The sequence below is a fragment of the Xenopus laevis genome, chromosome 2L (assembly GCF_017654675.1).
Source record: "Xenopus laevis strain J_2021 chromosome 2L, Xenopus_laevis_v10.1, whole genome shotgun sequence".
NCBI lineage: Eukaryota > Metazoa > Chordata > Amphibia > Anura > Pipidae > Xenopus > Xenopus laevis.
This window is the reverse complement of record NC_054373.1, coordinates 57485319-57773676: the sequence shown is the minus strand read 5'-3', so window position 1 is coordinate 57773676 and position 288358 is coordinate 57485319. Positions and strand designations below refer to the sequence as shown.

At 36.0% G+C, this 288358-nt stretch overlaps 7 protein-coding genes and 2 long non-coding RNA genes across 15 annotated transcripts; 2 read left to right on the top strand and 7 right to left on the bottom strand.

The window, feature by feature from the left end:
- Positions 1-18291: 18291 nt before the first annotated feature.
- On the top strand, positions 18292-23706 carry pnrc2.L (proline rich nuclear receptor coactivator 2 L homeolog). The gene is given in 3 exon segments (NM_001094117.1): positions 18292-18397; positions 19924-20116; positions 21099-23706. A coding segment is annotated over 1 exon segment (408 nt). The 5' UTR covers positions 18292-18397; positions 19924-20116; positions 21099-21113; the 3' UTR covers positions 21522-23706.
- A 4035-nt stretch (positions 23707-27741) lies between these two features.
- srsf10.L (serine/arginine-rich splicing factor 10 L homeolog) lies at positions 27742-41884 on the bottom strand. 2 transcript variants are annotated; one of them, XM_018242318.2, is made up of 6 exons: positions 41679-41884; positions 36575-36679; positions 32225-32328; positions 30880-31048; positions 30728-30775; positions 27742-29452 (listed from the first exon to the last, which is right to left on the bottom strand). In XM_018242318.2, the coding sequence occupies exons 1-6, from the start codon at positions 41741-41743 to the stop codon at positions 29176-29178; spliced, it is 768 nt and encodes a 255-aa protein (XP_018097807.1). In that variant the 5' UTR covers positions 41744-41884; the 3' UTR covers positions 27742-29175. The 2 variants fall into 2 exon arrangements, with proteins under 2 accessions (XP_018097807.1, XP_018097806.1); XM_018242317.2 differs by having other exon boundaries at positions 30728-30778; positions 41679-41880.
- A 6561-nt stretch (positions 41885-48445) lies between these two features.
- On the bottom strand, positions 48446-51053 carry XB5907626.L (provisional ortholog of fatty acid binding protein 1 L homeolog). The gene is made up of 4 exons (XM_018242324.2): positions 50964-51053; positions 49823-49995; positions 49036-49125; positions 48446-48587 (listed from the first exon to the last, which is right to left on the bottom strand). The coding sequence occupies exons 1-4, from the start codon at positions 51028-51030 to the stop codon at positions 48537-48539; spliced, it is 381 nt and encodes a 126-aa protein (XP_018097813.1). The 5' UTR covers positions 51031-51053; the 3' UTR covers positions 48446-48536.
- Positions 51054-60573: 9520 nt separating this feature from the next.
- On the bottom strand, positions 60574-120876 carry myom3.L (myomesin 3 L homeolog). The gene is made up of 37 exons (XM_041581913.1): positions 120689-120876; positions 119360-119487; positions 112820-112900; positions 111594-111753; positions 110789-110946; positions 109362-109457; positions 105508-105596; positions 104548-104592; positions 103413-103553; positions 101966-102127; positions 101200-101341; positions 99753-99952; positions 97903-97956; positions 96096-96223; positions 95793-95976; positions 95107-95281; positions 94688-94809; positions 93373-93560; positions 91539-91665; positions 90557-90738; positions 89574-89688; positions 84904-85060; positions 83490-83596; positions 82308-82352; positions 80695-80831; positions 79789-79933; positions 78641-78700; positions 78083-78150; positions 76455-76565; positions 74717-74804; positions 73926-73964; positions 72691-72796; positions 71329-71492; positions 70638-70674; positions 69845-69867; positions 67844-67899; positions 60574-61414 (listed from the first exon to the last, which is right to left on the bottom strand). The coding sequence occupies exons 2-37, from the start codon at positions 119464-119466 to the stop codon at positions 61109-61111; spliced, it is 4305 nt and encodes a 1434-aa protein (XP_041437847.1). The 5' UTR covers positions 119467-119487; positions 120689-120876; the 3' UTR covers positions 60574-61108.
- A 3816-nt stretch (positions 120877-124692) lies between these two features.
- LOC108705442 lies at positions 124693-137574 on the bottom strand. The gene is made up of 7 exons (XM_018242316.2): positions 137382-137574; positions 135471-135603; positions 133770-133963; positions 132855-133036; positions 131849-131987; positions 130460-130584; positions 124693-127246 (listed from the first exon to the last, which is right to left on the bottom strand). Exons 1-7 carry the CDS (start codon positions 137422-137424, stop codon positions 126497-126499), a joined length of 1566 nt encoding a protein of 521 aa, XP_018097805.2. The 5' UTR covers positions 137425-137574; the 3' UTR covers positions 124693-126496.
- Positions 137575-151087: 13513 nt separating this feature from the next.
- Positions 151088-172564, bottom strand: ifnlr1.L (interferon, lambda receptor 1 L homeolog). Of its 6 annotated transcripts, none has more exons than XM_041581910.1 (8): positions 172389-172564; positions 160741-160861; positions 159448-159525; positions 158196-158368; positions 157534-157598; positions 157087-157243; positions 154334-154458; positions 151088-151939 (listed from the first exon to the last, which is right to left on the bottom strand). In XM_041581910.1, exons 1-8 carry the CDS (start codon positions 172447-172449, stop codon positions 151244-151246), a joined length of 1476 nt encoding a protein of 491 aa, XP_041437844.1. In that variant the 5' UTR covers positions 172450-172564; the 3' UTR covers positions 151088-151243. The 6 variants fall into 6 exon arrangements, with proteins under 6 accessions (XP_041437844.1, XP_018097809.1, XP_018097810.1 ...); XM_018242320.2 differs by having other exon boundaries at positions 157453-157598; positions 172389-172563; XM_018242321.2 differs by lacking the exon at positions 159448-159525 and having other exon boundaries at positions 157453-157598; positions 172389-172563.
- LOC108705445 lies at positions 160748-203898 on the top strand. The gene is made up of 2 exons (XR_001933780.2): positions 160748-160846; positions 203384-203898. It is a non-coding gene; the product is annotated as an uncharacterized LOC108705445 (long non-coding RNA).
- On the bottom strand, positions 191067-222168 carry cyp4f2.L (cytochrome P450 family 4 subfamily F member 2 L homeolog). The gene is given in 13 exon segments (NM_001172179.2): positions 191067-191384; positions 193807-193889; positions 193988-194052; positions 197762-197895; positions 200819-200948; positions 201608-201674; positions 207800-208067; positions 208823-208944; positions 209595-209722; positions 212131-212184; positions 214755-214896; positions 218707-218929; positions 222079-222168. Coding segments are annotated over 12 exon segments (1587 nt in total). The 5' UTR covers position 218929; positions 222079-222168; the 3' UTR covers positions 191067-191212.
- A 10294-nt stretch (positions 222169-232462) lies between these two features.
- On the bottom strand, positions 232463-232818 carry LOC108705446. Its single transcript, XR_001933781.2, has 2 exons — positions 232761-232818; positions 232463-232631 (listed from the first exon to the last, which is right to left on the bottom strand). It is a non-coding gene; the product is annotated as an uncharacterized LOC108705446 (long non-coding RNA).
- Between the last annotated feature and the right edge of the window lie 55540 nt (positions 232819-288358).

Below are 288358 nucleotides of genomic sequence, written 5' to 3'. Positions count from 1 at the left end.
TTTCCTTTTTCTTTGCACTTCTTTGTACTTGATTCTAACAAAGATACAATTAATCATTATTGGAGACATAACAATCCTATTAGGTTTATTTAATGTTTAAATGATTTTTTGTTGTAGACCTAAGGTATGGAGATCTAAATTATGGAAAGACCCCTTCTTCTGAAATCTCCAGGTCCCAAGCATTCTGGATAACAGGCCTCATACCTGTTCCATAGTTTTTACATCCGTGATTTATGCAAACCCCACTTCTAGATTGTAGCTAAACAATTCCCACACTGCCCGGGGGGTGCCTAAGTGTGGACCTGTTTGGTCTTGTTGAGTATCGGTGGATAATATTTTAGAGACGTAAACTCATTGTGCTCCATGTTCCATCTGCCTTGGACATCCACAGAGCAAACCTCTAATAGCACTCTCACTGCCAGCCCCTATCTTTCTGGAAAATGTACTAATTACTTGCAGTTCATTGACACAGTCAACCACAGCAAAGGGCACAATACAAAATCAACCACAATGAAAGGCACTTTGATTTCTCATAATTTATATTGTTAAAAATACACGGAGGAGCAATGGGTCCAGTCCTATAAGCATTTGTGGATAGAAATAAGATATTCTCTGACTTGTCTGCCACTTTTAGAAACCCTTAGAACCATATGTGTTATGTTTTTTCAATTATTTACCTACCTCTTCTGCCTCTAATAAATTTATATCTACAGTAGCTGTCTGGGTCACTGACCCATACATCTAAAAAGCTGAATCTATAAATCTACATTTTTGTTGTTATTTGTTAGTGCTTAACTTTCTTTTGCTCCTATGCATACTTCATTGTGACTTCCAAACCACTGCGTGGTTGCTAGGGCAACTGTTTCCCTAGCAACCAGATAGCAGTTGAAATTAAAACATAAAAGCCACACAAAAAATACATCCAAAAACCACAAAAAAATAAAAGAAAGCAAAAGTTGCAAATGTTTGTAATATCATTATTTACTTTTCAGTATACTAATATTTCATTTTAAAGCGAATGACCCCTTTAAAGCTGGAATAGTTACAAACGGTAGACATATATAAAACATAAAACTGTTGGCTTCACTCAGGCATACACTGCTCAGTGAGAGACCCGGTTATATAAAACATTAGACTTCTGGATTGAATGACACTGTTTCTCTGTCAGCCTCCCTGTGACCTCAGGCAAGTCATATGATCTCCATGTTTGGCAGCACCAAACTTAGATGTGAACCACAGGGTAGAGGATCACTCCAAAAAAGAAATCCAGCTACAATTTGAAAAATTACCAACAATATATATAAAAAATCAACATTTTTTTTATAGGGGATGTCCACCTTTGAATTAACTTTTAGTATGATGTAGAGAGTGATATTTTAAGTCAATTTGCATTTAGTTTTCATTTGTTATTATTTGTGTTTTTTGAGTTATTTAGCTTTTTATTCAGCAGCTCTCTGGTTTGCAATGTCAGCAATATGGTTGCTAGGGTCCAAATTATCCTAGCAACCATGCATTCATTTGATTAAGAGACTGGAATATTAATAGGAGAGGGACTGAATAGAAAGATGAGTAATAAAAAGTAGTAATAACAATACATTTGTTTTTAGATGGGGTTAGTGACCCTCATTTGAAACCTGGAAAGTGTCAGAACAAGAAGGCAAATACTTTAAAAACTCTAAAGAATAAATAATAAAAACCAATTGAAAACTTGCTTAGAACTAACCATACTAAAAGTTAACTCAAATGTGAACCATCCCTTTAATATAAATGTAGATTCCAGTGCAATGTGTACATGGCTTTGGAAATCAGATGTTAAACCAGGCAAAAAAACATGTTTTGGAACACAGCAAAGCAGAGCCCATATGTATTTCTAATTCTACCCTTTGACACAGCGTGTGCTAGAAGGGTTGTGCATTTGATGTATTCTTTATTACAGCAGTCTCCAAAAAAATTAAATAGGGCATTTCTTTTGCTGACAACAACTGCCTCTTTTGTGTCGACACTGGAATCCTTGAGTGCTAAATTACAAACAAACCAGCCATTCAGAGGACGGCAGAAGGAGAGAACAGCTGGGGAAAGCTTTTCTTGATAGATGCAGCTGTCGGAGGAAATAAAATAGCTTTAGACCTCATAAAACAACTGTGGAATGAGTCCTGGGCTCGGTATCTGCGGGACTACAATGCAGTGTTTGACATGTCAGAATTGCACAGGAACAAAAGGTAATTACTTCATTAGACCACAGTAAGGTGCTAGAAAGTATGGAAGACCCTAAAGTGCCTTTGAACCTCAAATACAATACCCACCTCCCTTCTGCAATGGGTCAGTGAGCTTAAAGGGATACTGTCATGGGGGAAAACATTTTTTTTTCAAAATGCATCAGTTAATAGTGCAGCTCCAAAAGAATTCTGCACTGAAATTAGTTTCCCAAAAGAGCAAACAGATTTTTTTATATTTTATTTTGAAATCTGATATGGGGCTAGACATATTGTCAGTTACCTAGCTGCCCCCAGTCATGTGACTTGTGCTCTGATAAATTTCAGTCACTCTTCTGCTGTACTGCAAGTTGGAGTGATTTCGACCCCTCTCTTTCCCCCCAGCAGCCTAACAGAAGAATGGGAAGGTAACGAAATTACAGCTCACTAACACAAGAAAATAGCTGCCTGGTAGATCTAAGAACAGCACTCAATAGTAAAATTCCAGGTCCCACTGTGACACATTCAGCTACATTGAGTAGGAGAAACAACAGCCTGCCAGAAAGCAGCTCCATCCTAAAGTGCTGGCTCTTTCTGAAAGCACATAACAAAAATGACCTGAGATGGCTGCCTACACACCAATATTACAACTAAAAAAAAATACACTTGTTGGGTTAGGAATAAAATTTTATATGGTTGAGTGAATTATTTGCAGTGTAAACAGTGTAATTTAGAAATAAAAACTACATCATAAAAATCAAGACAGAACCCCTTTAACCATCATTTAGAATAGTAAAATGTCTTTTTAGACACAGACACCAGTAAATCTGTTTAAAATAAAACAGATAAAAAATATGTTTTGATGTCACTGTTTTATGTGCTCATACATACAAACCTAAGATATCGGTGGGGATAATCAACACTTAAGCGGCTGTAGAACTATAAATTACACCAACAGAATTATAATAGAAGTTTAAATTCTTTACTGTGGTCCTATTACCAATCTCTATGAAAACATAATTGGGGGTAGAGAGATAAATCGACCATATTTTATTGAAACCAAAGCAACTTACTGACAGCATCAAGTGAGAGAAAGAGTGTTATATTACACAATTCTGCCAGCCCATTAAAGTGAAAATCTAAGCCACAGCAACTGAGCCTGGCGCCAAATCAAAGCAGCAACAAAGAAACATTACCTCTGGGAGGAGGCCTGCCTCAGGACCTGCAATAATTGAATGTGACCCACAGTTTCCACCCTCCCTAGCTGTTTCCAGCTGCACTGCTGCAACTTGCACCCACCTCCAGCACTGCCCAGAGCTGCCTTCTGCTATTATACTGAGTGGCTTTGACCTCTCTGAAATAACTTAGAAGAAATAAGAGTTGGTTGCTGAAAAGTAATAAAAGTCTTTAAAGGGCGAGTAACACAGAGCAACTGATAAGCATGTAGCATTTACGGCATATTTGATTGTAAATATCTGATGTGTTGCTACGAGTTACTGGACCTGCTGTTGTATAACCTCCAATAATTTAAATAGTTAAAGCTAATTATCCTTTTTTTCATTTACTAACTAAGTGACTTGTTGGTCATGTTGGCAGGCAGTGCTCACATGAAATAAGAGCCTTTATTTTTGAATGCGCCAAACCTGTACGGGACCTGTGATCCTGAATGCTAGGGAGCTGAGTCTGCTAAAAATCATTTAAATGTTAATTGAACCCAATGGAATTGTTTTGCCTTAAGTATGGACGAATTAAATAATAGTTAGGGTCAAGTACAAGGTACTGTTTTATTATCATTTTCAAACATTTTAATTATTTGATTAAAATGGAGGAATCCTTCCTGTAATTTGGAGCTTCCCAGCTAATGGGTTTCTGGATAACTGATCCCATATACATGGCTTCATTCCAAGACTTGCATGACTGTTTCTGAGCCTGCTGTGGTGCTATCCTCAGGCAGACCTCAAGCTCCCCTCTGGAAAGACATCATTGTGGGGGGAGGGGGTAATTCAATGTGTTTTTCTAACAAATACTATTATATAATATTTACAATTATAATCAGCAATGAGTAGTATTTACTACAGCATGTGACAAAATCATGGATACAATAGTTACAGTATTCATTAACAAAAAGTATATCCATGTAAGTTTTTTTTCCCCCTATCATACAAATTGGTATGGGAACTATGTATTCAAATTAGCACATATGGATTTATGGTGCTTAGTTACTATCAAGTTCAAGGTAATATATTATTATGGATATTGGGTTTCCTCCTAATATATCATGTATCTGTATTAGAACCCAGTACTGCTCTCTTAACTAAAGCTGGCCATAGATGTTGAGATTTTTAAAAGACCCGATCCTCATCGTGAGACCACGATTTTCTCGGAATGATCATACGAATTGACCATCAACTAAAAAGACCAATTTGCCAGGAAAACAAAGGGGAGCTGCCTGCTTGTCCCTGCAAACATAGATAGATTGCACTGGGACTGACAAAGATTTTTTAACCTTGCCGATCAATTTCCTGACAGATGTCTACCGAAAAATTGTAAGATGTACGATCGTTTGAATCCCACTAACCGCACGATCATTTCGAAGGATTGGTCGGACTTTGCTAAAATTGGTCTTTCGGCAAGAAGAATCGTCACGTCTATGGGGAGCTTAACAAGTTACTCATGCTTACTTTTAACTGACTACACCAAATAAGGTTTCAGTTGCATCATGAATGCAATATCCAAACATCATAGTAACATTCAGATTCGCTATATACAGTATCTCACAAAGCTGTGGCCGGAAGCTGATGTTTTTCAGAAAACAGTCCTAGGGCAATCTCCTTAGCCTGCTGTTTAGTGTCAGAGTCTGTTAGGATAAATGCTGAGAGGATGTTGCAATAATGGTAATTACCCACGTAACACACAGACATGCTTTGAAATTCCCCTTTGTGACTGTCATGCACAGGGATTGTGCAACCAAGAAAAAGAAAATAACATCTACAGTAGCAGCGCCTCATTTGCCTTGGAAGTCTATATATAAATAGGATCAGTAACAGCAAAAACTGAAAGGGGTTTCTTGTGTGTTTAAATGTACCCTACACTGACGGACTTCCTATTGACAAATAAGAGTCGAAATTAAATTGCCCCAAGTGTTAAGTAATATCCAGAATAATAGGAACCCTCACAAATCCAGCAAGTTTTATACAAAACTATTATCTGCTCAGCAAGTAATCAATCACATTGACTGTTCCAAGTGGCCTCATAGTGGCCAAATAAGCAGAACTTTCCATGTATCGGCAGGTTAATACTTATTTCACTGCCCACTCCCTAGTTTAGTGGTGCTCCATCTATTGATTTAGACCTTATTTGTGATCAGTGGTAGTGAAGTACACACATCAATCTCATTCCAATTTGTGCCAGATCATTACAAGCAATATTGCAGTACTCTAACAAGAACCATATTCTCATACTCATACACATATTAAAGGAAAGGGAAATCCTTTAACTTAAAGGAAAACTATACCCCCAAAACAAACACGTAAGCAACAGATAGTTTACATCATATTAAGTGGCTTATTAAAGAATCTTTCCAAAAAGGTCCATATATTTAAGTAAATCTTGCCCTTTTACATCTCTTGCCTTGAGCCACTGTTTTGTGATGGTCTGTGTACTGCCCCAGAGATCACCTGACCAGAAATGCTACAACTCTAACTGTAACAGGAAGAAGTGTGAAAGCAATTGTGAAAGCAAAAAGTAATTGGCTCATGTGACCTAACAAGTATGGTTTGTTGGTATGTTTGTGTGCACAGTGAATCGTACAATCCCAGGCGGCGGCCCTTATTTTTTAAAATGGCAATTTTCTATTTTTGATTACCCAATGGCAACTACTACTAGAAAAGCATATTTTTATGAATTTGGTTTATGTACATGAAGCAGGGTTTTACATATTAGCTGTTTTATGTAATATCTTTTTATAGAGGGGGGTATAGTTTCCTTTAAAGGGATACTGTCATGGGAGAAATGTTTTTATTCAAAATGCATCAGTTACTAGTGCTGCTCTAGCATACTCCTGCACTGAAATCTGTTTCTCAAAAAAGCAAACAGATTTTTTTTATATTTAATTTTGAAATCTGACATGGGGCTAGACATATTGTCAGTTTCCCAGCTGCCGCAAGTCATGTGACTTGTGCTCTGATAAACTGCAGTCACTCTTTACTGCTGTACTGCAAGTTGGAGTGATATTATCCCCTCCCTTTCCCCCCAGCAGCCTAACAAAAGAACAATGGGAAGGTAATCAGATAACAGCTTCCTAACACAAGATAACAGCTGCCTCAATAGTAAAATCCAGGTCCCACTTCAGTTACATTGAGTAGGAGAAACAACATTCACTATTTATTTGGGCTGTGGTTGGCTGTTTGGGCCTTTATGTTATTGAAATACCATGGCCAGGTGCATAACTACAGAGGAAGCAGACCATGTGACTGCAGGAAGGGCCAGGAGGTATAGGTAGTCCCATGATTCCCTAATTAATGAGCAATTTCAACATAAATTAGTAAAACAGGACAACCTCTGGATATTTTGGGGGCCCTAAATGAATTTGTCGTGGGCCTAGTACCATCTAGTTAAGGCCACTGGCCAGGGCCTATATTAAATCTCAATCCTGACCTGTTGGTCTTTCACCCAAGGGTCAAGGTAACCAGTGGGAGGGTCCTGTTAGCATAGTGGGATGGGGCTCTGTGAGTTCTGTTGGCAGCCATGATCTATTTTGTAAAAAACACTTTACACTCTGTATGATGAAGGTGCTGTTCCCATGGAGCTTGCAATCTAAAGTATCTTTCACTACCTAACAACATAAACTATTATTAATGTCACATATTTTAAGTGCTGGAGGAGGAAACTCTGACTCAAATAATAGAATGTGTGTCTTTTCTAAGCTAAAGTGTTTGGTGTTCTATACTGTTTGTCTTTTCTTCACATTGCAGTAATCTCTTTGTGTAGCTCTGCTGGGAGAGGTTTCAGGTTCTGCCGCATCCCAACTGCCAGCAGCGCATGATTTCCTCCTTCCTTTTCTCTCAGAGAACACAATGACATCACCATCCTTTTACTGCCCTGGGTCACCGTGAAATCTGTTTATGTCGGAGCTGCTTTCCCCTCCAGCAGCTAAAGTAGGTCATTAAATATAAACCACAGCTAGCATGGAAGCACAGACTAAGAAAATAAAATTACATAATGATTCCTTATTTGTTTCCATTATTCACAGAGCCATGCAGTGTGTTTTGTAAGGTGTGACGAATGCATTGTGTGTGTGGAGTGGAAGTTTCATTCAGTTTAATTTCCCATAAACGTTCACAAATATAAAGGTTCTTCTTTCTTAACAACCAGCTTAACCTCTCTGCTTAAATTGAATATATATATATATATATATATATATATATATATATATATATATATATATATATATATGTGTGTGTGTATATATATATATATATATATATATATATATACTCTTCTAAATCAGAGCAACTGGTTAAATCTCATCAATTAACTGTTGCATAACTGGGTTTTAATTTCAGAATTACAGCTTACCAATATAAAAGCCCTCTTTTCTTTGGAAGAACTGCCACTTCACCTTTTAAAACAAGGAGAATATGCCATATACAGGCCTTTTATTTAGGCCTCTTCATCCAGAGTTCTGGTATACCTGAGCCTGCTGACGCTGTTGGCTTACATTGTAGTATCAGCTAGGTCAACTGCAGTTGAAGAAAAAATAAAAGCGACAGTGTACATGCGGTACTTACAAGCTCAAAGGTACAGAAACCTTCTGATAATGCAAACTGAGTTATTTGAAATTATTAACAGTAGCACCATATGTTTTTGACCTTTGTCAGACCACTTGCTTGTGGTGGTGGCACTGCACATCAGGGGCGTAACTACAGAGGAAGCAGACCCTGCGGCTGCAGGGGGGCCCAGGAGGTATAGGGGCCCCATGAGGCCCTAATTAATGAGCAATTTCAATATATATTGGTAAAAAAGGGGCAACATGTGGTTATGTTGGGGGCCATAAAATGAATTTGCTGTGGGGCCCAGTAACATCTAGTTACGCCACTGCTGCACATGCTCAGTAATGTCTGGGCTTCTGTTCATATTGGGCATATTCAGCACACGTTTTACAAGATGATGATATGGCTAGTAAGGGGAAGCAGAAAAATGGAAAAAGACAAGATAAAGGGGTCAGGTTTGTAGGAATGAAACTCCACTGTCAGATGCAGAGACCTAAAAGCACACAATGCAACATGCCAGAGCTGGAGACACGACAGAATAGAAGGGTTAGAGTTAAGAGATGAGTGGTGAATATAGTGCTGAAGTTTGGATTGCAAGGATGGGAATCTAGGACTAAAGACTGCACACATGGCCCTCTACCATGGCTGAGGAGGTTTAGAATTATAAGTCAACAGCTGTTGTCTACATCTGGTCTGGAAGTAAGTCTGACAAAACCTTACAGTAAGTTATAATAAATAAAATAGAATTATTCTACCACGAATCTGGAAAATAGAAAATGTGTTTACATTTAATCGAAATTATTGAACAATACTCTTGATTAGCTCACCTATTAGCTAGACCAGGGCCCCCAACCTTTTTTACCCATGAGCCACATTTAAATCTAAAAAAAAGTTGGAGCGCAACATAATCATGCTATAAGTCTCCAGGGGTGCAGCATGTGGACTGGCAGCCTAAAGAATGCTCTGATTTGCAGTGCACATGGTTTTTATGCAACTAAATATTCAAATTCAAAAATAAGCACCTGCACTGAGTTCATTAAAAGCAACATCCAAGGGGTCAGAGAGCAACACGTTGCTCACAAGCCACTGGTTGGGGATCACTGAGCTAGACGCACAGACCAAGACAAAACAGATTTTTTTGTTTTCAGGTCATAGACTTTTAATTAAAACAAAATCCAAACAGTCTAGGTCGACCGGTCAGAGTGTCTGAACAACTAGATATGTAAACAATAGCTTTGGCAAATACAATCAACTGGCAAGAGTATTGAAAAGCGGTCTCTTTAATGGGAGGTGGGATAGGTGAAATCTCAGCCAAACTATTATCAAACTTGTCTGTATTTTATGCCCAGCATAATCCATATCTCACAGCATTATAATCATTTTGAGTACATGCAATAAAAAGCCTTTAATTCTTGTTAACAATTTACACTTTATTTTGCACTGTTTGTAATCTCATTGTAACTCAAGAAGCCATTGTTTGCAAAGTAACATCTGCACTGTCTACAGTTTTTGTGACAATAGATAATGGCATAATATCAGATGAAGCTTTTACTTCACCAGTGGTAAAATCACTTTATCCCTCCTTTCCACAGCAACATTGTCTGATTTAAACCACAGGCTATTAATGTATCACGGACCCATAGGCCTCTGCCATGGGGCTTTTCATTTGTTTTGTCTATCATATTTTTTTCCACAGTGCACCAATACAACATGGCACCGGTAATTCTCCCACGGTTTTCTCACATGGGTGAATAATCGCTGAATTAATTTCTAATTACAATTTTTCTGTTTAAACATACCATTTTTTCATTTTTCAATAATTTGCTTGTTCTAAACACAATAAAGAGAGCACGTAAACAAATAAGAAGAAGTGACACAATCAAAATACCTGCAGTGATGTGGAACCTATAAGGCCAGTTTGCCCATCCTTAGTAAAAATGGAAATAAAGTTGAAATATAACAAATAATCATAGGTACTTACAAAGGATTACCTGTGTATAGACAGTGCACTGTTTTTTTCCTGTTAAGTCACAGTACTAAGAAATGCCGTTCTTCATGCAAGCAGAAAAAAGAGATTGTTGCTTATATAACACTTCAGAGAGTTATAAGACGCAAACTTGTTTATTTTGGTGAAATATGCCCTTGCAAGTTGGTTACTGTTATACCTTAGCAAGTGCCACAATTCAACCCTGTTCCTGGAAGTCGCCCAACTTTCTGAAACTTTCTATATATGCTCTCTAGAACCTAGACATTTGCTTTCTCTTACATGAGAGTACCCATTATTAATAAAGAAGTTGTTCGCCTTTAAATTAGGCATGCACCGAATCCACTATTTGGGATTCGGCTGAATCCCTGAATCCTTTGTGAAAGATTCGGCCAAATACCGAACAGAAATACAAATCCTAATTTGCAAATTGCAACATAGGGCCAGGAAAGGAAAAATTTAGAAAAATGTTTTTACTTCTGTGTTTTGTGATGAAAAATCACATGATTTCCCTTTCCACCCCTAATTTATATATGCAAATTAGGATTTGGTTCGGCCAGGGACAAGGATTTGGCCGAATTCGAATCCTGCTGAAAAAGTCGAAATCCTGGCCAAATCCTGAATTTGCTGCATCCCCACTTAAAGTGAACTTTTAGAGGCCCATTTATCAAAGTCCGAATTTATTTCATTATTTTCTGAAAACTACTCCGACCAAATCTGTACAGTTTTTCCTACCTATTTATCAATAAATTTTCCTGTGCGGGAAAAAACCCGAAAAATTCGGATCGTACAAATTGTTTTGTATTTTCCACACAAAAACTCTGACTTTTTTGGATTTTTGCCCGAAAATCATCAATTTTTTGCATTATTGCACGAAACCCATCGCAGATCAAGATATATTTTGTTCTTCTCCCGTTGACATATATGCAACCTCTGCAGTTTTGCCGGATTTTCAGATTCTGACTTTTTCCATCCTCGGGGTATATTAGATCCCTTAAAGGGATTCTTTCATGGGAAAACATTTTTTTTTCAAAATGCATCAGTTAATAGTGCTGCTCCAGCAGAATTCTGCACTGAAATTCATTTCTCAAAAGAGCAAACAGAATTTTTTTATATTCAATTTTGAAATCTGACATGGGGCTAGACATTTTGTCAATTTCCCAGCTGCCCCTGGTCATGTGGTCAGATAAATTTGGCCCCCCAAGTTAACGGAAAAGTGAACCATCCCTTTAACATATAAATACAAAGCAACCAATAATTTATACAAGAGGTAAAGAGGGCCCTGTCCAAAAGAAATAAGAACTGTTTTACTTAACAAAAAAACAATGCATTTTAAGCCTGCAACCTACAATTTGAGTTTGCAAATTTGGATGAAAGAGAGTGGAAGACAGGGCTGAGGTTAAAGAAAGCATACAGGTGAAATGTTAAATAATGGCCAGAGGCCTGGTTTTTAACAATGACTGTTAAATACAAATTGCAGTGACATATATGACACTTAGCTAAGAAGTTCTAAACAGAACACAGGAAATTACTTCCCACTATTGATCTGTTTCAAGTTGAGCAGATATCAGTCAGGAAGGATGGAAAATGTGGTTAGCCAATCACCATATTGGCCTTTACTATGATCTCTTGATGTAACTGCCTAGGACCCCCTGCAATCTGATCATGTGTGGCTATGAATCTCATTATTTAAGAACAGGGCAGACAAGTTTGCCTAATTACTTGATTATAGCTACGTGTGTGGGCCTTATGGGAGGCAGTCTGGATGTGTAACATAATAGCCAGAACACTACTGAAAAGCAGGAAGTAGTGTTCTGGCTATTATGTTAAACATCCAGTCACTCCAGCCTTTATACATTACATTTTGGCTAACTAACTATATTAGAAACATTTTTTATTTTGCACAGCCTATTTATTTACACAGTTGTTATTTTCACACTGAACTGTTCCTTTAAGATGTGCATGTTCAGCAATGTCTTGTGTATGATAAATCAATATTCAATAAATCAGTTATTCTGGGCATAGAATACCAAGGCTGAGATTAGGTTGGCTGACCCCCCTTCCTTTTTGCATACTTGTTTTGATTGTGTTGGCCATAAGTAGTGTGTTCATATTTGATCTACACTGGCAGGTGACACACTGGCAGATAATCACAGAGAACATTGACCTGTAGTTTTCAATTAGATGAAAGCTCCCAAAGACCTATAAGTAAATGTGGTTTTTTTGTCTGTGGTAAATTTGTCAAAACATTTAGTTAAAGGACCTCTATACCCTCAATTCTTTCTGCAGAATTTTTCTTAATACAGAGAAATACTGTATATAGGTTTGCATAATTTTATCTCTTGTACCTCTCTGTACAGGCTATGAGTATTTAAAAAAACAGGGACTGGCACACGGTAACACTTGCAGGTTAATGTTCCCCTGTGGTTTATAAGTCAGAAGACTTTTGACTAATAAACCACAGTGGAACATCCCCATGAAAATGCTCCTGTGTGTTTTATTTACAGTATATACATTGAGGAGGGGGTTGTTCCTCCTAGTACTGCAGCACTGGTTAACCGTCACAGGGTATGTCCGCAGACAATGTATATTATAGGCTATGAGAAAGCCCACACATTTGTCCCTTCTATGGAGATTTCTATTTCTGGCTGTTGCCACGGATTCACTATTACTACACTATGCCCTGGAATACTGTGTCAAGACTCTTGCTGGCTGTTAGGGGATTATAACACAGAAACATAAATCTGGTTAATAGTGTAGACAACCCAGTAGTATATGAATGTTAAAAGTCATCTAACTGAAAAAGATGGTCCAGCAAAATCAGATGAGAATTAATAGTGTGAACTAGGTCGTCGTAGTTATTATTAAACAATATGGGCCGATGGGTAACAATCTATTCAAGCCCCAGTTCTTCTGTAGATTTGTTAAATATAAACACACAATAAATCAGAAATATGAGGCAAGAACTGGTCAAACACAGATTAGCTTTTATTAAAGCCTTTGGTGTGTTAATAAAACACTTAAACTTTTGCAGTAATAATCAGCATTTGACCAGTTCTTGCCACATATTTCTGATGGATTATAAGACTTCATTGGGCGGAAATCGTGGTATTGGTCTAAATTAAAGTACTGAATCCTCATTCTTTCATTCAATAATGTCATCAATGATCCCCTAAACGTGTCTGGGCACTAGTGTATCTTCTATAATGCACCTAAAGATATGGCCACATTTCTATTCCACCCAAATTTTCTAAAAAATTTTCCTCATGTGAGACAAGAAACCTCACCGCAAACTGCCACAAACAAAAATATGCTTATTCTGTGTTACCTATCTTCATTAGTGTTGTGAAGTAATTATACAATATTCTATGATGTTTGCGAGACATGTATAAATTGTCATTCAAAGACTTTTAAGTCCTTAGGCAAGTCAAATGGCAATTCCCTTGTGAAACATCTGGTGTGCCGTTTGACGCCAAATCAAAATAAAAGATACTGAGGTTTGTGAGTTCAATGTCCAAATATAGGTCTTGCTTCTGTAAGTTCCTGGATGCGCTATATTTGACTGATTCCTGGTTCCTGACCCTTTGTTTTGCTTGTTCCTGAATATTGTGATTGCTGCTTGCCTCTGACTATTGCATGAGCAATTCTAATCAATATGTTCCTTCCCATTGCAATATCCAGCTGCCACGATTCCTAATATTGTTATCACCAATCAGTCTTCATTCTTGGCACTTTGATTGGTAGAATTGTGACCTGCAACTGTCATGTGACAACCGTTAAGGCATTTTCCTAACAAAAAAATATTATTTTTCTTTCGCTTTAAACCAGATGGTAGCAGGAAACACCTGTAGCAAGATCTATGCCAGTTAAAAAGATAGGCAATACAGTATATGTTACTGGTTAAAACTCTTTTGGCTAAATGGATATATTCCCATCAGCATGTTTATTGTGAAAATGTGCATCAGTCCGTATTTCCACAGAAAAAAATGACTTAGTAATAATTCTGCTTTCAAGTTGCTATGCATCATACAAGATAATTCTAGGTAAACTTTACACTTTAAGAGGCTAACTTGGATTTACATTCTGTTTAGGGTGATAATTCTTCTTATGGAACAAAAGGTGCCTGCCTTTTTCTTTCTCAGAGATCTAAAAATCTCTTTGCAACATAGGGTTGCCATTTGGCCAGTGTTTTTATTGGCCTTGTTGTAAAACGCATGTTTCAGAGAAGAAAAAATAAAAATATCGGAAGGTTTTTTAAAAAAAAAAAAGTTGTCTAACACTTTGCAACAGTATCACAAATTAACTACATGTAGGATTTTACTCATTGAGATATGTTTGGAGCTCCACCCCAGCACTAAAGCTCTGCCCTACATACAAGGTTGCTAATCTGAGAAAAATGTAGTGCAAGGTACAGCATACGTGACTCATGCCCTGTATTGCAGATATTAAAAACAAAACATTCTAGGTAGGGCCGTGGCGTAATATCTCGTGATGCTAACTGAAACTATCTACTGCCTGGCTGCTTATGCAGGAATCTGCACATTGCTATCATACATTATATTCAAGGCCTAGGCCTGTTAAACAATAACATTGTGTGAATTTAGATTGCAGCATTAAACAATATTGGTAAAAAGTTTGTAAGATTGCCTGTTTGCTAGGTTTGCCAGGCAAATATGGGGTAGTAGGGGTCTGCCTCCTCAAGTGGCAGATTGTACTTTTGCCATACTGTGTGTGAATGTAATCAGGACCTTAGATTGTAAGCCCCTACTAGTAAAAAGACTGCTACTGTATATAACCATTCTCATAATGTATTGTAAACGTTGTCCTCAAGCCAAGCCTCCAATTCCCACAATGCCTTCATGTCATTAATAGATATAAAAATGTGAAAAAACAGAATTATGCAAGGCATTGTAGGAACTGACATCTTGGCTGGAGAGTAGCTGATTTCTGATACATAGTTTCTGTTGTCTGGCAAGCTGTGAAGAGAATAGCAAAGAGAGACAGAGACTGCTTTCAATTGCAATTACATTTACAAATTACTATAACACCATTGAGCATTTTTAATAAACGTGGATTGGAAAGTTACTTAGATTTACATTTTCTTTCAAAATGCCAAAAATAAATGCTTTAATTATATGGGTGACTATCCCATGTGTTTATTAGAGCCATTTAATTACTCTGTTTTTACTTAAACATAAAAATGGTGTATAAGGCATTATATTAAAAAAATTTAAATTGTGTTCTGATTTGAAGGTGACAATTTTATCTTTATGAATAAAAATAATACAGCGTTACCGGTATTTAAATAAAACTATTACAGTTTTGATGTCTTGTCTGTAATATTTTAACAGTATTATATTACAGTTGTCAGATCACTTGTGGATTGTTACTAATAGTGTAAAGGAATGGGGCAACAATCATTTACAGTGATTTATCACACAGAAGGGGGTAATTAACAAAGACCCCAGAGAGAAGTGCTAGAGGATTAAAGGACACAAAATCTTGTCCCTTTTTGCTAATTTAATTAACACATATATCTGGGGCCTTGCTGTGCTCTGTACCTCTTTCCAGAATTAATGTAGTGCCAGTGGGCAACCTGCAGCCCTGTCCTTACAGTATGCTATAGGAGAGGCAACAAGGAAAGGACTACTTAGCACGTGTGTCTAAATGATATGCTTGATTTTTATAGTCACAAAATATCCTGGGTGTATGCATTCTGCTGCATATATATCTTGCATCAGAATGAATATATTTTGATAACTAAATCATTCTACATCTAAATACCAGTATTGCTTTATATATCTTATTTTGCAAACACAGCTGCCGTACTGCCTGATGTTTTCTTTGTTATTGTTCGGAACCCGCCCTCTTCTTTCTATAGACAAACATCCCCTTATGTCCTTTCACATAGTCTGCTCTGCAAAGGAGATCGAAGTCAATACCCATCCACTCAGACACGTTCAGATTTGTGAAACAGCAGCTATGGAAAATGACTGAGTGTTTTTCAATGGTTTTTGTATAAAATCGCTTAAATGTGCTTTATATGTTATATAATGTGTGCTATATAATATGTATTATATGCCCTTATGTTGTACAGTCGTCAGGTCGTACATATTAGTCTGAATCTAATATACTGTACTTCCATCTTATCATTCATATAAGAGAAAAAATAGGTATACTAAATACTAAATGTATTAAGGAAAATGATTAAGGAATTGTAAATAAAATACTATAATGTATATGTTGTTTATAATTTGCCATGTAAAAAGGTTGCAGTTGCACATAAGAAGGTTTTTTGGAGTTTTGGTGTCACAAATGTCCTGGTATGTGCCAGAGAGTATTATAGTTATAATATTATTTTATCAACTGTTGCCCCTAAATCACAGCACTTTCAGATCGTGGGAAACACTCACCAGACTCTGACAAGAGACATTACCATGCACTGCTTCCTGAAAAGACATGGCATTTAATCTCTCCTAGTTGCCATGTTTTCTAGATAAAAATGCCTGACACCCTATAGTTTTATATGTTTATCCTATTAATAATATTGCCATCAAGCATTCGTTTTACAGGCCAGGTGTGTGAACCCTAGTGACGTTAAGAAAGCTAAAGTCTGACTCCTGAAACAATATAGCAGGACCCAGCCTGGAAGCGAACTTGAGCTACATTGTTTGAAATGTCACAACCAGGAAATAGAAAGGGACAGATGATACTGCTTTTAAATCACTGAAAATGTTTAATTTGTGTATGGTGGAAAATTGCTAAGAATTAAAATGTCTTTCATTATGTAAAAATGTTGGGGGTGGGTTTTGCAGGCTAGCCATGATATAGTACATACAGAGTTACAGTTGGGCTGCAACATTTCAAAATGTATTCTCAGTAGGGCATTGTCGTATAAGGGAGACGGTATATTGTACAACCTACCAACCCATGGCTCTTCCAAAAACTGGCCCACCCTTATGGGCTTCAGCTCCTTCTGGGCAGTGTCGGACTGGCCCACCGGGATACCAGTAAAACTTCTAGTGGGCCCAGGTGTCAGTGGGCCTCTTGCTTCTAACCATTTAGCCTATTTCATGGTCATTCTCTATTTATTAATGGGAAAAATGCTTAACAATGGAAAAATAGTGTAAGTAGATATAAAAGACTAGGAGAATAAAGAGGCTGCGTGAGGAAAGGAGGAATAAGAGTTTGGGAAAAATTGGGCCCATGGTCTAAGGTTGTCTGGTGGGCCTAGGGTTGCCACCTGGCCGGTATTTTAACAGCCTGTCGGTAAAAATGATGGTTGATCCCAATGTTATTGATAGGGACTATAGATAAATATACAGGAAGGCCGGTATTTTTTTTCCAGAAAAGGTGGCAACCCTAGATTGGCCCCTGGCATCCCAGTCCGACACTGCTTCTGGGGGTCCAATATCCCCACTAAACAGTCCAGCAACTAATAGGCAGAGCAGTTACTGCCATAGAACTCACTAGGTTGTAGACTTCCCTCAGAGACAGACCTATAACCGTGGACTCATAAAACATAATATTTATATACGTCCACAGGCCCGGACTGGCAATCTGTGTGTTCTGGCAAATGCTGCTATAAGGTGCCATAGAAAGTCAGTATTTAGTGGGATGCTGGGGCTGTTTGGGCCTCTGTGTGGGCTGATTGGGCCTCTATGTACCTGAAATGCCAGGGCCTATTTTAATTCTCAGTCTGGACCTGTACGTCCAGGGGCGTAACTATAAAGGAAGCAGACTCTGCGGCTGCAGGGGGCCCAGGAGGTATAAGGGCCCCACGAAGCCCTAATTCATAAAGAAGTTATATAAATATAAGTAAAACAGGTCAACCTCTAGAAATTTTGGGGGCCTGAAAAATAATTTGCTGTGGGGCCCAGACGTAATATCTAATTAGGCCACTGCATACGTCAGTGTCACTCGGCACGATGAGAGAAATTCTAAGGCGACAATACCCTCACGACATTTTATTATTAAAACTGGAAGGTTTAAATTGAAATAACTGAGATACGGGGTAACGACTAGTGGTCATTTTCTTTATACAGGACGTCGCAACAAAACTGCAACTTTGTTCGTTGGTGACGCCATTGTTTTGCTTTCCACCCCTTGCACAATAACAAGGCTGGAGATGGAAACACGGGGGAGGGGAAAAGATCCGAGCAGAAGTCTGACTCCGCACTGCAACAGGCTCGCTTCGACATTCTCGCGTTTCCATTGGCAGTCCCGCGGACGCCCAACCTTGTCATTGGTGGCGCCGCTACGGGGAGGCGCTAGTGTTCCATTTTGTGAAGGATTTAGAAAGGTCGGGTTGTGAGTTGCGAGTTGGAAGCGAAGGGTGGAAGTGGGAAGGAAGATTCGCAAGTCTGACAGATTTTGGGTTATTTGCTTCGTCTGTTCCCTCTCTGCTACGTCTGCTGGGGAGAGCAGACATTTCTCGGATAGAAGTCTCGGTGAGTTTGGGGGGTTATTTTTGTTCTCTGGTGGCAGCTCCTCCCCTCCTGACGCCATGTTCTTTCTATCTCGGACCCGTTCCTTTGTTATCTTCCTGCCAAGTTTCACGAAGCTCTTAAACTTCTAAATGCAGCTACTCACGTCAGCCTCCATTGCGAGCTAAATATGGTTTCAGGGCGGGTGTCTGATATTTTTTTATCCGTGGCAAGGTACTTTAAAACGGGGGTTTTGAAACAATGGCTGCCATTGCGCAGCGTCCTGTCGGGCTGTTTTAGTTTGTAAAACTGTTTAGTTTAGCTTCTTCTGTAGCTGTGATATCTGTTTATTTGCAGCTCTGTTGTGAGTGGCTGATGCGATTATTATCAGGGGAGGAAGCTGCTGGGTAGTGACTTGAAACCCCCCTTTCTTTTGTTCTGCTTTGGTCTCGCCCGTCAAGCTGCTTATGTTTTTTTTTTTAATCGCTCTTGTTGTACAGCATGTATTTGTAACTTGTCTATACCATTATCATTGGAGATATAGGGGGTTCTTAGAGTTGTTGAGACTGGCTCATTAAAGAGGTGGTTCACCTTCAGATTAACTCTTAGTATATTCTAGAAGGGCGATTTCTAAGCAACTTTTCCATTGTTCTTCATTATTTGTTCTTTATATGTTTTAAATTATTTTCCTTCTAAATCTTTCCAGCTTTCACATGGGAGGAGAGGAGGTCACTGACACCCCCCCCCCCATCTAAAAACAAATGCTCTGTAAGGCTACAAATTTATTATTGTTGCTACTTTTACTCCTCTTTCTGTTCAGCCCCTCTCCTATTCATATTCAAATCGGTGCATGGTTGCTGGGGTAACTTGGACCCTAGCAGCCAGATTGCTGAATTTGCAAACTGGGGAGCTGTTGAATAAAAACACAAATATTAAAAATGAACACCCAACTGCAAATTGTCTAAAAATTTCGCTCTTCATCCTTAAAAGTTAACTCAAAGGAGCGGTTTCATTGCACAAAAGCATATGGCATGTGATTCTTGCATTTTAAATACTCCTGCCAAAGAGTTTTTGGGGGGGGCGGGTAGTTTTAGTTTGGACAACTTTAAGGGAAATTAGTGGGCACTATTTAGCTATAAACAGTATGGTGGTCATTGACATTACTTGTATTATATTATCAACCAATTTCCAGGTGTCGAATTCAAACCCTTGTTGGTCAAGTTTATCCCCCACACCCAAAAGCACTATTTGCATATTAACTTAAATAGGAAATAGTTAGTTTGGAAGTGGTTTAGTAAAGGCACACATTTATTTCAATAGGCTTATACGCTATACCCTTTAATTTCTGACTTTTCCTTATCTGGTGTCCATAACTTTGCTAAGGGCACTAATGTTAATATTTTGCTAAGCTCTCCAGTATTGCATTCAATTTGCGATCAGTAACAATGATTATTTTAATGTGGGCATGTCTTGGTTAGTAGATGTATACTTTTGAATTTCTGTGATTCATGGGTTATTGCAAATAACTTTATTTTTTCTTTCTTCGGCAGTTCAGAGGACTTCTTCTATTGTAATCCCCTGTTGCCTTGTGCCCAGGGGGATTTCGATGTTTGTTTTGGATCTTGATAGTCACATGCTTAAGAAAACTAGCAGATTAAAGAAGGCAACACAAAGAGAAGAGCGAGCCTTGTTAGTTCGGAGACCTGGAAAGGCAGAGGAGGTGTGTGAGGAATCCGTGGGAAGGTGAGCATTATTTCTAGTAATCCCGACGAAACAAACTTTTTTTGTTTGTATAAGTAACATATAATTCTAACTGAACAAACCTTCTGAGCAGTCACAATTGCCCTTGAAAGGGGATGGTGCTTTAGTTTGCCAATTATAAATAGGTAATCTGTTCCTTGTAAACAGTCTTTGTTAACTACACATCGATGTGGTTTCTGTATAGGAATGTAAGATAACCTGTATTGCCGGCCTAAATCAATAGGAACATTAGATGCATCAGTGCTTGCCATATTTACAGCCGAAGAAAAGGCAAGCCCTAACAGTGGTTGTAACTCGCCACTCCCCTTTAAAGGAACAGCAACAACAAAAAAGGAAAGTGTTTGTTTTAAAGTAATGAAAATATCATGTAATGTTGCCATGCACTGGTAAAACTGATCTGTTTTTGCTTCATAAACACTACTATATTTCAAATAAACAAGCTGCTGTGTAGCAATGGTGTAAATTGAAAAAAGACTATATGGCACAGGGTAAATAGTGGCTATCAGATAACACCATTATGTTCTACAGAGCTTATCTGCTATCTGTTGTGTAACCCGAGCCTTTTCTCTGTTGAATGGCTGCCCTCGTTGCTACACAGCAGCTTTTATATAAACAATAGTAGTGTTTCTGAAGTTAACACAGCAGTTTTACCAGTGCAGAGTAACACTGCATTTTTATTACTTTAAAACGATTTCATTTTTTGATACTGTTCCTTTAAGGATAAAGGAAATCTCTGGCTCTGGAACATTGTCAACACTTTTAGAGTCTTGTGTTCGTCTGTACTGACAGTCATATGTCTCCTGTCATCTTTCCTGTTGATGGGGAAATTCTTTATCAATGGAAAGGAATACAGCAGTCCTTTTTAAATGATTCAAACACATGGACAAGAGTTTTTTTTATCGAGTTTTGGTTGCTATTTAACTGCATGGTATGTAAGGTCTTGCTATGTCAATTTTTGTTTTAGGTGACAAAGTTGAAGATGGGTGGAGGTGAAAGATTTAACATTCCTGGTCAACATAGAAATAACCTTGGCAAACAGATCAACCGTCAGAAGTTGTTTGATCGTAACAATCAAAAGATGAACACGTCTCACACTAAGGACAGGGGCCGTGGTTGTGGGACATCTCTTGCGTGGCAGGCCATGCAGAATGGCATTAACAATAATGCTTTCTCTCCAAATCAAAACTGGAGCGCTGGGTTTCCAGCCTCCAAGAACCTCTTTACCGATGAAGACAACCAGAATTACGCTGGAGCCAAATTTAGCGAACCTCCATCACCGAGTGTTCTTCCCAAACCACCAAGCCACTGGGTGCTCCTATCCTGCAGTCCAGCGGAGAAAGAGCTCATGTCATTCCAGCTGAAAACCTTGCTAAAGGTGCAGGCTTGAGTTGGACCTATCAACACCATCAGTGATAAATGCCTATAGGACACTTACAGGGTTCTAGGTTGAAGAATGCTTAACAGTGTGTAATACATGAGATCTTACTTGACTATACCAGCATGAAATGGATCGTTTTTGTCTAAAATCCCTCAGGAGTTAAAATGAACTGAATGGTGGGTGAAGCTTCCGTGAAGAGACTCCCGCATACAAAGCACTTTTTCCACAGCATAGCTGGTGCTTGATGCACTGAATTTCCAACTTGCACCCAAATTAATGGTATACAACACTTTGCACATGAAGTAAGCAGTTGGACAGCTTCATGAGTTGGCTTTGGATGCTTTCCTTGTTAGCTTAGAATGCTGTCTGCTCTTGTATATCTTTAATTTGCAGCATGTGCTGCGGTAGCTCTTAGTTATGTCATCATTTTTATTAAGTTAATGGAGTCTCCATTTTAACCAGTGTTTCTTTTAGTCTGCTTAGCCCTGGCTGTATTGGTCCATCAAGTTGGAACCTTGCAGTACTGGGTTTGTAATATATATTCTTCCTTACCTTAAGGCAGTGGGTTCAAGTAACCCCCAATGTGGCACATCTTTTGGTTAGACTCTTTAATCCATTATAGATATAGAAATGTTAGTTGTACCACCTTGATGTAGTGCCAGGAGTATCCTTCACCTGTACAACTAAGTCTTGCTTCCCTGCAGTGCTGTTCTTCAGTTTGGGAAAGTGTGCCTTAAGGTTTTAAGGGGAATTATGAAAGAAAAGGTTCTTACCACCCATGCCATATCTAAACAATTATGATTAATTTTAAGTTTTGCACAGTTTTTATGATCTGTTGTCCCTCCCCCCCCAGTTCTTGTATTTCTTCTGCAGGCTGAACAGAACTAATAGTAGGCAAGAGTTTTTGAATATATATAAATGGGACACCACCTGGGACAAAGCAAGCAGCATTCGCTTGAAAAACGATCTATACAAAATTAACACTGAACTCTTCCTGCAATATGTTCTCCCAGCAGAGTAAATACAAGTGAAGCAAGGAGATCCTCTGCACTGAAAATCCAGTTTACAAAGCGTGCAATCCACTACTGCTTGTAGGGATGGCTGAGCATATATATGATAAAATGTCCAAAATGTATAATATCACGATTTTGCATAAGAATGGGAAACTGTTTTTTTTTTTTTTTTTTTAATTCGATAGTACCCCTTTAAAACACAAATTTATGCACAGACTGATCCTAACCTCTGAGGTATAGTGAATAAGATTATTTTAGAACTAGTAATGTTAATTGTGCCAATGAGAGTATATTTGCACTGTAAGACTGCCAAATTTGTTAGTTTCTCATCCAAAAAGTAGACTGCACAAAGTATACCATAACTTAGTGTTCACATCAGTCCAGAATAATGTCACTTGGAGACCAAGCTGGCTGCATATATGTCTTGTTTACTATGGTGCGTGGACTTGGCTGCATTTTGCAGTCACTTGGGCTCATTTAACACTGGGCAAACTTGTACCTGGATGGTGGCCCTTGGCTTTCAATCACAATTTTGCTTTCACTGTTCTCTCTGCAACTGGGGGAGAAAATAAGCTTATCACTGATTGGTTGCTATGAGTTACTGTCTAGGCAGAACTTTGCCCGGTGTTGGCAGATAAGCCCCAGTGTGTCTTGCCTCATAGGAAATAAAGCATGTTTATGGCCAGCACCAGATCTTAGCATAGTCATAGCCCTGTTTTACACAACCCTTGATCTTTTAAAGCTCTTACTGTGAATTATGCTTCAGGGTAAGGGGAGTCCCTTGTAGGCTTTTTATATGGTTAGTTGCAAAATGAGCACCCTTCAACTTGGCACCCTGTGGTGTCTTCAGACTATAATACTCCGCATAGAACAACTAGGAGCCATGTATATAACTGTAAAAGTTGTAGAATATGTAAATGAATGCAGGAAATCCTGCCAAAGATAAAGTATTTTTTAGTACAAACTTCTGAATGGTCACGCAAAAGCTGTGACTTTGAAAAACGAATTATTTTCTTTAAGGAAAACACGTGTGCTTGTAAGTAGCCTTTGCACAAAGTGCCAGTGTTTATATGTTCACATTCTTGTGTTAAGAATTGTAAACTGGTTCTGTTGTGGGATTGCAAATGAAGCATTTAATGGTTTTTTACAAAAGAGAAAAAAAAACTTTTTTTAAAAAAAAACAAAATTATAATCTTGCTGCTCAGACCTTTTTAATTGGTATCCAGACACATTGTGTATGTATAAATGGATGTATTTTTGATATTTGTCAGGGGTCCTGCTGTGGACACACTGATTTGTAATGTGACTGTGCTGTAAAGTACTTAATGTGACAGTTGTTGGGGCATTCGTTCCATGTGTTTAGAACGTGAGCCATATTGACTGTTATGTGAAAGAGATTGTTTCCATCTGTAATTGTGGAGGATTTCCTTTTCCCAAAGTTGCCTGAGACCAATCTGAGCACCACCTCCTTCTGCAACGGCCTTACCTCTCTCTCAAACCAACTGGATTTCTCTCTTCAAGACTGCACATTCCTCTGTTTGTTTGCACACTTTAATAACAATATTGCCACAAGAGTAAGAATTGCACATAAATATATATTATATGAGTGTATAGTGTATTGAAAATGTGTGCCCACAAATATTTTGCAGAAAACCTCACTGCTTTTTAACACTTAAGGGTTTATGTAATAAAAGGCACTAAGTTTGCCCAGGAGCAGTAACCCATAGCAACCAATCAGCAGGTAGGATTTTACTGGTCACCTGTTTAAACGCAAACATCTTATTGGTTGTTATGGGTTACTGCTCCTGGGCAAACTTAGGGCCTTTTATTACATATGGGGGTTTGACTTTTAGTTCAGACTTTACCATTAGGTGAAACTGTAGTATTGACTCGTAACTATACAACCCATTTAGAAGCTGCACCCTGTGTTTTGACAAAGAACGTTATGACAAGTATTTAGGCTGAGGCAGCTATTTGGAAAAGGCCGGTGTCATTCTACTCTTCTCCCTCCTTTCTCTAAAGCTGCTGACTGTCTCGACAATGTTAACTCTCCTCCACGTTTTGGTGGCAAGCATTTCTGGAATACTGCAGTGCTGTATTCTGTTTTTTTAAATGTTTTTTTTTTCCTTTTTAAATATACTCTGGGGAGTTAACTTGGATCACAATGTGATTTCTTTTTTTTTCTTTTTTTTTTGTGCAAAAATCATCTATTTATACATAGAGAATGCGTCCGCAGCACTTCAGGGTTAACCATATATAAAATGGGTTAACTACATTGGAACTGTTTTCCGACACAATTGGCCAATTTAAAAATCTAAAATAATTTGAATCCCTGGTTCTGGAAGTCACTGAAATGAATATTGATGAGTTATCCCAAACAATTGGCAAACAAAATTTATGTATGAAATGTATTTTATGGCATTTTTAAAATTTGAGGAAGAAAATTACAACAAATAAATATCCTTTCCCCTTCCCCCAAATTATGTGTTTGTTTTTTTTGGTTCATTAGTTGTTCATATTATTCTAATATTCTATACTTTCTAGGTCAGTATACCAGAGATAGTTGAACTGCATAGCATGCATACAAAGCAATATGAACTTGTTTACTCCTATATAGAAACAGGTATAGTTACCAGCTTGCACACCCTGGCTCTCCAAATCGTATATTGCCCGGTGCCTGGCCAAGAAGGCTTCAGAAACCCACAAACTTCAGAGTAAATAATTCCCTCCCGGCACACAGGTCTTAGTTGCAAGCAGGGACAACCCTTGCTGTATTTTATTTGCGTGATGCAACGTTTGGGTGATCCCCTTTGTCATGCTTGACAAAGAGGATCACCCTGAAACGTTGCATCACGCAAATAAAATACAGCAAGGGTTGTCCCTGCTTGCAACTAAGACCTGTGTGCTGGGGGAATTATTTACTCCGATATCGGTCACACACATGGGCTGGAACATTACAGTGGAGGCTCACAGATTGTTAGCTACTATATGCAGCTTATATATAACTTATTTACTTGTGTATATTTGGGTGGGGAGCAGATGTTCCTATTAGAAAGTAGAGCTGGGAAAGATCTAAATCTAGACTTCTAGGGGGTTATCAACAGTCGAGTGTTGAATTTTTATTCCTTAAATAACTCAACTCGAATGGTAACTTATTTTAAGAAAAAACTTGCATGGGGAAAAACCCTATTCCGAAAACTCAATCTCTGTGGAAGACAAAACAAAAATGACATGTGCCAAGGATTTTATCTATCCAGTAAGTTCAGAATTAAGGGATGGCTGTCTCTCATACTCCATTATAAAAAAAAAAAAAATTTTTAAAAGTGATTCCCTGTAAAAATAAAACTACCTTGTACTTTATCCCAACTACAATATAATTTAATGCTTATTGGAAGCCAAACTAGCCTATTGTTTTTTTTTTGTACATTTAAGGCACAGATCTTAATTACGGACAGATCCCTTATCCGGAAAACCCCATTTCCTGAGAATTTGGGATAATGGGTCCCATACCTGTAGTAGTAGATACCATTACCAGTCCAATGCTAACGCTCAATTGCTGCGTATATAAGGCCAGTCCCAAGGACCAAAAATTTTTTGGAATACAGCCCCCAGTCCAAAAGGGCCAAAATATTATACTCCAAAAATCTTAAGTTCAGTATAAAAAAATCAATATTTATTCAATACAAAATGTAAAAGAATAGGCATACCGACCCATCGATCCTCCGCCTTAAGCGTTTCATAGCCACTTCTACTTAATCATAGGCACCATTACCAGTCCACCAGAGGTAATGTGATAAATCATAGACACATTTTTAAGCAATCAGCAACATGGGAGGGTTTTTTTTTTCCATTGAAAAGCAGTTGTAGCCTAGTGAATAGGAGGTTCTCCAACAATGTAGGGCATGTATGTAGCATTATACAGAGTGATAAAGACATGATTTTTGCCCTGCCAATGTAGAAACAAAACTCCCATAGACTAATGTAGTTTGCAACAAAAAAGTTTCAGGATAGATTTGCTCATCGCTACCATTAATCATATAGGCATGATCCATTTATTCGGACACAATTTTTACCAATATCCATTATTATCCAGGTTAGTGACAGGGTCTCTCTATCAACACATACAATTGAGCCACCAGGAATGATTTTTTCATCTACATAGGTTGGAAATCTTCATGAAGTTATAACCCCAGTTACCAGGGTGCATCTAGATGAAGGGCAGACCATATTTCTAAGTGTCTGAAAACCCTTCTGCATTAAGGGCTGAACTCCACAGTGGGGCTTTTTCCGGTCTGACACGATGAGAGGAAGCAAATGTGAAGAGACGGATGCACCTAATATAATGTAAGTAATTGGCAAGTCTGACCTACAAGACCCAATGTCAGTGCTGAATCATCAGATACAGGTAGAATTCTATTGTTTCTAACTGTATAGTGGACAATTCAGCTCTACACATATGTATTGAAACAATCTTTCCTGGAAAGATTGAAATTGATACACCTTAATGGTGTACCCCAGAGTGGTCTATCCCTCTTAAGCACCTTTCCAATTGTGACTTCTCATCCAATTCTACATTCATCAAGTTTGAAGCTTCTCTAGAGGTACACAATGACTTGTAGAAGATAGCTTTAAAATGACAGTTTTCAATACCATCTGGACCCTGAACACGTGCTCTGGTAAACATTCAGTCCAATATTCAGTAATCTGGTGGTACGGTGTACAAAATCACAGCACAGGTACCTATAGGTACAGCCGTAGGGGTATTTGTTATATCCATCTATAAACAAGTTGCCTGATCTGTAAGCTGTTCCTGCCTCACACACTGCAGCAGTCTACTGAAAATCAACAATTATTCAACTGCATCAGAATATATAGACTTTGTATTTTATAAAACTACAGCCATCTTGGAAAAGCAGTCAGCACGTCGATTGACCTTCCTTTGGAGAATTTGTGCACGTTCCTTAGTTGCATTCACTAATAACCACCAGATGGTACTGGAGAGTATAAATGACATTGTTAATGGAGTGTCAGTAAGCTTGATAAAAGGCTGCAGGGCCTGAAACGTTGCTCTGATGCCCTAAGCTGAAATAAGAAAGCTTATTCAGGCTGGTGCTGTTCTACAAACAAATGATAAAACTACAGCCAGCCAACAGGCAAAGAACAAGCTATTGTCTAATGATTGTAGCCAATATTACGTTTATAATTAACTGCCAACAAAATGTTCTATATTTTTATTACAGCTGATTTGCCATATATACAGCAAGCACAATAGTGGACATATGCAGAACCTTTTGAGTTTTACCTTAATAGCATTGCTTAAAAAAACCAACAAAATATTTTATTTTTTCCAACCTTCTTTAAGAAAAGAAATACAAATTTCAATTCCACAACTGCATTCTACTGTTAGTTTCACATATGAAATACACCTTCAATGTCTACAAAACAAAAACATGCTTATAAATGATTGCATAGCAATAGGAACAGAAGAATTCTAAAATATACAATGGTGATTTTAATTTATCAATGCAATCTTTAAAAAGAAATCAAATACCTTTTTGATAATGCAAATTAGACAAAGTGGAGGCTGCATAAACATTTGTACACATGCCACTTTCAGGTAATATAATGGGGGGGGGGTGTGCTGCAGAACCTCACTTTTGTGCTGTACTAAATGCCATTGAGATTGATGAGCCAGTCAATGAGGAGGATAACAGTAGCACCACATTTCAGAACGGAGATCTAAGCAATGCTATACTTGCATCCCACCTGATTGAATGTTAAGCAAGAATCCTTACTTTTAAAGGACCAGTAACATTTAAAAAAGAAATTACATTTTAAATCGCTAAGAAATAACTTACAGAAACTCCGCTTGCACTCCTCTTCAGAAAAGGCGATCCATTGTGCGGTGCTCCATATCTCCTCCCTGCCTTCCTTATAGGAGAGATGGCCAGGGAGGAGAAATAGAGTGTCGCATGATGGATCGTTTCAGTGTCTGAAGAGGAGTGAAAGCAGAGTTTCTGTAAGTTATTTCTTAATAAAGACTTAGCGATTTAAAAGTTTCATTTGTCTGTTTTTTTTTTCCCGTTCTATCCTAACAAATTTTTTTTTTTTTTTTAAATTGATGTCACTGGTCCTTTAAACATGACAAGAAAAAAAAAAAAGTTTAAGAAACAAGTTGTTCTATGTACAAAACCAATATTGGGGTTTCTCTCGTTAACGATGCATTTATACATGATGCTAAGGCGGTTTACTGAACACACCACCACCCAGGTTGCTTAGAAGTGCTGTGAAAGGAACAGAAAATGATTTCTCCCCGACAGTCTCTAACAACATTTTAGATTGAAGGCCAAGAACTTTAATTCATACTTCACAGTCGGAAACATATTAAACCCCAGTTCAAAATGATTACAAAAGGATGTTGTTTGGGGCAGGACATTTATATAAAATGCCAAGTTTAACACTTGTAGCCACTTCAGTTTCTAAGTTTAGCTCAAGTATATGCTAAGAGAAAGCAAACAGGGTCAACCCCCCCCCCCAAAAATAAATTTTGATCACTGGCTGCAAATATACCGTAATTAAACAACTTTGAGCATTTAGCTTCACTGTAATTCTGGGGAGACATATTATAAACATTGTGCAAGGAAGCCACTTTAATGGCCACTTGACTTGTGGCTATTCCAAGAGCGGGACCTCGATTTCGATCTTGATGCAGAGCGAGATGGTGATTTAGACTGCTCATCTCTTCTGGGCTCCCGGTTGTACCGGGAACTCTCTCTATAGCGAGTCTTGGAATCTGCTTTTGAATGTCCCCTGGAATTGGATCTGGAGCCTGAACGTTCTTCTCCTACAGTTTTCTTTGGTTGAGATTTAGAACGAGAGCGAGAGTTGGAACCAGATCTTGAGCGGGATCTATTGCGACGATTGAATCTAGGAAACAAAAGGTCCAAATGATAGAATTTCTGCAACCTTTGCAAAAGATTAGTCTGTGACTGGCTGTGAAACCACGCTTTTCTTCTAATTGTATACTTCGAATTGAAATATTAAAATAAATTATTACATATTTACAATGACTTTTTAGCTTTTACAATTTATCCTGGTTTCTGTAATTCCCATTACAGTTTTGTAAAGGGATTCGGTCATGATTTTTATAATGTAGTTTTTATAAAATTTTATTCCTTAACCAACCAAGTATTTTTAGTTGTAATATTGGTGTGTAGGCAGCCATTTCAGGTCATTTTGCCTGGTCATGTGCTTTCAGAAAGAGCCAGCATTAAGGGCAGAGACAGACGAGAAGATTTAGGAAGATTTAGTCACCTGGCGACAAATTGCCTCTTCTTCGGGAAGATTAGTCTCTGGGCGACTCATCTCCCCGAATCTTCTCGTCTAGCTCTCTGCCCTTAGACTGGAGCTGCTTTCTGACAGGCTATTGTTTCTCCTACTCAATGTAACTGCAGATGTTGCAGTGGGACCTGGATTTTTACTATTGAGTGCTGTTCTTAGATCTACCAGGCAGCTGTTGGGGAGCTGTTATCTTGTTACCTTCCCATTGTTCTGTTAGACTGCTAGGGGAGGGGGGTGATATATCGCTGAAATTTGCAGTACAGCCGTAAAGAGTGACTGATGTTTATCAGAGTACAAGTCACATGACTGGGGGCTTCTGGGAAACTGACAATACGTCTAGCACATCAGATTTAAAAATTAAATATAAAAATATCAGTTTGTGCTTTTGAAAAACAGAAGCAGCACTATTAACGGAGGCATTTTGAAAAAAAAAAATAAATAAAAGTTTCACCATGACAGTGTCCCTTTAAAGATAGTGTCGTTATTTGATAGAACTAAAGTGCAGCCAGCAAAAAAGAATGTTTTGCAAAAGTTCTACTTATTTTAACCCTTGCATGTCAAAAATAAAGTTGTCGGTAAATAACAATAGGAAACAAAAAAAAATGCTCCTTTGATTTCATGTATAAAGCCCTATAATCTATGTTCAAATACCTATTATATTTGTATATTGCAATTTATATTTGAATTCAGAGATTTTTTTTAACCAGTAGGAGGCTGCACAACCACATTTCAAAAGACCAGTGGGTTTTTTCACTATAGACAAAGTTTATTTACCCCAAAAGCATATTTTCAGCCTCTTTTAAATTTCACATTGGTGCAAAGTTTTAATAGTCTATTCATAAGCCATGACTAATTTCTTACCTGCCATGATCTGAATGGCTTCTGCTGCGACGGAATCTCTCTGTTCCTCTGCTAAGTAGGGAGGAATAAAAAATAAATGAATTACTTTCTACATAAAGGCATATCAAACTAGCACTTTTGCACTAAATAAATGACATGCTAGTTAGACTTACCCTCCCCTTGGACTATAAGATCTGCCATAATTCTGCTCGAGGGAACGACTTCTGGATCTCCTCCTTTCATAGCTTCGGCTCCTGGACCTCCTATTGTATCGATCATAATCATCATAGCGCGAGGAACCATATGTGCTTGTCCCTTCTTTAGCTTTCATCTGATTTGGAGCTTCAGTTAAATAGGAAAAGCCAGTTATTGTCAATTTAAAATGTTTGAAATTCTAATTACAATTCTTGAAGCAAATTTTTCTGCTGAAATGCCACTTCCCAGTCAGCAGCTCTGGGCCACATAAGTTAAGGTTATATGTACGTGTATATTCTTCTGGACTTGGGCTCTAATGGAAGGACTGAAAGGTAACTTGCAGAGGCATATTTTACCAGGAGTTGAAAAACGTTCTATTTTTAAACACCCATCTTTATAATTATCTTATAAGTGTTCTGTTAACTCCAAAATGCAAGTTTGGACTTTTAAGGGAAAAAACCCATTGCAGTGTCAAAGGAGTCGACTTGAATGTGATTCAACCATTTGGAATATCTAACAAGTATTTTGTGCTCTGCAGCAGCAAAGAAAATATATTTATTATCCACTATTAGATTCATGAGGCATAGCTTTATGTTATTTGACATGGTCAATATCTAAGGCCCTAAGATTGTTAAAGATCGAATCTAGGTTTACTTGTCCTTTGAAACACAGCCAGATATTGGATCCGTAAAAAAGGACTAGGTTGCAGTATTCCAGCCAATGAAGGACTCCTAACTACATCTCTATTGAATTTCAATTTTTTGTAGTCAAGTTTTTAAAGGGGAAATCTCAATTTAAAAAAACAAAACAAAAAAAAAACATGGAATCTTGGAGATTTATTATACCACAAAGCTGCTAAAATACTCCAGCTAAAACCTGTCAAGGCCAATGGCAGATGTTCCTTCGATAATTTAAAGATGTAGTGATCTGATTGGATAAACGAGTTAAAATCGTGGATCTGAGTTAGGTCAACTATTTTAATTTAAAAAAAAAATGGTAAATTTGTGTTTTAGTTAAGTTGTATTACAGCCTTTTCCTGCACAGTAAACAATAAATTTAAAAGGAGTGTGTTATCACCCAATACTAAGATAAAGTTTAAAAAAGGGACTGTAAATGGATAACATTTTCCGTTTGCGGAGGACATGCTCTCCACGCCACATTGGAAAATTAACAGCAAATTAATTAGTGTTCTTATAAATAAAAGATAAGTATTGTAAATTATTTTTTAGTCATCCTTGCTTTAAATCTGATCACCACCAAATCTCGCCTGGTAGCCAGAGAGAGAGCAAAAAAGTTAATTTGTTCATAAGACATTTGACTCACTTTTTCTGTCGCCTTGTGCAAACTGAATTTCGATTTGACGGCCACATATCCATTTCTTGTCCAAGTTATGTAAAGCATCCTCTGCATCACGAACATCTTCAAATGTGCCAGTAAGTTAAGGTGGTTTATTTTTTTATTGTAACTGTGCCGCTTCTTTTCAATATATCCAAGATGGGGGGAAAAAAAATCTTAAATGTCATCATATTACATATAAAGCATGGCAATCAGACAGGAAGAAAAAATATATCACAATACAGCTCCCCTTACTTATCATGGAAAGACAAAAACTTCCCCAATGGGTATACAAAACCCTAACATTTACCCATGGAGTAGAAATGGTTTACAAAACCTATAAGATGTATTAGATGATAACTACTCGGTTTAACAAACAAAATTTGCTGAGAAATTTCCACTCACATCACCACACATACTTTTAAGCCTAAAAATCATCCACTTTGTAAATCATACATTAAAACGACAAATATATAAACAACCCACTTAATAAAATCTGTTAAAACAAAACTCACATCGGCCCTGAAAAGCGGTAAAGCTGGCAAATTGATGCGTTAGCCACTTAGCCCTCGAATCTGCCCAATAACTGAAATGAATGCAGGAGCATGTCAAAGAATTAAGTAAAATTATGAAGGCTGTAAAAATAAAAGGTCAAAAAATATATAATAAATTTAAACATACAAAAGAAAAGGTTTTAGACGAGTATTAAGTGTTCATGATTGCTCCAATACCTTTCCGTTTCACTAATAAATGCTCCATTGTGATATTTAATCATGGTGCACCTCTGTGTCACCCCTCACTCCAATAAATACTGGAACAAAGGAATGTGGCAAATAGGCAAGATTTATTGTTTAGCTTTATTGAAACAATCCCTTCAGTTGTGTACTCTATCAATTTCTGGAGATTAACAGGGAAACTTTATCTACTCCATACTTGGTTCTTGTGAGGTAGAAATGTTGGTGTGAGGTAGAAATGTTGGTGTGCAGAGTGTTATAGATCATACTCCGCATAAAGAAAAGGGAATAGAAAGTCCCTAGTAAAGTTCTCCTATAATAAATCGCACAACCACTTGTGCTTATAATGAAAAGGACTTTAAATTAAGATAACCTTTAATTACTAAAAACCCAAGTACCTCATTAAAACCAAGGAAATTATAAATACAGCATCTTTCCTTTATTGATGACTGAAGAGAATAGAATATGACATGGGGGAAATTAGCTTATAATAGGACCCCCAATGAAGAGCTACTGACCCTACTGCACTATATTCTCACACACAAGATATGCTTAGTGCCACCTAAAAATACATCAGCATTTCATTTTCCCTCTAATGAGTTTCTCTCAACACCTAGGGGCAAATGCATCAAGGGTTAATTAACCCTCAATATTCGACTGGGGAATGAAAATCCTTTGAATATCGAAGTCGAAGGATTTTGCGCATATACTTCGATCGAACGATCAAAGGAAAACCGTTCGAACGATTAAATCCTTCGAATCGAACGATTAAATCCTTCGAATCGAACGATTTTAATCCAACGATCGAAGGATTATCCTTCGACCAAAAAAAGTTAGCCAAGCCTATGGGGACCTTCCCCATAGGATAACATTGAGTTCGGTAGCTTTTAGTTGGCGAACTAGGGGGTCGAAGTTTTTTCTTAAAGAGACAGTACTATCGAATGGTCGAACGATTTTTAGTTCGAATCAAAGTCGTAGTCGAAGTAGCCCATTCGATGGTCGAAGTAGCCAAAAAAACACTTCGAAATTCGAAGTTTTTTTTCTTCTATTCCTTCACTCGAACTTAATGAATGGGCCCCCTAGTGTTCATTACACTAATCGACCAAATAGTTCAGTGCTACAATTGTACTTCCTTTCAATTTAATTCCTTAAAGAGGCAGTTCACCTTTAAGGCAACTTTTAATACGTTATAGAATGGCCAATGCTAAGCAACTTTTCAATCGGTTTTCATTATTTTTTTTATTTTATAGTTTTATATTTATTTGGCTTTTTCTTTGGACTCTTTGCAGCTTTCAAATGGGCATCGCTGACCCCTTCTAAAAGCAGATGCTCTGTAAGGCTACAAATGTATTGCTTTTGCTACTGGATATTCCTGATCTTTCTATTCAGCTCCTCTCCTATTCCAGTCTCTTATTCAAATCAGTGCATGGTTGTTAGGGGAATTTGCACCCTAGCAACCAGGTTGCTTAAATGCAAATTGAAGAGCTGCTGAATAAAAATAACTCAAACCACAAATAAATGAAAGCCAATTCTCTCAGAATATCACTCTCTACATCATAATAAATGTTCTCAAAGGTGAACCACCCCTTTAATTAAAATCTAAAACAAAAAGGACTGCCTTTTGCTCTTATCCAAGAACTTTAACAAAGGCTATCATGCCCAAATCCATAATATAGTGTAGACTGCATTTCTCACCACAATTAGGGCACTTCACAACAAAGATAGTCCTGCTTTTCATTAAGCAAGTACAGCATAGAACCAGTCAAAATAAAATGAACTGGCTCAGGGGCTGACAGTCACATATTTTGTGCTTCAATCTACCACCTGGTTGGCCAAATAGTACTGTTAAATAAATGGCCTATAAACAATTTGAACAGACCATATGCAAACCCCCATGGTATCTTTTTTGATTTTTTTTTAACTTCGTTAACTGTTCTGTGGCTTTCCTCAAATTGCATTTTGAATAGGAAGTCAAATCAAAATCTAGCTTCAAAATGAATTTGCTTTCTGGTTGCCTTTCTGTTCAGTCTCAATCAGTATCAGAAAATCTAAGCAGACTAGTCACAAATTGTCTTGGAATATATAACCTCTTCACACGTTAAACCTTTGCATCAACAAAGAATGGCACTCCTATGCCAGACTTACCCTAGCTTTTGCCTAGCAAAAGCAAGCAGATCATTCCACATATTTAACATATGAATCAGGTAACCAGATGGAGTGAATTTATGGTATAATTTAGGAATTTAAATCAACAATATACCCGGAAATCTGACCAAAAACACCCAATATCACTAACAACAAGCATTTAGTCGTCATTAACAAAACTAACCTGTATATTTAAAAGTTTAAACATGTAACAGACATTGTTCCCTCAAATTCCTTCTTTGTTTTATGTGCAAAAAAATTCTTTTGTGCGCACATTTTAAACTTGTGTGCGCAGTTTTTAAAAGTTGTGCGCTCAGGTCAGAATACAAAATGTTGTATTTTCACAAAATTCTTTGTAAGCACCACAATTTGTGTGTTCTAGCCTCAAAATGTGTGCGTGCGCACCTTAGAGTGAATGTCGGTAACAGGTATTCTGAGTGCACCAGGTGTTCCGATAACTGTAGAAACATGTGAACCCAGACCACGATCATGTTGCGTACTTACACCGGAAGGCAAACATCTTTGCATGTAGGATACATGAGGCATGACGTCTGTTAGCTTGGCAACAATTCATTCAACTTCATCTTGGCCTTTAATTCTAACAGCTTGTCAGAAAGACTTGTCATGAGGCGCTTGCCATTTATGAGAGACGGCTTTATCTTTAACTTTCAAAAATAAACTTTTCCCCCTTTTGCGGATAAACCGAAGCTTTGTCTCCTATTATGGCTTGTCCTTCTTCCAGCTTTTCTGTACTTTATCCCACACCTTCCCTTTATATCTTCAAGTCTGATCATTTAGAGGTCTTTGCTTTGTCTACTTGTCTTTGAACTCTACTCTAAAATGTTCTTTCATGCTTTGTTGTTCGCCTTTACTGTAAATCTTTAGAGGTAATAAGAGGACAGTAGAATTAGGGACAATTTTAAATGATAAATTTCCTCAATAATATCAATGGTCTGCATAATTAAACGTTAACCAATTTAGAATAAAAGTCAATAACGACCTAGTAAAAATATGAAACAAACATAGGTTATTTCGAGTAATTTATAAGCTACAAGACATGGGGAGAGTTAACTGAATGGATCAATCTAAAGTGCTAGTAATCTGTTTTAGTATAGTTGCTTTCCTACAGCACTATCCTATGATATGACTTAAAACGTTTAACACCTAATAATAAAAAGTTTATTGCAGAGAGAAGAAACCCTTCAAGTCAACAATAAATGTGAAATAATTTTACATGGGTATCAGAAATTCTAGTTAAGAAATAATTGCATGGCTTCTTCAAAACAAAAGTAGTTTAAAGGAAGAGTAACCTAAAAATAGAAAGCATTTTAAAGTAATTAAAATATAATGTACTGTTGACCTGAACTGTTAATGTGTTTGCATTTAAGACTAAAGCGGAGAGCCAACACATTGATCTAGAATATATCTCACCTCACTAAAAAGATGCAAGAAAGGATATTGAACATAAGCAAATCCTCTGGGGCGCCGCGTGTAATAATCTAGTGGAACATAAACATCAACGATAGGACCATAACGACCAAACTCTCGACGCATATCTTCAGATCTTAAAGATAAAATGAAAAGGATTTAGTGGTTGCAGATTTCTTCTAGTTAAATAAAAACATATATACAGGTACTAACATTCCCCAGATCACCAAAGTATGAAAACAAAGCAACTATGTTAAACAAAAATGAGTTGACAGACTATAAAATGCCTCCTGTGAGGCTCATCAGTTTAGGGTGGTAAGTTAACATTTCTCTGCACAGGATGTGATATTTTGTGTCCTCTAAAGCAAGTCAAGTACCCTGCTGGCTCTGTAGGGCTATTAACACAACATCAGGGTTTTAGGTGATAAAGACAATTGTAGCAGCAACTTAGGCAACACTAATAGGAGTGTGGCCTCTATTAGCCCATAAGGTCTGTGTTGACATGGTGATTTACCAATTTTATGATTATAACTAAAAAGCCCTGTTTTTGTACATACAAAAGCAAAGCTTTTGGATTACTCATGAGACAGGGGACTAGGGAATGTGCATGGATCAATCCCCCTTATTTTTCTCTATATTTGTAGTTAATTTGGCCAGATCAGTAGCACTTCCATTGTATTTACATATATTCTTAATGCTATTGTAGCAGTTATTCTGCCGGAAGTCTAGCAGTTATGCAGTGCAGTAACACTCATAGCAACTTTTAGGCTTTGGCTTATAAAGGACAAGTAAAGTCCTATTCATTAAGGAACGTGGGTGTAGTGCTGATTTCTCAGTCCCCCCTCACTTTCAACTGTGAATGGAATCGCTGATACTGGATCCCAGGCCAGCACTCATCTGTAAACATCACACTAGCATGGGGCACAATTCCTCTGCAATTTGCCACAATTTTCCAGGAATGTGCAGTGTATTAATATCACAGGTTTGTTCATGCACAGTGTACAAACACAGAATACTTGTGCATGCAAACAGCCCTGCACAGCCAAAAAAATAATCCTGAGGAATCCTCATGGATACTCACAGATCTATGAACAGGCATATAAATGAAAATTATTAATTCATTGTAAAAACTTTACGTGTGCAGCATTTTTCTACATAGATGCACTTTCTCACAGGCAACTGAATCATCAATGAGAAATCACTGTGTACAGACAGCCTTATGCTTTTCATGCAAGGCAATACTTTTAATGAAAGTCTCTGATCCACGGAGCACCAAGCCAGGTCGAAGATTAATAAATTTTCATTTTATTGAAGATTAAACATTTTACATGATAGTAAATCACCAACAGTGCATCAAACGCAGTCCATGCTTAACGCGTTTCGTAGCTTCAACACTACTTCATCAGAAGCATAAACAAACAACTTCCCATAATGCCCTTAAATAGTGCAACAAACCCCTTTAGCCTAATTAGAATCATCAATTGAATTAACCCTTAATAAGAAACCCACAAGTTAAAAACATTCTAGGAAAATGCACTAAATGAAAAATTTGTTACAAAAATCCACAAAAGGGGTTAAACATGACAAAACATATCACTACCTCCTACGGTTAGAATAAAAGGGAGGGAGAGAAAGTACAAATATAAGTACTATAATAAGGCAATATATGATTATATAAAATATTAATTTAAATAATGCCAAATATTCTAAGGATATATAAATATGCCATTAATAACATTAAATACAAAAGCACGAGAGCTCACACTCCCTATTCAGGCCCCCATAATCCTCAGTGGTTTTCAAATGATATATCCAGAAGGTCTCCAGCCTACTTAATTTGGTTTCATAATCTCCCCCTCTAACGTCTCGCACTGGCTTATCTATGACTTGGAAATTAACCCTTGCATAACCATCATGTTTCTCAACTATATGTTTAGCCACTGCGGATCTAAAATCCTTTCTATCCACCGCCGACAGATGTTCCAAGAAACGGGTGCTTGCCATACGGGTAGTCTTACCCACATATTGGGATTTGCACTCACATGTAATTAAATATATGACTCCCTTAGACATACAGTTGAAATATCTATTTATCGTAAAATTAGCCCGTCACGGAACTTGAAAATATTTTAGATGGTGTCACACTCAAACAGGTTTTACACCTCGTTCTTCCACACTTGTACACACCTTTAAATTTAATCCAAGAAGGTTCAGTTTCCTTGGTTTTGGAAGAATATAAGCTTTTATATATATGCGTGGCTATACTTTTGCCCTTTCTGAAAACAAAACTAGGAGTTTTGTCCAAAGGCAATACTTTTACATTTATCCATATGCCTTGTGGATCTGTGGGAGCCTGCTGCTATATTTTTTGGAACACATTACCTACTCAAGCAGAGGGATTGGGTCATGTGCATCTGGACCACACATTTCTACTGGGGAGATGTACTTGTTTATTAGGCTATACAAATATTTTTCAAATCCAGTTAAGATGCCAGCTTATGGCCTGGAACCCAAAATGAGCATGTTTATTCACCGAGGTGCCTTGGCACCCTCAAGTGAACAGCACTCTGTGTCCTTCGGTGTAATCCACAAGTGTCTAACCTGACCACCTATAACGGGGGCCGCATGGGAACTGTTTAGCTAGTTTGCTTTTGATCCTGACCTGGATACTCCGCAAAATGAATTATATTCCATGTGGTCCCCCTTCAAGGTTAGAAAGAAGCAAAAACAGGAAGTAGTGTTCTGGCTATTATGTTACACATCCGTTCACTGCAGCCTTTATAGGATTTCATTTCTGGCTAACTATATTGAAAACATTTGGCACAGCACTTTTATTTTTACGGTTCCTAAAATCTCCATGGCAACAATGCAAAATGTGGGCAGCAATACATGTATTACTGGGCAAACAAACTATAGAACTCATGAACAAGTACCATAGCTGGAAAACCTGCAAAGCCCAAAGTTTTTCTGTAATTTAGACCATCATGCCATAATAAAAGATGAAATGTTAAAATTAAAGAAGATTGTTGCGGCACCAACATGGATTTATGCAGTTTAGTCTTATTAAGAATAAGGTACTATCACAAAACAGACAAATCTCATATGCAAAAAGAACACACATGCTTGATTAAATGCAGTACTTGGAAAATGGCAGAGCTTTCTGGATAACAGGTTTAAAAAGCCTGAATTGTTAAAGTTTGCTACAAGCCTAGTCTCCTTAAAGGGGTTGCTCACCTTCAAACAACTAGTTTTCTGATAGATCACCAGAAATAACTTTTTCCAATTACTTTTAATTTTCTATGCGTCACGGTTTATCTAATATTGAAGTGTCAAATGTCTTTTCACCTTCTAAAGCAGCTCTAGGAGGGGGTCGCCGACCCTGTAAACTGTTCTAAACAGATACATTTAGTTGATGCATTTCTTATCTTTGTCCCTGCTGAGCAGAATCTCTAGGTTATCTCTGGGTTTCATTATGGGCGGCTGTTGAAATTGATACAATAGTTGCTAATACTCCAGAGATGCTGCTGAGAAATGTATGAATTGTATCAACTAATTGTCAACTATCAAGTAAATGTTGCAAAATTGTAACAGTTTAGAGTCTGCACCTGAATTACTGAGCTGGCAGACTCAAACATCAAAGACAGGAACATTCAACATAAAACATAGATTTTGAAAAACAAAAAATAAATAATGGAAAGTAATTGAAAAAAAAAAAAAAGTATTTCTGGGGAACAATCTGAAAACAACTGAAATGTTTGGAAGGTGAACAACCCCTTTAAAGGAGCCAGTAACAACAAAAAGTGATTAACATATCTTATACGGTTTCCCTGCAGTGATAGAACTAGTGTTTGCTTCAGAAACACTACTATAGTTTATATAAACAAGCTGCTGTGTAGCCATGGGGCAGCCATTAAAAGCACTGATTACATAGTAGATATCAGATGCACTCTGTAGAATCCCATTGTATTCTATCACAGAGCTTATCTACTATTTGCTAAGTAGTCTTGAATTACCTGAAGGGCAGACACACACGTGGAGAGTAGGAGATTAGTCACCAAGCGACAAATCACCTCTTCTTTGGGCGACTAATCTCCCCACAATTCCTCCCCGCCAGCTAGAATCTAAGTCACTGGCAGGATGGCACTTGGAGCTCTTAGTTTTCCGTCGTCCGTGCCATCCCACCTAAGATTTAGATTCTAGCCGGCGGGAAGATAGTTTGTGGAGATTAGTCATCAGCAGAGTGAATCCTCCCGAATCTCCATGTGCGTCTCTGCCCTAAAACGCTTTAATTTGATAGCGTTACTGTTCCCTTAGGGTCTGGCCTCATGAGCAGATTGGGGTAGATTAGTCGCCCCCAGTGACAAATCTCCTCGTCTTCAGGGGGGCCATTTTCCCCAAACTGTCCTCCACCGGCTAAAAAGAAGATAGTCTGCGCAAATGCCCATGTGGTCACCCGATGTTTCCTCGTGAGGCAACTTCAGAAAACAAATCTCCGTGTGTGTGAATTGCAGCAGGCAATTTTCCTTTTAGCCAGCGGAGGGTAGTTTGGGGAGATTGTCGCCCCCAAAGAAGAGGAGATTTGTCTGTGGGACGACTAATCTCCCCCAATCTGCTCGTGTGTCCTTAAATTTCCAATCAGCAGGTAGCTTGCCTAAAAGCAGGCGTTTGATTGGTTGCACGTTGTGTCTATTATATGTGAGTGTGGTAATATAGAAAAAAGTATATTAGAGAGTATTATCAATGGATTTGCCATCAACAACGTCACCTTTAGTCCCAAATCTCTTTATCATATAGGTTCGCGTTCTCGACCTTTAACTGCTGGCGATTAAAACTGCTAATAGGGAGAAAGCCCAGGCTGAAAATAGAAGTGTTATATATATATATATATATATATATATATATACACACACACACACACACACACACACAACAGGATATAACCAATTCACAGAAACATGGTTCACGAGCACAATATTTCCTTCACAAAACCTACTCAGCTACAAAGACAAAGACATATATAGTACAGCTCCTCCAGTAAACTGAAAGCCTGGCGCGGTCACTCCCACCTCCATTTTGCTAAATCCGTACGTAAAAGCAGGTGCCCTTTGCCATGTCTTCCCCAAGGCCGTACTCACCTGATATCATCCGCTATATTCCTGACGAACAACGAGGTGTTTGGAGGTCGTAAGTAACGAGACATCGCGAAAGAGGCAAAAGCGGAAAGCGACGAACGAGAGGAAAAAAAGAACACGTTAACGAAGCATTCACGGAGATTACTGTGCCCAGACGCTACTTCTCGCGAGACCGAACCAAGACGCCGGCTTTCGCGCGCGCCAGAGAGAGGGGGTGGGGAAGAGGAGGGGCTGATACGGGAAGAATGTATGAGGGGATGGTGGGAAATAGTTGGCGGGAGATTAGACACGTATAAAATAAAAGGCAGTGGAAGACTGGTATTTATTTTCAGAAAAGATTACAACGTTACTCCTGCTTTGCTGCTGTAAGTCTCAATCACACACAAGATTCCACACAAATATGGAGAGCTTCCCACCTGTAGAAAACCCTTTTTGCTGGGTAGGGTGCTTTAACAGTGAGAGAATCATCCGCCTGTGATCCAATAATACCCTGTGGTCACAGACAGGCTTGAGAAAGGGCCCAGTGGGGTCCGAAACGTTACCTTGCATGTATCTACTTTGGGGCCAATAAAGAAAATTTGATGCACTGATCTTAAAGTGTGGTGTGCTACAGTGTACCTGGTTTGCTTAATCACACAAAAGGACAGGTTTATCAAAATGTGAGGTTAGAGCAGGGTTGGCTGGTTTCCAGCCAAATTGGGCTACTAACTTAAAGTCCAGGCTGGTTTTGAAAATACAAACTAGCCAAGGTACGGATTTGGGCTATTTTTTGGGGCTTTGGCTGTTTTTTTCTTGCCCTAATGTGCCAAGCCTGCATCTCCCAATGTTGGGTAATGTAGCTTTTGTTTAGCAATTTGCCGGCTGCCAAGTTTTATGTAAGACTACAATATCCATGCAATGGGACTGATGTGTAGAAGTTGGGAATTACCAGATTTTGGCCTCTGTGTTGTTGCATTTTCCGCAACACATGATCAAACCTGCTAAATATCGACTACCATGATGTAATGAATCTTTTGCAGTGGGCCCCAACTAGGGTTGCCACCTTTTCGCCCTCATTGGAATCTGAGGGGGAGGTTATGATGCAGTGATCGGCAAATGGCCGGTCGCCATCTCAATTATAGGAAATCCTACCGTGCAGGCAGTTTTGACCCAGGCAGCCCTTCAAAAAACCAGACTGTCTGGGTTAAAACCGGGCAGATGGCAACCCTGGCCCCACCACCCAGATTCATTAGACATCAGGTTTGTGTGGTAGGTGCAGGGCCGCCTTTAGGGGGTACTATTGTACCGGGCTTGAAGGGGGGCCCGACTGTGCTACACTTTTCAAAATAGCTGTGCCCCCCTTGACAGCACTGAAGCCGTGCCTAAGCTGCCGAAGTCGCGAACTGCCAAAATCCCGAACAGTCAACATTCAAAGCCGCGAAAAGACCCAAAGCCATGAAAGGAGCCGAAGTTGAAGCCCTGAAGCCCCTAAAAGACCTGAAGTTGAAGTCCTGAAGTCACGAGTTCAGTTCTACTGAACACCAATTTTTTTATTTTGTTAAACCCCTGGCAACCAATGTACTATTTTAATACTCTATAGGCCCCTTCCACCATTTTTTTTTAAAAAAAAAATATTTTCTGGGGCCCCAATGTTTATTTTTAACTTGTAAGGGGGGCCCCTGGTGCCAATGTTTTTTTAAAAAAACTTTTATGGGAGGCCCTGGCGCCAAAGTTCATAAAAACAAATACATTGTTCGTATAGTTACTTAATCCACGATTATTTTGTAATTTATAGTAAGTGTAAAAACCATATAATCTACGAATACAAAAGTATATGAAAGTGTTCAGTGCAATTCTGAGACCATTTCCAATGATGACAGTAGGTATTTGTTGCTTATTATTAGCAAGCAGGGAATCTACATCGTTCCTCTCAACCTCATGGGCAATAGGGTCGTGGAGGTCATGTCTTCTAGTTGGCCCAATGGCCTCCATTCTACATTAAATATAAAAGTGAAAATATATTTAAAAAAATATATGAAAGGATAGTATACAAAGCTGTTATTATTTTAGTGAGGAATTAAATGTAATCTAAATTAGAACTAATGTGCAAGAAATAAATAACATTTTCATTTAAACAACTAATGTTTTTTTTCCAGCAAGTGGTAGCATTGTGAAGAAAGCCAAGTGACAAAAAATTTTTTTTTTAACCAGCTATAGGAACTAGAATATTAAGTAAAAAAACCCTTACAAGAATCTACCTGACCCGTAGTACTTATTAAACATTATCATGTCAGAGATTTAAAAAATATCAATAAAGCATTATAGCCTCTATAAAAGCATTAAACTTCCGTTTCTAGAATTAAATTAAATAACCTGGAAATTTGTCAGTTTCAAAAGCAGCATTATGCTTCCTATTTTATCAAATTTAGTGATACTGACACATTCAGGTTAGGATTAATACAAGAAAACCAACACAGGGTTATTTTTTAATCCTTCCAATACCATCCCAGTAGTTAAAGGGATAGTTCACATTAAAATAAATCATTAGTATGTCCTACAATGTCCAATTTTTTGCAACATTAAATTTGGTCTTCATCATTTGTATATTTGTATTGTATAATAATAAATGTGTAATGATCTGCTAAAGTGGAGCCCTGGGAGACCCTTCTTTGGGGTTGGCAGGGAAAACCCCTGCCAACCCCAGTCTTGACCGACGCCCTTTTGGGACCCCAAAACTTTCTGTGGTGGGGTGGACAAGGTACCTGCACACTTCTAGGGCAAAATGCGGTATAGACAAGGAGGAGGCAGAGAAGTAAACAGGAATGGGCCAGGGTCAGGTCAGGCGGCAAGAATCAGTCGGTATCCAGGCAGAGAGTCAAAAACCAGTGCAGCAAATGAAAACATGGCTTAAGCAGGATCTGAGAACCAGAAGCTAGCTTGGGCAAAGGGAAGTGGAGAGAGAGATAGAGTGTTAAGGGCTGAGGAACCAATCAGAGATGGAGGGGCAAGAAGGACAGGAAGCAGAACCAATAAAATTAATTTCTTAAATTGTTTGTAAACAATGCACGCGCTTGTGACATCATGACCTGGGCAGCATCAAGTCTTTCCCAAATACACCTCACCCCATTTATTAGACACTGAACTATACACTTCTTTAAGTGGATTGAAAAGGCCACAGCCAAGTTTATTCAAACATAGGTTAACAATCACATATCTTAACATTTTCAGCATGTTAACATTAGAACAACTGTCCAGCGGGATCCCCACCTCTAGCCGGTGAAGGTTGCTCGTATGGAGATCCCTTTGCTACTGGACATATCCACATCCTGAGGGTAGTCCACTTGTTTTGTTCTTCCCCTCAGAACCATGGCTAAAATTCACAACCCCTGGCCTCAGACCTGCCCATCTTCCTCCGTAACCCTGTGCCTTGACTCCAACACCACCTCCTTCCTATGTAGCTGCGACTAAGTAGCCCTTATCTCTTCACATAAAACAGGGCAGGTGGGCAAGCTTTTCAGGCAAAATGGTGCCGGACCCTTCCCGCTCAACCCCTTTTAGTCCCCTTTTGCCCTCCCTCCATCTCTGCAATCTACATCCCCCACAACCCCTTGCTCCCTAATTCCGGTCCACTTCCTTAGCCCAGTCATGGCCCTATTCCTCCATTCCACTACGGCAGGGGTCCCCAACCTTTTTCAAACATGAGCAACATTCAGATGTAAAAAGAGTTGGGAAGCAACACAAGCATAACACAAGTTCCTGGGTGGTGCCAAATAAGGGTTGTGATTGGTTATTGATGGCCCTATGTGGACTGGCAGCCTACAGGAGACTCTGTTTGGCAGTACAGCATGGACCCGCCGGCCAGCACACTTAAAGGTAAGCACCGACCGATGGGAACCTTTAAAAAATTTAATATATATACACACATACAATACATAGGAGCTATGAGTATCCTGAAAAGTATACATGTTCAATGATATTAGTTCTTGTGCAATTGGTTCTTAGTACTGTTAAGGTGACCATACATGGACAGATTTGTGGGGCCCACTGATAGCCCTACCTGACTGATATCTGGCTAAAACTTAGCCATTCGCCAGTGGGTCTCCATAGGCCCCAATGGATGATCCGATTGTTGTCAATAGGGCCAACAGCCCATTTTAGCCCAGAATGTGGGAGGCAAAATCAAATCCAGATTCCACCAAATGAGCAAACATTCCCATACTATGGCCACCCAGTGGCGAAACTACAAAGGAAGCAGACCCTGCCGACGTTGGGGGCCTTGGTCTAATTCCACTGCAGGGGGGTGCTCCTTCCTCTGCACCTGCGATTTCCGATGGAAGGGGGGACAGTTGGGGGCCAAGAAAATGGTTTCTGTGGGTGGGTGCAGGACCCCATTAGTTACACCACTGTGGCCACCTTAAAGGAGAAGGAAAGCCCCAGGGCGCAAAACCCCTCCCCTGTGTTGCCCCCCCTCCCTCCTCCCCCTGGCCTACCTGTCCCCCTGGGCAAATGCCCCTAACTTGTTACTCACCCCTCTGCGCAGGTTCTGTCCACGGAGTTCACAGTCGCCATCTTCTCCCACGCGCGTCTTCTTCCTGCTCTGACCGGCGTCTTCTGGCGCATGCGCAGTAGGAACAGGTACCGGTACAGCTCTACTGCGCATGCGCCGAATGTCACGAAGTTTTCCGATTTCACTTCGTGACATTCGGCACATGCGCAATAGAGCTGTACCGGTACCTGTTCCTACTGCGCATGCGCCAGAAGACGCCGGTCAGAGCAGGAAGAAGACGCGCGTGGGAGAAGATGGCGACTGTGAACTCCGTGGACAGGACCTGCGCAGAGGGGTGAGTAACAAGTTAGGGGCATTTGCCCAGGGGGACAGGTAGGCCAGGGGGGAGGAGGGAGGGGGGGCAACACAGGGGAGGGGGGAGGGGTTTTGCGCCCTGGGGCTTTCCTTCTCCTTTAAAGGAGAAGGAAAGGCTAAAATTAATTAAGCTCTATCAGAAAGGTTTAGATAAATTCACCAGTAAACCCTAAAAGTAATGCTGCTCTGAGTCCTATGTCAAAAGAAACACAGCCTTTCATTCCTTCCATTGTGTATACATGGACTTCTGTATCAAACTTCCTGTTTTCAGCATAAACCTTCAGGGCTAAGGGTGGGCATGCTCAGTTTGCTCCTCTCTCCCACTCCCCCACTCTTTCCCCTATCCCTGCTGTAATCTGAGCCCAGAGCTATGAGTAAACAGGGAGAGACTCAGACAGGAAGTAATGTCACAACAAGCTAATATGGCAGCTGCTATCCTAAACAAACAGAGAGAGCTTCTAGAGCTGTTTACTCAGGTATTGTAAAGCGTTCTGCAGAATAAATATAGTGTTATAGCTTGCACTATTCTGGCTAATCTACTGGCAATAAACTGCTTCAGTAGCTTTCCTTCTCATTTAACTTGTGTTATATGACTAGAAACTTGTGTATTGTAAAAAAATAATGTTCTCCTTGTTGTTAAATTTGAGGGATTGGAAACATGGACACTCTGACATAGCAGTGCTTATTACAAGGCTGAGTAGCATCAAGAGAAATGACAATTCCAGAGATCCTCTTAGCACTAGTATGTTTAGATTGTTGCCTAACTGTGCACATTGGTCTGCAGGCACGCCATATTTAATGATATGGAGCATCATGAATGTGCTCTGACAGTGTGCCTTTGCTGCTGCATATCAATAAGTTATTAGCACTAACATGGGCAAATTGTCAGAACAATTGCTGAAGTAAAGTCAAAGGTATGGGCTATTAGAAGTCATTAGAAGACTTCTGCATATACAGTATACAGTAAATATAGCAATAATATAATGTGTTTTGTAGAAGGACCTATTTATTTTCCATCATGAGTCAGTATTTTTAGGTTCCTTTGCAGGATTTAAGTACAAGCATAGGAATGCTTGGAACTATGGGATCTCCCTAATTTGGATCTCAATACCTTGGGCCTTATTTATCAAAATCAAAATTTGGATTTATGTAATTTTAGATTTTATTTCTACTTAAAAAACAAAAACCTTTCCTTATTTATTAAAAAAATCAGAATATAAAAAAACCTGAATGAATACAATCACAAAAATTTGAAAAACTTGAATTAAACAAATAGTTTACATTTTAGCTAGAACAACTGCCATATACTTCGACATGACCTTGTAAGCTTTTAGATGCTAAAGTTATGCATTCCAGTTTTTCTAGATTAATAAATACTTGATTTGAAGTTATAATTTATTTTGAGTACAAAAATGGTAAAAAAAACAAAATTTGAACTTTAATAAATCAGCCCCTTAAGTCTGCTTAAAATCATTTAAATATTTAAAAAAATACAGGTATGGGATCCGTTATGCGGAAACCCATTATCCAGAAAGCTCAAAATTATAGAATAGCTGTCTCCCATAGACTCCATTTTATTCAAATAATCCAATTTTTTTTTTAAAAAAAATATTTCCTTTTCCTCTGTAATAACAAAACAGTACTTTGTACTTGATCCAAACTAAAATATAATTTATCCTTATTGCTGGTAAACCCAGCCTATTGGGTTTATTTTTTAGTAGAATTAAGGTATGAAGATCCAAATTACAGGAATTTGGAGCTTTCTGAACAATGAGTTTCTCCATAAGGGATCCAATACCGCTACAAGCTATTTGGCACCAAGTTATTTCTTTATGATTTTACACTGTTTCTGACTTGTAATAGGATCTTCAAAACATAAAGAACATCTGTAATTCTTTTCATGAATGTACTATAAAAGAAAACACATATAGACAGCTTATCAAATCTTTATTGGAGTAATGAGCATGCCAGGTTTTTAAAGTTTACAAAATATGATGAGATAGAACTTTCCGTTCTTCAGTTTAAACCCTCTTACTTTTCCTTGTTAGGGTTGTTGGTCCAATTGTGATTGTCTGCAAGAAGAACAGAAAATAATAAGTTTCAAGACAATCTGAAAGACAGTTTTCCAATTGCAGTAAACTGCACCTTCAAGTAAAATGCACTGTTCAAATCAAGCTGTGTGTTTTCTGGAAGACTTATAATTAGAAGAAACATAGGGTCTAAACTCTAAATACCCTTGTAATGGTTTGTCCCCTTTACCAAGACCAAAAAATGTCTGAATTATAAGTTGAAGTGTTAAAGTATATCATGTGTATATTGGCCTATCATTTGAGTGGATTGAGGTTGTCTGAGAAAATGCCAAAAACTGAATGTTGTTAAATATCAAATTTATAAGATATATCTTTATTTGCCTGTAAGTCTAGAATTATCATCCTGAATGCCTTGATTATCCAACTTCTGTTTCTTCTTAATTAAATATCCCCTTAATTGTTATAGTAAGTAATTGCAATTCCAGCTTACCTCAATCATTTGATCGCCTTGAACTTCTTGAATGTGGGAAAATGTGTCACTCTTGCAGATGAGTTTTCCACCCTCCAAATTTACAGTAACCTAAAATAAAATGAACATCAGAGTACAATCATTTAAAAAGGATGAACATAGAAAAGCAAACTTTAACAGTATAACTTTTATGCCTAATCAAGCTGTCAGTGAATTTTATGTAATGAATATACATAAAGGGCTTTTGGTGGAGATGACAAACAGTAGGTGGTAAATGTGAACTAAGAGAAATATGTATGGCAAATTTATACAGATATATACAAATGATTAGAGGTCATGTTATAACATTACAAAATCCACTGTAATTTGTATTGATGTTCCTGAAATATGCAGAACAGCAAATACATGTTCTCCTCAAATGTCATCCTGTCCATAACACCCCTACCATCACCTTAGGCACCTATTAGGGAGGACAGCAAATCATTTGGGAATTTCTGATTGTTGAGAAACTCTCCTTCAAATAACTATGGTAGCATAACATAAGCCTCCATAGGCCCAGGTTCAAAATTTGGAAAAAAAATATTGTTTCTTTACTGTCAGTTTCACTGCCACATGTATGGTGTCAATGGCTTTATTTTGAGTGAGCTTCCACTAAGTTTGTTTTCAAACGAAAAACAGGTATTATTTTTGGCACATTTATATAAAAAGTCACAACTAAAACAGCAATTATTGTATGTAAAACAGCGCTGCCCAATATATGCTTTAAAAATACTTGAACCGCAAGTACTAATCTAGGTGGGAGTGTTACCTTTGCCTTCTTTCCACCCACTGTGGTGATTTCTGACTCCTTCCCGATAGTAAAAGAATTGGTTTGAGATTGCTTTGATGTCTTTGATGTAACAACAAAATCGTCCCCATTTTGCTGAATTTCAATCACTGGGTTGATGTCTTTGGCAACTTTAATAATTTCATCTGGCAAACCTACAACAAGATGTATGATATATTTGTCAGACAGTGTACATTAAAGGTAAAACTACAAGAAGGTGCACATGGCTATTATGTATATCATTGTGTAAATTTTGTTATATTTTATATTTTATTCTACCTTAAAGTGATACAGTCATGTTGCTCTACAACCCGGAGCATGCAAGTACTGTTTATCACTTTAATTGACAGTAACACCTTAAACCAAAATCTCCCTTTTACTCTATCCCAGAATTGCTATTTCAGATATGGGATTATTTTATCTGAAAATATATTTTAGCACTCAGAATTGCTAAGAAGACTTCAAGCAAGGCACAATGCATGCAGAAAAAAACAATGAGAGCCACATCTGAAATTCTTATGCAGTAATACTTGCCAAGGACTAGTAGCACCTAGCAACCAAATATTCACATTCATTATCAAAACTTTAGAGGGTCAGTAAATGATAATGGCTAATGTGTTACTATGGGTTACTGCTCCTGGTAAAATTTTCCTATTTTTATCCTGTGTGTACTGAGGGAGTTTTTATTCAATGCCGCACTTCATTTAGAAGTGAAACATTAGCATTGTAAAAGAATAACTGGCAGTTGAAGAGATGCAGTCAATTTGCTTCACTGATTATCAAATCTTTATAGCTTGAAGCCACCCCATAATTTCATAAATGTATAGCTGCAGATGTGTTAACTCTCTAAGATTTTTAATATCTCCCACTGCACTCCCGTTGCAGTAGTTGGCATTTTTGCAGTGAGTTCATGCCAATGGCAGGTGTCTCAAAGGGGATTACTCAAGTTGTACACAGAGTATGATCATCTTTGATTTTGTTAAACAAAGATATTGACACCCAAATTATCCAATACAACAAGTTATGTTTGTTAGCAACATCCTTAAAATCTATAAAGTTCAGTGCATACTTATGGCACTATTTAAATGAAGACATACACTCATATATATTTAAACATACTTACCCACTTGTTTTAAGAAGCTTTCATAGTTCTCTTGTGAATATACCTGCCAGGTTCCAGCAAAAGACATGATGATTTCTGATGGTGTTTAGAATGCAGAGATCAAGAGAGGGGAGTGATGTGATCTTCCCACAAAAATCCAGTTTATATTTGCCTGACTACACTGACGTATGCTGCGCATGTCATAATTATTAACAACCAAGCTATTAATTATTACAAGTGGTTTGATGGTCATGGGAATGACCTACAGTTCAGTGTCTGGCAGCTTCAGTTCTGATCAATAAATATGTCCGCTTTAAGATTTTCTTATCTTCTGTACATCTTATAAAAGTTTAGAGCAAACATTGACATGTTGAAATCTTACACGCAACACATTCAGCTGTACCAGCAATGAACTTATATAAAGACTCATATAATCTTGCACTTCAGCATCCTTTTATGCTTTGAAGCAAGTTTGTTTTTTCTTGCAGTATATATTATTATTAAGGGGTCTTTTGGGGAAACCTGTTATACTGTACATTGTCCTGTTCAAACAATTAACTTGCTTTTTTTTCTGTAAAATGTCTCGATGTTAACTTAGCAAAACATAAATCCATGCTGATAGTAAAATGGTAAAGTATTTTTAGTAGCTTTATGGCTTTTATTATGGAAAGTCCCTAGTCCAAAACGTTCTAGATAATAGATTCCATACCTATAGTTAAATGTAATACTGGTATGGGACATGTTATTCAGAATGCTTGGGACCTGTGGTTTTCTGGATAAGGGATCTTTCTGTAGTTTGGATCTCCATGCCGCAAGTCTGCTTAGAAATCATGTAAACATTGATTGAACCTTATAGGATTGTTTTGCCTCCAAAAACGATTCATTATATCTTAGTTGGGATCAAGTACAATGTACTGTTTTATTATTACAGAGAAAAATGATTAAAAAAGACAATTATGTGAATAAAAAGGAGTCTGTTGGAGATGGCCCTCCTGTAATTTAGAGCTTTCTGGATAATTGTTTCTGGATAACGAATCCCATACCTGTATTTCATTATTGTGTGTGTGTATAGACGATACTCTACCCACTACTGTAATTCCTTAGGATATTAGTCGCTACCATCAAGTTTTGTTATATAAAAGCACAAGACTAGGGATGGGCGAATTTGACCCGTTTCGTTTCACCAAAAATTCGCCGCCGGCCATTAAAGTCTGTAGGCGTCAAAAAATTTTTGTTGCGCGGCGAAATTGTTTTGATGCGCGTCTTTTTTTTTTGATGCACGCCGCCATACAAGTCTATGGGCGTCATTTTTTTCTGCGAAACTATGCGAGAAAATCCGCCCATCCCTACACAAGTCCACAGTACATTATCCACTTAATATACAGGTCTATTTTAGAAAAACCTAAATCTCCACACTGTAAGCATGCTTGTATTTAAAGACCCTTCTTGTAAATAAAGTTTAATATTAAAGTCTGCAGAAGAAAACAGTTTTTGGTTGAAGGACCCCTTTCACCTAAATGACAGCAGCAAGTGTACTTAAAACCAATATTAAAGTGATACCGACACGTTCCTATAAAAAGCATAGAAACGTGTCCATATCTAGGAGCTGCTGCACTCAGCATATTCTCAACTAAAAGAACCCCCCAAAGACGCCCCAGCCCCACGAACCTTCATTTACCCGACACTGCTAAATGATCTTCTGTGTTGTTTAATTGACGATGGGCTGAAGGTGGTGCGATCCTTCCATAGGCTGAAGTCCTGTTTTCATTCATAATTAGCCTATTACGCTAATTAGTCTTCAGTCCACAGCTCAGCGTCACTGAAGAAATGCGGAAGATCTGTTAGCTGTGTCAGAGGGTCGGGTCAACAAAGGTTTGCGGGGCTATGGCGGCTTTGGGGGGCTTTCAGCTGAAAATATTATGCGTGCAGCAGCTCCTAGATATGGAAACGTTCCTATGCTTTTTATAGGAACGTGTTGGTATCGCTTTAAGGCATTATTACTACCATTACATGATGCTGCTGTCGTCTTTCATCAGTGACACATATAATGAATACATTTCCCAAGATACACTGGGAAGTCTTTACTTATAGTAGGGCAGAAGCATCCTCAAATAGCCATTTAGCTACTGTTAATGCTACTGCAACACTCCGTGACTCGTTTCAAACAACTACATATCCCGCATTGTCATTTTCCATCCAGAAACATAGCCCTTTATGGGAAGAAGGAGAGCACAGTTCTCCACATAGGGTGGCACTATCCTTGGGTGCTTTGCTTCTGGGCGAGAGATTACACTCTTATCCGAACAATAAGCTAGGAAACCTGGAGTAAATCTTTGCACATTAAAAACATTCTGAATCTTATTGGCACAGCAGAAAACACAGCTTTTTACATCTGCAAAATATATTTAGCTTATTGTCACACAATGGCGATTGGACATGTACTGTATCTTCCTGTATTGATCTATGATTCATAATCATACAAGTTAATAATGAATAAAAGGGGCACGTAATAATACATTCTTTACAAGAAATGTGCTGAAGTTCAGCATATGCAAACACTGAACTAAGGCACGGTAACAGCCATGTGTTTTGGGCAACTCTGTCCTTTTTTCAAGTTGCTGCCATCAATAAATTCTACTTTTATAACCTCTAGACTGACAATAGCTAAATCTTGACTCTCCCTTATGATTCAGTTACAGCAGTTAAAATATAAACTCAACTGAATTTCATTTAACCATGACCCTTTCAGTTCTATGCTTGACAAATGAGGTGAGGCTCTTCTGCAACGGTGCTGAGCCACTGTGATTGTGTACAAGTACAAGTCTTACTTGTTCAGCTGAACAAGCTCTCACTTTTCATTTTTAATTTTTTTTCCACCATCTATCTTGTTTTCCGCATCCCCACTAATGTTTTTTCTTTGTCTCCTAATTTTGCTTTGCGTTCCATTATTTCCAACAATGAAAACTGGAAGCATGCCACTGTTATTGTCAACTTTCCATGTTTGCAGTATCATATTGATTGTACAGTTCTGTTTAGAAAAAAACAAAAAAACGCTTCTAAATTCTAAAAAGTTTTCTAATTCTAAAATAATGGTGAAATACTCATAAAGGTGCAGCAGGAGTAGCTAGAATAGGATGACTGCTATTATTGATTTATCACTGTATTGGGATGTGAGTTTGTCCTGCATTCATCAAAGATTAGGAGCCAACAGTTGTTGGAAGGTACATTTGTTTCCAGAGCAAAAAGAAAAAAAATCAGAACAAAAACAGTAGAAAAACATTTTTGCTAACTTTTCACAGAAAGCACTGTTCCAACTCCATATAAAAAAAAAAACAGGGTACCTTCAACTACCTCTTGTTAGGCAGCCACCCTCTGAGATCAGGAATTCTCAGAAAAACAGCATTTTGTATGTTATATAAGTATGCGAGTCTGGCTTTCCCAGAAGCACATGCTCTTAAAGACACATTCAGCTACAACAAATTGAAAAATACATTTATATAAATATACATTTTATAAATATATAAATATACATTTTGCTTTCTATCTCCATATAAAAGGAGCTTACAATCTTATTATTCACACAAAAAAACAGGCAAAACCATGTCATCAGCATATAAGAAAAACACATTTTGTTTAATCGTGACCTGCAGCAGCTTTTACCAATTGCTAATTAAGATCAGTGCATTCATCCTGCACACACTCAGTGCTAATGTTTTTCTCACATTTTACCGAATGGAAAGAGATACACTTGGTAAGTAATATTTTTGGTGATTTTTGTAATGTTGGGTAAAATGTGGAGAGCATAGTTTATTACTTTGTCTGCAGAGAAAAATAAAATGGGCAGAAAAAGAGGTTTGCTGGCTAGCAATAGAGAAGGGGAAAAACATTTATACCACACATGCAGGCAGACAAAAAAAATCACTCTGCATCCTGACACACCATAGTTGTGCCTAGGCTTGGCACTTGGAGGCCTACTAGCTCATTTTCAAGGTCAAGAAAAAAACATGCAAGAGCCAAAAAAAAGCTACAAACAGGACTGGACTGGGATTCAAAATAGGCCCTGCCATTCCTAGTACATAGAGGCCCAAACAAACCCCAACAGCCCACTTAATAGTCACTTTCTATGGCATCTTACAGCAGCCCCTGGCATTTGCCAGAACCCACAGATTGCCAGTCCGGGCCTGGCTACAAAACTCAAGCAACTTTTTTTCTTGAATACTAACTTAATTAAGAAAAATGTGCCAGAATCTTCCCACGTGCGTTTTTTGCAGAAAAAAAGTTGCATGCCACTGAGAATCACATTCATTTTCAAAGAGGCTAAAAGAATCGAATGTTTTAATATATGGGAAAATAAATAACAAAAGTTGTTAGAGACAATTCCTATTGACTTATATTAATCATCTTCAGCTTTTACGTGCCGAGATTTTTTCTAGCAACTTTTCACAGTTTTTTTGTACAATAAATACTATTCTAGGTTCCAACTAATATTCTCAAATATATTCATGCTTGTATGTTTCACTGCATTTGTTTTCCAATGTTAAAAAAAACGCAAGCTCAAATTTTAATAAATCAGCCCCTAACCCTTTGGTTTGAGCAACAGCTCTTTTAGGGTACAAGAGGAACACCTTTACCCTAAATCTGCTGGTTGATTCAAAGAAAGGTGAAAACCCTACCCTTCCTTGACAGGGTCCATTTGACCAGACTTGCACTCTTCTGAGGCCTCTTGCCTTAGAGGGCACTTTTTCTTCACTTTAGGCCTCCCATCCCAGGGTATGCATTACACCCTAACACCATCATTAAAGCAAATAAGAGAAAGATGGCTACTCAAACTCATATTTTTAAAACACTAGGGTATCCGCTTACACCAGAGGATCTGTCCTAGCACTTCCACTTTTCTTGCCTAGAGAAACACTATCATGGCATGTAGGTTACATCCTATTCTATCTATTTAATATTCATTAAAGAATGTGACAATATGATTTTTATGTATGTTTGTAGAGAAGTGAAATTTGTGTCACTTTGGAATGGATGCTTGAATTCAGACACTTTTAACCAACATTGCTATGTTATGCTTCTTTCTGTTATACCTTTTAGTGCTTTACTGTGCTTGCATACTATACAAAGTCAGATATTGGGCCACATTCAATTCAGAAAAAGTTATCTCACGGTTTATTACATGAGAACTCTTTAAATTCAAGGCTTCAAAAAAAGTTTCTCCTAGTTCATTTCAGGTTTTCCCCATAGACTTCAATAAAGTTTTCACATGATAAATGTGAGATAAGTTTTTCTGAATTGAATTGCATCTCAAAATTGAATCTTGTCCATGACTTTTCATATAATAACCCTTTTTCATGCTACTGAGTACAGAAGTAGCAAGGTTATATAAGGTTGATCACAATTCTGATAAAAGCAGAGTCTCTTATGGGTGTTAGAAATAAACACCATACTCATTGTTCTTGCTTGAAATGCAGATCTCTGTTGGTGCTGTCAGTACTTTTAAAGCAGGTACATGAGTTTTCTTTGATGTGATTGTTCTCAAGGGCATGCACTATGGGACATGCTAGCTCTTTAGTGGCATATACAGACTCAGCTGCACATTCCACAAGCTTTAACATATAAAAAAGAAAACAAACCAAGTCTGGCTTATGGGCTATCGCTTTCCTTCAATACTACCATATAGTCCATATTCTTCTGCAGCATTTGGTACATTGTCTTTCAGTAAAATATTTTTATTCCCCCAACATATCATATAGAAGTCGCAAACTATTAATCATTTGAAACATCAGAGTTATGCATGATTATGGTCCAAAATAATGTTCTGGTAAAATTCTGTTTAAAGAAATCTGGATAAAATATTATTAATAAATAATAATAATTTTAATAATTGATAAACACATGTTTTCTATAAGTCCAAATAGTTCAGATTAAAGTAATATTTTCCTCCTGTACTTCTTTCTTGCTCTTTTTTATGGGTAAAATTTAGTAAAATTTATTTAAGAAATTTCTATCAGGGTTTTTTTTTTTTTGCTAAATGTGTTTGCCCACACAGGTGGCAAAATCATTATAACTCATTGCTACTTATTAAGTTGCCCTTGGAAACAGATCAAGTGTACTTAGAGGAATTTTCAGAATTTTAATATATCCCCCCACATATAGTAATGTCTGCAAGGTGGTCTCAATAACCCAGCTTGTCTACTAGAATGTTGGATACAGCAGCTGCAGATTAGGGGAGCATTAAACAACATGAAATAAGAAGAATAATAGCTTATGCCTGGAAATTAATAGAGAGGTGCAAGGAAGGAAAGGTAATGTTGTTTATTGTGTAAAACACCATATAAAGCTATTTTTTTGTGTTGCTGGCTTCTATTTATGCTTCATTCACAGATTAAGAAGTACTGTTCACAATTTTGGATAAAATATGTGAAAGATTTGAAAATATTTTGATCTTCCGTTTATGCCTTTGGTTTAAGCTTCAGTATTTCACTAAAGCTGATGACAGCTGAACCGACTGACTTAATTCTGAATGAAGCCTAGGTTAGTAACCCCCAAGCATTACCTTGTGAAACTCTCAGTTCAATGACCCAGCTTGAACTGAACAAGGTCACAACTTAGTAGCTAAAAATTAAGCTAAAATCAAGAATGTAGCACAAAAGTAGCTAAAGCTCTTCAGAAATTGGCATTTTCATGAAACTAATATATTTAAATAAAAAAAATATTTAATAATTCAACACATATTTTTGCACAACATGATGAATTAACTTTCATATATAATTTTTGAAACATGTAAGCCTGTTTTTACATGGAACAATTAAAATGAAAACTTTTACCTGAATCGTTAGGTACACACCTTTGAAAACCAATAAAATTTTTATAGAGAACAGCCATGTTTTATGGAAAGCACTGAGCAATTGAAAGTGCATATTATTCCAATATAAAACTTTTCTGCAGGTGATTCTGATTTTGCAAATCCTTTATCAGATGAAAAGGATATGCTTGTTGATACCTTTCTGCTATATGGCAAGAATTCTTGATATACGCTTGTGATCAGTGCAAGTGTCTCAGAAAACAAAAGGCTGGGACAATCATCTCATGTAATATCTGTATCATTGCAGTGCAGAAAAGCCAAGTTTCTTGTTTAGCTATGAAAAAAACAGAAATAAGCAAACAAGCATAGCCACTTAGGGGTGCAAAAAATAAATAGATGTTCTAAGGTCCCTGGAGTCTGCTCCCTTAGCCACTTCTCAACATCCATTCTCCTTCCGATATAGCAGCCAATAAAATTTGTAGAAGAAACAGCGTTAGAAAACTCAGGAATAAACAGCAGAAAGAAATATAGAGTGTATAATATAGTGTAGTAGTTTTATACTCTATGCATTTTGTCTGGACGACTTCTTCAAAGGCTTTGGGGAAGCCTTTGAGGAAGAAGTCCAGACGAAACACGTCAGGTAGGCGATAGGTTGTGACATCATCCGGTTTAGCCCTGTATAGCACGCAACTGTTGGAATGCCGGCAAGAGTTATCAACCTGGTTTAGCGCGATCTGTAGCATGACACTATGTAGAGACTGATTACAGGCAATCTTAACCATCTATATAGCTATTATTGTTTACATTTGGGAAGCAGAAGTTCTTTCAAGGCTTGCAGTTTTATAAAACGTTTGTGAGTATCCAATCTCAATCCCCTGAGAGTGTCACTGTTTAATACTAGCTAAGGGGTAGCTGCAGGTTGAGGAAAAGAGCACTTCCCTACATGAGTGTGGTTTCACAAAAAGGTTGATTATAGAGTATAAAACTACTACACTATGTTAATAACTACTTAGGGAGTCATTTATCAAAGGTTGAGTTTCAAGGAAGTTTTTCGAGATTTATTATACCCTGAAACTGGAAATAGCTCGAATCCAAAAATACACCATCTAAAACCTGTGGAGGTCACATAGGAGTCATTGGCAGAGGTCTCTTGTACAATTTGACGATGTTAATAGACTTCATTCAATAATCTGAGTTTTTGGGTTGTTAACACCGAATTCACTCATTCAAGTTTTTCAATTCGAGTTTTTCCTTAAATTAGAAACCATTCAAGTTGTGAATTCAATTGAGGTCTAAAAAACCTCACAATGCTCTAAAATTCGACCTTTGATAAATAACCCCCTTAATGTTTAAATTAATAAACTTCAAATATGACAGAAAAAAAACCATATTGATTATACTCTCTCTAACACCTCATTAGAAAAGTGTTGCACTGATATCGAAAGGGCTCTTTAGGGAGTCCAAGTCATTGCCTTGAATAATCCTGAGTTTGGTCTTGCAATTAAATTCAGGAAGACATATGTTAGTGCCCAGGATGCAAGGCACGTGGTTTAAGACTTCAGAAATATTAGATGGCATAGTTATCTATGACCAAGCTAAGAAAAAGGGTGTGGAACAATAGGCATGTTACATTTAATACAACATTGGTATCTACCATTCTATTGTACACCTTTTAATAAGACTTAACAATAAGACATAGACAAACCAAATTTGTCAAGAGTATTCTTTAAACAGCTTTCATATACAGTACCTTAAATTCATTCTAGGTATCATCAGGCAAGACTGCATTCTTCATAGTAAACTTATGGCTAATGTAATGAAGTTTCCATAACCATGGACTGACAGGACTTTTAAAATTATAGAAATGTTACTAGCAGTACCATAGTATGTATTTAACCACAATTTAACTTCATTTTAACTATGCTTTTCATTGAACTTAGCAAAATCAACTAGCTCTGTGCCTTGCTCTCTAATTTAAGGCATATTCATAGTTTGCTTTCCATGATAATAAAGCTTATAGTTATGTCATTTTTGCAATGCTTTACCTTATGGGATAGTGATATGAACAGGTGGGAAACAAGTATTGTAGAAAAACTATTATGGTTATAAAGTAGTACATTGTATTCATGGATCTTGCTTGTGTTTTTTTTTAAATGTTTCCACTTTTTAATTTCTACCTTACATTTTAATACATTAAAATTCTGTTTCTCAGCATTAGTGAATTTTCTTTCACATTTTGAAAACACACACAACTTTTTAATGTTTTTTTCTTCAAACACTACCTTGTTTATTTGTGGAAGCTAAAAATGCAACAGAATATTTGTGGTTGTTGCCAGCAGCTTTTTTGAAAATTAGGGACACAACAGAAATATTAATACACTAAACTTTTAAGGGGTTATGTAATAAAATACACTAAGGGCATGTTTGCTGGAGGTAAATATATCGGGAAATCTCTGGAGCAATCAGCAATTAGTCATCTACAATTTAGAAAAAAATAGCAAAGATCTGATTGGTTGTTATGGGCAATATCTCCAGAGATCTCCGGAAATATTTACCTCCAATGTTAATAAAAATGCCCCTTAGATTGCCCAGGAACAGTAACTCATAGGAGACCAATCAGCAGGTATTTACTGATCATTTGTTTAAAAGCAAACATCTTATCGGTTGCTATGGGTTACTGCTCCTGGGCAAACGTAGTACCTTTTATTACATATAGGAGTTTGTTTTTCTTCATGAAAAGCAGTACATACTTTAACAACAATTGTCTAGTGAAGGTATAGGTATAGTTGTGCCAGAAAGTGACAATTTCATAAACGAAAAAAGGACTGAAACACACAAATGTAATGTTTATTATAGTTTATAAGGGAGGATAACTGTTTTTAATAGTTTTAAAAAGATTTGCCAGTTGTTATTTGGTGTTAAAAATTGCACTAATTTAGTATATATAAAACCAAATGTGCTTTTATTAGACAAAAGCCAGAAGAAAAATAGGTGAACCACTTCAAAATATTATACAGGACGTTCTTGTTTATACCTTCCATTTAAGCATTTCATAGTCAATATTGTATCGAGATTGTAATAGACAAGGCTTGAATTATGTGTATCAGTTTTGAATATACATTTGGAAAACATTTTATAGTTCCAATGAGCGAAAAATGCATGAATAAGCAAGGACGTGCTGGAAAATTCAAGGAACTACTGCATGCTGATATACAATAGTAGAAATTATAGATTTTTGTTTAAATCATAAGATTTTAATTCCTGCTAGAACAAGCCACTCTAACCTTAGCCAATAATCATCTTTCTATGTGAATAAAATTCACTTGTTACTTAACTACATTGAACTGAACATTTTAATAACTTAACTATGCTGTGCGTGGCTTTTTGGCTTTTGGGTTTTGTCCCATGACTTTTTCAGCTCTTCTGGCTCTTCTCCATGTTTGAAGACACTTACTGTCACCTGCCCAACTTCTGAACCATATTTATTTCTCACTGTAATGCTGTACCTTCCAGAATCATCAGCACATATCTTTTCTATGGTCATTGTAACCACAGTCCCCTTGATATCCAGTTTATAACGATCTTTGAACACTACAGTTTTTTCATTCTTTACCCATGAAACTTCTGGTGTTGGGTCTCCAGATATATGACATGTTAAACACAGGGTCTGTTTAAAAAAAAGAGCAAGCATTATTTTTATATTAAAATTCATGGTAATTGTCATTAAAGGGGTTGTTTATCTTTGAGTAAACTTTTAGTATGATGTAGAGAGTAATTTTCTGAGACAATTTGCAATTGGTTTTCATTTTTTTATTTGTGGATTTTGAGTTATTTGGCTTTTTTTCAGCAGCTCTCCAGTTTGCATTTTCAGCAATCTATTTGCTAGAGTCCAAATTATCCTAGCAACCATGCATTGCTTTGAATAAGAGACTGGAATATGAAAATGAGAGGGCCTGAATAGAAAGATGAGTAATAAAAAGTAGCAATAACAATAAATGTGTAGTATTGCAGAGCATTTGTTTTTTTTGGATGGGGTTTGAAACCTGGAAAGAGTCAGAAGAAGAAGAAGGCAAATAATTCAAAAACTATACAAAAATTAATGAAGACCAACTGAAAAGTTTCTGAGATTTGACCATTCTATAATATACTAGAAATTAACTTAAAGGTGAACCACCCCTTTAACTATGAAGGACGCTATGGTATTCATTAACATTTTCAACACACACTATGGGGCACATTTACTAAGGGTCGAATATTGACGGTTAATAAACCCTCGAATTCGACCCTCAAAGTAAAATCCTACGAATTCGAATATCGAATTCGAAGGATTTACCGCAAATCCTACACTCAGAGTGGATTTTGGCACAGAAATGCTGTCAGCACACACACATATAGGGAGCATAAGGTAGTAGATTGACGTTTATACACCAGTGGAGAAAAATACTTTATACCATTAGTATTAGGCTGAGGACACAATGGAGAAAAATACTATGTACCAATATCATGAGACTGAAGGCACATGGAGTGTTGGCTCCACTGCTCTCAGCAGATCAACAGTGCTAGGGAAGGGAATGAATCTGCTTCGCTCAGCCTGCAAAAGAAAACACAGTCTGAGAGCAGTGAAGCCAAAGCTCCATGTGCCCTGAGCCTTGGGCACATGGAACCATTCAGGGCCGGGGCCAGTAAGCCCCGCCCCCATGCACGCATGTGCGTGCGACAGAGATGGTTGAGTGACGGGGGAAGGGACGGAGAAGAGAGCAATGGAGGGAAGGGGGCGATGGAGGGACATCGACGTAGGGGAGGGTGTCAGGAGGAAAGGAAGGAAGGGGAATAAGACTTAGAGGTGCCAACTAAGGGTAGGCAGGAGACAATTTTAGAGGTAGCTGCCTAGCGCTCCCCTTTTATTGCACCCTAGTCAGCTGCCTCTTCTGCCTACCCCTAGTTCTGGCCCTGGAACCATAAGTGGAACATTTCAATTTGTGATTATGAGGATGATAAAATGTGTCACTACTAAATATGGGAGGAAGTTTATTTTAAGTCAGATCAACATGAATACAAAAACTAAAAAGGCACTCATGTGATAACATGCAAACAGATTATTATTGAATTCAAGATGCATTTAAATACATCATTAATACCAACACTGCCCCAAGAACTAATCTTATAAGCACCAATGCATTATAAGATCACCGATATAGTTGTAATTTACAAACTTGTGATTCTAGACAGAACATTATAATGTGGCTAAAAACAAATATGGCAAAAACATGGCAATTCTTTAAATGGAGGTAGATGAGACATATTGGGGCAAATTCACTAAACATGAAACGTCTAACGCTAGCTTGAATACACCAGCATAGCGCATTTTCGTTAATTTCGCCGATTCACTAATGGACGCTGGCGAAAATTCGCTAGTGTTACTTCGCACCTTTACGCCTGGCGAATTTGCGCAACGGACGTAACTACGCAAAATCACTAACGCGGAAATTATTCTGAACGCTACCTTTTACGCCAGACTTCCTTCGCCACCTCAGACCAGGTGGAGTGCAATAGAGTAGATAGGGATTGCTTCAAAAAAAGTAAAAAAAAATTTCTAAGTCCCAAAAAACGCTGGCGTTTTTTCATCTTTTATGGGTGATAGGCTGAAAAAGATTGAAATTTTTTTTGGGGCTACCCTCCTTCCCCCCAACATTTCCTAACTCATGGCAACTTAACTATACAGTGGGCACATGTGTAGGGCAAAATAAAAATTGTATTTGCTGTTTTGAAGGTTTCTAGGCTTGTGTAGTGCTGCTACATATACCTCCATTGTAACTTGAATTTGGCGCCGTATGCAAATGAAGCATCGCTAGCGTAACTTTGCTTTGCTTGACGAATTAACGCTAGCGCAACTTCGCAACCTTACGCTTCCCCTGAGCGCAACTTCGGATTTTAATGAATTTGCGTAGCGCTGGTGAAAATACGCCTGGCGAAGCGCGGCGAAGCGGCCGCTGGCGCAATAACGAATCTTAGTGAATGTCCCACTTTGTCCTTGGGGCTAGGTATTGCTGACTACCAGAGGGGATGGGAAACCTGGGGTATGGATCACTATGGGGCACACTGTGAAGATAGAAACCAGGGGAGAACAGGGCAAAGGGCTCTGAGCTCCTCCTTGGTAGATGCTCTTAAAAAATTACATGTGATGTCAACTGGGTGGAGGGGACTTAATATGCTAAATGTTTAATAAACCTGTGACATCTGGTCCCTCTTATTTTCCACAAGTAGTGTTGTTCAGTCTGGTTATTTAATTGATAGGATTCATTGGTTAGATAGAAATATTTGTATTGCAGTGACAACCGATAGCGGCATAGAACAATTAGGGCTCCTGAGACCTTAGAAATACATAAATACAGTTCCACAATGGCTTCACTCTAGGCAAAGGACTGCTCAGTTTATTAGGGCAGAGACACACGGTCAGATTCAGGGAAATTAGTCGCCCGAACTCTCCACTTCTTTGGGGCGACTAATATCCCCGAACTGCCATCCCACCAGCTAGAATGTAAATAGCCAGCGGGATAGCACTTGCAGCACTTCGTTTTCCGAAGTCGCCCGAACTTGCCTCACGAGGATTTAAATTGTAGCTGGCAAGAAGGCAGGGGAAGGCAGTTCGGGAGATTAATCACCCCGATGAAGAGGAGATTTGTCACCGGTGACTAATCTCCTCGAATCTGACCGTGTGTCTCTGCCCTTAGACAGTAACAAATCTCAATCTGATTTACTAAAACAATAGAAAAGTGCAGGCTGGAGCCCATAGTATAGCACATTAACAACATGGATTATGCCACATAGCTACTAATGTATACAAAAATGCTGAGGATTTTGATATATCGAAGGCTCCACTGAATGCGAAAAACTAGGTGAGGCTTTGTTTGGACAACAGATAAAAGATTGCTGAAAACAGCAGAGCTAATAGCAAACTCAGTGCAGTTAAAAAAAACAAGAAAACATTTCCATCTGCATAATTGAAATACAGTTGCTGAAATCTCATTTTAAAGGAAAACATTTCATATTGTAGGTGTGAATTATGCATTTCAGTGTTTTAAAAAAAATAGGAAATAAGAAAATATAAAAAAAAAGACAAGCATTAAAACTACGTGTTTCTGCTGTTTTCGTGGGACATATAAACTGATCTCTCTGGAACTAAACTATTGTCAACTGATGATTCTACACTCGATCAAGTGTCGTCACTTCTATCATACAACCCATTAAAATATGTGTATTGTAAAGTTCTGGAGAAAGGCTTCTTTAAAAGTTATTGCTAAATGATAATTTGGTACTCTGGAGCCCCTAGCATCTACACTTGAGGCTGTTTCTTTACTGGTTATCTTTGTAGTGTGTGAATTTTATATAGCGAATACTGTACCCAATGTTGTAAAATACAAACATTTTATAAGTCATCAAGGAGTTTTTAAAACCATAGCACAAGACTACTGCTCAAGAATTTTACATATATGAAAACATATTGATTGATTTAAATTACCCATTGCCCAAGGCCTTTTACGAATTATGAAAAGTACTGATAAGGGTAATCTTATGTTTGTGGACAGAGCTGGGCTGCTATGATCTACTGGTCACTACCTCAAAATCTACTGGTATACAATAAAACTTTCTGGGCACTCTCATATAAATGTATTCATTTATTCATATTCATTTATTTATTGCAGAATTCTCAGGTGTTAGGGTTTAGGATAGGGCCAACAGGAGTACATTTGAATATTTTTTTAAATGTAGGAAAAATGTATATGAAACCAACACAGGAATTTTGGAGAGTAAATAGCAGGCATAGTGAATCTGAAGGGATAATGACCTGTCTGGTGCAGAATTATGTAAACAGAGGTCATTGTGACTGTCATCTTGCACAACCATTGCTAGACACTGTTACAAATGAACTTTAAGAACAACTGTACACTCTGAACCAAAGGAACATTCTGAAAGACTGCATTTTTAGATGCCTAAATATAATTTATAATTAAAAAAATAGCATTTGCCTTTCTGTTAGGGTAAGCTCCAAAGGTGATGCATCCAGTCTATGGGGCAAATTCACTAAGATTCGTAGTTGCGCCAGGCATAACTTCGCCACACTTCGTCACACTTCGCCAGGCGTAGTTTCGCCAGCGCTCTGCAAATTCACTAAAATCCGAAGTTGCGCTCAGGGGTAGCGTAAGGTTGCGAAGTTGCGCTAGCGTTGATTCGCTAAGCGAAGCGAAGTTACGCTAGCGATGGTTAATTTGCATACAGCGCCAAATTCAAATTTCAATGGAGGAATACGTACAATCACTACAAATGCCTGGGAAACCTTCAAAACATCAAATAAAATTTTTTTTTTTGCCCTACACATGTGCCCACTGTATAGTTAAGTTGCCATGAGTTAGCAAATGTAGGGGGGAAGGAGGGGAGCCCCAAAAAAAATTTCGATCTTTTTCAGCCTATCACCCATAATATAGAAAAAACGCCAGCGTTTTTTGGGACTTAGAAAAAATTTAAACTTTTTTTGAAGCAATCCCTATCTACTCTATTGCGCTTTGCCTGGTCTGAGGTGGCGAAGGAAGTCTAGCGTAAAAGGTAGCGTTCAGTACAATGCACGCGTTAGTGAATTTACGTAGTTACGTCCGTTGCGAAAATTCGCCAGGCGTAAGGGTGCGAAGTAACACTAGCGAATTTACGCCAGCATTCGTTAGTGAATTTGCGAAGTAACGAAAATGACCAACGCTAGCGAATTGACGAATTGCCATGTGTCTATGGCACAGGGATCCCCAACCTTTTGAACCTGTGAGCAACATTCAGAAGTACAAGGAGTTGGGGAGCAACACTGGCATGAAAAATGTTCTTGGGGTGCCAAAGAAGTGCTTTGATTGGCTTTGGTAGCCCCTATGTGGATTGTCAACCTACATTGAGACTCTGTTTGGCAGTGCACCTGATTTTTAAACAACCAAAACTTGCCTCCAAGCTTGGAATTAAAAAATAAGCACCTGCTTTGAGGCCACTGGGAGCAACATCCAAGGGGTTGGAGAGCAACATGTTGCTCACGAGCTACTGGTTGGGGATCAATTCCAAATGCTCCTAATATCTGGTGACTAACTACTAGTGCACTCAATAACATTTGTGACTATGCAGCTTAAATGTACTGCCAGTACATTAAGCATACTATTTTCTGGCCTCTGTTCCTTTCGTTGTCTGCACCAAGAGGCACGGTTTCAGCCTGGGTGCAGACACACAAAGCAGGTTTTGGTGCAAAAATACATAATCACACATTTCCCTGTCGAAATCTGCTGTCAGCACCTAGGCTGATGCAGTGCTTCTTGGTGCAGACAAGGAGGGAGCAGAGGCCAGCAGATCGGCTGATTCTTGACCTGCGTTAATACAGAGGCCGAGAATCATTCCTCTCTGGCAGTAACCTTAGATCTCATTTTCTTCATTGAGCAATTAGCTATTATTATCATGATGAAATTGGAACAATGGAACAATGAGCCATGAAACCATATTGAATGGCTGCTGTGGGTATTGCACAGTATTAACACTTTCAGGCCTATTTTGTAGTGAAGGGTTGGGCTGGGCCATTGGGACACCGGGACAAAACCCGGTAGGCCCAGGCCCGTGTGTGCCAGCCGGCCCAGACCCACTCCCTACCTTTCCGCTGCCGCTGATCTACCTCCCTTGCCCCAGGCATGGCGTATAGGGGTTGCAGCTGAGGCATCAGCCCTGGAGCACCCCCAGTTCAACACTGTTTGTAGTGTAAGATTTGATTTATTAATATATATAAATCTTACAGTTGGTTGAGGGGAAAAACCACTATTGCTAAAAAAAGGACATCTTTATCTCAAGCACTACCCTTATTAATATATGTCTAATGCACTGCCAAACTGCATCTGCTTCTTCTAGTCTCTGTATAATACTGTAAGAATGTAGACCCAGTAGCAATCATTCTATTGAGACTTATTGTTTTGGGGTATTTCAGTCCACATCCACTCTTAAACTATTGAAAATGTGAAAGAAGATAATAAATACAAAATTCTGAAAAATGTGCATGTCACATGTATTAAAAATAAAATAAGATTACCTTGTCTTCCATTATTGTAGCTAGATCTGGGAGACCTCGGACAACTTTAGCACGATCTGAAAATACAATGTTCTACATTAGAAATACTTCTTTTAATTGTTTAATTATTTCTCCAGCTTTGGTGACCAGACATGTCATATGACAAATTGGTATAAGAGAAACAAGAACTGCTGATATTAGTTATCTATGGAAACCGTATTGTATTTTCATGGACAAATTTCTAAATATTTGGAACAATTTTAAAAACTTGACAACCAATAGTGTTCTTAAAATGGTTATGTTGAATGGTTAGCAACACTTTCCTTTAAGAAAAAATGTTTAAGAACAGATTTTAGTACAGTTTAGGTCTGTACAAAGCTTTTGTCGTAATCTAGCTATTTTAAAAGTTAAAAATACAACTGATGTGGGTTCTGCATTATTAATGCTGATGACCTAGGCCCTTGTGGTGAGGTAACCTATTGATTGTAACAAATGTTATAATCATAAATTATCCATATTATGCAGTTGGACTGATTCCAAGTTTCTAAGCAATGCTTGCTATTTGCTATCGGCACATCAAAATGCAAACCTAGATATTGTTTATTCTATTAATCTGCAAGCTTGGATTTTTAGTTCGCAATTATAGGCTTGTAAGTTTGACATTTGTTGTGGGCGAGTTGTTTGAAGGTTTGTTAAGGGAGCCCACTTAAGAGTAGTAGTAAACAAGTAGTAAACAGCACCATTTTATAAAGGACAGATGATATCAAACAAATTTAAATGATGAGTGAGCTTTGACAGTGGGATTGCTGTAGAAATGATCTGCATGGATTGTGCCAAAGCTTCCTGCATAAGCATTTGTTTTTTTTTAAACTAAGGTATGTTGGTCTTGGAATGCTGATTGCACAGGAATAGAATACTGGCTACATCAGAGGTCCCCAACCTTTTTTTACCCGTGAGCCACATTCAAATGTAAAAGGAGTTGGGGAGCAACACAAGCATGAAAAAGACCCTTGCTGTGCCAAATAAGGGCTGTGTTTGGCCATTTGGTAGCCCCTATGTGGACTGGCAGCCTACAGGAGACTTTACTTGGCAGTATATTTAGTTTTTATGCAATTAAAACTTGCTTCCAAGCCCGGAATTCAAAAACAAGAACCTGCTTTGAGGCCACTAAGAGAAACAGCCAAGGGGTGGGAGAGCAACATGTTGCTCACTAGCTGCTGGTTGGGGATCACTGGGCTACATGATTATCTACAGAGACTGGTTGTCAATGGTACAGTCTTCTGGGAGCAAGCTTCTTATCTGTATGCCGCAGGGTTCTGCATTGTAATTTAACTTGTTCGTTAATAAATTAGGGGAGGGCATTTTAAACAATATACAGTATCTGTGCTTGCAGATGACACAAAACTTGCAGGATGATTAAGTCCACTAAGGATGTGTCATACATGCAGAGGGTTCTAAAAAATATGCCAACCTGGGCAGCTAAGATTTATTGTTGATAATTTTAAGACTATGCAAGTGGAATTTAAAAATATGCAAGACACTTATGGCCCTAATGGGATTAAGTTAGGCTAATTCTTGATGGTGAAGGAAATTCAAATATTTTACCTTACTCTGGATCGACTAGCAGCTAGACAGGTTACATTTGGACACAACTTGATGGCCCAGTGTCTTTATTCAGCCTCATCTATTATGTTACTATATTACTATGTTGTACTGAGCATTCTGTTGGGTGCACTACATCGATAAATATCTTATGCATAAGCATCCTAAATAGCCTGCCTAATCTCAAGTTGAGCTATGCCTCTATATACGTATAAAAGAACATGAGAAACATAGGTATTGTTCAACATAATCTGTTTCTTGCACATGATCTCATGCTATGGCTAGTGGGTAAGGACCAGATCCTGCACCCCAATGCTGATTATCTGTGCACAGCTGTATATCTTGTGAGGCCATCATGATGAAAATGTGCTATTAATTGACCTTATATTCCTACAAACATTTTTATTACACCTTACTTACTTTTCTCTATAATTGCATCTTCCCTGTAGGTAAATAAAAAAAAAATAGATTTCAGAAACAAATGAAACTGTTGATTCATTTATTAGATGCATTATTAGATGCATTACTTCATATTGTGTGCAGCTATATGTGTACTTATTATACTGTAAAGTCTTTTTGTCATTAGTGGTCAGGTTTACTGCTTTTCTGACAAAAGGTCACATGGCAGTATACACTTTAGGAATAGCGATTTGTTAACAGTATAGTTATTCTCTGATGATTTTATTAATAAAAGCGTATATTCCACAATATGGCCAAAAGTATGTGCCGTTGCTAGTTACTGGAATTGGATATCTAAGGCATAGCCATCATTGCTGATACAGATGCTACTATACTATGTAAATACATTCTTGCCAATTCTGTGCTTCAATGGAAGATGCTTTCCTGTTTCAGGAGAATAATAACTCATGCACAAATTAAGGTCCATACAGAATTGGTTTGCATAGATGGGAATGAAATAACTTGACTGGCCTGTACAGTGTCCAGACCTTAACCAAAAATGAACTCCTATGGGATGAATTGGAATGCCAATGCCAATGTGTGAGGCAGGCCTGATTATGCCAACATCAGTGTCTACCCTCTTATGCATGAATGGAAGCAAATCCCACTAACAATATTTCAATGTCTTGTGGAAAGCCTTATTAGAAGAGTAGCGGGAAAAGGTCACAAGAATTTTTGTGTGTGGTAGAAAATATTTACATTATGCTTTGTAGCTTATATCATTTAATATAATATCACTCAACAAACAACTTACTTGAGTTTCCGATGTTCAGCCAATGCAGCTTCAAACACTGAAAATCAACCAAGAAAATATAGTGTAATAAACTCAGTGGTTTCTGAAACAAATACTGAAATTAAAAATTATATGCTGGAACATGCAAGCAATATATACAAAATATATTTTTTCCCAGAGGGCTAAGTCGAGTGTCTTCAAAAAAGAGTAGCAAAGATTGTAAATGTTAATGAGCTGATAATATTCAATTTATAGGCATCAGGACTGATAAGGAATCTTTATGTCATATGGTATACCATAACTCAAGGATACTAAAAACATTAAAATATTAAAAAAATTGTTTTGACATCATCTTGAATTTATTATCATTAAGTACAAGGTTCTTCATCTTTGTTTGATAGATTTTTTTTTAATCAATAATATCCAAGGTATCAAACATTATGATTTATTTACAGACATGTTACCATCTGGGACTTCTGGCTACTACAAATTGTATGTGCTGGTGTTTTAAGAGCTGGAGGCTGATAACAGCTACAAGCCAATTTCTTTGATTTATGGTCTGTGCAGATTTAATTTTTATACTATATATATACTATATCAAGTTAAGCAGCTTTACACTATAGAGAAGGGCAATGAGAAGAAGGGCACGAGTGAAATGATCAATACCAAAATGATATGCAATCAATAAAAAGAATAAACAGTTCCTTTTTACCTTTGCCACTTAGGTCAAGGGTGCGTTTATGGATGTCCTTGCCATCAAACAGCTCTAGAGTATATTGCCCTTTGTCTGATTCAGTAGGGCTGGCTATATGGAGCCAGACCTGATTCCCTGTGCTTCCAGATTTGACCCTCTCGGTACTGGACAGTTTTTTATCTCTGTGAAAAGCAGAGCAAGAACAGCATTACAGAAATCTGTAAATGTCACTCTGTTTGGCTGCTAAAGAGGGTCACCTCCAAGAAAAACAATGAAAAGTTTATCCAGGACTAGTATGATAGTCACATTTTTAAGCATAATATTTCTTTGTTCTTTTTTTGCATAAAGAGAAATGTCTTAAATGTTTTAAACTGCTAAATAAATAATACATTAATGGTGCAATAAAAGCAGGACATAGAGAGAAAAGAAAAGAAAAACTAAAATCTGAAAATAATTATGCTAGAAATGCTGTATGTTGTTATATCCCATATAGCGGAGGCATTGCTCTAGCTCTGCAGAGGGATAAGCCCCATCCCCTAAGGTCCACCATTCCCTGAGCCCCCAAGTGATTGTGAGGTCTGTTCAAGTTACACTACAGGGTCCAAGTTGCACAAAAGAGCTGCACCATGTTTCTGGTGTCATACATTGTAGTGGACAGGTCAACCCACCATATTGTTGTCTGCTTATCTGGAAGACCCCTTTCCTGTATAAACGTCAACATTTCATTTTTTTAATTTTGAGTTATTTAGCTTTTTATTCAACAGTTCTTCAGTTTGCAATTTCAGCAATCTGGTTGCTAGGGTCCACATTACCCAAGCAACTATGCATTGATTTGAATATGAGATTGGAATATGAATAAAAGAGGCATGAATATAAAGATGAGAAATAAAAAGTAGCAATAACAATACATTTGTAGCCGTACAGAGCATTTTTGTTTTAGATGGGGTCAGTGACCCCCATTTGAAAGCTGGAGAGAGTCAGAGACAGAGACACTAAAAAGAAATAATTGAAGACCATTTGAAAAGTTGCTTAGAATTGGCCATTCTATATCATACTAAAAGTTAACTTTTACTCCTTTAAAATACACATTCAGACAAATTCTATTTTAATTTCTGCGGCCTAAGGATGTCAGAGCATGTCTGGTGTCTTAGTTGAAAAGAAAGCTGGGGAGCATCTTTGGAGGCATAGATTTTCGCAATTACCCAAAAACATAAAGTACAGCATTTGAAGCTTAATCCTTTGTTAGGTAATGGTTCTCTTTTAAAGAATGATAGAGGAAAAACCTTGGAATCATGTTGGGCTTATTTATCTTTACGTAATAAACCTCTTTTTTGTCTCAAGGGTATTTTGCTACTTCTTGAACAAAAATAATGAACATACTTGTGGTGCCAAACTGGGTTCATTCTTTCCATAAAACATTTCACATCACTGTAAATCTTGATCCCTTCAAGCGTGCCTTGGCATTTCAGTGGGGAGGCAGACAGAGCTGGTGGGAAAGGATTCATTCAAAGACCACAAATGTATTATATGGCATACATGCTCTAAAGGCTTAAACAATAGTGGATCTCAGAGAGGGCATTTCCTGGGGACACCACGAACAAACTCATACCTGTACTAACATTTTATGGAATAGAAGGACCTGAATATGTTGAGAGTGGTGAATACCTGTGTCTGTGAGGCATTAACATTAGCTCTCAATTGTGTGCACTTAACTAACATACAGGTGGCCATAAATCATCATTTTATAATTTGAAAGTTTCTATAATTGAATATTTAGATATTAACCATAAAAGAGATAATGGGTACTTTCTCTGACCTCTGCATGCACTAGAAAGGCAACAGTACCTTTAGGTACAAAACAGGAGAGATGGCAATATTATTGTAGGTGGTCCAAACACTTGGATTGATTTGTATTGAGCAAATTGTATTGTTTTTATAACGAAGCACCCGCAATCTTGGTGGAAGTCTGGATGACCTCACAGATTATTCTACATATGTGCCACTCTACCCTTCTATTATCACTGAATCTCAAGAGATTACATAAAAATAGAGCATGTGAAAGAACATAGCATAGGGGAGTACACATATTACATGCCCAGGTTGGGTGGTAGTGGAACGAAACAAAGTGGTATTATGTCACCCAAGGCTGAAACCACTATTCCCACTATGATTTCCACAGTTTTATTCTGGAACCCTGGCTTCGTGCCAATACATAACAGCATCTATTAAATCCCATAATAACTGTCTTTTTAGGTTCCATTATTAATGCTACTTTACTTTTGTGAATAGTTCCTACATGATCACTGATTTAGGGGTTTTAGTAAACTTGTCTAGTGGCAAAAAGTCTGGAAAAGTTAAAGATTATTTAGATTTTTTTGGTCATGCATAACAGCACTTTATCATAGGGGTTATGAAGAAACATGGGCAAATGTTTATCCTGGTCTAATTACATATTGCATTTAGTCAAGACTTAATGAAATAATAGAATAGTGAAAGGAAATATCTGACTAGTTTGTTAATCTGTCAAAATTTGACTAATGTGAAATAAAGCAAATCAGAGGCTTAGAGCCAACATGCAATTGAACTGTATGCAGAGCACATCTGATCTATCTTACCACTAATCCTGCAGATTTCTTTCATAATGTCTTCAAAACCTTAAGAAAACAGAAAAACAATTTAAACAAAAGATATTTTTGTAATCTAGTAAACATTGTTTTAAATTCTAATATCTTTATGTCTGGCAATAGCTGGCAGATCACTTTTTTGTTTAACTCTCCCTTTACAATCCTATTCAAAAAGTATGAAGATCAATCCCTATTGACAGATGAACTGTAGAGTGCACTTCCAGATTAAAAATCCTGCTTCAAATCCATTCAGAACAAAGAAGCAGAGGGAGGGGAGCAACCTGCCCAACAAGTGCTCTGAAATATAGGTATTCAATGCCTTATATGGCATAACCAGTCCAGCAAAAGCAGCTCCACAGCCAAGATTTTGCCAGATTTGGGAGCAGTCTCAGTGCATACTGGTGTCCTGGTTTTTAGAATGCTTTGAATACCAGGATGCCGGTTAAGGAATCTATTACCCAGGTAAAGCATAAATTATTAGTATGGGATGTAACTCACATAAAACTCACAGAAAAATAACAGATTGCAGAATTTAGCATTGGTTTTTAGACAGATAGTAAACAAATCCTAGAGACATTACACCTTTTATAGGCAACATTTTCAGGAGACAGTGTCCTCATTGAGAAGGAAATACTCCAAATACTCCAACTTTTTCAAGGGAAAGTTGGCCCCTGTACTGTTGACAAGTATGGCAATGGGCACCCTGAGCATATACAGTGCCCAGGGAGAGCTTAGCACACATTAAAAAGTGTTTATATAGATAGTTGGAGAGGTTTTCCTACCTTCTTTGCTGAGATCAAGTTCACTAGTGTCCTCTCCCCTTGTATCTTTTACCACCGCATTGTACTGTCCCTTCTCTTCACTGGTAAACTATTAAAATAAGGGAACATAACATTATTAGCACAGCTTTATTAAAGATGGCTGTGGACAGCCTGACCATATCCTAATAGTATGTGGCCCTAATATTATCTTGGTCATGTATATGTGGGTGTAGATACTTATATCTAGTGATGGGCGAATAAATTTGCCAGGCATTGATTCACGGCGTATTTCTGCGTTTCGCCGCCTGTAAATGTTTTTGCGAAACTGTGTCGAAAATTCACTGGTGAAAAATACTCCTCCAAAAAAATTGTTGTGCGTCAAAATTGTCACGCGCATCAAAATTGTCGCGCATCAAAATCACGCCCAATGACTTTAGTGCATTTGGACAAAATAGTCGCACATATGAAAATTGTATATGCATTTCGCAAGTTTTTGCAGCTTAGCAAATTTTTTCACCGTTTCGCAAATTATTCGGCGAAAGCGAAACGGGACAGATTCGCCCATCACTACTTAAATCCAATAAATCTGAAAAGTAAATTAGAATACAATTGCTGTAGCTTATCAGTATAATGGCGTTAGCTGTCAGGACCAGGAAGTGAGGCCACATGGGGCCAAAATCAGCCTACTGAAATCTACAGGCGTTTTTCAGCCCCTACTGCAAGCAGTATCCTCCTTCTTTCGTGTCAGTAACCTTTGTGCTGGCTTCGGTGTAAACACAAGAAAAGTCCGCACTCATAGGTCTTTTGCAGTTCTTCTTATAATGCACAAGGCCGAAGGCTTTTATACAGGTCACATAACTCCGAGGTGACTTCTAATATCTTTATAAATTTCAGTAGGGGGTACATTATGCATTATAATCTACATTTTGTGTGAAATGTCCAATTCGGACGCGCAGCGTCAAATTCGGCGGCCGGGGACCCCTGTTATAAACGGCGCATTCTGACGTCAGAACAAGCCGTTTATAAGGATATCATTTACAGTCTGGTCCCATAGGGAAATGACCAGACTGTAGATTATACAGTGAATAAAGTACCCCCTCTTGTAAAATATAAGGATATTATAAGTAACTTCTAATATCCTAATATTTTGCAACTGGGGGTACTTTATTTATTATAATACACAAGTTTCAGTGAGTCATGTGACAGAAATGACATCAGAACGCACCGTTTATAACTGATGACATCAAAACTCACCATTTATAAGGATATAATTTACAAGATATTCATGGCTTTTGTGTATTTTATATATATATATATATATATATATATATATATATATATATATATATATATATATATATATATATAAACCAAATTGCTGTACAAAAAACGCACAACCAGGTCTTTTCAAAGGTGTCCAAAAAACCAAAATTTTATGGACACCTTTGAAAAGACCTGGTTGTGCGTTTTTTGTACAGCAATTTGGTTTACATAATTTTTTGAATTCTGCACCCAGGCAGTTGTTGCTACATAACGAGTGCTCCAGTTTTGTGTACCTATATATATATATATATATATATATATATATATATATATATATTTGGAGGGCTTGAACTTTTGTCTTTTTTTAACCGAAATTACCAGCCAGTTTCATGTATTCTATTAGCACCAGATTTAGGAAGTTCAGCAACAGTAGCAAAGCATTTCAGTCACAAATGTATAGGGACTGTGCTTGCAGTACTGTGCACTCTACACTTACCTTTTCAATTACAAGTGTACTATCTCCACTCTGGCCATCAAACTGTATGTTAGGCAGTGGCTTCTTATTTAGAGACCAGTTGAGGGTTGTCTCTTTCTTTGTATTAGTTACCTGTATAGAGAGAAAAAGAGAGTTACCAATTTTCAAATTAAAAGCACACAAAAACCTTATTTTTATTGAGTCTGATTAATAAAATATTGTTACTTTTATGTTCCTGTTGCAGTGCTTGCTCACTGCTTCTACCTTGCCTCAAGAAATATTGATTGTTTCTTTATGCTATAATTATCGTTGCCTCCTCTCAATGCCCTCCTTTCAATCTATTCTAACACTAACTTTCAATATGAGTAACACAGTTGTACCAAATAGAAATTGACAGAAAAAAGAAGAAAGTTTGTGTCCGTTATACATTCACATTATGATTGGATCCAACAAAACTTCCTTCCTCTCATCTCAGGTATTTTTGATTAAAAAGTAAGAGACCCTCATATATAATACCCCTGCATATCTTAGGGCCCTGTCTCATTTTGTTGCATTTGTACATGGAATGCAAAAAAACTTTTCAGAAACAATCCTGTCATTCAGGAGAAGGTGAACAACTACCCAGTCCACGACAGCTTTCATTGTCTCTGCCACAAAATATTTACTTTCAAAGGTGCTGAGTTTCAATCTACCATCCAATTATTCCAAAATCACATGGCTCCTATCTAACAGATAACATAATTTCAGAACTACTCAGCAGTGTATTGTGGCAAAGGACAAGACAAATACCAAGGAGTCTTTAGAAGTGTTAATTTACTCCCATATCAGACACCTCCTATCCTAATCATATCATGCCATTCCATAGCATCATACCATCAGAGAACTACTGAGCCTGCTGCATTCACCTAGGGGTTGTCAAGGATCTACCATCTGTTTATTCCCACCCAACAAATCAGAATGCACCACTCAATGATTTTTGGTGAACCGAATAGCACCAACATTCATCTATGGGTTTTCAAGGATGCTAAGTTTCAGTTTGCAATAAAAAAATTAACATGTCTGCAATCTGATTATTGAGATTGCATCATTACGTAATATCGAATAACTATTTTGCAAGGCATTGTGGGAAAGGACAAACAGGCATCTATGGGTCTTGAAATGTCCTGAGCTGCATACTGGCATCCTGACTGTTTTTTAAGGGTGCTGAACTTAGGTATGAAGTTTATTTACCTTCAAACCTAATTGGTTACCAGCTAATCTTGGTACATGCCCACCTACCCACAATGACATTATGACTTCACATTAAGGAACTTCTCAGCAGTATAATTTGTTTTAAGCTTTGAAAGGCAGAGTGCTTTTTCACAGATCAATTCTATTGTATTAGGTGTCCTCTTGTGCACTGATCTTTGGGGAAAACGATGGGAAAAAAGATCCCTGGCTATTTGCCTGTAATGCCCTCTAATGTACTTGTCAAGAGTAATTCATGTCATGTCATGGGGAGACAATAACCCCAACCTTGACTGCATTTTAGTATTTATCTCTATTATTTTCTCCTCTTCTAACAGGATTATTGATACAAACAGGAAATTGATTTATCAAATTTTACAGTCAAATACAGCCATATATGCATCCAAAGTGGAAATATATACCTTGCATGTTATAATAACATGGCATTCCTCTGTCACTTTCCAATGCAGCTGTTTCACAAAATGTGGACCTAGTTAATGAAAATGAGAAGCTGTTAATTCAATCTTTCAGATATACAATTATATCAGTTCTGTAGCAATGATTAACTGGTACCACCAACCCAAAAAACATTGCCCTCATTTACTAGGTGTTACCGCAAGCTTGTGTTGTGTGAGTTGCTCGCAGAGGGTTAGATATTTCTTATCTAAATATAATATGAAATGTAATATGGATATTTTCTACAATTATACTGAACCAATAGCTACTTTTTATTCATTCAGCAAGACAAAATGAATGATAGGTTTAAAGGGCTATGATGTTATGGTCTTAAGTAAGGCCAAACATTCAATGAATAAAATATGATCAATAAAAACACATTAATGGTCAGTACAGGGATATCATGCACTTACCCTCTAACTCAGCCCTTATGCAACTACTAGCTTATAAAAGAGATGAAATCATGTTTTTAATGTCTGTGGAAATGGGAAAACCTTTTTCATCAAAGGTTCTATAAGTCCTACCTTTCTTTTTCTTCCAGGCTTTACTTTTTGAATTAGACTCATCTTGAAGTTTGTTGAAATCTGCAAAGAGGTAAATGTGTTATAAATGCATTCGATTTATCATGCCATGTCTCTATTTATTTTTAAAGAAGTATCAGGGCCGCATAAACAATCAAACTAATACTACATGGTACAGGTATGGGCCCTGTTATCCAGAATCTTTGAAACCTTGGATTTTTCTGATACTTTCCGTAACCTGGATCTCCATACCCTTAAATCTGCTAAAAAATCATTTAAACATCCAAACCAAAGAAGGATTGTTTTGCCACCAGTAAGGATTAAATGTATTTTAGTTAGGATCAAGTACAAGGTACAGTTTTAATATTACAGAGAAAAAGGAAATCATTTTTTACACTTTGAATTATTATTAAAATGGAGTCTTGGGGAGATGGCTTTCCCGTAATTTGGAGCTTTCTGAATAACAGGTTTCTGGATAACGGATCCCATACCTGTACCGTATATCAATAAATCCTTATTTATTCTTAGTGAAATCGTAGGCTTATTAACTGGGGCGATTTTATAGCACGCAACTGGAACTGAGACCTTCCTGAAGAATGCATGGCAAGGTATTTCAGCAATGGCTCAAAGTCAATAGATGTCACAGCACCATCCGTAGAATCAATTTAAAAAGCCTTTATTGGTTTACATGGTCCAACAACGTTGCTTGTTGGAGATTTCAGCCATGTAAACCAATAAAGGCTTTTTAAATTGATTCTATGGATGGTGCTGTGACATCTATTGACATTGTACGCGCTTTGAAGTGGACAACTCTACACGTGCACCTCATTTATTATCTCTTACAAAAGTTTGTGAGTGCTGACAAATTGCAAATTTTCAACAATGGCCCAAAGTCATGTGCTTTAATGGACAGATGGCAGATCTAATGTGAACTTTAAAGCATAACATGAGTGACCAAGCCAGATCGATCTGTTTACAGCTATATACAGAGAAGCTTGTGGTTTAACTGAGTAAGCTGCAGTGTATATTACAGATGGACTGAAAAGTGGTAAAATGAACTGCCCAATATTTTTATAAGGTATAGAATTAGAGGCTTGCAATGTGCAGTGTGGTTATGTCATTCCCAGGCATAAAAACCAAAGCTTGCTAACCTTCCCCTGTGAGAGTCAAAGTGAACTGATTTGATGCTTTTCCATCTTGCAGCTTTGCAGTGTATGTTCCTCTGTCTTCCTCACCAAAGTCTTCCTTTATAATCTCAATGAGTCCATTCTCCTTGTCAAAAGTAATCTTCCGTTCCTACAACAGACACATTTTCGAATTTTATCCTAGCATGAAGCAAACTGCCTGTTTCCTTTCACCAACTGATAAGACATTTTAATTTACTTGAATTAATGACATACTAAATGTTACAGAATTAATTTCCTATAATAAATCCAATAACATTTTGATTGGTGGTGGTAAATAGGGATGTAGCGAACCGCCGAGTATGTGTTCGCGAACGCCGTTCGCGAACACCGGCAAAAAATGCGAACAGGTCGCGAACTTCGAACATCCGAAAATCGTTCGAATCGAACGATCGAAGGATTTTTAATCGAAAATCGAAAATCGTTCGATTTTAGCGACCGAAAGGTCGAATGGTCGAACGATTTTGACGCGAACGCCTATTGGCGAACGTCGCGCGACGTTCGCGAACTTGCGGCGGACGCGAACAGCCGATGTTCGCCGCAGAACAGTTCGCTACATCCCTAGTGGTAAATAGTTTATCAAAATGTTTACATGATTTGGATTCCAGCAATGTGGAATGAACAGTACATCAGTCCCTAGTGACAGTCCGTAGCATTAGATAGTGGTACCAAGATTATGTAGGTGAGGTACAGGTACACCAAAGGCAACCCATTAAGTGGATCCAATATAACAGCAGTAATAAGTCAATGATGACTGCACACTCCAATACATAAAAAGAAAACAAATAAAAAGAAAACTTCAAGCTTTTCAAACATACAAGGCCCTTTAACAGACAAATGCTCATAAAAATGCATCAACATATACAGACATACCGGTGTGTTTTTTATGATTTTGTTGTTCAAGATCATCTCTAATTCTGCATTAGGGGACAGCTTTTCCACCTGCAGCCAAAGCCGGACATCACCATTTTCCAGCACCTCCGTATTCCACCCAGATATTAGCTTTATCACTAAAAGTAACATAACATCAAGTAAGGTGATTCTTTGTTATATTTCATTCTCTATAATATAATCTTTCTGGACTAGCCTGAGATATGCTATCAAATGCCTGGATGATTTTTACTAGATGTGAAAAATCATGCTATCCATGTTATACATAGGGGCAGATTCACTAACCGGCGAATTTTGGACAGCGTCCGTTTCACACCCATCGCAACACATAGCCAGGCATAAATGCATCAGACTACGCCAATTCACTAATATGCAGAGTATCATCCTAGGCGCTAAACGCTGGTGACTTTTCACTAGCGTTACTTCGGCAGTGCGCACATTCCAAAGCAAAGATGCGCTAGCATTCATTTCTGCCTTGCCAAAATTCGCTAGTGATCTTGCGCTCAGGTCAATTTGCATACGGCGGGTAATTTAAAGTTGTATGGACGTCTTTATTATAAATGTTGCTGCAAATGGTTTAAGTTACTGGTTCATATTACACATGTCCAGGGAACCTTAATTAAGGCAAGAGAGATAATATAATACCCTACACATGAGCCCACTGTAAAATGAATGTTCCATATGTAAGGAGATGTCTGGAAAAAAACAGTTCCCAAAAAAAAAGTTTTTGCAGGCAATCACTCTGAATAAAGGAACAGCCGCCAGTGTTTTTTGAACTTTGATGCATTTTCGGCTCACAGGATATGAAGCAAGTGACAGAAGATTGAGGAAGATCTAGCTGCTTTATAGCACTTCGACTGGTCTGAGGTGGAGATGGGCAACTCTGGCGAATATTCAGTAAAATCTGCATTTTAGTGAATTTGCCAAAATGAAAAGTTGCCTGGCGATAGAGTGTGAATAACCACTAGCAATGGTCTGTTTCGCTAGCGAATTGGCGCCTGCGCATGTTAGTAAATTGGCGATGTCCCTGGCAGAAAGTCGCTAGCGTTAGCCACTTCGCTCTTTAGTAAATCTACCCCATAAGGTTGCCACTTTTGCTGTTAAATTGGGGCAATGGACTGGGTCAATGACATCAGGGGTATTTGGGAGGGGCATGCTAACGTTTGGTGTGGAGCTATGACGGTTTTGGGGCTGAGTTATGATGTTGGAGTAGGGTTGATGCGTCACTTGGATGCAACTGGGTAAATTACTGCCCAGTTTTCAAGATGCTGAAAACCAGGTAGGAAGCCAGCAACACAATGTCAAGGGCATTCCTTCTGTTTTGACCTATATTAGAGGGGTAGTTTACCATAAAATTAACTTTAGACAGGATGTAGACAATAGTGTTTTGCTAAATGTGTTAGTTTGTTTAAGCCCTTAAATGACTGTCAGGAAAATATTTACTGAGCATCAGAAAAACATTGATAATAGTGTTCAAAAATGGGGTAATATGGAACTACTGGGAATCCTTAAAGATTCCCCAGTTCGATACATGACACATCTTTTAAAAATGTTTTGTTGAAAGGCAAACTTCCACTTTATTTGGAGATACTTACATGGATGCTTTATATCATGGCTTCTACGAAGCAGATCAGCTAGTTCTAAAACACAAACAAACAAATCATCAGTATAAATGCTGCTGACATAATATTTTATTGCTGTTTAATTGAAACTAATACCACCTTTTTTTAATCTGCCCCAGTTGTACTTGATTTTGCCCAGTAACAATAAGAAATTATGAGCTGCAAGAGGAGCAAACATTCCCATTTCTGCAAAGCATTTTCTGCAATTAGCGAATTTACACTGTGAAAATATTATGCACCATTAAACAGGTATGTGATTCCTTATTATATTATTATATGATAACAGAACCGATACCTTTACTTAAAAAACACTTCCTTGTACTTGATGGTAACTATTGGGTTTATGTAATGTTTAAATATTTTTTTAATAGCCATAAGGTACGGAGATCCAAATTAAGTAAAGATCCCTTATCCCTTATATTGCCACTTTACAATTTATTGCAGATATGCATTTAGGGTTCAGCCTTAAGGCTAGTTACTATGAGACATAGGTACAAGGTCCATTAGCTCTCACAAATACAAAGGTCAATTAGGTTGGGCTTCGGGGTGAAATATAATGCGCTGATCTATATGTTCTGGCTGAATTACTGATAGCAGAAATCTTTTCCTATCTGTAACAGTAATATGTGCGGGCCCGGCATGATTTGTACAAACATTATTTCACTGTTACTGTCCCTTTACATTTAGTCATGGCTTAGTCGGCCGGAACAGTTATGATCTCCGAGGCAATAATATTTTAAAATACAAAAAATATGTTGTCCTTTAAAAAAAATGGAGGAGCATGATCTGTTTGATATTATCTGTTTTGATACTATTTCACAGTAATTTATACAATGGCTGCACAACAGAGGGAGCCATTTTTTAAGAAATGTGTGCCCAGTTTAATAATGTAACAAATAGATTGAAACAATCATGAATATAAGCCCTTATTTAAAATACAGCATGTACCAGACACAATTAAACCTTCTCCAGCAAAGCCACTTCAGATTAAACTGCATCATTACCTATATAAAATCTACAGCAATACCTGCAGGGAATGTCAGTTTAGTAATGCTTTGGAAATTATACATGCTCAATTTTTCAGTTAGATATTTGTGGCCCAGGAAGGGAGTTGAACACTTTTTAATATAAAAATCAGAGGCTATTTTTTCATACCTTCTTCTGTTAATATGTGACTAGCAGAAACTCCATCAGTGTTCGGAACCTCCACTGCATAAGTTCCCAGATCCTTCTCGGATGGGCTTGTCAGGATTAATTTGGATCTATTAAAAAAAATGGATAGTTCTCTGTAGCTGGACACTAGCACATTTATTAAAAAAAAAGTACAAATGGGTGCCCAAAAGGGCTGAAATTTATCATTTCTGTGTCTTTCGACACTTACAAACAGTGGTGTGAGCAGCTCCAACTTCCCCATATTTTTTGTTCTTCCTGCCTTTCCACCCACCTTTATTCTTGAGCCTTCTCATTGCTTATCATTATTCCTCTGATCTTGCCGTCAAAGATCGTGTTAGTTTTTGCTTGCTTACAGCATGAAAAAAGAGGCCATTGAGCCCACTGGAGGAAGTGAATTCCAGAGCCCACTAATGCCACCCAACACTGTGTCGCCACTGCCAACCACCCCTCTCTCCCTACTGACCCTAGACCATGGCTTCCATGCACACATCTCTAGGAACTAGGGGTACACAGAAGAGGCATGTGCCTAGGGTGCATTGCTAGAGGGCTGCTAGCCCTTCTATCACCAACCCCTATTCTAGGCCCTTGTCCCCCTATTGGCTGCTGGTTGTTAACAGATCCCCTTTACTCAACGTGCATGCTGGTTAGGGTATGCAAGCACGTGCACAGATGTGAGGTGTTCTGGCCACTGAGTTGCTTACGATCAGCCTGGACCAGCACTTTGGGCCCACCAGGATTTCTTCCTGTCTTCCAGTTGCTAATCCAATGCTATGTAAATGTATGGCGCCGTAAAGTCACAAATGTCATCGATGTGATGAAAGTGGATGATTATGAATAGGATGATACAGTAATATAAATGGCTTTTCTGCAATACTTAAGTATAATTTTATTTTGTAATACCATTGTACCTAGTGTAGATTTAACTGTCCCAAACACAACAAACTGATTTTATATCTATAATGTGCTCCCCTGGGCACATGTAGTGCAAGCATCTAATCAGTCATAACATTTCAATTTGACCATTCACAGATCTGGCCAAGTTGTACTAGAGTTTTTGACAAAGGGTCCGTTGCCTGAGTATAAATAACATTAGTCAGCACCAGATGTCAGCAGTCAGCCATTATAACCATAAGACAAGGTGAGCAACTTAGCTCAGTGGCAGACCGGGAGTTTATAAGAACTGAACTGTAGGCGAGAGCTATTTTGTGTTTGTTATTAGTTGCTGAATTGACAGATGATTTTGACGTACTGTTTGTTTTGCTATCAGATTTCTGTGGGTATTTTTGACACTTATGACATCTTTTTATCTTTAATGAAGTTTTAAAACTAGTAGATAAATATTTGCCATTTGTGACTTCAGGTTATTGTATAATTAAGTACTATAAATCTGAATGACCTGTTTCCATCAGTGGAGATCTCAGTTCTTTCTGGATTTGGAGCTCCCTTGTAATCTTTTGACCAGATAAACTGTGGAGAATCAATTGGCTCTGGATTTTCAAATGCCAAGTAAATCGACCCTTCTTCATCTACACCAACTTCAATCTCATTTGTACCTGTGGAACAAGAAGAATAACATTTATACTGGCCTCAAGAAAGGTCGAAACTATGGGGGTAGAGGGACTCCACGGCTGGGGTTATGGGCCCTTGAAATGGCAGTCCTTGGTGAGTCTAAACACTCCTTTGACATTGAGTGCCACACAATGGACTTTAAGGCAGTTATTTACTAAATATTTACTAAATAATTTTTATGGGCAAAAACTAAATTTTTTTGTGGAAAAAAAACTCAATTTTTTCAGGATTTATTATACCTCAAAGCTGCAAAGAATCTGCCATCTCAAACCTGCAGAGGTCATGTAAAAGTCAATGGCAGATGTCCCTTTTAACAATTTGAAGATATCATGGTCTGCGCTGGGTTTAGTCGGACAATCGAAAAAATTCTGGGATTTCAGGTAATAACTTTTGGTGATTTGGGTGTTAAATCTCAAAAATTGGTATGATTCAGCTTTTCTCTAGAGTTTATCGAGTTTTTTCCCAAACCGACTTTTATTTTATTTTATTGATAAATAAGATAAAAGTGGGGATGGGAGTTTAGTTGAGCTTGGTTAATATAAATATAAGATAAATTTGAGTTTTAGTAAATAACCCCCTAAGTCTCTGTACCCTTGAGTTTGCTCAATGGCTTGTTGTCACACAATATCATGAACCAAAATATTATTGACCCTTTTGTCCGAAATCAAGGAAAACAAAAATTGTACAGGTATGGGACTTATTATACAGAATGCTCAAGGGGTCCTGGGGTTTTCCAGATAAGGAATCTTTCAGTAATTTGGATCTCCGTACCTTAAGGCAAGGGCCACACGAGGGCCAAAATCAGATAGCTGAAATATGTTGGCTGTTTTCAGCCCTACCCCGGGCAGTAGCCTCCTCTCTCTTCCGAATTCAGAAGTGTTGAATTGGAAGCGGCAAACAGACTATGCAGAACTCAGCGAAGAACCGCACGTCTTTGCATTTTGAGGCGAAATCGTCTGTTCATGCTGCTTCCAACTCAACACTTCTTTTTTTTTTTATGCATCATTTATATAAAATTCTTGGGAATGGGGTACAGAAAGTAAAAGGGGGAGGGAAGGGGGTAGGGGGAAAAATTGAGCAGATGCTCCACATAGAACTAAATACAACATCATATTCAGATACAGTTATAATAATAAGCAAGATGTTCCACTTATACAAACACTCTCTACAGCATTTTAGTGTTGCTTACGGATTTAATGTAAAAATGTAAATAGTGAGTATATCAATTCATTAAAAATTAATAAGTAAGTTACAGAATTATAGTTTTTAAATAAAGTGCTCATTCATTAACTTTATTAAGAAGGGCAGACTAAATCAATTTAATTCTACCAATTCATTAATTACCAATTAATTCATTTGCAATTGATCCACTGCCTAAAGTGCATAGGTGTTAAAAATAAATTAATTGCGATACTTAAAGTGCAAGTGCATTAGTCCAACATAGGACTTAGAAAATATGTGAAGAATAAATATATGAACCAAATTAATTAACGATAAATCAATTACCCAGCAACTCAACCCGATATAGAAGTAAGAAAATTGATATAAAAGAAGGTGGAGTAGTCCCAAAACTTTCTACCTATTGCAATTACTATCCCTGGGACACCACAAAGCAAAGAAAGGCAGGAAACCCAGGACTGTGATCTCGATTATTAAATCTGGCCCTATCTATTAAAGAACTGTCTAGACCTCACAAAATCACAAATCCTCTCACCCTTGAGAATCCCAGTGTGGGATACAATAGAAAGGGAAGAGAAAAGAGTGGGGGTTGAGTGCCGATTTCCAACAAACAACTTCCCCCCTTGACCAATTCTGATAATTAGATAAAAGGCTTGAAGCTAAGGTTTTAAAAAAAAAAGTATTTTTTAAAAAGCTTTTAAATAGCAGAGTTCGCCAACACGCGTTTCGCAAGTAAGGCAATGATTTGATTTTTAGAAATGAACCATAGGATTATTGGTTAGAAGAGGGGTTCTTTCCTTTTTGTTCTTTCCATAGATCCTCACCCCAATCCCTGCATTGTGAATCAAAACAGGGTTGATAGGTCTCAAGGAGTAACTTGTACATTTTGGATAGAGGTTTACTAATTTCTTTCTGAGAAGAGAATATTGATTCCCAATGAGTTTCCACTCTCTCCCAATCTTTATTCAATCTTGTATATATAAATCCTTGCAATTGGGTATAGCCCCAGCTATCTCTAGGATGTGTACCCCACCGTTTTTGCATTTCTGCCAAGGGGATCATTCCATTGTTTATAATGAAATCTCTTATTTTAGTGGTTTTAGTTCCCCATTTCTCCCATCTACTAAAAGCCCTGTCAACCCATGTTTTAATTTGTTTTTATGCCAAATTTTCAAAGTAATACCAACTAAGGGATCATGTTGTAGTAATTCCTTTTGGTGTTTTATCTATCTCTGTCCATGGATTATGTTCAATTGGATATCCTACTATATCTTTCTCTAGTTAACACCGGTCTTTTGACTTGTTTCTATCACACCAATCCCATATTCGTACTAAATTAACAGCTACATAATAAAGGTGAGGATCAGGGAGCCCTAAGCCTCCTTTTTCTTTAGGAGATATTAGTACTTTATATTTTATTCTGGGAGTCTTTCCTTCCCATACAAACCTAAATATTATTGTTTTGATAGTGGAGAAGAAAGATTGGGGTATTGCTATAGGCAGTATTTGGAAATAATATAATAGTTTTGGCATAAAAAACATTTTAATAGCTTGTATTCTCCCCGACCATAACAATAAAAGTTTTTTCCAATTGTCTATTAATTTCTGAAGAATACTTATCAGGGGTAGATAGTTTTCTTGATATAATTTCCCTATTTCTGACCTTAGTTTAATTCCTAGGTAAGTAGTTGATGGACATGCCCATTTAAACTGGAAGTTCTGTTTCAGTACATTAGCTCTAGCGTCAGAAATGTTTACATTCAATATCTCTGATTTGTTATAATTAACTTTAAAGTTGGAGAACTCTCCAAAATGTTTTAATAAGTCCATTACTTTCGGCAACGCGAAGTGCGGTTTTGTAATGAAGAGCAATAGATCATCTGCAAAAGCCATGCATTTATATTCTTTGCTATAATGCCGGAAATATCAGAATCCTTCCTAATGTGAGCCAATAAAGTTTCCATAACAAGAGAATTGGCGAAAGCGGGCACCCCTGTCTTGTTCCATTAAATATTTGTATCTTTGGAGATAATATCCCATCAATTTTAATTCTGGCAGTTGGAGTATCATATAAAGCAAATATTCTTTGTATAATAGCTGGGCCAAATCCAAAGCCAACTAATGTTTCCCTCAAAAATCCCCACGACACCCCTATCGAAAGCCTTTTCCGCATCAGTAGTATGATTGATGGAATATTGCTCTTTTTAGCTAGGTTAATCAGCGAGATAATTTTAAATGTATTTTCTTTCCCTTCTCTTTTAGGGACAAATCCTTTTTGGTCAGTATGTATTAATTCTGCTAGGTAATTTTTGATTCTATTACTTGTTATTTTAGATTTTTACGTCTATATTAATCAAAGAAATAGGTCTATAACTTCTGAATGTGGAAGAGAGAGGCTACTGCCTTCGGTAGGGCTGAAATCAGTCAGTGTATTTCAGCTATCTGATCTGACAATAGCACCACCTGCTAGTCAGTTTCCCACCAGTCTGACCACTAAGTAGTCAAGGAAGTTGTCAGGAGAAAGAAAGAGGCTGCTCTGATGTTCTTCTGCTTAGGAAAAAAATAGAAACATTTCTCAAATCTTTTCTAAGCAGAAAAACATCAGAGCTCTTTCTTTCTCCTGACAACTTCCTTGACTACTTGGTGGTCAGACTGGTGGGAAACTGACCAGCAGATGGCACTGTTGTAACAAAATTAATTTATATTAACAGTACGTGTTTCCCTTAATATCTTGGAATGAAAAAAGAATAAATAATGAATGTAAATTACAAAAGTGCTTAGAATAGCACTCTCATCAATTTTAAAATCGCTTATTTTAAAGGTTTACTTATCCTTTAAGAGGATTGAGACTTACAGCTTAAAGGGCAATTCACCTTCATTAGCAAAACTGTAATAAAACCTGACTCTAAAACCCCCAGAAATGTGTTCAGACTTTCCATAACCTGCCCAATTTTGTAAAATGGACATGGTATTTAGGGGATGTGGTCACAAAATGGGCATGGTCAAATAATTTTTCACTGTGCTATACTTGGCAGAACTTTTTGTCCCTCTTTACAATTTTCAAATGTGGTATGAGTAGGGATTCATTATAATGTAAAGTACAAACTTTATTGCTGCAGAGAAAAAGTCATTTTTAAAAATATTTTTTTACATTTTTTGGATAATGGGTTTCTGGATAACAGATCCTATTGGACAAGTCTATGCTATGTAAAACTATAATGAGAAAAACAATTAATTGCATATAGTTGAATTGAACCCAACAAAATCTTATGTATCAACAGAGCAGATATCCCTTTCTCCATGCACATGCTACTTAACCTGGTTTAGTTTCAGCAACTACTGGATCACAGGGCAGAGATGGCATTCCCGGTCCTGCTGCATTAACTCCTATCACACGAAGTTCATAACATTTTCCTTTTTCCAAATCAGGTATCTAAAAAAACAAATTGAAAAGAGAGTAAGCTCTATTATATGTCTTAAATAGCATTTTAATGCTAGATGTGAAAACCTTTAAGGATACAACTCTATATTACCCTAGAGTTATCTATGCAGGTAGAGTGAACTAGAGCAGGAGCTCTGTGCTTTTAAATTATCTATTTAATCAAGAACATTAGTGGGGCTTTTATTAAAATTCGAGTTTGTGTAATGTTAGATATAATAAACTCCAAATAAACTCTAATTTTTAAAAATGTTTTAATCTATTTATAATTTTCTATGGGTCAGAGAATTCGAAAAGCTTGCAAAAAACGCCTAGAAATTGCCATAGACGGCTCCCATTGACTTCTACATGAACTCATGAACAGCTTTTCGATGGTGAAGTTTTATAGTCAAACTTTACAAATTTTTTAAGCCTAATAAATATCGTACATATGATTCATTGAAGTAATTCACTTTTGATATATCACCCCCATAGACATTTTGTGCATACAGCTACTAAAAAATGCTACTAAAAATGCCCTTCCCTTTAAACAAAAGAGAGATGATATGTCCATATATTGCAATATATTTGTTAATTAAGTCATCCCATATCTGTCCAGTGCTACACTTACTTTCATTGATTCATTTAGAATTCTTTAGCTTCATTATACATTATACATTTTACACAGGGACTAGGTTTTACCTGCACCATTGTTTTTCCGGGTTAAAATAGTTGCTTTTTTATTGGCCACTACTGGGATCACCGGGGTGCACCCTTATATCACCCCAACCTAATGATTTAAAAATGTTTTATTAGCATGGCCACATAGTTTGAATGCCAAGCTAAAGATGAATAATTCATTCCTTTTTATTTCTGTGCTTACTCTCATATGTGTGTCAGATACTAGATTTTCATTAATCCTCTTCCAGTCCAATCCAGAACCATGCTCTCGGATTTCTATGATATAGCCAGTGACTGGACCAATTCCTGTGTAAATTGGAGCTTCCCATTGTAACATAAGGGAAGAGTTCCGCACCTCTGTACAGCTGACATCGTAGGGAGGACCTGTAATTATATTTGCACTAAATGCCAAAACATATACTGTGTAAATTCATCCGATGAATCTGTTCATTTCATGTTATTGGTCCCTGGAATGAAGAGTGGCTTCCTATAATTAATTGTTTGCATGGCACCAATGTAATTTTAATGTAAATTTGCCTACATGTAAGGGAAATATATTTCTTGTATTTGTGCAGGTGGTTTTAGTAAGCGATACTTTAGTTTATACAATGTCCTTATGGGAGGCTTTCTGTAACGTGCACTAGAGAATTTTGTGTCAGGTTGAGTCTGTTCTTTTCTGTTCTGTCCAGAGCTATAGTGCATTGTAGAAGTAGGTTGTGTACAGCTGATGTATTCATATTAAAGAACAGATACATGACTAATGACTGGATCAGAAACAAAAGTCCAATCAGCATCTTTTTTGAGGCTTGTGCAAGTACCACAGCATCCTGTGCCTGTTGTTGACTTCAGCCATAAGCAAAATATGACCTGGTTCTTTAGTACTCCATTATTCAATGCAGGTAGAGGACAACTATTATCTACCATTACCAAAATACGTCTACATATTTCCACCTACCTGTGTCACATTAGGCTACTGCTAAAAAAGAACTCCTAACATTTCTAACAAGTAATGCTCCATTTCTCCTACTTTTGGTGCTGTTCATTAAAATCTTTCTTCCTGCACTTTTGCTCATGTAAGTGAAAAGCCCCCCTAAAGCTCATCTTGTTAAAAAATGTTATTCTGTACATAGAAAATGCATAGAAAGTGAAAGCACAGATATAGGGAACAGTGATTTGTACACTACCTGGTTCTGGCATTGTCCACTCTTCACATTTAAACAGTTCGCTTGGCTCTGACATCCTTCCAACGCCAGATGAGTTCAAGGCTTTCGCTCGGAACTCATAAAAATGGCCTTCAGTCAGATCTGTTACCTTGACAGCAATCAGAACCTTTATTACAGTCTGAAACATTTTCAAGGTGCCCTGATTACAGTTATTCTGAAGGCTAATTAGTTAAAGGTAAATTGCAAGTAATTGTTCATGGTTACTGATAGATGCGACAATCATTGCAGATGTAGAAATAGAAATTTAGTGAAAGTAGAAAAATATTACAGGTATGGGATCCAGAAACACGTTATCCAGGAAGTACCGAATTAAGGAAAGGCTCTCATAGACTCCATTTTATCCAAATAATCCAAATTTTTTAAAATGATTTCCTTTTTCTCTGTAAAAATAAAGCAGTACCTTGTACTTGAAACTAAGATATAATCAATCCTTATTGGAAGCACAACCAGTCTATTGGGTTTATTTAATGTTGACATGATTTTCTAGTAGACTAGAAAGAAAGATCCGTTATCCAGAAAGCCCCAGGTCCTGAGCATTCTGGACAACAGGTCTAATACCTGTACTAAGTTGAAAATACATCAAAGCTGTGCAGGACTTAAACATTTTTTAAAAAAGGCAAAGTTGAAAATATTGGTTAAATCTGCACATTTTGATATTTTTCTTCTTTGATATTTTATAAACAGGACCTTTAGTTAAAGGGATACTGTCATGGGAAAAAACATTTTTTTCAAAGTAAATCGGTTAATAGTGCTGCTCCAGCAGAATTCTGCACTGAAATCCATTTCTCAAAAGAGCAAACAGATTTTTTTTATATTCAATTTTGAAATCTGACATGGGGCTAGACATTTTGTCAAATTTCCCAGCTGCCCCTGGTCATGTGACTTGTGCCTGCACTTTAGGAGAGAAATGCTTTCTGGCAGGCTGCTGTTTTTCCTTCTCAATGTAACTGAATGTGTCTCAGTGGGACATGGGTTTTTACTATTAAGTGCTGTTCTTAGATCTACCAGGCAGCTGTTATCTTGTGTTAGGGAGCTGTAAGGCTAAGGCCACACTAGGCGATAGCGCAGCGATTTGACTCGCGGCGACTTTTTAAGCCGCAATCGCTGGGGAAACTTTTGCGCTGGCGTCTATGGGGAATCGCGAAAAATCACCAGCGTAAAAACACACGCGGCGATCTTTTCTCTACTGTCGCTCGAAATTGCCTCGCTAGGCGATTTCGAGCGACAATAGAAAAAAGATCGCCGCGTGTGTTTTTACGCTGGCGATTTTTCGCGATTCCCCATAGACGCCAGCGCAAAAGTTTCCCCAGCGATTGCGGCTTAAAAGTCGCGGCGAAAAGTCGCCGCGAGTCAAATCGCGGTGCTATCGCCTACTGTGGCCTTAGCCTTATCTGGTTACCTTCCCATTGTTCTGTTGTTAGGCTGCTGGAGGGGGGAAAGGGAGGGGGTAATATTACTCCAACTTGCAGTACAGCAGTAAAGAGTGATTGAAGTTTATCAGAGCACAAGTCACATGACTTGGGGCAGCTGGGAAATTGACAAAATGTCTAGCCCCGTGTCAGATTTCAAAATTGAATATAAAAAAATCTGTTTGCTCTTTTGAGAAATGGATTTCAGTGCAGAATTCTGCTGGAGCAGCACTATTAACTGATTTATTTTGAAATATTTTTTTTCCCATGACAGTATCCCTTTAAGGTAAAGCTTTTCATTTTCTTTTTTTTCCCTTAAATAAAGTATTGCTAATGGGTAAGGTGTTTACTAAGCCACATAAAATTTCCTGGACTTTTTATATTACCTTGCATATCCTCTTGGGGATTGGTTGACTGTTCACTTCTTGCCAAGTCACTTCTAAGGAATCATGCTGGTCTAGAAAGTAGCCAAGGACATTCCTTCCAGCAGTGAACTTTGGAGCTTTCCAGCTTATGGTCATTTCATCTTTTCCACAGCACAAGAGTGCAAAGCCATAAGGAGCAGAGGGACAATCTGCAAGAAAATCACTGCTAACCAGCTGGATTTAAAGTGGTACAGCTCATAATGATAATATAACAGTCTATACCTGGTATGAATGCGCCCTTGTTCTCTTTTTTATTTTAATAGAAAATTATGTAACTGAATATGTATTTTGGATCTTTTTACTAAATAAATGGTTAGAATTTTGATAAACCAATCTATAAAGCATTATTTGTGACCCCAGACAGCTGACAAAAAGAGCAATGTTTCCCAATGGCCACCATGTATACATAAGGCACATTGATAAATGTCCCAACATAAATGTCATACCTGCAATGGTATAACTCATTGTATTGAGTGTTGGAATATTTTTAAAGTAGATATGGAAATGAAAGTTGTTCTAGTTTTATTTGAGCAGTTTTACATATATTGCTGTAAAAAGCCCTACATTTTTACAATGTAGGGCTTTGACCTGATTATTTTAAATAAGTATAGGGCTTCTTATACTTTTCTTCATTTAATTCATTATCTCACCTGAATATGTTACAGTCAATTATATAAAGATAATAGGACTCATTTACAATGCACCATGCAGTGTAAAAAGGGCAAAAAAAGGCCGCAACCAGACAATTTTTTTTGCACTTTGGCCACTGCACAGGGCATTGTGCAAATAGTCTGCAGACTCCGCCCTAAATGGGATGCTTCCTGTGTTAGATAGCGCTTTGTTCAAGAGGGCTTGGCAAAGGAGGCACGTAGCCCCCCCTTCCCCCTGTACCTTGCATGTCATCCACACTTACAAGGTATGGAGTATCAGGAGGCACAGCAAGCTTTGGGGCCCTGTCCTTTGTGACAGGCAGTAAGGACAGGCTAATGCTTCCCTTGTTATTGAGCTCTGGATTTTGCATCTGAGGTTAAGTGATGAGAACAGCATGCAGGGGGGCAGAAATGCTTCCAGAATGAACACCCCTGGGTCATGAATGACTCCTTATGTTTCTCTGAAAGAATATCCCATAAAATCTTAAAAATGTATTTCCATTTTCATATTGGGGATGCTGCAGTCCTGAAATTAAGTGATTAATAAAAGTTGCATCAGTCCCGTTGATTATTTGACCTCATATTAATTCTAATTTATAACATTAGTACAATCATGATATACATACAGATAGCCTCACTGATGCTGATTGGCTCAGATGGAGGGGACCGTTCACTTAGCCCTGCTTCATTAACTGCTCTCACACAGAACTCATACTGCTTTCCAGTCTGTAGCTCAGGAACAGTAAACCTGCAAAAAATATTTGCCTTTACACTGTAAACATACATTCAATGGAGACTGTAAACACAGTTAAAAACAGCTAAAAATATAAATATGATCTAATACAGTTAAATGATACAGAAATTCAGTCTATTAGTTGCTGGTAGGTATGTGCTAAAGGTAATTTATGTTTATAATAACTCTCTCTCCCTAGTATCAGTGATACCTTTCAGTTCCAGGCTTCACCCATGACAGGTCCCTAACAAATAGTAAGCAGGAAAGAATAATATCTGTGCTGAGTTTTGGTGGAATGCAACAATTGCTTACCGTGTGCCTTGCAAAGGCTTGTTGTTTACTGTCTGCCATTCCTCTTCTCCTGCAAGTCGACTATATAAGTAATAACCCAGAATCTCAGGATCACCCTCTACCTTTTGCCACTGTACCACTGCAGATGTGTTTGTGTCTCTGAAGGCAATGATATGCCCAGGTGCTGGAGGGATGGCTATAGTTAAGAAAATATTCATAAAATTAGAAACTATTTGCAAAATGTTTTAACCTAGTGCCTGTGTGTTGATATATGTTTCATGCATTTTCTAAACAGATGGACAAAAAAGTGGCTTGACCAAGATTTCTAGTGGCTTCTTTAAAGGGGCAGTATATCCCCTCGTTCAACATGAGTTAATTGAAAAGGGCTTGTGCTGAATATCCTTTTTGTCTATTTTTTTAACCAAGAAAAATCTATGTTTTTCTTACTTCTTGAGCTAAACAGGGCAAACAAAGATACTATTTATCAGTATTTAGTAGGCTGGTGGGGGCTGTATGGGCTGATTGGGCCTCTGTGTACCTGAAATGCCAGGGCCTATTTTAATTCTCAGTCCGGTCCTGGTCAGGACACATAGTTCTATAAATACCACAGCAATCTTTTATTCGCCATGTTATTGAACATATTCTTTTAAAGAAAGTTAAAAAAAAGAAAAGTACTCCACAATCAATATGTTATTAGAAGTTGTTACCTAACGTTGCTTTGGGAGAGATGGGTTCACTTGGGTCTGACGGTCCGCTTACTCCAAATTTATTTGCAGATCGTACTCGAAAACAGTAAGATTTGCTTTTATCAAGATGAAGCAGAGAGCACCTTGGAGAATTCAGTGTTGTTTCCAGCATTATCCTTTGCCAGTTGTTGGTGCCTGAAATGGCCTGGTTAAGAGAGAAAAAAAAATGTGGATATTAATGCTTGTGCAGGTCATGTAGGTACCAGGAATAGCACTGCCTTTCATGCTCTGACATTCCTTGGCTACATATTGTGGGGTCCTTACCTGTTCTACATAATAAGAAAGAAGCTCTTTCCCATGCGGATCAGGTTCATCCCAACATAAAACGATATAGTCTTCATGGATCTCAGAAGCATGGACATTTGTTGGTGGCAAAGGCAATTTGACAGATTCTGTTTTGATTAGTGCAGAGGCATACAAAAAGAATATAATAATTATATATATATATATATATATATTTATATATATATATATATATATATATATATATATATATATATATATATAAATATACTGTATATACAGTAGAATATGCTATCATTTCAACAAAGTTACTGAAGGCCAGTAGTATAGATTAAACAGATTGATGTTATTATTTCAGGTGAACAGAGTGACTTGACATTTGCCACTAATTATAATGGGCAGTATACCCACTTTTTCAACATGAGCACAATGAATAGGGTTTGTACTGAACATACTGTTTTTGCATATTGTTTTAGTTAGAAAATATCTGTTTTTTGTTGTTTTTTGTTATTTTTTGAACTAATGAATACAATGAAACCACCTTCATTTTATAACTTCATCTTAAAAATAAACCACTTTTTATTGCCATATGGGGCTCATTTATAAAACAGTATAAAGCAACTGTTTGAATAAGAGAAACAATTGTATAAAGCAAAGACCTAACAAAGGCTCACTTTATGCATTAGCTGTCCCCTCTAGCTTGGGTGACTAATCTTCTCCAAATGCTTTCCCAGCAGCTAACATGCAAATTGCCGCTGGGGAAGCATACATGGCACAAAACTGCCCAAAGTTTCCTCGCGAGGAAACTTCAGGTTATTTCGGAAAGTAGCGGCATTTTGCATCTTAGCTGCTGTGGAAGCTTATGCAGCTACTTTTCTGCGATAGAAGAGATTAATTGCGGGGCAAATGATCTCATCATTTGGTATTGCCATTTGAACAAATGGCCTAGTTTAATGGGGAGTAGGAACAGGAATTAAGTGAAAAACAAAACAGTTTTCTATTAGCTCTTGTATAATAGTAAACCACTAGGGTATATATTTTTAAATAAGTTAAAATGAATAAAGTATATTTTTATTGTGCTCATATATAGGTTTATACCAGCACTTTAACAAATATTTTCCTTATATAAGGAGCTTACATGACTATGGTACTTAGGGGCAGATTCACTAAGGGTCGAATTTCGAAGTTAAAAATACTTCGAAATTCGACCCTCGAATTGAAATCCTTCGACTTCGAATATCGAAGTCGAAGGATTTAGCGCTAATCCTTCGTTCGATCGATCGAAGGATTTTTCGTTCGATCGAACGATTAAATCCTTCGAATCGAACGATTCGAAGGATTTGAATCCAACGATCGAACGAAAATCCTTCGATCAAAAAAAGGTTAGCAAGCCTATGGGGACCTTCCCCATAGGCTAACATTGACTTCGGTAGGTTTTACCTGCCGAAGTAGGGGGTCGAAGTTTTTTTTAAAGGGCAAGTACTTCGACTATCGAATGGTCGAATAGTCGAACGATTTTTCGTTCGATTCGTTCGATTTCGTTCGAATTCGAACGAATTTAACCAATTCGATGGTCGAAGTACCAAAAAAATACTTCGAAATTCGAAGTATTTTTCATTCGAATCCTTCACTCGAGCTTAGTGAATCTGCCCCTATGTGTAACTGTATTGTTTAGGACTATTTGTAAAATACTCATTGATACACACTGATTCCTAACTTACAATTTATATTTTTGTCTGATTGCAAAAAAAGAACAATTAGTAACATAAAGGAAGTGGTGGGCGAACAATTAGTAACATAAAGGAAGTGGTGGGCGAATGTAACTTACCTTGAAGATCATCTCTACAAACTGTGATTGTCCTTTGTTCATCATACGGGATCACTAGAGAGAACTGAGATTTAGCAGCAATCCAGGCAGCTTTTGTTATTTGTATTATTTGTTAACAGTAGGTCTGTCGAAAGATGTGATACCTGTAAACCTGAACCCCAGAGCAAAAACCTCCACCTTCATGGTTTACCTAAGATATTCATATCAATTTGGTCCTCATGACAAGCTTTGTAAACATAGTTAAGCACTCAAAAGAGGGTAAAAGAAGGGGGTGAAACCTCATTCAAAAGATCCTCCTCACCATGAGAACCATTATAATAGCATATATGCTGCATTTTGTACTCAATTAGAGCAGTTTAGTAGTATTAGTATTCCCTGAGAATTAGATGCAGATGTTAGATGCAGTGGTTTCTTAATGGTGGTGTATCTCCTTAGGGCCGGACTGTATTTCCTATATAGGTACCAGACGGCCATGCTTTGTCCAGTAGTTTTGGAGCGGGGACAGCCCTTTAATGCCATATATAGAAAAAACTAGTTCCAAAAATATTCAAACTTCTTAGCCCACCAACAGATACTTGCTGTAAAGTCCATCATAAAAGACACATGTGCATTGACTTTTGCATATGCACAAGCTGGAATGGAGAGGGGCCAGGCATGCCTAGGACAGCAATATGTATAAATTCAATGGTGTCATTGGGGGGCCCAACCTGATCACATTCAAGCCCAGCCTTGATCAGTTGGACTTAGATTTAGGATAAATGTTTATTTCTACTTAAACCTAACAAGCTACATTATGGTTCACCTTCAGTGTCGGACTGGCCCACCGGCATACCAGGAAAACTTCCGATGGGCCTGGGTGTTATTGGGCCCTCTTGCTTCTAAACATTTAGTCTATTTCATGGTCATTCCCTATTTCTTTATGGGGAAAAAAAGCTTAATGATGCAAGAATATAGTAAGTAGATTAAAAGACTAGGAGAATAAAGAGGTTGAGTGAGAAGAGGAGGAATAATAGTTTAAAAAGTGGGCCCACAGTCTAGGGTTTTCTGGTGGTCCCCTGGCATCCCAGTCCGACACTGTTCACCTTTACGTTAACTTTAAGTATGTTATAGAATGGCCAATTCTAAGCAACTTTTCAATTGGTTTTCTTTATAATTTTAGAATTATTTGCTTTTTTCTTCTGACTCTTCTAGGCGACGCTGACTACATCTAAAAAGCAAATGCTCTGTAAGGCTACACATGTATTGTTATTGCTAATTTCTATTTCTTATCTTTCTAGTAAGTCCTCTGCTATTCATATTCCAGTCTCTTATTCAAATTAATGCATGGTTGCTAGGGTAATTTGGAACCTAGCTACTAGATTGCTTAAAATGCAAATTAATGAGCTGCAGAATATAAAGCTAAATAACTTTTGCAACCAATTGCAGATTGTCTCAGAATATCCCTCTCTACATTATACTAAAACTTAACTCAAAAAGCGAACAACCCCTTTAAGTATCTGGAATCTTTTTGCAGGAGTAATGTGATTTTATTACTACATTTTATTTATTATATATTTAGTATTTTGGAATGATCGGGGTAAATTTCATTACAGGTTCTACTTGTTTAACTTTGTATGTTACAAATAAAGGAATTTGTCTATATAATGCTGGATCACAGCAGGTTGTTTGAAAGCATTAAGCCTGTTCTACTCTGATCACTGATAACCTCCATTGCACATTGCAGGATATTCCTTCCTTCCAGTTGTAAATCTTATTGGACCAGCATAAGGGTATATCTATAAGGTTACATGTCCCTGATATCTACTGTTGTTAACCACTGTTGCAGATTAATATAAAACATGAATCCAAACCTATCAATCTGTCTTTCTCAGCAGGATCCATCATGGTGACTGGCTGACTGGCCTTGGATGGAAGACTAATCCCAACCTGGTTGATTGCTCTGACTCTGAACCGATAGGTGTTTCCTTTAGTTAGCCCAGAAACAGGTAACTTACATATCTTCGTCGGGACTTCACTACATGGTGTCCACTGATGTGTTGAGATGTCACACCTGACAAGAAACCAGTGAGGATCATTGGAAACATACTGGACAGATGTTATGGTACATAAGCAACATAGCAAGCACTTGTTCTTTCATGCACTTGCAGGGAATTTTTTTAACTGTAATCTATCAATCTCTGTACATGTACACAGTAACCAGTAATGGAGATGCTCTGGGTAGTTTGTCTGCATTGCTGGGAATAACAATCACATTAGATTTGTACACAAAATCATTTATTATTGGTTGCAGTTATGTTCCATGTGTCACTGGACCAGATGAGAGCAAAGTCATATTATGACCCACTAAAATTGTACCTTGGGTTCATGCAGAATTTGTATACATTGTAGAGATGATATATTAAAAAATATTTTTTCAGTGAGACACAAGATATAAGAATAATAACAAATATATATCATCACTGAAGTATATATATTTTTAAATCAATTGTAAACAAGACCTTTGACCCAATGCTGATTTGTGGTGAACAGAACTATACAAATTTGCATTAGGCTACTTCACTCAGTGGTGGTTACTGCCTATTGGCCTTGCTGTGCAGATCTGGATGCAGGTATATAGTTGTAACATTAACTGAGCAGATAACAGATGAACGGATCAAGGCTATGAGCTGGATTGTGAGTCAGATTCAAGAAAAAAAGTAATATATACATATTTATCAGTAAGATGACTTTTCTATTTATTTTCTTTTGGAATTTTGTTTGATTGTGTAGCTCAGTGCTATTTGGCATTTTCTATATAGCACACCACCTAACTGACACACTGAATTTTCAGTGACTTACAAACGGACCCTTTAGTAAAATAAAAAGAACAATGTCATAAAAAATGTATTTGTCTTTAGCCAGCATCAAAAATTCACCCTGAAGACTTAAAGACCTCTAGTTCAATCACAGGGGTATAGTTTACTTTTTTATTGTTTAATGTATGGACGCAAACACATTTAAACCACAAAATCAATTTAATAGTTAAAGCCAAGTGAATGCTTGAAATGTAACATAACCCTGTAACTAAACCCTCTACTATAGTATGGGTTTGTATACAATATATATTTACTATATATAGGTTTATGTTGTCTAACAAGACAGGAAACATGGCATCTCCCACTCTATAAAATTCAAAGTACTTTAATACGTGCAACCTGTTTAAATAGAAGAAATAGTTAAAAATAGTTAAAAATCATGTAATTACCCTTGAACAGGCAGGCCTATTTAATTTTTCTGTATCTTATCTACTGTACTCACTTCTCAACATAATAACCAATCACAGGGCTTCCTCTGTCATCACTTGGAGGGGTCCAAGCCAATAGCACACCATCTCTATTAATATCATAACACCGAACACAAAGAGGGGCCCCTGGAACACCTTCTTTTTCAGGCTTAGCATCTATTCAAATACAGAAACAAAAGAAAACTGTGTTTGCATTATATAATTATTACTTGGATTTAAACTTTTTGCATATTTAAACAACTGTTGCATATAGGTAGGCATTTCGTATCTGGAAACCCATTATCCAGAAAACACTGAAATACTAAAGGGAAGGCCACAAGTCCTATTTGAGTGAAGTGCTTGAAGTGCTACTTTAATTAGAACAGCTGCAACTTTGTGTCCATCGGTGCTCTAGCACTTGCATCTGAGATCATTGTAAATAACCCCCAACATGAGACTTGAGAAATTACCTGGGATTCATTGACACACATAAATGAATAGGTGTGGCAATGATTATCTGATTTAGCACAATCTGAGATCAATGTTACATACAATGTACATGGGACATCAGGCTCAGTTTTGTCAGCATATGGTATATAATTGCCAATATACTATTTTTAGAGATTTTTATGATTACTTTAGATTAGAGGTTTAACATCTATACTATACTATATCTGTACTATAGAACCCAGAAGATTTAATACATTGGTCTGTTACAGGTCAACAGATACATATAAATTTATATAGGACAATAGCTGAACAAAATACATTGGAACCCAAGGTATTTTCCTTTTCACACACCTCTAACAAAAACATAAGCACTTTGCTCCTGATGGCCAGATGAAGAAGGTATTTGAACTGTATAGAATCCTTCATCCTCTTTGAAAGCTGGCGCTGCACTGAGAGAGAGGTCACAGCCATCGCATGCTATCTTTCTGCGTTGTGACTCTTTCAGCAACACTCCTGTAACAGAATATTTATGTAATTATTACAATGCCTTTATCATATTATGCATGCCTTGCTATATGCATAACAACACCCATTAACTTTTTTAATCCAGTTAATACTGGGCAGCTCTTTTGTGTCTAAGGCATTGCTTTGCACTGCACAATGCTCTGGGGGCAGACAATGTTTTCTGCACTTTGCACATGCCCTGTACTTAGTAAAGTTTTGGCTTTGAAGGTAAATTTAGTGAGGAATTTCATGTCCAGAGAATGGAAAAGTAAATTCAGTTTGTAAGAATAAATTCATTATCAATAGTTTTAAGCTTATGGAACACTGGACATTAGGACCACTGCTGCTCTCCAAAAGGAGAAACGCTGTTCTGCATCAGAGGGCAGTGATGGTCAAAATGCCCAAAGCAAGAAAGGCCTTTACTATGTAACATGACATCTTAAACTTCAATGCGATGAACCAGGCAGATTTTATTCTGGAACTCCAAAAAAGGGGAAGGCAAAATACAAATCAATATATTATAGCACAACTGATCCAACTTCGGTATATCTTGATTTACAAATCACCAACACGCACATACTCTCACAGCATTCCTCTCAGAAGCCTCCAGTACCCATGTCATGTGGATGAACACTAGTGGAGTGCCATAAACTGTTCCAGGGACCCATCAACTCTAGGCTTCCCTTCCTCTGTTGTGTCCACATACAGTGTACAAGCTTCAACTGGCTGTCTCACTACAGCCTGTAGATTCTCACTAACCAACGAAGAATGTTCCATCCCTACCTGGCGCACAATTGCCCAGGGTCCTATCCCCAATCACTGCCTCCTCATTGGGCCAAAGGCTGCCCTTGCTATCTACGACTATCTAACAACCTCTGAACTGATCCTCACCCCAAGCTCCTACTCACCCTAATCCTAGCCAAGTGCAGCCCCTTTTCCATTGGACATGAATGTAATTCCATCAGTTCTTCTTAGGCCCTACGGGCCAACATTAGTGGTTAGTGCCACCTGCTGACTGAATTTAAAATTGCCAAACTATTTACACAATATTTACAATATAAAATAAATTTCACCTCCTTACAGGCATAAAAAGCACTTAATTGTCTGAGAAGTGGACAAAAATGTGTTTTGTCATCCTAGATATACATTAATGTTAATGACTAAGCCTTAGGAGTGCAGCTGTAATCATTGTGCTTTTTTCCTTACTTGCATACCCCTCACTCAGGCATGAAGAATTGTAGCACAAATGTAGAACAAATTAATGTGCATCCTCCACCATACACAGATTACTTACCATCCCTATACCACTGAATGCTCTGTACATGCCTTTCGATGTTGGAAGACACCAAACAGGACAGGGTAAATGGTTCTTTCTCTCTTGTAAACACAGGCTTCAAAAGACTTGTAAATTCCCCTTCATAGACTGGTAATAGGGCTACAAGATAAGGACATATGATGGAGTGTGACACAGCAAGCAGGAAAATATATGGGTATAGTGACCCTTTAACACAGCCATAAGTAATTTTACATGTTTTAATTTACATCATGTTAAAGCTACTTTGTACATTAAATATAGTCTTGCTTATCATAAAACTCTATTTTAACATTTTCCCTAGATAAAAAAATTCACACTTCACCTTATTCAAGTAGGAAATAGACACACAAATAGACACAAACTTCCTGCATTACTCGTGTGTTTTTACTACGAATCAGGTGAAATAGATGGTATTTTGGTAATGCCTCGGGCATGTTATTACTGTATGTATAGAACGTGTCTCAGTAATCTCAGATAAATATAATTAAAGTTTAAAATTAGATTTGAATGCTTTAAAGTGATTTGCCTAAATTATATGAAAAATAAAGCGTTTAGTTATTTTTTTTTTTTTATATACAAGCTATATAGATTGCCTTTTTGTAGATTTCAAGTTATTAATTGTGAAAGGACAGAACCATTTAAGTACTAAGACTTAGGTACTAATTTTTAGAATATATGACCAGACTTTCAATCATGAAGAATGTTCCCTCTAAACTTCAGGGCTATGGCATACTGGTATATTCTTTTCCGAACCGTCTCCACTACCATGCTCTCTTCCCTTGAATGGGAACGGCATGACACTGCAAATATGTCCACATTTATTAGGCCGAAAAATGGTCCTGTTATTGTTTTCAGTGCAGAAGCCTTAATGCATTTCCTATTTAAGTGGATGAGACACGACATCAGTGGTATCTGATGCTTCACCTTCAGCAGAGAATAGAACCGTAAAGTCAAATGAGCCTAAATTACTGGAAAACTGTAGTTTACACAGGTAAATGTGGTGCACACTGTGGGTTTTTTTTGCATGTACATGACACAAAAGTTCCTGACACCTCTAAAGTGACAAGCTCACAGTACCTGAAATTTTTTTTTTTAAATGTATGGTTATACTCACATGGATATGAAACGGAGTCCCATCCAGATTTTAACCCTTGATATTCTGAAAAACACATATGTATAATTTAATTTATTCTAACAATTTGTTGTATACAGTAAAGGTAATTATGCCCACAAAATGCACAAAAGTGAAATCCCCAGGACGAAAAGTTATACCATATGCAGACATCTATGCCTTGTTGCAATTTTACTTTTTGTTTGATGTAAAATAGATGCTGCACATACAGGTATATCAATTTTATTAAATGTTTTTAGGGAACAGTAACTGGTAACACTTTCTGACATATTGTCAAAAGACAACTTGTACAACCTACCCTTAAAGGAGAATTAAACTTCACAAAAGAAGTAGGCTAGACATGTTGTACATTATGTTTATCGCCCAAGGCAACCACAGCCCTTTAGCAGTAAAGATCTGTGTCTCCCCCAGTAGCTTTCCATCTTCTTTTCTGTCAATTCACGCTGCTGTCACTTATCTGAGCTTAGGGACACACAAGATACTGAATATATAACCTATAAATGTCAACATATAAGGCTGAGGCTGATTAGTAAATAATTCAGATTATTGGTACATGGAACCTCATAAGCCAGCACAGTTAGCATCAGATCAGCCCTGTAGCATCAGTTTATATCACAGGCAAACTTAATTTTCTGCTTGATGATGATTTGCAATGACCCCTAAGCTTAGCTTCTAAACAGCTGCTCAGAACATACTGAGCATACGTTTGTCACAGACACTCCTAACAAAATCCAAGATGGGAAACTCCTGTGACAACTTTAAAGGCCTGAATCATCAATACTATAGAGATGCTGAACCTTTAGGTTGGTTCAGTATGTTCAATATATAAAATATGGGATTTCTAGCCATATTCATTTTTAGGGTTTAGTTCTCCTTTGGACACTGCTGACTGAAAAATATTCTTTGCTCTGATAAAAGAAATGTGATTTAATATATACTTGCTTTTTACAAGCACATTGGCAAATGAGGTTGCTTGGCCAAAAGCATTTGAGACCACAACACTGTAGTCAGCTGAATCTTCTAGGCTGCACCTGGAAACAGAAAGAACTTTCATGTAAGTGACCTTAGCAAAGCATTGTCGACATCCATTGGCTGTGGAATATGATTATAGTCTGTGGGGTGGGGGTAGTTTTTACCCAGCACATGAAACGTTTCTTCCTGGCAAAACAACCCCCCTACCCAAACCCAACTGCATCAACTTCTGGAACTTGGGAGGCGGGGGGGGGGTTTCTAAGGGACCCTCTCAGAACTTGCTCCCCCCGTTCTGCAGTCAAAAAAACAGGTTTAGCCAAATCGTTTTGTACTTGACCATAAAGCATTTGTGCTTATTTATCAGAAATCCCTGGTCAGCTTATGTATGGCCTCACTATGAGGTGTGAGGGATGAGAAAAGTTAGCAGAGGAAGAAAAAAAAACGACTATATTTTTAAAATATAAGAAAACCATTTCTCTTGGCAATGATAGTTCTTAATTGCTTATTTTGTTAATGTAATGCAAGTTGTATTTGTCCTTTTTTGCACTGCTGGTTCAGACTTATGAAACTGCTCTCCTCGAACCAAGACTAAAGGGATCTGTCAATCACAGAGCATGTGTGTGATGCCTGAAAGCATAGGACTGGCCAGATATGGGATGACTTTGACGTAGTTGGCCATCTTAAATATATTGCACTATATGGACAAACAATCCCTATTTTGTTTAAAGGGAAGGCATTTTTCAGTAGCAGTATGTACAAAATGTCGCTGTCTTAAATATATTGATAATGGGTTGAGTGCAGAGGACTCTTGTATTTGTCTATATGTATTTTGTGGTCACAGCCTCATTGCACCCCAGCCTAATGTTTTTAAAAATTAGTGGTGAGCGCAACTTTCCCTTGTTTGATGCATGAAAGAGTCAGTATTAGAAGTCTCAAGAAATAGGATGTTTAAATGTGTCTTTAAACTGCTACAAAAACTGACTACAGCAGGGATCACCAACCACAGGGCCGCGAACATACTTAAACTGGGCTGATGAGCAAAGTCCGAATTTGACAAGGCATGGCCAAATTCCTTGCGATGCACATGCAAAATTTATGTGATGCGCGCAGTGGACCCCCCCGTCCTTGAAAAAAATTAGGGCTTTACACTGGTCCTTGGGGCAAAAGGGTTGGGGACCACTGGACTACAGCCTATTTTGCTATATCTTTATAAATAAAGTAATACCTACTGAGGCAAACGGTGCAGGTGCATTGGGATCCGGCTGCTCTTAGGACCCCTTAAAGTTGTACATGTCTAGTGATTTTAGTTAAATAAAGGCACATACAGTAGGTCGTTTTCTAGTGCCCTCCACTGCCTTTTTTTTTCACTGATGTTTTCTAAAGGCATGTCATGCCATCTCTTTTTTACACTACACTACGTCACTACACTACCCTGAAATATATGTGCAGCATTGATCTTAGTTATGGAGATTGCTTACACTATGATAGTTTTCAGTTGTTTTTCTGTAAAGGCTTGAGAAAACCTAGGGAGCTGACAACCCTATAGGACTTATAATTCATTGCTCACATGAAAAAGTATGGCATACTATATATGTGAAGTAAAGCCTAAGACTTATCAAAAAGGTAAATCACAAAATATTCACCATGTGATTATGGATTTATGGGCTAAGATCTGTGGCTAAAGAAAAGACAAGTCACATCATATTTACTGTTGAGACCATCTTGTATTCTGGTAAGTAAGTAAAAAAATCCATTTTGTCTCCAGTTGTAAAAGTTTAGGGACTGGATCTCCACCTCTCAGTCCTCTTTTCAGCTTATCAATACCTATAACCAGCAGTCTATTGACATCACCTCCATAACACTGATTGAAATATCTAGCTGTATTTGAGTCAAACTGAAGACTTTTTTTCTTCATATCAATATGTGTTCTCTTTTATGATTTTTTTAGTGGTCTTGGATATGGAACACTGTACATTCTAAAAACATAAACTTTATTGCAGTTTATGAAATCTTTAATGATATATTTTTTGCGAGTTACCTTAGTGGATAAGGCAAGAGCACATAACCTTTTTAACAATAGACAAATGGAAGTTCAACACCCGACTATTCCAATTTTTTATCACCTACCTAAGGTACACAAAGGGACATGTCCCCAGGTAGGAAGCCCCAAAATATCAGGGATTGGTTCCTTGGGGGAACCAATCTCCTTTGTCACTCCTTTGACAATGAACTTATTGATTTTCTAGACCTAATATTTTATCATAATAATGATGGGACAGCCTCTACCATCTATGGAAACCCCAGTTCAGGTAACTCACTACTCCAGGTAAACTTGTGTCATCCTAAACACGTTATCAGTGCTGTCCCTATTGGACAGTTCATGAGATTATGACAACTGTGTACACATGAAAGTGAATTCCTCAAACAATCCTTAAAAAGGTTTTGGGATAGAGGCTACTCAGAAGCACATTTAAATAATGCTTTTAGTAAGGCTTTAAACCACTATCAAGCAAAAACAAAATATATGAGTGAGAAATAGATTCAGTAGTACAGACATCTATACCGAATGATACAGTTAATTCACCTATTTTCTTTGTCCCCAATTTCACGAAATCAAAAGAATTTTAAAAAGAAATCTTAATATATCAACAACTGACAATTTGCTGGACTCCATTTTAAAGCAATAACGACGCACATGTACTAGTATGTGCAGGGCCCCAGTACAAAGAAATGGTTAAGTACATGTGGCATGTTCAAGTGCAGGGTCAGGAGGTGCCTAAGAGGTGGATATACAGTCCCTAAACCTTTACAACTGGAGACAAAATTGATTTTTTACTTACATCACAGAATACCAGATGGTCTCAAAAGTGTATGATGTATCTTATTTTTATTGAACAAGGCTTTGTATGATGTATCCTTCTCTGATTGGTCATCACCCCTATAAAAAGCTTGTACAGGGGTGGGACCATTAGCCTATGACTAAGTGCTCATTTGGCCCGAAACACATTAGGCTTTATATGTCCTAAAAATATTTTTTATAATTACTAAATTTGCTACTGAATTTACTATTAGTAGGCCTCTTCACTTATGTGATTTTACCAGTTTTTGGCAACCCTTGAACTATGGGTTATGTGAAGAGACCGCATGGTCTTACTTTTTTTGTGACTTTATATTCATATTCACTTCTTAGTAGCCGACATGCATGCCATTTTTGTTGATTTAATAACAAGTTGCCTAAGTTCAGGCATAGTCATTCTATGGCTACTAAGCAAATACAGAACTGTCTTGCATAAAAAGGGAAATTAAGGGATGAAAAAATAATTTTGCAGCTTTGTAGGTCTCGTAAGTCCTCATGTTGAGTATGCAAATTATTTGGAGAAAGTGCAGAAACGTGCAACTAAACTAGTGAGGGGGATGGAGGATTTAAACTATGAGTGGAGATTGTTAAGGTTGGGGCTATTTTCTCTGAAAAAAGACACTTAGGAAAGGATATGATTATTCTTTATATTAGAGGGTATTATAGGCAGATAGCGGGGGGTCTTTATTCTAATAAAACGATCAATGCACCAGAGGCCACCTCTTTAGACTAGAGGAACAGAACTTTCATTAGGAGCAGACTAGATGGCTCTTCAAATTTTTTTTTCCAGCCAACTTAACTATGAAACTTTGTAAAACTACAAGCTGAGACACTAACACATTCACTAGAAAAAACATAGTAACCCTTTATGTTGATCTCAGCAAGCAGAATTACAAGAGACTGTACATTGTTATGTATAATATTTATTCAATGTACTAAATTGTATAACATCTATCCTTATTCTTACCTTCTAATCTCTAAGGTCAGCATTCCATAATCATCCAGGATTCTGTATTTTCCAGGAGGAGAGGTTCTACGGTCAATAGGCACTCCATTCTTAAACCTAAATGTAAAAAAATTATATAGCTCGATCTCATAAATAGTCTATAATTACAATTAGATGATGATATATTTTGTACTAAATATACTGTATATATTACATACGGGTCTAGTAATCACAACAGAATAGGTGCAGCGTTGTTTAGACAACATAAAAAAGATGTTGACCAGGAGCATACATTCATACATGGCTAGTCAACAGGCTGTGCATGTGGTCTGCAGTCAGCCAAACATCTTACTCTGACAGCCTAGTGGCTGGCATGATAAGAAAATGGGTGAGAAAAGTTTGTGTGCGTACTGGGACAGTTTTTGTTTATACAAAAGGTGGCAATCTGAAGTGTCAGATGCTCCCTCTATAAAAACCTTACACTAAAGCTGGTCATAGATGTAAAGATTTTTAAAAGATCTTTTCGTTATTGTTAGACCAAGCTTATCTTGAAACAATTGTTAAAATATACGATTTGTCCATCACCTAAAAAGACCATTTCAAGCAATGTTGTCTAGTTGAAGCCAGGAAAACTGAGGTTAGCTGCCTAACTGGCCCTGCAAACATAGATAGATTTCACAGTGGCCGATTAAAATTTTTTAACCTGGCCGATCAATTCTCTGACAGATGTCGGACGAAAAATAGATGCACAAACGTACAAACGATTGATTCCCACTAACCTCACTATAATTTGACGGATTGGTTGCATTGCACTAAAATCGGTCGTTCACCAAAGAAAAATCTTTGTGTCTATGGGGGGCCTTTACTGTATGTGTGGTGCCTCTGCACCAGAGTACAACACCCAGTTCAAAACAAATGCTAAAGAGCACAGAAGGCTTATTCACTCCAGGGTTGAAGGCAAGGAGCAAATGCATTTTGCCCACTATGTACCTGCTCCCCACCCTTTGTGTATTGTGCCGGATGCATACAGGAATGGCAGCACACAGTTAGGGCATGGGAACCCCTGAAACATCCCTTCTGTTCAGGATGAAGAAGCACCTGAAGGTGCACCAGAGGATAAAACATGTTCCACAACCCGGTACTTATTGTCTTCTTAGGGCAACCTTTTACCTATGAACGAGGCAACAATTATCGATCTGGAGAAAGGCAGTGAGCACCCTTCAGCACTCCAGTACCTAAACTTGTTCTTTTAATTTATTTGACATTGTTGGTCCTTACTGATTACATTGCTAAGCGTACTGTGTTTGTTTCAAGTGTTAATGAGACTAAACAGTATGTATGCTTCTTATAATGATTCATTATCTAGAATACCTGCCTTAGAGAGACCCAGACAGATAGATACACTTTGTTCAAACTTGGTTCTAAAATGAGAGGAAAAGATTACTTACCACTGCACTGTTGGCCTTGGGTTTCCCATTATGGTACACATCAGTGTTACCGGCATCCTCTCCCAGACACAATGTGCTCTAAGAGGAACCCAGAACATGGGTGCACGCCTTGCACAAAGCTCTCTGAATTCCTTCTGCTGTCTAGCTTTCTCTTCAGCCTACAGAAAATAAATTGCCTTTCTTGTTTCCATTTCACTTTACAATATAAAGTATTACATACCAATGTTTTATCTGCTATGTTTTCAGCATAATTTAAAAGCATGTCATTCCTCATAGAGTCCTGTTTAAACAAACTAATTTTAATTTTCTCTGTAAACAGTTAATAGTACTTGTAAATAAATCAATCCATGTTAATTCCAAAACAATGTTTAAATGTTTAGAATGCAGTGATAATAACATTGTAAATGGAAGCCCAGACTTGAGGCTGTGGTTTTGCTTTGCTCTGTCTTATTAAAAATAATTCTATTCTGACTCCCGTAAAGACTGGTATAACCTTAAACTACAAAATGCAACAGCAACACCTTACATTTTATGTCTCTTTGAAAAATGCAAATAAAAAGCTGTGCACAGTCAATAAATAGATAGACAGATAGACACACATATATAATGTAGAAGAACGGCTACATTCTAATAATTAGAAGAACGGCTACATTCTAATAAATAGAGATTTTTATTACTCAACCTCAACCTTCTCCATGTTTATGTTGTTTCTCAACTTGGGCACCCAGGTAAATAAACTGTTGGCGAACCTTAAAAATCTGTCTCTTTAATACATATATTAAAGAAATAGAACAAAAATACTTACCTTTCTACGTAAAGCCTTGCGATCAGATCTCACACGCAAGTCTCTACAGGCCTGTATCACACCAATCTCAAATTTTTCCATGCAGTTCCTGAATCCTGTTATCCTTTGATCTGAAGTATTCAACCACATGTCTCTGGAGTCAAACTGAGCCTTGGATTCACTGCAGAAAAATACAATATGAATTGCATGAAAAATAGGCTATAAATATATGTTTAGCTATTAGGATATACTGTTAAAACAGTGAATTGGGGTTTGTTCTCTTTTCAGGGTTTGGATTTGGGTAGGCTGAACATGTAGGATTTGATGTTGTGGAAAAAGTGCTGGGAAACTGAATCCTGGATTTAAAGCGCTTCTATAATATTTACTTATTTAGCACTACCGTATATACTCGAGTATAAGCCGTCCCGAGTATAAGCCGAGGTACCTAATTTTACCTCCAAAAACTGGGAAAGCTTATTCACTCGAGTATAAGCCTAGGGTGAGAAATGCAACAGCTTCTGGTAAGTTTCAATCAAAAAATTGAGGGTTTCTGCTCCCATTGGAGGTGCCGGCGTCTCGTTTTTGGATGCCGGCGACCATTCTTGGACGCCGGTGAATATTCTTGGAGACTATTCTTGGACACTGGCAACTATTCTTGCACGCCGGCGACTATTCTTGGAGACTATTCTTGGATGCCGGCGACTATTCTTGGACGCCGGCGACTATTCTTAGGCGCCAGCGACCGTTATTGCGCTTGACCCGAGTATAAACTGAGGTCGAGTTTTTCAGCATATTTTGGGAGCTGAAAAACTTGGCTTATACTCAAGTATATACGGTAAGTAGGTCCTTAACAGTGACTAATACTTAGTACAGGGCCAGACTGGGCCGGAGGAACACCATGAAAAATCCTGGTGGGTCCTCCCAACCCAGACTTGCTCACCTGCTTGGACCATCCTCTCCTCCATTGCAGCGTAGTTAATGAGCAATTCAGTTAACTGTATGAGGTGCACACATGCGGGGGGGGGGCAAGGATGACAAGGGGAAGGGCTTTTGAGCTTGCAAGGAGAGCCCTTGAAGTCGTAGCCTCGGGGTGGCCTCAAAGCCCCAGTCCGACCCTGGCTCAGTACACCAACATCTGCTGCACTTTTCTTCAATTAACAAAGTTTAGTGAAACGTAAACTGCATATAAATTGTTTTTCTAAAAAGGCCCATTCAGCTCTAATACTTTTCCACAAGTGTTAACCTACCACGGTGACTTCAAGGTTTGTTCGGCTCGTATAATAGAAAGTTCTATGGACGACACTGGGATATCTTCAAGTTGTTCATCACTGATAGATAGAAAAGATATGTCTTAGACAAATCACCAATCATGTAATGTTTGCATTTTCCTCTTTTAAGAAAACAGCATGAAAAAAGCAACATAATGTAAGTGCTATGTAACATGTGGTGATTTATAATATGCCAGGGTCAATTGGCAGGCCATTGGTTAACATCCTAATGCAACTGGAAAACACTGCAAGCCACCCTGCAAAGGCTAAATTTGTAGGTCTGGTGCAACCTACAGCACTTCCTAATGAAGTCAATGGAGAGCACCCCACTGGACCGAACAGCTGTGTGGCAACCATTTTAACCCATGTAGCAGATCGTGAAGAGTACATGTTCCTGTAATCAATGTGAAATTACATGAAATCCTGTATTCTAAATACAGAGATAGGTAGCACTAGGCTAGGTAGCATATAGGTTTATATAATATAAGCTGAATTTTAGATTTTCACTTAATAATACTGCTAGGTCAAACAAAATTGCAGAAAGCTTCCCTATGGATTGTTATTTTAAATGGATTATTAATAAAGCAAATCAAAAATAAAAGTTCTGTTCACATCTAAACATCGCCCCACCTGATAATTTAAAATGGTTTAGTGGTGAGCACAACTTTCTCTTTTCTGCTATAGTTTATACAGGAGCAAAGTTTGCTTTGTTAAATATTAAAATGAAATTCTAATACAGTTAGCCAAAAATGTAATGTATAAAGGCTAGAGTGACTGGATGTCTAACAGTACAGAACCCCATTTCCTGCTTTTAAGCTCTCTAACTCCGAGTTAGTCAGTTCATTTAAGGAGGGGCCACGTGGGACATAACTGTTCAATGAGTTTGTAATTGATCCTTAGCATCCAGGTAAAATTCAAAAGCAAACAGTTATGACCCATGGGGCACCCCTTCAAGTTACTGATTGGTTATTGTCTGATAACCAATCAGTGGAAAACAAGAGAGCTCAAAGCAGGAAGTAGTGTTCTGGCGTATATGTTCCAATCAATCCAGCCTTTATACATTACATTTTGACTAACTATAGTAGAAATATTTTTTATTTTGCACAGCCTATCTATTTACCCAGTTTTTATTTTTATACTGAACAATTCCTTTAAGGGTCATCATAAATCATCAAGCATAAAATGTACCAATAACACTAACAGCAGCACAGAGCTAGAGACCTAGAGACCAATTTATCCAGTGTGTGTTGACGAATATTCTTAAAAATCTGATCTAAATTTTATTTTTTAAGAATTTGTTTCCAAAAGAAAACTTTGAGATGTCAAAAAATAAAAAAGGAATATTGTAACATTATGATTATATCACAGTTATTAGGGAATTATCAAATCGTTATACTAATGTATCAGAGAAGAGAGTGAGGCAATGAAGCCAGTAAAACTGTAACTCACTGTTGTGCCCCCAAACATTTCTGTAAGAGTTTTGTTATTACTGCTTTTGGCCATTCTTGTGATTCCACAGCCACCCATATTATTATCTACCTTAGTGACCACAGGTAGAATACAGTTTAATATAAATAAATTCCAAGAACAAAACATAAAACCTTAAAAATATCACCACAAGTTGTCGGTGTCAGGTGTGGCCTTTGCACACTGCGTTCTGCTTTGTGAATGACCCTACAATGTTTTCATAAAAGTTGTATCATTCCAACATTTCTAATCACCTATTTCAGCCAATCATCAGGTACCATTTACTGATCACTTATTTAAAACGAAATATCTTATTGGTTGCTATGGTTTACTGCAGCAATTGAAACAGCATTATATTTTATCTGGAGGTTAAACATTTATTTGGTATTATGTTATGACATAGATATTCATAGATCCATAGATCTCCATATCTATCCATATCATATCCATAAGCACTTTTAGGAGTGTAAAACATGTGTATTATCTATACAGGTATGGGATCTGTAATCCGGAAACCCGTTATCCAGAAAGCTCCGAATTATGGAAAGGCTGTCTCCCATAGACTATATTATAATCAAATAATCCACATTTTTAAAAAGTATTTCCTTTTTCTCTGTAATAATAAAACAATAGCTTGTACTTGATCCAAACTAAGATATAATTAATCCTTAATGGAAGCAAAACCAGCCTATTGGGTTTATTTAATGTTTACATGATTTTCTAGTAGCAAGGCATGAAGATCCAAATTACAGAAAGATCCATTATCCAGAAAACCCGAGCATTCTGGATAACAGGTCCCATACCTGTATAGGTTTTAGGTTTATGCTTTTTATGAACATAATACATGTAACAATGCACTGAATCCACTATTTTAGGATTCGACCAAACCCAAATCCTTTGTATATGTACGTTATGGAAATGATGGGGAAAGAGCCACGTGCTCCTAAAAAATGTTTTACTTTCTTGTTTGTATGACGAAAAGCCATGTGATTTTTTCGTATTCGGTTTAGTCAGGCACTTGGATTCATCCGAATGCGAATATCAGTCTTATATTTGTATGGATTCAAGGTGAGAACTGGCTTGGTTTCTTATTTTCACTCTAGATTATAGCAGCATTTATTTTGTAGGATGATTTGTATCTGCATGTAAAACCACACAAATTTCACAGTAAAATTGACTGCACGTTTTTAAGGCACAGGTTTATGGGATATTTTTTGGTGCAGTATGTGAAAATGCTTTTCTGCTCACATTAAAATGAGTTGAAACCAAGGCCAGGTGGCCTGTAGACTGCCAGAATGTGTACCCTCTATGCACAGGCTTATACAAACTATAACGACACCTAGTTTTTTCATTACAAACTGTGACATAAAATGCAGCAATGTAAACTTTAATTCAGTGCTGGTTTTTTTTACACAGCTTTATAAATAGGCCCCAAAGTAGCCTTTGGAAAACATATGATATAAATGGGTATTGTTTGTACCCACAATGTCAGTACTGCACTTTAGGCCTGTTAAGGGCTGGGACACACTGGGCGATTTGGGGAGATTTAGTCGCCTGGCGACTAATCGCCGCGACTTTCCCCGAATGCCTCCCCTTGCTCTGCGCCTGGCTAAAATGAAAAATCGCCGGCGCTAATCACACTCGGCGATTCGTTTTCCGAAGTCGGCCTTAGTTTCCTCGTGAGGCAACTTCGGGCGACTTTGGCAAACGAATCGCCGTGTGTGATTAGCGCCGGCGACTTTTCATTTTATCCAGACGCAGAGCGAGGGGAGGCATTCCGGGAGAAAAGTTGCGTCGATTAGTCTCTAGGCGACTAAATCTCACCAAATTGCCCAGTGTGTCCCAGCATTAAAGGACACAGCAAGGCCTGCAATGTTTGGTGTCTGCACTGTTGCACATGAGCCATCAGACACAAAATTCATGATATATATTCATGCATCTTCTCGTATTTAGTTGTTTTTGTCTGCCAATGATGTGTGTTTCCTTTGGAAGTATGTCTCACTGTACAATCATGTTTAACCTTGTGACATTTAAATAGATTCTAAAGATAGAGAGGTAATGGTATTTTAAGCACATCATCATGTACCCTAGTTATATTGTTCCTAATAACAGGTGCTTAAGCTAGGAACTGAAATATAAAGAGGAGAGTTGGTGAACAATGTTCCCAGGAGAAGCAAGAGCAGACATTTCTCATAGGGCTTAAATAGGCGATTATGAATACATCAGCATTATAAATTTGCACAGACTGAAAAATATAATGCACGAATATGAAGAGCTCTACCTGATCCCTTACACACTTGTTGTAAGTGTAGGGTGCTGATCCGGAAGACCCTTCCCTCGCATAAGGGTCATAGAGTCAATAGCAGAAGAAATTCGGATGCACACCTAAGATTGCAGTGGTGTCCAAAAATAGTGATTTATTTGTGGCCCAAAATATACATCACAAAAGGGCAACGTTTCGGACCCCTCTGGGTCCTTTATCAAGCCTGATAAAGGACCCAGAGGGGTCCGAAACGTTGCCCTTTTGTGATGTATATTTTGGGCCACAAATAAATCACTATTTTTGGACACCACTGCAATCTTAGGTGTGCATCCGAATTTCTTCTGCTATAGACTGAAAAATATAGGCAGCATTTTAATGAAAGCGGTTTAATTTCTATCTAAGGGGGTTATTTATCAAATCCGAATTTATCTCAATATTTTACCCTTATTTATTACATTTTCCTGAAATTTTGCTTTGCGGGAAAAAAAATCAGATTTTCCAGATTTTTCCAGATTTTTTACCTGAAAACTCAGATTTTTGCCCGAAAACTCAAAAAACTTTGAGGTATTGCTCGAAACCCAGCGCACATCAAAAAATCATTGGGACTTCTCCCATTGACTTATATATGTAGCCTTGATCGGTCTAGGATGCCGGATTTTTGTATTCGCACTTCTCCATCCTCGGGGTTTAATAAATTCCGTAAAATTTGTGGTTTCTGAATTTTTTGTGATTTTTGCATTCGGAGTTCAGTAAATAACCTCCTTAATTTACATCTTTGCAATTTGCAATGTTATAAATGGACTGTCCATACTGCACCCCCATATGTTGTTGAACTGCAGCTCCCAGTACCTTTTTGCTCTGTAGTATATCTATTATTCCTTATCACATTTACAAAAAAATGACATTAAAGTCTATATCATCAGGAGCCAATTATTCCACAGGAATGTTTTTGGTGTATGGAAGGATATTAAAGTATGTAAAATAAACCCACACAACCTGAGAATGAGCCACCTTGCAGATAGTGCCCAAGTCAGAACCAAACTCAGGACCCTAGTGCTCATAGTCACAGAATACTTAAGGATTAGGGAGGTTTATATTAGCAGGGGGAAGAAAGGTAACAGTGATATTAAGGCAGGGATTCTTTCTAGAAAAGATGGCAACCCAAATACATGGGTTGCATTATGGTGGCTTAATCAGGTATTTTGTACAAAAACTGCAATAAAATCACATCAATCAAGGATGAGCCCACTGTAGCCAGTACAATTTTGTGGCAAAATTTCCAGTTTCACAAGCAGCAAGCTCGTTTGCAAATCAAGCTGTGCTATAATATCTCCAAGCTATTTTTCCACTGCTCCCAGCAGACAACATTAATCTGCCCCTTCGCTTCCAAATCTGCTGCTTTTTTGCACTCTGGAGAGACAGCTGAATTCACAATTAATGGAACATGTAAAGGGACTTGATCTGGAGAATTTCTGGCCTGAGCAAGTAGGAGAAAGGACACAATATTTTTTCAATGAAGAACAGTTGTAGCATAGCAGAAAGAAGTGTCTCTAATAGTGTGGGGTTATTGTATATGTTATTTCAGAGCTAAAAAAAACCTTAATCAAAGCAAAAAGCCCCAAGTGTGTTCATTACTAATCAAGAGAAAAAGTCACTTGAACAAAACCAGTAACCCTTGTGCAGGAAAGGAAATAAAAATCCTCAAAAGTGGACATATTCAAGATCTCTTATGAAGGCCAAAAATACTATTTCCTTGAAACATGCTAAAATATGGAATTCCACAAGAACTGAAGCTTGCAAAGCTGTTTGAGAGCTGTTAGTGACTTCCTTACTGTAAAGAATTGAGGAACTGCATTTGTCATGTGCATGATGTGAGAATTACACAACAGACATATACAAATAAGGGTAGAAAGGTATGACACATACCCAAGGTCTAGAATCCAATTAGCACGTCGAATTAACTGTTGTACTGTTTTCTGGCAGAACAGCCATGATCAAAACAGCCGTGTCTGCTGCTAGCTAATTCCTATTTGTATTAAAACAAATTTACAAACACCTCTTTCAATCTTTAGAAATTGCTTAGGAATGCTCATTCTAAGGTATTTTGCTGGAACGCTCATGTTCCCATGTAAGTGATGCAATGGATATGTTATGCACCCACGCTCAATAAAATAAAATAAGCTCTAACAAAAGAACACGGAATTTGTGTCTGCAAGTTTTATAATCTCCTTGAACAGGTTTTCTTCACACGCACAGCATATGCATACCATAAAAACATGCAAAAGAAAGACAGGTTTAGAGCAATGTGTGACTTGCTAGCCACCCACAACAACTCTGCTTTCATTTTTAGAGTGATATAGGTTAAGTCTAGTGGGTTTAAAATCACTGCTGGCTAAGTAAGGTCTTGTTGATGTAACCCTGCATGGAGGACACCCTATGCAGTAATCTTCTCAATTAAGAAGTGGTCACTGCAACACTTTCTCCATATTTACTTTTTTCTACTTTAATAATGCACTTATTTATAGTTGTAGGGCCTAATTCAATATAATGCAGTGATTCCCTGTCCCACTTAGTACTGATAATGTCCATGTACAAAATACTCAGCTCATTTCTAGTTGAAGAGCTACTGGGTGGGATCCAGTAAGATCCAGTATTATATGGCAGGAAGCTACATAACCTGGCAGCCTAGTAGTAAAAAATTCAAACTCATTTTATAAGGGGATAATACTTCCTCACGTGTGTCTGTGTCTTATATAGCCAAACAGATAGTGCTTTCAAAATGTCCTGACCTTGTTCTGAATTTCCTCTTCAGTGTTCTGCTTTGCATTTCAAGTTGATGTTGGCTCAGCTGAGACTTTTCTTCCTGCATATCAAAAGATGTGATCCTTTTCTCCATGTTGAACAAAGGATGCTTGGTCTAAAAAAAAGATCACTCTAGTAAGAAGATTACAGTCTTGACACCTACTAATTGTTGACCTCCTTATAGGTGCCCATACAGAGACCAATCCCATTCGGATCAGCACATGGGTTAAATAGATGGATACTCATACAAGGGGCCATGCAGGGTATAGACACTTTTCTATTGTACAACTGTTCCAGTTGGAACAGCAAAACTTGAAAAGGCAGTGGCTTCTCTTTACTTTTTTCCTGTGCCAACCTAGCATGCCCTGGCACACAAAATAATATTTTTAAATCCGCTCAACTGAGTCAGGATCATCTGGCAAGTATGCATGTACCAAAAATTAAGTATCAGTGCATGTATGGTCAGCTTAACTGGTCTAGCACCTCTGTTCAAGCCCAAGTGCTCACTCTAAAACATAAGCTACATTTTTTTGACCCATTGTACTCTGTGTTCTGTAGTATTGCCTAACATGGTTGCTTCTTCTATGTAAACCTGTACAGAACTTAAAATGTTTCTGTTACTAAGTAATAAGTGCAGGCTCTGTTTCTTCATGACTATACACAAGGATATACACACAGGCTTTGGTTTGTCTGGTTGTGACAATGAACTGATCCCTGTAAACTCTTTCTAGTAATGCATGTTAACCCCTTTATAAACTGCTTTTTTTTTGCCTAATACTAGAATATGTTATTCTGCACAATCATTAAAACAGCAAGTGTTTATTATAAATGTACGTAATTGCAACTGGTCTGGTCTTTTTCCGTACTGCTCTTTTATATCAGAAGTAAGCCTTGCATCCTTCACCGGTGTTTATGAGCTGGCTTCCACACCATTGTTTTGAAAGGCAAAAAAAAAACCAACTTAATGTAAAAACTAGAATAGGGCAGACAGATACTGCTGCCAATAACAGTTCTATTTACACATACTATACAAACAATTGAACATTTCTAATCAAAATATAATGTTGCTCAATATTTCTCAGTCATTCAGTAGGTAATATTTTAGTCGGGTTGTATCCCCTTTAAAAGCCTCTCTGTGAACTAGATGCTAATAATGAAAGCTTACCCTTTTCAATCTTTAGCTTTTTGTCATTTAATCTTTCCTTAAACCTACATCTTTAATTTTCATGTCGATTTTTTTGTCCTCCAGACAATACAATAATGCATAACACATCTGCTCCATATTAAATAATAGCAAACTAACACAAGTTACTTACAAATTGTGGTGAGAGAGACAAAGACAGCCCTGTGTGACAAACCAACAGTGAGCCACTATTCCTGCTGGTGAGCTCAGTAGGGGGACCCAAAATGAGAGGCTGGAACTAAACATCATAAAAATAGCATCACTTGAATTTGATGGAGACTGGGAAGTAATAATGCCAAACAATTCTCTGGGTTCATTTTATCAAAAGAATAAGAGTGCAGATCATTCCTTGTTTTCTCTCTAGGCAGTAGGTTCCATGATGTGCATGTATAAATAAACTGAGGATTAAGATGGATTTTGGAAAGGGCATTGGAAAGAGATTGTTCAGCTGTGGCAGCTGTGGAACATACCTAGAAAAGTACATTATGAAAGGGCATAGTGTTACACTTAAATTACAGTTGAAACATAAGCAAGGATAAACAAACATTGGTGCTCCTGCTGTTGTTGTAGAACTATAGCTCTCATTATTCTTTTGATTCACGATCGTAGGGTTCCATACCTTGATTCACGATCGTAGGGTTCCATACCGGGTATGTATGAGCATTTTGTTCTGTTCTTGTATTATGTCTCTGATATGCACCCATGCTTTGATTGCCTATGCCTGCTGATGATTTTGATTGCCTTACCTTTCTCCTGTATTATACAAGCTTATGGTACTGGGTGCTCAATAAAGAAATGTGAGAAATATGAGCTATGAGAAAACATAGCTTTTCTTGCTATTTATTCAGGGTTTTAATGAATATTGTATGCGATTCTATACATTATATAATCCTCCTTGATACTGCAGAATTAAGTTTGTGTGCAGGGGGAATTGTTTTCCTTCCTCTATTCAAAGATACTTCAACAGCTAAACTATTCATCTTTATTATTTAGAGAACTATTTTTCAGGTGAACTCATTGCTGCCAGAGGAGGAACAAACCAGCAAGGGGCCCCAGTGCAGAGACAATTAAGCAACCCTATTTGCAGAAATTACTGTAATATCAATTGTTATTTCTATATTTAGAGCAAATAGAGCCCAGTGTGTTTGCACCTGCTACACTAATAGTAGGTCTTCCCCTGAGGATCTCCCCTTATACGTTTCATTGACAGCAATATAGTTTGACTCTATATAGGGCTAATCCTTTAATTATGTCATCGGCATTACAGTTTAGTGGCCCTTAGAAGACCTTTAATGAAACTAGGGTTCAGACCAGCTACAGTCTGTCACCAAGATAATCCATAGCCAGGGGATTTCAAAGGCACTCAAGGGCTGATGACCCTGCGGTGTGGCAGGTGTAAAGGATTAGTGTAAGAAGAAACTGGTCAGCACAGAACAAGCTCTGGGTATTCTCAGTGACTGACACTGGTTGATTTTATACAGGGGTATAGTTCTGTAGTTTAACCCTATTGCTGCGGGGGAAAGCGGAAACGCTCTGAGCAAATTTTGTTAACCATTGACATGGTTGTGATTATATTTTTTTGCACAATATAAATAAGAAGTAGATATATGCAGAGTTATACAGCCCCGTATTAAAAGTGGGGGGATTAAGTAACATTTCAGTAGTACTCAAATGGCCTTTATCAGGTTTTCTGGAGGCTACCATCTTCATCCTTGTTTGGAGGGTTATATCTACAAGTTATTTTTCTAATGGTCTGAAGCTGAATAGACCCCAGTGTGCCTGGTTACACCCGTTGCACGAATGGTAGGTCTAACCCTGAAGAGTACCTCTAATACATCGACAAAGTACCAAAGATGAAAGGAGCTGCTAAAGAGAGTTAATATGTTGCACAATCTATAACAGATTGAGTGTGAAATAAATTGTATTTTGCTGGAATAAAGTGTGAACAAGAAAATCACATCTAGGGGGCAGATTTACTAAGGGTCGAATATCGAGGGTTAATTAACCCTCGATATTCGACCAGGAACTAAAATCGTTCGACTTCGAATATCGAAGTCGAACGATTTAGCGCTAATCGTACGATCGAAGGATTATTCGTTCGATCGAACGATTAAATCCTTCGAATCGAACGATTCGAAGGATTTTAATCCAACGATCGAAGGAATATCCTTCGATCAAAAAAACACAGGCAAGCCTATGGGGACCTTCCCCATAGGCTAACATTGAGTTCGGTAGCTTTTAGCTGCCGAACTAGGGGGTCGAAGTTTTTCTTAAAGAGACAGTACTTCGACTATCGAATGGTCGAATAGTCGAACGATTTTTAGTTTGAATCGTTCGATTTGAAGTCGAAGTAGTAGTCGAAGGTCGAAGTAGCCCATTCGATGGTTGAAGTAGCCAAAAAAACACTTCGAAATTCGAAGTTTTTTTAATTCGAATCCTTCACTCGAGCTTTGTAAATGTGCCCCTAGGTGTAGTTAATTCGTTATTGCTTCAATTAATAAATAAATTCATTTTGTGAAAAACAAAATTCAGTGTCATTATTGAGTATTGTGAAATCAAAGAATGATTAATTCATTGTTAAAGTGCTAATTGTGCATAAAGTGGCATAAAGAGAGTTACTATGTTCACTGTTATAGTTATGCGACATAGTAACTCTCTTCAGCAGTTCCTTTCTTCTTTGGTACTTTGCCGATTTTGCACTTATAGAGTTGTCAGCACATCTATTTTGCCATTTTGGACTCTGAACTAGTGGTGGCAGGTGTTTAGAAGGTGGGGAAAACAAACATTTTTATAAAATACCTCTAATACATCTCTTTGACAGATATTTTAGCTTCAAATAGGGCAAATCCCCATAATACAACTGATATTTCATTTTAAGGGCTATAATGAAACAATGGCTTGCTGCAGCCTGACACTAATATGACCCATAGCCAAAGGATTTTAAAGGCACTTGATGGCTTTCATCTGTGTTTTGTGATTTGGACCCAAAGCCAACCATTTGGTAGGTACTGGAGTAAACCCACTGAAGTCCACAAGGATCCTAAGGTGATTGGATAAATAATATGTATGTACATGCAGGCAAGAGTGAATATAAAGTTAAGTATGAAAATAGTATATGATGTATATAAAACAAGCATTTACACAAATTTAAAAGAACAGTTTAAAATCCAGTTAGGTCTTTATGAACCCAGCTGCAAGTGTGGTCCCATTAAAATGGAACAAATATTGCGGTTATTGACTCCATTTCAGATACCTGTGTCCAAACATATTCCTTGAGCTTTTGTATAGTTGCACTACTGTATCCCTCATATTTCCTTGAAACATGTACAAGTGCACCTATCAATAGGTGCAGTGGACTTGAATGAAATTCAAGTGTCGTTTTAATATCAATCACCTGAATTAATATAATCCCACAATTTGCATTTGAATTATGACCACGTGGTAGTCTATAGCAACCTCAAACCATGGAATCCAATCTTCTTCTTTAGAGAAAAAGTGGGTAGCAGTCTAATGTTCAGTGTTTGAGCCTAAAGGTATGATGGGTGGGCAGTAACCCAAAAAATTAAGATGGATATCAGGGCTTGGGGGTTACAGCAAAAAATATTTTAGTATCTCTTTGATGAATGCAAACACAACAGGGGAAGGCTGATCTAATACAGTCATTACAGGGCACCTTATTGTGAGATGAATCTCAAAACCACATTTGACATTTTTTTTAAATTAAGATACCACTAATGGTCTATCCACCCTATTCATTATATAGACTAATAGGAAGCTTAACCCATACGATTATTAACTTACTGAGAGAGTACTTATTGTGCTTCCACTTTAATCAAAGCCTAAATGGTACCAAATGCCTAGTTGTAAGGACTGATGCAGATACTGTTACCAATTCTAACAAATAATTTAGTGGCTTTAGGTTTATTAAAAATAATCCTAGAAATTAAACTGCTAATGGTAATGCAAGCCATAAATAAGACAGCAGATGGTGCAAGAGCAACATGATCAATATAACAACTAGAAACTTGTCAGTTGCTCTGTGCAAGTAACTGCACTACCCATAACTGGCAGACTCCCATCACAGGAATGGGGATTGGGGAGGCCTTTACTGTAAGAAGTAGACATGTCACTAAGTAATGTGATGAACAAAAAGAGACTTTATTTTAACTTTTTTTACTTTTAAACAGCTTCTCACAGGGATGTCAAGGTACAGCACCTGAGCACTGGAAGCCAGACATTTTAAGTCTAATCTTTTATACAGTATAAAATCAACACTTCAGAGGCTCCTCTTACCTCCTCACACATGCAACTTTTCCCCTCAAGATTGTTCTGGGCCTGGCTATTCGTGATATGCAGGTCAGGAAAAACTCAACCCACACTCGACCCTAAACCACAAAACCTTAACCTGCACTCAACCCTAACCCACCAAATGTTGCCTTTGTAGGATCCACACCCAAACCGTACCAATGTCTTCTCCCTCTGTGCACTATTTCTGTTTGTGCCTCCCAAAACAGGCAATCTGCGGGAGTGTGACAAACACCCAACCCTAGCCAACAATAGTTGGCCAAATTTTAACCCAAAGCCACCCAAACGGTGGTTAATCCCCTGGTTACAACACACATCACTATACTTCCAACAATAGCCACAATTAACTGTATAACTTTGGGTGATGCAGTAATTAAGTGGCATTGTTATGTCTGTGTTGAGAGTAAACTATCAGGTTCTACTGATAATTATTTTTGGCCTATTTTACTTTCAGTAGCATTATAGGGTTGTGAAACATATTGATCGTCATTGCTAGACAGCTGCATTCCAAATGCTAGGGCTTGCCTAGATCACTTCCCAGTAATGTCATTGCACCAATGCATTTCCAGACATCAATCTTGGGCCAAGGGCTACTCAAGGAACTTCTCATTGCCACAAGTAGGATGTGACATTGATGAGTTAATTTAATTACTGATAGCCAATAGCAGCGCAGAGGTGGAATTTCAGATTTACATTTTTATTTTCTGCATGCAGCTGAAAATGCTGTATGTTGCTGGGGGCCACTCTGGGATCCAAAAAACAGATATTCTTATTTGTTTACTGCTTTTACTCGGCTATCCATCCATCTGCCACTTTGATTTCAAAACTGTTCCCTTGCTGTTAGGGTAATTAAACCCTTGAAAGCAGTATCACTGTTCTGCCTAATAACTGCAGAACAAAAACAGTCGATTCTTACAATACTATAAAGATATTCCTTTTTTTTTTTTTAAATTGCAGTGTGTTTAAGAATTATATCTACAAAACATTAAAACTTCATATTTCAGTGATCAACTCCTCTACCAAATGTATTTTGGGCACTAGACTATAGAGGAATTTCCCACTAGGGGGATGGATGCTGTTTGAATAGATGTCCATATATAAATACATTTCTTTGTATGTACAACTGCTTTATGGTGTGCTCTAAAATTAGAATAACAGTAATTGTTGCAACATATACATTTAAAAGATACAGTCCGGAATGTTATGTGGGCCATTATGTTGCTCCACAGACAATCCTATAAAATCCTATTAAAATTGTCCTCAGATAACTATGGCCTGCCACCTGCCTGCTACAAACCAAAGGGATAAATTTGCCAGCCCAGCATGACTAGATTTTAATGGGCCCCACAGCAAATTCAATTTAGGGTCCCAAAATATTAATACTTTGGCCTAGTCTACCAAGATATATTAAAACGTTCTCATTAATTAGAGTCTCACTGGGCCCCCCTGCAACCACAGGGTCTGCTTTTTCTGTAGTTAGGCTCCGGAAAACATGCCTAACCCACAGGTATCAGGTCAACCTGTGCACTAGTGAGTAGTCAGCTGTGGTGTTCTCCTCTGGTGAACTGTCTGTTCACTGTTGAACGAATATGATAATATAACATATAATGAATATGATATGTTTATTAAACCTTTTTTAAGTTTTGGAAACATGGCAGTGTTGCATTCTGTAGGGTTGCTGGCAAACCATTAGCCTTTCCTGTAGGTCAGTCTGTGTGTTTTTGAAAGGACATTGGAATGTATATGATGTATTAGCATTGGGCAAAATGGCATGCTCTGTTACTTCTGTTGCTTCATTGTAATTGGTTGAATCTTGTGACAACATTGATCGATCCTCAGCATGTTCCTTTGGTTCTTCTAAATCCAGCACAATATTCTGCACAATGACTGTGTGTATAAGGGACCTCTTGTATCTGCTTAAGCGTTTATCTTCTTTTCCATCATGCCAGAGCATTAGTGGGGCTATGGAAGACTCTGTAGTATCTCTCAGTTTATCTGTCACCTTTTGGTTTCCATCATTGCCATTTGTAAGTGTTGTCTGCAAGAAACGGTGGTCCATTTGATTAGAATAATCAGAAGGGAAAGGGTTATTAAAATTGCATGTTTTGGCTTGATGATTTGTCTTATTAACCATCCTCTCTTCAACCACCCCATAATCAACACTTTGTTGGGAGCAGTATGAGTTCTTTGGAAGTATGGAATCAACATTTCTGGTTGTAGCCTGGAACTGAGTTTTGTAGGCTAATTCCTCTGGTTTCTGTAGATCATTTGGTTCCATTTTATCAACAGGGAACTTTTTGGGATTAAGTGTATCATATGAGAGGCTACAGAAATGGTAATCATTCCGTGGTTTTGTTGGATGGATGGCTTGTGTGTTTGAAAGTGCCTGTGGAAAGAAAAACAAAAATAGGAGCATGGGAATGAAAAGTTAACTGAATATGGGACCAGTTTCAAAGATGCTCATTTTACCTGCTTACACCTCCACCTTACAACTGCAAACTACTACATTTTCATCTACAATAGGTAATTCCATTCAATGAGAAAAAAATATGCAAATGAGTCACCATCAAAATAATAAAATACACGTAAATACCAGTGTCTCTTTTTTTCCAATTCATTTTTATAACCTATGAATTAGAGCGACTAGAGCTTGATGTAATGTAATACAGGTATGGCATCTGTTATCCAGAATGCTCAATACTTGGGGTCTTTCCATTATTTGGATCAAATTTAACTCAATAGGATTGTTTTGCCTCCAATAAGGATAAAGTATATCTTATTTGGGATCAATTACAAGGTACTAATTTATTATTACAAAGAAAACAGAAATTATTTTTTAAAATGTGAATTATTTGATTTAAATGGAGTCTATGGGACATGGCCTTCCTGTAATTCAGAGCTTTCTGGATAAGGGGTTTCCAGATAACAGATCCCATATATGTACTAGCAATCACATTCTCCCCTTTGATTAAGTATTTAGGGCAAAATCCTAACCTTGTTTATTTTTTTTTTAATATTTCACAGGCCGGTGAGACTGCTACATCCTGAGGGCATACTTTCTACTTTATAACCCCTTATTTTTGAAAATGTAAGGCTATTGGCTCTTTCATTTTATGTTATCTTCAGTGGTTAAGTTGGGGAAGGACAGTGGCGTAACTACCACTGCCAGCAGCATGTCGTCACACAATTCATATGGGGGGGCCCAGCAGGGGATCCGGGTGTAGGTCATGCACCCCCTCCCACCAGTGACTAGTTACACCACTGGGGAGGATGCACCTGGATCCAATCACAGCATTTCTGTTTGGGGTAAATTGCATTCAAATGGCTTTTTCCTTTCTAGTAATGATGGGCGAACGGAATATTTGCTTATCAAAAACTTTGTGCGTCAACATTATTCAAACGCCCATTGACTTTAATGCGGACGTCAAAATTGATGCGGGCATCAAAATTTCCACTTCGGTGAAGTGAAACGGGACAGATTCGCCAATCACCCAGGTAGGACAGACCAAAATGTATGACTTTAGTCCCACTCTCTGGTCTGACATCTAGGGCCATATTTATTAAGAGTCGAATTTCGAATTTAGGTCTGTTTTCGATTGAATAGGTCCGTATTCGGCCGAATTTGAATCATAGGAATTGAAGGAATAGCACATTTGATCGATTTCGATTCAAAGTTTTTCCCCAAAAAAACAATACATTTGAATTAGTACTATTAATGTGTCCCTGGCATTACATAAAGGACAGTCCTAACAAGCAGCACAATTGACTTTATATGAGAACTGTGTTCTGTTTGATGGAACTATGGGGCATAATTACTATAGCATTAATTTTCTCCTTATTTAACCTTGTGTCAATATGTTTCTTCACCTCTTGTATTTACTAAATGTGACAGAAATGCGATGAATTTTCTATGTGAAAATTATCAATGTATTGTGCACTACAGTTGGAGGACTTTCTCTAGAAAGTCAAAAGAGAAACGGGTCAGATTCGCCCCTCACTACTTTTTTCAATTGCTTCCATCAACAATTGGTTTCTGAACTGTTACAATTTGCTACATTAGTTGATACATTTCTCATCAGCATCTGTGGAATATTAGCAACTATTGTATCAATAACAGCTGCCTTTAAAGGGATGGCTCACCTTAAAGTTAACTTTTAGTTAACTTTAGTTAACTAGTATGTTATAAAATGACCAATTCTAAGCAACTTTTCAATTGGTCTTCATTATTTATTTTTTATAGTTTCACTGACCCCATCTAAAAAAACAAATGCTCCATAAGGCCAGAAATGTATTGTTATTGGTACTTTTTATTACTCAACTTTCTATTCAAGCCCTCTCCTATTCATATTCCAGTCTCTAATTCCTATCAATGCATGACTGTTAGGGTAACTTGGACCCTAGCAACTAAATTGCCAAACGTGAGAGCTGCTGAATTAAAAACTAAATAGCTCAAAAAACCCCACAAATAAATAAAAAAAATGAAAACCAATTGTATATTGTCTCAGGAAATCACTCTCTACATCATACTAAAAGTTAATGCAAAGGTGAACAACCTCTTTAATGAAACTCAGGGATAATGCTTAGCAGACAGGACCAAGAATGTATCAACTCATGTATCAATTTAGAACAGTAACAGAGTCAGTGACCCCCCACCCAGAGCTGCTTTATAAAGACAGGTGAAAATTTAAACTTAGAAAAATGGTCACAAATAAAAAATTTAAAATGTTTAAATTGAAAATCGTCTTCATTTTGGTGAACTATCTGAAAACAATCAAAAAAGTGTAGGAAGGTGAACAACCCCTTTAATAAAATTGTTATAAATATTCTCAAAATGAATACGCTCTGTCTTGTTTTTTCCCAATTGGTGAGATATCTGGAGTGATCTTTCATAATTCTTCCTATTTTCCTATAGGTTGTTGGATCCACGGTCACCAGTACTATTGCCTATATAATTATTATATTTTAATATAAAGTAACCCATATCAACCAATAATATGCTTGCTTTTAAACAGGTGACCAGTAAATGTTACCTGCTGATTGGTTGCTGTAGGTGATAAAAAGTGTACATACAAAACACACAACCATTTATAGGAGTGCCATTGTTAGCATAATAAAGTTAAAGGTAAATATTTCTTTAACCGCTGTATAAACCTTGACCAGAACCAGGAATTTTAGGAATGGAGAAAGACCAGCTTTTTCATATTTTCGAAGACATATGCAAATACTTTACATTAGCACTGACCGGATAACTCATTTTTACAGAACCAGAATTTCATCTGCTTGTTTTATGCAGGAAATGGAAGATGCTTCAGATAATGTCACCTTAAAAAACAATTCCTTGTAGTCCAGTGACTACTCTTCTATATTGATATTGCTTTATCACCCAAAGAATGCATCGGATTATGCCATCTTTATATGTCACCCTTTGTACATTTGACCAAAACTGTAACTGCCAAAACTGCATTACATGGCTGCTTAAAGCTAGAAAGCGTGTATTATACCAGTCCTTGGATAAAACTACATTGCTGGTATCACAATCTGCAGATATTAAATCAATGTTTTATGGAGTATTTGATGAACTGATATGAGAAACACTTACCAATGAGTCTGGCATTTGGTTTCCATTTATCTTGACATATTCGTAACTGAGGTACATCAGTAATGTAATCAAGAAAAACAATGAGACTACAAATCCACATAAAATCAGTGTGAATAAGGAAGGGTCTGCAAGATGAAAACAACAATTAAATAACTGGTCGAAATGCTTCATATGGCATCACACAAGCTGATTTGATTGGCAGTTGCTCCTTGTATCTAAATGAATAGAAATATAGTTGGCCAATAACCTCCACTTTGTATTTAGCGGGTGTAAAAGCTGGTGTTAATAAATTCTGTTTATTTTAAATGTGGTCGTAAGGTATTGTCTTTGAGTTCAGGAATCTGTATAAAGGCTCTGTCTGCAGCCTTTTGCATTTTGTGGTCAAGGAACTGTAAGGGGCCGATTCACTAAGCTCGAATGAAGGATTCGAATGAAAAATACTTCGAATTTCGAAGTATTTTTTGGGTACTTCGACCATCAAATGGGCTACTTCGACCTTCGACTACGACCTTCGACTTCGACTCGAACGATTCGAACGAAAAATCGTTCGACTATTCGACCATTCGATAGTCAAAGTACTTTCCCTTTAAAAAAAACTTCGACCCCCTACTTCGGCAGATAAAACCTACCGAAGTCAATGTTAGCCTATGGGGAAGGTCCCCATAGGCTTGCTAAACTTTTTTTGATCGAAGGATTTTCCTTTGATCGTTGGATTAAAATCCTTCGAATCGTTCGATTCGAAGGATTTAATCGTTCGATCGAACGAAAAATCCTTCGATCGATCGAACGAACGTTTAGCACTAAATCCTTCGACTTCGATATTCGAAGTCGAAGGATTTCAATTCGAGGGTCGAATTTCGAAGTATTTTTTACTTCGAAATTCGACCCTTAGTGAATCTGCCCCTAAGTATCATAACATCATTATATGTTAGATACTTAGAACTTTAGAACTTGCACACATATATATGCGTATACCCTCCAATATTCCAGTACTATCCTACTTCTACTCTCCTGGCAGACCTCCTACCCCCCCAGGTGTCTCTAATGCTACCATAAGATACTGCCATCTTTGCCATTTTTTGTTACATGTTCTATAATCATCTCTTCTTCTTGTAAAAGCCTTCCTGTCAATCTGCCAGATCTGAAAGTCCTATAAATATAGCGTATAAGGGTCAAGGCCTAGTCTGATATCATTTGTGTTGTATACTATATATCCAGACAGATATAATCAACAATAAATCAAAGAAATCTAATTGCTCTGTCACTGGAAAGCCATTTTTATCCCTGCCTACTACTTGATCAACATTTAAGATCATACTTACATAAAACATATAAGCACTGAGACATTTAATTTGTTACCAAACTGTATTGTGTGTGATTGTTTATTACCTGGAAGAGTTTGAACCACAAAATTATTTATGTCACTTTTCCTTGCATTTTCTATCAAGATGTAGACACTTCCGTTATATTTTGTATTTGGCTTCAACCCAGTTACTTTAAATGTGTTGTCAGCCTGTGTTTTTAGCCACTGGTGGGAGAAGAAAAATACTTAATTACAAGTGTGAAACTCAACACTCTCACAAGTGGTGGGGAGACCTCCTATTTAATTGAAAATGATGGGCTTGAATATATTTTATTAATATATATCTTTCTAACATATAATTATATATCTTTCTAACCTCATCTGTGACCATAGTTAACTGCTTTCCCCTGAACTACAGCCAGGAAGAACATTAGTAAAAGTATCTTCAGGTTCTGATTTTTCTTTACTAAAATTGTTATAAACCTCTGTGTTATGGAGTTTAACTTGCAGATAATGTCAGGTGAAGTGACAAGGGTTATCACGGTCTCATGTTGAATCCAATGGCAAAAATGATGGATTAGATCTAGTCTTATACATTTTTTAATAGCACATGTATTTGTTTTATTGGATTGAGTTTTGTAACAATACAGCACACCAGGAATCTTGCTAAACACTACAAGTAGTGCTGGTCTCTTTCTATTACATATCACATATTCAAGCAGCACACAACCTGAGATTTCAGCCCAAAAACACAGAAGTGATTGTTAATATAATTATCAAGAATTCTGAGCTTCTTATAGAGCTTTCCAAAGCTGCCAATTAGTACTAGCAACCCATGGTAATTTCACAACATTTTAATAGCCACTACTTACTGTGACAATTACCTGGTATTCTATAGCCCTATGGTATAGCCCTTTGTGACCATGTCACTTATATAACTATCAAGTAGTTAAGAACAGTCTACTACAAGGTGGAAAATTAAAGCAGAGATCTCATTGGTTGCTACTGACCATTTCACTTGCGCAAGTCAGCACCCTTGTTAGTAAATAAGCTCTCATATCTCTCATAAATAACAACCATTAAATAATTTACCATGCCATGTTTCTCCAGAATCGATAGGCTAACATGATATTCAAAAAACTTATCATGGTACAGATCTTGCATACTCTGTGGTTTGCCATCTTTATTTTTCACTGGAATGTAAGGAGTGTTAACAAATATCGTTATGGAGTTGACATCCTTCACATATTGTAACTCTGGCCGACCAATATGAGCTGCAAAGGAAAAGCAAATATTACATAATTACGCTAATAATACCTACCATATCCATCTACTGCATGAACATTTCAACTCCAGGGCTGTCTTGTGTATCCGCTAAAACATAAAACCATTGCCAGTGTATGTATATCTGGTTAAAGGAGAAGCAAAGGCATCCTGCACTTCGGGGTGCCAAATGTTAGGCACTCCCAAGTGATTGTATTGACTTAGCTGAAACCCTGGGCCGGTGCTCCTATCAGCAGAAAACTGCACCGGCCTGGGGTTACACCAGTGACCACCACGGAGCGCTTCACTTCCATCTTCCGTTTTCTTCGCGTGGCTGCGCATGCGCAGTAGAACGAAGAGCCAAACTTTAACTAAAAAGTCGGCTATTTCTTTCAACTGTGCATGCGTTTGTCCCGGGAAATTTGAAGCAAGAAGAAGCCAATGCAATCACTTGGGGGTGCCTAACATTTGGCACCTCCAAGTGCAGGATGTCTTTCCTTATCCTTTAACGGTGGCTAAATTGAACCCTGAACCAAGGTTGGTGCTACATCATCATAAAGTACAAAACTGCCTAATCATATAACTAATTTCTCATTTTCAGTAATACCCAAAGGAAATATATGATAGAACTGTTGAATTCCAGTTGGTAGAATTTAGATACATTTTCCAAATGTTGCAATGATGGAACATGAGGCTCTGCTATCTTATTAAAAATACTTGATGTTTATGTGAAAATATACTTACTGTGCTCCCTTGGGTACAACCTTTCTGACATGACCCATTCAGAAAGGCAGTTCTTGGATGATGCCCTAACACGACCATAGTATTCATTCTCCACTAGCTCATCTATATCCCCAGCAATCTCATTTGTGAGATTACAGAACGGTCTGCTGATATTTATGCACTCGTGCTTTATGGACCATTCTTTGTCTCCATACCTAAGAGGTAAATGTTATATCACATATTTTTGTCTTGGATTTTGTATGCTTTAGATAAAAACACTAAACAAAATTAGGTTTGCTTTCACTGTAGAAGCATCATGGTGTATCATTTACAAAGATAGTAAAGCAATTTTATATTTTGAGTGTTTTAACATTTTTAAAACAACAAGCCTTTTAGCTCATCTCTTTACTTAAGTATGTTTGGCTCATCATCTCTATGGCCATGACTGCTGTGGTAGTGATATGCTCTTTGGGGCACATCCAAAGACCCAATACACTAAAGCTCTGAATTAAACAGGGTACCTGGTTTTTGTCCCACCTCCAAGCCCGGCTTTACTAATATAGCAGTCATGACTTATGGAGTAGTAAAGCTGGGCTTGTAGATGCCAATCTGTTGCCTGTCACATACAATGCTGTTTTGGTACCTCTCCCTGGAAGGTTTAATAACACATCAAAGCTCCAATCATGCTAACACAATCAACACCTAACTTTATGAGATCCTTGCTGGTTATGATAAACAGATTATGCTGATTGGAGCAACATTCTAGGGTATTTATTCCAGAATATCTTTTTTACAAGTTATTCTGAATTGAGAAAGCCAGTTGGATGACTGGTGAAACGTCTTCAAGAAAAACACAGCAAGTCCAGTTGATTTGACTTAATTCTACAGATATGCAGATTCTGAACTGCTACAATTTACTACATTAGTTGATGCATTTCTCAGCAGTATCTTTGGAATATTAGCAACTATTGTATTAAATATAACAGCTGCCTTTAATGAAAAGAAATGTATCAATTTATCAAGAGTTGCTCCCCCCCAGTTGCTTTAGAAAGACATAAAAAGGTGAACAATTAAAGTTTAAACTTCAATATTAGAAACTGGTCACAAATAGAAAGTACAAAGCAATTTAAAAAAATTATTTATTTATGGTGAATCTGAAAACTACTGAACTGACAAAGGTGTTGGAAGATGAACACCAATTTAAAACATTTTCTAATAATCAGGTAGACTCAAGATGATCGCACACACATTAAAAATATATGACCAACTGTATTTTTTCACACATTTTTCTCTCTCAGAACAGTTATTTTGCTGATTTACTTCTGGTGCACCAACGTTCATTAACCAAAATGTAAAACAAGGTCAACTTATGGCCCCAAAAGTAGATAACCAGGATTTATGGTCTTTCTTATAATCCTGTGGGTTGCCAATAATATATCAATTAACAAGAATATGCCAAGTCAATATAAAATTGTGTTATTTTTTGTTGAGTGTATATAGAATATTGCATCAGTGACCAAATGAATGTTACCTTAGGGACACAAACGGAGTTTCAGAATTACTTCTCTATTACCTCTATTATGATCTAGTTAGATAATTACACACTGTTGGATTTTAGAGCCACTTTTGTACAATCTGTATGTACATTCACCTTAGCATTAAATTTAAATTCTATTAATCATTTTGGTTAATGTCGAGCAGCATTAAACTTATTTAACAAACCTCTTATATTGGACGCTAAATACTACATCTTCTTTCATATCCTGTCTGCTCCATTGCAAAATGAATTCAAAATTCACTGACTGAAATGTCACATTTTGCCTTGAAAACTGTTCACAACCATAACCAAAGTTTTCTGAAAAACATAAAAACACATCACATCACTACTGTGGGAGGAACAGCAACACCGGGCATCCAGAGCTGAACTAGTGGAACAACTCCCAGCATCCTGAGGCTCACTGGTGGGGGTTGGAATGCTGAGGGGGGTTATTGATCACTTAAGTATGACTTAAGGTGGCCATACATGGAGAGATCCACCTTGAGGTGGGCAATATTGGGCTGATCCAATCATGGGCCCTAGGGCCCAACGATCGGATCCTAGGGAACGCAGACGGGAGCTCGGATCCGACGGGATTTTTAGTCCCATCCGATCAAGATCTGGCCGAAAGTCGATCGGGGAAGCCCGTCGGGGGCCCCCAGACACGGGCCAATAAGCTGCCGACTCGGTCTGTCGGCAGCTTTTATCGGCCCGTGTATGGCCACCTTTACAAAATGTTATTCATTTATATATATTTAAGCACAGTCCATATTTTATATATTTTAGTAGTTATTTATAGATCAGGTTTTCTGCCAAATAAATAATGCAGGGAAAACTGTCTGCTAAAATCCATGGCATTGAATATTGAAGCTATTATCATTAAACCAACTCAAAATGAAGTTGATTCCTAGCTGAATATAAATAAAGTACTAATTGCCATTGTATATTTTTGAGGTTAATAATCAAAATGAGAGTCAAATTTAATTAAGGGACTTTAAAGTTACTTTAACCATACTGTAGATAGAAGATCAATACTTAAGGAGGAGTTTACTAAAATTCTGATTTTTCCCATTTATTTATTAAAACAAAGTAGCCTAAATCCCATCCATGAATTTATTTCATTTATAAAATAATCAGGTCAAAAAAATCGATGCTTGATAAGTCTCAACAAAAATCGTTTGACACTTGAATCGTATGTCTTTTTCGAGTTTTCGTCCGAAAACTTTGACTTTTGTGGATTAAACCAGCGCAGATCACGATGTCAAGAAACATCTTCAAATTGTATAAGGGATATCGGCCATTGATTTCTACATGACCTAGACCAGGGGTGCCCAAAAGGTAGATCGGGATCTATCAGTAGACCTTTAGCTGGTTATCAGTAGATCTCAAGACACTGACAACAAACGGCTTGACCACCCTCCTGTTTCATGTTTTTCATTCAGATATCTATTAGGTTAAGGTTACAGAAGAAATAGTTGTTTTTGTAAATATAGCAATATACATTTTCTCATAAATCAATATTTAAGTAATATTTTCCATGGAACAGAATGCTAATAATGCTTTTATGGATGTAGATCAAAATACAACATCATCACTAAAAGTTGACCTCGCATTAGTAAAGTATGGGCAGTTTTTAGCTGGAGTATTTTTGGATTTGGATTATTAGCAGCTTTAGGGTATAATGAACTTCTAAAAAGTTTCCCTCCTAAACAACTCGACCGGAAAAAATTGAGGCTTCACAAATGCTTCCCTTAGTTTTCACATAACATTGTTCCAGCAAGCAAGAGGCATCAGTTGGCCATGTTTTGCAACCACTTATCTACAGATATGACTTTCATTGCACTTCTGAACCTTCATATTAGTGTGATCTTTTTAAAGAGATACTAAAGTATTTCAGTTTTCTTTAGGAAACCTATGATAAAGTGCCCTGGTCCATTTTACTTGGAAAATAAGCCCTTCTTTAACCTTATATTCTATCCATTACACAGAATACAAACCCAAATATTACATATATAAAGGTGAGGCTGGCTAGAGAGCCAGTTTATGAGAATCCACCACCCTGCAGTACTCTCTCATTCCCCAGATCTGGAACTTACTGTATATGAAGCAGAAGAACAGAAAATAAAACCCCGTCTTCATCTATTCCAGTAGCACAACATGTATTCAAGAATTTCTTCTTCTCATGAAGCTATAATTCTCACTGTATGCCACACTTATTCAGATAATAGAAATCCACGGCACATTTGTGTGTATCTTGACTTCCTCATGCACACTACCTGTTTGGCAAAGGTGCTTAATAATATGCAAATGCAAGAATTTCTCATTCACAGATGGGTGTGTTCCCTGCATAAAGGTTGTTGTGTTCCGTACACAGGTGGAGTTTTGCAACTAGGAGCTGCCTCTATGAATAAGACAAACAAGTACTTGAAGTAGGAGAATAATCACCAGGTGTAAAAACGTTTGTTGAGAATGTATCATCTCTTACTATTTTTTTCTCAAACATTAATTTGTTTCAGAGCTCTTAAAGCTGCCATGTATGGAACATTTGTTTTTTCAATGTTATTGCTGGTCAAAAGTAGTGTTGATTATTCTGCCCCTTTCAGTTAAAATACCACCTGTAACGTGTTTTCGGTTCTTTCAATATTTGTACATAAGCAGTAACAGAATAGCACCACTCACCTTTTGCAGAGGTGGGGTGCCCACTAAACAGCCAAACCTCTGCTCATAAAAGAGAATATAGGTCCCTCTAGTGCTAAAGTCCTTATTATGACATCCCATAAGTGTAAGAATTGTTTATAAAGTCCCATAACTTTTAAAGCCCTTCATTCCTCTGCACCTTACTACATCTCTTGTATCTCCATATGTTCCTGGCCTGCTCCTCTGCTAGTCTCAGAGTGACCACTTGGATGCACCCCCTACTGCTACTGCTGTTTCCCAAATTACCCAGCTTTCTGCCGTGTTGCTTCTGCCATTTGGAATACCAACCCTGAATTCCTCTGGAGAGAAACTTCACTTGGTCTCTTCACAAATAAACTCAAAGTCTAATTATTGGAGAACCCGCCAATTTTGATTATAATCCCTATAATCCCCGTTTTTTTTTTTTTGTTCTGCTGTACAGTGCTGCCAACAAAAGCAGTCACAGTGTTAGATGTTCTGCTTTGCTAGAGACGTGCTATGTACCCAATCAACTTGGGAATGTACAAATAAGTACTTAGTACTGATGCTGAGGATTGTGCTGTTTTTAGCACTTAATACCATTATGCTCATTGCCTTGTTATTGACTCTGACTGAATATAGATTCTTGCTGCCTGTCCTGACATTTGGCCTGAAACTTTGACTTGCTGTCTGCCATGAACCTTTGTCTGGATTACTACATTCTGAGCATTCTGCTATCTGCTCCTTCTTCATTCCTTTGGTGTTCTAAGCAGAGCCGGATCTAAATACAGTAGGTGCCAATGCAGAAAAATGCGGACCCCTGCATGCTCTCTGTCTCTGTAATAATGCCAATTAGGTTGTAGGGGTTGCCTTAACTGTGGGTCTGAAAATGTATCTTATTGTTGTGAAATACCCGGATGGTATTTTCACCCCTCTGTTCTCTCCATACAGTAGAACCCCCATTTTATATTTTTTCAAGAGAACAAAAAGACCAGCAGAAATGGTGTAAAATCTGGGGAAAAGGAAAATCATGGAAACGTATTATGCATTAAAATGAAGGAAACAGACAAGCCAGACAATCCATTCCATGGGGTAAATTTAGTAAGCGGCGAAAATTCGTCAGCGATGGCTGCAAAGCCAGGTGAAAATTCACTCAGACAACGCTAATTTACTAAAATGCGAAGTTGCGTCCAGGGAACCGTATGCTGGTGAATTTCCGCTAGTGTTACTTCAGCAGTCAAAGCAAAGATGTGCTAGCATTCAATTATGCCTAGCGCAACTTCGTTAGAGGTCTTTGCTCAGGCTAATTTGCATAGTGTGGGAAAATATAAAACTATAAAGTTGAATGGACATATATGTTGCAGCAAATACATTACACAAGTCCAGGGAACCTTAATAAAGAAAATAGAGTTATTATAATGCCCTACACATGAGCCCAGTGTATAGTTTATGTTACATATGTTCTAAAATGTTTTGGGGAACCCGGTTACCCCCAAAAAATTTAAGGACGTTTGCAGGCTATCACTCTGAAATAAAAACCAAAGTCACCAGCATTTTTTGGGACTTAGAAACTTTTTCCACTAAAAATATGATGTAAGTAACAGAAGATTGAGGAAGATCTATGCACTCCAATGCACTTCGTCTGGTCTGAGCTGGCAAAGGCAAGTCTGGCAAAGAGGTAACGTTCAGTAAAATCTGCATCTTAGTGAATTTGCAGAGTAACGTCCATTCGCCAAAGCGAAAATTCGCCTGGCGATAAGATTGCGAATGACCGCTAGCGTCTGTCTCTTTCGCTAGCGAAGTTACTCCTGCACCCGTTAGAAAATCGATGTAGTGCCTGAAAGTGGTAATGCTGGTGAATTGTCGCCAGCGTTAGTCACTTCACCCTTAAATCTGCCCCCATAAGTCTTGCTCACATATTGGCTCAAGAAGGATGTCCTGTGAAAAAGTATTTTATTGTAGTGAGTGTGTTAGGAAGGTCTCTCTGAGCAATGCACAGCAGGAAGGTTACCTGTCTGTTTTAGGAACACCGTCACTCCAAAAGCAGAGGGAGCATTTAAGTGACTGAGGGAGACTGAGGAATGAGGAAAGTCAGTAGGCTGAGCAATCCCCCCTCCTCAGAGGAGAGTACAGGGGTGACGCCTGTATATGTGTTTTTATGCTGGTAATCCACAAGTTACCCGGTTTACCCAGGGACCTCATCAAACCTGTGAAGATAGTGCCACTGTTATTAAGCATGGCATTGTGCCAAAGCTTGTTTATGTGCCAGAATGGGGGACCTGATACCCCTGCCCATACACTACTACACAATTATATAGTGAGTAGAGAGGGGGGAATGTGAGGAGGGCAGTGACACCTAGGAGGTGCAGAATGGAAAGTGAAAATAATTTTCTGCATAGATGACGGCAGGCAATATATGATTGACGGCTGAAAATTTAAAATTTGTTTTTTTAACAGGTATGGATGTTATATTATAAAAAAAATTTGGGTTTCATGTTTCATGTTTAATTCGAAAATGACTTTTATTATGTTTGGGTGACAGGTCCCCTTTAATGTATTTATACACTGTTAGCCAAAAGTATGTGGATACCTGCCTGCCCAACATCTCAGTCTCAAACTAATGGTATTAATATAAAGTTAGCCATCTATTTGCTGCTAACACAGCTATTACGCTCTACTCTTCTGGGAATGCTAGGGTTCTGAGAAGGCCAGTCGAGTTCTTGCACTCCAATTTCATTAAACAGGAGAGGACCTTCTCCAAACTATTGCCACAAATAAGGGAGCATCAAACATGTCATTGTATCACGTGGTGGCACTACGACATCACATAGGTGTGATGTGTGTGACTTTAATAGCCAGTTCCAATAATTGTCCATATCATATATGTGTATAGGGGATTATTACTTTTGAGTTAACTTTTAGTATGAAGTAGAGAGTTATGTTCTGAGACAATTTGCAGTCGGTTTTCATTTTTTATTATTTGTAGTTTTTGAATTACTTAGCATTTTATTCAGCATCTCTCCAGATGATTACTAACACATACAGTTGTAGCTTTACAGAGCATTGGTTGTTAGATGGGGTCAGTGACCCCCATTTGAAAGCTGGAAAGACGTAATATAATTACAGGCTAAAAATGTGCTTTAGGTAGGGGTGCACCGAATCCAGGATTCGGTTCGGGATTCGAACAGTATTCAGCCTTTTTCAGCCTTTTTCTGCCTGGTCGAACCAATCCGAATCCTAATTTGCATATGCAAATTAGGGGTGGGGAGGGAAATCGTGTCACTTTTTGCCACAAAACAAGGAAGTAAATATTTTTTCCCCTTCCCCCTCTAATTTGTATATGCAAATTAGGGTTCGGATTCGGTTTGGTATTCGGCTGAATCTTTCACAAAGGATTTGGGGGTTCGGCCGAATCCAAAATACTGGATTCGGTGCATCCCTAGCTTTAGGTCAGGTAACCCATAGCAAGCAATTATATACTTATTTGCTTTTATACAGCAGACTAATTTGTTATGAACCCCAAAGCAGTGGCAGAATCACTGGAGGGCGCCTCCCACAGGTACAAGTCCGGAAAGAAGATTGCATCTGAAGGGGGGTGGAGGCCTAAGTATTCATTTCCCTGATACACTGGGCTGGTGCTTTTATCAGCAGAAAAATTAGGCCAGGGAATCATCTTCCTGTATCTTCTTTCTTCATACAGGTGCCCATGTGAGCATTGGCAGTAGAATGAAAAGCTGAACTTTAACAAAAAAGCCGCCCTTTTTACTGCGCATGCCGCAGCCCCAGGATATTGAAGAAAGAGAATTGCTCCATGGTCCTTGCTGAGAAGAACTCCAGCCGGGCAGTTTTCTGCTAACATGAGCACCAGCCTGGGGTATCAGGTAAGTGAATACAGTTACTTGGGGATGCCTAACTTTTGACAGCCCCATGTGATTGCGACTTACCTTTTTTTTTAAGATGTATTCTCCTTCATCCACAGTTACCCCTTTTTTTGTTAAATCAGCAACACAGGAACTTACAGTACTTAAATACAGGAATTGCTGTATTTGTTTGGTGGTGTTATTATTTAATGAATGGAAATAGTGGGTTTTTACACAGTCTTCTAAGCATGCTCTTGGTGATAATACAAGACTCTCTTACTTCGCCCTTATCATGACATGTCATCAGATGAGGAGTGAAGTATATTAGAAGGTAGAGGAGATAAGAAGGAGCCTAAATCTTCTATCTGGGCAGGAACTAAGGGTAAATGAGAGGCACATGCTAGGGCTCAAAGCTTGGGGTACCCCATAAGCAGCCTACCCCTAGTCCACCACTGAAAGAGGTTGAGTGCTGCTCCGACGTCAAAGTGTGCTGATGCAGGCAGTCCGCGCTCATTTGTGAACACCCGCATACGATCATCCCTGTTTGCGTCTGCGTGTCCCCGTTTGTGCACTGCCGTCCTTGTGCGTCCTTGTTTGAGCAAGGCTGGGGCACTGGCTGGCATTTCCCGGCACTGCGCATTCAGCTCCAGCTCAGACTGTAGGGAATGATCTGCCACATACAATTCTATCTAAAGCAACATTATAGGCATATTGCTCCACTACTAGAACATGATTTAATTGCTACATAGAGGCACATGCCATTCTTAGAGGGAAATGCATGGAGGTAGCACTAACCAAACTAGTTATGTGAACTCTTGAGTGAGGATCCATAGCATTGAATAAACTATTTCTTTATTGTTAACCAACCAGTATTTCTTTAAAAGGGCTTTGCTTTCTACACATTCAGATTATGTTGGGAAAAAACTGTTTTCCTCCAATGCCTGGTACAGATATGGGATATGTTATCTGGCAACCCATTATCCAGAAAGCTCTGAATTGTGGGAAGGCCATCTACCATAGACTCCATTTTAAACAAATAATTCAAATAATTTCCTTTTTTTCTCTGTAATAATAAAACAGTACATTCTACTCAGTCCCAACTAAAATATAATTAATCCTTATTGGAGGTAAAATAATCCTATTGGAGTTATTTCATGTTTAAATTATTTTTTTAGTAGACTCAAAGTATGAAGATCCAAATTACATAAACCCCCTGGAAAAGCCTCGGGCCCAAGTATTCTGGATAACAGATCCCAGTTTCCATATACTGTATAAAGTTTACCTTTATAGTTTATTCTTTAATCCTGCTAAGGAAGTTTGCCTGTTCAGTTTGACTGCCAGCAGGTAAAGCACTGTTACTTGGAATTTAATTCTAGACTTAAAAGAGTTACAGTCATTTGACATAACAGCTATAAAAATGTGCATATTCTGAGAAATGGTTATGAAATTTTTGAGTTACCACAGGAATGCTCAAATGGTAGATTGTGATATCCAGTAGATCTATAGTTGGTTATAAGCAGATCACAGCAACACAGCTTCATCAGATCACTCTTCTAAGTACTTTCTATTCTGTGAAAACAGTGGCTTGAAAACAAATGTGCTCAATTAAATGGACAGTAAACCTACTAGTTCAACATGAGAGCAGTGAACATGGCTTATACTAAAAAAAACTTTTTGTCTATTTGAATGACAAAAAAACCTATTGAGGTAATGTCATAAAGTCCGATAATGGAAAAATATTCCCAATGCAAAAAGTTATGCCTCTGCATAAACAAATTTTCCTTTGTCTGAATTTGATATAGTTTCTGCAAACTCGGATATATTCAGCGGCCACTTTAGATAGTGGAAGAAAGAATTGAGAATTTTATTATTTGCGCCAGTGTGCCGTGTATTTAATAATACTTCTTCCTGAAAATGTTTTGTTTGCTCCAAAAGATTACTACACCTTTAAATTTCACACTTAAAAGTGTGCAATGCTGGGTTAAAATTCACAATGCAATTTGAGCAAATTGGGCGGCAGGCAGTACCTTTTACTGCTGCCTACCCCTAGTCCGGCTGAGTGTGTTCCGCTCGTCCGCAGTCCTGCGCCAATGTGTGCGTGTGCACAAGTACATGAGGGGAGAGCATACCTGAAGGGGGTGGTGTGTCTGATCAGGGCGCATGCGCGCGCCTCCTGCGCTCGGTCGGCCTGGCTCGGCTCTGCAAGGTAGATAATTAGTTTACCAGTGAACAAATAATCTCCTGTATAATTGACTTCTGTTAACAAAACAGTCTCAACAAAGTGTGAAGGCAGGGCCAGTATGCTGGTAATTTAGCTACCTTAAAAGGATCAAACATGTCTTAGCGGAAGAAATAGCAACAACTTAGTTTTTTTTAATTAAAACAAAAGGGGTATCCTGTCCCATTAAAGAACCAGACCCTTATTAATAAAAACCCCTACCCCCTACCCTACATAGACCCCCCCTTCTCCCCACCAGCCTAGGTGTAAACTTTGGTAATTGCCCCTAAGTCTTTACTTACCTCTCTTTGCAGATTTAGCACATGGCCCCATCTTCCGCCTCTTCGGTAATTTTCAGGTCTTCATCCGGTGCTTGGGCAATTTCCACCACATGCATAAAGCAGGCACACTTGGTTGTCATAAACCGGAAGACTGCTCCAACTGCTCAATACGGTGCTTACTTCACGAAGAAGACCGAAGAGAAGAAGATGGCACCCGTGAGCTGTGCTGCTAAGAGAGGTAAGTAAAGACTTAGGGCAATTACTGAAGTTTACATCTAGGCTGGGGGGGGGGAGCAGGGGGGGTCTATGTAAGGTAGAGGGATTTTATTATGGGTTTGGTTCTCCTTTAACAACAAGAATATTTTATTTCTGTATTTGTAATACAAGGAAGTACATGTTCAATGGCAGACACCCCAGAGTTCTCTTTTCTGATTTTACTAGTTCTCTATGGGCCCAGAAAATTTCTGTTGAACAGTGATCTCTATTGCTGAAATAATATAAGGGCTATTTTAAAACTGATAATATTGCTGTTCATAAAATACTTGCATGCATTTTACATGATGAGCAATATGCTTTGGTATAATAATAATGAATTTCAAAATGTGATGATCCTGACACACATAACATCGACCTTTAAGTTTTCCTTTATATCTTATAGAGACTTTTCTTGCATTCCATTCTGAGGCTTCTCAGGATAGGGCTGTTTTTGTAGGAAAGTCAATTTTTAAGTTCCATTTCTTGGAAAGTGTTTGTGTAGAAGGGGCCACTAACAATATGGTATGGTTAGACCATGTGAGTAGAACCCAGTACATGAAAGAGAAGGAGCACTGGTTACCAGCATCTCCAGCACATACATATACAGAGGGAGAGCTACTGACATCCCCAGCAATTCCTCATGCATTTTACGGTAAACGGTGGGTAGTAGCTTTCCAAGCACATTAATTAGGGAAATATAGTGTAATAAGCACTTTATACAGAAAAAACAGGCAATACTGGCATCATCTGCTTATTATATAGTGGCAGGTACTTGCATGCCTACCAGTTTTAATAATTTATTTTTAAAGAATTATAATAATATTCAATGAAAACCAAAATTACTGGCATATGGCAATAAAATATTGATACCCTAGCACATTGCATTCAATGTGTCCTCTTTCACCTTAAAGGAACAACAACACAAAAAATAAGTGTTTCAAAGTAATTAAAATATTATGTATTGCTGCTGCACACTCTTGAAAGTTGTGTGTTTGATTCAAAGACTCTATTATAGTTCATATGAAGATGCTGTTGTGTAGCATGTTATCTGCTATGTAACCTGTGCCTTTTCTCCTTTTTTCCAGCTTGAATGGCTGCCCCCATGGCTACACAGCAGCTTGATTACATAAACTATAATAGTGTTTCTGAAGCAAACGCACAGTTCTACCCTCTCCCCCATTGTGTGTCTCCTGGGTGTAGTGGAACACCTTGTACCCACTGTCTGTGCGAGATTAAGGTTTAGAGCATTATAATTCTATGCTAAAAAATGTGTGATTATGCACTGGATGGGACCTACCCCTCCCACAAAGGACTCCTGGATTAACCTTGTTGATTCAACTATACCCAAAATAAAGCTTACCCATGAAGCGAGAGGCACCGCAGATACATTTCAAAAGATATGGAGTCCTTGGTGGGAAATGGGACCGGGCGTGCAACCGAGAAATTATCATGCAACCGGATAATATATATGCTTACACTATACCTGTTATGTCTTATGATGCTAATTTACCCTCAATCTATGCTGTACCAATTGAAAGAAAATAATTATGGACCAGTGACACATGTCTTAACTATACACATGTTTATGGATATATTACTTTTATTTTTTGTAATGTTTATTAAAAGCAAATAAAACATAACCTTTAAAAAAAAAACACACAGTTCTACCAGTGCAGAGCAACAATATATTATAAGTTTTTTGGTGTTACTGTTTCTTTACCCTTCCCCTTGTGGTTCTAACCTACTGCTATTTCCTCTTTTCTAATTCACTTTGTCTTCTGCTTTCTGCTACTCTCTCATTTTGTTCTGCTCTATCCTCAAGCCCCACTCTCTTAAGGTCTCTTTTCTCTACCACCCTCTAAATTCTACTCCATACTTTCCACTTGAATTATTTCCTTCTTAATTATCTTATACAATGCTTATTTGTCTTAAGTTCCATTTGAATTCTTGATTAATGTTTCTGAATATTTCTTGGGGCCGTCTCCAGCTGGCCCAGGTGCAAATGCACGCTGCACACCCGCAGTAGTTACACCATGGTGGTAACATTGTGTATAATCAGTCCATCTACCCTCAATAACACCAATGTTATGAAATAGTATGCAATGCCGTACTCTAGGAAGTCTTGCTTGTTCCTAATTGCTCACCATATTGACAAGACAACACTACATAAAAATTAGCTTAAACAATCTGTCAGGTTCTGCACTAAAGCAGATACATGTGCCATTGCAGGTATTATGATGCAACGCTGCATTTGTTGAGATGCCACAATACAGAAATGCATGCATCATAAAACCACAAAGACGGCCATGTGCATCCTGGTGCAAAATTGACGCAAAATCACTATTTGAGGCCAAATCTGAAACAGACTAAATCTCGAATGCGACTTCACTTTGTCTCTGGTGCTTCCAGTGATCAACTATGCTGATTCGATTGCTGACCTTGAATTAACTCTTGACCTTGCCTTGGACAACTCTCTTGTACTAATCTAGGACTTATTTAATTACCTGTTTGACCCTGCCTTGGCCTGTCTGACTTTGCTTTATCTGCTGCAGTAAATTGTGCAAAACTCCTTTTACCAGCTGCCCCTCTGTTAACCTTGAGGAATAATAATCAGTCATGCTATAACCCATCTCTTTCCCTGTTATTTTGATTTAAACAACTCTTACAGTATTTACACTAATCATTGTGTATAACTTCACAACCTTATGATGGAGAAAACTTTGGACAGTAAGGTGAAAGAGCCAAATAATACAATAGGAAAAGTTACGTGACATAACAAATCAGAACCACCAATAAAACCAATGAAATAATGAAAGTCTGAAACGGCCCTATTATCACTATTCATCAACATCACCATCAATATGTTTCTTGCATTCATTTTGATCACATGCAATGATTATTCTCCTTATTTTCATGGCTTATTCTTGTGTTGCAATATCCGAAACAATCCCAGTGACTATAGGGATCCTGGAGGGCATTGTATGCAAACAGTCATATTTTTTAAGGCTTACCAAAAAAGTAAGATCCATAGAAACATTGTTTGGAAAAAAATAACTTTATTTGTAAATGTGCAAAATAGTATGTAAATATATATTTTTAAGGCATAAGCTTATGTTTTAAGAGAGGACTAAGAGGTGTTTTAAAGCTGCAAACAAGATGCAGTAGGCAGCCTTCTTAAACTTACGAGAATTTTGGAAAATAGAGGGTGGCTTTGTAATCACGTGTGCAAAGTTTGTCACAGTTGGGTAGCTATGGCAGTAAGCTTTTACTGGCATAATACATATTGAATATTGAAAGGAATAAAAGATTCCTTTTCACAAGTTGCCAAATAGTAATGGCATTTAAGCTGCTGTATTACAAAAAGCCATCAGAGGGCGTACAAACACTCCTAAACTTATGTGCCATAAAAGCAGGACGTAAGAGGTAGTTTTGTGAAATATTGTCCCCATTAAAAAAAAACATGTTGGATCATTTATACTGAATAAAATAAACCGTGTTCAGTCCTCTCTTCATGAGAGAATACAAATAAAATGGCTATAACACAAGAAGGGTCATTTACAACACACACACAACTCGTGTATTTTTTTTTCACTTCATTGTGCTTTTCTCTATGGCCTCTGTGCTCTGTGTTAGAGACCTGCAGCTTGCCACTTGGCATCACTCTACCCAAGAGGGACAGGTGAGGCATGTAGTTCGTTCATATACGCAAATTAAGGGGGTCAGCCAGGCAACATTGAGGCTTTATCCTTACAGCCCGCTCTAATGCTGCTGCTCCTGCTGATGGTGCTCTCTCTGTGCTCTATGTTCAGTGCAGAGAGCAGCAATCCCCATGGCTTCCTAAGTGAGTACGCTCTTGCACATCTTAGCACTCTTGCGTTTGCACCTCAAGGATTAGAAAAAGACCCCTATGGTTTGCACAATACAGTACATCTCACTAACCCTGTGGTCGATGCTGCCACCCCCCTCACAGTCTTACTGTGGTGAGGAGTGAGGTTGCTTGGCCAAAGTGTCTTTTCTCTCGCCAGAAACAATAGAGAAGGAAGGAATGTGCATATATTCTTCCTTTCTCATCAAATCAGTATTCTGGCTCAGTATGCAGTAACCCACAGTAACTAAGCATGTATCCATGCTACCGAGAATTATGCAATAAAATTTAACTTTCGAGTAGCTCCTAAGTTTGCCTGCTTTGGGGCAGGTTTTCATGTGACTCAGTAACTCGAACTTAAACAGCCCATAATAGTCATGTTCATGGGAAAACTTGTATTAGCATGTAATTCTTCAGCTTTCACAAGGAAAAGTGCAGCCAGCAGCCCAGAACATTCAGTCCTGTAGTTCTACCGAATGGAATGCTCGGGACCTGGGGTTTTCCGGATAAGGGATCTTTCTGTAATTTGGATCACCATATTTTAAGCCTGGTAAAAATTATTTAAAAGTTCAAATAAATCCAATGAGATCAATTATGTTAGTTGGGATCAAGTACAAGGTACTGTCTTGTTATCACAGAGAAAAGGGAAATCAATTTTAAAGATTAGATTGAATTGCTTAAAATGGACTCTGTGGAAGACAGTTACCCCTTAATTCTGAGCTTTCCAGATAACAGGCTTCTGGAAAATGGATCCCATAACTGTATATTAATACCACAGGAACTAAACAACATTTACTTATTCTCACATTTTTAAATTGGAGCAAAACTGTTCAATAGCTTTACTGGGCAATTAAAGGCAAGAAAAGACAAAAAAAAAAGCTTATAATGCTTAACCCGATGTCAGGTTTATTGTATGTATTCAAGAGGTACTACTGACTCACGTATGGTATAGATCCATGCCACAGAAGACACCATCTTTATTTTCTGCTGAGCTATTGCACATGATCAGTATTATAGGGGCTGGAGAAGATAATAATTAATCAACCCTGCAGCATGTGGATTATAAGTATTTCAAAGGACAGAGCAGTTTCCAAACTTTTGATCTAAACCTTGCCACCTATACTCCTTAAATTACATATATACACCATATTGATTTACAGAAATCAGTACAGTATGGAGCACATTGCTGACTTTATTTCCTTTTAGTATACTATGTGCATATTGGTGAAGCTCCCCAGACCAACCCTTTAAAAAAAAGACACTTCAAAAAAATGCATCTTGCAGTTGTGCAAAACCTATTCTGTATGTATTCCCTATTAAGCATTAATCTTGGCAGTGTAATGTATGGGCTTTCTAGGAATTATGTTGAAACACTAAATTAGCCTCTTAAAACAAAATACAGTTAGGGGCAAATTCATCAAGGGTTGAATATCGAGGGTTAATTAACCCTCGATATTCGACTGGGAATGAAAATCCTGCGACTTCGAATATCGAAGTCGAAGGACTTTGCGCAAATACTGCGATCGAATGATCGAAGGAATAATCGTTTGATCGAACGATTAAATCCTTCGAATCGAACGATTCGAAGTATTTCAATCCGACGATTGAAGGATTATCCTTCGACCAAAAAACGTAGCCAAGCCTATGTGGACCTTCCCGATAGGCTAACATTGGGTTTGGTAGCTTTTAGGTGGCGAACTAGGGGGTCGAAGTTTTTTCTTAAAGAGACAGTACTTCGACTATCGAATAGTCGAACGATTTTTAGTTCGAATCATTCGATTCGAAGTCGTAGTCGAAGGTCGAAGTAGCCCATTCGATGGTCGAAGTAGCCAAAAAAAACACTTCGAAATTCGAAGTTTTTTTACTTTGAATCCTTCACTCGAAGTTAATGAACTGGCCCCTGAATGTAAGCTGGTCAGATCGTTACTTTTAAATCAGGATTCAATCAAAGCAGCTCTAAAGAAAGTATATTTTTGCACGTTGGGCATTTTGAGTGTGTTGTCCCTCACAGAGCTATGAGATAGGTGTTAGTGGAAAGAACACCTAGTGGTGACAAGCTGGCCTTATCTCTGGAATGATGGCTTTGGCATTTATAGGGTTTTACCTTTGGTCTTGTACCGTAAGTCTGTTGCATAATTTGCAGTATATCTTGCTTAAACCTTTGATCTGTCATTAGTTGCAGAGTAAGCGCAGCAGAGATTATGGGCGCCATCTTCCGGCACTTTGGTATTCTTCGATTCTTCCCTTCTGCAATTTCCAGCACTGATGGCACATGTGGTGTTTCTATGAACTGGAAGACTGCTCCAACTGTGCATGTGCCAATACGGCATCCACTTAATAATGAATCTTCGGCAGCTTCTGTGGTTTTCCCATGCGCAGTTGTACGAACCGGGAAAATGCTCCAACTGCTCATACGCCAATATGGAGCTTCCTAACTGAGATTACCGTATCGGCTGAAGATGGCCCCCGTGAGCTCCGCTGCACTGACTCTGCAACAATGGGTAATTACCTTAGGTACAACAGTATTTTGCTAACTACATTTCGATAGATTGCAAGCCCTTGCACAGAGAGCCCTCTAATCCTATGCATTAATTCTGTAATCCTTGTTAATGATGTAGATGATCATGCTCTCCATCTGAAATGTATAATTACGCTGTCATTTCACAAATAAGGGAAAATGAATATATTGATGGATAACAGCAAGAAAGGCTAAGTTAGTCATCATACATTATACACTTGTATCAGTCATACATTTCTTGGACCTCACAGAGGTTTACAGGTAAATATTCATCAGAATAATTATAACAAATACAAAATTTTACCACTACCTTGACATATAACCCCTGCTTTCATAGCCTGTGCATCTTAACTTTTGCAAATTTGAATGAGTGCACAATTGATCTGTTGTTTCACTTTCTGCAACCTCTGAATCCTCAGATTCTGAAGAGAACTGGTCACTAGATTCACCATCTGAGTCCTCCACCTGGCTACTTTTCCCCTCAATCTTTAATGTCTCAAGGCGCACGCTAAGGATTTGATTGAGCTGGCAGGAAGACTTTGACCCTAATGAGGAGATGTTCGGAAAGTCTGATTTGGCAGTACTTAACAGTAATTCATTGGGATCAGGTTTCCTGATTTTATCTTCATCCTTATCTTGAATGTGATCCAGATTAGCTTTCTGCTTATCATGAAGTGTTAAGAGGTTAGAAATATTTGGTCCTGATGAGCTTTCACTTTCCTCACAACTGAAGCCTGAGGTAGAACATTTATCACTGCTGAGATCCATTAGTTTAGATCCATCTTCTCCAGATTCTCTTAGTACTGGATGTTTCTCTGTGTATCCCAACTGTCTTAATTCATAATCATCAATATTCATGTTCTTACCACTTACAAACAAAGAGCTGGGTGAAGAGCACTTTTGTTTTATTTCTACTGCAGTAATCTTGTCACACTGCTTGGGAATCATTTCCAGAGACTCCAAGGTACACAGTTCTCTGCCAGTTCTAAATTTGGAAAAATCCTAAGAAACATAAAAGAAAGCAACTGGTTCATAAACAATGGCAATGTCAAAAGGCCACATTTGCTTTACCAATAGGGATAATAAAAAATGGCCATAAAATGGACAAAATGGTCATATTAAAGAGGTAGTTCATTTTTAAATTAACATTAATCTATTGTCTCTGCTGATATATTCAGAGACAATTTGCAATTGGTCTAATAAGACACTAAGGGGCAGATTTATCAAGGGTCGAAGTGAATTCGAGGGAATTTTCGAAGTAAAAAAATTAGAAATTTCGTTCGAAAATCGTTCGACTGTTCGATAATCGAAGTACCGTCTCTTTAAAAAATCTTCGACTTCAATACTTCGCCAACTTAAACCTGCCGAAGTGCTATATTAGTTTTTGGGTTTCGAAGGAAAATACAATTCGAAGTACGATCGTATGATGATTAAAATCCTCCGACTTCGAATGTCGGAGGATTCTATTCGATGGTCGAATTTCAAAGTATTTTCCACTTTGAAATTCGACCCTTGATAAATCTGCCCCTAAAAGTGAATACGGAAACCCCTGAGAATTAGTGATCTCCTTTGCATCACATGACTCAGTGAAACCTCTGTATTATATGGATATTATAAATCACCTTGGAGTTTCGTATACAGGTATGGGATCTACTCTCCAGCTACCTGTTATCCAGAAAGTTCAAAATTACAGGAAGGCCATTTCCCATAGACCCCATTATAATCGAATAACTCTGATTTTTATCAATCCTATGAGGTTTATTTAATATTTAAATGTATGGACATCCAAATTACAGAAAAATCCCTTATCCAAAAAACCCAATTCCTAAGCATTCTGGATAAAAAATATCTGTAATATATAAAATGACTTGTATCCTGCTATAATCTTAGATCCCTTAGTGACTTTTTAAGGGGGGTATTTATCAAAGGCTGAATTGTTTTTTCCATGAAAAATTCAAGCAAATTTCCATGTGCTTTCAACATTTTCACCTTCACACCTTGATATGTACATTTGCCCTTCTAACACATATATATGTATATATATATATATATATATATATATATATATATATATATATATATATATATATATATATATATATATATATATATATATATATATATATATATCCAGATCCAGAAGAATGTACATTCAAGCCCAGCATTGTGAATGATGTCTCAGGCCCACTCTATCCAGCAGTGTTTTAGATTTAACACTAATTAACAGATTGAAAATTGCCTGGGCACCAGTAAGAACCTAGAACACACATGACTATTATAGCCAGTGAGCAAGCCTGTGCGTGTTTTCCCTTATTAACCAAAGGCAGATTTCACTCATGAGAATAACAACATACAATTTCAATGGTAGCGGCTATGGCAAAAGCAACAATAACATCTTGCTGTTTAACTTCCTATAATGCAATAACATTCCTGTTTAATTTCACAATAAAAGCACATGTTGCAGTACACATTTGTCTTTGAACTGGAAATTGGAATTTTGTAATATTAGTAGCAAATATTAATTTTTATATGTATTAGCGGTGTCACTGAACAACCTTGAGGCTACACCATAAGTAGATAACAGCTTCATTACATACGTTTACAAAGCTAGTTATTCCATGATGGTCTACAGATATTAAACTTTGTTTATTACAGGAAGTCCTCAAGTTACATCCACCTGACTTACGTGCAAACTTACAAACAGAGGCCTTTATTAACATTTAGCTTTAATAAAACACCTGCCCAAACACCCTCTGGTGTGTTTTGTCTACTGCAGAGCACAGAAATAAACACTATGTTACATGTAAACATCTGTCTTGTTGCATTTAATAAGTAAATGTATATGTTTCAACTTACATACAAATTCAACTTAAAGGAACAATAACACCAAAATATGAAAGTGTTTTAAAGTAGTGAAAATATAAGGTACTGTTGGCCTCCACTTTTAAAACCATTATGTTTGCTTCAAAAACTCTACTATAGTTTATATAAACAAGCTGCTGTGTAGCCATGGGGGCAGCCATTAAAGCACAGGATACACAGTAGATAACAGATACATTCTTAATAAGCCCATTGTATTCTACAGAGCTTATCTGTTATCTGCTGTGTATCCTGTGCCTTTTCTCCTTTTTCAACTTTGAATAGCTGCCCACATAGCTAAACAGCAGTTTGTTTATTTAAACTATAGTTGCGTTTCAGAAGCAAACACACTGGTTTTAACAGTGGAGGCCAACAGTAGCTTATATTTCATTACTTTAAAACACTTTTATTTTTTGGTGTTACTATTCCTTTAAGAACAAACCTACAGACCCTATCTTGTTCGTAACCCGGGAACTGCCTGTTCTGCCTCTTTGAGGTAAATCTGATAACTGTACACCCATTTTTCTTAAAACGTACCAATGCAATTGGCGTCTGTGCTTTGACAGGATGTCTATACTTGATGTAATAAACGAAGATGCCACAAATGAGTATTGAGAAAAAAATCAAAACAGCAAAACTCCAATTCTGGTCACTGTTATGCTCTAAAAAGTGAAAAATATAAGTTATTAGTTGCATTTATTAATTGCACATTTTCAGGCAACAATGATCATTTCAGATAAACCTGCCTTTCTTGGAATGTATATCAATAGGAACAGGCCCGGATTTGTGGAAAGGCCACCTAGGCCCGGGCCTAGGGTGGCAGGACTTTAGGGGGGCGGCATGCTGTCCAACCACACCCACATTGGTTCAAAAACACAAGTCCAGATGATGAAAAATATGCATGAATAAAGGGGAGGGGACAGGGGCGACGGAACAGCAGTGGGCCTAGGGGTGCCCACTTTGTAAATCCGGCCCTGAATAGGAAGAATGGAGTATTTTGATTTTTAAATCCCACCTGCCATTGCCCCAAAAAATATAAAAATAGAATTTATTAATATTTTTATGCACAGAAATAATCACTACATAACTTAAAATAGTGATTGCGTTTTAGACGAACAAGCAATGAACAAGCTTTGTATGGTTTATACAGCTGTGCTAACATAGGCTCCTTTGTAGTCACAGTCTTAATAAGGATAGTTGTGATCCACAACATATTCACATTCCATTCTCCCATAATAAGCAGAGACCCAGTTCTACTGCTGCTAATAAGGGCACCACTTCACACACTAATGTGCATGTACACCAGCATTACATACAAACATTATCGAGAAATTATATATGTATATGTGTAAACAGCACTAACATATTTCTCTCAATGAAACTATTAATTAGATAATGTACTACATAATAATGAGTAGGATATAAGCAGTCACCTTGCAGTTCCCTCACCTTTATGAAGCTCTCTACTTGCAGCCTTGTGCCTTTATATGACCGTAGACTTCTGCTGTGAATTCTAATAGGTTTATAGCTTGCAACAGGTGCTTAAATTTGCTTTGCATTCCAATAGACCATTTAGTTTATCATAAAATAAGGCCTTTATTCTCATACCGCAGCAGCAAAAGTTAAAATTTTCATTTTTAATACTTTAAAAAGTATGCACCTTGGGGTGTTTCCAGAGCCGTATTTACATAGCAGGCACCCCTAGGCCTACTGACGTTCGCTGCCTATACCCTTCCCTTTATTCACGTAATTTTCATCATCTGGACCGGAGCAATGGGGATTGGTGCATGGAAAATTTAAAAAAACTCATCACATCCCCAGTGTTTCTGAACCAATGTGGGTGTGGTTAGGCAGCATGCCACCCCCTAAAATCCTGCCGCCCTAGGCCCGGGCCTTGGTGGCCTTTCCACAAATCCGGGCCTGGGTGTTTCAGTGTAATATAGGTGTTAAGTAGGCCTAATAAATTGCCAAAAGTGTTCAAAGTTACTTACAAGTAGTGATGAGTGAATCTGTCCCTTTTTTAAAAAAATATGTGAAACTGCGAAAATATTTGCAGGAAAGTTCGCAAAATGCATTGAAGTCAATGGGCGTCACATTTTTTTACTTGCAACAATTATTTACACATTCAACAATTTTTAGGCAGAAAAGACAAGTGCCTAGGGCACAACAGTGGTGGGGCGCTAGGCATGAACCTCTTTTACCTTACCTACCCCTAGTCTGGCCCTGGGCGAGAGTTAATGAGTGTCCGGTCCCTGGCCCTGCAGTTTTTAAACACAATGCTCGCAAGCTTGGGCCTTGTGATCAAACATACTAAGGGGAAAATTTATCAAGGTTCAAAGTAAAAATTTGAATTTTGTATTTAAAAATTTGAATTTTCAAGTTTATTTTAGTGTAATTCGACTAGGAAATAGTAAAAATTCAATTTGAGTTTTTAAAAAAATTTGAATTCAAATTTAGAAATGTATCATGTACTGGCTCTTTTAGAATTCAAATTCGACTATTCACCACTTTAAACCTTCTGAATTGCTGTTTTAGCCTATGGGGGACGTCTTGGAATGAATTTGGAGCTGTTTGGTGGCATCCTGAAAATCATGTTTTTTTTAAAAAAATTCGATTCGAATTTGATTTGAATTAGATTGGATTTTGCGGGTCGATCCCATTCACCAGGATTCAAAAAATTTTATTTGGTTTTTTTTTTAATTTCTTTAGATTGTTCGAGTTTATAGCAGTTTTTGGGAGTTTTTATAAACTCCCATAAACTCTAAACTCGACCCTTGATAAATCTGCCCCTAAGTGACTGAGCACTTATTTTTAGAAAATAAATTCTGCACTCTACAGAAAAAAAAACTGGCAATTTGTTTTATGACAAAATGCTGTTGTGCTGCTTTCTATAGGGAGCACTAAGAGAAGAAGAGGCTCTCGCATGCCCGTACTTCATAATTCCAAAGATGCTTGGTGCACAGTGATAGAGGTAACAGCAACCTCCCGCTATCTGTAGAAAGTAGACACACTGGCACACAAGACTGTTGTTGCAGGTAAAAACTTGCAAAACTTTTATTTGCGGAAATAAAAAAGTTTTGCAAGGTTTCACCTGCAACAACAGTCTTGTGTGCCAGTGTGTCTACTTTCTATATGGAGCGGCCTAGAGCCATTTTAGAGCTACTTAAATTTACATCTACATTTTATATATTGTGCCCACATCTACTGTGTTTCAATATATTGGAACCAAAGACAAATACCCAGACTTAATTAAAAAAAATTAACTTTTTTAAAAATTGATAATGAAATACCTTTATCCCTGACAAAATGGCAAGATGAATTGGATAGTTGGCTGATTTTGGTTTGTTCCAATTTGAATACGGTTGATGCTGCAACACAATAGTTCCCATTGAGCCCTATAGTGCTTAGGTTGATGACAGAGTTCATCTTAACCTCTCCGAATATCATCTATCAAAAAAAATTGCATGTCTTAAATATTTGTAATGAATCTTTTTCTACCTATAATTTCTTATAAGCATTACTGTAGTATTGACATATTATCAAATATGTAATTTTCCAGATACGTTCTTTTCCAGATATGTGTACTTTCCCATTCATGTTATTAGAAACAAAAAAAAAAAACAAAAACAACAAACAAACCTAATCAGGGCATGTACCTGTTTCGGTCCATCATTCAGCCATGCTATAATATTGTATTTCAAATTGTAAACGTCTTTGATGCAATGTGGTGTCTTTACCGTTGCATTAATATAAATGCTCTTATCCACTAGTTTTACTTGTAATGTTGGAACCTCAGGATCCACTGCAAAATAAGGAGATTAAAAACTTCAGAATCTACAGAAAATATATATAGAATTTCCATACAGTGTACTAGGGCAGTATGAAAGTAAAGGCAATCAGACACTAAACAGTTCAGCATAATAATCACTCTGCTAATGCTTTATCGCATGGATGAATAAACTAGAAAGCACAGACAGAAAGATATACAGATAATTTAGAAACTGTCATTGCATGGCAAGAAAAGGCAACCTAACTCATTATGAACAAACATTTTTTCAAAATATTACTTTATATAATACGTATATCTAGTATATATATATAGGACCTGTTATCCTGAATGCTCAGAATCTGGAGTTTTACTGTATAAGGGATCTTTCTGTAATGGATCTCTATACCATGTGTGCTATCTTATTTGGAATCAAGTACAAGGTACTGTCTTGTTATTACAGATAAAAAGGAAATAATTTTTTTAAAATTATCATTATTTGAATAAAATAGAGTCTATGGGAGACAGCTTTCCTGCAATTTGGAGCTTTCTGGATCACAGGTTTCCGGATAATGGATCCCACACCTGTATAAATGTTTTGTGAAATCTGGGTGTCTCATATACTCTACCTACCTGTAAATATGTATGATATGTCTTTTACTTCTTCCCACTGTGACTTGGATGATCCAGAAATGGTTCTGACCCCTACTATGTAATTATGAGTATAATCAAGAAGGCATGTCAAATCACATTCTCTTACAGTGATATTTCTGCATGCTTGATTTTTTCTACTCCACTTTGAATTTCTGTAAGGAAACATATTTTTAAATACACAAACACACACACACACACACACACATATATATATTAGATATATTGGATATTAGATATGTATTGGAAAAGGGCACATTGTGTGTATTTCACCAGCGAAAAGTATGTGTTGTTGCAGCAAGTAAATCTGTGTAATTGTGTACCAGCTTAGGAAAAGTTGGGTAATGAGTGAATGGAAGAGAGCAGGGTGGGTCTTCCATTCCTTGCTCCAGTAAGGGTTTTCAGCTGCCCTTAGGTAATTAGGCTGCAGATGAGCTGTAATTAAAAGGAGGCATGAGCTACACCTCAGAGCTTCCCCCCTAGAGACCTCCTTCAGCCTAATGGTCTTTGGAAGAGATCACGCTAAATAAAGAGAAAAGCAGGTATGGTCTGTCTCCCCCCCCAAAGGTAACACCTTCTTTTTTTCACTTTTATTATTATTATTATTATTAACATGTATTTATATAGCGCCAACATATTGCGTAGCACTCTATTATATTGAAGTTTATCCGATTAAATGCCTCCTTACATTCATACCTTATAATGAATATTCTGTCATCTCCTAGGATAGTACTTTTACAAATATCTTATTTTTTGAAAATGTATTTATAAAATGTAAATAGAGATCGAGCACTAGAAGTAACCGACTACATCAACAAATTTGTGCATACGTGGGCCACTTTTATCATCTCCTCACAGAAACATAGTTAGCCCCAGACTTGCATTCCATAGCAACCAATCAGCAGTTAACGTTTACTGATCTGGGGCAGTAAAAATAATTCAAGCAAGTATTTGTAACATCTTGATGGCTTTTGCAAAGTTTTTTTAAGTGTACTCCTAATGATATTTAAAATCACTTCAGTAAACAAGCAGCTTATTGAAAATGCACATTGATGACATTCACAAATATATATATATATATATATATATATATATATATATATATATATGTATTAAATACATTATGATAGTGAAGTAAAAATTTTCAGTACATATTACTATTGAGTATTTAAATATACTTAAATGTTTTGCTCATTTTGATTGATTGCTAGTTCAGTACTGGATAAATTCTCACCTTTGAACCTTTGTGGTTGTGTATAGCTGCATGCTCCTTCTTGGTATATGTCCATTCAGGCTGTTCTCTTTGTTAAACCTGATGATAAAGTACAATTGTTCTCACTTGGCCATATACCTAGAGGCCTGTATCAATGTAACATTTTTCCAGTGTAGAATTCAGGCCTTTTAAAAATGTGTTGATCATTAACTTGAATTTTTACTCTTGGATTGAATTGGTCATGGCATTGAATATTAGTGTTACATACAGCAACAAAGTGGCATAAAATAAGTACCTTTATAGAAATACCATTTATTCAACACCACTTTTTACAATATTTTTTTGTGTATATTTTTTAGAGTTTGATAAATAGCTGCCAAGTGTACATATGATGTGGCCTGTGGAAAAGAGAGTATAATTAAAGGGATCCTGTCATAGGAAAACATGTTTTTTTTCAAAACGCATCAGTTAATAATGCTACTCCAGCAGAATTCTGCACTGAAATCCATTTCTCAAAAGAGCAAACAGATTTTTTTATATTCAATTTTGAAATCTGACATGGGGCTAGATGTTTTGTCAATTTCCCAGATTCCCCTGGTCATGTGACTTGTGCCTGCACTTTAGGAGAGAAATGCTTTCTGGCAGGCTGCTGTTTTTCCTTATCAATGTAACTGAATGTGTCTCAGTGAGACATGGGTTTTTACTATTGAGTGTTGTTCTTAGATCTACCAGGCAGCTGTTATCTTGTGTTAGGGAGCTGTTATCTGGTTACCTTCCCATTGTTCTTTTGTTTGGCTGCTGGGGGGAAAAGGGAGGGGGGTGATATCACTCCAACTTGCAGTACAGCAGTAAAGAGTGATTGAAGTTTATCAGAGCACAAGTCACATGACTTGGGGCAGCTGGGAAATTGACAATATGTCTAGCCCCATGTCCGATTTCGAAATTGAATTTAAAAAAAATCTGTTTGCTCTTTTGAGAAATGGATTTCAGTGCAGAATTCTGCTGGAGCAGCACTATTAACTGATTCATTTTGGAAAATGTTTTTTTCCCATGACAGTATCTTTAATACAGCTTTTCTGGGGAGGGGGGGTTGGGTATATTTGGAACTTGGCCTGTGTAGGTCAGGAACATGGCCATAATTTATCTATATATTTGTGAATAACACAATGTGCATTTTTATGTTGGATGTTGATATTTTAGGTTTAAGATCCATTCATTGGCAGATTCAGCACATCCTACGCTAAATATTATCCATCTATCCATTCATCCATCTAGTTAATAATGTCTCCATGTGTACTGGTTACTGATATTTACATGTTTCTGTAGGACACTTGATATGATACGTTGGGAGGATTCCCAGGAGCTGGTGTCCATGTGAGTAACAGCCTGAAATTCCGGGATATAGTAGTAACATTCAAAGGTGGGTACAATATACCTAGAACCAACAAAAAATAGTGTAAACTATTTTTGAAACAGTAAACATCAGGTACATTTTGTACATTGGGAGGCACATTTATCAAGGGTTGAATTTCGTATTCATGTGAGTTTTTTTAAACTCCCATGAACTCGAAATTTGTCATAAATTAAAGTCGGGCGAATAGGATTGACTCAAATTCCATTCGAGTTTTTAATACTCGATTCGAGTTCATTCTCCCAAAAAAACTCGAATGTCAGGAAGGCTGAAAACATCCCCTAATTGATCCCTGGACCTCTCCCATTGACTTATACAGCAATTTGGCAGGTTTTAGGTGGCGAATAGTCAAATATCATAGGCTGAGAGCCAGAATATGATAAATCTCGAAAATCGAATTTGAATTTTTAAAAAAACTCGAATCAAATTTGGATAAGTCCCTAGTCGAATTTGACAGTTTTGGCCGTAAAAAAACTTTTGACCTTTGATAAATATGCCCCTTAGACCAGGAGTTTACAAACTTTTATACCTGTGAGGCACATTCAAATGTTGAGGAGCAACACAAGCATGAAAAAAGTTCCTGTGGGTGCCAAATAAGGGGTGTGATTGACTATTTGGTAGCCCCTGTTTGTGACTGGCAGCTGTTTGGCAGTACACCTGGGGCAGATTTATTATGCAGTGTAAAAAATGTCAGAATAATTCATCACACATCACCAGACTTCACATTGTAAAAAACAGCATTTTTCTGTGCTTTTTCTTAGAGTGACTTCTGCCAAAGGTTTGAAGAGGTGTAAAACAACAATGGCAGATCTGGCGTTCACATGGAATAAAATAAAACACACTTTCGTAAACACCTTGGTTTTTATGCAACCAAAACTTGCTTCTTAATCAGGAATTATAAAATAAGCACCTGCTTTGAAGCAACTGGGAGCTATATCCAAGGGGTTATATCTAGTATAGATAAATCTAAAACAACTGGACTTGCTGAACTGCAAGAAGCTTCTCGGATGAGTAGTGAAACGTCTTCAATGATTTCTCAGCAAGTCTAGTTGTTTTAGATTTACCTATACTAGATATGCCATGACCTGGATGAATGAAAATCTTCATAGTCATCCAAGGGGTTAGTGAGCAACATGGAACAAACTGATGGAATTAAAGATTAGCAGCACTTGAAAACATTACATTTGACAAATACCAACGTATTTTATTGAGGTTGCTGTACTTTTACGCAAGGAAGGCGATTACCCTAGTCTGGAAGTTACCCAGAGCTCCCTCCTTAAAATGTTGGAAATCTCTAGTGAATGCAGCTCTTCCCCTATACAAATTGACATACCTAAGTAGAGGTTGCCGGACCGGTTTGGAAAGATCTGGGGCCCATGGTTGTATGAAATCGACACAGCCTCTGTGCAGGACAATGGTTAATGTGCTACAAGATATATAAACTGAGTCGCTTATGTTGCATCGCCCTCGGCCTACCCTCCCCTCTTTTCCTTCTGTTACCCTTCCCTCTATTACACCTGCTATCCTCTGTTAAAAAGGTTAAAAATGCTTGTACCAGCTTTTCCTGTTTCAGTCTAAGTAGGTATTGCTGCAGTGATGAATATGCAGGGACAAGATAGACTGGTGTAAATTTGAACTGTTTAATACTGGTTTTTTTTTCATGGATGTATCAAGCTTGAAAATAAAATCTTTTAAAAAAAAAAATAAAAGATTGGGGGCGTGGCCAAGCTGACTACCTGAATGGCAGCGTGATTTGCGAGCTCCGTCCACCCGCTTCATTAGCACCCAGCAAATAAGCACGATTAACGGATCTGCAGCTCCGATACCGAGTGGATATTGTCCGGTAACTGTCCGATGGCTCCTAAACCGAAAGCCACCCATAAGCCAGGCGAGGTGGCCGAGTTCTTTAAACGTAAAGACCAGGCCTCGTGCGGCCAAGATGGCGACGAGGCGGCTGCATCAGAGCCCTCGTTGGATACGACAGCCCAGGTTAGCAAACAAGACCTGAAGGCCTTATACGATGATTTGGCAAAGCTTATAACTGTCTCGCAACAAAGGACGGTTAAGGAAATTACTGCGGAGGTGACGGCCCTCGGGGAGCGAGTGACTGACAATGAGGAAGCCATTGTAGGGCTCCAAACTTACTGCGCTCAAACGGAGGCGGACATCTCCGATATAAAGCGGCACCTGTTTGCTCTGCAAGACCAGCAGGAAGACCTTGAAAATCGCTCAAGGCGCAACAACCTGCGCATTAAAAACCTGCCTGAAAGCTATACGGACCTGGAACCAACCGTCATGAAACTTTTTCAGACCATTTTACCGGACATTGAGCCTGCTCAGCTCGAAATTGACCGGATCCATCGCACTCTAAGGGGCAAGCCCAGGGATGGCGATCCACCCAGAGATGTCGTAATGAGGCTGCATTTTTTCAAAACTAAAGAGTTGCTACTGCGTGGCACATTTAATAAGGAAACTAAGCTCGATGACGACACGGTCGTTCACCTCTATGCTGATATATCTCCAACCACGCTCAAACGACGGAGGGAGCTTAAACCCTTAACCGAACTCTTAAACCAACATCAAGTGCGATACCGTTGGGGTTTTCCTTTCAAACTGCTGGTTAATCACAACGGGAGAACCATCGCTATTTCTGATTTGCGAGAGCAGAATAGATTGCTGACAGCTCTTGGAATCCCGCCGGCAGAAGATACTGTACCGACCAGCTCTAAACGGATACCCCCTCCGGCCTCAACATGGGCTTCAGCCAAGCCGCATCGGGCTCCAAGGCCTCCGGATGCACCGCCAACCTAGACCACATTACAGAGCTGAAGCTTTTCTCTCCTCTCCTCTTCGGCTTCCTGTTTACCCGTGTCTGATACTACAGCGGGTGCTCGGGCGTGAGTACTTACCCTCCTATGCTTGACACCTGCCCGGAAGGTTATAGTGGGAAGGTGCCCGCTCCGATTAGGGAAACAGAGATCGTTCCCCTACTTGTTCTACTGTTTGGCTTGTGGGCGCAGCCATTCACAAGCACATATTTTGTTTGTTTTTGTTTGTTTCATGCATTGTGCAGTAATTATGTTGTCACCGTGTCACGACTTGTTTGAAGCGCTTCCTGGGTCCCCTCTACCACAGCCTACCCATATTGATGGCCTCCATGGATTTGACACTAATATCCCATAATGTTAAGGGTCTCAACAACCCCCGTAAAAGACGACTAGCAGCGGATTATTACAAGAAATTGGGTGGAGATGTAGTATATATGCAGGAGACCCATTTCATTAAAGGAAAGGAACCCAAACACTGGGCGGGAGGGTTCTCCAAAAGCTACTATGCTTCAGATCAAGTCAAAAAAAGAGGGGTGGCGATCCTCATTAAAAAAAATACACCCTTCGTAGAGAAGAAAGTGGTCAGAGATCCCAGGGGGCGCTTCTTGATAGTTGAATGTGTTTTGAATAATAGAGATACGACCCTAGTATCGGTTTATGCTCCTAGCGACAGGCAAAAATTGTTCTATGATGATCTAGAGTTGCGACTAGCCGCAAATGTCTCAGGCTATATCCTAATTGGGGGCGACTTTAATACTACACCGCAGGCTAGCCTCGATAGATCGGGCACCCATCACCCCTCCCAAGCATTTCCACCCTCTAGACCACTTGCCGCCTTCATGGCCAATTCGTCACTGTGGGATGTATGGCGCATCCAACATCCAGATGACAGGTCCTACACCTTTTATTCCAATGCCCACAAAACCTATTCTCGCATAGATTTCTGGCTAACTAACCCTAAAACTTTACCCTTCATAAAACATACAGATATCACGGAAATCTCTTGGTCTGATCACGCAGCAATTCTTCATACATTAACGGATTGGGGCACCGTTCACACAAACAAAAGATGGCGGCTTAATGAATCGCTACTGGCTGCTGAGAGCATCACCCAGGAACGGATGAAACCAAACATTACTTTACACAAAATACCTCAGACGAAGTTAGCATAGCAACCACATGGGTGGCTTATAAAGCTGTAATACGTGGCTACCTCATCAAATTGGCATCCCAAAAGAAAAAGTCTAGACAACAGAAAATACTGCAGCTGACTACTAAAATCAGACAATTAGAGAAGGAACATAGCCATAGTGGGGAAGGTGCAATAGAACAAGCCCTCATACAATGCAGAGGTGAACTCAATGTGATTTTGTATGAACAAGCTGATCAGGCCATGAGATATACACATAATAAATTCTATGATAAGGCTAATAAAGCTGATACGCTGCTGGCACGCAAACTCAATCCCAGAGCCCATGCCCAAACCCTCCATCCACTCAAAGAACACAATGGGTCGCTGACGTATGATTCCAAGCATATTGTGCACCTATTCCAAAATTATTACTCAGATCTATATTCAGGGCATACCACTGATCAGGCCACTAATACTTCTACTCGAATCACCTCCTTTCTGGATAACCTCGACATCCCCCAACTCCACGCGAATGAGAAGGATGTGTTAAATAGTTCAATCACTATTGAGGAGACGGAGGAGGCAATTAAGTCTCTCAATGCAGGTAAAGCTCCAGGGCCTGACGGCTTCTCCGCACAATTTTATAAAAAACTAGCCTCAACCATATCCCTACACCTAACGAATTTCTACAATGCTGTCCTAGATGGTAAAGCCTCATTCCCTGCTGAAATGCTCCAAGCCAATATAGTTGTGATCCCTAAGCCGGACAGAGACCTGACCAATGTAGGTAATTATAGGCCGATCTCGCTGATAAATACGGACGTTAAGTTACTGGCCAAGATTTTGGCTAACAGACTGAATACAGTAATTGGTAGATTGATACATCCCGATCAGACTGGTTTCGTACCGGGTAGGCAGTCCACGGACAATGTCAGGAGAATATTGGATATTATGGCCTTCATTAAAGCGAAGAAGGTGCCGTCGGTCACTCTGAAAAAGCCTTTGACAGGGTCGACTGGCGGTACCTTCAATGTGTACTCAAAAAATTTGGCCTCCCCTTAAATTTCTCAATGCAGTAACGAACCTGTATTCCAAGCCTTCGGCCAGAGTCTGTAACCTTGGTATTTCCTCAGATGATTTTCCCATACTCAACGGCACCCGCCAAGGTTGCCCACTTTCGCCACTACTCTTTAACCTCTGCATAGAGCCCTTAGCTATTATACCTGTTTCGAGCTTTACCCATCACAATACCTGATAAGGAACTCCGAGCTTTTCAATCTCATATCACTTCTTTTATATGGCAAAATAAGAGGGCTAGAATCTCCACGGCTATATTGGCCAGGTCTAAAGGCAGGGGTGGGTGGGGATTGCCGGACATCAAAAGCTACTATTTGGCAGCTAGATTAGCGCAACTGGTCCAGTGGAACTCAGCTATAGAGACTCATAGATGGGTTGAAATTGAGCATTATCTCACCTGTCCTATTGGGGACTTTATAGACTGATATGGCATGTTAGGCCACCAGCGAAAACTAAACACCAAATACGGTGGGAGACGCACATTGGCGAGAGCCTATCAGAGGAGCAATGGACAGACATATTCATCAACATGGCAAAGATATCCCTGAATGTTCTCATAAAGGAAAAATCATACAAAATACTGTATGACTGGTACGTGTCACCCACTTTGCTCCACAAATGGGACTCCACTAACTCCAAGACATGTTTTCGGGGTTGTGGTCAGGAAGCCGATAATTGGCATAACTGGTGGACTTGCCCAATAGTTCAACGAATATGGACTGACACGTTCACCATAATTTCCTCGATTCTTCAGACACCTGTTGCTCCAGACCCATGGGCAGCGCTATTTGGCAGACGCTTACAGCTCTCCCGACATCACAATAAATTAGCTACACAAATCTGCTCCGCCACACGATGTGTTTTGGCTTCAATGTGGAAGGACTCTGGCCCTCATCGATCAGCGCTAGAGAGGAAAATATGGTGGATTGCTGCTAACGAAAGAATTACATACCTGCTGAAAGATAAGCTGGACACTTATGACCTAATATGGAATCCTTGGATTACTAAAGACGACCCCATCTAGTCTGTTCATACCCCACTGTTCGCGATATGTGATATATCTCTACTCTATTTCTCTGCTCTTTGATTAAATAGGTAATTTGCCTTGATGACACGGTGACAACAGAACATGTATGCAACATTTGTGTGGTTTTTTTTTTTGTGCTTTTTCTTTTCTTTTATTTTCTTTTCGTACTTTTATATTGTTTTATTGTATGTTGTGATACAGGTTTGCAAATTACAATTTTTCACTGGCATGTTGTATGTGATGTTGAACCTGAATAAACACAAAGTTGAAAAAAATAAATAAATAAAAGATTAGCAGCACCGTCTGAGGGGCCTCAAGCACTGGCCAGTAGCCAACTCGGTTAAAAGAGATTTGAACTCTTTTTGCACATTCATTTTTTGAAAGCAAAATTAATGCAGCACCCATATTTGACATTGACAAACTAATGAATAGTTGATATGTAGTATCTATAAACTGAATTATTATCATTTCATTAAAGTTTTATCAAAGTATTATGGCCAATAAATAAATATGAGTTAACAGTTATATTAATTTTCTATCAATGAATTCACTAAAAATACAATTACATACATTCCTTTTTGTTCAATTTCCTCAAACTAACACCAAAACTCATTAACTTTACAATTTTGTGGGGTTATTTAGATGAGATAAACATATACAGTATGGGGGCAGATTTATCAAGGGTCGAATTTCGAAAGTGATAAATACTTCGAAATTCGACCATCGAATGGCTTTACTTCAAATATCGAAGTTTTTTTCACCGAATTTGACCGTTTTGCGGTCAAAGTAAAAACGTTCGATCGAAGGATTTCATTCATCGATCAAATGATTTTTCTTCGACTTCAAAAATGCACAACTAGAGAAGTGATCCCATTTAGGTAAACAAGGGGGTTTATTGCACTTTATTGTATATTTCCAAATAGAAAACTGGATTTTTTTTTCCGGTCATTCACAGCATTTCCTCCAATTTCTTTCTGGGCATTTGTAAAAAATATTATCATCCTACACAATAATGTATAATGTACACTAGCTGAGAATTTGTGTGCGTGTGACGACCACACCACTAACATGGAGCATTAATCACCCACACTCAGTTACACAAAGACACACCCCCCAATCCATTCAAAATCTTGCCTTTATTGTTGTCATGTGCCTCTTGGGTTCCTCCAAATTAGTGACAATACTAAGGTACTGATCATCACTATGTTAACAATACGATAAAAATAGTGAAACAATACCATTCCTTCCCAAACAGGTTCAACCTGTGCTAATTTCCCTTTCCATTCTGCAAATACACTGGCTCTTTTGTTTAACATACAAAATATTGTTTTTTTCTTTACAAATTACCTTGCCCTCGTATAGTATTTGCCGTAAGCTTGACCCATCTAGTTACTCAGTGAATCAGGTGCTTTCTACAGTACCATTTTACTGTTTTTACAATCAGTGCATCTGTAGATCTGTTTCTACAATAGGGTGAAAACAATTAACATTAATTTGCTCTATACCAGTAACCTTTAAAAATGTCACTGCTGTCATCATGTAAAGCAGTGATGAGCAAATTAAAAGGTTTCAGGTGACTCACATGTGGTCCCTGATTTTTAGTGAACATATCTTTTATTAAAATACATTTTCAATTAACATTGAACAGGTATGGGACCTGTTATCCAGAATGCTCGGGACTTGGGCTTTTCCCGGATAACTGATCTTTCCGTAATTTCCTCATACCTTAAGTCAAGGGTGTCCAAAAAGTAGATCGTAATCTACCAGTAGACCTTTAGATGGTGATCAGTAGATCTCAAGACTCAGCTTGTCTAAATCACCCTCCTATTTCATACTTTTCATTCGGATATTTATTATGTTACGGTTACATAAGTAATAGTTGTTTGTTAAATATAGCAACATACATTTTCTCATAAACCAATATTTAAGTAATATTTTCCAGAATGCTAAAAATGCTTTTATGGAGGAAGATCAGACAACATCACTAAAAGTAGACCTTGCATTAGCAAAGTATGGGCGCTCCTGCCTTAAATCTACTAGAAAATCATTTAAATATAAAACAAACCCAATAGGCTGATTCAGCTTCCAACAAGGATTAATTATATTTTCGTTTGGATTAAGTACAAGGTATTTTATTATTATTATTATTATTATTATTATTATTGGGAAAAAGGAAGTCATTTTTAAAAATTTGGATAAAATGGAGATGGCCTTTCCATTATTTCCGGAGTTTTCTGGATAACTGGATAATGGATCTCATACCTGAAATTAATTTAATATCCCTGTTCCCCCCCACACACCATTTTTTGTCCAACGTTAAAGTTACAGATATATTATAACATCACTTTATCATTCAGTTAGCCTTAGTTACTAAAATATATATTGTAAAGCATGTAAGTGTCCATCCCAATATCTCTTCACTTTCTCCAGCTCATTTATATCCCTCTTAGGGTGGTGGCAGATGGGGAGATTATTCGTCCAGCAACAAATCTTCTCTACTGCAGACGACTAATCTCCCCAAAATGCCTTCATGCCAGCAAGAATACGAATCTCCAGCAGAATAGCATACGAATCGCTTTGGATTTATAAAGCTGCCTCTTCGCGAGGCGGGAAGGTGGGAAGTTTCATCCCGCTGGTGGGAAGGCATTTGGGGAGATTAGTCGCCCGCAGTAGAGATGATTTGTAGCTGGGCGACTAATCTCCCTGTCTGCTACCACCCTTAAGGACTGGAGCCCAAAACTACACTGCATACTCCAGGTGAGGGCTTATTAGTCCCTGATAATGCCTCATCTGGAGTATGCAGTGCAGTTTTGGGTTCCAGTCCTTAAGAGGGATATAAATGAGCTGGAGAGAGTACAGAGACGTGCAACTAAATTGGTTAGAGGGACGGAAGACTTAAATTATGAGGGTAGACTGTCAAGGTTGGGGTTGTTTTCTCTGGAAAAAACCTTTGCGAGGGGACATGATTACACTTTACAAGTATATTAGAGGACATTATAGACAAATAGCAGGGGAACTTTTTACCCATAAAGTGGATCACCGTACCAGAGGCCACCCCTTTAGACAAGAAAAACAGAACTTTCATTTGAAGCAGTGTAGGTGGTTCTTCACAGTCAGGACAGTGAGGTTGTGGAATGCACTGCCGGGTGATGTTGTGATGGCTGATTCAGTTAATGCCTTAAGAATGATTTCTTGGAAAGACAGAATATCCAAGGCTATTGTGATAATAAAATCTACAAATAGTATAGATATTTTCATACCTCCCAACATTTTGGAAATAAAAAGAGGGACATACAGATTTTTGACCACGCCCATTTTTTGTGGCCACAACCTAATTATTACAGTTTGCTAATGAAGGTGATTTGCCCTTTAAGCTGTGAGTCTAACTTTTCCCAAGGGACCTGTTATCTTATTTTGTTACAATTATTTATTTGCTTATCTAGATACATTTGAATTGTTACAAATGTATCGTATCTTCTGTTGTGGCTGTTCTGGGCTCTCTGCCAAAAACCAATTAAGTTAGAAACTTTTTTTCTTTTTCTGGCTGTTCAGTGCAGAGAAAAATGGGACTTTCCAGTACAAATGAGGGACTGAGGGTTGAGCTGTCAAAAAAGGGACTGTCCCTCTAAAAACAGGACAGTTGGGAGGTATGAAGTTTATGTGAGTATATGGAGGGGTCGGTGTGAGTGTGTGTGTATGGATACTGGGTTTCATTTGGAGGAGCTGAACCTGATGGACTTTGGTCTTTTTCAACCTGATTTAACTATGTAACTTACAAAGCCATGTAGTCATGGGAATAAAAATTCCCATACCTGTGCTGGAGTTCCAGGGGGCCAGTATGAAGTGCAATCATCTCTCTGATATCTCACAGCCATAAAACCGAATGTCGAAGGATTTACCGCATTTCGTTTGATCGAGCGATCGAAGGAAAAATTGGTAGATTCAAAGGATTTTAATCCATTGAGCGAACGATTTTCCTTCGATCAAAAAAAAGCAAGGAAACCTTATGGGGACCTTCCCCATTGGCTAACATTGGTGCTCGGTAGGTTTTAGGTGGTGAAGTAGGTGGTCGAAGTTTTTTTTAAAGAGACAGTACTTCGACTATCGAATGGTCGAATAGTCAAGCGATTTTTAGTACGAATCGTTGATTCAAAGTCATAGTAGAAGGTCGAAGTAGCCAATTCAATAGTCGAGGTAGCCAAAAAAAAACGTTGAAATTCAAAGTATTTTTTATTCTAATCCTTCACTCGAGCTAAGTAAATGTGCCCCTTATTGTCACTAAAATCCTAATGTCTCAATTGTACCCTAACCTTTACTTTGTAAACTCTTGTAGGGCCCTCTAATCCTATTGTACTCTGTAACCCTTGTTTGTTATCCTCCATTTATTCTGTTTGTTATAACTAAGGTAAAGCACTGCGTATCTTGTTGGCGCTATATAAATGAATGATGATGATGATGATATAAGGTAGGCTGAAAGATGAGCATCTAAGTGAGTGGCGGGGGGTGGGGGGTAGGCTCAAGTTCTGTGCACAACTGAAGAGAACATTTCATTAAGGCTGGAGTTAAATTTGGGTTTCTTCTTCTTTTTATGTGCAGCCAGAAAAAATATTAACCCCTTGATATCAATAACAAAAGATTTGTGAAAATGGTAGTTCACTTAAAAATTAACCTTAAGCCAGCTATAAACCTTGGTGCGCTAAGACATTCCAGAGGGCAAGTGTTTGATAATGCAATTATTTCTTGGATTACCACTTTCTAAAGAAAATATTACCCACTTGTTTGGACTTCTGACCTATTATAGCTGTGCACTATTTGTTTCTTGTATTCTGCTCTGTTCTGTCTACTCTTCTGAAACAGACATCTCCCTGCTGTGCCCACGCCTTGACCTTGTCCTCTAGTATCTGTCACTCGCCTGTTCACTATCTCTGTGCTCACTCTCTGGTTAATTTGCATGTTCACACATATCCTGCCACGTTTTAGTATTTGCATCCAGCATCCTGTCTCATTATGTATGTTTTTTTTTTTTTTATTTTCCATCACTCATTCTGCTACTCTGCTACTACATCTCTACCATAGCATTGCTTCCCCCTCTCCTCCTGCCAGATCCCTTGCAGTCTCTCATTGGTGTCAGGGTTTATCATAGAAGCTGAAGGGGATCCAAGAATTGTTGTTGTTTTTGCATAATGTAAGATGTCATTCTGAACAAATTTCCTTAAGTAATAAATATTTTCAAATAGTTTGTAAATGTGATTGCTGTAAAAGTTGTATCCGTCTATTTTTTTTTTTTTTTTTTTACAAACTCTACATTTCAGGTTCAGACTTTCAAAACAAAGTAGCAGAATATTCACTGATATAACAGACCTAGAGCTACCTGACTTTAGCTACACTGAGCACAGAAACCAGAGGACAGAAAGGAATAAACAAATAAAATAAGCGTGCTAACCACAGACAGATCAAAACATGCAGAGATATTGAGAGAAATCTTACCTGCGATCTGCAGCACAAAACACTGGCTGATGACAAAAGCCCAGGTGAAGCAGACAGACATATTCTTAATACAAAACCTTGTGTGCAGTAGCCCTTCATTTTATGAAGAATGTCCAGGCACCAAGGTAGGGCTTTGTGAGTCACAGTAACTCTACACGCACAGCACCTGAATCTGGATCCACCTCAGCCCTATGTACACCCCGCCCCAAGCAAGGGGACGTCCTGCAAGATAAATGTTTCCAATGCAAATAGACATGCGTTGCCTAGAAACATTGAAGGCTGAATATAATTAACTATTTATTCGTTTCTAGCAGATACTAATGTTGTTTCTGCTTTTTTTTTTTAAAAAAAACTTCTTGTTTATAAAACATAACATATGTTAATACATTTGTCTATACATCCTCTGGAGAGGCAAGTTGTTTTATAGTATGGGAGGGCTTTGTTAACTGAGCCTTTCTACTCTTCTACTGTAGGTGTGGCAGTCCTGTTCCATTTAAGGATGATTTGTTTTTTGGCATAGTACATAAGCAGTTGAAGCAATGTCCTGCTTTCCACAGAGGTCGCTATACCTCTAGTAAAGGTGGTTGATACTGAGTTAAACTGAACTTTTGGCCCTAGGGCCAAACGACCAGATTATATGAAGGAAATGGGCGATGACGGGTCGTAGGATTGTACCAACTAGCCAATGCGGTCCTCAATCGCAGAAAAAATCAAGCCTGTCCTATCAATATCTGGTCGATTTTTGGCCTATCGATCCGGGGGAAACCCGTTGGAAGTCCTCACACATAGGCAGATAAATTGCCAAAGAGCTTCACTTTATTGGTCTTGGTCAAGTTCTCCGATGTCGTGGGCCCATTTGTGGTAGCAGGTATTTTCCCCAGGGGTCATTAGTGTCTGGTAGATAGTGGAAAGAGGTTTAGGGACCTCTTGGAGTTGTAGTCCAGTTTCAAAGTGGCAATTTTAATCTGTGGGTTTGAGAACTGTGCTTGAGCAGCGTGCCGGAGTTGTAGATATCTAAATTGGCCAGTGTATTTCACTTGGAAAACTGCTTAAACCCATTCGAATGTCAGTAGTTGATTGTTGGGGTAGAGGCTTTGGCCCAGAATTGGTAGTCCAGTGTGTCTACGGACATGGAGTTGGGCACTGTGCCTCTGTTTGCTATAGCATTAAACAAAGTGGTTAAGGGCACCAGTATCAAAGCTAAATAGTGTTTGTAGAACACGAACTGTAGACTGTGGGGAGAGACTTTATAGTCGCTTCTACCTCCTCCTGTGTAATGGGAACTTCTAGAATATGTTTGGTATCATCAGAAAGCTATGGCAACGGAACTGCTGCCAAATAATTTGTCAGTTCTGAATTAGAGCTAGTGGCTTTAGAAGCATATAGGTCTTGGTAGAATAAATTAAAAGTCTCTAAAATAGAGCGGGGTTGCATGATGAGGTCCCCAGCTGCACTTTTAATGGAGGGTATTGTAGCTGTACTGCTTTTGTCTCTGACCAACTGTCACATATGGTCTCCCAAAACCCAGAGCTTACCCCAAGGTCTTGGCTCACACTTCTGCCTCTAACAACCATAGTCTTTTGCTATGGGAGGAGCCCTCCACTACTCGGATGCCTCCAGGTCTTAAAGAGAGAAGGAGGACCATAACGTATACAGAAAGGATGGGGAACAGAGACCGTAGTCAATGCAGTAGAGAATCAGGAACCAGGAGTGAAGTCAGGACAAACAGGCCAGGTTCAAAGCCAATCAGCAGCATGGTACAAAGTCAGGATCCAGAAGAATGGTCAAACATGCAAGGATCGGTTCAGGCAGCAAGATCAAAAACAGGCAAAGGTCAGGAACAGATAATCTGACAAGAATCACACCCAGAACTATGGAACATAAAACTACTTTAGGCAATGAGTCAGTGCAGAGTATGGGGGGTTTATTGGCAGCAGCTTGATGGCTTTCACAGATCACCTGTGGCCAGACTGGCAACTGGTGAAACAAGCCATGCCTACTTGCAATTACATGGAAAGCAAAAGGAGTGAACCAGGGCCTTAGCTGTCTGCTCACTTAGTGCAGTGTTAATGCAGACAGCACAGAAACACCAGGTCAATTCCAAGCAGGTTGTTACACCAACATTGTCAGGAGTTTATAACGAAAAAAGGGAAAGAAAAAGAATTGACCCATGAGTCTGCACCTTCCAGACTCATGGGTCAATTCTTTTTCTTTCCCTTTTTTCTTTATATATTTACCATTTGACCCTGCACACCATCCCCTGTGCTTGATGGGTGGTGCTCCCCAACCACCAACTCTTTAATTATTAGGAGTTTACCTGCCTTGTCTCCCATTTCAAAAATTCTGTGAGACTGACACTATATGTAGGCCTGGGCTTGCTCTAAGTTAGCCAGTGCTAAATGGCTTGTAGCCATTCTTTTTGTTGTCATCTGTGGGATTGGTTGCATATATCTGCACTTTGTAAGAATCTGGTGAATAAATTGTGTTTAGTACTGATTTCTTAGCTTGGCTAATACATGAAATAAATGCCCCCCTTGCTGTTGCTTCCCACACTGTGTATACGTCTGCCGTGGTCCAGGGTTTATCTGTATATCCAGTATATCTGGTTTTTATACAACCAAAACTTGCCTCCAAGCCTGGAATTCAAAAATAAGCACCTGCTTTGAGGCCAATGAGAGCAACATCCAAGGGGTTGGGGAGGAACATGTTGCTCATAAGCTACTGGTTGGGGATCACTGCTCTAAAGGGAAGTAATCAGAGATGCTTCTTGGTGTTGATAAGTGGAAGGAATTCAGGGAGGCAAAGGCTAAGTATATTTAAGAGTGGGATTTGTAGGAGATGGAATAGCATGAAAATTCTGTCTTAGTGGGATGTTTCCATCTCATGCATAAATTGTTCCTTCTCTGCGATTCATGAGTCTTTCGCTCTTTTTGTAAGCAGTATAACCAGTCGCTGTAGCTCCGCTATTGCGGGTTGTTGTTGGTGCAGGGAATCTTCCACTTCCCCTGTATGGCATTCTGATTGGAATAAATGGCCCCAGAGCCTCTCCATGTCCACCAAAAAAAGAAAGCGCCATTTCAGTTTATATCTCTTTCTGGAGATCGTCCATTTTGGAAGATAGCACAGTTTGGGAGTCACAAGTGGTGTCTAGAAGCTTCAAGTGATAGTTTAACGGTGTGCACTGCTTTGAACCCGGGGTGTCACTCATGACCAGTTGCAGTGGTGCAAGTGGAGACCACTGTCTTAGATGGCATTGCGTCCTTGTTAACACCCGTTGTTTTGTAGTTGCCTGGGCAGACCTTTAATGTTTATTTTGGTTTTGGACCGTCATGCAGGCGTTCTACCAGGGATCCCTAGACAGACTGGTCACAGTGGTCACCATGCAGATATGTGCAAAGCTCCAGCCGAACACATCTTGCTTAGTGCCTTGCATAGCTACACCCCCTGTTGTTTCTGCTTTGCTTGCACTTGAAATATGTTTTAAGTACAAAGCACAATAGCTATGATTTGCTATAAGGCTTGAGAAATTTTCCTTTTTTTTAACTTTACTTATTCTGTCCCCATTGTAATTCATTGTATATTTTAAAGACATAAGGGAAAATCAATGTAGCATTGCCCATACTGTAGCTTACAATGGGACCAGTCTTTCTTTTGAAGGCCAATTGGATCCTCGGCAAATCTGAAGACAGAACACACAATTTTCTACTGTCACCATGCAATGTCAGAGAACATCAGATCACTTCCAGTTGCTGCATAGGTGAATCATGTAACAAAGCAAGCATGCATGCTTTTAATGCAATTCACGTCTAAAAACTGAAGCAAGCATATGTCTGGGTCATAACTGCGTTGGAAAAATATCCGATGCTGATGTTTGAGTTTATTCTTTTCTCAACAACTCTGCACTCCATAACCAAGTAACAAATGGGATTCCAACTAACCACAGGAACTGAGAGTCAATAGCAGAGCTTATGTTTCAGGTATGCTGAGAGAATAATCACATATTTGCAGAAAGCTCTGCTATTGACTCTCTGAGTTCCTATCGTTACATGAGCGAGATTGTGAGCTTTGCTGAACTGATCACCTTCACATATTGAACAAATGTGATTCCCACTTAATAACAATAATGCAATGAGGCCAGACCAGGCCAGATCACGTGCCTTAAGTTATGTTCACAAGTCAAATCAGTGCAATATGGACTCAGATGGACTGAATCTGAAAGGTGATACGGTTTTAACAACTCAGATTATAGTGGAACATTAGTGATGAGAGAATTTTTTGCCAGACATAGATTTGTGGCAAAATTCCGCATTTTACCATGTATGAATTTTTTTGCTAAACTCAGGCACAGAATTGCCACAAGAAAAAAGGCCCACTGACTTTAATGCATTTGGACAAAATTCTTTGCTATTTTGCGAATTTTTTAGCAAAGCAAAACAGGACAGATTTGCTCATCACTATTCATGAAGTTGAGCCCTGATGTTAGAAATCAAGTCTGTCTTGAGGGCAGCATTTCAGTTCAACCCACGCCTGCGAATTAATTTGGGTTTAGATAGATTATGGCTTGGCTGTGTACAGGCCAGTCAAATTTTCCACTTGCGTGTCAGCAAAACCATATATATTTTGTGATTTATTGAGCTGAAAGGGAAATAGCCAGTGTGTCAAACACACTGAAATGTCAAGAATGCTTTCACTCTTAGACTGCTTTATACAAGGCCCTTATAAATAAATTCATAAATCAGTGAATTATTAATCCTATTTTCTACTTGAAATTCCTCTTGGTGTCCCAGAGCCAATTCCCTGTATAATACACCAGAAAACATGGCAGAATAAATGCAGGGTTAGTTCAGCATAGATCCTTACAGGCACCATGTATGAATGGGTGTGCTCTCATACGGATCCCATAGTAATCTGATACTATACAGTGTCATGTGACATGATCTTTGTCTGCTAATGCAGAAGTGTTAATAAAGTTATGTCTTCTTGAAGCAAGAGAAGCATGGTGTCTGTGTGCAGTTTCTCCTCTGTCTAAAGTGTGCTGCAGACTCACATGAGATTGGGCTACCAGTTATCCCATCTCTTAAGCAGAATGGCAACAGGTTATGGGCCCAGGAAAGAGGGAGCACACCTATGGAGCAGGCTGATATTTTATGGAGACGAAAAGAACTATGAACAAAGGGAGACAAAGTTTCTAGGCCACATGCACCTGACGGGATTTACGAACGGTGCTTGTGTAAATTCACTAGCAAAGTGGACCTACTCTAGCACTTCTTCGCACCCTTACGCCAGACGAAGTTGCGATATGGCGAATGGACGTAACTACGCTAATTCACTAACTTGCGCATTTTAATGAACGTAACCTCTTGCGTCAGACTTTACTTCACCAGGTCAGACCAGGTGAAGTTCAATACAATTGATAGGAGTTTGTCCAAAAATAGTTTACATTTTTTCTAAGTCCCAAAAAACGCTGGCGTCTTTTACTTTTTAAAGTATGAAAATAGCGTAAATTTTTTTGGGGGTAACCTCCTTCCCCCCTACATTTCCTAACATATGGCAACTCAACGATACACTGGGCACATGTGTAGGTCAATAGAAAACCTTTATTTTATTTTTTAAAGGTTTCCTGGGCGTGTGTAGTGTAATGTAGTTGCTGCAGCAAATACGTCCATTATATTTTAACTTCGCAAATGCAAATTAGGCATCGCTAGCTTAACTTCGCTTTGCCTGACAAAGTAACGGTAGCGCAACTTCAATACCGTTCGCCTCCCTGAGGACAACTTCGCATTTTAGTGAATTTGCATAGCGCTGGCGAAACTACGCCTGGTGAAGTGCGGCGAAGCTGGTGCAACTTTGGATCTTAGTGAATTTGCCCCCAAGTGATGGGCTGTTGATTTGCAATGATTCTTAAGGGCCTACCTGAATCACTTGGAAAACTGCTTAAACCCATTCGAATGTCAGTAGTTGATTGTTGGGGTAGAGGCTTTGGCCCAGAATTGGTAGTCCAGTGTGTCTACGGACATGGAGTTGGGCACTGTGCCTCTGTTTGCTATAGCATTAAACAAAGTGGTTAAGGGCACCAGTATCAAAGCTAAATAGTGTTTGTAGAACACGAACTGTAGACTGTGGGGAGAGACTTTATAGTCGCTTCTACCTCCTCCTGTGTAATGGGAACTTCTAGAATATGTTTGGTATCATCAGAAAGCTATGGCAACGGAACTGCTGCCAAATAATTTGTCAGTTCTGAATTAGAGCTAGTGGCTTTAGAAGCATATAGGTCTTGGTAGAATAAATTAAAAGTCTCTAAAATAGAGCGGGGTTGCATGATGAGGTCCCCAGCTGCACTTTTAATGGAGGGTATTGTAGCTGTACTGCTTTTGTCTCTGACCAACTGTCACATATGGTCTCCCAAAACCCAGAGCTTACCCCAAGGTCTTGGCTCACACTTCTGCCTCTAACAACCATAGTCTTTTGCTATGGGAGGAGCCCTCCACTACTCGGATGCCTCCAGGTCTTAAAGAGAGAAGGAGGACCATAACGTATACAGAAAGGATGGGGAACAGAGACCGTAGTCAATGCAGTAGAGAATCAGGAACCAGGAGTGAAGTCAGGACAAACAGGCCAGGTTCAAAGCCAATCAGCAGCATGGTACAAAGTCAGGATCCAGAAGAATGGTCAAACATGCAAGGATCGGTTCAGGCAGCAAGATCAAAAACAGGCAAAGGTCAGGAACAGATAATCTGACAAGAATCACACCCAGAACTATGGAACATAAAACTACTTTAGGCAATGAGTCAGTGCAGAGTATGGGGGGTTTATTGGCAGCAGCTTGATGGCTTTCACAGATCACCTGTGGCCAGACTGGCAACTGGTGAAACAAGCCATGCCTACTTGCAATTACATGGAAAGCAAAAGGAGTGAACCAGGGCCTTAGCTGTCTGCTCACTTAGTGCAGTGTTAATGCAGACAGCACAGAAACACCAGGTCAATTCCAAGCAGGTTGTTACACCAACATTGTCAGGAGTTTATAACGAAAAAAGGGAAAGAAAAAGAATTGACCCATGAGTCTGCACCTTCCAGACTCATGGGTCAATTCTTTTTCTTTCCCTTTTTTCTTTATATATTTACCATTTGACCCTGCACACCATCCCCTGTGCTTGATGGGTGGTGCTCCCCAACCACCAACTCTTTAATTATTAGGAGTTTACCTGCCTTGTCTCCCATTTCAAAAATTCTGTGAGACTGACACTATATGTAGGCCTGGGCTTGCTCTAAGTTAGCCAGTGCTAAATGGCTTGTAGCCATTCTTTTTGTTGTCATCTGTGGGATTGGTTGCATATATCTGCACTTTGTAAGAATCTGGTGAATAAATTGTGTTTAGTACTGATTTCTTAGCTTGGCTAATACATGAAATAAATGCCCCCCTTGCTGTTGCTTCCCACACTGTGTATACGTCTGCCGTGGTCCAGGGTTTATCTGTATATCCAGTATATCTGGTTTTTATACAACCAAAACTTGCCTCCAAGCCTGGAATTCAAAAATAAGCACCTGCTTTGAGGCCAATGAGAGCAACATCCAAGGGGTTGGGGAGGAACATGTTGCTCATAAGCTACTGGTTGGGGATCACTGCTCTAAAGGGAAGTGATCAGAGATGCTTCTTGGTGTTGATAAGTGGAAGGAATTCAGGGAGGCAAAGGCTAAGTATATTTAAGAGTGGGATTTGTAGGAGATGGAATAGCATGAAAATTCTGTCTTAGTGGGATGTTTCCATCTCATGCATAAATTGTTCCTTCTCTGCGATTCATGAGTCTTTCGCTCTTTTTGTAAGCAGTATAACCAGTCGCTGTAGCTCCGCTATTGCGGGTTGTTGTTGGTGCAGGGAATCTTCCACTTCCCCTGTATGGCATTCTGATTGGAATAAATGGCCCCAGAGCCTCTCCATGTCCACCAAAAAAAGAAAGCGCCATTTCAGTTTATATCTCTTTCTGGAGATCGTCCATTTTGGAAGATAGCACAGTTTGGGAGTCACAAGTGGTGTCTAGAAGCTTCAAGTGATAGTTTAACGGTGTGCACTGCTTCGAACCCGGGGTGTCACTCATGACCAGTTGCAGTGGTGCAAGTGGAGACCACTGTCTTAGATGGCATTGCGTCCTTGTTAACACCGTTGTTTTGTAGTTGCCTGGGCAGACCTTTAATGTTTATTTTGGTTTTGGACCGTCATGCAGGCGTTCTACCAGGGATCCCTAGACAGACTGGTCACAGTGGTCACCATGCAGATATGTGCAAAGCTCCAGCCGAACACATCTTGCTTAGTGCCTTGCATAGCTACACCCCCTGTTGTTTCTGCTTTGCTTGCACTTGAAATATGTTTTAAGTACAAAGCACAATAGCTATGATTTGCTATAAGGCTTGAGAAATTTTCCTTTTTTTTAACTTTACTTATTCTGTCCCCATTGTAATTCATTGTATATTTTAAAGACATAAGGGAAAATCAATGTAGCATTGCCCATACTGTAGCTTACAATGGGACCAGTCTTTCTTTTGAAGGCCAATTGGATCCTCGGCAAATCTGAAGACAGAACACACAATTTTCTACTGTCACCATGCAATGTCAGAGAACATCAGATCACTTCCAGTTGCTGCATAGGTGAATCATGTGACAAAGCAAGCATGCATGCTTTTAATGCAATTCACGTCTAAAAACTGAAGCAAGCATATGTCTGGGTCATAACTGCGTTGGAAAAATATCCGATGCTGATGTTTGAGTTTATTCTTTTCTCAATAACTCTGCACTCCATAACCAAGTAACAAATGGGATTCCAACTAACCACAGGAACTGAGAGTCAATAGCAGAGCTTATGTTTCAGGTATGCTGAGAGAATAATCACATATTTGCAGAAAGCTCTGCTATTGACTCTCTGAGTTCCTATCGTTACATGAGCGAGATTGTGAGCTTTGCTGAACTGATCACCTTCACATATTGAACAAATGTGATTCCCACTTAATAACAATAATGCAATGAGGCCAGACCAGGCCAGATCACGTGCCTTAAGTTATGTTCACAAGTCAAATCAGTGCAATATGGACTCAGATGGACTGAATCTGAAAGGTGATACGGTTTTAACACCTCAGATTATAGTGGAACATTAGTGATGAGAGAATTTTTTGCCAGACATAGATTTGTGGCAAAATTCCGCATTTTACCATGTATGAATTTTTTTGCTAAACTCAGGCACAGAATTGCCACAAGAAAAAAGGCCCACTGACTTTAATGCATTTGGACAAAATTCTTTGCTATTTTGCGAATTTTTTAGCAAAGCAAAACAGGACAGATTTGCTCATCACTATTCATGAAGTTGAGCCCTGATGTTAGAAATCAAGTCTGTCTTGAGGGCAGCATTTCAGTTCAACCCACGCCTGCGAATTAATTTGGGTTTAGATAGATTATGGCTTGGCTGTGTACAGGCCAGTCAAATTTTCCACTTGCGTGTCAGCAAAACCATATATATTTTGTGATTTATTGAGCTGAAAGGGAAATAGCCAGTGTGTCAAACACACTGAAATGTCAAGAATGCTTTCACTCTTAGACTGCTTTATACAAGGCCCTTATAAATAAATTCATAAATCAGTGAATTATTAATCCTATTTTCTACTTGAAATTCCTCTTGGTGTCCCAGAGCCAATTCCCTGTATAATACCCCAGAAAACATGGCAGAATAAATGCAGGGTTAGTTCAGCATAGATCCTTACAGGCACCATGTATGAATGGGTGTGCTCTCATACGGATCCCATAGTAATCTGATACTATACAGTGTCATGTGACATGATCTTTGTCTGCTAATGCAGAAGTGTTAATAAAGTTATGTCTTCTTGAAGCAAGAGAAGCATGGTGTCTGTGTGCAGTTTCTCCTCTGTCTAAAGTGTGCTGCAGACTCACATGAGATTGGGCTACCAGTTATCCCATCTCTTAAGCAGAATGGCAACAGGTTATGGGCCCAGGAAAGAGGGAGCACACCTATGGAGCAGGCTGATATTTTATGGAGACGAAAAGAACTATGAACAAAGGGAGACAAAGTTTCTAGGCCACATGCACCTGACGGGATTTACTAACGGTGCTTGTGTAAATTCACTAGCAAAGTGGACCTACTCTAGCACTTCTTCCCACCCTTACGCCAGACGAAGTTGCGATATGGCGAATGGACGTAACTACGCTAATTCACTAACTTGCGCATTTTAATGAACGTAACCTCTTGCGTCAGACTTTACTTCACCAGGTCAGACCAGGTGAAGTTCAATACAATTGATAGGAGTTTGTCCAAAAATAGTTGACATTTTTTCTAAGTCCCAAAAAACGCTGGCGTCTTTTACTTTTTAAAGTATGAAAATAGCGTAAATTTTTTTGGGGGTAACCTCCTTCCCCCCTACATTTCCTAACATATGGCAACTCAACGATACACTGGGCACATGTGTAGGTCAATAGAAAACCTTTATTTTATTTTTTAAAGGTTTCCTGGGCTTGTGTAGTGTAATGTAGTTGCTGCAGCAAATACGTCCATTATATTTTAACTTCGCAAATGCAAATTAGGCATCGCTAGCGTAACTTCGCTTTGCCTGACAAAGTAACGGTAGCGCAACTTCAATACCGTTCGCCTCCCTGAGGACAACTTCGCATTTTAGTGAATTTGCATAGCGCTGGCGAAACTACGCCTGGTGAAGTGCGGCGAAGCTGGTGCAACTTTGGATCTTAGTGAATTTGCCCCCAAGTGATGGGCTGTTGATTTGCAATGATTCTTAAGGGCCTACCTGAATCATTTAATCCCTTTGCTATACATATCACACAAGGTGAAGGAAAAGTGTCTTTTTCTGAGTTTAAAACGCAGTTAATACATTTTGAGGACACTGAGAAATACCATGTCAGTCCAAACACTGATAATGTGATGCAGGTCAGTACCCCTTTTACAACAGTAAGGGAGAGAGGCAACATTAACCCTGTCTGCTACAACCAAAAGGTCCACAAATCTAACGCATGCCCAAGCAAACTAAATAAAAGAAGGTCACAGTGGTGGAACTATTTAGACACCTATAGAAGCATTTTGCAGATGCAAGGGGTGGGACAATGTATAGCAAGCAGCTGATGACACAGAGCAAACATTTTCCTTTAAAATAAGTGAGAGGCAGTCAAACAGTTTAACACCAAAGGGACTAATGGTAAATACAGGAGCAACATCACATATATTTACAAACATTAGTTGAAAAGATTTGTTGAGACAATCAAGCGAGAAAACCACTACATGGTGTTGGCGGACGGTAAAAAGACTTCTGGTGTAGCGCTGAGGAGAGGTGAGGCAGAAGTCTGCCTGACTGACAGCAAGGGGAACCGAGTAAAGACAACGTTACTAAATGCACTGTGTATCTGTAATAACTTACCCCGGTGGTCTAGTGGGAGGGGGTCAGCAGGGACGTCTGCAGCCTCCTCGGCGGGGACGCCCGCCACGCTGTATTACTTCTTCAGCGCGCCGCGTGTCTCCTCTATTTAAAGGCGCATGTGTGCTGGCGTCATGACGACAGTGCGCAATGGTGCGAAATCCAAAAGCTTAAAAGGGATTTCAATGTGTAAATTCTTTGCCCGTGATAGGTCCTATTGTAGTGAGTTCCTGGGTGCTATTTCTGCTGATCTGTGATATCTGATAGCTGTTGTGACCCCTGCCCCTTCTGATTGATCTTGATTTTGAAATTTGTACCCAGGGAAAATTTGTTCAGAACAGAAACAGAGAGTCTTACACTCATGCCAAACAGTCACTTGAACTAGTACACACTGATTTAGCAGGCCCCATAGAGCCAATAGCAAAAGATGGTTTTATATATGCCATAGTATTTCCTGAAGATTACTTTGGTGCAGTATTTGTGTACTTTCTGAAAACTGATAATAACACATAATTTATGGCAAAGAACTTTCAGTCACTGCTCAGTAAGACATGAGACCTTACACACCCCATCAAAATGGGACTGCTGAGAGAAAGTGGACACACAAGGCGATTTTCTAGGAACTTCCAGCTTAGCAGGTGGCGAAAAAATTCTTTGTGCTGGTCTTCACTTTTATTTCAATGAAGACAAATAGGGGTTACCTACAGGTGCACTTGCAGGTCATTATTGTGGTATTTGAAAATGTTGACCACCACCAATTCTGAGCATTTTATTGCCCACGAGCTGTCCTGGAAAATGCTTGGGCGACATAACACCCTCAATGTGCCTATGTGCTATTGCCCAAATGCAAACTACTACTACTGCTCAAAAAAAGGTGCATAATTCATCCATGAATCTGTTGAATAAACTCCTTTAAACATATGTTAAATCTATTTTTTCACTAAAATATTCAGTAAAAATGACGCACTGAAAAGTCACAAAGGATAAACGAAAATAAGCATGACAAAGATACCTTTGTATTTTAGGTTTTCAATGAGTAGTAAATAATTTGAAAATAATTTGGCCAAAGTAATACAATTGGCATTCACTAGAAATGGAAAATTCAGTTAAACCTTTGCTATAGACCCTAAAGCACTGAAACTGTGCTAGAACATAGCAAGCAACATTTTTGTTAGATTGGCATATGAAACATTTTTATAAGTCATATTATAACTGGGAAAGAACTGTTTCATTTCCTACATATAGTGCATTACTGGAATTTCCCTGGCACTGACAGAGCCTTAGTAATCACTCACATTTTTACTGGTCAAATGTTTGGTCCAAAGGGAGAATTAACCCAATAACAGTATGTTTGACAACTACTGGTCTATGGAAGACAATCATTATTGAATAGGGGTCTATTTATCACGCTGTGTAAAACACTGAAGGAAAGCATCGCTGTTGATGTTGCCCACAGCAACCAATTAGCAATTAGATTTTATCTGCAAGTTAGAAAACAAAAGCAAAGATGTTTTCTTCCACTGTTTAAGGGTTCAAGCACACGGGCAGATTTGCGGAGTCACCTGGCGACTAATCACCTCTTTTTCGGGGTAACAATCTGGCTTCGGCCTGCTAAAATGAAAAACCGCTTGCGTCAATGCACTCGCGGCGCTTCGATTTCCGAAGTTGCCCAAAGTTGCCTCACGAGGCCGGCCCAGACCCGGTCCCTGCACTGCCGCTTACCTCCCTGACTCCGGTCGCGATGTGTAGAAAAAAGGTACGCAGGCACGGTTTGCATCTGGGATAGGGACGCAGAAGGTATTTTGGGGATGGTGTCGGGCGGGGGCCCTGAGGCTGCAGGCCTGGTGGGCCCTGGGCCCCCCAGTCTGACGCTGCATGCAAAAATGGAAAGACTAGATTATTACCTCCCTAGATGGAGTTAATTGACATCTCTGCAAACAGAACATTTGTCCAGGGGTTTGGGTAGAGTGCACTGTGCATTTAAATCACTTTGGAGAACCATATCAGCCAAACTCAGGTACTTGTGTTAACAATGTACATAACCCAAATATGCACATTATTAAAAAAAGCACCTGAGGAAGGATCTCTGGATCCGAAACATGTAGTGCAACTTATCAAATAAAAGGATCACAGTTTGGCTGATATGGTTCTCCAGAGTGATATTTTGTGATTTGTGAAGTCGAAGAGGTTTTGGTGGTACCTGGCTCTGTGTGATGAACCGTATAACAACAAGGGAGGTCTTTATCTATAGTTGATTTATGCACTGTGTACTGTATGTATTTTATTTATAGCAATATCTTCTCTTCTGCATTTAGAGTTGTTGCAGCTACTTCTGCCGCAAAAGAGATCTGCCATGCTCCCCTATCCCACTCACCTATATCTCCAGAGCTATATATTATAAAATATATCTCAGAATCTCAGACACATAAAAATTTGTAAATTTGAAAGTTGTAAATGAGTTGGTTCTCTTAATACAATGTTTTTGAAAACTACACTGAGACCCCGATACACAACTTCTCCTAATACACAAGCAATACACAACTTCTCCTAACATTTTTTTTTATTTTTTTTAGAGTTTTTATTTAACACTTGGCTATACATCAAATCAGTGCAACATTACAAGAACACAAATAGACATATATCGTATCATACCAAACCTTTCACAGACAGTGGAACCATGTCAGTACACAGAACAAAATTCTGGAAAACCTTACTCATTTGTTGATATGGGAAATACATCCACCCACTGACCCCAAATCTTATCAAACTTGTCGGGAAGCCCTCTTGCTTCGTAGGTCAGTTTTATTAATGGAAGCATACAATTCACCAGATTAGTCCACTGTTTAATTGTGGGGGGTTGGGGTTGGATCCAATGCATAATAATAACCTTTCTTGCATAGAATAGTAAGGTTCTATACATAATTCTGGTGTGATTATAGGGAACTAGCTCGGCTACAGCACCCAGTAAGCACGCCTCAGGGGACAACACCTGTGGTAGGTCTAGATAATCACTGAGGCATCTCACCACGTTCCTCCAAAACTGTAGAATTACAGGGCACTACCAAATCATGTGAATGAAGTTTGCAGAAAGTTGATGGCATCGTGGACAGGCTGAGGATTTGTTAGGGAAAACCCTATGTAATCTTGTGGGGGAGTAGTAGTAGAAATGTAAAATTTTAAAGTTGATTAATCTGTCTCTTGTTGAAACTAAGAAGTTGTAGGCATTATCAGTGGCTTCTTCCCAGATATCTCCTAACATTCTAAACTGAATTTAAGGCTAAACCTTTAGCCTGCCAAGGTCATGCCCATTAAAAAATAACAGATTTATTTGACAGAAGGGATGATGGTTGCGGGTTTCATTTGGTTCTGATTTATAGACCCTTTGCCCTAACAAATTTACTTACAATGTGGATGACTAGCTTCAATATAATTGTTAACAGAAGTTAAGACTTTTACTCATAGCACAGAGTAGTCAGGTGTTTATCTGTATTTGGTACACTATTAAAGGATCAATAACACCAACAAAATAAAAAACTTTTATTTATATACAAATGAATTGACAGAATTTTTTTATTCTGTACAATTTAAAATGTTTACCTGAAGCAGATGGCATGCTTTTTTTATTGTTGTGCATTTTCTATCAGCTTTGTTCTGTACATTGTTTAATGTCTAAACAAAGTCCTACCCAGTAGCAAAATATAAGACATAGTGAATGTGACAATGTTGACTTTAGCTGCAATAAAAATATAATAAAGTATTTACATCTGCAGAAAAAACGCCATATGTGATATTAGCCATAAGTACAGTGATACCTGAAGTTGTAGGCAAGAGAAGCAGGGCCGCCATCAAGGGGGCTCCTGGACAGTTTGAATATTTCAGGCCTGGCAACAGCATCTGTGTTTCTATGCAGCAGTATTAGGATGCTAAGGCAATATATGTGAAAAACATAATGCCTTTTGGGTTGTTACTTGGGTGGCCCAACCACCTCATTTCTACTGAGGGCCCTGAAGTCTAGCAATGACTAGAAAGTGTTGACAATGACAATTACTTTCAATTTTTGAACTACGGTAGATGTACTCTAATAAGGGCAGAAGTGAAGTCTAGTAGTAGGCTACATTCGAATTTTTACTATTTTAACATTATACTAGTTGGTGATTAAGATTCTTTTCAAAAGTATATTACACTAGGTTTCTAGACATCTCATATGGATCATCTCCATGCTGCTCCTCTTACAAAAGGCATAAGTTATGAGTTCAGACTGAGGTGTGTCTGGGCTTTTCTTTTCTAGGAACTTAATTTTGAGCCAAAGACAATACCTTGTGTCATCCTCTATGAGTTTATTTTATTGTATATGTATAATGAATGTGTTATTTAAAGAAAGTAAGTTTGGGGTGTTTTACTTCTCTTCATTTAAAATAGATAAATGTAAACCTGGGGTTGTGGGGGATCAAATAAAGAGATACACTGCGCTGTTAAAACAGCTTACTGACTTTTGCTTGAAACTGGTCCCTGGGGCAAAAAGGTTGGGGAATGCTGCTGTATAAGATAAAACTTGAATTGCAGCTTCTTGGGACACTGCTTCTGCAGCCTGTCATTGAATTGAATGGCAATGAAGAACTCACCAGCACACCCTGACCTCTCCTTCCAAGAATGCCTGGTGCATGAAAGATAGAAATAGCAAAACCACATTGAAAAGGTACAACACCTGGGTGTTTATTTCAGCAAGGAAACATTTTAGGGCACGTTCCTTCGTCAGACATACCAGCTAGTGTTTAGGTGAATATTTAGTGCAAAGGTGACTATCTTGTGCTTTAACATACAGCTTTCATATAACTTTTCATATATCTTTCAAATTCTATAAAGAAGTAAAAAGTCTTTATGATGGCAGGATTAAGCCTCCAGAATAAAATGGTATACATAAGCCAAAAATTATCCTACAACTCAAAATAACTCATAAAGACTCTTACACAAACAGCATGTTATTGCATTGTGATTTTTCACTTGATGTATGAGAAAGTATATTTGGCTTAAGCATTATTCGTTGTACTTATGTTTAAAAGGGGGTATACTTCCCCTTTAAGTACCCTAGTAACCAGACAGCTGTTTGAATACCAAAACTGAAGTTGAATAATAGAGGCCCTGAAGAGAAACATAAGCAATAAATAGTTTATACCATGTCAGCACTCTATTAATCATTTTACTCATTTGGATTTGAAAGAGTAGAAGTCCCATTCAATTATTCTGTGCTGATAAAGCATTGCCTGTGATATAGTATTCTACGTATGAGTCATATAAATAGGTCTTGATCAGCCCCGGACTGGCAATCTGTGGGTTCTGGCATATGCCAGAGGGGCTGCTGTATGTTGCCATAGACAGTTACTATTTATTGGGCTGGTGAGGGGCTGTTTGGGCCTCAGTATACCTGAAATGCCAGGGCCTATTTTGATTCTCAGTCCAGACACGGTCTTGATACCAGAAACACAAACCACAAAAGTATTTTCCCAATGCTTTTACATTGCCTATCTGATCCCCCATGTTCCTCTGAGGGGGCTGCCATATTTGTGAAGCAGAAGTCTGTTAGCATTGAAAGCTATAACTGACATGTTGAGAAGGGACAGTCAGGGTGGCAAAACAGTCAGGTTTAGGAACTTCAAGTACCAGTTAAAATGAAAACCAGACCTATCAATGAAAAATGATCAATATGACCTAAAGGTAACTTTGAATGTACTTTATTATTTTGATGAGTAATTTTTTAGTGTCGATATCACTATGAGTATGAAAGTTCAAACAACCCATATTAATGAAGCAAGCGCAGGAGTTTGTAAAGTGCCACAGAGGTTTTGCTAAGCAGGCTCTACTGCCCCCTACTGCCTATACCTTGTCTATTGCTTCACCCATAGAGCCCAGAAAAGTTATTAAACAAAGGGAAGGAATTGGAACAGCACCCCATTTCTGAAAAGAGGAGTTTGGAAATACAATGGATAGGTTAGAGAGTATAATCTATGAGAGTTGTGGGTAGGTTTGGGAGTCAGTGGACCACCACCTGGCACAATGGGTTGAACCAGTAGTTTAAAACTTATACCTTTAAAGCACCATACAGAAAAAGAATAACTATCTTTCACTACTGAAGGAAGACGTGGAGACCATGATCTTTGGACTCTTATGGAACCATCAGCCACACTGAATCTCTGCAACCTGGAGGAATAATTTCATCTTTCACCCTGTACTAAATATGCTCCCAGGGGTGCTTCGCCAATGAAGCGAGTTGAGGCTGTCGCCTCAGGCGGCAGCGCCCCACTAGGTACCAGGGGCAGCAGAAATGCTGCTCCTGGAACTTTAAGAGCAAATTTCCGGGGAAGGGGGGGCAGCAGTAACTGCTGCTGCCTCAGGCGGCGGAGGGGCCAGGATTGCCCCTGTATGCTACTAAGGGGTTACTATAATGAAGGCGGTAATCTTGTTATAGTAACTTGTTTAGTAACACAGCAACCATTAAGCAGTTAACATTTACTATTCAGGAGCTTGAAGGCAGACATCTTTATTGTTAGCTGTTGGTTTGTAGCCCTGTGCAAACTTACATTAGCCCTATAAGGAGTTACTAAATATTACATGTTTAGTTGACTTTAGGAGCTGCACCAGTTTAGAAGCCCTTTCAATACATGTTACAATACATGTTCTACCCATTGGCATGGGGTGTCCAGGCCCACTAGGACTGCAACATCAAGTGTCCCCCTTGCGCCCTTAAGGGCCCCTCTCCTGCCCACCCGTGCTATGCTGTATACCTTTAACATCTTTTCTATTGCTTGACTTGCGTTTGTGAAAGAGCCAGAGAATGGGTCTATGGTTTTTCCCATTGTCCCACCGGCCTAGTCTGACCCATGGTCTATGTTTAATACATGTCTTTAAAGGGTGCCTCTATTTTAGCTGTTACCTCTACAATTTTAGCTGTTATCTACTATAGTCAGCTGTTATCTTTCAGGCTTACATTGTACAGCAAGAAGCTTGATAATTAGAGACTTGAACAGGCTTCATTTTTTCTTATGGAGAAAACAGTTTGCTGAAATTAATAAAGAATACAAACCTCATTTCCATTTTATTTTAGTTTCAGATTGTATTCAGAATCCAACACAGGAGATTGTAGTTGTGGTTAATGTAAAACTGTGCAGCCCCTTAAACTTTCAAGGGATGCTGGGAGCTGTACAGGCCTGTTATTTGAATAGTAAGCAAGAGTAATTACAGCCATTCATTTTCCAGGTCAGTTGATTTTAGCAAGTAATATTTTCATTTTATTTCATGTTATTGAGTAAACACAGTTCTGCGCTATTACAATTATTCTTTCCTATAACACACATAATATTAAATGGTTCGCTTTGCCAAACCAGTTGCATCTGGCATCAGCAGGCATGTCATTAACGTTTCAGTTCTTCCACCTGCAGCCAGAGCCCATTTTCTGCACGTAGGATCAACTCAGGTTTTCTGCGCACTGCCTTGGTCTCATCCAATCTCACATGAAATTTGTAAAGGATTAGAGCTAAAACAATCTTCATCTCGGCCATAGCGAAATTCTGTCCAATACAATTCCTGTGTAGTGAGAAGTCAAAGATAATGAGAAGTCAAAGCTTTTTAACTGAGCAGATGATCAACTACGTAGAAGAGAAAGCAATTGTCAAACTGAACTGTGGAATCAAAAATCACCCTTTAAAAATATTATTCCCTCCAAGACCTTTCCTGAAACATTGAGAACCATGGTGCAAAAAGTAGATGAAAGACACTGAATCACAGGGGTGGCAGGAAGAGAAAGATGGGTATGATCCAAACAGCCCATGTGCCACCCTTCAGGTGTACAGTACTGGCAGGTTCTGCGAGCAGTGCACAGCTCTTGTGAATGTCAGGTGCATTTTGGGCAACACAAGTCTTTTTTGTGCATTTTGCACATTGAACTCCTTTTGTAAACAATCCCAGTGTATTCCTATGGTTGAAGTGTGAGGAGTGGAGAGAGGGAGGAAAAGGTGGAAATAGTCAGGATCACAGTTCCCATGTATAGGATCTATTATCCAGAATGTTTAGGACCGTGAGCATTTCCAGATAAGTGATCTTTCTGGGATCTTACGTTTTCCAAAAAATCATTTAAACATGAAATAAACCCAATAGAAATGGAATCATTGTTGAAAATTAAAATTATTTTATTTAAAATGGACTTGAATAAGGTATCTCATACCTGTAAATTAAATTCAAGCCTCTCCTTTAAAACAATAAACTACAGATGTCATTTTAGTTTCTTCAGAATGTGATATAAACCTATAGGTCTCTGACACCTGACAACATTCTGAATGCTCCTTTTAGGGGAGTCAGAGGAAAGTAACTTTTTTCTCCTTCCTACTGGGCCACTTATATCTACATCACAAAAAACTAAAAAGGGAGGTAAAACAAGTGCCTTGGATGCTGTAGAATTAATAACATAAGATTTTGTTTTCCAAACTAAAGAAAAATCACTTTTTTTTTTACCTCAAATACACATTGTTTAAATGAGTAAAAAAAATCATTTTTACTTGTGGGTGCCAAAAGTTAGGCACCCCCAAGCGATCGCATTTACTTACCCGACACCCTGGGCCGGTGCTCCTATCAGCAAAGAACTGCACTGGCCCAGGGTTATTCCAGTGAGCACCATGGAGTGATTGTCTTCCTGCTTCTTCTATCTTCAAATTTTCCAGGCATGTGCAGTAGAACGAAATAGCTGGCTTTTTTGTTAAAGCCTTTTGCTCTACAGCAAATGTGCAGCAGTGAGAAGAAAGAAGAAGAAGGAAGAGGATCGCTCCATGGTGCTTGCTGGAAGTGCAAGGTAAGTAAATGCATTCAATTAGGGGTGCCTAACTTTTGGCACCACCAAGTATAAAAGGACTTTCCTTCTCCTTTAAAGGCAAAAAATATGTTTTTAGTTCAGAGTGGTATTGGATCTTGCCACTCTGATCATATTCATAGTCTATAAGAGTAAGTATGTTGCTGTATGCTCAGGGTCAGTAACTTACTGTGGTTAATGCTAACTGTGGTAATGCTAAGTGCCCTCTATACATGAGGGTCCATTTACCTCCGCAGCCACAGGCAATCATAAACACAGTCAGTACAGGAACGCGTATTTACACCATTCATAAAAGGTTCTTGTACCCAAAGACACTCCTTGTACTTCCCAATAGTTGTGGTCCAGGGGAACTCTGAAGCTACCACAATGTTAGTGCTGGTGGTAAGTTCAGTATTCCCATAGCGAGCTGCATCAAAACATTCAAATGACTTGCCTAAAAAATCACGTGTAAACACCACTTGGACTCCTAGCGTTGATAATGGCACCATTGCAACTCTATTTTCAAACCAACTACATCCAATTCAAGTCAAAATGCAAGCAAGCATAACTATGTCAAACACAACTACCTGTCACAACAGCAAGTTGCTGCATTCTGGGTTAAAGACGTTGACGACAGCAACCAACATTGCATTTTGTATACTGTACTTAGGTTTGTAAATGAGCCCTATGAAGTTCAGAGCAGATGTCCAAAGTGATTCACTTATTGAACACCTCTAGCATGTCCCCTGATCCTGACTCAGTGCTGATAATAATGGTCAATGCACAAAATGTGCTCTCCAATCCTTCTAGCAAGCCATGAAATATAGTTCCATAGAACTATAGCTTGACTATTATCTCAAAGTGCTTTTTTTACCCACAGTGCAATATTTCCCCCCAGAATTCCAGTAGCTGTGGTCACCAGGGAGAACTGTACTTGATGGAACTGTGGCCAGAGTGATACCACCTAGTTCAAAGGGGGCTACAGGGAGGAGGCTGGAAGAATGCAGTGGTCCAAAGAGCACATGTTTATTTTTAATGAATGGGATTTCTCTCGCAACTGACTATAAGGACTATTAAGGGCCCAGAACTGCAGTGCATTATGCAAATAACCCCTAATATTCTTCATGTAATGCTATTGAAAATCATGGTGCTAAAATGTCTGCTTACCTGGGTCCAGCTGAGAATGGTACAAATGCATGGGAAGACCTTTCTTGGACGTTCTCTGGATCAAATCGATATGGGTCATAAACCTTCAAGAATTAAAGACCATATGTTTGGATTATGCTACATAAACAACTTGGGTGAAAGGCTTTAAAAATCAGAAACAATGGAATCATGTAACTTGCACCTGTGGATTAGGCCAGATCTCAGGGTTGTGGTGGGTTCCATAAATACTGATCAAGCAGGTGTTTCCTTAAATAAGAAGCAAACCCATGTGTTAGAACTTGTTATACTCTTTTGGCATGATACCGACACTGATGGATTGTATACTCAGATGCAGGCCCCATATGGTAGTTTAAAAGGAAAAACAGAATTTTATTTAGCCATGGTAAACACCAAAATGTAATACACATATGAAATCCCTTATAAAGAAATCTCTGCATTACAGGAAGACCATCTCCCATAGACTCGATTTTAGTCAATTTGTTCAAACCATCTGTTATAACAAAACAGTAGCTTGTACTTGATCCAAACTAAAATATAATTAATCCTTAAAGGAACAGTAACACCAAAAAATAAAAGTGTTTTAAAGTAATGAAAATATCATGTACTGCTGCCCTGCACTGGTAAAACTGAAATGTTTGCTTCAGAAGCACTACTATAGTTCATATAAACAAGCTGCTGAATAGCAATGGCGGAAATTGAAAAAAAGGCTATATGGCACAGGATAAATAATGGATAACAGATAACACCTTTATGTTCTACAGAGCTTATCTGCTATGTAACCTGAGCCTTTTCTCCTTTGAATAGCTACCCCCATTGCTACACAGCAGTTTATTTATATAAATAACTTATATCTAATATAATATCTAATTTTTTGATGTTACTGTTCCTTTAATTGAAGCAAAACCAGGTCCCCAGCATTCTGAATAACAGGTCCCCCACCTGTTCTGGTTTTTGTTTCACCTGTATTGTCACAAAATACACTTCAGAGCATTCTTAAGCTCAAGTTTTTTTAAGATGAACTTAGGCAAAGTGGAAAACTTTTCTTTCATCTGAAGAATGAAAATTTTAAATTATTTTTGGAAATCATGGGCTGAAGAGAAGAAGCAATTACGCTTGTTATCCGTGCAAAATGTAGTTTCCAAAGTGTTGTTTTTTGGAAATGGCACAAGTGTTAATCCCTTTGCAGATAGACAGAGATGCTTTCTATGCTGCAGCCTAAATTAAAGGAAAAGGAAAGGTATAAATGGGGGGGGGGCATAAATGGTAGGCACCCTCCATTGATTATAACTGTTTACCTAAGAGGGCTGGTGCTCCTATTAGCTGAAAACTGTCCAGGTACAGGGTTTTACTGCCGGAGCCCCACGTTGGTATCATTTTCTCTTAATCTTCTCTCCATTCCTGTCCAGGTACACATTCTCAGTAGAGTGAAAAGTCACACTTAGAAGGTAAAAGCCAGTTTTGTCCTCTGCTGCACTTTGTGAACCTCGCCCAGGGCCACAGAAAAGAAGTGGAAAAATATTGTGACATGGAGTTTCTACATAAGCACCCTGGGCCTGTGCATTTTAAAGCTAATGGGATCACCAGCCCAGTGTCTAGTAAGTAATGATAATCACCTGTGATTTAAGCAATTTTGGTACCCACTAATGATTATGCCTTTCCTTCTCCTTTAAGTGTCTTCCACCAAACTGGGAAGATCAACAATAGTTTTTTTTAATTAAGGCAAAGGGATTTTACTGGCGAAGCAGCAAACTATGGAGAGCTAAAATATATTTAAAGGGATACTGTCATGGGAAAATTTTTTTTTTTCAAAATGAATCAGTTAATAGTGCTGCTCCACCAGAATTCTGCACTGAAATCCATTTCTCAAAAGAGCAAATTCAATTTTTAAATCTGACATGGGGCTAAACATATTGTCAATTTCCCAGCTGCCCCAAGTCATGTGACTTGTGCTCTGATAAACTTCAATCACTCTTAACTGCTGTACTGCAAGTTGTAGTGATATCACCCCCCTCCCTCCCCCCCCCCCCCCACAGCAGCAAAACTAAAGAACAATGGGAAGGTAACCCGATAACAGCTCCCTAACACAAGATAACAGCTGCCTGGTAGATCTAAGAACAGCACTCAATAGTAAAACCCATGTCCCACTGAGACACATTCAGTTACATTGAGAAGGAAAAACAGCAGCCTGACAGAAAGCATTTCTCTCCTAAAGTGCAGGCACAAGTCACATGACTGGGGGCAGGTGGGAAATTGACAAAATGTGTAGCCCCATGTCAGATTTTAAAATTGAATATAAAAAAATCTGTTTGCTCTTTTGCGAAATGGATTTCAGTGCAGAATTCTGCTGGAGTAGCACTATTTTAAATGGATTTTAAATGCTGTAGAAACGGTGAATACATATGTCTATTTTAAAATTATTTTTAAATGTGTAAATAGGTGCACTGAATCCCTTTGGGTGTAGAAATATGAGGGTAGGATTTTTGAAGCTACGATATGTACTAGTTATATACTAGTTATATAAAGAACAGTGCTTAAATGCACTGGAACAGTTGTAAATAAAGTTGTTGTAAGTTTGGTTGAGAGCGCACAGGAAATAAAGGGGCAAGAAAGTATGTGGACGTTATCGCTCAGGAAGAAGCCATTCAGGCGAAACGCGCAAGCGAAAAGGACCACGCTAACTATTTGCAGGAGTACCCGATCCAAAGAGACGTCTGTATCCTCCGAGGGACGCCAAGGAGACACAGCGACTTTCGTGGGACTTTTACCTATCCTTTTGCAGTTTTACCGATCATGTTTGTGAGTGTATTTTTATCCCTATTGCAACAACCCGGAGAGTAGAAAAAAAGTGGAAACAGTGCGAACAGGACTTATCAGACGCTCTCCCTTAACTCACATTTGGTGAGTGAGCTGCACAACCGGTTGTACCGGAATTGTGGCAAAGTATTTTACGTTTCCTTTCCTCTAACCTATATAGTGTGGATTTTAAACGAGCAAAATCGAAGGGGAAGTTTAACCCACACTAAATATTCACTAATCACATTAATATTCACCAATTGCACAATGAATGTGTTTAAGAAATGAATGATACTGCATTCACTATCACTTGGAGATAAATCGTTTGCACTTATAAATTCACTGAATAATTCACATTTTTTTTCACTCTTTTTATTTTATTTTTTATTTTTATTTTTATTTTCATTTTTATTTTTATTTTCAAATTTCACAACTTCACTTTTTTTGGGTCCTCTTCTTTTAAGGTAAATTAAAAGAACACTATTATCACTGTCAATAATCACGGTGGGTGCCAATAAAGTATAAAAATACTATACTATATTTTATTCTCTCTGTTAAATCCCCCTCCTCAATGAATTTTTGAGGAATTTAGCACTTTATTTTCTGTACTTGGAGATCGTCTCAAACAGGTGGAGGAGGACCTGCAAGTGCTGAACTGTGGGGAAACCAAAGTTTGTCCTTGGATACAACCTGATATATTTGGAGTAGCACTATTAACTGATGCGTTTTGAAAAAAAAAACATGTTTTCCGATGACCGGATCCCTTTAAGCACAAGTGAATGCTGGTACAGATTTTTAATGAGAGGAAGACAATTCAAGGAGTTCCATCAAATGTATAGCTAAAAAATAACCATTGAACTGCAGTTGTGTTGTTCTTCAAGGTCAGTTTTGGATAAATAGTTTTTTTTATATAGGATATTTATTAGCGTAATTAGGATAATAAAAATTGCAAGCTTTGTAGTAACCCTTAGCAACCAATTGTCAAATAGTATTTACTGGTCATCTGTTTGAAAGCAAACGTCTTATTAATTGCTACGAGTTACTGGACCTGATGCAAAAAAAACCAACAGATTAATTGCTATTTACTTATATTACTTATATGTCAAACACAGCATATAACAGGGAGTGCAACCTATAAATATAACAGATATTCGTCTTATACCTTTGGGGATGACTTTGCCATCAGGTAATTTGATATCCTCTGTACAGCGTCTGGATACTGCAGTTACAGGAGGGTGAAGCCGCAGACTCTCCTTGATGCACATTGTAGTGAATGGCAACTGAGACAATTCATCCCTGGGAGATTGAAATATAATGTCTTCACAATTACTAATAGTCACAAAATCTATGCTTAGCAGTATATAAACTACAACACTTTACTTTCTGCTCCTTAAATGCTTGGGACATTCGGTTTTATAGGTGTATTTGTGTAATGTAAAGCACAATTAAGTGCATTTGTGCACAAAATGCATAAGGTTGTCTGTACACCTTACAGTATGTCTCTCGAATAAAGTAATACCTCCTACTTGCAGATCTGTGAGTGGCTGCTACAATTTCCTGGTTTTCTAAAAATATTTTTACACAATGTATTTACGGATTTATCTTAGTTCTATTAACATATTACATATTAACATGTTAACGCTTATAAAATAGAAATCAAAGAAAGGCTTTTTTTTTATTGTATGTATTCCACTGAGCAGAAAAGCATTCCAGTGATCCCTTGTAAATAAGACTCTATGCTATATTTGAAAGCACGGCCATTGCTGGACAATTTATGCCAGGCACAATAGTGACTCAGTGGGAAGAATGTCTGCTTTGTTCTGTGGTCCTGACTTCTGCCCTAGGCACTGTCTTCAAGGAGTTTGTATGTTTCTCCACATCTATGTGGATTTCTTTGTGCAAGTTAACTGGCTCCTGATAATATTGCCTTAGATTCATCTCTGCTAAATAATAAAACCTTCAGATCCAAAAAGTTTCAGATCCTTTATTTTTTGTTTTGTTCAAAGCCCATGTTTGTGTGTCAGGCAGCACTGCCACATTGATCATAAACATAATGTCCCATGCTTTGTTGCTTTTGTTTAAAAAAAAATAGAAATTGTTTTAAACTTTCATAAATAAAAGTACAGTTTTACTATTACAGGATGCATTCCACCTGAGGTTTACTCATGAGATCTTTCTGATATAGAACTGAACCATTGTTTAACATCCGATAATGAGAAATTTGTGTAATAAAAGCAGACCAGTAAATGTTACCTAGTGACTGGTTACTGTAGTTACATGAACTGGAACAGGTGTTGCACCTGTTATTATATTGTGTAAGATGTGTTTATTATAATCACATTACATGTTTTTTGCCGTTGTTGAACTGTTGAATGTTTAACTCGAGGGAAATAAGTATAGCATTGCAGCAAGTAAGCCTGTGTATTTGTGTAATGGCTCAGGAAAAGCTGGATAAATGGGTCCCTGGAGTGATTGGATGAGAGCAGGGTGGGCAGGCCCGGACTGGCAATCTATGGGTTCTGGTAAATGCCAGAGGGGCTGCTATAAGGTCCCATAGAAAATCAGTATTTAGTGGGGGCTGATTGGGCCTCTATGTGGGTTGACTGGGCCTCTGTATACCTGAAATGCCAGGGCCTATTATAATTCTCAGTCCAGACCTGAGGGTGGGCCTTCCATTCCATGCTCCATTGAGTGTTTTTCAGCTGCCAAACTAAAGGTAGTTATCAGATTAAGCTGCAGGTGAGCTGCAGAGGTGTGGGACACCTCAGTGCCCCTCTGGATACCTCCTTGTGCTGGAGGAGGTTGAGTGGCCTCTGGAGACCTCTTTGTGCTGGAGGAGGGTGAGTGGCCCTGGAGACCTCAGTGTGCTGAAGGAGGGTGAGTGGCCTTGGAGACCTCCGTGTGCTAGAGGGAGGTGTATGTATGAGTAGCTGGGAAGGAATTTGTGTGTTTCCCATGTTGTGCTAAAGTGATGGTGAAAGTAACAACTGAATGGAGAGAGGAAGAGAAAACCCCTCCTAAGAGACTGTGTTAAGTGAAAGTCTAACAGAGGATTCTGGGACTTGTTACGCGCAAGGCTGTAAGTGCTGGAAATTTGTGTTACTGCGAACACCAAAGTGGGTGTTGAATTGGGACTGCTAATTCCTATGTGAAGCAAGTATGCTGAATCAGTTGATTTTGTTCCTAATAAAAGCCAGCCAAGCTGCATTAAGTATTTAAAGGGGGCATCAGACTGTTTATGTGCTTAAATTGTGCAGTGGCTATGGTCTTGATAGGCATGATATAAGTAAAGCAATCATTCCATTATATGTTTTAGGTTAAAAAAAAATGTGAGCATACACTTAAACACTAAAACATCAACTAAAGGGAACCATATGCTGGCCAATACTATTGGGTATCCGATCAATGATCAACACGTAGTTGCTGTATGAGTGACCATATACTTGTTTGGCTACCTTCCTATTGTTCTGTTTGTTTCAGCTGACAGTCCAATCAATTGGAGCTGCAGGAAGCAAAGAGAATTCGCCAACATGGTGCATTGCAGATAACATTTTCAAACATGTCAAATCATCTGGGATCTGTTATAATCACTGATTGATGGATCATAATGGCATACATGTCCGATGATAAGGGCATACATGTCCGATGATAAGGCAGTATAGTTGATATCTATATAGATATTAACTTGCAGAGAAGGGCAGTGTCCTGGTCCATATACTGTTTGTATGATGGTACTGCACACAACAACTATAATTTGCTGTGTAATGTTACAAAGAGGATCCTCCAATTGCAGCCTTGGCAGCCACCCAAAGAGATATGTCTGTGATGCCCAGTACTGTACTTGCTGTTTGCCATTCACTTGTGGGTAATGCCTGTCCTTATGCTGGGCCTGATAATATTCATGTGCGCATTTTGTGCTGAAATCTTCCCAGTGTGCACAGGGAAAGGCAGTTGCAATTAAAAGGCAAGAAAGTATCTGGAAAGTTATATGGCTGTTTCTCTGCTGGTGGAGGATCCACTCGTTGTAACAATAGCCAAAGGCCTAAGGCATAAATTGTTTATTTCTAGAGTTACTAGAGTTTTTCAGGTGACAGATTCTCTGCAAGCTAAAATACATTTGTGTTAGGAATTAAATGGGACATATGAATGGTTTTCTTCATATCATCACATTAGGCCCATAGTTGACTAACGCATTGTATTTATCTTGCGAGGCACCTACCACTCCAAATGCTTCAGGATTTTCCCTTCCAGCAACTCTATAATCTCCTTTCTGCATTTCTCCTGATATTCAGGGTGGCGAGCCAAATTGTATAGAATCCATGATAAGCCACTTGCTGTGGTGTCATGACCTAGGGATGATACAAACACCCTTGTTTAGTAAAGGTGTACTATGCAGTACAAAATTATGTAGTCCAAACACTTTTATCCAGAATTTTTTAATTTACTTAACTCATTTACTGAGTTTTTAAATGCTATGCTGCAATTCAGCATGATCTTATTCTAGTAATCCACCCGCTACCCGCCTAAGAATGTGCATAACTTACAATAGTACACTGATATTTATCACTGATTAACTCATCTGTCAACTTACTTGAAGCTTTACTCGTGGATTTTTTTAATTTGAGGAAATTAAACATTAGCTAGCACTGCACACATTAGGGCTGATTCTCTATAGTGCAAGGCACAAATGTAAGGGCATTAAGGGGTGCAAGATCATGCACTTACTAGCCATATCTGGGGTAATGATTTATTCATTCTGCACCTTGTTTTGGATTAAATATCTGGCATAAACACAGTATGGCAAGTACAGGGCTCTCCTGCACTTTGTGCCCAATGACGTTTATTAGCCTTCACATCTTAAATGGCATAATACATAAAATACAACATTATTAAACAGAGCCAATTCCTCCAGTTAGATTACTATAATTTATATATTAATAGCAGGTTATGCAGCATTTTTTAATATAAAACCTTCAATGCAAAAGCCTGATTATCCTGATAATCCTACCTTCAAACATAAATGTGTCAACTTCGGCCCTCATATCTTCATCGGATAGCTGGTTTCCATCGTCATCCTGTGGCCCCCCAAAATAAAAATGATGAAAGCTTCACCGGGTGCACAAAAAGCACTTTCTGTGGAGGTCAGTACCAAGCTAGGAATCTAAGTTGTGGAATATACTCGTAGATGGTCAAGTAAGGTAATGGGGTTGGCTGTCTCAAACAAGCCTCCAAAATAAGTTGTTTCTGCAGTTGCAGGAATAGACCTAAATGCTGAATAGCACAATAGTTAACTCAATCAAACACACCCTGGCTCTTTTACTAATATATTTACTAACATGGAAAAGCAGCCCTAGTAGAGATATGCTGACACACTGAACTGCTTACTACCATTGACTGGCTTACCTGGTCAGTGGTTATTCAGCCAACCTATATCCAGTCTGTTCCTGAGGACATACCTGCCCATTCCAATACACTGCTACATATACCCATTCATACCTGTTTTCTCACTGAAACACAGAAGAAAATCTTACATACACTACTGTTTCTAGTCTGGATCTTACTAACTAGCTCTTAGGATGGATGGATACCATATGAGTGGCCATAAACAATATGGCCACCTTGCTCTTGTTCTGCTCATTAGGGCCAACAGCTGAACATTTGACCAACAGAAAAGACCCAGAGTAGCACTCCACTCAGGCTTGATAAAGGACCTTGGGCGGCCCAAAATGTTGCCCTTGTGCATATGCATTGAGTAGTTAATGTTGAGAACAGGAATCTGCTTCTTCTTTAGTTTAATATGGTACACAATTCAAGAAAAGTATATTATATTATTCGGTAATTTTATCATTGATATAATCAATTCAGTTATTTATTTCTATTTATTTCATTTATGTATGCAATCTATTAAATTTAACAGAACAATTAAGTAAGAAATGTAATGTTATTCATCGAATGAAGGCTGGGATAATAATCAATATTTTGTGCAATATGTAAGTTGGTATATTTTAAGTGATATAGCTTTAAGGACTGTCTAATTAATTTAAATCTTCTCTTTAGAATGGTTCCCATTCAGTTAATGGGATTACTATATTGAGGGAATATACATTTTAGTGTATGGAAATGATTTTAGCCAGTACTAAGGTGAAGGGGAAAAGGGTTGCTATGACAATGCGCACAAACCATAGGATAAGAAGCAAAGCAAAAGAGTTGTATGGGTTATCATGGCGACCAGGATCCCTTAAAGCAGGGGTCCCCAACCTTTTTTTTACCCATGTTGGGGAGTAATACAAGCATGAAAAAGGTTCCACGAGTGTCCAATAAGGACTGTAATTGGTTATTTGGCAGCTGAGTACCTGCTTTGAGGCCACTGGGAGCAACATCCAAGGGGTTGGTGAGCAACAACTGGTTGGGGATCACTGCCTTAAAGAAACAGTATAACCAAAAAATAAAAGAATTTTAAAGTAATAAAAATATAATGTACTGTTGCTATTCATTGGAAGAAGTTATGTGTTTGCTTGCTTTAAAAAGACAACTATAGTTATAAATAGGCTATTATGTAGCCATGGGGGCAGCTATTCAAGCTTAAAAAGGAGAAAAGGCACAGGTTTTGTATTTGCTATGTAACCTGTGCTTTGAATGGCTGCCTCCATGGCTACACAGCAGTTTGTTTATATAAGCTATAGTTGTGTTTCTGAAGCAAACACGCCAATTGTACCAGTACAGGGAAACTCAGCATATTGATTTGCTTTAAAACAGTCGTTTTTTGGTGTTACTCTTCTTTTAGTAGCAGCGGAACATGCACATTAGTGGCACTGAAGACTCTGAGAAGGTCAGAAACCGACAAAATGCACCAGGCGAAGGCCACCAATGTCATCCCCAAGCACCCCCCGAGTGGACAAATGATAGAGGAAACAACACCTAGAATCAGCTCCTCTATTTGGGACCTTTTTTAACAGCACCGGTGGACTAAAGGGGGACACGATATGCCTACTGAAACATTACAATTATAAGTGTTATTTTAAACAAAGTTTAATCTGTATTCAAGGTTTTATACTATATTTGCATTATGCATGTTCCTTAGCAGCAGGAAGGAATATCTGGCAATCTTATACTGTTTGTGATATATGCAAGCTAATAGTTAAACTTTTGTAAGCACCCACCTGAGGTCTCTACATGGTGAATTTAAATAAACAACACATTCCATGGTGTCTAGAAGGGCATATCCCAGCAGCGTTGGAATCAAATAAATAGGATAAGATATGTATACGGGAAGAATAAAGTTACTTATTTCACCACGCATCACTGGAGTGCTACTGGATTCTTTTCAAGTTTCAACCTCTATACAGGAGTGGGGGTTTCCAGACAAGCACCCAGCACTTCCACCCAGCACTTCCATGAGTGTAAATAAATAGTGGCTGAAACATTTGGCCAGTGTTGGACTGGGGGGCCCAGGGCCCACCAGGCCTGCAGCCTCAGGGCCCCCCCACACCATTGCTCGGGCCCCCAAGCTGCAAAGTCCTCTCTGCCACCAACCTACCCCCCACCTGCCCGGAGGGATGGAGTAAAAGAGAGGAAGTTCAGGGTGGGGGTCTGGGCCTAAAAAAGCTGGGGCCCACCAGGTTTTTTCCTGGTGTCCAGCTGGCCCAGTCCCACCCTGCAGTTGGCTCCTCTTCATTTCCTTATCTGACTTATACACTGGCAGATGGTGCATATATTCCTATATTCATGGTACAGATCGAGGTAAGATAGGCTTGTTGCCCCATCATGCACATGCCAAAAAACATACCCTTAGTCAAACACTCCAGTTCACAGGCTGACCCAAATAATCACAGATACTCAAAAATCCTTACATATATGTTTCATCTAATTGAGGAGCAACCTCTTCTTTACCGTGTCTGGGTGATTTGATGCAGTTCACATTTCCTGATTACTGAACCAGTGCCCACAGGGACAGTTAAACACTTTTATATTGTTATTAAACATTTATATTACTTAGATCTAACTTCTTTGGGACACTCTTGTAGTCTTCATATTCACGATTGCCCTTCACATTCACAATCTGAATCCCTTAAATGTGGGTTTTTAAAGGAGAAGTAAACCCCCCTACTGCTAAAAGCCCCCATTCGCCACCCTCCACTGCCCCCCCGCTTCCTTCCCACATTTTGTTCTAATACGAAAAATTACACTGGCAGACAATCTGAACTATATATGTAGAGTAGTGAAGCAGAGCTCATGGGCGCCCTGTTCGGTAGTTTTGGATTTCTTTGTGATGTGAGCGCCAACACTTAAGCTTTTGGCGCATGCACAGTTGGAGCCTGAGAGCTCTGTAAATTAACGAAGAGAAAGAAGAGGATCACATAGAAATCCAATGGTACTGAACATGGCGCCCATGAGCTCTGCTGCTCTACTCTGCATATATAGGTCAGTATTACTGCCAGGGTAATTTTTTTCCCCATTTGATAATAATACAATTGGTGGATCCTGGAGCATTATTCTTTTTGTATACCAAGAAGTCCCCTGGAAGCATTGCGCTAGCTCTCACATTTTCAAAAATGTTTTTTAACCCGCATTTCTTTCTGCAATCTATATTACACAGATGGGACAGTTTTGATTTGAAGAGAAAGATGGATGGGGGTTGTGGTTTACTCCAGTCCTTAAGAATAAATAAATATATATATATATATATATATATATATATATATATATATATATATATATTTTTTTTTTTTTTTTTTTTTTTGCGACTGCTGAAATTAGAAGATTCTTGCTACCCCTGGTCAGTCTGAATGGAAACCATGTTGTAAGGCCGAAGGTAGCCCATTCAGGGGTAATTGGGGTGTAATTGAGGAGATTAGCAGTTGTTAAATCTCTCACTGCCCTCCAAAATTTCTTAATTATTGGGCAAGTCTACAGAGCATGAAACATGTCTGCATCACTTTGGTTCCATTTTGGGAAAGTTTGTATAATTTTAAAGAGGAATAATAAGAGCAATAAAAGATTTTTAGAAACATTTCCATGTAAGAGGGCACGGGAGTTCCGTTATGCAGCGGCAAAGTGCTCCCAAGACATCTACCATGACCAAGTCAGGTAGCCATTGTATCCATTTTCCTGCTCCCTCCTTTGCTTTGGTGTAATCATATAGTTCGGTGTTTCTCTTCTGTCCAACTGGTGGCCCGTGGCCCCCCACATGAAAGTCTGCCTGCTGTGCCTGCTTACTATGTGTAAACTTTAAAAGGTATCAATACAGAGATTAACTGGCCCCAGCATTGTTTAAACCTCAAATTCAGACTGTAGTCCCCCTGTATTGTTCACACATGTAATCCCCCCTGCATTGTTCACACCTGAGACCCAGACTGAAACTGGCCCATTGTTTACCTGTTCACACTCATACAAACTGCTGGAGGGGCACCAGCAATGTATCACTGTATTTAGTACGTTTTAGAGTGGTCCTCATAGGATTCCCTGTCTCCTGCTCTGTTCTGTCTTCCCTATGCTCCCTGTGTATGCCATACTCTACTTGACCTGCTCTATGCTCCCTGTGTGTGCTATACTCTGCCTGCCCTATGCTCCCTCTGTGTGCCATACTATGCCTGTGGAACATAAGCCTAGTATTTGTTCTGGGGGTTTGTTAGCATTTGAAAATTATTGTTAGGGGCCCCTAAGGTGTTTAATCATGTGGTGGTGCTGTGTTAACCACAGGGGAAGATGAGGCATATGGATTTATGGGTATGTCTTAATATGACTTACATTTTTCACATATGAGTGATAAGTGATATCGCTGCAGTTGAGCACCAACCAATTCATTTTTTTGATATGATCACCATTAATGTGGACATGGTCTTGTGGTAACATGAGTGTGGTTTAAAATGGGTGTGGTTAAAATCAAGGAGTGGTCAACACTGGCTTCCATTATTGGCCCTCCACCATGTGGGCCCGCAAACTTCCGGCCCTCGGTACCGCAGAAGTTGAATAGCACTGGTATAGTATTGAGAGATAGCTCTCTTGCTTACGCCTAATCTCTCCAAGAATCTATCTAGGGGGTTGTTCCAATCTGAGTCAGACAAGTAGGTGCAAACCTTTTTTGTGTAGCTTTGTAATAGCATGAATGCCATGTTGTGTGAGTGTACTATTGGGAAATTTTCCCTTAGTTCTTGGAAGGTCATAGGTCCTTTCGACTGTTTGTTCACTGCATGTTTTATGGCCGACAGACCCTCCTCTTTCCATCTCACAAAGGGATACCAGGCTTGGCCATTCTTAAATTCCTCATTGTTTAGGAAGGTACAATGCAAAGAATGTGGGAGTTTAAGTTATAGTTGGTTCGCTTGACAAATGGGATCACCCTGAAACATTGCATCATGCAAATAAAACACAGCAAGGGTTGTCCCTGCTTGCAACTAAGACCTGTGTGCCGGTGGAATTTATTTACTCTGAAGTTTGGGGGTTTCCGAAGCCTTCTCAGCCGGGCACCGGGCAATATACGATTTGGAGAGCCAGGGTGTGCAAGCTTGTAACTATACTTGGTTCGCAAAGTGTGCCACACTTGCCAAGTGACATTATTAGTGGGTTGTTCAATATATCTTGCTGGATTTCCTGCTTATGTAGATGGAGTATGCTAATTAGGTTTAGGGACTTTGTGAAGCCTGTGTCAGTATCCCACATCATATAGATTGATGTGGAGTGTAGCCAATCCAATAAGATTCTTTTAAGTGTGTCTATATTGTATTGTTTGATACCTGGGAGATTTAGGCCTCCACCTGCGAATGGGGCTTTTAGCAATTGGGGGGGGGATTACTTCTCCTTCTAATCCAGAAAATGTGTATATATTGTTACAGTAGTTGCAAACATAGAGCTGCCAAAGCACATGGGCTGAATATATATATATATATATATATATATATATATATATATATATATGCAGTAAAAGTTAGTTGTATTCTTTTAAGATTTTCTTTTAAAATAGAATTTACACAAAAAAAATTATTTGGGGTTCAGTTCTGTGAAAAGTAATTATGACTGAAACACAAATTATTCAGTAACAGAATTGGTTAAGGGTCTGAATTACTTTCTGTAAGCCTTAATAATTGATAACTATTACTGTAACTAATACCTTTTGATTTTAGCAATACTATATTTACATTAATACTTAGGAAAGTTTTTGGTCAGGAAATAAAACATTTGTGATGAACATGATTTGTCTGACCTTTGACAGCAATAGAATATCAATGAAATCCTTGGTTTTACCTTGTTTAGACTTAATCCATTCCTCCATCCCCTTCTCCTTCAATGCCTTCTGTCTTTGCTGTACCACTCCGGCAGTGAATTCATGCACTTTTTTGCAAGCCTGCCGGAAATTCCTTCCATTGGAGGAAAGGTTGTAGATAAAATCTAAATGATGGGGCAAGTAGTGCTCACGTTTCACCATTAGTGAGCTCAGTTCATAAATAGCAGCAATATAATCACTTGGCTTCCTGCAGTGCAAAATATTTCAGGTTAGAACACAAGATATAGGTAATGTAAATAGTAGGTGTAGTTTCTCCAAAAAGATTAGGAAATTGCAGATGCCCATAATCATAGGCTTCTTGTCCCCCCTATAATTTTCCCTTCATGCAGGGTAAAAGGTCCCAGTGACCTATAATATTGATATAACATCTAAGGAATGACAATTGCTGACTGTATATTTTTGTCAGAGAAAAAGATAATGTATGCACTTCCACCAATTTTGTGCATATTGGATCAGTTAACCCTTTGACTGGCAGCTCTGCCTATTAATTTGATGTCAGTCCAAATTTGAATGCATCTTCGTGTCTTTACAAAATATGGAATATCTCAATGTCTCTACAGAATACCAATTACATAACCAATAATCATGTGAACTATTAATACAAGTGGCTGTCCAGTCATTTACATAAATAGATAAAAAGTTGCCTTTTTGCACTTTGCTCTAAATGCAGAGCTGTGATTGGGAGCATTGCATTTAGAAAGGGAAAGTGGTGTGTGGAACATGGGCATCTCTGGGAATAACCTCTATTATATGCATCATACAGTTGAACAGGCCAGGGTGTACCGGGGCCACAAGGTGCAGAATAGCTCTTATGACAAGTACAGAGTTCTCATACACCTCAAAGCTCCGAGCTTTGTACATTGTGCCAAATTCTTCCACATTCTGCAGCTGTTCTACAATGTAATAAAAAATCAGGGGTATATAAAAAGCATTCAGCCTTACTCTTGGCAGTCACTGTCATAGCTGAAAGTACATTTAAGAAGTGTATCCAAGGTCATCAGACTGATATGTTCAAACATATCCAGAGACACAGGGCCCTCTACTGTCATTCTCCGCCACTTTGCCTGCAAAAAAAAACTTTTGGTAAAATTCTTTTAATAAGACATTTTTGATTTAATTTGGGTTTTCCTGAGATGCTGTCACTGCCATCACCAGCCATGTGAGAGAGATGTACAGACAAAAATTGTATTTTGGAGTCACTACCCCACCCCTCCCTGACCACATCCTGAACATGCCTTCCATATTGCCTGAGGCCATCACATCAATTTTGATTTGTGCAAAATACAGGAGGTTTTACATTTTGGGGGAAAATTAGACTGTTCGAATAGAGCCAAAACCAGGAGACTCTTTTTCCATTCACTTTAAAAAGATGTGCTAACAGGTACATTAAATTATTTGGTCCTCAGTATAACTGTCAGTGAAGGATTACATTTTATTAAAGGAATGAACTACATGTTGCCCTTAAAAAGACATGGCGTCTCAAAAGCTGAGTAGCAATTACAATATAGTTAAATAAACCCTCCTTATTTCATTACATGTGGATTGGGCTTTGAATGAACAGTTTAGAAACTGGTCTCAGTAAAGCACATAAGGGATGTGGAGCAAAGCAGCTAGTTGCTTTGAAGGCAACTTTTGAAAGATGTTAATGAACCCCAATGTTCAATGGCCAAACAAAATTTCAGGGAATGCAACATAATGACAAAAGGGAACTTACAAGCATGATATCTGTGCTCTGATTAAAAATCTTCACATAGCTCTTAAGGATGTCGAAGTGAAAGGCAGGTGTCAGAAGGCGCCGGTGCCTCCCCCATTTCTCCCCATGGCTAAGCAACAGTCCATCCCCTAAAAATAAATTGCATTCAAAATAATGGTCATAATAATCCACACAAATATCAGAGAGAAGGCAAAGCAGAAACATAAAATAACAGCTAGCTGCACAGGATCACAGGATCAGTGTCCTATGTACACCAGCATGGCCTATCGAGTCTGCTTCTGTTAAACTCCACTAAAAGCAGGAGCTACTTAATATTCCCCTGACAATTGTTCTCTGCATTTAAACATACAAATCAAGTCTGCAATATGGACATGACCTTATACACCACATTGTATTTTGTTTTTTAATTTTTAAAAAGTTATAAAACAAAAAAACGTTTTTAAGGGAAACTAAACATAACAGATGTTTTCGTGGAAATAGTGGTAATGACTCCCACATAGAAGCTGAAAACTGGAAGAAAATATGATTGTATTCCCACGGAATATAAGGGGCCCATTTATTAAACCTACATTTGTTTTCTGGTCAAGAAAACTAAATTTTTTTGTGGAAAAAAAACCTAGAATTTTTAGAGATTTATCTACCCCAAAGCTGCTAAAAATCCAAATCCAAAAATACTCTATCTATAGTCGAGGTCATGTAGAAGTCAATTGACCCTTGATTTTGTTGTGATGTTTTGTCTCTCTGATTATTTTCGAGATAAACGAGTTAAAATCATGGAAGGGAGTTTGTTCAGGTTTGTTTTCAGGAAAAAATTAGATCATTTCAAGTTTTAGTAAATCGATCTCCTAAAGGTACTTTAGACATTATTTATCTTATTATATATTATTTTACTAATTGGAATAAATAAAATGTGTCTAATCAACTGATCTGCAGTTATAGAGGTAAAACTGTTCTCAAGCACCAGTTAATGGAATTAATTATCTGATTTGATTATCTGATTGGGTTTGTGAGAAATGTTATATGGAGAGTCCTTAATCATTGACTTTGTTTAGAGATAATACACAACAGAGAGGGAGGGAAACCACCCATTAGGCTAATGTCACAATGTATGGATCATTTGTGCATCATGTCCCTGGTAATTCGTCTCGCCATCTGAGGCAAGCCACTCAATTTGCCTTATTGGCACAGCTCCCCTGATAATACCTAGAATGCTTTAGCCCTTGATAAAGTAATGGATTATATGTTGGGAACTGTAGTCAAGTAACACGGTTTAACCCACAGTTGAGTAACACTTATGGAATGGGTTTCAGGGACCTATTGTCCACCCACAGTAAGAAAGTTTGGGTCCCCTGTTTCCCTGGGTCCCATTCACAGGTTCTGCCCCCTCTTTTTTTACACCACTGTGCCTGATGCTTGTTGCTCAGCAACTGAAACAAGCTTAGCACCAAATAAGTCCAAACTTCAAGGGTAACCTGACTTAAAAAACTAGTAATTAATATGTACAAAAATAAATTTAAGAGATGTAAACAAATATAATATTGCCCGTAGAAAGAAAATATTAGGTATGGGATCTGTTATCCAGAATGCTTCCAGATAAGGGATCTTTCCATAATTTGGGTCTCCATAACGTACGTCCACTAAAAAAGCATTTAAAGGGCATGTAAAGTCTAAAATAGAATAAGGTTAGAAATGCTGTATTTTGTATACTAAATATAAACATGAACTTACTGCACCACAAGCCTAATCAAACAAATAATTTATGCATTCAAAGTTGGCTACAGGGGGTCACCATCTTGTAACTTTGTTAAACATCTTTGCATCTAAGACTGTGCACATGCTCAGTGTGGTCTGGGCTGCTTAGGGATCGTCATAAACAAAGCTGCTTGAGTTCTGCATGGCTGGGAAGTAAGGCGGGGGCTCCCCCTGCTGTTCATAAGTATGATTGTTTCCCTGCTCAGCAGTTAGGGACCATCTGACAATTCCTATCTGACTATGAAGATTTTCATTCATCCAGGTCATGGTATAACACACCTATCCACAGCAGTAAATGAAGTGAATTTCACTGCATACAGTCAGGTTTCTTATAAAAACGGTACACATTTTTTAATTAAAGTATATTGGAGATAGGTTTCTTTTTCATTAAAGAAAGTAAAAATGGGATTTTATTTTTTTGCCTTTACATGCCCTTTATACATTAATTAATTCAAAAGAATTGTTTTTTTCTCCAATAAGGATCAATTATAAATTAATTGGACTTAAGTACAAGGTACTACAGTATGTTATTATTACAGAGAAAAAAATGTGAATTATTTAATTAAAATGGCATCTATGGAAAAGTGCCTTCTTGTAAGACGGTTTTCCAGATAACTGATCCCATACCTGTACTATAAAAATTTCCAATACATATTAATAATATGTAAAAACAAGTGAAGTGTTTTAAAATGTAGTACTAAAAAAATATAGAATTATGTCCCTATTGAACTCTCATAATAGTATAAGTACTGTTTAATTTTTCAAAGTTTAAAGAAGAACTCACCTAACCAGGGTCTGAGGAAACCATAGAACAGATCATCTTTAGGAGCAATGGCAGCTATAAGGCAAACAATATAAAAATACATCTCTAAAAAATACATCTCTAATAAAGACATATATACGACCTATGTGTACCCGCCCTATTCAAATTGACCTAAGCGTTAATGAAAGTTCACTTTGAAATGACTATGAAGATTATCACTAGCGGAGCTTCACAAGCTTGCAGCTGCCTAGACGCAACTTTGCATTTTAGTGAATTAGTGTATGCACTGTGAATTTAATGTGACGAAGAGGCACGAAGTGTGGCGGAGCCTTCACAGGTAAAAATTCGCCCTTTAGTGAATTTGCCCCAAAGTATTTTAAACTTTTTCCCAGAAAAACTTAGATTTAGATAAGTCCACCAACTGACTCCAAATAGGTTCTAGGAGGTCCTAGGAGGTCCCCCATAGGCTAAAACAACAATTCGGCACGTTTTAGATGGTGAATGGTCGAAGTCAAACTTTTATAAAGAAAGAGTACATGATAAATTTTGATATTCAAATTTTCTATTTTTTTCCCCAATTCGAATCGAATTTGGACTATTCCCTAGTCGAAGTACACAAAAAATAGCTTGAAATTCATTTTTTTTTTCATTCAAAAATTCACCTCGACCTTTGATAAATCTGCCCCTTATTGTTATCTCTACTTTTAATTACGCATCTTTCTATTAAGACCCTCTCCTATTCATATTCCAGTCTCTTATTCAAATCAATGCATGGATGCTGGGGTAATTTGGACCCTAGCAACCAGATTGCTGAAATTGCAAACTGGAGAGCTACTACAAAAAAAGCTAAATAACTCAAAAAAAAGGAAACCAACTGCAAATTGTGTCAGAATATCACTCTACTACATCATTCTAAAAGTTAACTCAAAGGTGAACAGCCCCGTTCATATTGTCATACATAATGGAGCACATACTACTTGAGCTTCAAAGCCTGCCCCAACCTTGTTGTCTTAATGAAACACTTTTCATAGAAGACAGTAGGACTGCATGCTTCTGCAAATTTACCACATGCTATATTTGCAAACCAGTATAAAGAGTGTTCTATTACAGCAGAAAAGGTTGGGGCAGGCTTTGGGGTGCATTGTTAAAGACATATATATTTTCCCCACCAGCTTCTATTTTTCATCCCCTTTGGATGTGTGGATATACCTAAAGGTATATTTGCATGCCATGTTGTGTTGTGGGACAATCTAGACCAGGGGCCCCCAACTTTTTTTTTACCCATGAGCCACATTCAAATGTAAAAAGAGTTGGGGAGCAACATAATCATGAACAATCAAGGCTAAGATTGGCTATTTGGTAGTCCAATATGGACTGACAGCCTACAGGAAGCTCTGTTTGTCCATAAACTTAGTTTTTATGTAACCAAAACTTGCCTCCAAGCCAGGAATTCAAAAATAAGCATTGAGGCCACAGGGAGCAAAGTCCAAATGATTGGTGAGCAACATGTTGCTCATGAGCCACTGGTTGGGCGACACTGATCTAGACTACTGTATATTCAAAATCTTGAATATTGGTTCTAACATAGTTAGTTAGCCAAAAAGGCTGCAGTGACTAGCATAGCCAGAACATTACTTCCTGCTTTTCAGTTCTCTTGGTTTCCACTGATTGATTACCAGACTGTAACCTATCAGTAACTTGATGGGGGCCGCATGAGTCTAAACTGTTTGCTTTAGAATCTGAGCTGCATACTAAGGATCAATTGCAAACTCACTGAACAGTTATGCCCCATGTGCCCATCCCCTTTAAAGTCCCTGACTAACTCAGAGTAAGAGAACTGCAAAGCAAGAACTTGTGTTCTGGCTATTATGTTAGAGACCCAGTCACTCCAGCCTTTATACATTATATTTTTGGCTACCTAACTATATTAGAAACATTTTTTAGATTATCTATTTACCCAGTTTTAATTTAACTAAACAGTGTGGTAATTGTTTATATTAATTCCTTTTATGACCAAGGGCTGCTGCAACCCTTCCCATAGCCAGATACTTATTGCCATATAAATGAATCTGCCCCACTAGTGTGGTAAGCCTTATACTGTAATTCTAATGGCCTTTAAAGGAATGTTAAATAATTTTGTTTTTTTAAAAGTCTTTACTAGGTAATGCCATTTCCTATTCATTTCCTAGTTTCGAGCTAAATCAATGCAGTCCCTAATTTCGCATGTAGCGATCTGATCATTCAGTTTAATTGGCTTGTAACTGAAACCTATTAAAATGGTGACATATACATCAGATTGAAGTAGGGATGCACCGAATTCACTTTTTTGGATTCGGCCGAACCCCCGAATCCTTCACCAAAGATTTGGCCGAATACCGAACCCTAATTTGCATATGCAAATTAAGGGTGGGAAGGGGAAAACATCTTTTACTTCCTTGTTTTCTGACAAAAAGTCACGCAATTTCCCTCCCCGCCCCTAATTTGCATATGCAGATTAGGATTCGGTTCGGCCGGGTCCGAATCCTGCTGAAAAAGGCCGAATCCTGGCCGAATCCCGGATTCGGTGCATCCCTATATTGAAGTTCAACATCAGACCTGATACCCAGTTTGAATGCTGTGACCTATTAAATGCTCTTTTACTGTACCTGAGGCTGCAACTATTGGTTTAACTGTGTCCGGATGAAACACTGATACTAAAGAGATGGGTCCCATCCATGTCAGAAATGTTTTACGAAAAGAAGAAATGGCGTCACTCACTTCTGTAAGGCCCTCCTCTGTTGGCATAAACTGCAAACAATGACAGCAAAGCAATGAAAGCAAAATTCTGGGGAAGATAGTTGTTAAAGGCAAAATCAAGCTTCAGCATAAAGCAGCAATATATTTCTATGGCTGAACTTTTATTGCATATTGCTAAAGCAGTGGAAACTTTGTAGGACGTGAGTTGTTTCGTATTACGAATTGGATTGGAGCATAGGCCATAGGTGGAGCATAAAGCAGCAGCGAAGCAGCACCATCTCAATTTTCATCTCAACTCAATATTCTAGGGCTGTTCCATTTATTGGTGCTGCCCCCATTATTTTGACCATTCATAATTATACTGTATAGTAATGGGTAGAGCTCAGCAAAGCATTGCAGTGTTACACATAAATATCTGACCTGCTGACACTGAAAGAACTATACATAACCTTACGGAATGCATTTTAGGACGTGATTAGAAGAACACACGCTCCTGCATGTGCTCTCATAAAGTAATGCAGACTCATCTCTTGTTCTATTCACTTATCCGAAGAAACTGCAGTCACATCCCAGTGCTGCCCACTTTTGCTGTTGCAATCCCGCCCCCTCATGGCTCATTCCTCAGCCCTCCCACCTCAGCCCTTATTACAAAAGCCCTCCGTCCTCAGCCCTCCCTCCTCAGCTATCAGCCTGGCTTACGAGCTGAGGTCTGAGGAGGAAGGGCTGAGGACGGAGGGCTTTTGTAATGAGGACTGAGGAGGGGGGGCTGAGGACCGAGGAGGGAGGACTGAGAAATGAGCCACGAGGGGGGAGATTGCAACAGCAAATGTGGGCAGCACGGAGTTGTGACTGCAGTTTCTTTGGATAAGTGAGTAGAATAAGATACGAGTCTGCATACTTCTTCTTTACGAGAGTGCATGTAGGATCGTGTGTTCTCCTGATGATGTCCTCAAATGCGTTCCATATAACCTAGTCCAAAAAACAAACTCAATGTGCCTAGTTATGATAAGTGAACCCCAAATACAAGTCATGATCATAAGCACAGATACATTTATGTTAATATTTGTTGTTGTTGGTAAGGCTTGATTATATAAAAAGTATTTTAGTTTTTTTGTTTTTTTTACAAACAAATATACTTATGGAACCTTTGCTAACTGCATTAGATTTTTCAAAGGTAATTGCTGATTGGTGTTGAAGAATAACTGCAGTGATACAATTTAGCTCTATATAAATAAGGCCACAGTACATGGAACTGCTCAGAACAGAGATTTCCAGATTGAGTGATGACCCCATTGCAGGGGTTCTGGAAGTAATGGACATAGGGAGTAAAACTGGAAGAAAAAATAGAGTGAAATACGGGGTTGGCTGTGTATCCACTGTGCTGGATATCCATGGGACTAGAGATTAATGAATGTTAAACCCATGTTTTCACATAATTGTCACCTATGGGGTCCCCACAATGTGGGACCAAAAATGTGGGCAAAAAAGGCTGCTTTCCTTAGGCAGATTAGACTTGTTTCAATACTTGGTCTCTATTTAGAGACCAAGAACATCAGGTTAGATTCAATTCCACAAGAAAATCACGAAAGAATCACGTGGAAACTTATGGACGAGATTCAATTTGAGGAGGAAAAAGTTCTCTCTTAATTCAGTTCCAGTTTTTTCCCATAGACTTCAATAGAATGTTCATGTGATAAAAAGAGAGAAACATTTTTTTCTCATTGAATGGCATGTGGCTCTATGGGAATATCTGCAAATGAATAAGGAGATAAGCTTTTCTCATCAAATTCAATCAGGCCCAATGTATATGGCAGAGGATGTCACCCAGGTTGCATTTATAAACTGTTGCAATTAAAACATGTTGTTCAATTAATAGTATTTGTGACTAGTTCATAACAATAAAATTGCTAATCCACCATGCCCACCTCAATGTAAACCCCATATGGTGGTTTTAATTGTGACAGGGAGGTGCCAGTCAACAAAAAAAATGTAGGGTTTAGCTTGTAATGGTATGCAATATTATTATCATATCCATGTGACTAAAAACCAATCATGTGTGTTCTGGCAAAGTGTAAAGGGTAGATGCATTAAGCATTCCTTTATAGAGGTTTTGACGCTTTAGTATAATTGTATTGGCCTTGGAGTGCTCCCACAATCACCTTGTATTTTTTCTCATTTAAAGGAGAAGGAAAGGTTAAAAATAAGTAAGCCTTATCAGAAAGGTCCACCTAAATATACTAGTAAAACCTCAAAGTAATGCTGCTCTGAGTCCTCTGTCAAAAGAAACACTGCATTTCTTTCCTTCTATTGTGTACACATGGACTTCTGTATCAAACTTCCTGCCTTCAGTTTAAACCTCCTTGCCTCGGGCATGAGCATGCTCAGTTTGTTCCTCTCCGTGAGCAGGGAGAGACTCAGGCAGGACGTGATGTCACACCAAGCTAATACTGCAGCTGCTTTCCTAAACAAACAGAGAGCTTCTAGAGCTTTTTCTCAGGTATGGTAAACATTCTACAGAATAAATATAGCATTCTAGCTTGCACTATTGCAGCTAATCTATTGGCAATAAAATGCCTCCATAGCTTTCCTTCTCCTTTAACCCTCCTTAGAAAAAAAAATATTTTCTTTCATACCCCATACTTGGCAAAACCACAAAATAAATGTGTTTTGGTAAAACTAAAAGATACTGGAAATAAAACAGGTAATCGAAAAAGTATAATAGTATTTATTAAAGATCAAGTTGATTTTTACCTGAAAATTTAGATTTTTCGAGGGTATTTTTCAGTCAAAACTCGATCTTCCATCTTCCAGGGTTTTTTTTTTTTATAAAAAAACAAACAAACAAACCTAGAAATAGCTCAAATCAGAATAATCCAACTAAAACCTGTCAAGGTCATGTAAAAGTCAATGGCAGAGGTCCCCTGAACCATTTGAAGATGTTTGTAGCCTTCATGATGTTTTGGTGGGTTTCGCTCGAAAACTCGATTAATTTGAGTGATTCAAGGTTTTTTTCACCAAAAACTTGATTATTTATAGTTTTTCGGTTTTTCACACAGAAATCACTGAATCGAGTTTTTTCGATTCAAGTTTTTTTCTTAAATTAGAAACAATTTGAGTTGTGAGTTCATTTGTGTTATAAAACAAAGCTCACAAAGCTCTAAAATTCAACCTTTGATAAATAACCCCCTTAATGTCTTTATAATATAAACAATGGTGTAACTAGATACTGCTGGGCCCCACAGCAAATTATTTTTCAGGCCCCAAAAATGTCTAGAGGTTGACAGTATTTATTCAAAATGTATATGAATTAGGGACTCATAGGGCTCTTATACCTCCGGGGCTCCCCTGCAGCCGCAGGGTCTGCTTCCTCTATAGTAACGCCCCTGACTGTAAAAGCTTGATAAGTGCTGTAATTAAAAGAAAATGACTAACCAATGTCTGACAAAAGTTTCAGCATTTAGTACCTGAGATTTTATCATATGACCATAATAGCTTACTATTTCAGTCATTAGTGTGGAACCATGAATATGAAAAAAACAGCACTGATCCCAATATACCTACCATTGATGTCTGATAAAGAGTGCTTTCAAAACACTTATTTGCCTTTAACATCATATTTTCAGAAAGATTGAAAGGTATCATTCTATAGTTCTAAGGCATCTCTTCCCAAACTAAGCATTCAAAACCTTAACTAGACCACAAAAAAACGAAATCAAAAGCCTTAGGCCCTAGACTAGAGATTAATGCTTATTAGTTGTTCTTGAAACTGCTTTACCTAAAGCACGGTATAATATTGTATCTAATACGCAACCTCATACTTTCTCTGGATCTCTAACATCTGGAGTAATTAAGCATGCTTACCAGTCCCAAATGTCCTAAAAGCCAGCTACGTCTTGGAGGCTCTGGAAAACAACGCAGACGTCTGGCATTGATGATATAAGCATAAATATATGTCACCATCTTTAATATGGTTCGAAACATTATAAGAGAGAAAAAGAGAATAACAGCATAGAAAATATAAACTCGGAAAGTTGAGTGACTCAGGTTTAAGGAGTCCAGAAAATGGTCCAAAAACGGCAACATCCTACAGTGAGAAAGAGAAGAAAAGGAAGTCATATTAAAGCTGCTGAGAAACACAAAACAAAATGCAAAAACATAATTACTTGATAATCAAAATAAACAAATGAGGGTAGGTAGGAGCAGCCTCCCCTGTGTTGTTGAGTTTCAGCAGGACTATAAATACTGGTTGGCTAACTACTGGCATTCTAATTTTTGAAGGCTGTTCACAGACAATTTTAAGAATTGCTGTACAAAGTAGTGGGTCCATCTGTGCAAGAAATATATAATGCACAATACATGTTACTTTGACATTACAGGAGCTACATTACTATATATCTATACGACACTTCTATCCCTCTACCCCTGGTAGAGCTGGGCTCCAAAATGGGCTCCCCCACAGTTGGGTGAGTCAAAGTCATGGGATATTGAACTCTTGAGCCAACAATTGGTTCACATGTGGGATGTTTACTCACTGGTCCCTGATGGCCCCACACTCCCCTTGGACAATGGAATTTTCCACCTTCCCCGTACAGTACTCAGATATAAATCTTGATGAAATAGACCCAAAACATCTTGTCTGAAGGTATGTAAATGCACAGGGCAGGATATTTTTGGTTGTAAAAAGGTGTTTTAGTCACACATTGTGCAGCGTACTGTTTTTAATTAACCCCAGCCCAGCATGTTTTTTTTATATAAGAGATTTTTAAGTAGCTTTAAGGCATGGTGCTCCAAATTACATAAAACAGTTTAAAGAAAGACCAAACCAATGTTTCAGATAATAGATGCCATTTCTATTTATTGGTGAATTGTACTGCTCAAGGGTCACTAAACATCTTTTAGTTGCTGGAAGCTTAATATATGCCCAAATAAACTACATGCTCTGATTAGGCCACATAAATACTGGGCCCAAATGAACTATTCAGTTCATCCAAAGGGGCCTATGGAGACTCAGACAAGAATTGTTTCAAAGCCCTGTGCACTGCTTGTCTGATATTCAAACCTACCTCATTTGTATCTGGCTGATTCTAAGACAGATATTAGTCAGTCAGCCAAAGCTGAGCTAATAAGTTACCAAAGGTCTAGAGAAACTTGAGTTTATAATAAAGGGGCACATTTACTAAGCTCGAGTGAAGGATCCGAAGTAAAAAAACTTTGAATTTCGAATTTTTGGGTACTTCAACCATCGAATAGGCTACTTCGACCTTCGACTACGACTCGAACTAAAAAATCGTTCGACTATTCGACCATTCGAAAGTCGAAGTACTCTCCTTAAAAAAAACTTCAACTACCTACTTCGCCACTTAAAACCTACGGAGCACCAATGTTAGCCTATGGGGACCTTCCCCAAAAGCTTTCTAAGCTTTTTTTGATCGAAGGAAAATCGTTCGATCGATGGATTAAAATCCTTCGAATCGTTCGATCAACCGTTTTTTTCCTTCGATTGTTCGATCGAAGTATTTGCGGTAAATCCTTTGACTTCGATATTCGAAGTCGAAGGATTTTACTTCGATGGTCGAATATCGAGGGTTAATTAACCCTCGATATTCCACCCTTAGTAAATGAGCCTCTAAGTGTACAGTTCTTGCAACACTAAATAGGTATGAAATTTACTCAAGGGACACCGGAATAAATTGTAAGTGCAGAATAATTGGTGAATTCTGCAGAGCAGAACAAATTTATAAACCTGTGTATTCTTTGATGCTGCTCGATTGCCGAATTAATGGGGCTTATCATTTAATGGGGTTATATACTGGCATAAGCTGTTTAAGTTAAAGTGAAAAATGTAGACAGCAAGTAAATTTTCAATGTAAAACAGCAATGGAAGATCTCTGTTGTTTACACAGCAATTTTAAGCAGACATTGTTTTTTATGCTGGAATTTTAAATAGAAAATGTATACACACTTTGATAGATATGCAATTTTTTAAACACAGCAATGCCCCTGATATAAACATTGCAACTTTTATTAAATGGGTTGTGGACCTCTAAGTTAACTTAGTATGATATAAAGAGTGATATTCTGAGATAATTTGCAATTGGTCTTCATTTTTTTAATTGTGGTTAGGATTTATCTTTTTTATTCAGCATCTCTCCAGTTTGCAGTTTCGATAATCTGGTCCATAGCAACCATCAGTGCCGGGCCAACGCGGGCAGGCGCCCTAGGCAGCCCGGCTGGGCAAAGCGCCCAATACGCGAGTGTGCATGCACAAAAAAAACACGAGTGTGCATGCGCGAAAAAACAAAAGTGCGCATGTGCAAAACAAAGATACGCGCTAGAGAGAACGCATACTTGGCCAGAGCAGGGACCGGACTAGGGGATAGGAGAGGCAGAGAAGGTGAGTGCCTGGCACTCCTCCAGCTTTGCACCCTAGGCACGTGCCTACTCTGCCTACCCCTAGTTCCGGCCCTGGCAACCATACACTGAGTTATAAAAGGTGGCCATAACAGTAAATGTGTAGCCTTACAGAACATTTGTTTTTTTAGATGGCTTCAGTGGCTGGAACGAGTCAGAAGAATAAGGCAAATAATTCTAAAACTATATAAAATAAATAACGAAAACCAAATGAAAAGTTGCTTAGAACTGGGCATTCTATAACATACTAAAAGTTATCTTAAAGATGAACCACACCTTTAAATTACAGCCTATAATAACATAGATTATCTCATGTACCCCTGGCACATTTACTGCAGCAGTTTATGATCTATTGGGAGTGTTTTAGCAGTAACTTTCTTTATATAACACTGTGTGTTTACACAGCACTGTACAACACATAATGACATGCACAGGTGAAACACATTTTACAATTAGTATAAATATATATAGTTACAAAATGTAAGTGCCATGCTTGAGAGGGCCAGGAGGAAGTAGTTCCCTGGTTTGTTAAGCTTACAATGTAAGTAGAGCAACCACAATTCAGACATAATTACTTGCAAACAGGTGAAATGATGTATTAGTGTATTAGTGTCAGCTCCACTAACAAACCCGAGAGTTGCTGCCACCTATGCTTCAAACCAATCCATCTGCACTACAGACCTACCCTAAAGTGCTACTCACTGATTCATACATACATAATATTTGGCACCATAACAAAAATCATTCTTTTTCTGTTTTAAAGTAAAATCTAACTTCTCCTGATATATATACATTCCAGTTACAAGGAATAAAGTTTCTTACCTGGCAAGAGTACCAACAAAAGCACAATTATTATGCCAACAAATATAACTTCTTTGAATCTTGTTTTGATACTTTGATACATTGCCCTCTGCTCTGGGGATGGCCTCCTTTCAGCCAATCTAAAGAGAGCAGATCAGACTCTGATCTGGTGGGGTTTTGCTGCCTCGCTGTGTTATGTATCTGAAATTGCACCTTATGGTATTTGAAGTACATGTGATATCTGACAGATGTGTCCACCAAGTTTTCACTGTATAGATATGGCATCTGTTATCCAGATTATTTTGGATCAAGGGCTTTTTGGGTATGGGATCATTCCAGAAATTGGATCCACATAGCTTTAGACCTTTAAAAACATTTTTTTAAAAACCCAATAGGATTGCTTTGCTTAACAATATAATTATTTGCTTAAAATGGACTGTGGGCGATCCATTTGTTCATGTACAGGAAGTTACTTCTTTTCCCTTTTGATACTTTTATGGTTTGACTCAGTTCACTGATTTATCATCACTGTTTAGCTCTTCTGGCGCATATTGTATAGCTAACTTGACATGTGTCTATTGTTATTTTGTGGATCACCTGACTGTACTCATTTTGTACGTTGTATCACTGCAACCTTTACTACTGTGATTGCTATCTTTCTATTTTATCTGCTTGATATGATGGTGATGAAAATTTACTAATAAAAACCAATGTTATAAAAAAAAATGGACTGTGGGAGATGGCCTCCCCATAATCAGGAGCTTTCTGGATAAGGGATCCCATACCTGTGCTCCTTCACTTGATCCCTAGATATCTGCTTATAGCTAACCTTCAGAATAAATGACAATTAGTTTAACTACATTAGTGTCTTGCTAAATAAATATAATAAAACCCTAACCAAGAATGAGTTTTTAAATGCAATATACTAAATTTACTCCATGCTGTGCTGAACAGTCATCCTGATCCAGACTGCTGGCTTAATATTATTTCATGCCCTGCTAGACATTCCAGGATTGCTTTGCCCAGACACTGTTAATTTGGGCGGCACACTTATAACAGGACTACTAACAGGACTTTGTTAGCGGGCCCTGGGTCTCACGTTCTTTAGGGTTCCATGCTGTCCGCCACTCCCACCATTATTATGAACACAGAGACATTCAAAATATTGCTCCTTGTAACTGTACCACTATAATAAAGCAAAAAGAGCATTATTCCAAAAGTTACCATATACAGTATAATCTGCAAAGGATGCCAATTGTCTCCCTCTAGTGTTAGCTGTGTGACAAGCAATTTGAACATTTTTATTTATTAGTTACATCTTTAACAAATAAAAAAAGTCAGATCAGAGACATATCAGTTGCCAGTGTATAAACAATATCTCAAATATTCGCAGGGTTACCGGAAACAACCAGCAGGTTGTTTAGGGTATATAGTAAGGTATAAGTAGAACAAACTAAAGGTAAGGAGAAGGGGGCAGGCTGTGGGGTAAGCATTGATACATCAGAACATAAGTACTTTATATCATATTTAAAATATTTTTTAATTTTTTTTAACCATTTGAAGGTCATGCCACATTTGTTTTAGGGTGGGCTCATGCTTAGGACAGTAGAGGATCACTTTGTCTTTATTTTGCTTTTTGAACATTTGTAATAAGTGGCTACTTCAAGCAATTTCACTAACATCTCTAATAAAAACACATACTGTATATGACCTATATGTGTATTAACAAAGCATTTCTAGGCAGATATGGACGGTAGCGAAAGAACCTATTAAAGGCAAAAAGGGGCAATGGGAAAGGAGAACTAGAGATGAGCCCTATGGGGAACTAATGTCAGGGGAATGTAACAAACAGCGTCCAGCTTATTCACCTATATATATATATATATATATACATTCATCCCTCTATACATAGCCATTTACATATCCATCCCTCTATATACACTCTGCATAGATATATATATTCATCCATCTATATACACTCTGCATAGATATATATATATATATATTCATCGCTCTATATACATTCTACATAGACATATACATATTCAAATTGCCTTTGCCCTGTGTCGCCTCCAATGCAGGTATGGAGGAAACGTACAAAATGCAGGACCTGTTACCTGTTTCCAACATCGTTAAGCCTTGCGGGTTGCCTTTTGTGATCTGTACCAATTGTTGTACCACACATGTTACATCCCAGCACTATACTGACCTTTGCAGCATACTACAGCACAAGCGAGACTTCCTCGTGACTATTAAAGGTCGCAACCAATCAGGGTCAGTACGGACCCAACTTATGCCAGAATGTCAGACCGCTCCCACCGCTCAGCAATAGGAGAGACCTCCAATCTTTTGGCACCCCGACCATACCGAAGATACACAAATCTCTCACTGCACCTCCTGGACGGCCCATCATTTCTGCCACTGGGTCGATTTTCCAACCAGCGGCTAAATATCTTGATTACTTCTTACAACCAGTAGTCCAACATATGGAGTCATATATTAAAGACACCAAACATTTATTGGGTTTATTAAAAAATGTCCAGGTTCCCACAGACTGTTTACTGGTGACGATGGATGTCTCCAGTCTGCATACTGTTATTCCACACACAGAGGGACTGCAGGCTTGCCAGAGGGCACTTCAAAAATATCACCATGCTTCACCAACAGTAGAATTTTTGATTGCATTACTAGACATGGTGTTAACACATAATTACTTTATGTTCCAAGATTCTTTCTTTCTACAGATATCAGGGACCGCTATGGTTTCGAACGTAGCTCCATCCTTTGCGAATATTTACATGCAACAGTATGAGACAGAGAGGTTACTCCCAATGGGGGGCAGTAATATTGTTTTTTATAAACGATATATCGATGACCTGCTGTTGCTTTGGTCGGGCACCTCTGATGAACTGGTTAGGTTCTGTGAGCAATTAAATAACCTTGACTCACCCATCCGACTCACCATGACTTACGATCAGCATATGATTCATTACCTTGACCTGACGATATACAGGAAGGGAGAGGGGTTGGGTACTACACTGTACAAAAAACCTACAGATAGGAACAGCTTAATACGGGCTAACTCATTCCACCCCCCCCATATGTCCCGAGGGGTCCTATATTCACAGTTCCTGAGAGTGATCAGGAACAATTCTGATGATACTAACACTGAACTACAACTCTCAGAACTTGCTGAGCAGTTTCGTTGCAGGGGTTATTCTAATGTGCTGATTGACAAGCAACTACGCAGAGCCAAAGCGTGGACACAGGAATCTCTACTACAGGAACAGACTATAAGTAAAGTACAACCGGAATTGATTTTTACTACCCAATGGTCTACGGCAAGCACGCAGTTGAGGAGGGCAATAAGCGACAGATGGGAAATTGTCAACACTGACACACATCTCCCTTTTCTTGATAAAAAGAGACCCTTATTAGCTTACCGTAGAGGGCAGAATTTGGGTGATCTTCTGATGGTGACGGATGTAACAGCTGAAGCCAAGGGGTCACAGACTTGGCTCAACAAGCCTTTGAAAAAAGGATGTTTTAAATGCTCCAATTGCCTGACCTGTAGTGGAATGCTTCAGGGTTCGTACTTCTCACAACCCAGAACTGGCCACAGGTACAGCATCAATCATAGATTAACGTGTACGTCTGATCACGTGATCTACATGGCATGGTGCCCCTGTGGGTTACATTATATTGGCAAAACTGTGACGACATACAGGGAAAGAATGAACAATCATCGAAGCGCGATCAGATTGGCTTTGTCCACGGGCAAAGCCGACCAACCTGTATCTAAGCACTGGTTGAAGTGCAAACATACTCTCCCCCAGTTTCGTCACATGCTAATAGACCATGTCCCTGTGCAACGTAGGGGTGGAAACAGAGGTTTATTATTAATGCAGAAAGAATCCATGTGGATTTACAAATTGGAGACCCTTGCCCCCAAAGGCTTAAATGAAACTCTTCCCATGTCCCATTTTTATTGATGAGCTATGTGTATTCTACATCTTATGTGTGACAAAGTGTTCTGCATACTTATTCTTGTTGACCTACAGTGATCTTGCTACTTTATCTTTGACCAATTGAGCAGCACGAACTGACTTTTAGGTACCTGGATTGGTTTACCACCAGGCCGGACATAACAGATGGAGTACATGTAATTGACTACTTTTGGTTCTTTTCATAATTTTTTTTGGTTTCATTTTATTGATTTACAGATACATGATGGCAGATTGCTTCCTGTCATATTTTCTACAGTTTATTGAACGGGAACGGGAATGTGTTATGATCCATAAGACATGTTGTAAATTATCACCAACAATGAAACTAATGGTCTCGTAATGACAGTACAGTATGAGATAATGCTTCATTCCACAAATAAGACTGATGCTATATAGTTACTAAGAAGGATAAGCCAATTGAGCGTGTCATATTAATGTATACAGTGTTACAGATGAAACTTAGTGATTGGTTACACTATGTGTATTGTTCTTTCTTCCGTCTTCACAGGAATTTTTTCCGCTCCGTGGTGAGGTGTAGTTCAGCCATAGTCGAACGCCGGCCCCAGACAGGGTTTCGGGTTACGTGAGGCAGGACCTGTAATGATGTAAGACGGAACGGTTAAAGCCTATTTGCCTTTAGCGCTGTCCATCAGACCGGAGGTCCTGAATTCTCCGCCCCCTTCCAGCAGAGACTACACATTGGTCTTCTCAGCACTAGATTTGAATGTGACAAGCGTGCACTCATAGCGCACACAGTGAACACCGCACAGGTCGGAGTGCCAAAAGATTGGAGGTCTCTCCTATTGCTGAGCGGTGGGAGCGGTCTGACATTCTGGCATAAGTTGGGTCCGTACTGACCCTGATTGGTTGCTACCTTTAATAGTCACGAGGAAGTCTCGCTTGTGCTGTAGTATGCTGCAAAGGTCAGTATAGTGCTGGGATGTAACATGTGTGGTACAACAATTGGTACAGATCACACAAGGCAACCCGCAAGGCTTAACGATGTTGGAAACAGGTAACAGGTCCTGCATTTAGTACGTTTCCTCCATACCTGCATTGGAGGCGACACAGGGCAAAGGCAATTTGGCTGTCAGCCCCCACCACGGAGGTAGGTGAGGGGGATACTTCCTGACCTTACTATAAGGTCGTAGGGAGATCCTTTGATTGTTTTTATTTATTTCACTCACAGGGTATGTTTTTCCCTGTCACAACAATCACGTAATTTGATACTGGGTGTTTAATTAGCATTGGGAGTCACTGTAGTATTCACCTATACGTGATAGGTGCACTCCTATGATACTACCACTGATATAATGCACACGATTGGCTCAGCTCCATGACACTATCACTGATGCACTCAGTACTATAACCACACCCACTTTTTGTGATGTCACTGGCATGGTTTTGGCGCCATTTTTGAATCCTGTGTGTGTATATAACTTCATGTTCACCTTAGGCTCTGCCCTTCCTGATGACGGCTTGAGTTTGTAAGCCGAAACGTTGAAATAAATCTACCAGCTTTTTTTTTACTTATCAAGACCTATGTGTGCGGAAGTTTTTTTTGTTTTATATATATATATATATATATCTATATATATATATATATATCTATATATATATATATTTATGTATGTACAAAAAGAAGTAGCAACAGCACTCACGCTTTACTCCAAGTTCAGCGGTGCACGTCCCTTGGGGATTCTGGCAAGTCCTCCACAATATAGAAACGTAGTAATGGACAGCACTCGCTTGTAATGCTCAAAAGTTTTTTTATATTAAATCGTAAAAAAATTTACATCACCATATGTGTGCACATACAAAAAGCGACGTTTCGAGCACATGGCTTGATAAAGAGCAGGCTCGAAACGTCGCTTTTTGTATGTGCACACATATGGTGATGTAAAAATTTTTACGATTTAATATAAAAACTTTTGAGCATTACAAGCGAGTGCTTACCATTACTACGTATATATATATATATATATATATATATATACACACCTACAAGAGTCCTCTGCACTCAACCCATTATCAATATATTTAAGACAGAGACATTTTGTGCATACTGCTACTGAAAAATGCCTTACCCTTTAAACAAAACAGGGATTGCTTGTCCATATATTGCAATATATTTAAGCTGGCCAACTACGTCAAAGTCATCCCATATCTGGCCAGTCCTATGCTCAATTTTATCTGATTCATTAAGAATTCTATTGCTTCATTATATATATATATATATATATATATATTCATCCCTCTATATACATTCTACATAGACATATAAATATTCATCCATCTATATACACTCTGCATAGATTATATATATTCATCCCTCTACATACATTCTACATAGACATATACATATTCATCCATCTATATACACTCTGCATAGATATACATATTCATCCATTTATATACATTCTACACCCTGGTCTCGGCTCGGCTTCACCAGTAGTGTGACCACCGTTGGGCTTCGGGAGGAGCCCTCAGCTTACTTGGGTGCCACCTGGACTTAACGAGGGGTGCAAGGCAAGATGTTCTGGCTGGCAAAGGGGCACGGCTGTTAGCAGAGTCTTTAGGCCGAAGGTCACGGTACAAAAGGACAAGGCAAGCGGATGGTCAGACAGGCTGGATCGAGGCAGGCGGATAACAGAATCGTCAGGAAGGCAAAGGGTCAAAACCAGGGGATCAATCAGATGGGTTGAGGCAGAATCGGAGTCAATAACAGGCAGAGGTCAAACCGGAACGTCAAACAGGAGGATTTAGCAGAGTCAAGATTGATTTCAGGCAAGGGTCAGGTTCCAGAGATCAGAATAGTCGAACAGGCAGGCAAGGGTCAAAACAGATAATCAGGAACAGATTCACACAGAATAGCAACAGCTAAAGCACCAGGAACAAATCCTATCACGGGCAATGGTAACCTGTGGGAATGCCCTTTAAATACTATTTGAATTTGGCGCCTGCCTGCGCCTTTAAATCGGAGTGCGTATGCGCGCGCGCGCTAGGAAGCCGGCACCGGAGCAGCGCAACGTGACGGGCGTCCCCGTCGAGGGGGCGGCAGGCGTCCCTGCCGTCCCCCCACACCATGCCCAGGTAATTTTATTACACATATACATATTAATCCATCTATATACACTATGCATAGATATATATATATATATATATATATATATATATATATATATCTATATATTCATCCATCTATATACATTCTACATAGACATTCATCCATCTATATACATTTTACATAGACATATACATATTCATCATCTAGATACACTGTGCATAGATATACATATTCATCCATCTATATACATTCTACATAGACGTATACATATTCATCCATCTATATACGCTCTGCATATATATATATATATAGAAGCTACAAAGACGGCGCAGTTTACCGGTGGCAGGGTGGAGCACTAGGACCCAGGAGGAGGCGAACGGATTGGCGCACACGCAGGCTACCGTCTAGAAGAGCCGACAACAGAACCGGCAGTGGAACCTCTGGCAGCGAGAGTGGGAGAAGCGGATCAGGATCGCCGCATGAAGGATCTCCCACTACACCTTCTTTTTTAGGGGAGCGCGCTCCGAGTGGGGACGAGGAACAGAGCAGGCACAGCCATACAGGAAAGCCACCCGTCGGGGGAAGAGGGCCAACCACAGCAACAGCGGTTTCAACACGCTCACAGCAGGCGCAGGCCAAGAACAAGAAGAGGACATGATCTTCAACTTATCCTCCTATTGCCTGACATCGGCCGAAAAATCCCTGCTACAGAAAGGTTTTGGGTTCGTTCCCTCGGTGAGTCTAACTCCCTTTGCCCATACTATTGACAATTACAAGTTTAGTAGACAATTGCGCCTTAAGGAGCGCTATGGGGCAGAGAAAGGTGTTGTGACATTTGGTTGTGTACCCGTGCAGAACTGTGATTTGATTAATGTGAAAGTAAAGGAAACAGACCAGGAACAAGCAGTACTTTAGTCTGCAAACACCCTTTATTGGTGTATTTTCACTCACGACATGTTTCGGGAACCAGTCCCTTTTTCAAGTCCCTTTTTCACATTTGATTAATGTGACTGATCCAATTAATGTGACTGGTGTAATTAACATTGCTGATGGAGGGGACAAAGAAATGCAACCTATTGCGATAGGAAATAAATTCAAACCCAAGAGTGATTATGATCCTGTTAGCACCAATGCTTCCATTAAAACCTTTAACCGTATGCTTGACGCTGACATGACGGCTTGGTATAAGACTAAACAGAAACGTAGGGGGAATCTTTCATTTGAACAAAGAAACGCCTTGAAAACCCTTAAGTCAAACAATGAAATAATTATTAGAAAAGCAGACAAAGGGGGAGGTGTGGTTATAATGGACTACAAATATTATAAAGCTGAGCTGACATCCCAATTAAATGATAATGCTAATTATGAGAGATTGACGTTTGACCCCACCAACGTTTTCTTTGGTGAATTAAAAGAGATATTAGAAGCCGGAGTAAAAGAAGGCCTTATCTCTAAATCAATGTCTGAATATTTCCTACCAAAATGCCCGATCAGACCTGTCATTTATACCCTGCCCAAGATACACAAAAATCTGCATGCCCCTCCAGGTAGACCCATTATATCATCTAATGGTTCCCTGAACGAGAGAATTGCAGAGTTTGTAGATTTCCATCTCCAACCATGTGTACAGCAAATAGGCAGCTATTTAAAAGACACTAATGATTTCCTTAAAATGATTAAAAGTATCGACATCCCGGCATCTAAATTGACTCTAGTAACTATGGATGTACAGAGTCTATACACATGTATTCCACACGAACAGGGGATAGAATCAGTGCGACAGCTAATTGAGGGCAATGAGCATTACAAAGGACCCCCGCTTACATTCATCCTATCCCCCCGCTTACATTATCCTCTATAAAAACTATTTCAAATTTGAAAAGCAGTACTTCTTACAGCGCACAGGGACAGCGATGGAATCGAAAGTAGCTCCTACATACGCAAACACATTTATGTACGTTTATGAGAATGAATGCATCTTGAGTCATGCCCTTTTCAGAAGATATGGCGCCTTTTATAGGCGCTATATCGATGATATTTTCTTTGTATGGTCTGGCCCAACTGAGAAGCTAAACAACTTGGTAGAGCACCTAAATTGCATCAATAGTCCAGTAAAGCTGACATTGAAGCATAGTACGGACAGTATTGAATTTCTTGATGTAAAGGTATATAAAGCTAAAAATACCCTGCAAACGTGTATATATGTCAAACCCACTGATAGGAATACACTGGTACACTATCAGAGTAACCACCCTAGACATTTACTGGACTCCCTGCCAAGATCACAACTGTTAAGGGTGATACGCATTAATAGTGAGGAGGACAAAAGGTCAAAAGATGTGGACACCATGTGTAATAAATTCCTTTCCAGGGGTTACCCAAGTGCCCTAATCAGTGAGGCTAGGGAGTGGGCATTAAATCTCAGTCGGGAGGAAGTCCTGTCAGAAACCAATACAAGAAAACTGATGACAAGGACATGTACTATGTATGTCAATATGGGGAATGCTCTAACTATACGAGAAAATGCGTAATGAAACACTGGCCCTTAGTTAAGAGTGATGACAGCATAACTAAAAAATTGCCCAGTAAGCCTAAATTCAGCTACCACAGAGGAAGCTCACTAAAGGAAATTCTAAGCCCCTCTGATCCTATTGCAAAATACTCCAATCCACAGGCACAACATTTTCTTTCAGTAAAACCAGGAGTTTTTAGATGCACAGGTTGCGTGATGTGTAGCAGCCTGATCACTTGTGATCATTTCCTACATCCGCACACGGGCAAACGTTACACTATTAAACAGAGGATGACCTGTACCACCACTTCACTAGTGTACATCATAAAATGCCCGTGTGGGTTAATCTATTGCGAAAAAACCATTAGAATGCTCAAAGAACGCATAGCCATGCACAGAGCTAGCATTAGAGCCGCGTTAGACCCAGAGAGAGAAGAGAGATCAAAAGGAAAGAAACAGGATATTTCCCAATAATTAGTGGCCCGCCATTGGGCGGAAAAGAAACATAGCCTAGCATCTTTTAGGTGTATGCCAATAGAACATGTGCCAGGTAGGACAAGAGGGGGGGACAATGATAAAGCCCTTCTAAAAAGGGAAGCCTTCTGGATACATGAATTGGACTGTGTGGCACCTAAAGGACTTAATGGGCAGTTGGTGCTGAGTTGTTTTCTAACCTGAGTAGTTGTTTCACGCCATTTACATCGTGTATTGATGGACTCGTAACAGATACCCTATGGCATTAAAATGATATATAATAATTTGTAATGAATTTATCGGCATATAATATGTTGTGAAGCAGACACTGGACACGAAAAGTTCAAAACATGCTATTATTTTTATTGGTATCTCTTGCCAGTCATTGTAACAACAGAATGATACATTTGTATAAATTTGCAGATAACATGGACTTTCCTGGAATGGACACATATATTGGACACTTTTGTTTCACTTTATCTGAGCACAACTTCAGCTGGCACAACAGCGACACCTAGTGGTGGAAAGTATGTATTTAAATTACATTCACATCTGTATAAATGTTTTTAACTGCTTGTGAAGGATTTTTCTAAGTCATGACGTCACACTTGGCGCCAATTTTGAACTGTATTTAAAGATTCACCTGTACACATGTCATTTATCCTTGAAAAAGGTCCCAGAGAGGACGGAAACGTTGGAAATGAACCTGTGAATAAAAGCACATTTATTTCACTATTAAGAAAGAGTGCGGGTCCATTTACTGGATTATATATATATATATATATATATATATATATATATTATATATATATATATATATATATATATATATATATATATAAATCCATCTATATATACATTTTACATAGACATATACATATTAATCAATCTATATACACTCTGCATAGATATATATATCCATCTATATATACATTTTGCATAGACATATACATATTCGTCCTTCTATATACATTTTATATAGACATATACATATTCATCCATCTATATACATTCTACATAGATATAGACATATTCATCCATCTATATACACTCTGCATAGATATATATATATATATATCTCCATCCATCTATATACACTCTGCATAGATATATATATATATATATATATATATATATATATATATATATATATATATATATATATATATATATATATTCATCCCTCTATATAGATTCTACATAGACATATACATATTCATCAATCTATATACACTCTGCATAGACATATATATATATATTCATCCATCTATATACATTCTACATAGACACACATATTCATCCATCTATATACATTTTACATAGACATATACATATTCATCCATCTATATACACTCTGCATATATAGATATACATATTCATCCATCTATATACATTCCACATAGACATATACATATTAATCGATCTAAATACATTTTACAGACATATACATACTCATCCATCTATATACAGTCTGCATAGATATACATATTCATCCATCTATATACATTCTACATAGACATACACATATTCATCCATCTATATACACTCTGCATAGATATATATACTCATCCATCTATATACATTTTACATAGACATATACATATTCATCCATCCATATGAACGCTAGATATACATATTCATCCATCTATATACATTCCACATAGAAATATATATTCATCTTTCTATATAGATTCTACATAGACATATACATATTCATCCATCTATATAAACTCTGCATAGATATATATACTCATCCATCTATATACATTCTACATAGACATATACATATTCATCCATCTATATACACTCTTCATAGATAAAAACACGTTCATCCATCTATATATATTCTACATAGACATATACATATTATTCCATCTATATACATTTTACATAGACATATACATATTCATCCATCCATATGAATGCTAGATATACATATTCATCCATCTATATACATTCGAAATAGAAATATATATTCATCCCTCTATATACATTCTGCATAGACATATACATATTCATCCATCTATATAAACTCTGCATAGATATATATATTCATCCATCTATATACACTCTGCATAGATATATACTCATCAATCTATATACATTCTACATATACATATTCATCCATCTATATACACTCTGCATAGATAAAAATATGTTCATCCATCTATATACATTCTACATAGACATATAAATATTCATCCATCTATATACACTCTGCATAGATATACATATTCATCAATCTATATACATTCTACATAGACATATACATATTCATCCATCTATATACACTCTGCATAGATATACATATTCATCCATCTATATACATTCCACATAGACATATACATATTCATCCATCTATATACACTCTTCATAGATAAAAACACGTTCATCCATCTATATACATTCTACATAGACATATACATATTATTCCATCTATATACATTTTACATAGACATATATATATTCATCCATCTATATACATTCCACATAGACATATACATATTAATCCATCTATATACATTCTACGTAGACATACACATATTCATCCATCTATATACATTCTACATAGACATATACATATTAATCGATCTAAATACATTTTACAGACATATACATACTAATCCATCTATATACACTCTGCATAGATATACATATTCATCCATCTATATACATTCTACATAGATATAAACATATTCATCCATCTATATACATTTTACATAGACATATACATATTTATCCATCTATATACAGTCTGCATAGATATATATACTCATCCATCTATATACATTCTACATAGACATACACATATTCATCCATCTATATACACTCTGCATAGATATATATACTCATCCATCTATATACACTCTACATAGACATATACATATTCATCCATCTATATACAATCTGCATAGATATATATATACTCATCCATCTATATACATTCTACATAGACATATACATATTCATCCATCTATATACATTTTACATAGACATATACATATTCATCCATCTATATACATTTTACATAGACATATACATATTCATCCATCTACATAGTCTGCATAGATATATATATTCATCCATCTGTATACATTCTACATAGACATATACATATTCATCCATCTATATACACTCTGCATAGATAAAAATATGTTCATCCATCTATATACATTCTACATAAACATATACATATTAATCCATCTATTTACATTTTACATAGATATATACATATTCATCCATCTATATACACTCTGCATAGATATACATATTCATCCATCTATATACATTTCACATAGATATTTATATTCATCCATCTATATACATTCTACATAGAAATATACATATTAATCCATCTATATACATTTTACATAGACATATACATATTCGTCCATCTATATACATTCTACATAGACATATACATATTCATCCATCTATATACAGTCTGCATAGATATACATATTCATCCATCTATATACATTCTACAGACATATAAATATTCATCCATCGATATACACTCTGCATAGATATATATATTCATCCATATATATATATATATATATATATATATATATATATATATATATATATACTCTGCACAGATATACATATTCATCCTTCTATATACACTATGCATAGATATATATATATATACATACATATATATATATATATACTCTGCATAGATATACATATTCATTCATCTATATAAACTCTGCATAGATATATATATCCATCCATATATATATACTCTGCATAGATATACATATTCATCCATCTATATACATTCTACATAGATATATATATTCATCCATCTATAAACATTCTACATAGACATATACATATTAATCCATCTATATACATTTTATATAGACATAAACATATTCATCCATCTATATACACTCTGCATAGATATATATATTCATCCATCTATATACATTCTACATAGATATAAACATATTCATCCATCTTTATACATTTTACATAGACATATACATATTCACCCATCTATATACAGTCTTCATAGATATACATATTCATCCATCTATATACATTCTACATAGACATATACATATTCATCCATCTATATACATTTTACATAGACATATACATATTTATCCATCTATATACATTCTACATAGACATATACATATTCATCCATCTATATACATTTTACATAGACATATACATATTTATCCATCTATATACATTCTACATAGACATATACATATTCATCCATCTATATAACTTCTACATAGACATACACATATTCATCCATCTATATACACTCTGCATAGATATATATACTCATCCATTTATATACAGTCTACATAGACATATACATATTCATCCATCTATATACATTTTACATAGACATATACATATTTATCCATCTATATACATTCTACATAGATATAAACATATTCATCAATCTATATACATTTTACATAGACATATACATATTCATCCATCTATATACACTCTGCATAGATATACATATTCATCCATCTATTTACATTCTACATAGACATATACATATTCATCCATCTATATACATTCTACATAGACATATACATATTAATCCATCTATATATATTTTACATAGACATATACATATTCATCCATCTATATACACTCTGCATAGATATATATACTCATCCATCTTTATACATTTTACATAGACATATACATATTCATCCATCCATATGAATGCTAGATATACATATTTATCCATCTATATACATTCGACATAGAAATATATATTCATCCCTCTATATACATTCTGCATAGACATATACATATTCATCCATCTATATAAACTCTGCATAGATATTTATATTCATCCATCTATATACACTCTGCATAGATATATACTCATCCATCTATATACATTCTAAATATACATATTCATCCATCTATATACACTCTGCATAGATAAAAATATGTTCATCCATCTATATACATTCTACATAGACATATAAATATTCATCCATCTATATACACTCTGCATAGATATACATATTCATCCATCTATATACATTCTACATAGATATTTATATTCATCCATCTATATACATTCTACATAGACATATACATTTTAATCCATCTATATACATTTTACATAGACATATACATATTCATCCATCTATATACACTCTGCATAGATATACATATTCATCCATCTATATACATTCCACATAGACATATACATATTAATCGATCTAAATACATTTTACAGACATATACATACTCATCCATCTATATACACTCTGCATAGATATACATATTCATCCATCTATATACATTCTACATAGATATAAACATATTCATCCATCTATATACATTTTACATAGACATATACATATTCATCCATCTATATACAGTCTGCATAGATATACATATTCATCCATCTATATACATTCTACATAGACATACACATATTCATCCATCTCTATACACTCTGCATAGATATATATACTCATCCATCTATATACATTTTACATAGACATATACATATTCATCCATCCATATGAACGCTAGATATACATATTCATCCATCTATATACATTCCACATAGAAATATATATTCATCTTTCTATATACATTCTACATAGACATATACATATTCATCCATCTATATAAACTCTGCATAGATATATATACTCATCCATCTATATACATTCTACATAGACATATACATATTCATCCATCTATATACACTCTATATACATTCTACATAGACATATACATATTCATCCATCTATATACACTCTTCATAGATAAAAACACGTTCATCCATCTATATACATTCTACATAGACATATACATATTAATCCATCTATATACATTTTACATAGACATATATATATTCATCCATCTATATACATTCCACATAGACATATACATATTAATCGATCTAAATACATTTTACAGACATATACATACTAATCCATCTATATACACTCTGCATAGATATACATATTCATCCATCTATATACATTTTACATAGACATATACATATTTATCCATCTATATACATTCTACATAGATATAAACATATTCATCCATCTATATACATTTTACATAGACATATACATATACATATTCATCCATCTATATACAGTCTGCATAGACATATACATATTCATCCATCTATATACACTCTGCATAGATATATATACTCATCCATCTATATACATTCTACATAGACATATACATATTCATCCATCTATATACACTCTGCATAGATAAAACATGTTCATCCATCTATATACATTCTACATAGACATATACATATTATTCCATGTATATACATTTTACATAGACATATACATATTCATCCATCTATATACACTCTGCATAGATATACATATTCATCCATCTATATACATTCTAAATAGACATACACATATTCATCCATTTATATACACTCTGCATAGATATATATACTCATCCATCTATATACATTCTACATAGACATATACATATTCATCCATCTATATACATTTTACAAAGACATATACATATTTATCCATCTATATACATTCTACATAGATATAAACATATTCATCCATCTATATACATTTTACATAGACATATACATATTCATCCATCTATATACAGTCTGCATAGACATATACATATTCATCCATCTATATACACTCTGCATAGATATATATACTCATCCATCTATATACATTCTACATAGACATATACATATTCATCCATCTATATACACTCTGCATAGATAAAAACATGTTCATCCATCTATATACATTCTACATAGACATATACATATTATTCCATGTATATACATTTTACATAGACATATACATATTCATCCATCTATATACACTCTGCATAGATATACATATTCATCCATCTATATACATTCGACAAAGATATAAACATATTCATCCATCTATATACATTTTACATAGACATATACATATTCATCCATCCATATACACTCTGCATAGATATATATATATTCATCCCTCTATATAGATTCTACATAGACATATACATATTCATCAATCTATATACACTCTGCATAGACATATATATATATATTCATCCATCTATATACATTCTACATAGACACACATATTCATCCATCTATATACATTTTACATAGACATATACATATTCATCCATCTATATACACTCTGCATATATAGATATACATATTCATCCATCTATATACATTCCACATAGACATATACATATTAATCGATCTAAATACATTTTACAGACATATACATACTCATCCATCTATATACAGTCTGCATAGATATACATATTCATCCATCTATATACATTCTACATAGACATACACATATTCATCCATCTATATACACTCTGCATAGATATATATATACTCATCCATCTATATACATTTTACATAGACATATACATATTCATCCATCCATATGAACGCTAGATATACATATTCATCCATCTATATACATTCCACATAGAAATATATATTCATCTTTCTATATAGATTCTACATAGACATATACATATTCATCCATCTATATAAACTCTGCATAGATATATATACTCATCCATCTATATACATTCTACATAGACATATACATATTCATCCATCTATATACACTCTTCATAGATAAAAACACGTTCATCCATCTATATATATTCTACATAGACATATACATATTATTCCATCTATATACATTTTACATAGACATATACATATTCATCCATCCATATGAATGCTAGATATACATATTCATCCATCTATATACATTCGACATAGAAATATATATTCATCCCTCTATATACATTCTGCATAGACATATACATATTCATCCATCTATATAAACTCTGCATAGATATATATATTCATCCATCTATATACACTCTGCATAGATATATACTCATCAATCTATATACATTCTACATATAAATATTCATCCATCTATATACACTCTGCATAGATATACATATTCATCAATCTATATACATTCTACATAGACATATACATATTCATCCATCTATATACACTCTGCATAGATATACATATTCATCCATCTATATACATTCCACATAGACATATACATATTCATCCATCTATATACACTCTTCATAGATAAAAACACGTTCATCCATCTATATACATTCTACATAGACATATACATATTATTCCATCTATATACATTTTACATAGACATATATATATTCATCCATCTATATACATTCCACATAGACATATACATATTAATCCATCTATATACATTCTACGTAGACATACACATATTCATCCATCTATATACATTCTACATAGACATATACATATTAATCGATCTAAATACATTTTACAGACCTATACATACTAATCCATCTATATACACTCTGCATAGATATACATATTCATCCATCTATATACATTCTACATAGATATAAACATATTCATCCATCTATATACATTTTACATAGACATATACATATTTATCCATCTATATACAGTCTGCATAGATATATATACTCATCCATCTATATACATTCTACATAGACATACACATATTCATCCATCTATATACACTCTGCATAGATATATATACTCATCCATCTATATACACTCTACATAGACATATACATATTCATCCATCTATATACAATCTGCATAGATATATATATACTCATCCATCTATATACATTCTACATAGACATATACATATTCATCCATCTATATACATTTTACATAGACATATACATATTCATCCATCTATATACATTTTACATAGACATATACATATTCATCCATCTACATAGTCTGCATAGATATATATATTCATCCATCTGTATACATTCTACATAGACATATACATATTCATCCATCTATATACACTCTGCATAGATAAAAATATGTTCATCCATCTATATACATTCTACATAGACATATACATATTAATCCATCTATTTACATTTTACATAGATATATACATATTCATCCATCTATATACACTCTGCATAGATATACATATTCATCCATCTATATACATTTCACATAGATATTTATATTCATCCATCTATATACATTCTACATAGAAATATACATATTAATCCATCTATATACATTTTACATAGACATATACATATTCGTCCATCTATATACATTCTACATAGACATATACATATTCATCCATCTATATACAGTCTGCATAGATATACATATTCATCCATCTATATACATTCTACAGACATATAAATATTCATCCATCGATATACACTCTGCATAGATATATATATTCATCCATATATATATATATATATATATATATACTCTGCACAGATATACATATTCATCCTTCTATATACACTATGCATAGATATATATATATATACATACATATATATATATATATATACTCTGCATAGATATACATATTCATTCATCTATATAAACTCTGCATAGATATATATATCCATCCATATATATATACTCTGCATAGATATACATATTCATCCATCTATATACATTCTACATAGATATATATATTCATCCATCTATAAACATTCTACATAGACATATACATATTAATCCATCTATATACATTTTATATAGACATAAACATATTCATCCATCTATATACACTCTGCATAGATATATATATTCATCCATCTATATACATTCTACATAGATATAAACATATTCATCCATCTTTATACATTTTACATAGACATATACATATTCACCCATCTATATACAGTCTTCATAGATATACATATTCATCCATCTATATACATTCTACATAGACATATACATATTCATCCATCTATATACACTCTGCATAGATAAAAACATGTTCATCCATCTATATACATTCTACATAGACATATACATTTTAATCCATCTATATGCATTTTACATAGACATATACATATTCATCCATCTATATACACTCTGCATAGATATACATATTCATCCATCTATATACATTCCACATAGACATATACATATTAATCGATCTAAATACATTTTACATAGACATATACATATTCATCCATCTATATACACTCTGCATAGATATATATACTCATATATCTATATACATGCTACATAGACATATTCATCCATCTATATACACTCTGCATAGATACACATATTCATCCAACTATATACATGCCACATAGACATATACATATTAATCAATCTAAACACATTTTACAGACATATACATACTCATCCATCTATATACAATCTGCATAGATATACATATTCATCCATCTATATACATTCTACATAGACATATACATATTCATCCATCTATATACAGTCTGCATAGATTTACATATTCATCCATCTATATACATTCTACATAGACATACACATATTCATCCATCTATATAAACTCTGCATAGATATATATACTCATCCATCTATATACATTTTACATAGACACATACATATTTATCCATCCATATGAACGCTAGATATACATATTCATCCATCTATATACATTCGACATAGAAATATATATTCATCCTTCTATATACATTCTACATAGACATATACATATTAATCCATCTATATACATTATACGTAGACATACACATATTCATCCATCTATATACATTTTACATAGACATATACATATTTATCCATCTATATACATTCTACATAGACATATACATATTCATCCATCTATATACATTTTACATAGATATATACATATTCATCCATCTATATAACTTCTACATAGACATACACATATTCATCCATCTATATACACTCTGCATAGATATATATACTCATCCATTTATATACAGTCTACATAGACATATACATATTCATCCATCTATATACATTTTACATAGACATATACATATTTATCCATCTATATACATTCTACATAGATATAAACATATTCATCAATCTATATACATTTTACATAGACATATACATATTCATCCATCTATATACACTCTGCATAGATATACATATTCATCCATCTATTTACATTCTACATAGACATATACATATTCATCCATCTATATACATTCTACATAGACATATACATATTAATCCATCTATATATATTTTACATAGACATATACATATTCATCCATCTATATACACTCTGCATAGATATATATACTCATCCATCTTTATACATTTTACATAGACATATACATATTCATCCATCCATATGAATGCTAGATATACATATTTATCCATCTATATACATTCGACATAGAAATATATATTCATCCCTCTATATACATTCTGCATAGACATATACATATTCATCCATCTATATAAACTCTGCATAGATATTTATATTCATCCATCTATATACACTCTGCATAGATATATACTCATCCATCTATATACATTCTAAATATACATATTCATCCATCTATATACACTCTGCATAGATAAAAATATGTTCATCCATCTATATACATTCTACATAGACATATAAATATTCATCCATCTATATACACTCTGCATAGATATACATATTCATCCATCTATATACATTCTACATAGATATTTATATTCATCCATCTATATACATTCTACATAGACATATACATTTTAATCCATCTATATACATTTTACATAGACATATACATATTCATCCATCTATATACACTCTGCATAGATATACATATTCATCCATCTATATACATTCCACATAGACATATACATATTAATCGATCTAAATACATTTTACAGACATATACATACTCATCCATCTATATACACTCTGCATAGATATACATATTCATCCATCTATATACATTCTACATAGATATAAACATATTCATCCATCTATATACATTTTACATAGACATATACATATTCATCCATCTATATACAGTCTGCATAGATATACATATTCATCCATCTATATACATTCTACATAGACATACACATATTCATCCATCTCTATACACTCTGCATAGATATATATACTCATCCATCTATATACATTTTACATAGACATATACATATTCATCCATCCATATGAACGCTAGATATACATATTCATCCATCTATATACATTCCACATAGAAATATATATTCATCTTTCTATATACATTCTACATAGACATATACATATTCATCCATCTATATAAACTCTGCATAGATATATATACTCATCCATCTATATACATTCTACATAGACATATACATATTCATCCATCTATATACACTCTATATACATTCTACATAGACATATACATATTCATCCATCTATATACACTCTTCATAGATAAAAACACGTTCATCCATCTATATACATTCTACATAGACATATACATATTAATCCATCTATATACATTTTACATAGACATATATATATTCATCCATCTATATACATTCCACATAGACATATACATATTAATCGATCTAAATACATTTTACAGACATATACATACTAATCCATCTATATACACTCTGCATAGATATACATATTCATCCATCTATATACATTTTACATAGACATATACATATTTATCCATCTATATACATTCTACATAGATATAAACATATTCATCCATCTATATACATTTTACATAGACATATACATATACATATTCATCCATCTATATACAGTCTGCATAGACATATACATATTCATCCATCTATATACACTCTGCATAGATATATATACTCATCCATCTATATACATTCTACATAGACATATACATATTCATCCATCTATATACACTCTGCATAGATAAAAACATGTTCATCCATCTATATACATTCTACATAGACATATACATATTATTCCATGTATATACATTTTACATAGACATATACATATTCATCCATCTATATACACTCTGCATAGATATACATATTCATCCATCTATATACATTCTAAATAGACATACACATATTCATCCATTTATATACACTCTGCATAGATATATATACTCATCCATCTATATACATTCTACATAGACATATACATATTCATCCATCTATATACATTTTACAAAGACATATACATATTTATCCATCTGTATACATTCTACATAGATATAAACATATTCATCCATCTATATACATTTTACATAGACATATACATATTCATCCATCTATATACAGTCTGCATAGACATATACATATTCATCCATCTATATACACTCTGCATAGATATATATACTCATCCATCTATATACATTCTACATAGACATATACATATTCATCCATCTATATACACTCTGCATAGATAAAAACATGTTCATCCATCTATATACATTCTACATAGACATATACATATTATTCCATGTATATACATTTTACATAGACATATACATATTCATCCATCTATATACACTCTGCATAGATATACATATTCATCCATCTATATACATTCGACAAAGATATAAACATATTCATCCATCTATATACATTTTACATAGACATATACATATTCATCCATCCATATACACTCTGCATAGATATATATATACTCATCCATCTATATACATTCTACATAGACATATACATATTTATCTATCTTTATACATTTTACATAGACATATAAATATTTATCCATCTATATAAATTCTAGATAGATAGAAACATATTCATCCATCTATATACATTTTCCATATACATATTCATCCATCTATATACACTCTGCATAGATATATATATTCATCCATCTATTTACATTCTACATAGACATATACATATTCATCCATCTATATACATTCTACATAGACATATACATATTAATCCATCTATATACATTTTACATAGACATATACATATTCATCCATCTATATACATTTTATATAGACATATACATATTCATCCATCTATATACACTCTGCATAGATATACATATTCATCCATCTATTTACATTCTACATAGACATATACATATTCATCCATCTATATACATTCTACATAGACATATACATATTAATCCATCTATATACATTTTACATAGACATATACATATTCATCCATCTATATACACTCTGCATAGATATATATACCCATCCATCTATATACATTTTACATAGACATATACATATTCATCCATCCATATGAATGCTAGATATACATATTCATCCATCTATATACATTCGACATAGAAATATATATTCATCCCTCTATATACATTCTGCATAGACATATACATATTCATCCATCTATATACATTTTACATAGACATATACATATTCATCCATCTATATACACTCTGCATAGATATATATACTCATCCATCTATATACATTCTACATAGACATATACATATTCATCCATCTATTTAAACTCTGCATAGATAAAAACATGTTCATCCATCTATATACATTCTACATAGACATATACATATTATTCCATCTATATACATTTTACAAAGACATATACATATTCATCCATCTATATACACTCTGCATAGATATACATATTCATCCATCTATATATATAGATGGATGAATATGTATATCTATGCAGAGTGTATATAGATGGATGAATATGTATATGTCTATGCCACATAGACATATACATATTAATCGATCTAAATACATTTTACAGACATATATATACTCATCCATCTATATACACTCTGCATAGATATACATATTCATCCATCTATATACATTCTACATAGATATAAACATATTCATCCATCTATATACATTTTACATAGACATAAACATATTGATCCATCTATATACAGTCTGCATAGATATACATATTCATCCATCTATATACACTCTGCATAGATATACATATTCATCCATCTATATACACTCTGCATAGATATATTTACTCATCCATCTATATACATTCTACATAGACATATACATATTCATCCATCTATATACACTCTGCATAGATATATATACTCATCCATCTATATACATTTTACATAGACATATACATATTCATCCATCCATATGAACGCTAGATATACATATTCATCCATCTATATACATTCGACATAGAAATATATATTCATCCTTCTATATACATTCTACATAGACATACACATATTTATCCATCTATATAAACTCTGCCAAGATATATATACTCATCCATCTATATACATTCTCATAGACATATACATATTCATCCATCTATATACACTCTGCATAGATATATATATATATATATACTGATCCATCTATATACATTCTACATAGACATATACATATTCATCCATCTATATACATTTTACATAGACATATATATTCATCCATCTATATACATTCCATATAGACATTTACATATTAATCGATCTAAATACATTTTACAGACATATACATACTCATCGATCTATATACACTCTGCATAGATATACATATTCATCCATCTATATACATTCTACATAGATATAAACATATTCATCCATCTATATACATTTTACATAGACATATACATATTTATCCATCTATATACAGTCTGCAAAGATATACATATTCATCCATCTATATACATTCTACATAGAGATACACATATTCATCCATCTATATACACTCTGCATAGATATATATACTCATCCATCTATATACATTCTACATAGACATATACATATTCATCCATCTATATACACTCTGCATAGATATATATACTCATCCATCTATATACACTCTACATAGACATATACATATTCATCCATCTATATACAATCTGCATAGATATATATATATACTCATCCATCTATATACATTCTACATAGACATATACATATTCATCCATCTACATACAGTCTGCATAGATATACATATTCATACATCTATATACATTCTACATAGACATACACATATTCATCCATCTATATACACTCTGCATAGATATATATACTCATCCATCTATATACACTCTACATAGACATATACATATTCATCCATCTATATACAATCTGCATAGATATATATATATACTCATCCATCTATATACATTTTACATAGACATATACATATTCATCCATCTACATACAGTCTGCATAGATATATATATTCATCCATCTATATACATTCTACATAGACATATACATATTAATCCATCTATTTACATTCTACATAGATATATACATATTCATCCATCTATATACACTCTGCATAGACATACATATTCATCCATCTATATACATTCCACATAGACATATACATATTAATCGATCTAAATACATTTTACAGACATATACATACTCATCCATCTATATACACTCTGCATAGATATACATATTCATCCATCTATATACATTCTACATAGATATAAACATATTCATCCATCTATATACATTTTACATAGACATATACATATTTATCCATCTATATACAGTCTGCATAGATATACATATTCATCCATCTATATACATTCTACATAGACATATACATATTCATCCATCTATATACATTTTACATAGACATATACATATTTATCCATCTATATACATTCTACATAGATATAAACATATTCATCCATCTATATACATTTTACATAGACATATACATATTCATCCATCTATATACAGTCTGCATAGACATATACATATTCATCCATCTATATACACTCTGCATAGATATACATATTCATCCATCTATATATATGCCACATAGACATATACATATTAATCGATCTAAATACATTTTACAGACATATATATACTCATCCATCTATATACACTCTGCATAGATATACATATTCATCCATCTATATACATTCTACATAGATATAAACATATTCATCCATCTATATACATTTTACATAGACATATACATATTGATCCATCTATATACAGTCTGCATAGATATACATATTCATCCATCTATATACACTCTGCATAGATATACATATTCATCCATCTATATACACTCTGCATAGATATATATACTCATCCATCTATATACATTCTACATAGACATATACATATTCATCCATCTATATACACTCTGCATAGATATATATACTCATCCATCTATATACATTTTACATAGACATATACATATTCATCCATCCATATGAACGCTAGATATACATATTCATCCATCTATATACATTCGACATAGAAATATATATTCATCCTTCTATATACATTCTACATAGACATACACATATTTATCCATCTATATAAACTCTGCCAAGATATATATACTCATCCATCTATATACATTCTCATAGACATATACATATTCATCCATCTATATACACTCTGCATAGATATATATATATACTCATCCATCTATATACATTCTACATAGACATATACATATTCATCCATCTATATACACTCTGCATAGATAAAAACACGTTCATCCATCTATATACATTCTACATAGACATACACATATTAATCCATCTATATACATTTTACATAGACATATATATTCATCCATCTATATACATTCCATATAGACATTTACATATTAATCGATCTAAATACATTTTACAGACATATACATACTCATCGATCTATATACACTCTGCATAGATATACATATTCATCCATCTATATACATTCTACATAGATATAAACATATTCATCCATCTATATACATTTTACATAGACATATACATATTTATCCATCTATATACAGTCTGCAAAGATATACATATTCATCCATCTATATACATTCTACATAGAGATACACATATTCATCCATCTATATACACTCTGCATAGATATATATACTCATCCATCTATATACATTCTACATAGACATATACATATTCATCCATCTATATACACTCTGCATAGATATATATACTCATCCATCTATATACACTCTACATAGACATATACATATTCATCCATCTATATACAATCTGCATAGATATATATATATATACTCATCCATCTATATACATTCTACATAGACATATACATATTCATCCATCTACATACAGTCTGCATAGATATACATATTCATACATCTATATACATTCTACATAGACATACACATATTCATCCATCTATATACACTCTGCATAGATATATATACTCATCCATCTATATACACTCTACATAGACATATACATATTCATCCATCTATATACAATCTGCATAGATATATATATATATATACTCATCCATCTATATACATTTTACATAGACATATACATATTCATCCATCTACATACAGTCTGCATAGATATATATATTCATCCATCTATATACATTCTACATAGACATATACATATTAATCCATCTATTTACATTCTACATAGATATATACATATTCATCCATCTATATACACTCTGCATAGATATACATATTCATCCATCTATATACATTCCACATAGACATATACATATTAATCGATCTAAATACATTTTACAGACATATACATACTCATCCATCTATATACACTCTGCATAGATATACATATTCATCCATCTATATACATTCTACATAGACATATACATATTCATCCATCTATATACATTTTACATAGACATATACATATTTATCCATCTATATACAGTCTGCATAGATATACATATTCATCCATCTATATACATTCTACATAGACATATACATATTCATCCATCTATATACATTTTACATAGACATATACATATTTATCCATCTATATACATTCTACATAGATATAAACATATTCATCCATCTATATACATTTTACATAGACATATACATATTCATCCATCTATATACAGTCTGCATAGACATATACATATTCATCCATCTATATACACTCTGCATAGATATATATACTCATCCATCTATATACATTCTACATAGACATATACATATTTATCTATCTTTATACATTTTACATAGACATATAAATATTTATCCATCTATATAAATTCTACATAGATATAAACATATTCATCCATCTATATACATTTTCCATATACATATTCATCCATCTATATACACTCTGCATAGATATACATATTCATCCATCTATATACATTCTACATAGACATATACATATTAATCCATCTATATACATTTTACATAGACATATACATATTCATCCATCTATATACATTTTATATAGACATATACATATTCATCCATCTATATACACTCTGCATAGATAACATATTCATCCATCTATTTACATTCTACATAGACATATACATATTCATCCATCTATATACATTCTACATAGACATATACATATTAATCCATCTATATACATTTTACATAGACATATACATATTCATCCATCTATATACACTCTGCATAGATATATATACCCATCCATCTATATACATTTTACATAGACATATACATATTCATCCATCCATATGAATGCTAGATATACATATTCATCCATCTATATACATTCGACATAGAAATATATATTCATCCCTCTATATACATTCTGCATAGACATATAGATATTCATCCATCTATATACATTTTACATAGACATATACATATTCATCCATCTATATACACTCTGCATAGATATATATACTCATCCATCTATATACATTCTACATAGACATATACATATTCATCCATCTATTTAAACTCTGCATAGATAAAAACATGTTCATCCATCTATATACATTCTACATAGACATATACATATTATTCCATCTATATACATTTTACATAGACATATACATATTCATCCATCTATATACATTTTACATAGACATATACATATTCATCCATCTATATACACTCTGCATAGATATACATATTCATCCATCTATATACATGCCACATAGACATATACATATTAATCAATCTAAATACATTTTACAGACATATATATACTCATCCATCTATATACACTCTGCATAGATATACATATTCATCCATCTATATACATTCTACATAGATATAAACATATTCATCCATCTATATACATTTTACATAGACATATACATATTGATCCATCTATATACAGTCTGCATAGATATACATATTGATCCATCTATATACATTCTACATAGACATATACATATTCATCCATCTATATACACTCTGCATAGATATATATACTCATCCATCTATATACATTTTACATAGACATATACATATTCATCCATCCATATGAACGCTAGATATACATATTCATCCATCTATATACATTCGACATAGAAATATATATTCATCCTTCTATATACATTCTACATAGACATATACATATTTATCCATCTATATAAACTCTGCATAGATATATATACTCATCCATCTATATACATTCTCATAGACATATACATATTCATCCATCTATATACACTCTGCATAGATATATATATATATATACTCATCCATCTATATACATTCTACATAGACATATACATATTCATCCATCTATATACACTCTGCATAGATAAAAATACGTTCATCCATCTATATACATTCTACATAGACATACACATATTAATCCATCTATATACATTTTACATAGACATATATATTCATCCATCTATATACATTCCATATAGACATTTACATATTAATCGATCTAAATAAATTTTACAGACATATACATACTCATCGATCTATATACACTCTGCATAGATATACATATTCATCCATCTATATACATTCTACATAGATATAAACATATTCATCCATCTATATACATTTTACATAGACATATACATATTTATCCATCTATATACAGTCTGCAAAGATATACATATTCATCCATCTATATACATTCTACATAGAGATACACATATTCATCCATCTATATACACTCTGCATAGATATAAACATATTCATCCATTTATATTCATTCTTCATAGATATAAACATATTCATCCATCTATATACATTCTACATAGACATATACATATTCATCCATCTATATACAATCTGCATAGATATAAACATATTCATCCATTTATATACATTCTTCATAGATATAAACATATTCATCCATCTATATACATTCTACATAGACATATACATATTCATCCAACTATATAAACTCTGCATAGATATATTTACTCATCCATCTATATACATTCTACATAGACATATACATATTCATCCATCTATATACACTCTGCATAGATATATATACTCATCCATCTATATACATTCTACATAGACATATACCTATTCATCCATCTATATACACTCTGCATAGATATATACTCATCCATCTATCTACATTCTACATAGACATATACATATTCATCCATCTCTGCATAGATAAAAACATGTTCATCCATCTATATACATTCTACATAGACATATACATATTATTCCATCTATATACATTTTACATAGATATATATATATTCATCCATCTATATACATTTTACATAGACATATACATATTCATCCATCTATATACACTCTGCATAAATATACATATTCATCCATCTATATACATTCTACATAGACATATACATATTCATCCATCTATATACACTCTCCATAGATATATATACTCATCCATCTATATACATTCTACATAGACATATACATATTCATCCATCTACATACAGTCTGCATAGATATACATATTCATACATCTATATACATTCTACATAGACATACACATATTCATCCATCTATATACACTCTGCATAGATATATATACTCATCCATCTATATACACTCTACATAGACATATACATATTCATCCATCTATATACAATCTGCATAGATATATATATATACTCATCCATCTATATACATTTTACATAGACATATACATATTCATCCATCTACATACAGTCTGCATAGATATATATATTCATCCATCTATATACATTCTACATAGACATATACATATTAATCCATCTATTTACATTCTACATAGATATATACATATTCATCCATCTATATACACTCTGCATAGATATACATATTCATCCATCTATATACATTCCACATAGACATATACATATTAATCGATCTAAATACATTTTACAGACATATACATACTCATCCATCTATATACACTCTGCATAGATATACATATTCATCCATCTATATACATTCTACATAGATATAAACATATTCATCCATCTATATACATTTTACATAGACATATACATATTTATCCATCTATATACAGTCTGCATAGATATACATATTCATCCATCTATATACATTCTACATAGACATATACATATTCATCCATCTATATACATTTTACATAGACATATACATATTTATCCATCTATATACATTCTACATAGATATAAACATATTCATCCATCTATATACATTTTACATAGACATATACATATTCATCCATCTATATACAGTCTGCATAGACATATACATATTCATCCATCTATATACACTCTGCATAGATATACATATTCATCCATCTATATATATGCCACATAGACATATACATATTAATCGATCTAAATACATTTTACAGACATATATATATATACTCATCCATCTATATACACTCTGCATAGATATACATATTCATCCATCTATATACATTCTACATAGATATAAACATATTCATCCATCTATATACATTTTACATAGACATATACATATTGATCCATCTATATACAGTCTGCATAGATATACATATTCATCCATCTATATACACTCTGCATAGATATACATATTCATCCATCTATATACACTCTGCATAGATATATATACTCATCCATCTATATACATTCTACATAGACATATACATATTCATCCATCTATATACACTCTGCATAGATATATATACTCATCCATCTATATACATTTTACATAGACATATACATATTCATCCATCCATATGAACGCTAGATATACATATTCATCCATCTATATACATTCGACATAGAAATATATATTCATCCTTCTATATACATTCTACATAGACATACACATATTTATCCATCTATATAAACTCTGCCAAGATATATATACTCATCCATCTATATACATTCTCATAGACATATACATATTCATCCATCTATATACACTCTGCATAGATATATATATATATATATACTCATCCATCTATATACATTCTACATAGACATATACATATTCATCCATCTATATACACTCTGCATAGATAAAAACACGTTCATCCATCTATATACATTCTACATAGACATACACATATTAATCCATCTATATACATTTTACATAGACATATATATTCATCCATCTATATACATTCCATATAGACATTTACATATTAATCGATCTAAATACATTTTACAGACATATACATACTCATCGATCTATATACACTCTGCATAGATATACATATTCATCCATCTATATACATTCTACATAGATATAAACATATTCATCCATCTATATACATTTTACATAGACATATACATATTTATCCATCTATATACAGTCTGCAAAGATATACATATTCATCCATCTATATACATTCTACATAGAGATACACATATTCATCCATCTATATACACTCTGCATAGATATATATACTCATCCATCTATATACATTCTACATAGACATATACATATTCATCCATCTATATACACTCTGCATAGATATATATACTCATCCATCTATATACACTCTACATAGACATATACATATTCATCCATCTATATACAATCTGCATAGATATATATATATATACTCATCCATCTATATACATTCTACATAGACATATACATATTCATCCATCTACATACAGTCTGCATAGATATACATATTCATACATCTATATACATTCTACATAGACATACACATATTCATCCATCTATATACACTCTGCATAGATATATATACTCATCCATCTATATACACTCTACATAGACATATACATATTCATCCATCTATATACAATCTGCATAGATATATATATATATACTCATCCATCTATATACATTTTACATAGACATATACATATTCATCCATCTACATACAGTCTGCATAGATATATATATTCATCCATCTATATACATTCTACATAGACATATACATATTAATCCATCTATTTACATTCTACATAGATATATACATATTCATCCATCTATATACACTCTGCATAGATATACATATTCATCCATCTATATACATTCCACATAGACATATACATATTAATCGATCTAAATACATTTTACAGACATATACATACTCATCCATCTATATACACTCTGCATAGATATACATATTCATCCATCTATATACATTCTACATAGACATATACATATTCATCCATCTATATACATTTTACATAGACATATACATATTTATCCATCTATATACAGTCTGCATAGATATACATATTCATCCATCTATATACATTCTACATAGACATATACATATTCATCCATCTATATACATTTTACATAGACATATACATATTTATCCATCTATATACATTCTACATAGATATAAACATATTCATCCATCTATATACATTTTACATAGACATATACATATTCATCCATCTATATACAGTCTGCATAGACATATACATATTCATCCATCTATATACACTCTGCATAGATATATATACTCATCCATCTATATACATTCTACATAGACATATACATATTTATCTATCTTTATACATTTTACATAGACATATAAATATTTATCCATCTATATAAATTCTACATAGATATAAACATATTCATCCATCTATATACATTTTCCATATACATATTCATCCATCTATATACACTCTGCATAGATATACATATTCATCCATCTATATACATTCTACATAGACATATACATATTAATCCATCTATATACATTTTACATAGACATATACATATTCATCCATCTATATACATTTTATATAGACATATACATATTCATCCATCTATATACACTCTGCATAGATAACATATTCATCCATCTATTTACATTCTACATAGACATATACATATTCATCCATCTATATACATTCTACATAGACATATACATATTAATCCATCTATATACATTTTACATAGACATATACATATTCATCCATCTATATACACTCTGCATAGATATATATACCCATCCATCTATATACATTTTACATAGACATATACATATTCATCCATCCATATGAATGCTAGATATACATATTCATCCATCTATATACATTCGACATAGAAATATATATTCATCCCTCTATATACATTCTGCATAGACATATAGATATTCATCCATCTATATACATTTTACATAGACATATACATATTCATCCATCTATATACACTCTGCATAGATATATATACTCATCCATCTATATACATTCTACATAGACATATACATATTCATCCATCTATTTAAACTCTGCATAGATAAAAACATGTTCATCCATCTATATACATTCTACATAGACATATACATATTATTCCATCTATATACATTTTACATAGACATATACATATTCATCCATCTATATACATTTTACATAGACATATACATATTCATCCATCTATATACACTCTGCATAGATATACATATTCATCCATCTATATACATGCCACATAGACATATACATATTAATCAATCTAAATACATTTTACAGACATATATATACTCATCCATCTATATACACTCTGCATAGATATACATATTCATCCATCTATATACATTCTACATAGATATAAACATATTCATCCATCTATATACATTTTACATAGACATATACATATTGATCCATCTATATACAGTCTGCATAGATATACATATTGATCCATCTATATACATTCTACATAGACATATACATATTCATCCATCTATATACACTCTGCATAGATATATATACTCATCCATCTATATACATTTTACATAGACATATACATATTCATCCATCCATATGAACGCTAGATATACATATTCATCCATCTATATACATTCGACATAGAAATATATATTCATCCTTCTATATACATTCTACATAGACATATACATATTTATCCATCTATATAAACTCTGCATAGATATATATACTCATCCATCTATATACATTCTCATAGACATATACATATTCATCCATCTATATACACTCTGCATAGATATATATATATATATATATACTCATCCATCTATATACATTCTACATAGACATATACATATTCATCCATCTATATACACTCTGCATAGATAAAAATACGTTCATCCATCTATATACATTCTACATAGACATACACATATTAATCCATCTATATACATTTTACATAGACATATATATTCATCCATCTATATACATTCCATATAGACATTTACATATTAATCGATCTAAATAAATTTTACAGACATATACATACTCATCGATCTATATACACTCTGCATAGAATATACATATTCATCCATCTATATACATTCTACATAGATATAAACATATTCATCCATCTATATACATTTTACATAGACATATACATATTTATCCATCTATATACAGTCTGCAAAGATATACATATTCATCCATCTATATACATTCTACATAGAGATACACATATTCATCCATCTATATACACTCTGCATAGATATAAACATATTCATCCATTTATATTCATTCTTCATAGATATAAACATATTCATCCATCTATATACATTCTACATAGACATATACATATTCATCCATCTATATACAATCTGCATAGATATAAACATATTCATCCATCTATATACATTCTACATAGACATATACATATTCATCCAACTATATAAACTCTGCATAGATATATTTACTCATCCATCTATATACATTCTACATAGACATATACCTATTCATCCATCTATATACACTCTGCATAGATATATACTCATCCATCTATCTACATTCTACATAGACATATACATATTCATCCATCTATATACACTCTGCATAGATATACATATTCATCCATCTATATACATTCCACATAGACATATACATATTAATTGATCTAAATACATTTTACAGACAAATACATATTGATCCATCTATATACACTATGCATAGATAAAAACACGTTCATCCATCTATATACATTCTACATAGACATATACATATTATTCCATCTATATACATTTACATAGACATATACATATTCATCCATCTATATACATTTTACACAGACATATACATATTCATCCACCTATATACTCTCTGCATAGCTATACATATTCATCCATCTATATACACTCTGCATAGATATATATACTCATCCATCTATATACATTCTACATAGACATATACATATTCATCCATCTATATACACTCTGCATAGATATATATACTCATCCATCTATATACATTCTACATAGACATATACATATTCATCCATCTATATACACTCTGCATAGATATATATTCATCCCTCTATATACATTCTGCATAGACATATACATATTAATCCATCTATATACATTTTACAAAGACATATTCATCCATCTATATACACTCTGCATAGATATATATACTCATCCATCTATATACATTCTACATAGACATATACATATTCATCCATCTATATACACTCTGCATAGATAAAAACATGTTCATCCATCTATATACATTCTACATAGACATATACATATTATTCCATCTATATACATTTTACATAGATATATATATATTCATCCATCTATATACATTTTACATAGACATATACATATTCATCCATCTATATACACTCTGCATAAATATACATATTCATCCATCTATATACATTCTACATAGACATATACATATTCATCCATCTATATACACTCTCCATAGATATATATACTCATCCATCTATATACATTCTACATAGACATATACATATTCATCCATCTATATACACTCTGCATAGATAAAAACACGTTCATCCATCTATATACATTCTACATAGACATATACATATTAATCCATCTATATACATTTTACATAGACATATACATATTCATCCATCTATATACACTCTGCATAGATATACATATTCATCCATCTATATACATTCAACATAGACATATACATATTAATTGATCTAAATACATTTTACAGACATATACATATTCATCCATCTATATACACTGCATAGATAAAAACACGTTCATCCATCTATATACATTCTACATAGACATATACATATTATTCCATCTATATACATTTTACATAGACATATACATATTCATCCATCTATATACATTTTACATAGACATATACATATTCATCCATCTATATACACTCTGCATAGATATACATATTCATCCATCTATATACACTCTGCATAGATATATATACTCATCCATCTATATACATTCTACATAGACATATACATATTCATCCATCTATATACACTCTGCATAGATATATATACTCATCCATCTATATACATTCTACATTGACATATACATATTCATCCATCTATATACACTCTGCATAGATATAAATTTATCCCTCTATATACATTCTGCATAGACATATACATATTAATCCATCTATATACATTTTACATAGACATATACATATTCATCCATCTATATACACTCTGCATAGATATATATACTCATCCATCTATATACATTCTACATAGACATATACATATTCATCCATCTATATACACTCTGCATAGATATATATACTCATCCATCTATATACATTCTACATAGACATATACATATTCATCCATCTATATACACTCTGCATAGATATATACTCTTCCATCTATATACATTCTACATAGACATATACATATTCATCCATCTATATACACTATGCATAGATAAAAACACGTTCATCCATCTATATACATTCTACATAGACATATACATATTAATTTATCTATTTACATTCTACATAGATATATACATATTCATCCATCTATATACACTCTGCATAGATATACATATTCATCCATCTATATACATTCTACATAGATATAAACATATTCATCCATCTATATACATTTTACATAGACATATACATATTTATCCATCTATATACAGTCTGCATAGACATATACATATTCATCCATCTATATACACTCTGCATAGATATATATACTCATCCATCTATATACATTCTACATAGACATATACATATTCATCCATCTATATACACTCTGCATAGATAAAAACATGTTCATCCATCTATATACATTCTACATAGACATATACATATTATTCCATCTATATACATTTTACATAGACATATACATATTCATCCATCTATATACACTCTGCATAGATATACATATTCATCCATCTATATACATTCGACAAAGATATAAACATATTCATCCATCTATATACATTTTACATAGACATATACATATTCATCCATCCATATACACTCTGCATAGATATATATATATACTCATCCATCTATATACATTCTACATAGACATATACATATTTATCTATCTTTATACATTTTACATAGACATATAAATATTTATCCATCTATATACATTCTACATAGATATAAACATATTCATCCATCTATATACATTTTCCATATACATATTCATCCATCTATATACACTCTGCATAGATATACATATTCATCCATCTATTTACATTCTACATAGACATATACATATTCATCCATCTATATACATTCCACATAGACATATACATATTAATCGATCTAAATACATTTTACAGACATATACATACTCATCCATCTATATACACTCTGCATAGATATACATATTCATCCATCTATATACATTCTACATAGATATAAACATATTCATCCATCTATATACATTTTACATAGACATATACATATTTATCCATCTATATACAGTCTGCATAGATATACATATTCATCCATCTATATACATTCTAAATAGACATACACATATTCATCCATTTAAATACACTCTGCATAGATATATATACTCATCCATCTATATACATTCTACATAGACATATACATATTCATCCATCTATATACATTTTACATAGACATATACATATTTATCCATCTATATCCATTCTACATAGATAGAAACATATTCATCCATCTATATACAGTCTGCATAGACATATACATATTCATCCATCTATATACACTCTGCATAGATATATATACTCATCCATCTATATACATTCTACATAGACATATACATATTCATCCATCTATATACACTCTGCATAGATAAAAACATGTTCATCCATCTATATACATTCTACATAGACATATACATATTATTCCATCTATATACATTTTACATAGACATATACATATTCATCCATCTATATACACTCTGCATAGATATACATATTCATCCATCTATATACATTCGACAAAGATATAAACATATTCATCCATCTATATACATTTTACATAGACATATACATATTCATCCATCCATATACACTCTGCATAGATATATATATACTCATCCATCTATATACATTCTACATAGACATATACATATTTATCTATCTTTATACATTTTACATAGACATATAAATATTTATCCATCTATATACATTCTACATAGATATAAACATATTCATCCATCTATATACATTTTCCATATACATATTCATCCATCTATTTACATTCTACATAGACATATACATATTCATCCATCTATATACATTCTACATAGACATATACATATTAATCCATCTATATACATTTTACATAGACATATACATATTCATCCATCTATATACACTCTGCATAGATAAATATACCCATCCATCTATATACATTTTACATAGACATATACATATTCATCCATCCATATGAATGCTAGATATACATATTCATCCATCTATATACACTCTGCATAGATATACATATTCATCCATCTATATACACTCTGCATAGATATATATACTCATCCATCTATATACATTCTACATAGACATATACATATTCATCCATCTTTATACATTTTACATAGACATATACATATTCATCCATCTATATACACTCTGCATAGATATACATATTCATCCATCTATATACACTCTGCATAGATATATATACTCATCCATCTATATACATTCTACATAGACATATACATATTCATCCATCTATATACACTCTGCATAGATATATATTCATCCCTCTATATACATTCTGCATAGACATATACATATTAATCCATCTATATACATTTTACAAAGACATATTCATCCATCTATATACACTCTGCATAGATATATATACTCATCCATCTATATACATTCTACATAGACATATACATATTCATCCATCTATATACACTCTGCATAGATAAAAACATGTTCATCCATCTATATACATTCTACATAGACATATACATATTATTCCATCTATATACATTTTACATAGATATATATATATTCATCCATCTATATACATTTTACATAGACATATACATATTCATCCATCTATATACACTCTGCATAAATATACATATTCATCCATCTATATACATTCTACATAGACATATACATATTCATCCATCTATATACACTCTCCATAGATATATATACTCATCCATCTATATACATTCTACATAGACATATACATATTCATCCATCTATATACACTCTGCATAGATAAAAACACGTTCATCCATCTATATACATTCTACATAGACATATACATATTAATCCATCTATATACATTTTACATAGACATATACATATTCATCCATCTATATACACTCTGCATAGATATACATATTCATCCATCTATATACATTCAACATAGACATATACATATTAATTGATCTAAATACATTTTACAGACATATACATATTCATCCATCTATATACACTGCATAGATAAAAACACGTTCATCCATCTATATACATTCTACATAGACATATACATATTATTCCATCTATATACATTTTACATAGACATATACATATTCATCCATCTATATACATTTTACATAGACATATACATATTCATCCATCTATATACACTCTGCATAGATATACATATTCATCCATCTATATACACTCTGCATAGATATATATACTCATCCATCTATATACATTCTACATAGACATATACATATTCATCCATCTATATACACTCTGCATAGATATATATACTCATCCATCTATATACATTCTACATTGACATATACATATTCATCCATCTATATACACTCTGCATAGATATAAATTTATCCCTCTATATACATTCTGGCATAGACATATACATATTAATCCATCTATATACATTTTACATAGACATATACATATTCATCCATCTATATACACTCTGCATAGATATATATACTCATCCATCTATATACATTCTACATAGACATATACATATTCATCCATCTATATACACTCTGCATAGATATATATACTCATCCATCTATATACATTCTACATAGACATATACATTTTCATCCATCTATATACACTCTGCCATAGATATATACTCTTCCATCTATATACATTCTACATAGACATATACATATTCATCCATCTATATACACTATGCATAGATAAAAACACGTTCATCCCATCTATATACATTCTACATAGACATATACATATTAATTTATCTATTTACATTCTACATAGATATATTACATATCATCCATCTATATACACTCTGCATAGATATACATATTCATCCATCTATATACATTCTACATAGATATAAACATATTCATCCATCTATATACATTTTACATAGACATATACATATTTATCCATCTATATACAGTCTGCATAGACATATACATATTCATCCATCTATATACACTCTGCATAGATATATATACTCATCCATCTATATACATTCTACATAGACATATACATATTCATCCATCTATATACACTCTGCATAGATAAAAACATGTTCATCCATCTATATACATTCTACATAGACATATACATATTATTCCATCTATATACATTTTACATAGACATATACATATTCATCCATCTATATACACTCTGCATAGATATACATATTCATCCATCTATATACATTCGACAAAGATATAAACATATTCATCCATCTATATACATTTTACATAGACATATACATATTCATCCATCCATATACACTCTGCATAGATATATATATATACTCATCCATCTATATACATTCTACATAGACATATACATATTTATCTATCTTTATACATTTTACATAGACATATAATATTTATCCATCTATATACATTCTACATAGATATAACATATTCATCCATCTATATACATTTTCCATATACATATTCATCCATCTATATACACTCTGCATAGATATACATATTCATCCATCTATTTACATTCTACATAGACCATATCATATTCATCCATCTATATACATTCCACATAGACATATACATATTAATCGATCTAAATACATTTTACAGACATATACATACTCATCCATCTATATACACTCTGCATAGATATACATAATTCATCCATCTATATACATTCTACATAGATATAAACATATTCATCCATCTATATACATTTTACATAGACATATACATATTTATCCATCTATATACAGTCTGCATAGATATACATATTCATCCATCTATATACATTCTAAATAGACATACACATATTCCATCCATTTAAATACACTCTGCATAGATATATATTACTCATCCATCTATATACATTCTACATAGACATATACATATTCATCCATCTATATACATTTTACATAGACATATACATATTATCCATCTTATATCCATTCTACATAGATAGAAAACATATTCATCCATCTATATACAGTCTGCATAGACATATACATATTCATCCATCTATATACACTCTGCATAGATATATATACTCATCCATCTATATACCATTCTACATAGACATATACATATTCATCCATCTATATACACTCTGCATAGATAAAAACATATTCATATCCATCTATATACTTCCATAGACATATACATATTATCCATCTATATACATTTACATAGACATATACATATTCATCCATCTATATACACTCTGCATAGATATACATATTCATCCATCTATATACATTCTACATAGATATAAACATATTCATCCATCTATATACATTTTACATAGACATATACATATTCATCCATCTATATACATCTGCATAGATATATATATACTCATCCATCTATATACATTCTACATAGACATATACATATTCATCCATCTATATACATTTTACATAGACATATATAATATTCATCCATCTATATACATTCTACATATAGATTAAACAATTCATCCATCTATATACATTCTCCATATACATATTCATCCATCTATATACATTCTACATAGACATATACATATTCATCCATCTATATACATTCTACATAGACATATACATATTCATCCATCTATATACATTTTACATAGACATACATATTCATCCATCTATATACACTCTGCATAGATAATATACCCATCCATCTATATACATTTTACATAGACATATACATATTCATCCATCTATATACATGCTAGATATACATATTCATCCATCTATATACACTCTGCATAGACATATACATATTCATCCATCTATATACACTCTGCATAGATAATATACTCATCCATCTATATACATTCTACATAGACATATACATATTCATCCATCTATATACATTTTACATAGACATATACATATTCATCCATCTATATACACTCTGCATAGATATACATATTCATCCATCTATATACACTCTGCATAGATATATATACTCAATCCATCTATATACATTCTACATAGACATATACATATTCATCCATCTATATACACTCTGCATAGATAAAAACATGTTCATCCATCTATATACATTCTACATAGACATATACATATTATCCATCTATATACATTTTACATAGACATATACATATTCATCCATCTATATACATTTTACATAGACATATACATATTCATCCATCTATATACACTCTGCATAGATATATATACTCATCCATCTATATACATTCTACATAGACATATACATATTCATCCATCTATATACACTCTGCATAGATATATAATTCCCCATCTATATACATTCTGCATAGACATATACATATTCATCCATCTATATACATTCTACATAGACATATACATATTCATCCATCTATATACACTCTGCATAGATAAAACATATTCATCCATCTATATACATTCTACATAGACATATACATATTATTCCATCTATATACATTTTACATAGACATATACTATTCATATCCATCTATATACATTTTACATAGACATATACATATTCATCCATCTATATACACTCTGCATAGATATACATATTCATCCATCTATATACACTCTGCATAGATATATACATACTCATCCATCTATATACATTCTACATAGACATATACATATTCATCCATCTATATACATTCTACATAGATATATATATTCATCCATCTATATACATTCTACATAGACATATATATTCATCCATCTATATACATTGCATAGACATATACATATTCATCCATCTATATACATTTTACATAGACATATACATATTCATCCATCTATATACACTCTGCATAGATAAAAACATATTCATCCATCTATATACATTCTACATAGACATATACATATTCATCCATCTATATACATTTTACATAGACATATACATATTCATCCATCTTTATATTTTACATACATAGACATATACATATTCATCCATCTATATACACTCTGCATAGACATATACATATTCATCCATCTATATACACTCTGCATAGATATATATACTCATCCATCTATATACATTCTACATAGACATATACATATTCATCCATCTATATACACTCTGCATAGATATATATACTCATCCATCTATATACATTCTACATAGACATATACATATTCATCCATCTAATACACTCTGCATAGATATACATATTCATCCATCTATATACATCTGCATAGATATATATACTCATCATCTATATACATTCTACATAGACATATACATATTCATCCATCTATATACACTCTGCATAGATATATATACTCATCCATCTATATACATTCTACATAGACATATACATATTCATCCATCTATATACATTTTACATAGACATATACATATTCATCCATCTATATACACTCTGCATAGATATAATATCATTCATCTCTATATACATTCTACATAGATTATATATTACTCATCCATCTATATACATTCTACATAGACATATACATATTCATCCATCTATATACACTCTGCATAGATATATATATTCATCCATCTATATACATTCTACATAGACATATACATATTCATCCATCTATATACACTCTGCATAGATATACATATTCATCCATCTATATACATGCCACATAGACATATACATATTAATCCATCTATATACATTTACAGACATATATATACTCATCCATCTATATACACTCTGCATAGATATACATATTCATCATCTATATACATTCTACATAGATATAAACATATTCATCCATCTATATACATTTTACATAGACATATACATATTCATCCATCTATATACATCTGCATAGATATACATATTCATCCATCTATATACATTCTACATAGACATATACATATTCATCCATCTATATACACTCTGCATAGATATATATACTCATCCATCTATATACATTTTACATAGACATATACATATTCATCCATCCATATGAACATTAGATATACATATTCATCCATCTATATACATTCGACATAGAATATATATTCATCCTTCTATATACATTCTACATAGACATATACATATTTATCCATCTATATACACTCTGCATAGATATATTACTCATCCATCTATATACATTCTCATAGACATATACATATTCATCCATCTATATACACTCTGCATAGATATATATATATATATATACTCATCCATCTATATACATTCTACATAGACATATACATATTCATCCATCTATATACACTCTGCATAGATAAAAATACGTTCATCCATCTATATACATTCTACATAGACATACACATATTAATCCATCTATATACATTTTACATAGACATATATATTCATCCATCTATATACATTCCATATAGACATTTACATATTATCCATCTATATACATTTTACAGACATATACATATTCATCCATCTATATACACTCTGCATAGATATACATATTCATCCATCTATATACATTCTACATAGATATAAACATATTCATCCATCTATATACATTTTACATAGACATATACATATTTATCCATCTATATACAGTCTGCATAGATATACATATTCATCCATCTATATACATTCTACATAGACATATACATATTCATCCATCTATATACACTCTGCATAGATAAACATATTCATCCATCTATATACATTCTTCAATAGATATAACATATTCATCCATCTATATACATTCTACATAGACATATACATATTCATCCATCTATATACAATCTGCATAGATATAAACATTTCATCCATCTATATACATTCTTCATAGATATAAACATATTCATCCATCTATATACATTCTACATAGACATATACATATTCATCCAACTATATAAACTCTGCATAGATATATTACTCATCCATCTATATACATTCTACATAGACATATACATATTCATCCATCTATATACACTCTGCATAGAATATATACTCATCCATCTATATACATTCTACATAGACATATACATATTCATCCATCTATATACACTCTGCATAGATATATACTCATCCATCTATATACATTCTACATAGACATATACATATTCATCCATCTATATACACTCTGCATAGATATACATATTCATCCATCTATATACATTCTACATAGACATATACATATTAATTGATCTAATACATTTACAGACATACATATTCATCCATCTATATACACTCTGCATAGATAAAAACACGTTCATCCATCTATATACATTCTACATAGACATATACATATTCATCCATCTATATACATTTACATAGACATATACATATTCATCCATCTATATACATTTTACATAGACATATACATATTCATCCATCTATATACACTCTGCATAGCTATACATATTCATCCATCTATATACACTCTGCATAGATATACATATTCATCCATCTATATACATTCTGCATAGATATAACATATTCATCCATCTATATACATTTACATAGACATATACATATTCATCCATCTATATACACTCTGCATAGATATATATATACTCATCCATCTATATACATTCTACATAGACATATACATATTTATCCATCTATATACATTTTACATAGACATATAAATATTCATCCATCTATATACATTCTACATAGACATATACATATTCATCCATCTATATACATTTTCCATATACATATTCATCCATCTATATACACTCTGCATAGATATACATATTCATCCATCTATATACATTCTACATAGACATATACATATTCATCCATCTATATACATTCTACATAGACATAATATATTCATCCATCTATATACATTTTACATAGACATACATATTCATCCATCTATATACACTCTGCATAGATATACATATTATTCCATCTATATACATTTTACATAGACATATACATATTCATCCATCTATATACATTCTACATAGACATATACATATTCATCCATCTATATACATTCTACATAGACATATACATATTCATCCATCTATATACATTTTACATAGACATACATATTCATCCATCTATATACACTCTGCATAGATATACATATTCATCCATCTATATACATCTGCATAGATATATATACCATCCATCTATATACATTCTACATAGACATATACATATTCATCCATCTATATACACTCTGCATAGATATATATACTCATCCATCTATATACATTCTACATAGACATATACATGTTCATCCATCTATATACACTCTGCATAGATATATATTCATCCCTCTATATACATTCTGCATAGACATATACATATTAATGCATCTATATACATTTTACATAGACATATACATATTCATCCATCTATATACACTCTGCATAGATATATATACTCATCCATCTATATACATTCTACATAGACATATACATATTCATCCATCTATATACATTCTGCATAGATAAAACATATTCATCCATCTATATACATTCTACATAGACATATACATATTATTCCATCTATATACATTTTACATAGATATATACATATTCATCCATCTATATACATTTACATAGACATATACATATTCATCCATCTATATACACTTTGCATAGATATACATATTCATCCATCTATATACATTGTACATAGACATATACACATTCATCCATCTATATACACTCTGCATAGATATATATATCTCATCATCTATATACATTCTACATAGACATATACATATTCATCCATCTATATACACTCTGCATAGATTATATACTCATCCATCTATATACATTCTACATAGACATATACATATTCATCCATCTATATACACTATGCATAGAAAGATATACATATTCATCCATCTATATACATTCTACATAGATATACATATTCATCCATCTATATACATCCCATAGACATATACATATTCATCCATCTAATAATACATTTACAGACATATACATATTCATCCATCTATATACACTATGCATAGATATAAACACTTCATCCATCTATATACATTCTACATAGACATATACATATTATCCATCTATATACATTTACATAGACATATACATATTCATCCATCTATATACATTTTACATAGACATATACATATTCATCCATCTATATACTCTGCATAGATATACATATTCATCCATCTATATACACTCTGCATAGATATATATATTCATCCATCTATATACATTCTACATAGACATATACATATTCATCCATCTATATACACTCTGCATAGATATATATACTCATCCATCTATATACATTCTACATAGACATATACATATTCATCCATCTATATACACTCTGCATAGATATATATTCATCCATCTATATACATTCTGCATAGACATATACATATTAATCCATCTATATACATTTTACAAAGACATATTCATCATTCTATATACACTCTGCATAGATATATACTCATCCATCTATATACATTCTACATAGACATATACATATTCATCCATCTATATACACTCTGCATAGATATATATACTCATCCATCTATATACATTCTACATAGACATATACATCCATCTATATACACTCTGCATAGATATATATTCATCCCTCTATATACATTCTGCATAGACATATACATATTAATCCATCTATATACATTTTACATAGACATATACATATTCATCCATCTATATACACTCTGCATAGACATATATATATTCATCCATCTATATACATTCTACATAGACATATACATATTTATCCATCTATATACATTTTACATAGACATATAAATATTCATCCATCTATATACATTCTACATAGATATATACATATTCATCCATCTATATACATTTTCATAGACATATTCATCCATCTATATACACTCTGCATAGATATACATATATTCATCCATCTATATACATTCTACATAGACATATACATATTCATCCATCTATATACATTCTGCATAGACATATATATTCATCCATCTATATACATTCTGATAGACATATACATATTCATCCATCTATATACATTTACATAGACATATACATATTCATCCATCTATATACACTCTGCATAGATAAAAACATATTCATCCATCTATATACATTCTACATAGACATATACATATTAATTCATCTATATACATTTTACATAGACATATACATATTCATCCATCTATATACATTTTACATAGACATATACATATTCATCCATCTATATACACTCTGCATAGATATACATATTCATCCATCTATATACACTCTGCATAGATATATATACTCATCCATCTATATACATTCTACATAGACATATACATATTCATCCATCTATATACACTTGCATAGATATATATACTCATCCATCTATATACATTCTACATAGACATATACATATTCATCCATCTATATACACTCTGCATAGATATATATTTCATGCCATCTATATACATTCTGCATAGACATATACATATAATCCATCTATATACATTTACATAGACATATAAATATTCATCCATCTATATACACTCTGCATAGACATATACATCTCATCCATCTATATACATTCTACATAGACATATACATATTCATGCCATCTATATACACTCTGCATAGATAAAAACACGTTCATCCATCTATATACATTCTACATAGACATATACATATTAATCCATCTATATACATTTTACATAGACATATACATATTCATCCATCTATATACACTCTGCATAGATATACATATTCATCCATCTATATACATTCTACATAGACATATACATATTAATTCATCTAAATACATTTTACAGACATATACATATTCATCCATCTATATACACTATGCATAGATAAAAACACGTTCATCCATCTATATACATTCTACATAGACATATACATATTATCCATCTATATACATTTTACATAGACATATACACATATTCATCCATCTATATACATTTTACATATAGACAATACATATTCATCCATCTATATACACTCTACATAGATATACATATTCATCCATCTATATACACTCTGCATAGATATATTATACTCATCCATCTATATACATTCTACATAGACATATACATATTCATCCATCTATATACACTCTGCATAGATATATATACTCATCCATCTATATACATTCTACATAGACATATACATATTCATCCATCTATATACACTCTGCATAGATAAAAATATTCATCCATCTATATACATTCTACATAGACATATACATATTAATCCATCTATATACATTTTACATAGACATATATATTCATCCATCTATATATACTCTGCATATAGACATTTACATATTAATCGATCTAAATACAATTTTACAGACATATACATACTCATCGATCTATATACATTCTGCATAGATATAATTATTCATCCATCTATATACATTCTACATAGATATAAACATATTCATCCATCTATATACATTTTACATAGACATATACATATTCATCCATCTATATACATTCTGCATAGATATACATATTCATCCATCTATATACATTCTACATAGAGCTACATATTCATCCATCTATATACACTCTGCATAGATATAAACATATTCATCCATCTATATACATTCTCATAGATATATACATATTCATCATCTATATACATTCTACATAGACATATACATATTCATCCATCTATATACATCTGCATAGATAATAAACATATTCATCCATCTATATACATTCTTCATAGATATAACATATTCATCCATCTATATACATTCTACATATACAAAGACATATACATATTCATCCATCTATATACACTCTGCATAGATATATATACTCATGCCATCTATATTAGCATTCTACATAGACATATTACATATTCATCCATCTATATACACTCTGGCATAGATATATAATACTCATCCATCTATATACATTCTACATAGACATATACTATTCATCCATCTATATACACTTCTGGATAGATATATATTCATCCTCTATATACATTCTGCATAGACAGATACATATTCATCATCTATATTACATTTTAGCATATCATCCACTATACATTCACATAGGAATATACATTCATCCATCTATATACACTCTGCATAGATAAAAACATGTTCATCCATCTATATACATTCTACATAGACATATACATATTATTCCATCTATATACATTTTACATAGATATATACATATTCATCCATCTATATACATTTTACATAGACATATACATATTCATCCATCTATATACACTCTGCATAGATATACATATTCATCCATCTATATACATTCTACATAGACATATACATATTCATCCATCTATATACACTCTGCATAGATATATATACTCATCCATCTATATACATTCTACATAGACATATACATATTCATCCATCTATATACACTCTGCATAGATATATACTCTTCCATCTATATACATTCTACATAGACATATACATATTCATCCATCTATATACACTATGCATAGATAAAAACACGTTCATCCATCTATATACATTCTACATAGACATATACATATTAATCCATCTATATACATTTTACATAGACATATACATATTCATCCATCTATATACACTCTGCATAGATATACATATTCATCCATCTATATACATTCCACATAGACATATACATATTAATCGATCTAAATACATTTTACAGACATATACATATTCATCCATCTATATACACTATGCATAGATAAAAACACGTTCATCCATCTATATACATTCTACATAGACATATACATATTATTCTATCTATATACATTTTACATAGACATATACATATTCATCAATCTATATACACTCTGCATAGATATACATATTCATCCATCTATATACATTCTGCATAGATATATATACTCATCCATCTATATACATTCTACATAGACATATACATATTCATCCATCTATATACACTCTGCATAGATATATATACTCATCCATCTATATACATTCTACATAGACATATACATATTCATCCATCTATATACACTCTGCATAGATATATATTCATCCCTCTATATACATTCTGCATAGACATATACATATTAATCCATCTATATACATTTTACATAGACATATAAATATTCATCCATCTATATACACTCTGCATAGATATATATACTCATCCATCTATATACATTCTACATAGACATATACATATTCATCCATCTATATACACTATGCATAGATAAAAACACGTTCATCCATCTATATACATTCTACATAGACATATACATATTAATCCATCTATTTACATTCTACATAGATATATACATATTCATCCATCTATATACACTCTGCATAGATATACATATTCATCCATCTATATACATTCCACATAGACATATACATATTAATCGATCTAAATACATTTTACAGACATATACATATTCATCCATCTATATACACTATGCATAGATAAACACGTTCATCCATCTATATACATTCTACATAGACATATACATATTATTCTATCTATATACATTTTACATAGACATATACATATTCATCAATCTATATACACTCTGCATAGATATACATATTCATCCATCTATATACATTCTGCATAGATATATATACTCATCCATCTATATACATTCTACATAGACATATACATATTCATCCATCTATATACACTCTGCATAGATATATATACTCATCCATCTATATACATTCTACATAGACATATACATATTCATCCATCTATATACACTCTGCATAGATATATATTCATCCCTCTATATACATTCTGCATAGACATATACATATTAATCCATCTATATACATTTTACATAGACATATAAATATTCATCCATCTATATACACTCTGCATAGATATATATACTCATCCATCTATATACATTCTACATAGACATATACATATTCATCCATCTATATACACTATGCATAGATAAAAACACGTTCATCCATCTATATACATTCTACATAGACATATACATATTAATCCATCTATTTACATTCTACATAGATATATACATATTCATCCATCTATATACACTCTGCATAGATATACATATTCATCCATCTATATACATTCCACATAGACATATACATATTAATCGATCTAAATACATTTTACAGACATATACATACTCATCCATCTATATACACTCTGCATAGATATACATATTCATCCATCTATATACATTCTACATAGATATAAACATATTCATCCATCTATATACATTTTACATAGACATATACATATTTATCCATCTATATACAGTCTGCAAAGATATACATATTCATCCATCTATATACATTCTAAATAGACATACACATATTCATCCATTATATACACTCTGCATAGATATATATACTCATCCATCTATATACATTCTACATAGACATATACATATTCATCCATCTATATACACTCTGCATAGATAAAAACATGTTCATCCATCTATATACATTCTACATAGACATATACATATTATTCCATCTATATACATTTTACATAGATATATACATATTCATCCATCTATATACATTTTACATAGACATATACATATTTATCCATCTATATACATTCTACATAGATAGAAACATATTCATCCATCTATATACATTTTACATAGATATATACATTTTCATCCATCTATATACATTCTACATAGACATATACATATTCATCCATCTATATACACTCTGCATAGATATATATACTCATCCATCTATATACATTCTACATAGACATATACATCCATCTATATACACTCTGCATAGATATATATTCATCCCTCTATATACATTCTGCATAGACATATACATATTAATCCATCTATATACATTTTACATAGACATATACATATTCATCCATCTATATACACTCTGCATAGATATATATACTCATCCATCTATATACATTCTACATAGACATATACATATTCATCCATCTATATACACTCTGCATAGATAAAAACATGTTCATCCATCTATATACATTCTACATAGACATATACATATTATTCCATCTATATACATTCTACATAGACATATACATATTCATCCATCTATATACATTTTACATAGACATATACATATTTATCCATCTATATACATTCTACATAGATAGAAACATATTCATCCATCTATATACATTTTACATAGACATATACATATTCATCCATCTATATACAGTCTGCATAGACATATACATATTCATCCATCTATATACACTCTGCATAGATATATATACTCATCCATCTATATACATTCTACATAGACATATACATATTCATCCATCTATATACACTCTGCATAGATAAAAACATGTTCATCCATCTATATACATTCTACATAGACATATACATATTATTCCATCTATATACATTTTACATAGACATATACATATTCATCCATCTATATACACTCTGCATAGATATACATATTCATCCATCTATATACATTCGACAAAGATATAAACATATTCATCCATCTATATACATTTTACATAGACATATACATATTCATCCATCCATATACACTCTGCATAGATATATATATACTCATCCATCTATATACATTCTACATAGACATATACATATTTATCTATCTTTATACATTTTCCATATAAATATTCATCCATCTATATACATTCTACATAGATATAAACATATTCATCCATCTATATACATTTTCCATATACATATTCATCCATCTATTTACATTCTACATAGACATATACATATTCATCCATCTATATACATTCTACATAGACATATATATTCATCCATCTATATACATTCTGCTTAGACATATACATATTCATCCATCTATATACATTTTACATAGACATATACATATTCATCCATCTATATACACTCTGCATAGACATATACATATTATTCCATCTATATACATTTTACATAGACATATACATATTCATCCATCTATATACATTCTACATAGACATATACATATTATTCCATCTATATACATTTTACATAGACATATACATATTCATCCATCTATATACATTTTACATAGACATATACATATTCATCCATCTATATACACTCTGCATAGATATACATATTCATCCATCTATATACACTCTGCATAGATATATATACTCATCCATCTATATACATTCTACATAGACATATACATATTCATCCATCTATATACACTCATCCATCTATATACATTTTACATAGACATACATATTCATCCATCTATATACACTCTGCATAGATATATATACTCATCCATCTATATACATTCTACATAGACATATACATATTCATCCATCTATATACACTCTGCATAGATAAAAACATGTTCATCCATCTATATACATTCTACATAGACATATACATATTATTCCATCTATATACATTTTACATAGATATATACATATTCATCCATCTATATACATTTTACATAGACATATACATATTCATCCATCTATATACACTTTGCATAGATATACATATTCATCCATCTATATACATTGTACATAGACATATACACATTCATCCATCTATATACACTCTGCATAGATATATATACTCATCCATCTATATACATTCTACATAGACATATACATATTCATCCATCTATATACACTCTGCATAGATATATACTCATCCATCTATCTACATTCTACATAGACATATACATATTCATCCATCTATATACACTATGCATAGATAAAAACACGTTCATCCATCTATATACATTCTACATAGACATATACATATTAATCCATCTATATACATTTTACATAGACATATACATATTCATCCATCTATATACACTCTGCATAGATATACATATTCATCCATCTATATACATTCCACATAGACATATACATATTAATTGATCTAAATACATTTTACAGACAAATACATATTGATCCATCAATATACACTATGCATAGATAAAAACACGTTCATCCATCTATATACATTCTACATAGACATATACATATTATTCCATCTATATACATTTACATAGACATATACATATTCATCCATCTATATACATTTTACACAGACATATACATATTCATCCACCTATATACACTCTGCATAGATATACATATTCATCCATCTATATACACTCTGCATAGATATATATACTCATCCATCTATATACATTCTACATAGACATATACATATTCATCCATCTATATACACTCTGCATAGATATATATACTCATCCATCTATATACATTCTACATAGACATATACATATTCATCCATCTATATACACTCTGCATAGATATATATTCATCCCTCTATATACATTCTGCATAGACATATACATATTAATCCATCTATATACATTTTAAAAAGACATATTCATCCATCTATATACACTCTGCATAGATATATATACTCATCTATCTATATACATTCTACATAGACATATACATATTCATCCATCTATATACACTCTGCATAGATATATATACTCATCCATCTATATACATTCTACATAGACATATACATCCATCTATATACACTCTGCATAGATATATATTCATCCCTCTATATACATTCTGCATAGACATATACATATTAATCCATCTATATACATTTTACATAGACGTATACATATTCATCCATCTATATACACTCTGCATAGATATATATACTCATCCATCTATATACATTCTACATAGACATATACATATTCATCCATCTATATACACTCTGCATAGATAAAAACATGTTCATCCATCTATATACATTCTACATAGACATATACATATTATTCCATCTATATACATTTTACATAGATATATACATATTCATCCATCTATATACATTTTACATAGACATATACATATTCATCCATCTATATACACTTTGCATAGATATACATATTCATCCATCTATATACATTGTACATAGACATATACACATTCATCCATCTATATACACTCTGCATAGATATATATACTCATCCATCTATATACATTCTACATATACATATACATATTCATCCATCTATATACACTCTGCATAGATATATACTCATCCATCTATCTACATTCTACATAGACATATACATATTCATCCATCTATATACACTATGCATAGATAAAAACACGTTCATCCATCTATATACATTCTACATAGACATATACATATTAATCCATCTATATACATTTTACATAGACATATACATATTCATCCATCTATATACACTCTGCATAGATATACATATTCATCCATCTATATACATTCCACATAGACATATACATATTAATTGATCTAAATACATTTTACAGACAAATACATATTGATCCATCAATATACACTATGCATAGATAAAAACACGTTCATCCATCTATATACATTCTACATAGACATATACATATTATTCCATCTATATACATTTACATAGACATATACATATTCATCCATCTATATACACTCTGCATAGATATATATACTCATCCATCTATATACATTCTACATAGACATATACATATTCATCCATCTATATACACTCTGCATAGATAAAAACATGTTCATCCATCTATATACATTCTGCATAGACATATACATATTAATCCATCTATATACATTTTACATAGACATATACATATTCATCCATCTATATACACTCTGCATAGATAAAAACACGTTCATCCATCTATATACATTCTGCATAGACATATACATATTAATCCATCTATATACATTTTACATAGACATATACATATTCATCCATCTATATACACTCTGCATAGATATATATACTCATCCATCTATATACATTCTACATAGACATATACATATTCATCCATCTATATACACTCTGCATAGATATATATACTCATCCATCTATATACATTCTACATAGACATATACATATTCATCCATCTATATACACTCTGCATAGATAAAAACATGTTCATCCATCTATATACATTCTACATAGACATATACATATTATTCCATCTATATACATTTTACATAGATATATACATATTCATCCATCTATATACATTTTACATAGACATATACATATTCATCCATCTATATACACTTTGCATAGATATACATATTCATCCATCTATATACATTGTACATAGACATATACACATTCATCCATCTTTATACACTCTGCATAGATATACATATTCATCCATCTATATACATTCTACATAGACATATACATATTCATCCATCTATATACACTCTGCATAGATATATATACTCATCCATCTATATACATTCTACATAGACATATACATATTCATCCATCTATATACACTCTGCATAGATATATACTCTTCCATCTATATACATTCTACATAGACATATACATATTCATCCATCTATATACACTATGCATAGATAAAAACACGTTCATCCATCTATATACATTCTACATAGACATATACATATTAATCCATCTATATACATTTTACATAGACATATACATATTCATCCATCTATATACACTCTGCATAGATATACATATTCATCCATCTATATACATTCCACATAGACATATACATATTAATCGATCTAAATACATTTTACAGACATATACATATTCATCCATCTATATACACTATGCATAGATAAAAACACGTTCATCCATCTATATACATTCTACATAGACATATACATATTATTCTATCTATATACATTTTACATAGACATATACATATTCATCAATCTATATACACTCTGCATAGATATACATATTCATCCATCTATATACATTCTGCATAGATATATATACTCATCCATCTATATACATTCTACATAGACATATACATATTCATCCATCTATATACACTCTGCATAGATATATATTCATCCCTCTATATACATTCTGCATAGACATATACATATTAATTCCATCTATATACATTTTACATAGACATAATAAATATTCATCCATCTATATACACTCTGCATAGATAATATATACTCATCCATCTATATACATTCTACATAGACATATACATATTCATCCATCTATATACACTTGCATAGATAAATACATATTAATTCATCCATCTATATACATTCTACATAGACATATACATATTCATCCATCTATATACATTCTACATAGATATATACATATTCATCCATCTATATACACTCTGCATAGATATACATATTCATCCATCTATATACATTCTACATAGACATATACATATTCATCCATCTATATACATTTTACATAGACATATACATATTCATCCATCTATATACACTCTGCATAGATATACATATTCATCCATCTATATACATTCCACATAGATATACATATTCATCCATCTATATACATTTTACATAGACATATACATATTTATCCATCTATATACATTCTGCATAGATATACATATTCATCCATCTATATACATTCTACATAGACATATACATATTCATCCATCTATATACACTCTGCATAGATATATATATTCATCCATCTATATACATTCTACATAGACATATACATATTCATCCATCTATATACATTTTACATAGACATATACATATTTATCCATCTATATACATTCTACATAGATATAACATATTCATCCATCTATATACATTTTACATAGACATATACATATTCATCCATCTATATACATTCTGCATAGACATATACATATTCATCCATCTATATACACTTCTACATAGATTATATATATTCATCCATCTATATACATTCTACATAGACATATACATATTCATCCATCTATATACACTCTGCATAGATATATATATCATCCATCTATATACATTCTACATAGACATATACATATTCATCCATCTATATACACTCTGCATAGATATAATATTCATCCATCTATATACATTCTCTGCATAGACATATACATATTCATCCATCTATATACACTCTAGATAGATTATATTCATCCATCTATATACATTCTGCATAGACATATACATATTCATCCATCTATATACATTTTACATAGACATATACATATTCATCCATCTATATACACTCTGCATAGATATATATATCATCCATCTATATACATTCTACATAGACATATACATATTCATCCATCTATATACACTCTGCATAGATATAAAATGTTCATCCATCTATATACATTCTACATAGACATATACATATTATTCCATCTATATACATTTTACATAGATATATACATATTCATCCATCTATATACATTTTACATAGACATATACATATTCATCCATCTATATACACTCTGCATAGATATACATATTCATCCATCTATATACATTCTACATAGACATATACATATCATCATCATCTATATACACTCTGCATAGATATATATATTCATCCATCTATATACATTCTACATAGACATATACATATTCATCCATCTATATACACTCTGCATAGATATATATACTTCATCCATCTATATACATTCTACATAGACATATACATATTCATCCATCTATATACACTCTGCATAGATATATATTCATCCATCTATATACATTCTACATAGACATATACATATTTATCCATCTATATACAGTCTGCATAGATATACATATTCATCCATCTATATACATTCTAAATAGACATACACATATTCATCCATTTAAATACACTCTGCATAGATATATATACTCATCCATTCTATATACATTCTACATAGACATATACATATTCATCCATCTATATACATTTTACATAGGACATATAATATTTATCCATCTATATCCATTCTACATAGATAGAAACATATTCATCCATCTATATACAGTCTGCATAGACATATACATATTCATCCATCTATATACACTCTGCCATAGATATATATACTCATCCATCTATATACATTCTACATAGACATATACATATTCATCCATCTATATACACTCTGCATAGATAAAAACATGTTCATCCATCTATATACATTCTACATAGACATATACATATTATTCCATCTATATACATTTTACATAGACATATACATATTCATCCATCTATATACACTCTGCATAGATATACATATTCATCCATCTATATACATTCGACAAAGATATAAACATATTCATCCATCTATATACATTTTACATAGACATATACATATTCATCCATCCATATACACTCTGCATAGATATATATATACTCATCCATCTATATACATTCTACATAGACATATACATATTTATCTATCTTTATACATTTTACATAGACATATAAATATTTATCCATCTATATACATTCTACATAGATATAAACATATTCATCCATCTATATACATTTTCCATATACATATTCATCCATCTATTTACATTCTACATAGACATATACATATTCATCCATCTATATACATTCTACATAGACATATACATATTAATCCATCTATATACATTTTACATAGACATATACATATTCATCCATCTATATACACTCTGCATAGATATATATACCCATCCATCTATATACATTTTACATAGACATATACATATTCATCCATCCATATGAATGCTAGATATACATATTCATCCATCTATATACACTCTGCATAGATATACATATTCATCCATCTATATACACTCTGCATAGATATATATACTCATCCATCTATATACATTCTACATAGACATATACATATTCATCCATCTTTATACATTTTACATAGACATATACATATTCATCCATCTATATACACTCTGCATAGATATACATATTCATCCATCTATATACACTCTGCATAGATATATATACTCATCCATCTATATACATTCTACATAGACATATACATATTCATCCATCTATATACACTCTGCATAGATAAAAACATGTTCATCCATCTATATACATTCTACATAGACATATACATATTATTCCATCTATATACATTTTACATAGACATATACATATTCATCCATCTATATACATTTTACATAGACATATACATATTCATCCATCTATATACACTCTGCATAGATATATATACTCATCCATCTATATACATTCTACATAGACATATACATATTCATCCATCTATATACACTCTGCATAGATATATATTCATCCCTCTATATACACTCTGCATAGATATATATACTCATCCATCTATATACATTCTACATAGACATATACATATTCATCCATCTATATACACTCTGCATAGATAAAAACATGTTCATCCATCTATATACATTCTACATAGACATATACATATTATTCCATCTATATACATTTTACATAGACATATACATATTCATCCATCTATATACATTTTACATAGACATATACATATTCATCCATCTATATACACTCTGCATAGATATACATATTCATCCATCTATATACACTCTGCATAGATATATATACTCATCCATCTATATACATTCTACATAGACATATACATATTCATCCATCTATATATACTCTGCATAGATATATATACTCATCCATCTATATACATTCTACATAGACATATATATTCATCCATCTATATACATTCTGCATAGACATATACATATTCATCCATCTATATACATTTTACATAGACATATACATATTCATCCATCTATATACACTCTGCATAGATAAAAACATGTTCATCCATCTATATACATTCTACATAGACATATACATATTGTTCCATCTATATACATTTTACATAGACATATACATATTCATCCATCTTTATACATTTTACATAGACATATACATATTCATCCATCTATATACACTCTGCATAGATATACATATTCATCCATCTATATACACTCTGCATAGATATATATACTCATCCATCTATATACATTCTACATAGACATATACATATTCATCCATCTATATACACTCTGCATAGATATATATACTCATCCATCTATATACATTCTACATAGACATATACATATTCATCCATCTAAATACACTCTGCATAGATATACATATTCATCCATCTATATACACTCTGCATAGATATATATACTCATCCATCTATATACATTCTACATAGACATATACATATTCATCCATCTATATACACTCTGCATAGATATATATACTCATCCATCTATATACATTCTACATAGACATATACATATTCATCCATCTTTATACATTTTACATAGACATATACATATTCATCCATCTATATACACTCTGCATAGATATACATATTCATCCATCTATATACACTCTGCATAGATATATATACTCATCCATCTATATACATTCTACATAGACATATACATATTCATCCATCTATATACACTCTGCATAGATATATATACTCATCCATCTATATACATTCTACATAGACATATTCATGTTCATCCATCTATATACACTCTGCATAGATATACATATTCATCCATCTATATACATGCCACATAGACATATACATATTAATCAATCTAAATACATTTTACAGACATATATATACTCATCCATCTATATACACTCTGCATAGATATACATATTCATCCATCTATATACATTCTACATAGATATAAACATATTCATCCATCTATATACATTTTACATAGACATATACATATTGATCCATCTATATACAGTCTGCATAGATATACATATTCATCCATCTATATACATTCTACATAGACATATACATATTCATCCATCTATATACACTCTGCATAGATATATATACTCATCCATCTATATACATTTTACATAGACATATACATATTCATCCATCCATATGAACGCTAGATATACATATTCATCCATCTATATACATTCGACATAGAAATATATATTCATCCTTCTATATACATTCTACATAGACATATACATATTTATCCATCTATATAAACTCTGCATAGATATATATACTCATCCATCTATATACATTCTCATAGACATATACATATTCATCCATCTATATACACTCTGCATAGATATATATATATATATATACTCATCCATCTATATACATTCTACATAGACATATACATATTCATCCATCTATATACACTCTGCATAGATAAAAATACGTTCATCCATCTATATACATTCTACATAGACATACACATATTAATCCATCTATATACATTTTACATAGACATATATATTCATCCATCTATATACATTCCATATAGACATTTACATATTAATCGATCTAAATAAATTTTACAGACATATACATACTCATCGATCTATATACACTCTGCATAGATATACATATTCATCCATCTATATACATTCTACATAGATATAAACATATTCATCCATCTATATACATTTTACATAGACATATACATATTTATCCATCTATATACAGTCTGCAAAGATATACATATTCATCCATCTATATACATTCTACATAGAGATACACATATTCATCCATCTATATACACTCTGCATAGATATAAACATATTCATCCATTTATATACATTCTTCATAGATATAAACATATTCATCCATCTATATACATTCTACATAGACATATACATATTCATCCATCTATATACAATCTGCATAGATATAAACATATTCATCCATTTATATACATTCTTCATAGATATAAACATATTCATCCATCTATATACATTCTACATAGACATATACATATTCATCCAACTATATAAACTCTGCATAGATATATTTACTCATCCATCTATATACATTCTACATAGACAGTATACATATTCATCCATCTATATACACTCTGCATAGATATATATACTCATCCATCTATATACATTCTACATAGACATATACCTATTCATCCATCTATATACACTCTGCATAGATATATACTCATCCATCTATCTACATTCTACATAGACATATACATATCCATCCATCTATA

Bases quoted from the DNA above. Each gene is read 5' to 3' on its own strand.
- myom3.L (XM_041581913.1), bottom strand. From the start codon at position 119,466: ATGGAGAAAAGGATCACATCTTTTGATATGCAGGAAGAAAAGTCTCAG. The intron at 72,797-73,925 runs GTAAGATAGATC...CTTTCCCACCAG, and splicing joins AGAAATCTGCAGGATTAGTG to CTCTGTCTGCCTCCCCACTG. The intron at 70,675-71,328 runs GTAAAAAGGAAC...GTTGATTTTCAG, and splicing joins CCTTGACCTAAGTGGCAAAG to TGTTTGAAGCTGCATTGGCT.
- LOC108705442 (XM_018242316.2), bottom strand. From the start codon at position 137,424: ATGAAGACGGGGTTTTATTTTCTGTTCTTCTGCTTCATATACA. The intron at 133,037-133,769 runs GTAAGTATATTT...TTTCCTTTGCAG, and splicing joins GTTGTACCCAAGGGAGCACA to CTCATATTGGTCGGCCAGAG. The intron at 131,988-132,854 runs GTAAATTATTTA...TTCTCCCACCAG, and splicing joins TTCTGGAGAAACATGGCATG to TGGCTAAAAACACAGGCTGA.
- XB5907626.L (XM_018242324.2), bottom strand. From the start codon at position 51,030: ATGTCTTTTGCTGGAACCTGGCAGGTATATTCACAAGAGAACTATGAA. The intron at 49,996-50,963 runs GTAAGTATGTTT...ATCTTGTTGTAG, and splicing joins AAGCTTCTTAAAACAAGTGG to GTTTGCCAGATGAAATTATT. The intron at 48,588-49,035 runs GTAAGCTGGAAT...TTCTTCTTGCAG, and splicing joins AAGGCGATCAAATGATTGAG to ACAATCACAATTGGACCAAC.
- srsf10.L (XM_018242317.2), bottom strand. From the start codon at position 41,743: ATGTCTCGTTACTTACGACCTCCAAACACCTCGTTGTTCGTCAGGAAT. The intron at 36,680-41,678 runs GTGAGTACGGCC...TTTATCTTTAAG, and splicing joins AATATAGCGGATGATATCAG to ATCTGAAGATATGCGTCGAG. The intron at 30,779-30,879 runs GTAAGTCTAACT...CTCCCTACTTAG, and splicing joins TCTTATAGTCCAAGGGGAGG to CAGAGGAACAGAGAGATTCC.
- ifnlr1.L (XM_018242320.2), bottom strand. From the start codon at position 172,449: ATGTCTGTCTGCTTCACCTGGGCTTTTGTCATCAGCCAGTGTTTTGTG. The intron at 160,862-172,388 runs GTAAGATTTCTC...TGTTGGTTCTAG, and splicing joins TTTTGTGCTGCAGATCGCAG to GTATATTGTACCCACCTTTG. The intron at 159,526-160,740 runs GTAAATATCAGT...CTTTATCATCAG, and splicing joins CAAGTGTCCTACAGAAACAT to GTTTAACAAAGAGAACAGCC.